This window comes from Oncorhynchus clarkii, chromosome 11, assembly GCF_045791955.1.
Source record: "Oncorhynchus clarkii lewisi isolate Uvic-CL-2024 chromosome 11, UVic_Ocla_1.0, whole genome shotgun sequence".
NCBI lineage: Eukaryota > Metazoa > Chordata > Actinopteri > Salmoniformes > Salmonidae > Oncorhynchus > Oncorhynchus clarkii.
Genome location: NC_092157.1, coordinates 22,224,380 through 22,512,737, shown reverse-complemented (window position 1 = coordinate 22,512,737; position 288,358 = coordinate 22,224,380). Strand labels below are relative to the sequence as shown.

Genomic DNA, 288,358 nt, shown 5'->3' with positions numbered 1-288,358 from the left:
TGTACACGTTCATGAAATACAATAGATGGCTGTAATCATCCCCAGACACACCTAACTAACTCTTATGCCTCAGATCGCCAGGCTCCCCTGCCTCAGCCGGCTGGTCGGGCTTTCATGCCTTCGCCGGATCTCCAGGCTCCCCTGCCTCAACCGGCTGGTCGGGCTTTCATGCCTCAGCAGGATCGCCAGGCTCCCCTGCCTCAGCCGGCTGGTCGGGCTTTCATGCCTCAGCCGGATCGCCAGGCTTCCCTGCCTCAGCCGGCTGGTCGGGCTTTCATGCCTCAGCCGGATCGCCAGGCTCCCCTGCCTCAGCCGGCTGGTCGGGCTTTCATGCCTTCGCCGGATCGCCAGGCTCCCCTGCCTCAGCCGGCTGGTCGGGCTTTCATGCCTTCGCCGGATCGCCAGGCTCCCCTGCCTCAGCCGGCTGGTCGGGCTTTCATGCCTTCGCCGGATCGCCAGGCTCCCCTGCCTCAGCCGGCTGGTCGGGCTTTCATGCCTTCGCCGAATCGCCAGGCTCCCCTGCTTCCAGCCGGCGACAAGTAATATTGTGAATTTTTCAGCATATATGTGGCAATTCTTTATTTCAGAAGGAGCCAGTAAAACTAGTGCACTCTATGTGCTCTAGGTCATTGGACACCATTAGACATGCACGTGGTTATTCTTGTAACTGTTATGGCCAACTATGGTTACACCTCTTGGATTTTTTCCAGAACAGGGGGTGTCCCTTTCAGAGGAGTCAGCAGAATAACATCTATTGGTTATTCCAAGGTCTGTTGCTATGGTCCTACATGCATGAAACTATTTCTGTGACTCTACAGGTTGCATGTCCTAATATGAAGGCAGTATGATAACTGTGGCTAAATGCCAGGGGTGATGAGCCATTAAGAGGAGTTACTATGATTATGACGTAAGGAGGACAAGTGTATAAAACATGTGCCAACGCTGGAAGGCAGTTGTTTTCATGATTCCCGCTCGGCCTTTATTTTGAAGAAATAAAAAGTATATTTGAACTCACAGGCTCCGGTATTTGTGAAATATGATTGACCAAATATTTTCACGACATTAACCGCGTATCAGCAGGGGAGAATGGTCTGCTCCTGCTCCCCGGGATCGTTCCTTGGGTTGGCGTCCTGCAGCTGGAGCCGAACACGCCGGGAAGGGGGTACTGTCATGTATGCTCTCTCTCTGGCGCTCTAGGTTGCTACGCTCCCGCACCTCAGTCGGACTGACAGGTTTCCCGCGCCTCATCAGAGGTGACTAGTCCACTCTGATACTCAGAATCGTCATTTTGGCTGGAGCCGCACGTCAGGGGAAGGGGTACTGTCACGTGTGCTCCCTCTCCAACCTCTAGGTCACCAGGCTGCTTGTTATGACGCACACCTGTCACCATCATTACGTGCACCTGCGCATCATCAGACTCACCTGGACTCCATCACTTCCCTGATTACCTTCCCTATATATGTCACTCTCTTTGGTTCCTTCCCTAGGCGTTATTGTTTCTGTCCTTGTGTCATGTCTGTGCGTTGTCCGTGTTTCTTATTTTGTATTATGTTGTGTTTATTTATTAAAACACTCACTTTAGTAGTTCCCTTGCGCGTCGAGGATTCATAGAATCATATTGTCTATATCATACATTTTTTATATACTTTGTAATGATAATTTCAGCGATTAGTCTAAAGTGCATATTAAGTTCCTTCAACATACAGCTCCATTCTTCAAACAGACATGTCAAGTATATCATTATATTCTGTTTTGACTTTAAGACTCTTCTACCAATGGCAGGGGCAAACTGGAATTTCAGGGAAATTTTAGATGGGCTGGTCCATTTTTTGTCCAGTGGGCATGCATACTGTAACTTGAGTTTTTTTGCGCAAATGTGTTATTATCTGGCAAAAAATAGGGGCCTCAAGAAATAAAATGGTCTGGCGTGTTAGAAAAGTCAGGGCCGATTTCTGGTCCCAGTCCGCTCCTGAACAATGGACTCATGTTTTTATTAGACCTGTACCAGTATGGGCACATATGCATCTCATCTCAACAGACAAGAGAATATATACATGACAAGAGGGTATACATTAATGAATGACAAGGTGATATCAAACTTTGTCCTCATTAAAAACACTAGGATGTACTGTATCTCCTGGATACTGGCTAGACGTGTCGATCAAATATGTCCAGTGGCGATTTTAGCATGTAAATCTTGGTGGGGCAAGAAAAAAAGTGGAATTCATTCCAGCAAAGCCACTACACAACACTAAACAATACATTAATTGCACTATAATGGTGACAAAAAGTGCCCAAAAACTGTTAGGGCCTATGTAAAGCTGTCTCAACAGCAGTCCCAACATCTTACCACTGTTACACCTGGCTATCAGCGGAGCCTTGTCTGGCAGTGAAACAGTTTATTCAGCCTCATTTACTGCCTTTTAATAAAACATAACTGATATGGCTGACTTGCTTAAAATAAATCCTCTTAAGGATCCGCCCCTTTTTTTCAATTTTCACCTAAAATGTCATACCTAAATCTAACTGCCTGTAACTCAGGCCCTGAAGCAAGAATATGCATATTCTTGGTACCATTTGAAAGGAAACACTTTGAAGTTTGTGTAAATGTGAAAAGAATGTAGGAGAATATAACACAATAGATCTGGTAAAAGATAATACAAAGAAAAAAACAACCGTTCTTTTGAATTGTTGTGTACCATCATCTTTGAAATGCAAGAGCAGTGTATGTGCAAAGTTTTAGACTGATCCCATGAACCATTGCATTTCTGTTCAAACTGTTGTATCAAGACTGCCCAAATGTGCCTAATTCGTTTATTAATAACTTTTCATGATCAAAAATGTGCACTCTCCTCAAACAATAGCATGGCATTCTTTCACTCTAATAGCTACTATAAATTGGACAGTGCAGTTAGATTAACAAGAATTTAAGCGTTCTGCCAATATCAGATGTGTTTCTGTTCTGGGAAATGTTCTTGTTACTTACAACCTCATGCTAATCGCATTAGTCTACATTAGCTCAACCGTCCCGTGGATGGGACACTGATCCTGAAGAAACAATTGTGGTTTCTTATTACTATTGAGATGTACAAACTATGGCATAAGGGGACGACAAGCAAATAAGAGGCTATCTGCAATTTCGATTAAGACAATGAGCAAGCTAGGACGGATGTAACGGTAGTCAATACAACTATTTGTTTAGCACTTTTGAAATGTAGAGCGACAGGATTCAGAACATGGGTCGTTCTTACTGTGCTCTCCCTGTACACCAAGTTAGAACTTTAGGATAAATAAAGGGGGCATATAAGCAGACAATGAAAGCTCTTACAATATCCGATGATTACATTTCTCTAAAACAGCTTATAGGCTACAACAGAACAGTCAGATCAGCAGGTGAAATTAAGAGGGGTAAATAGACCAAATTATTAAATCAAATCAAACTTGATTTGCCACAAGCGCCAAATACAACAAGTGTAGACTTTACCATGAAATGCTTACTTACAAGCCCTTAACCAACAGTGCAGTTCAAGAAGAATAAAATATTTACCATGTAGGCTAAAATAAAAAGTAGCACAATAAGAATAACAGTAATGAGGGAACAGGGGGCACCTGTACCGAGTCACTGTGCAGGGGTACAGGCTAGTTGAGGTAATCTGTACATGTAGGTGGGGGCGATGTGACTATATATAGGTAACAAACAAATAGCGAGTAGGAGCGGTGTACAAGGGGGGGTGTCAATGTAAATTGTCCGGTGCCGATTTTTATGAATTGTTCAGCAGCCTAATGGCTTGGGGTAGAAGCTGTTGAGGAGCCTTTTGTCCTAGACTTGGCGCTCTGGTAACGCTTGCCGTGCGGTAGCAGAGAAAACAGTCTATAACTTGGCTGACTGGAGTCTCTCCTCTGACGCCGCCTATTATATAGGTCCTGGATGTCAGGAAGCTAGGCCCCAGTGATGTACTGGGACGTTCACACTACCCTCTGTAGCGCCTTACCGATGCCGAGCAGTTGCCTTACCAGGCGGTGATGCAACCGGTCAGGATGCTCTAGATGGTGCAGCTGTAGAACCTTTTGAGGATCTGGGGACCCATGCCAAATATTTTCAGTCTCCTGAAGGGGAAAAGGTTTTGTCGTGTCCTCTTCACGACTGTCTTGGTATGTTTGGACCATGATGGTTTGTTGGTGATGTGGACACCAAGGAACTTGAAACTCTCGACCTGCTCCACTACAGCCCCGTCGATGTGAATGGCCTGTTCGGCCCGCCTTTTCCTACTACAGTCCACGATCAGCTCCTTTGTCTTGCTCACATTGAGGGAGAGGTTGTTGTCCTGGCACCACACTAACAGTTTGCAAACTGATATGTGACACGTGTTAATGCCGAAATAACCTCCAAAACAGACAATCCTCCCCCACACACACACAAAAAATATATACAGTGAGGGAAAAAGGTATTTGATCCCCTGCTGATTTTGTACGTTTGCCCACTGACAAAGAAATGATCAGTCTATAATTTTAATGGTAGGTTTATTTGAACAGTGAGAGAAAGAATAACAACAAAAAAATCCAGAAAAACGCATGTCAAAAATGTTATAAATTGATTTGCATTTTAATGAGGGAAATAAGTATTTGACTCCCTCTCAATCAGAAAGATTTCTGGCTCCCAGGTGTCTTTTATACAGGTAACGAGCTGAGATTAGGAGCACACTCATTAAGGGAGTGCTCCTAATCTCAGTTTGTTACCTGTATAAAAGACACCTGTCCACAGAAGCAATCAATCAATCAGATTCCAAACTCTCCACCATGGCCAAGACCAAAGAGCTCTCCAAGGATGTCAGGGATAGATTGTAGACCTACACAAGGCTGGAATGGGCTACAGGTGACAACAGTTGGTGCAATTATTTGCAAATGGAGGAAACACAAAAGAACTGTCAATCTCCCTCGGTCTGGGGCTCCATGCAAGATCTCACCTCGTGGAGTTGCAATGATCATGAGAACGGTGAGGAATAAGCCCAGAACTACATTGCCTTGTCAATGATCTCAAGGCAGCTGGGACCATAGTCACCAAGAAAAGAATTGGTAACACATTACGCCGTGAAGGACTGAAATCCTTCAGCACCCGCAAGGTCCCCCTGCTCAAGAAAGCACATATACATGCCCGTCTGAAGTTTGCCAATGAACATCTGAATGATTCAGAGAACAACTGACTGAAAGTGTTGTGGTCAGATGAGACCAAAATGGAGCGCTTTGGCATCAACGCCGTGTTTTGAGGAGGAGGAATGCTGCCTATGACCCTAAGAACACCATCCCCACCGTCAAACATAGAGGTGGAAACATGCTTTGGGGGTGTTTTTCTGCTAAGGGGACAGGACAACTTCACAGCATCAAAGGGACGATGGACAGGGCCATGTACCGTCAAATCTTGGGTGAGAACCTCCTTCCCTCAGCCAGGGCATTGAAAATGGGTCGTGGATGGGTATTCCAGCATGACAATGACCCAAAACATACGGCCAAGGCAACAAAGGAGTGGCTCAAGAAGAAGCACATTAAGGTCCTGGAGTGGCCTAGCCAGTCTCCAGACCTTAATCCCATAGAAAATCTGTGCAGGGAGCTGAAGGTTCAAGTTGCCAAACGTCAGCCTCGAAACCTTAATGACTTGGAGAAGATCTGCAAAGAGGAGTGGGACAAAATCCCTCCTGAGATGTGTGCAAACCCGGTGGCCAACTACAAGAAACGTCTGACCTCTGTGATTGCCAACAAAGGTTTTGCCACCAAGTACTAAGTCATGTTTTTCAGAGGGGTCAAATACTTATTTCCCTCATTAAAATGCAAATAAATGTATAACATTTTTGACATGAGTTTTTCTGGATTTTTGTTGTTGTTATTCTTTCTCTCACTGTTCAAATAAACCTACCATTAAAATGATAGACTGATCATTTCTTTGTCAGTGGGCAAACGTACAAAATCAGCAGGGGATCAAATACTTTTTTCCCCTCACTGTATAATGTACTTTATTTTTCATAAAATGTAGGGCTCTGCCCCACCTGCGTTTGCCACTGAATATGTCTATTAGTAGGAGGGGTGGTGCGTGCATGCATGTGTGAGTGCGGGCCTGCGCATGCGTGCGTTTATGTGTGTGGAGGTTGATTGGCTCTCTGCCAGGTCTAAATTGCCGCCTGTGAGTGTCTCCTAGCCATATGGGTCTACGTGTAGCGAGCTAAATGGGACCCAGTGCAGGTTAAGATGTGTCACATTTAACTGGGGATTAATTGGTGCTGGGAATGGACCATGCCATCTGTGCAATCAGCCTGTTCTTTCTGTGGTGAGAGTCCAATTCCCTTCCTACTCCCCCTAACGCTCCTCCTCCTATGTTCTGGGGGAGCACTGCTTCGCCCCATAGAGAATTGGAGGCTGGGGATAAGAATGGGGATTTGGGGGTGGGAGGACCACCAATGTGTTCCCTGTGCTCTGAACAGCGGGTGTGTGTGCAAGTAATCGGCCATTGAGTACGTAGAAATGGATTATCTGGGACAGTATTCCTATATACATTTTTCTCCCTCTTTACTTCTCTTGCCCTCTTTTTTTGTCTCATCCTCTCTTCATGCAATCCCATCTTTTCAGAGCCAGTATAAATGACTGGCCACGACACCTTTCCCCCTTCTTTGTAAATAACCTAAGCATTCTACTTTCTTTGTGGATAATTTTTTTTTTGCTGAATGAATATTTTGCTCTGAATGTGAATATTTAAAAGGTAGTCTTTTAAGGGGAGATGATTTATGAATGTAAGAAAACAGTCTGGAATTTGATAACCCATTATGTTAGATCTCATGCATTTATCCCACCAAAAATCCACAGTACAAATTCTGATACAAAGGCTGCTACTGCCTTCTACTTACAATCATCAAAGTTCAAGTCTTATGTATTTTTAGTGGTACAATGTAGCACAAATGTTTATCATTCAGTTCAAAAGACATTTGCAAAAAGTATTCTGGTTAACACATTGTTTTAAATAATTTCATGGAAATCCACCAGGCAAAAGGTTTCTTATTTTTTTTATCTCGATCAGTGTTCTCCTTATCCACTGTTTATATAATGCATTCAGAAAGTATTCAGACCCCTTGACTTTTTCCATATTTTGTTACGTTATAGCCTTATTTGAAAATTTATGAAATCGTTTTTTTCCCTCATCAATCTACACACAATACCCCATAATGACAAAGCAAAAACGGGTTTTTAGAAATGTTTACAAATTTATTACAAATAAAAAAACTTAAATATCACATTTACATAAGCATTCAGACCCTTTAATCAGTACTTTGTTGAAGCACTTTTGGCAGCAATTACAACCTTGAGTCTTCTCGGTATGACTCTACAAGCTTGGCACACCTGTATTTGGGGTGTTTCTCCCATTCTTCTCTGCAGATCCTCCAAGCTCTTTCAGGTTGGATAGGGAGCATCGCTGCACAGCTATTTTCTGGTCTCTCCAGAAATGTTTGATCGGGTTCAAGTCCGGGCTCTGCCTGGGCCACTCAAGGACATTCAGAGACTTGTCCTGAAGCCACTCCTGCATTGTCTTGGCTTTGTGCTTAGGGTCGTCCTGTTGGAAGGTGAGCGCTCTGAAACAGGTTTTCATTAAGGATCTCTCTGTACTTTGCTCTGTTTCTCTTTCCCTCGATCCTGACTAGTCTCCCTGTCCCTGCCCCTGAAAAACATCCCCACAGCATGATGCTGCCACCACCATGCTTCACCATAGGGATGGTGCCAGGTTTCCTCCAGACGTGACACTTGGAATTCAGGCCAAAGAATTCAATCTTGGTTTCATCAGACCAGAGAATCTTGTTCGTCATGGTCTGAGATTCTTTAGGTGCCTTTTGGCTAACTCCAAGCGGGCCGTCATGTGCCTTTTACTGAGGAGTGGCTTCCGTCTGGCCACTCTACCATCAAAGCCTGATTGGTGGAGTGCTGCAGAGATGGCCAGCTCAAGGAAGAGTCTTGGTGGGTCCAAACTTCTTCCATTTAAGAATGATGGAGGCCACTGTGATCTTGGGGACTTACAATGCTGCAGAGATTTTTTGGTACCCTTCCCCAGTTCTGTGCTTCCACACAATCCTGTCTCAGAGCTCTACGGACAATTCCTTTGACCTCATGGCTTGATTTTTGCTCTGACATGCACTGTCAACTGTGGGACCTTATATAGACAGGTGTGTGCCTTTCCAAATCATGTCCAATCAATTGAATTTACCACAGGTGGACTCTAATCAAGTTGCAGAAACATCTTAAGGATGATGAATGGAAACAGGATGCACCTGAGCTCATTTTCGGGTCTCATAGCAAAGGGTCTGAATATTTCTTTAAATAAGGTATTTCTGGTTTAGTTTTTTTATAAATTTGCTAAAATGTCTAAAAACTTGTTTCGCTTTGTCATTATGGGGTATTGTTTGTAGACTGAAGAGGAAAACATTTCATATAATCTATTTTAGAATAATGCTGTAATGTAACAAAATGTGGAAAAAGTCAAGGGGTCTGAATAATTTCCAAATGCCCTGTAAATGCCTGCACCTGTAAGCGCTGGCGCAGCTTCACTCAGGGATAATTGCTCCCTAGAACAACGAGATGAAAATCATTGTTTTCATTCTTCAAACAATTACATGTGGTCCTAGATCCTTGTAACGGTGAAATAATCAGAGATAACAAAAACGACTCAAGATAGACCCACCGAGACAATTGCTTTCTAGACCTTGAAAGACTCTTACGTGACATGAAGATCACTTGAATGTCCGTTGAAATCACAAAGGGTAGAGCAGTACAACCATCAAAAATAAAAAAAATGGTTTAGAAGTAGTTGCCATTTTGTGATGTAGGCTTCTTTACATTAAATAAAGATAACAACTAAGAATTAGGAAAATAAATGGAGTGTTTTTTTTATGTTGCACACTTGAGGTTGTACACCCGGATATGTATAATTCAATTCTATTCATGGTGCAAAATGTATATTCCAGATATAGTGTCTGTACTACTGTTGGCAATTGTCCGTCTGTGAGCAGTAACTTGGAACAGTACTGTGTCAACCTTTGTCCAGGTAAAAACTGTTATTGGCCCAAAAGTGTTTTGTCAATGTCAAGAACGGTTTAAATGAAAATGCATTGTAGCACAAAAATAGATGTATAAGCCCCCCCAAAATATAAAAAACTGCGTATCTGCCACAGGCTTCTGGAAACTCAAATTAGATATACAATAAACCAGAAAAAGTCGCTGTTAGAAATTCTTAAGAAGTCTTTCATCCTCTTACTCATTGGCCATCCCACTGCCCTCTTGTGGTCAGGTACATATTTCAGGCAGGTTGACGTTGCCTGTAGTATTTCTGCCTCAAGCCAATGATTCGCTACGACTCACACACCTGCTGTAAAGGGGAAAAACAAATATTAGCTAGAGAAGGTATTCAAATGTCATGTAAAATGTCATGATTTGGGCCTATAATGACGCTGCAAAGTTTAGAGTCCTCAAAGGCCCTCTTTCCTTTCATATTTATTGTTGATAAGAGTCCATTTGTCAGGGTTCTATATAGAACCCAAAATCTGTACTTTATAAGCAACACACCATGACTAATTTAGAAGTGAAACAAGTATAGTACTAGTTTACCGCTGTCATTGCTCTATTCACCTGGTCCATGATGACTCCCCCCCAGCTTTGAGATATCTGTAATTATACAAAATGACACTAATGCATTACACATGTACAGGATTTTAAAAATCTAGTGCTACATGGCAATATGTCATTCAACTCATACCTATGAAACATTTCATTTCTCACCATTAGCTCACCACGACTGTCCTCTAAAAAGGTCACATATCTGACAAAGGAGATAAAGGACTTTTAAAAAATGTATTCTGAAAACAAAATAGTTTTCAATTTGTTCACTTCCAAATATAAGTCTACTTTCAATATAATTTAAAATGGTTTAAAAAGAAATGTCATACTTGCTTCCAGTATATGAAAAGTATCTGATCCTTTGCAGTGCTTTGATAAGGGGGATAACTCATCTGAAGAGGCAAAAGGAGACTGCGGTCTCCCACATGACCTATCTCTAGAGCATGAAGCTCAAGATTCTCTGCAGTAAAATATTGGACAACATCATGGCATTTCTTGGTACAATTAGAATATTTTTCCCAAATACATTGATCAAGAACAAGGAGTTGGCTTACGTTGTGAAGGGTCCTCCTCACTAATCACTTGGTGTCTTGCGTGATGTTTTAGTTTGCCATTTATCCTCACCACCAATACTTGGAGTTTTAGCCTTTGATTCTTGGTGACTCTGGCATAGGATTTCTGCCGCGTCGGAACAGATTTTTTTAATTTTAAATTACACACATGCCAATTGTTTTTACAATTGGAATGCCTTTTTCAAATTCAATGATTAAGAATAAGGAGTTGCCTGTTTCTACACACATTTCTGATGTGTTCAAGTTTTATTGATGTGGAAGAAGACTTAGTCAACACATCACCAAACGTTAAACAAAAATTCTACAACATGTCAAAGTTACCCTCTCAAGGCCATACCCATTTGCCTGGAAATCCAGATGGATTTCAGCTCAGCTTCACATTAGTTTTACTACATGAACAAATGGTGACACATGGATTGATTCCATCTGGGTTGAGGCTAACTTCCCACTAGCCACATGCTTGTAGATCAGTTCAAGTGATAGGATCAAATGTCCTCCCGGTCTAACAAAAGGCAAGGTGGTTGTTCAGAGGCTAGGGTTTAGGGACAAGGGGTTGATTAGTAACTGACATAGTAGCCTGCTATACTTACACAACTTGGACACAATAGGGGCTGGAGGTAGATTGCATTCCTCATGCGATTCTAATCACACATTTACCAGATGTCAGTTTTATTCTCAGAAGCTGAAATGACTTCCATTTCAGAGAGGGTGTGGACCAATCCTTTATTGTCTTATTGATTTGGGAGCCACCACACAGTTTGGTCTTTGATCCAACGCTCTGGAATAGCACCTTCCTTCTCATTTCCCATCCACACTGCTCTAGCCCACATCCTGAGATTAGAACCTGCGGAAATAGACAGACAAAATAATACAAGCTACAATTGCAAACAAAACTATTCTGATTTTACTTGGCAAACCCGCAGAGGGACCACTATATCTTGCCTATGATAGGGCATACAGCCTAGCTAATGAGGTCCTCGGGAAAATAATTTATTCAGCAGAAATTTGAGACAGTTGTGATATTTAAGTCTTTGGAGTCACATGGAAGAATGTAGAAGATGTCAGTTTGAGGTGATTGACTTCACAGACAAGGTTGTCATCTCATTTATTTGACAAATGCATATTTAATCCTGGAGGAGGAAGCAACCATCTAGCATGTTATTCTTGATGTCTGTTCTTAGCCATATGTTTCACTTTGCCTGATTCAGACAGCCTCGTCACTTGCACCAATGGATTACGTATCAGGTATGAAGATAAGACCCAGACCACATCTAATAAACAATAGTTTAACATTCCAACCGGGGCAGGAAATAGACAGGTCAAGGCAGGCAGGGGTCAGTAATCCAGAGGTGGGGCAGTGGTACCGGGCGCTAGGTAGGCAGGCTCAGGGTCAGGCAGAGGTCAGTAATCCAGAGGTGGGGCAGTGGTACCGGGCGCTAGGTAGGCAGGCTCAGGGTCAGGCAGAGGTCAGTAATCCAGAGGTGGGGCAGTGGTACCGGGCGCTAGGTAGGCAGGCTCAGGGTCAGGCAGAGGTCAGTAATCCAGACGGGGGCAAAGGTACAGGTCGGCAGGCAGGCTCAGGCGGAGTGGTCTGGCAGGCGGGCTCGGAGTCAGGACAGGCAAGGGTCAAAACCAGGAGGGCGAGCGAAGAGAGACTGGAAACCGCAGGCGCTAAGACATAAACCGCTGGTTGACTTGAACAAACAAGACAAACTGGCAACAGACAAACAGAGAACACCGGTATAAATACACCGGATATAATGGGGAAGATGGGCGACACCTGGAAGGGGGTGGAGACAATCACAAAGACAGGTGAAACAGATTAGGGTGTGACGTTATGTGGGCTTTTGATGGCACGTTTAAACCACTGCAAATGGTTTTCAAACAAAGCAAGGAGGTCTTTTTTTAAAAAATATATTTGAACCTTTATTTAACTAGGCAAGTCATTTAAGAACAAATTCCTATTTACGATGACGGCCTACTCCAGCCAAACCCTAACCCGGACGACGCTGGGCCAATTGTGCTCCGCCCTATGGGACTCCCAATCACAGCCGGTTGTGATACAGCCTGGAATCAAACCAGGGTCTGTAGTGATGCCTCTAGCACTGAGAAGCAGTGCTTTAGACCGCTGCGCCACTCGGGAGTCTGAGTGGTCAAGGTCATTGAGTGAGCAGTTGTGAAATGCAACATCACATCTGCCATGTGAGTGAGACCATGTGCATCGTACACTGTGATTGCATCAACATAGACACTCTTTCTCATCTAAACAAAGTGCATCATCATCTGTTTGGCATAATCAAGGTAATGCCTCCTCCTGTCATCTGAATCTAGCAAAATTGACATGCCTTCACTGAGGGACATAATGTGGTCATAGACCTTTGTGGAAACATCCTTAAATACTATGGGACCCATGTAGAGCAAGAACTACTTGTACTCAGTGGACTTCCATCGGTCAAGTTCTGCCAGTGACACGTTGGCAATATGCCTCAACAGAATATCAGAGCCTCTGGAGACTTGGTTTTCTAAGAGGAAGACAGTCTGCATGTTCTAGGCCGGGGGTATTCAACTCTTACCCTACGTGGTCCGCAGCCTGCTGGATTTCTGTTCTACCTGATAATTAATTGTGCCCACCTGGTGTCCCATGTCTAAATCAGTCCCTGATCAGAGCGGAACATTTAAAAAATGCCTTGTCACTGGCTTCGAGGTCCAGAGTTGAGATTGGTGGCTCTAGGTCCATGTTTAAGAAAATAATTATTAACATCCTCCTCATAACAACCAAGCACACCATATGCATAAACCTGGAAATACAAGTAACTCCAGCAGCTATCAGTGGAGATCTACTTGATGGCTAGCTCTCAAGCCCTAGGCGACATTCTGCCTTCTCCCTACAGTTCTCAGCCATTAGTGTCGCCCATGACTGCGTCATGTAAACGACAATCCCAACTCTGTGTATTACCGTTTAGAAATGTCAATATGCGTTGCTTGCGATATGGCTTTTGATATGAAGCTCCTTATGCTTCCAAAACCATACCTTAAACTCCCCTCTACAGAAGATGCCGCTGTCCAATGACGTTTGTACAATGTAAAGGAACGGTGTCATGATCAAGGGCTACCTGATGGCCAGCCATGTAGGCCAAGTTATTGAATTTGCCATCATTTCTCTCTGGAAGTGTCCAGTCAGAGGGCCACACTACACTTCCAAGAGCCTTTAATCTGACATCCGTCACATGCAAAATATCTACTATGGGATCTGATGCATTTTAGCATGGCTCACACTGGTGCATCAAATAAAAGTTTTGACTGTGAGATGGTAATGACTGACCAGGGCTGTGATGATACCAGTATCCCAATATTTTTCCATGGCATATTTTTTTTTACATGAAGCAGACCAAACTCTTTGGTCCTTCATAAACCTGCTGTTGGTAAAATATCACTGGCTATAGCTTGGAAAATAAATGTATAGCTTGGAAAATAAATGACAGCATGATGATTTTTGTTTCCAACATCAGGGCCGTTTTCCTAAAGAACTTAAATCCGCTTTGTGTTTAGTTTCCTTGCCACGATACTAACGAGTATCGCGATACTGGTATCGTCCGGCTCTAGTAATGACAATTTGTCAGAATGATACTTGAAACATTTAACTCAGATAGGACTCAGGTACTCATCCACAGGCAATTGGATGGACATTTTATCATTTAATAATGAAATCTATTGAATCCTCAATGAAATCTGGATGCCAACCAGAGTATTCACTATACACTGCTCAACAGCAAAATATGCATAGTTATCCTCACATTTCACAATAGTGTTGCACTCTCTGGGCGTATGCTTAGGTGTTTTTTTGCATCTCTTGGAACATTAAGCCCCACTTCTCTGAAATGTAATAAACTAGTTTCTGCATCCCTGGGGAGGTTGTTTCCATTAGCCCAAGATGCCAGTGTCACACATATACCACCCTTTGTGGTTTGAGAAGATCCTCCTTCAATCACTACCAGACGACCTCTCAATCTCATCACTATCAAACAAACTTTCAGTACAATCACTTAAAACACGGGAGGTGTCAATCGAGTTACCATCTACATTAGTTTCAGTAGAAATGTCAGATGTTCCATTATCGCTAAACTCTGCCAGAGCTAAGACATACGTATGGAATTTAAGCCAAGGTTTATGATAACCCAAAGCTATTGCAGTAGTTCAACAAACATTCAAACTAAGTTCCATTTATAGGTCTCAAAATGATTGTGTCTTACCTCTTCAGCGATTGTCTTCTTCTCCACAGGGATTGATTTACTTGACATTGGTTATCCACTGTGTTAATTATCGTAGGCTACTCATATTAATAAGGCAATCAGGTCAATAGGGTGCATTTTTCAGACGACGTTGTGAACAGGTTGACAAGACACATTTTCACAAGTGCAAGGTGGCCGATTGTGAGGCCGGTTAGACATACTGCCAAAATCCCCAAATCCCGGAACGACGTTGGAGGCGGCTTATTGTAGAGAAAATACAATTATATGGCAACAGCTCTGGTGGACATTCTTGCAGTCAGCATGCCAATTGCACACTCCCTCAAAACATCTGTGGCATTGTGTTGTGGGACAAAACTGCACATTTTAGAGTGCCCTTTTATTGTCCCAAGCACAAGGCGCACCTGTGTAATGATCATGATTTTTAATCAGCTTCTTGATATATCACATCTGTCAGGTGGATGGATTATCCTTGCAAAGGAGAAATGCTCACTAACAGGGATGTAAACACAATTGTGTTTTTATTTCTTAGAGAAATGCGTTTTTTGTGCATATGGAACATTTCTGGGATCTTTTATTTCATCTCATGAAACATGGGACCAACACTGTTTTTATGATTAAGTTGAAATTAGATTGATGTAACAACCTTAAGTCATTGTCAAGGTTAAGTCATTGTATTTACAGTGCCTTGCAAAAGTATTCGGCCCCCTTGAACTTTGCGACCTTTTGCCACATTTCAGGCTTCAAACATAAAGATATAAAACTGTATTTTTTTGTGAAGAATCAACAACAAGTGGGACACAATCATGAAGTGGAACGACATTTATTGGATATTTCAAACTTTTTTAACAAATCAAAAACTGAAAAATTGGGCGTGCAAAATTATTCAGCCCCTTTACTTTCAGTGCAGCAACATAAGTTCAGTGAGGATCTCTGAATGATCCAATGTTGACCTAAATGACTAATGATGATAAATACAATCCACCTGTGTGTAATCAAGTCTCCGTATAAATGCACCTGCACTGTGATAGTCTCAGAGGTCCGTCAAAAGCGCAGAGATCCAAGATACTGTCCAAGATACTGTTGTGAAGAAGTTTAAAGCCGGATTTGGATACAAAAAGATTTCCCAAGCTTTAAACATCCCAAGGAGCACTGTGCAAGCGATAATATTGAAATGGAAGGAGTATCAGACCACTGCAAATCTACCAAGACCTGGCCGTCCCTCTAAACTTTCAGCTCATACAAGGAGAAGACTGATCAGAGATGCAGCCAAGAGGCCCATGATCACTCTGGATGAACTGCAGAGATCTACAGCTGAGGTGGGAGACTCTGTCCATAGGACAACAATCAGTCGTATATTGCACAAATCTGGCCTTTATGGAAGAGTGGCAAGAAGAAAGCCATTTCTTAAAGATATCCATAAAAAGTGTTGTTTAAAGTTTGCCACAAGCCACCTGGGAGACACACCAAACATGTGGAAGAAGGTGCTCTGGTCAGATGAAACCAAAATTTAACTTTTTGGCAACAATGCAAAACGTTATGTTTGGCGTAAAAGCAACACAGCTCATCACCCTGAACACACATCCCCACTGTCAAACATGGTGGTGGCAGCATCATGGTTTGGGCCTGCTTTTCTTCAGCAGGGACAGGGGAGATGGTTAAAATTGATGGGAAGATGGATGGAGCCAAATACAGGACCATTCTGGAAGAAAACCTGATGGAGTCTGCAAAAGACCTGAGACTGGGACGGAGATTTGTCTTCCAACAAGACAATGATCCAAAACATAAAGCAAAATCTACAATGGAATGGTTCAAAAATAAACATATCCAGGTGTTAGAATGGCCAAGTCAAAGTCCAGACCTGAATCCAATCGAGAATCTGTGGAAAGAACTGAAAACTGCTGTTCACAAATGCTCTCCATCCAACCTCACTGAGCTCGAGCTGTTTTGCGAGGAGGAATGGGAAAACATTTCAGTCTCTCGATGTGCAAAACTGATAGAGACATACCCCAAGCGACTTACAGCTGTAATCGCAGCAAAAGGTGGCGCTACAAAGTATTAACTTAAGGGGGCTGAATAATTTTGCACGCCCAATTTTTCAGTTTTTGATTTGTTAAAAAAGTTTGAAATATCCAATAAATGTCGTTCCACTTCATGATTGTGTCCCACTTGTTGTTGATTCTTCTGCCGCCCCACGGCCCATTGCAGATGGGTGGCATCCCAGGTCTCCTCCGAGCGCTTAAACCATTCTTCCACCGCCGGAGCCTCGGTCTGGCTCTGATGCCAAGGAGCCAGAACCGGCTGATACCCCAGTACGCACTGGAAGGGGGAGAGGTTAGTGGAGGAGTGGCGGAGTGAGTTTTGGCCCATCTCTGCCCAGGGGATGAAGGCCGACCACTACCCAGTCCTGGCATAATGACCGCAGAAACCTACCCACATCCTGGTTTACTCTCTCCACCTGCCCGTTACTCTCGGGGTGAAAACCTGAAGTGAGGCTGACTGAGACCCCCAGATGTTCCATGAACGCCCTCCAGACCCTGGACGTGAACTGGGGACCCCGATCAGAGACTATGTCCTCAGGCACCCCGTAGTGCCGGAAGACATGAGTGAACAGGTCCTCCGCAGTCTGTAGGGCCGTAGGGAGACCGGGCAAAGGGAGGAGACGGCAAGACTTAGAAAACCGATCCACAAAGACCAGGATCGTGGTGTTGCCCTGTGAGAGAGGAAGATCCGTCAGGAAGTCCACCGACAGGTGTGACCACGGCCGTTGTGGAACGGGTAGGGGTTGTAACTTCCCTCTGAGCAGGTGCCTGGGAGCCTTGCACTGGCCGCACACCAAGCAGGAGGAAACATAAACCCTCAAGTCCTTGGCTAAGGTGAACCACCAGTACTTCCCACTAAGAGGGCTCACTTTCCAACCGATGCCAGGATGACCAGAGAAGGGTGACGTGTGGGCCCAATAGATCAACCGGTCGCGGACAGCAGATGGAACGTACAGACTCACAGCTGGACACTGGAGTGGAGTGGGCTCTGTACGTAATGCCCACTCGATGTCCGCGTCCAGCTCCCACACTACCGGTGCCACCAGACAAGAGGCCAGGAGTATGGGAGTGTGATCCATGGACCGCTCCTCTGTGTCATACATCCTGGACAGTGCGTCTGCCTTAGCGTTCTGGGAACCTGGTCGGTAGGACAGGGTGAACACAAAACAGGTAAAAAAACATGGCCGACCTTGCCTGGCGAGGGTTCTCCTTGAGAGCCCTCTGCTGCTACGAAATAGTGGGGTCATGACAGGCCAACCAGGGTAGGCCCAGCACCACGGGAAACACAGGAGAATCCTTAAGGAAGAGACTGATTCTCTCCTGTGACCCTCCTGCGTAACTATGCCTAATGGAGCAGTGGCCTCCCTAATCAGCCCTGGCCCTAATGCTCGACTATCTAGGGCATGCACAGGGAAGGGCAAATCCACAGGAACAAGGGGGATCCCTAAACTATGGGCAAATGAACGGTCAATAAAATTCACAGCTGCGCCTGAATCAACGAGCGCCTTATGCTGGGAATGCGGGGAAAACTCAGGAAATGTAATAAACGCATACATGTGAGCAACAGGGGGCTCTGGGTGAACCTGGTGCCGACTCACGTGGGGTGACAAAATAGTGCCCTGCCTGCTGCCTCGACTCCCTGAGGAACCCCCCCAGCACCAACCAGGAGTGTGCCCTCTGTGGCCACAGATGGTACAGGTAATGGGCATCGGAGTGGAGTTGCTGGGGGATGGAACTGACAGGCCCCGATCCGGACGTCCGTGGGTAGCCAGCAGGTTGTCCAGCTGGATGGACAGGTCCACCAGCTGGTCCAACGTGAGGGTGGTGTCTTGGCAGGCCAACTCCCGATGGACGTCCTCGCGCAGACTGCACCAGTAGTGATCGATCAGGGCCCTGTTGTACCATCCTGCACTGGCGGCCAGGGTCCGGAAGTCCAAAGCGAAATCCTGCGCGCTCCTCGTCCCCTGCCTCAGGTGGAACAGACGTTCACTCTGCGTAATGGTCCAATGCCGCATGTCCCTCACTCCACACGCCGTTGGCCCACTCCAGGGCTTTGCCTGAGAGGCAGGAGACGAGGGCGGACACGCTCTCATGTCCCGAAGGAGCCGGGTGGACGGTCGCCATGTTGAGTTCCAGCTGGAGTAGTAACCCCTGGCATCCGGCAGCCGTCCCATCATACTCACTCGGAAGCGCGAGCCGAATCCTAGGACCGGGTGAAGGAGGGGTGGACAGTGAGGCCTGCTGTAGTGGGGCTGGTGGAGGCTTTGGAAGACCTCCTTCTCTCTCCCATCTATCCATCGTCTGCAGCACGCGATCCATGGCGGTGCCCAGACGTTGCAACATGGTCGCGTACTGCTGGACGCGCTCCTCGACCGCCAAAGGGGGGCCGTCTGCCCCTGCTGACTCCATTTCGGGTGAGTGATTCTGTAATGCGTCTGTGTGTAGCTGGTGTAGATGAGTGAGGTGCAGGACAGAAGATATGAGTCATGTATGCAATTTTACTCAACAATAATCACAATACACGTCAATAAATCCAAGGCCACGAATAACGGACCGCAATACAATAAACAATCACTCACAAACAAACATGGGGGAAGAGAGGGTAAATAATGAACAAGTAATTGGGGGATCGAAACCAGGTGTGTAAGACAAGGACAAAACAAATGGAAAATGAAAAGTGGATCGGCGATGGCTAGAAGGCCGGTGAAGTCGACCGCCGAACGCCGCCCGAACAAGCAGAGGGACCGACTTCAGCGGAAGTCGTGACACAGGTAGTCTAGTGGTTAAGGAAAATTGCACCCCAAAATTAGTTTTGTCTATTTGTTTCATTAGTCCATTGTTGGCATAGTCCCAAAATGTTTTGCTTGTCATCAATCAAGTTTTCAAGATATTTAACTTCCAAAATACAGATATCATCCCTGTATGATGCCGGCCCAGACGGCATCCCTAGCTGCGTCCTCAGAGCATGCTCAGACCAGCTGGCTGGTGTGTTTACGGACATATTCAATCAATCCCTATCCCAGTCTGCTGTTCACATATGCTTCAAGAGGGCCACCATTGTTCCTGTTCCCAAGAAAGCGAAGGTAACTGAGCTAAACGACTAGCACTCACTTCCGTCATCATGAAGTGCTTTGAGAGACTAGTCAAGGATCATATCACCTCCACCCTACCGGACACCCCAATTTGCTTACCACCCCAATAGGTCCACAGACAATCCAATCGAATCACACTGCCCTAACCCATCTGGACAAGAGGAGCTGGGTCCTCAACTTTCTGACGGGACGCCCACAGGTGGTGAGGGTAGGAAACAACATCTCTGGTGTCAGGAAAATAACCTCACACTCAACATCAACAAAACAAAGGAGATGATTGTGGACTTCAGGAAACAGCAGAGGGAGCATCCCCCTATCCACATCGGCGGGACAGTAGTGGAGAAGGTGGAAAGTTTTAACTTTCTTGGCGTACACATCACAGACAAACTGAAATGGTCCACCCACACAGACAAAGCGCCTCTTCAACCTCAGGAGGCTGAAGAAATTTGGCTTGTCACCAAAAACACTCACTAACTTTTACAGATGCACAATCGAGAGCATCCTGTCGGGCTGTATCACTGCCTGGTACGGGAACTGCTCTGCCCACAACCATAAGGCTCTCCAGAGGGTAGTGAGGTCTGCATCACCGGGGGCAAACTATCTGCCCTCCAGGACACCTACACCTCCAGATGTCACAGGAAGATAATCAAGGACAACAACCACCCGAGCTACTGCCTGTTCACCCCGCTATCATCCAGAAGGCGAGGTCAGTACAGGTACATGAAAGCTGGGACCAAGAGACTGAAAACAGCTTCTATCTCAAGGCCAAACAGCCATCACTAACATTGAGTGGCTGCTGCCAACGTACTGACTCAAATCTCTAGCCACTTTAAAAATGTTCAATTGGATGTAATAAATGTATCACTAGTCACTTTAAACAATGCCACTTTATATAATGTTTTCATACCCTACATTACTCATCTCATATGCATATACTGTACTCTATACCATCTACGGCATCTTGCCTATGGTCACATAGAATCACATAGTTTATCCATCTCTATGTTTAGCGGTGACCTTCTGTTTATAAAGTGACACGGGAGGTTAAAGAAGCATCTAGAGATGCACTTAGCTGTTCTACGAGTGGTCTGAGGCAGCGTTAGATTATGAGCGTTTTTAAAGTGCAACTTTAATAACTCTGGTTTGGGAAACAGCTCGGAGATTTAACGATGCTCCTATGAAGGTTTTAACGATTAACTTAAGCCTTAAGATACTTTAGGAAACCGGACCAGATTTCTATGTGAGGTACAGATGTAGGATCTTCTTTTGAGTCAGTTTGCTACAGCAGGAAAATAATCACGCAGCAACAGGAAATGTGAATTACAGTGGGGCAAAAAAGTATTTAGTCAGCTACCAATTGTGCAAGTTCTCCCACTTAAAAATATGAAAAAAATCCAGAAAATCACATTGTAGGATTTTTTATGAATTTATTTGCAAATTATGGTGGAAAACAAGTATTTGGTCAATAACAAAAGTTTATCTCAATACTTTGTTATATACCCTTTGTTGGCAATGACAGAGGTCAAATGTTTTCTGTAAGTCTTCACAAGGTTTTCACACACTGTTGCTGGTATTTTGGCCCATTCCTCCATGCAGATCTTCTCTAGAGCAGTGATGTTTTGGGGCTGTTGCTGGGCAACACGGACTTTCAACTCCCTCCAAAGATTTTCTATGGGGTTGAGATCTGGAGACTGGCTAGGCCACTCCAGGACCTTGAAATGCTTCTTACGAAGCCACTCCTTCGTTGCCGGGGCGGTGTGTTTGGGATCATTGGCATGCTGAAAGACCCAGCCACGTTTCATCTTCAATGCCCTTGCTGATGGAAGGAGGTTTTCACTCAAAATCTCACGATTCATGGCCCCATTCATTCTTTCCTTTACACGGATCAGTCGTCCTGGTCCCTTTGCAGAAAAACAGCCCCAAATCATGATGTTTCCACCCCCATGCTTCACAGTAGATATGGTGTTCTTTGGATGCAACTCAGCATTCTTTGTCCTCCAAACACGACGAGTTGAGTGTTTACCAAAAAGTTATATTTTGGTTTCATCTGACCATATGACATTCTCCCAATCTTCTTCTGGATCATCCAAATGCTCTCTAGCAAACTTCAGACGGGCCTGGACATGTACTGGCTTAAGCAGGAGGACACGTCTAGCACTGCAGGATTTGAGTCCCTGGCGGCGTAGTGTGTTATTGATGGTAGGCTTTGTTACTTTGGTCCCAGCTCTCTGCAGGTCATTCACTAGGTCCCCCCGTGTGGTTCTGGGATTTTTGCTCACCGTTCTTGTGATCATTTTGACCCCACGGGGTGAGATCTTGCGTGGAGCCCCAGATCGAGGGAGATTATCAGTGGTCTTGTATGTCTTCCATTTCCTAATATTTGCTCCCACAGTTGATTTCTTTAAACCAAGCTGCTTACCTATTGCAGATTCAGTCTTCCCAGCCTGGTGCAGGTCTACAATTTTGTTTCTGGTGTCCTTTGACAGCTCTTTGGTCTTGGCCATAGTGGAGTTTGGAGTGTGACTGTTTGAGATTGTGGACAGGTGTCTTTTATACTGATAACAAGTTCACACAGGTGCCATTAATACAGATAACGAGTGGAGGTGCAGAGGAGCCTCTTAAAGAAGAAGTTACAAGTCTGTGAGAGCCAGAAATATTGCTTGTTTGTAGGTGACCAAATACTTATTTTCCACCATAATTTGCAAATAAATTCATTAAAAAATCCTACAATGTGATTTTCTGGATTTTTTTTCTCATTTTGTCTGTCATAGTTGAAGTGTACCTATGATGAAAATTACAGGCCTCATCTTTTTAAGTGGGAGAACTTGCACAATTGGTGGCTGACTAAATACTTTTTTGCCACACTGTATTATGTAGATTATAATCAATGGACATTTTTTGTTCAGTATGATAGATTTTTCATTAGGGAAAATCAAGTCTGAAATTACAAATTTCAAAAGCCTTTAAACTCACATACACTATGCGTTTTAAATTCCCTGCATTGCAGGAAAGTTCTCTTACAAAAAGGTGATCAAATTAAAATCCTACATCTGTCCTGCTGTAACACACGGCTCATAATAAGATATTCAATGCTTCTCCACTGCTACCTATCCCGTCAGCCATGGCCTTGTGGACATGCAATTAAAATGAGATCATCACATATATGAGAATGTAAAGTATCTTGTCTACAAGGCATTTAAACTGTGTGCTCTTTTGAAAATACCATTGATTGGTGAATTATTTAAAAGCAGTCCTGATGGGGAGGCCTCATTACATGTACCTAATGATATGGTGTTGTTTTTTTTACCACAGTAACACGCAGACCCAATGAATTCGTTAAAAACACTGGCAGCCCAGGCTGGCTGGAGCATAGCACAGCATATATCAATGTGAATGCTTTATTAGCCCCTGCCTGCATGTCGACTGAAGTGCCCGACCACCTTGTTCACAGAGAAAACGGAGCAATTCAACAAATGAAGGAGCAGCGAACAACGTAACCCATGTGGTCCAACTCACTCCGCAGGTCTGGAAATCAACATTCATCCACACACTGACCTGCTGCAAAGAGTCCTTAACTAATCAGGGAGTACAGTACACTGAGAAGAATCATGTTGGAGATTTATTTTCATGAAATAAGCGGCAGTGATTTCCATTGCACTCGTGGAATGTAGTCTTAACACTGCTCAAGATGAAGGAGGAATGGGGCTCTAGTTCTCTTCTTTAGCCGTTGATTCTTTGGCTGAATTATGTGCAGTAGTAGGCTAAGACACAGGAGGAGAAAAGCATGCCTTGAAAGAGCCCGCCTCTGTTGTTAAATCTCAAATGTCAGCCTGGCCCATTTTTTTGCCTGTCAGGGTCACAGAGGCTATTCAGGTGGAGGGGGGAAAATCTTTAAGTTTGTCATGTCTTTTCAGTTTTCATCATCCTATTATCTCCCAGGTTCAAAGGTGAGCTCCCCCTGATAGGTGCAGGAAGATTCCGTATGACAGGGGCAGTAATGACACGCCGGCTAAAGGCAACCCTGCACGTAGCCAGGAAGATGAAATTGCCAGAACAATTAACTTTTAATATCAACAATATGCCAAAAGCAAAACGAGTGGCATGGCTAGGCTATATCCTCTCTCACTCTCTCTGTCTTGCACGCAAGCATGCACGGGCGCGCACACACACCCACAATGTGTAATGTTTGCAAACTGTTTTACTCACTTCATCTGTGTACACTGTATTTTAGTCAAGACTCATCCTATATAACTACTGCTGTACACACCTTTTCTATTCATACTGAATAATGTCCATACACATAATCATATATTATCGCTCGTTCTTATATTTCTTAATTCCTTACTTGTGTGTGTATTGTTAGGTATACTACACTGTTGGAGCTAGAAGCATAAGCATTTTGCTGCACCAGCGATAACATCTGAAAAATGTGTATACGACCAATAACCTTTGATTTTGTTTGTTTTACTATCCTTGTGGGGACCAAACAATTGATTCCCATTCAAAATCCTATTTTCCCTAACCCCTAACCTAACGCTTACCTTAACCCCAAAACTAAACATAACCCTAATTTGAACCCTAACCACTAAAAATGCATTTTTCATTGTGTGGACCGGCAAAATGTCCCCACTTGTCTGAATGGTCCTTGTTTTACGATCCTTGTGAGGACTTCTGGTCCCCACAAGGATAGTTAACCAAACCCCACACATCTCTCTTGAAGGAGTCAAGCCAGTTCCATACAATAGAGTATTTTATTGCACTCACATCCTTCGCACACAGTTTCATTGTATAGCGAAGGCATCTGTTCATCAGAACCCATTACAAATACAGTATCTGATTCTGTATGGAGGAGACTCAATTGAGAAGGAGCACAAGGCCAGACAGGCCATTACGTTCGCTCTTGTGAACTGTTGTGCCTTTCAGAGAGTGTTCATGTTGTGACCGCGGCCAAATAAAGTTGCAGTACTCAGTTCTGTCCAGTTTGCAGGACATGCATTGCAATGATGAACAGATTATCCTTTGTACATTTATCCAGTATCTCCCGAGTAAGGGTCACCACAAACGCTCCCAAATCGAAGTCCATCATATTTTTTTTTTGTGCAAAGTTCCACTGCTTCAGAGGGATTTGAGCACATATCACATTCCTGGGACACAAGATCCAGAACGAGCCCCCATTTTGTTACATTCCCCAATAAGAAACAAAAAAATCCTCGCTCAACAGAAAGCGGGAGATCTAAACAGTGGTCTAGCTCTTCCAACATTTCTAATTCCAACTGGAGCATTGGCTCTGCAAGTCTTAAATATCAGCTGTGCCAGCACAGGTGAAACTAATGACTGACTTATGAGGCGACAGGTGCAACACATCCTGACCAATAAGGATGATTCCAATCAGTGTGCGTCCACACCTACAGTGCATTCGAAAAGTATTCAGACCCCTTGACGTTTTTCCACATTTTGTTACGTTATAGCCTCATTCTGAAATGTATTCAATTCAATCTACACACAGTACTCCATTTGTACATATACTAGTATAGTACTCCAAATGTACATATATAAAAAAAACATGAATACCTTATTTACATAAATATTCAGACCCTTTGCTATGAGACTCAAAATTGAGCTAAGGTGCATCCAGTTTCCATATGTAATCCTTAAGATCTTTTAACAACTTGATTGGAGTCCACCTGTGGTAAATTCAATTTATTGGACATGACGTGGAAAAGCACACATTTGTCTATAAGGTCCCACAGTTGACAGTGCATGTCAGAGCAAAGACCAAGCCATAAGATCGAAGGAATTGTTCGTAGAGCTCCGAGACAGGATTGCATCGAGGCACATATCTGGGGAAGGGTACCAACAAATGTCTGCAGCATTGAAAGTCCCCAAGAACACAGTGGCCTCCATCATTGTTAAATGGAAGAAGTTTGGAACCACCAAGACTCTTCCAAGAGCTGGCTGCCCGGCCAAACTGAGCAATCGGGGGAGAAGGCCATTGGTCAGAGAGGTGACTAAGAACCCGATGGTCACTCTGGCAGAGCTCCAGAGTTTCTCTGTGGAGATGGGAGAACCTTCCAGAAGGACAACCATTTCTACAGCACTCTACCAATCAGACCTTTTTGGAAGAGTGGCCAGACGGAAGTCACTCCTCAGTAAAAGGCACATGACAGCCCGCTTGGAGTTTGCCAAAAGGCCCCTAAAGGACTCTCAGACCATGAAAACCAAGATTTAACTCTTTGGCCTGAATGTCAAGCTTCACATCTGGAGGAAATCTGGCACCATCCCTACGGTGAAGCATGGTGGTGGCAGCATCATGCTGTGGGGATGTTTTTCAGCAGCAGGGACTGGGACACTAGTCAGGATCAAGGGAAAGATGAACAGAGCAAAATACAGAGAGATTCTTGATGATAACCTGTTCCAGAGCTCTCAGGACCTCAGACTGGGGAGAAAGGTTCACCTTCTAACAGGACAATGACCCTAAGCACAGAGCCAAGACAATGCATTAGTGGCTTCTATATAAGGCTCTGAATGTCCTTGAGTGGCCCAGCCAGAGCCCGGACATGAACCGGATCTAACATTTCTGGAGAGACCTGAAAATAACTGTGCAGGGACACTATCCATCCAACCTGACAGAGCTTGGAGGATCTGCAGAGAACAATGAGAGAAACTCCCCATATACAGGTGTGCCAAGCGTCATACCCAAGAAGACTCAAGGCTGTAATCTCTGCCAAAGGTGCATCAACAAAGTACTGATTAAACAGTCTGAAGACTTATGTAAATGTCATATTACTGTTTTTTATTTGTAATACAACTTTTAAAAAAATGTATTTAAAATAAACACATTTGCTTTGTCATTATGGGGTATTGTGTGTAGATTTATGAGGGGAAAACACAATTTATTGATTCCAGAATACGGCTATAACGTAACAAAATGTGGTCAAGGGATCCGAATGCTTTCTGAATGCACCGCAAATAGAACTGAAATTGAAATCTGAAAACCTTTAAGTGTGTCAGTGTACTCATGCGTGTGGGTGCATATGTCTGTGCACTCGTGTGATAACAGTCAGCCCATGAAATAGAAGGATGTATTGAAAAAGGAAAGAGTAAAATGGTAGTGTACTGGGAAAGATGGGTTCGTCTGTGGACATCTGAGGGTTGGAATTAAGATTGGAGTGATTGATTGATTGGCCAATACACTTGGAGTCCAGTGTGATTAGAAACGGAACGTTATATACAGTATATGAACAGCACTGTGTGTGGAGCCTACTCCTACCACTGAGGAGGCAGTGGGCTGCTTAGAAGTCTAAATGTCGAGGCTAGACACTGGAGCCAGGCGCTAGGGCACTAGAAACTAAGTGTGCGTTCTCTAATTCTCTCTTTCTCTCTCTCGGAGGACCTGAGCCCTAGGACCATGCCCCAGGACTGACCATGCCCCTTGCTGTCACCAGTCCACCTGGCCGTGCTGCTGCTCCAGTTTCTTTCAACTGTTCTGCCTTATTATTATTCGACCATGCTGGTCATTTATGAACATTTGAACATCTTGGCCATGTTCTGTTATAATCTCCACCCGGCACAGCCAGAAGAGGACTGGCCATCCCACATATGCTCTCTCTAATTCTCTCTTTCTTTCTCTCTCTCGGAGGACCTGAGCCCTAGGACCATGCCCCAGGAATACCTGACATGATGACTCCTTGCTGTCCCCAGTCCACCTGACTGTGCTGCTGCTCCAGTTTCAACTGTTCTGCCTTATTATTATTCGACCATGCTGGTCATTTATGAACATTTGAACATCTTGACCATGTTCTGTTATAATCTCCACCCGGCACAGCCAGAAGAGGACTGGCCACCCCACATAGCCTGGTTCCTCTCTAGGTTTCTTCCTAGGTTTTGGCCTTTCTAGGGAGTTTTTCCTAGCCACCGTGCTTCTACACCTGCATTGCTTGCTGTTTGGGGTTTTAGGCTGGGTTTCTGTACAGCACTTTGATATATCAGCTGATGTACGAAGGGCTATATAAATACATTTGATTTGATTTGAAACTGGAACTAGAGCACTGGAGCTAGGGCACTAGAAACTGGAGCTCTAGGGCACTAAAAACTGGAGCTCTAGGGCACTAGAAACTGGAACTAGAGCACTAGAAACTGGAGCTCTAGGGCACTAGAGATATGAGCTATGGAAATGGAGACTGGAGCTAGGACACTAGAGACTAGAGCTAGGGCACTAAAAACTTGAGCTCTAGGGCATAAGAGATATGAGCTATGGAAATGGAGAATGGAGCTAGGACATTAGAGACTGGAACTAGAGCACTAGAAACTGGAGCTCTAGGGCACTAGAGATATGAGCTATGGAAATGGAGACTGGAGCTAGGGCACTAGAAACTGGAACTAGAGCTAGGGCACTAGAAACTGGAGCTCTAGGGCACTAGAGATATGAGCTATGGAAATGGAGACTGGAGCTAGGACACTAGAGACTGGAGCTAGGGCACTAGAGACTGGAGCTAGGGCACTAGAGACTGGAGCTAGGACACTATAAACTGGAGCTAGGGACACTAGAAACTGGAGCTAGGGAACTAGAGACTGGAGCTAGGGAACTAGAGACTGGAGCTAAGGAACTAGAAACTGACACTAGAGCTAGGGCACTAGAGACTGGGGCTAGGGAACTAGAAACTGGAGCTAGGGCACTATAGATATGAGCTATGGAAATGGAGACAGGAGCTAGGACACTACAGACTGGAGCTAGAGCACTAGAGACAGGAGCTAGGGCACTAGAGACAGGAGCTAGGGCACTAGAGACAGGAGCTAGGGCACTAGAGACTGGAGCTAGGTCACTAGAGACAGGAGCTAGGGCACTAGAGATATGAGCTATGAAAATGGAGAATGGAGCTAGGACACTAGAGACTGGAGATGGGGCACTAGAGACTGGAGCTAGGGCACTAGAGACAGGAGCTAAGGAACTAGAAACTGGAACTAGAGCTAGGGCACAAGAGACTGGAGCTAGGGAACTAGAAACTGGAGCTAGGGCACTAGAGATATGAGCTATAGAAATGGAGACTGGTGCTAGGACACTAGAGACTGGAGCTAGAGCACTAGAGATTGGAGCTAGGGCACTAGAGACCAGGGCTAGGGCACTAGAGACTGGAGCTAGGGCACTAGAGACTGGAGCTAGGGCACTAGAGACTATAGTTATGGCACTAGAGACAGGAGCTAAGGAATTAGAAACTGGAACTAGAGCACAAGAGACTGGAGCTAGGGAACTAGAAACTGGAGCTAGGGCACTAGAGATATGAGCTAAAGAAATGGAGACTGGAGCTAGGACACTAGAGACTGGAGCTAGAGCACTAGAGACTGGAGCTAGGTCACTCGAGACAGGAGCAAGAGCACTGGAGCTAGGGCACTAGAGACTGGAGCTAGGGCACTAGAGACTGGAGCTAGGGCACTAGAGACCAGGGCTAGGGCACTAGAGACTGGAGCTAGGGCACTAGAGACTAGAGTTAGGGCACTAGAGACTGGAGCTAGGGCACTAGAGACCGGAGCTAAGGAACTAGAAACTGACACTAGAGCTAGGGCACTAGAGACTGGAGCTAGGGAACTATAAACTGGAGCTAGGGCACTATAGATATGAGCTATGGAAATGGAGACAGGAGCTAGGACACTACAGACTGGAGCTAGAGCACTAGATACTGGAGTTAGGGCACTTGAGACTAGAGCTAGGGCACAAGAGACATTAGCTAGGACATTAGAGACAGGAGCTAGGGCATTAGACAATGGTTCTCTGTCCCAAATAGCACTCTATGTTGTACACTACTTTTGACAAGGGCCCATAGGGAACAAGGTGCCATTTGGGACACCACTAGGAAGCAAGGAGCAGCAGAAGCAGCAAGCTGGTGGGGGCCACAGGCTGATTGTTATTCAGCCTGGCAAAAACCTGACTCCCCAAAGCCTGCTTTCACAAACGGCCTATGTGTGCTTTCAGAAATAGCTTATGATACTTTGCGTCGGAAATTGAAAAAGTGCTGTAATCCCCTACTACACCCTTTTCTGGCACTGTGTTGCGAGCACACACACACACACACACACACACACACACACACACACACACACACACACACACACAGAGAGAAGAAAAGGGAAAGGGCTATGCTACGGATTAATCCCCATGCCCCAAATACACACATACATACACTGTACACACATCTGAAAATGGAAGTCCGAATACAGTCAGGAGATCCTTGTACGAGATGACCTGCCAGTTAGGAGCAGGGAGATGGAAATCGTCCCCCATCCAGGCCAAAGAACACCCCCAAACTCCCGTAAACCATCCCCTGATCAATCTGTTTGGCAGGCTTTTAATAAGAGGAGTGAATTCCAGACCATCCCTTGTTCCTTGTTCATCTGATTCTCTCCCGGCCCTGAGCCAGCTCCAGACCCAATTTCAGTCCAACACTCCCTGTCTGTCCCAAAAGGTACACTATTCCCTCTCGAATGCACTATGGGCCCTGGTCAAAAGTAGTGCACTATATAGGGAATAGGGTGCCATTTGAGACACAAGCCCAGACTGCACAGTGCATGGAACACTAATCTGTGTGGAAGGAGGTGTTTAGTCCAGTCACCCTCGGAGACCACAGAGAGTCTGTCGGCACAGGACAGACCAGATATCACTTAGCCCCACCTGTCATATCAAACACTGACTAATGGCGTCGGTTAAGGATTCAAACAGCACAACTCAGTCTCCAGACAGACCACTACACTGAATGAAACTAGAGAGCATTTTTATTCACTCTAATGGTGGAAAGCTGTGTTTATGTGCACTGTAAAAAAACAAATCCTGTTATTTTTACAGTAACTTACTGCCAGCCAGTTACCTGTAAGTTACTGTAAAAAAGTACAGAATTTACAGTGCCATACTGTACTTTTTCTAAACATTTCCAAGTAAATTACAGGTAACTGGCTGCCAGTAAGTTACTGTAAAAATAACAGGATTATCTTTTAAGTTACCATGAAAACAACAGGATTTTTATTTTTTATTTTTTACAATGTGGCCAATTGCCCTGGTGAGGTTGGCGTTGTTCTAATGGTATGATGTTCTAATGGTATGATGTTCTAATGGTAGGATGTTGTAGGCTTGGTTAAGTGTGGGGTGATTCAAGTTTAGCCTGCAAGGTCCAAAGGTATTCAAATATGGTATATTCAAGGAGTGCTTCAAGGTATGAACAAATTATATTCGACTAAAGATATGGCACATTTACCATCAAATGTTTAGGAAATGCATGAATGATTCCAGCTGTCTTGACAACATATTGATTTTCTCCCCCCCACCTCAGTTTCAAAATGTAAGCAAATGGCTGCATTGCAAAGGACATGTAAATGGTAAATGATACTCACATGAATATTCAGATACACACCATGTTTTCTATTGTCTGTTCACATTATACAGTATCTAGAGAGATCCCCAGTTTCCCCCCCCCCCCCCCACACACACACACACACACACACACACACACACACACACACACACACACACACACACACACACACACACACGTCACACTGCAGTGTGTCAGAGAGAGACTTGCAATTTAGGCGTGCAATTTCAACTCAAGGGTTTTCCTGTAATTTGGGGTCAGAAGGGATTCAATCCTATTCCCCATTGACAAAACATAAGAAAAGGAGAGTGCCTTTTCGGCATGTACAGTATATGTTGTGAAATTGGTTGTTTTACTGAGCTGGGATACTAGTGGTTTTATTTACATGTAAATGTTTCCTTGCCTCGTTGGTGGTATCACTGAGTGCTTTTCTGTACGATATGATACGCTGTGGGAGAGTATGGCCTATTGTGTTCTGACAATCATTCCATGTCATGTTCAGCTACTTGCGTCATGCTGTGGAACATTGCTCTGAAGAACTGTGTTATGATCAGGCACTTGTGTGTGGCTGTAAAGGGAAGCGGTGGGAAGTGGGAAAGGAAGTGGTGTTGTAGTGTGGGTTTGTCCTCTCCATGGCCCCAGTACCTCCACCTCCCCTCCCATATATGATTGAGCTAGCACACTGCCCCCAGCCCCAGCCCCATCCCTTCCCTGGTCAGGTCCACTGCGTGGGGGGCTAGGCTGTATAATCACCAGGCTCTGGTGGGTGGAGAGAAGAGGAGAGCGGTAGGTAGAGCTCTTTGTGTGAGCAGAGTAACCTCTCAGAGTTACAGCCCAGCCGGGCCCAGTCTCTGATTACTGCCTAAGGAGAAGGGGGAGCGGTCAGGCACACACACTGACACACATGCACACACACACAAACACTGACACACACACAAAAACACTGACACACACACACACACACACAAAAACACTGACACACACACACACACATACACAGTCACACACTCAGAGTAATATACACTCACAGGCGAACACACACACCAAACACACACACACACAGCCCATAGGGAACATATTGCTCTGCCCACTCTCTGTTTCTCTGTGTTTTATCTGTGCATCAGAAGTGGTCAGCTTGAGGGAAACTGTAAAACATTTAGGCTATGTCTACAGACATAGTGTGCATTGCAAGTAAGGAATGTGTTTGCTTATCTCTACAAAATGATAACGCGGCCACAGCATACAGCCATTTTTCATTCATCCAATATGAGTGGTAGGGTTGCAAACTTTCCAAAAATTCCCAGGTTTTCCAGAAATCCTGGTTGGAATATTCCCAGTATTTCGAAAATCTGGAATACTCCAAACAGGATTTCTGGAAAATCTGGGAATTTTGAGAAGTTACCACATTTTTGCAACCCTCTGTGAGTATAAAGAATTACTCTGTTTTTTTTTTTTTACATCCCATCCTCAAGGTCTACAGGTAGTGAAGTTGAGCCGTGGGAGAAGAGAAGAGGTTCAGTTTGATGTTGTATGTGTCAGGGCAGGGTCAGAATGCACACCCTGGGAAAGGGCAGGGTCAGAATACAAACCCTGGGCAAAATCTCCCTTTTTTATTTTTTATTTTGCCTTAGAGGTAATAAAATAATAAAAATAAATAAAAAAGCATCGCGGAACAAGAACCAAAATGTTAACAGGCTAGGGAAGCCTCCTGATATTCACCTCTTATGTACAGTATATTCCTCTGTTCTACTGTGTTGTAGATCCACAAGTGTACCAAAGATTTACATTTATGCTGCATTTCAACAACTTTCAACCATACTTCCAAGAAAATTCTAAACTAGACTTTTCATCTCCACTTTTAAATGAGACCTCTGTAAAAAAAAGAGACAGACAGAGAAGTGAACTGTAGACAGAGAGAGAGACAGAGAAGTGAACTGTAGACAGAAGTGAACTGTAGACAGAGAGACAGACAGAGAAGTGAACTGTAGACAGAGAGACAGACAGAGAAGTGAACTGTAGACAGAGAGACAGACAGAGAAATGAACTGTAGACAGAGAGACAGACAGAGAAGTGAACTGTAGACAGAGAGACAGACAGAGAAGTGAACTGTAGACAGAGAGACAGACAGAGAAGTGAACTGTAGACAGAGAGAGAGACAGAGAAGTGAACTGTAGACAGAGAGACAGACAGAGAAGTGAACTGTACACAGAGAGACAGAGAAGTGAACTGAAGACAGAGACAGACAGAAGTGAACTGTAGACAGAGAGACAGACAGAGAAGTGAACTGTAGACAGAGAGACAGACAGAGAAGTGAACTGTAGACAGAGAGAGAGACAGAAGTGAACTGTAGACAGAGAGACAGGCAGAAGTGAACTGTAGACAGAGAGACAGACAGAAGTGAACTGTAGACAGAGACAGACAGAGAAGTGAACTGTAGACAGAGAGACATACAGAGAAGTGAACTGTAGACAGAGAGACAGACAGAGAAGTGAACTGTAGACAGAAGTGAACTGTAGACAGAAGTGAACTGTAGACAGAGAGACAGACAGAAGTGAACTGTAGACAGAGAGACAGACAGAGAAGTGAACTGTAGACAGAGAGACAGACAGAGAAGTGAACTGTAGACAGAGAGACAGACAGAAGTGAACTGTAGACAGAGAGACAGACAGAGAAGTGAACTGTAGACAGAGAGACAGACAGAAGTGAACTGTAGACAGAGACAGACAGAGAAGTGAACTGTAGACAGAGAGACAGACAGAGAAGTGAACTGTAGACAGAAGTGAACTGTAGACAGAAGTGAACTGTAGACAGAGAGAGAGACAGAAGTGAACTGTAGACAGAGAGACAGACAGAAGTGAACTGTAGACAGAGAGACAGACAGAAGTTAACTGTAGACAGAGACAGACAGAGAAGTGAACTGTAGACAGAGAGACATACAGAGAAGTGAACTGTAGACAGAGAGAAAGACAGAAAAGTGAACTGTAGACAGAAGTGAACTGTAGACAGAGAGACAGACAGAGAAGTGAACTGTAGACAGAGAGACAGACAGAGAAGTGAACTGTAGACAGAGACAGACAGAGAAGTGAACTGTAGACAGAGAGACAGACAGAAGTGAACTGTAGACAGAGAGACAGACAGAGAAGTGAACTGTAGACAGAGAGACAGACAGAAGTGAACTGTAGACAGAGAGACAGACAGAGAAGTGAACTGTAGACAGAAGTGAACTGTAGACAGAAGTGAACTGTAGACAGAGAGACAGACAGAGAAGTGAACTGTAGACAGAGAGAGAGACAGAAGTGAACTGTAGACAGAGAGACAGACAGAAGTGAACTGTAGACAGAGAGACAGACAGAAGTGAACTGTAGACAGAGACAGACAGAGAAGTGAACTGTAGACAGAGAGACAGACAGAGAAGTGAACTGTAGACAGAGAGACAGACAGAGAAGTGAACTGTAGACAGAGAGACAGACAGAAGTGAACTGTAAACAGAGAGACAGACAGAAGTGAACTGTAGACAGAGAGACAGACAGAGAAGTGAACTGTAGACAGAGAGACAGACAGAAGTGAACAGAAGACAGAGAGACAGACAAAGAAGTGAACTGTAGACAGAGAGACAGACAGAGAAGTGAACTGTAGACAGAGAGACAGACAGAGAAGTGAATTGTAGACAGAGAGACAGACAGAGAAATGAACTGTAGACAGAGAGACAGACAGAGAAGTGAACTGTAGACAGAGAGACAGACAGAGAAGTGAACTGTAGACAGAGAGACAGACAGAGAAGTGAACTGTAGACAGAGAGACAGACAGAGAAGTGAACTGTAGACAGAGAGACAGACAGAGAAGTGAAATGTAGACAGAGAGACAGACAGAAGTGAACTGTAGACAGAGAGAGAGACAGAAGTGAACAGTAGACAGAGAGACAGACAGAGAAGTGAACTGTAGACAGAGAGAGAGACAGAGAAGTGAACTGTAGACAGAGAGACAGACAGAGAAGTGAACTGTAGACAGAAGTGAACTGTAGACAGAGAGACAGAGACAGAGAAGTGAACTGTAGACAGAGAGACAGAGACAGAGAAGTGAACTGTAGACAGAGAGACAGAGACAGAGAAGTGAACTGTAGACAGAGAGAGAGACAGAGAAGTGAAATGTAGACAGAGAGACAGACAGAGAAGTGAACTGTAGACAGAGAGACAGACAGAAGTGAACTGTATACAGAGACAGACAGAGAAGTGAACTGTAGACAGAGAGACAGACAGAGAAGTGAACTGTAGACAGAGAGACAGACAGAGAAGTGAACTGTAGACAGAGAGACAGACAGAGAAGTGAACTGTAGACAGAAGTGAACTGTAGACAGAGAGACAGACAGAGAAGTGAACTGTAGACAGAGAGACAGACAGAGAAGTGAACTGTAGACAGAGAGACAGAGAAGTGAACTGTAGACAGAGAGACAGAGAAGTGAACTGTAGACAGAGAGAGAGACAGAGAAGTGAACTGTAGACAGAGACAGACAGAGAAGTGAACTGTAGACAGAGAGACAGACAGAAGTGAACTGTAGACAGAGAGAGAGACAGAAGTGAACTGTAGACAGAGAGACAGACAGAAGTGAACTGTAGACAGAGAGACAGACAGAAGTGAACTGTAGACAGAGACAGACAGAGAAGTGAACTGTAGACAGAGAGACAGACAGAGAAGTGAACTGTAGACAGAGAGACAGACAGAAGTGAACTGTAGACAGAGAGACAGACAGAGAAGTGAACTGTAGACAGAAGTGAACTGTAGACTGAAGTGAACTGTAGACAGAGAGACAGAGATAAGTGAACTGTAGACAGAGAGAGAGACAGAGAAGTGAACTGCAGACAGAGAGACAGACAGAAGTGAACTGTAGACAGAGAGACAGACAGAGAAGTGAACTGTAGACAGAGAGACAGACAGAGAGGTGAACTGAAGACAGAGAGACAGACAGAGAAGTGAACTGTAGACAGAGAGACAGACAGAGAAGTGAACTGTAGACAGAGAGACAGACAGAGAAGTGAACTGTAGACAGAGAGACAGACAGAGAAGTGAACTGTAGACAGAGAGACAGACAGAGAAGTGAACTGTAGACAGAGAGACAGACAGAGAAGTGAACTGTAGACAGAGAGACAGACAGAGAAGTGAACTGTAGACAGAGAGACAGACAGAGAAGTGAAATGTAGACAGAGAGACAGACAGAAGTGAACTGTAGACAGAGAGAGAGACAGAAGTGAACTGTAGACAGAGAGACAGACAGAGAAGTGAACTGTAGACAGAGAGACAGACAGAGAAGTGAACTGTAGACAGAGAGACAGACAGAGAAGTGAACTGTAGACAGAGAGACAGACAGAAGTGAACTGTAGACAGAGAGACAGACAGAGAAGTGAACTGTAGACAGAGACAGACAGAGAAGTGAACTGTAGACAGAGAGACAGACAGAAGTGAACTGTAGACAGAGAGACAGACAGAGAAGTGAACTGTAGACAGAAGTGAACTGTAGACAGAAGTGAACTGTAGACAGAGAGACAGACAGAGAAGTGAACTGTAGACAGAGAGACAGACAGAAGTGAACTGTAGACAGAGAGACAGACAGAAGTGAACTGTAGACAGAGAGACAGACAGAAGTGAACTGTAGACAGAGACAGACAGAGAAGTGAACTGTAGACAGAGAGACAGACAGAGAAGTGAACTGTAGACAGAGAGACAGACAGAGAAGTGAACTGTAGACAGAGAGACAGACAGAAGTGAACTGTAAACAGAGAGACAGACAGAAGTGAACTGTAGACAGAGAGACAGACAGAGAAGTGAACTGTAGACAGAAGTGAACTGTGGACAGAAGTGAACTGTAGACAGAGAGACAGAGATAAGTGAACTGTAGACAGAGAGAGAGACAGAGAAGTGAACTGTAGACAGAGAGACAGACAGAAGTGAACTGTAGACAGAGAGACAGACAAGAGAAGTGAACTGTAGACAGAAGTGAACTGTAGACAGAAGTGAACTGTAGACAGAGAGACAGACAGAGAAGTGAACTGTAGACAGAGAGACAGAAAGAGAAGTGAACTGTAGACAGAGAGACAGACAGAGAAGTGAACTGTAGACAGAGAGACAGACAGAGAAGTGAACTGTAGACAGAGAGACAGACAGAGAAGTGAACTGTAGACAGAGAGACAGACAGAGAAGTGAACTGTAGACAGAGAGACAGACAGAGAAGTGAACTGTAGACAGAGAGACAGACAGAGAAGTGAACTGTAGACAGAGAGACAGACAGAGAAGTGAAATGTAGACAGAGAGACAGACAGAAGTGAACTGTAGACAGAGAGAGAGACAGAAGTGAACAGTAGACAGAGAGACAGACAGAGAAGTGAACTGTAGACAGGAGTGAACTGTAGACAGAAGTGAACTGTAGACAGAGAGACAGACAGAGAAGTGAACTGTAGACAGAGAGAGAGACAGAAGTGAACTGTAGACAGAGAGACAGACAGAGAAGTGAACTGTAGACAGAAGTGAACTGTAGACAGAGAGACAGAGACAGAAAAGTGAACTGTAGACAGAGAGACAGAGACAGAGAAGTGAACTGTAGACAGAGAGACAGACAGAGAAGTGAACTGTAGACAGAGAGACAGACAGAGAGGTGAACTGTAGACAGAGAGACAGACAGAGAAGTGAAATGTAGCCAGAGAGACAGACAGAGAAGTGAACTGTAGACAGAGAGACAGACAGAGAAGTGAACTGTAGACAGAGAGACAGACAGAGAAGTGAACTGTAGACAGAGAGACAGACAGAGAAGTGAACTGTAGACAGAGAGACAGACAGAGAAGTGAACTGTAGACAGAAGTGAACTGTAGACAGAGAGACAGAGACAGAGAAGTGAACTGTAGACAGAGAGACAGAGACAGAGAAGTGAACTGTAGACAGAGAGACAGAGACAGAGAAGTGAACTGTAGACAGAGAGAGAGACAGAGAAGTGAAATGTAGACAGAGAGACAAACAGAGAAGTGAACTGTAGACAGAGACAGACAGAAGTGAACTGTAGACAGAGAGACAGACAGAGAAGTGAACTGTAGACAGAGAGACAGACAGAGAAGTGAACTGTAGACAGAGAGACAGACAGATAAGTGAACTGTAGACAGAGAGACAGACAGAGAAGTGAACAGTAGACAGAGACAGACAGAGAAGTGAACTGTAGACAGAGAGACAGACAGAGAAGTGAACTGTAGACAGAGAGACAGACAGAAGTGAACTGTAGACAGAGACAGACAGAAGTGAACTGTAGACAGAGAGACAGACAGAGAAGTGAACTGTAGACAGAGAGACAGACAGAGAAATGAACTGTAGACAGAGAGACAGACAGAGAAGTGAATTGTAGACAGAGAGACAGACAGAGAAGTGAATTGTAGACAGAGAGACAGACAGAGAAGTGAACTGTAGATAGAGAGACAGACAGAGAAGTGAACTGTAGACAGAGAGACAGACAGAGAAGTGAACTGTAGACAGAGACAGACAGAAGTGAACTGTAGACAGAGACAGACAGAGAAGTGAACTGTAGACAGAGAGACAGACAGAGAAGTGAACTGTAGACAGAAGTGAACTGTAGACAGAAGTGAACTGTAGACAGAGAGACAGACAGAGAAGTGAACTGTAGACAGAGAGACAGACAGAGTAGTGAACTGTAGACAGAGTGACAGACAGAGATGTGAACTGTAGACAGAAGTGAACTGTAGACAGAGAGACAGAGAGAAGTGAACTGTAGACAGAGAGACAGACAGAGAAGTGAATTGTAGACAGAGAAGTGAACTGTAGACAGAGACAGACATAGAAGTGAACTGTAGACAGAGAGACAGACAGAGAAGTGAACTGTAGACAGAGAGACAGACAGAAGTGAACTGTAGACAGAGAGACAGAGAAGTGAACTGTAGACAGAGAGACAGACAGAGAAGTGAACTGTAGACAGAGAGACAGACAGAAGTGAATTGTAGACAGAGAGACAGACAGAGAAATGAACTGTAGACAGAGAGACAGACAGAGAAGTGAACTGTAGACAGAAGTGAACTGTAGACAGAAGTGAACTGTAGACAGAGAGACAGACAGAAGTGAACTGTAGACAGAGACAGACAGAGAAGTGAACTGTAGACAGAGACAGACAGAGAAGTGAACTGTAGACAGAGAGACAGAGAGAAGTGAACTGTAGACAGAAGTGAACTGTAGACAGAAGTGAACTGTAGACAGAGAAGTGAACTGTAGACAGAGAGAGAGACAGAGAAGTGAACTGTAGACAGAGACAGACAGAAGTGAACTGTAGACAGAGAGACAGACAGAGAAGTGAACTGTAGACAGAGACAGACAGAGAAGTGAACTGTAGACAGAGAGACAGACAGAGAAGTGAACTGTAGACAGAGAGACAGACAGAGAAGTGAACTGTAGACAGAGAGACAGACAGAGAAGTGAACTGTAGACAGAAGTGAACTGTAGACAGAAGTGAACTGTAGACAGAGAGACAGACAGAGAAGTGAACTGTAGACAGAAGTTAACTGTAGACAGAGAGACAGACAGAGAAGTGAACTGTACACAGAGAGACAGACAGAGAAGTGAACTGTAGACAGAGAGACAGACAGAGAAGTGAACTGTAGACAGAGAGACAGACAGAAGTGAACTGTAGACAGAGAGACAGACAGAGAAGTGAACTGTAGACAGAGAGACAGAGAAGTGAACTGTAGACAAAGAGACAGAGAAGTGAACTGTAGACAGAGAGACAGAGAAGTGAACTGTAGACATAGAGACAGACAGAGAAGTGAACTGTAGACAGAAGTGAACTGTAGACAGAGAGACAGAGAAGTGAACTGTAGACAGAGAGACAGAGAAGTGAACTGTAGACAGAGACAGAGAAGTAAACTGTAGACAGAGAGACAGAGAAGTGAACTGTAGACATAGAGACAGACAGAGAAGTGAACTGTAGACAGAGAGACAGACAGAGAAGTGAACTGTAGACAGAGAGACAGAGAAGTGAACTGTAGACATAGAGACAGACAGAGAAGTGAACTGTAGACAGAGAGACAGACAGAGAAGTGAACTGTAGACAGAGAGACATACAGAGACGTGAACTGTAGACAGAGAGACAGACAGAAGTGAACTGTAGACAGAGACAGACAGAGAAGTGAACTGTAGACAGAGAGACAGACAGAAGTGAACTGTAGACAGAGACAGACAGAGAAGTGAACTGTAGACAGAGAGACAGACAGAAGTGAACTGTAGACAGAGACAGACAGAGAAGTGAACTGTAGACAGAGAGAGAGACAGAGAAGTGAACTCTAGACAGAGACAGACAGAGAAGTGAACTGTAGACAGAGAGAGAGACAGACAGACGGGGGGGGGGGGGGGGGGGGGGGGGGGGGGCAAAGTTGCTGATGAGATATGTGTTCGTTCTGGAATTAAATATGTGCTATTCAGAATAAGCTTGTAAGCTCAATAATGTAAGGGCCAGGAAATAGAATAGTTTCCATCTTTTCCTAGTCGCTGGTGGTAATAGGAGCTATTAGACCAGCTCACAACCTGCCTGCTGATTAATCAGACTGTGCAGTGTTATTCCTGAGACAGTGCCATCTCTCTCTCTCTCTCTCCCTCACTTTCTTCAGCTCTATCTCTTTCTCTCCCTCTTTCTCTCTCGCTCTCTTCAGGTCTCTTTCTCTCTTCAGCTCTCTCCCTGTCTCTCTCTTCAGCTCTCTGTCTATATACAGGACTCTTTCTATCTTCAGGACTCTTTCTCTCTTCAGCTCTCTCCCTGTCTCTCTCTTCAGCTCTCTGTCTATCTATCTACAGGACTATTTCTCTCTTCAGCTCTCTCTCTCTTTTCAGGTCTCTCTCTCTTCAGCTCTCTCTATCACTCTATTCAGGTCTCTTTCTCTCTTCAGCTCTCTCTCTCTCTCTCGCTTTCTTCAGGTCTCTCTCTTTTTCAGCTCTCTCTCGCTCTCTTCAGGTCTCTTTCTCTCTTCAGCTCTCTCTCTTCAGCTCTCTCTATCACTCTATTCAGGTCTCTTTCTCTCTTCAGCTCTCTCTCTCGCTTTCTTCAGGTCTCTTTCTCTCTTCAGCTCTCTCTCTCTCGCTTTCTTCAGGTCTCTTTCTCTCTTCAGCTCTCTCTCTCTCGCTTTCTTCAGGTCTCTTTCTCTCTTCAGGTCTCTTTCTTTCTTCAGCTCTCTCTCTTCGGGTCTCTCTCTCTTTAGCTCTCTCTATCACTCTATTCAGGTCTCTTTCTCTCTTCAACTCTGTCTCTCTTCAGGTCTCTTTCTCTCTTCAGCTCTCTCTATCACTCTCTTCAGGTCTCTTTCTCTCTTCAACTCTCTTTCTCTCTGCAGCTCTCTCTATCACTCTCTTCAGGACTTTCTCTCCCTCGCTCTCTTCAGGTCTCTTTCTCTCTTCAGCTCTCTTCAACTCTCTCTCTCTCTTTCTTTCTCTTCCTCTCTTTCCTTAGCTCTTCCTCTCTTTCCTTAGCTCTTCCTCGCTGGTGCTTTCTTCTGCAAGCTGCAGGCACGATCAACAATAAACCACACCACTCAGAGCGGGGGAAGGAGGAATGGAGCGTGCACTTTTTGGGGGAGGAGGGTGGGTATTGGAGAAAGAGGGTGGATTTATTAAGTTTAGACTACAATTCAAAGTATGCCAGAAACAAGTAATGAATCTCCAACAAGAAATAAATAACTTGTGTATTTGAGGGCGAAGGACGAGATAAGATGGGTGGGAAGTGGGAAGTGAGAGAGCAGGGTGGGGTGAAAGCAAGCTTTTTACCCAACATTGTAATAATTCTTCAGAGTGTTTGTTTATTTTGAAGGATATACACCTCTATTGTGATGTAAATTCACACACGATGGCCCCCACCGGGGCCTTTACAGGGCCAGGGCCAGGGCGAGTTATAGAAATGTGTGTGTGTGTGTGTGTGTGCGCGTGTCATTGGGCTTTTACAACAGAATACAGCAGCCATATTATGCGAAAGCTAAAAGGCTACAGTCTGGCAGTGAGGCAGTAAAGGAGAAGGAAGATAGTCAAATGAAGCTGGGCTTAATTGGATAGTCATTGATTGTTTCAAGAGCCGCTGTCCGGTTGCTGATGCATGATGGGTAAGGACGCTGACCCCCCAGACACAGGCCATCCGTCAGAGGTAATGAACGCAGGGTGTGTGTGTGTGTGTGTGTGTGTGTCCGTCAGAGGTAATGAACGCAGGTTGCTGAGGCCACATCACAGAATTCCCGTCTGTGTGAAAGCAGCTCTATTGAGTGACCAGACCAGACCAGACCAAACCGAACCAAACCATGCACATGGCACCATTGTGCTTTTTTGACCTCTGTTTGGCATTCAAAGTACATGCATACAGGCAGCAGATTGTTCATGCCTTAAGGTGCTAGCAATGTCTGCTGACCATTTTTCTTCTTACTTCTCAAAGAGATTCTAGAATAAAAAGAATTGGAAGAAAACCAGTGGCAATTCTTTTCCCCCCGCAAGTTTAAAACAGCATCAGAGCAGACCTAGTGTTCATGCCTTGGCTCGTGTGGTGGAAACAGTTGGAGACATCCGGGGGAGTCTTGTGTATTCTAATGAATAGGAAACAGAATGGGCTGTATTTATTCATCTCTCACTATCCCTTCACTGGATTCCAATGCCTTGCACATCTCTCTGTGTGTGCATCTATGCAGTAGACCCCTGCAGCAAACTGCTGAGATGAATAAACAGCCTTCCAAATGGTGCTGTCTAGAAAGACAAACAGAACAATTGTAGACAGACAGAGATATAGACAGGGGGACTAAGGGCTTCCCTAAACCAAGTCCTAGTGTATGCAACCTGGGTAAAACTTTCTAGGAGGATGGGATGGTCCTCTGGGAGACCGTCGGTAGGGTTGGCTGGAGGCTGTTGATTTATGAACGCAGATCTCTGCCCCCAGGGCAGCTGAGTTGGTGTGGGCAGAGTTGGGCACTCAGTGCAGCGCATCATGCATGGCACAGAGCCAGAGAAGCAGAGAACCAGGAGGCATTAGCCAAGCGAGCCAGCAAGGGGTGGAAGTAAAAAGAAGATAAAGGTAGAAATGAGATCGACAAACAGAGAGAGAGAGAGAGAGGAAGGGAGAGAGAGAGAGAGATGAATGCTAAGATCGTCAATGTCTGGATGTGAAAGCAATTAGACAGCAGGCCTTTGTCCATTTAGAGGAGAGAGAATTGATCTGATCCTGAATCAAAAACCACAAGAACTCACAACATGCCACAGCACACACAAATGATTAACTGTAAGGCAATACTGCCTGAATCACTTGTGTTGCATTGTGTTTGAAATGTGCCATACAAATAAAATGCCTTATGATCCTACTAATGCTTCAGTTATATGCCCGTATATGACCCAATTGAGTTGTGGTCTGCCACATGTGCTCAATTAATAAAGTGTATTACTGTATTATATTATTATAAATAAAGAAACCATGTTCACATTTCACAAAATAGCCCTGTTTCCATTATGTATGATATTTGAAGGGCATAAACTGTACTGACAGACAGCCAACTAATACTATGAAAGTAGTCTCACAGCAAGCACTTCGCGTTGATGCTGAAATAGAATGCACTGGTGGCTCTGCCTCTTTCTCTTACGCACGCACGCACACACACACACACACACACACGTAAAAACGTGTGCAGGCGCATGCACACACACCCCTACTCACTTGTGTTATTTAAAGAAGTCCAATTAAGTTGAATTCTGAACATAATCAGTCTTTCATTAACATTTATATCTAAAATAAGTGTAGACCAGTTATGATGAGGCCCTCCCACGTGTTGCACCAACCGTGTAAGAAGGGCTCTTCTCTTCTTCTCTCGCAGTGCAACACCACCCTCTGCTGTACTCACACGTCATCATGGAACACAGGCGCCTCCGATAGGGGCTCTCAAAGCCGTATTGAAGACGAATCATATCGGTGTAATATACTGGTATGTCATTAAGTGTCCAGAGAGCCATTCCTTTGCTGAGATAAACAGAAATATTGTAGTGAGCATATAGAGTCTACAGCTTTCTGCTGTCTTTAACTTTAACTTTGGATGGTAAAAATGAGGTGTGTCAATTCCATGAATGTCTCTGCTGCTTTAATCCAACTGTTCTTTCATGTGAATATCAAAGCAATTTATCACAAATGAAATACAGAAAAAAGAAAACTTGTTGATGGCTCCATTGAAACGAGGATTGCATATTTATAGATGGGCAACAACAGGAGCGAAGTGGTCGCCTGGCAGAGCTCAGAAGAAGAACAGAAACATCAGAGGACTCTCTCTGAGCTTCCGGTTGACCTCGGAAGCGTCCCAAATGGCTCCCTATTCCCGGTGTAGTGCACTACGTTTGACCAAAGCCGCTAAAAGTCGTGCACTAGAAAAGGGAATATAGGGTGCCATTTGGGATGTAACCCTCGTGTCCACTGACTTTGACTGACCTTGGATACATTTTAAAAAGCATTCTGAAGCATCACTCACATCACAAAGACATCAATAAATCAGTCACGATTAGGAAGTTATGCTGTTTTAAAATTCCATTTGACTCTTATAAGACTAGCTAACCTCCATTCAACTTAATGCGTTGGAGTTTTCGGACAAAGTGGTCAGGTCTCATTGACCCAACCTCCAAATACAAAATTAACTCCATAATGTATACCGTAATTTACATAGACTACCATATTGGTCGCCCCTATTCCGATTGGCTTCAATTTGGCTACATGGCTTCTCCTTAATGACCAACACATTCTCAACATCAGAGTGTCTTAGCGAAAGCTTTCAGCCCCACCCTGTGTTAATTGCGATGCCATGCTTATTTGTCACGTAGAAAGCAGCTAGTGTAGTGTAATTACGGGAGGCCTGTGTACCTCTGATACATTATTCCTGAGTGCGTGTCACAGCATGCTAATGAGCTAATGTATTCTTGCTGTTATTGCAATTAGGAGCCCATGCTCAGTAATGGAGGACGGAGGGCTAGTATCAGGGCTAGGGATGCATCCCAAATGGCACCCCATTCTTTATGTTGTGCACTACTTTTGACTAGAGCCCTCTGGTTAGAAGCAGTGCACTATAAAGGGAATAGAGTGCCATGTGGGACTCAGGGAAGACAAGCAGGTGCCTCTGAATCTGTGGGTCACAGTAAAGAGAGGCTCGTTACAGACATAAAGGGATGATGAGATCTGCAGGGTTAAGTGTTACATTTTCTAAGGGAAGACTGTAGTGACTTCATCTTGTAAATCAAACAATCATTTAAACACTCCGGCCTTTACAACTTAACGCCTAACAATACGGCGTGCAATAATATTAATATGACCAAATATGAACGTTTTGCTCAGAAATGAAAAATAATAATACATTATCCAGATTTTCATGCCTTTTTGCTCTACATTCAGTAGGTTTTGGATGAGGTCTATCATAGTAATGCCCTGTTTTTATTCCAATTCCCCCCCAAATGACATTTTAATGAATTCTACAATGAATAACCAACCAAGAAATTATTTTTCAATATCCTCTAATCATATTCCGCCATCCCACTATATTAGAAGATTTAATAGGAGAACGTGCAGAAAACGCAGCATAAAGTGATGCTGGATTTCATTAAGAGTTCATATTTTCAACAAAAAGGTGTGGAATGCGTGTTTTTCAATCTAGAATAGTCCCTCAAGCATCCGTCTCATTTATTAACAAATTCCGCATTTTTTTTTTTTTTACATTTTCCTCACCTATAAAAACAATTAGAAGGCCACATTTCTTGTCTCTCTCTGATTCTTATTCTTATTTTTGAATGTATAACAGACCAACGGTTTCTGTAGCAGTTCTGAAATGGCTCTAAAGGGGCATTACACCTACGCAGTTAGAGGAACTGACCAAAGGTCATGTCATCCCTGATGACGTGTTAGTACAGATGACAACAACAATGTTCACTCACTTCTATAGCTGGGGCACCTACTAACCACGGCCCATGTCTCAAATAGCACCCTATTCCCTATATAGCGCACTACTTTTGACCAGGGCCCTATGGGTCCAAGGTCAAAATTAGTGCACTAAATAGGGAATCGGGTGACATTTTGGGACGTCCTTTACATCACCCATACAGGTCAAGCCCCCAGCCATGCAGGCTCCGAGTCTGGCTGATTGGCTGATCTGATGACTTCAGCCTTTCTGTTCTCTTTATGTCCATATTCATACGTAATGACGCTCCCGTAATACTAGAATCAATCCCTAAATCATAGACCCACGTTTCATAAGGGACGATGTTCAGGAAGATGGTCTCTCGTTAGACCATTTTTTTAGGAAACGGAAAAGGAATTAGTGGCAGCGTTTAGATTTGATATCTACATGTGCCACGGTATAGTTTACACCCTACTGTTACACAGAATCTCCCCGTGTTGCCATACTGCAGGGTGTCCATTTATCTACCTCGTAATTGCCATAATTTAAACAACACACACACACAACCTGTGAGAATCATGCAGAGAGCTGGTTATGTGCTTTGATCCTCCTGTGATTCTATGCTAAACTTGGTACCGACTTTGTCACAGCAGGGGCCACAGTGAGAGAAAAGCAACACAGAGAGACAGAAAGAGACACAGCGAGAGACAAGGAGACACAAACGCAGATCAGATATAAAGAACCGTAAATAGAAGAGCACTACGTAGAAGGGAGTGAAATCTTCGTTATGGTCTTTCCAGACGGATAGGGTTTTTGTACAAAGAGACCGACAGATAGAGTGCCAGAGACACAGAAAAACAGACAACCAGTGGCGAGTGTCCTTACACCCTCCAGAGACCGAGACAGTCCGTTGCTCTCCCTTTATCCCTCTCTTCTCTGAGGGTGATATATTCAAAAGAGATTCAGGTCAGATTAAGTATAGATTTTGTAAGTCGTAAGGGGATGGACTGTGCCATTGATCCAATTTAGGGGCAGAGAAATGGGGTGATCATTGTACGAGTAATTATATGCACAAACTTCTATCCCCTCTTTGCCCATCTGGTCTCCTGTTTCCATCAGATCTCATTAAAAAACAATGGTTGAGCCCAGCCCATCTCTGTGTTTGCCAGTTGACTACACCATAAAAGTCAGTCTCATTGTTCCCTGTTGTGCGATAAGCTGAGTGCACAAATTGGAAAGCGGACTGATTACGTCTCAATAGAGCCATGAAACCCTGACACTCATTTCACATTCACTCTCCCAATCTCCCTCTCAACCTAAAAAACTATTTGTCTCTCTTCACACACAAAATGTCTGTCTTCAATGTCTCCTTCCCTCCATCTCAGTTGTATTCCCGGTCTGTATATCCCTCGTGAAGTGAAGTAAAAAAAAAAAAACATGATAGCATGAGAAGCGAGAGAAAGAAATAAAAAGGTGTGTGAAAGAGGATGGACGGAGACAAAGCAAGAAAGAGAGTGAGTGTCACAATAAGGACTAATTGTACTAGGCAATGTTAGAGTATTAGGTTCAAGCAAAAACGCTTAAGTATTTAAATGCCTTCAGGCGGTTTTAGAGAGTGCATAAATTAAACAAGGTAGGGGATTTCAGGGCCTTTGTAGCTGGGTGTTAATGTAGTGCAGATCACCTTCATGAAAAACTAGAGATTTGACTACCAATGTTGAAACTGGGACGGACACTAGTGAACATGTTACTGACCCTGTCTACATCACAGAACATCAGGCCTCCTACAGAGTAGACAACAGAGGCAGTTACCCAAACAGCACCCTATTGCCTGTGTAGTGCACTGCTTTTGACAAGGGCCCGTTTCACATGACCTTCACTCTAAATCTGTGTAGAGTAAAGGTCCTGTGAAGCAGCATAGTAGCAGTTATCCTGCAACGTCCCAAATGGTACCCTATTCCTTATCTATTCCCCATGGGCCCTTGTCAAAAGCAGTGCACTAACTGCCTCTGTTGTCCACTCTGTAGGAGGCCTGATGTTCTGTGATGTAGACGGGGTCAGTAACATGTTCACTAGTGTCCGTCTCAGTTTCAACATTGGTAGTCAAATCTCTAGTTCTGAACTCCCTGACATGTTGACATTCTTAAAATGTAAGTATACACGAACAATTCTAGCCTGGAAAGAGTATTCCGTGTTGCTAACTCAGTAAAGGCATGAATTCTAGCCAACAACACAGCAACTCTTTTTCACAGGCAAAACCAAACTAAAGTTATTTCCTTTTGTTAGCTAACAGGAGGGGAATTAGCTGACCAAATTTCACTGTCATTTGCAGTGAGTTCCATGCAGAGAATTCCTTGGAGATTAGGCCTCCCACTTTGCATGGCTTTATCCTCATAAGTGCTTTGTTGAAGCCAAAGTACACCGTGTGCGACGATTATCAGCCAAAATCATGTTCCACATTTAGTATTTATTGTGCTTTTGGACAAGGTATGACAGTAATCCATTATTTGGTTTTATTTCCCTGGTACTGTTTCCAAATGCTAACATTTTAGCATTTGTGGCACAAATCCCATTCAAGTTATGGTACGGACATAATTTGTCACGCATCATCTCCAAATCACCCGAAAGTATCTACAATTGATTGTGAAACTCAACAAAGTCACTTATAACTGATTTGAACATGACGCGTGAAAAAAAAAACAATGCTAATATCTGTACCATGACATGAATGGGATTTGTGCCACAACGGCAAAAACGCATTGCTGTCACACATTGGTTTCCTTACTCTGTAAGCAGCCTATGTCATTTTGTCATTTGGGTGAACTAGTTATGAAACACAATGTGTATACATTTCCATCAATGTCACAGGATGGGATCAATACTGCTGTAAGACATTAGTAAGCAGTTCAAAATTATTATATATTTTTTTTTAACATGGACCCCCTTTGTCTCCTCTATCCATGGCCCACGCTCTCGCATGCACATTCATAGACCCACACCAGGACGTGATCAGCAGACACGAACGACGATACAGTGGTGACATGTGGACATTATAATGTAGTGCACGCACAAAACACACCAGAACAAGCATTCTTTGCCATGTAAATACAGACTGGAGGGACCAGATAGGATGAAGAAGAAAAAAAATCCTCCATCTACTAAAATGCCACGGGCTGTTTGTGCGTCTGTCTGCTACGTACAGCAGGAATTATATGGCACCCTGCCAAGCAGCAGCCCTGGTGGAAATTTTAGAAAATGATGCACATTACATTTTGCAGACGTGTTCGTGGTGGAGCGTTTAGGGTCCACATGCTGTGGTGGGTTTCTGTGTGTGTTGTGGGGGCAGGTCATTCCAGAATATTGGGATTCAAGCAGTAGAACATCCCTGACAATTGTTAAGGCTAGGTCCCAGCAGGTAACAGACAGTGTAACCAGCTCTCTCTCGCTCTCTCTTTGGCTGACCCGTGAAAGACTGCAAACAGACAACACCCCCCCCCCCCATCTTTATCAGGTAGAGTAGTTGAAAATAAAGCAGGAAAAGCAGGAAGCTCAGGAGTATAGAGCTAACCAGGGTGTGATCTTAGTTCCCTTTCCCACACCCACTCAGCACCAGCAGGAGCACTAGTACTCCTTCTCTTTATCCATTTGTCTGTCTATCTCGCCTTCTCTACATCTGTCCATCTCTGCTCACCCCTCTTCAAAAGGCAACGGAAAATTCCCCAGCTGAACAGACACAATACTGTATCAGGAAATGAATCTATCTTCAGACTGTGGAGTGGTTGGTTCTCTGTACAGATTCTCATTTACTCTCCTTTCCATAAAGTGCAGGCTACTAGGCAGGTAGCCAAGTGGTTAGAGTGTTGGGCCAGTAACCGAAAGGTTGCTAGATCGAATCCCTGAGCTGACAAGGTAAAAATCTGTCGTTCTGCCCCTGAAAAAGGCAGTTAACCCACTGTTCTCCAGTAGGCTGTCATTGTAAATATGAGTTTGTACTTAACTGATTCGCCTAGTAAAAAAAAAAAAGGTTTTGAATGTAAAAAAAAAGGTTTCAGGTGAGATTGAATTACTTTAGATCTCCTTTTTAAAAACCATCTGCCTTTCTTTCACATTCATCACACTGTGACCCACACTTAAATTCACCGACCTTTGGGCTGGCTCGTAATGAGCCCTGGCGTGCAAAGCAGGTCCTCGAGAAATGGGAGTGAGATGGAAGGAGATATATCCGGGAGATATGGCACCATCTGCAGTTCATATAGCCCAGCTACAGTTTTATCACTAAACCAGAAGATGGTGCTGAAAATACAACTGACAAGATAGAGACCAAATGGTTTCAGAGCCAATAGTACCAAGTTTAATGGTCGTTTGGATAATCAGGAATAAAATCATTTTAGAAAACAAGCAGCTGTACACACAAATGAACCTCACAGACAATAAATACAATCAATCAGCATAGCTTCCCACAGTAGCCGACGGGGAATTTCGACATGGCTATACAACTAGACAGAACAGAGTGAAAGAAAACTAGCTACAATTCTGAATAGGCCTACGTGTATCTGATCACTACAAAACCAGGAAGGGTATCTTGAGACAAAAGCAAAATGGAGTACACTCAAAGGTTTGACCACAGAATAGTCTAAAAGCATCTATTTAAAAAGACTGAGCTGACTACGGTTTTACTTTCACTTTAATAGACAGTAAGTGACAAATGCAACTGAATAGTATGAGGTTTGAAAGCATGATCCAAATAAAAACAACCCACTATGTTGCAAAGCTCTACAGTATATTAAACCCAGACAGATGTAATGATAGTGGTTTGGTCATCTTATTTTGTTTTAGAAATACTCAACGGAAGTTTTTAATATTTGACCACCAAAACAAAACAGGGCATATTATCTAAACTAAAAAGTCTGGAAATAGAAGGGGGGGGGGGGGGGGGAGGGATCCTGCAGTTGGTCTGGTTTAAAGGTCAACATCCCTGCTGGGTTGCCCATCCATCTCCATCGCATTTAGCTATAGCAAATCATTCTCTGTGCAATTATACCAATATTAGAAAGGCTGAGAGGATAGAACCAGCTGGATAATGTGTGCACCAAGGCGTTTAAACTACAATAGAAGAATCTAGAACCGAAACACCTCAAAACACATCAAACAGTGAAATCAATAGGATTATGATGGAGAATCTGGTATATTACAGTCACGTGATGAAGCATTTACTGCAGTTTTGAATGGGTCTTCTGGAGTTGTTGTTGTTGTTGTTTTTATAACATCTCAGTATCGAAATGAAGAATGTAAAACCTTGTTTTACAGTGTTTTGCTTGCTGCTTACGAGGTCCAGCGCCACCAGGCCACCTTCATCCTGTCCCAGACTGCACCTATAGAGTCAAAAGCTGGGCGGACGTCCAGGATGGAGAACTCATAGGTGTCCTTGTTGATCTCTCCGTCGTAGTAGTCGATCACGTAGCGGACTTCCTTCCCACAGCGGTCCACGATCCAGTCATGACGGTCAAACGGCAATTCATATCTGTAGAAACACATTTACGTAAATACATTATACTGTGAAAGGAACTGTGTAAGCATATCAAGCCACTTCCACTTTCAAATGAGCATATCATGTTAAGGCTTCAATTCAGAATGTACTCTGTACAAATAACTTCTTGCACAAACATTTTAAAGTAAAAAAAAAAAAAAAAACTCCTCACCCCATCCAGTGACGCATTCGAGCCCTTGGGGAGAACTCCTTAGCTTTGCCACCAAACCGTTTCAGGGATGGACCGCATGGACATTCCCTAACAAGTAACATGTCAGTGGGGAACAGGTCAATTTTTTACATTTATTTCCCCATTTAAAAAAACTATTTTATAACAAAGTAAAAGAGGTGCTTCTGGATCTGGGGGCCAGACAGGTTATTGATGTGTCAGTCTGGAAGGCCTCTAAAATGATGTCATCCATGATTAGCTTAAGTATTAACTATGACCAACTATGAATAACTAAATCCGTGATTAACTAAAGCACTTGGTATAGTGGCTCTGAAACGGTTTCGTATTTTTTCTACTCACCCGGCATGGAGGGCCTCCCACTTAAGAATCTCCTGCCATGCTTGCTCGTTGTTGGTGTTGTGGATCTTTATGATGTTGGACATGTCCTGCTGACCCAGTTCATCTTCCTTCCAGCGCCACCTGGTGATGAAGAGGTTAACACGGCTGGTGAGAAATGGAACCTTTCTGCTGTTTTAAAGTTGCAATATGTAACTTTTTGGGTGACCCAACTAAATTCACATAGAAATATGAGTTTTAGATCTGTCATTCTCATTGAAAGCAAGTCTAAGAAGCAGTATATCTGTCCTATGTGCGCTATTTCTTTGTTTCCCACGCTCAGGTTTAGTTTTTGCGCCTTATGCTTTCGGTTTTGTACACCAGCTTCAAAAAGCTGAAAATACAATCATTTAGGTTACGGAATGGATATTTCACAGCAGTTTAGACGGTAAAATCACTCTCTATACTATACAAACTGAAATTAGGCGAACTATTAGAATTTTAGCAAACAGGAAATGAAATGGCAGAGCAATTTCTGCATAGTGCATCTTTAAAGGACAGAAGTGCTGAGTGATTAACTGAAATTGCAGTTATTTTTCAGTTTTTAAACTCATACGTTTTTTTCTGTGAGCTCAATGCACACAAAGCATTTTCTCTAGAGATAAATCAGACCAGTCTGAACTGTGCGATGGGGTAGGGAGTTGTAGTTTCCAACAGGCCAATATTAGACATAATTGTCACATTTTATGCATTAAACTAACTACAATGACCATAATACACTGCGCATCTACTTGTCTGGTCTGTTTCTGTTACGCCTGCTATAGAAGAGAGAAGCATGTGCAATGGTGAGGTGATATAGAGAGCAGCTGTTGCTTCGCGAGGTATCTCTACCTGAAAATACAAAATCTAAGTGATTAATAGTTGGTTTTCAGCAGTCATAAAAGTATGCCTTATTTAGGTTGAACTACAAAATAGTGATTTTGTCAGACAGCAGCTCTATAGAGATGAGATGATGACTTGGAATTGAATAACAGTCAAATGTAACATACACAACAACTGAAATATTTATTAAAGTAAAGTAATGTGAATAAATGGTTAATAAGTAATAAGCAGTAATGGGCAGTTACTACCATCATGTGACTTTTAAAAATGGTTTTATTCTGTGTTACAGTATTCAACCCACAATGCATTTAATGTTAAAAAATAAATGCTCAGCACTAAAGGACAGTGCAGTACAGTGTCGTCTCCTGCTTCTGGAAAGCAGTGTTATGTATAACGAGTATTTGCATGTCAACTAAATAAGACAAAATAAAAAGTCAGACCAAAACACCTCACAATTACAATGTGTTCGCAGAGAGTCAAGACACTTCAATAGCCCAGCCTATATTTTACAGCTTACTATTCCACCATTTTCAGGAAACAAGATCTGCTCAATTGTATCCTTTGTAAAACTACATTTTTGTAGCAAAAGTGAGGGTATCCTTACCCCTTTCTGAGCATGGCGTTCCAGAACATCTGTTCCGAGGGGTAGACCCAGTTCTTGCCTGTTCCAGCCCGCGGGATCTTAGACTCCTCTCGGTTCACTGGTAGAAGGAAGGGCTGGTCTGGGGCAGGGACCTGGTTGGGTGGAGGCATCTGGACAGAACAGGATGATAATAACATTAGCCAACATGTTTAACCTTGGTCTGTTTATCAACTTTTATGAAGTGACTTTTCCATTCACTACTCTAGTTGAGCACATATCAACCAACCAAATCAGCTGAAATCATGGTGAGAAAAAACCATAAACATATGATCTACAGCAGCCATACTGCCCCAGAACGGGGTGACTGCAGGTCCCGACCAAAAAAATGTAAATCAACTGAGTCGGGCTTTCAACTTCCTGCCGGTGAGAGTTGTAATAGTAGCACGCAGAATGTGCAATTTCCAAATTTGGTAGTAAACGGCAGTTTTCCTCTTAGAGAGCTACACTTCGAAAGTATGTAGACAACACTTCAAATGAGTGGATTTGGCTATTTCAGCCACACCCGGTGCTGACAGGTATATAAAATCCCTCACACAGTCATGCAATCTCCATAGACAAACATTGGCAGAGAATGGCCTATACTGAAGAGCTCAGTGAGTTTCAACATGGCACTGTCATAGGATACCATTTTCCAACAAGTCAGTTGGTCAAATTTCTGCCCTGGTCAACTAACTGTAAGTGCTGTTATTGTGAAGTGGAAACGTCTAGGAGCAACAACGGCTCAGCCGCGAAGTGGTATGCCACACAAGCTCACAAAACGGGACCACCAAGTGCTGAAGTGCGTAGTGCATACAAATGGTCTTTCCTCAGTGGCAACACTCACTACCGAGTTCCAAACTGCCCCTGGAAGCAACGTCAGCACAACAACTTCGTCGGGAGAGTCATGAAATGGGTTTCCATGGCCGAGCAGACACACAAGCCTAAGATCACCACACGCAAATGCCATTTGTTGGCTGGTGTAAAGCTTGCCGCCATTGGACTCTGGAGCAGTGGAAACACATTCTCTGGAGTTATGAATCACACTTCACCATCTGGCAGTCCAAAAGACAAATCTGGGTTTAGTGAATGCCAGAAGAACGCTACCAGCCCAAAAGCACCGTGTTAACTGTAAAGTTTGGTGGAGGAGGAATAATGGTCTGTGGCTGTTTTTCATGGTTTGGGCTAGGCCCCTTAGTTCCAGTGAAGGAAAATCTTAACAATACAGCATATAATGACGATTCTGTGCTTCCAACTTTGTGGCAACAGTTTGGGGAAGGCTCTTTCCTGTTTCAGCACGACAATGCCCCCGTGCACAAAGCGAGGTCCATACAGAAATGGTTTGTCGAGATCGGTCTGAAAGAACTTGACTCCCTGCACAGAGCCCTGACCTCAACCCCATCAAACACCTTTGGGATGAATTGGAAACCCGACTCTGCGAGCCAGGCGTAATTGCCCAAATCAGTGCCCGACCTGGCTGAATGGAAGCAAGTCCCCGCAGCAGTGAACAGTTAACATGGAACATGTACATGCATTATCATCATACTGACCATGTTAGTGGGGTCAATGTCAGTCTGGCCTTGTCCGGCTGCTGCTGCCTTCATAGGACACGCCACAAACTCATAGGCCCGGTCCTGGTGCACTGGCCCTGCTGCAGCAGCAAGCTTCTCTTCTGTAGGGGCAGCAGCAGTAGCCTGGTGCATGGGGCACTCTGATGGAGGGGCAACTGCTGAGGGCATTTATGGCAAAACAAAAGTTAGAACACAGATCCAGGGAATAGGAACAGGAGTTGTTCCTTGTCAAGTGGGTCACACAGTCAGGAATAACTCCTTCCCCAAAGAGAAAAGCTCCACGTGATAGATACACCCTCTATCATCCTCAGAGAGGGAAATTGTTACCACAACCTGTCAGACACAACAAAGATCAACCAACACAATCAATCACTACACAGATTACAAATTGTACACTATATACTTTGGAGAAGCTTTATCTTTTGAAGGTTTTGGCATTCAGGTCCAAAAAGTCACCTCTGAGCACTTCTACATTGGGCAAATATATATGAAAAGTTTCAATCAAATCAAAAGAGGTGCTATGAAAAAGTGTATGATTTAAAATGGATTTACCCTACTAACAATAGTATATGGTAAGCAAAGCTCAGGAAAAACTCAAGAAAAAGCGATATAGACCGGCAAGCCATCGGCCCTGGTGATGAAACAGAGATGGAGCCTACCTTTGACTGGTTCCTGTGCCTGGTGCATAGGACAGCCCTGTGGTGGGGCCACGCCGCCAACAAACGCAGGAGGGGGAGAGGCCATCATAGATTCGGCCTTGACTGTGGGTGGAGCAGGACTGGACATAGTGGCACCCATTTCTGGACTGATCTGTCCTTGTCCAGAAAGATGGGCTAGAGGACAAAAGTGGTCAGACGTTTAGTTAGCTAGCTGAATCAGTCTATCAGCCAAAATACTACTTAGCTTCTTGATAATACAGTAGTTTACTAGCAGCTATTTTTCTGTCTCATAAATGATAGCTAGTCTGGAGAAAGGATCTAACTAGCTACGCCAGCAAATGCAGTTATGTCGCTAGCTAGAAAAAGCCGAACTTGTTACAAAATAGTGTAATTCAGTTACATACCTATAAGCTAGCATTAGCTGCTAGCTAGCACCTCTTCAATTATGTGTTAAGAAATAGATGTAACGTTACTGAAAACAAAGCGTATCACACCATCGGATATGTCCTCACTGTATAGTTTACCAATCTGATCAACATAAAGACTCAAAAGAACAATTTCCAACATCATAATCACCTACCTGGGTCCTTGAAATCACTGGGGCTGTATCCCCAATGTCAACGTGCGGATACGTTTCCCACAATGCAATGTACTTGGCACATTGGTTGTTCAATCGGTTGCTGTGTTGCTCCGAAGTTGTGAAACAGTATGTCTTCTTCTTCGATGAGGTTTAACGGTGGTTGGCATCCAATAAATGTTACATTACTGCCACCTACTAGACTGGAGTACAACTCCCTTATACGTTTTAAACGTTGCTTGAATTATTATAATTATTTTTTAAATACCCTACATCGAACACTACATTCACAAAAAAAAAAAACAGATTAACACCACCCTACTCTACTATTTAAATCTATTTAGTCCTACCTCAGGCCAACAACCTGAAAGTATGGGACACCACCACTTAACACACCCTGTACCTCTTCTGATGTCAAGTCTTGAACACCCAAATACCTCTCTGCACAAATTCAATTTTCCGTGACTTACGTTCCATCCTTGCAGTAGAGTTGATAACCATTGCTAAAAATGCAAATAAATATATATCTGTTGTTGGCCTATCCCTCTGTACTGGTACAGATCTACTACTCACGCCACTCCTCTCAGGATACCTCCCCCTTGACCTATCTTCCTCTAATTTCTTCACTGCATCAAAATATTCTGCACTACTCTGACCCTGGAAACCTCAACCTGCCTCTCTCGCAAAGGACATTTCTGATTCCCTGCCCCAATGCTACACATTCCTTTGTCTCATGCCCTTCTGCACACTTCTCACATCAAGGAACCTCCCTCCTACCTACACACTGCTGCTACATGCCTATAAGCTTGACACCTGTAACAACGTAATGTATTCGGCACAAAAGCTCATACATGATAACTTACAGTTGAAGTCATTAAAACTCATTTTTTTTAACCACTTCACAAATTTCTTGTTAACAAACTACAGTTTTGGCAAGTCAGTTAGGACATCTACTTTGTGCATGACACAAGTGATTTTTCCAACAATTGTTTACAGACAGATTATTACACTTATCACAATTCCAGTGGGTCAGATGTTTACATACACTAAGTTGACTGTGCCTTTAAACTCTTGGAAAATTCCAGAAAATGATGTCATGGCATTAGAAGCTTCTGATAAGCTGATTGACATCATTTGAGTCAATTGGAGGTGTACCTGTGGATGTATTTCAAGGCCTTCCTTTAAACTCAGTGCCTCTTTGCTTGACATCATGGGAAAGCAAAAGAAATCAGCCAAGACCTTAGAAAAACAATTGTAGACCTCCACAAGTCTGGTTCATCCTTGGGAGCAATTTCTAAACGCCTGAAGGTATCACGTTCTTCTGTACAAACAATAGTACGCAAGTATTAACACCATGGACCCACGCAGCCTTCATACCGCTCAGGAAGGAGACGTGTTCTGTGTCCTTGAGATTATCATACTTTAGTGCGAAAAATTCAGATCAATCCCAGAACAACCTTGTGAAGATGCTGGAGGAAACAGGTACAAAGTATATATATCCACAGTAAAACGAGTCCTATATGGACATAACCTGAAAGGATGCTCAGCAAGGAAGAAGCCACTGCTCCAAAACTGCCATAAAAAAGCCAGACTACGGTTTGCAACTGCACATGGGGACAAAGATCATACTTTTTGGAGAAATGTCCTCTGGTCTGATGAAACAATAATAGAACTGTTTGGCCATAATGACCGTCGTTCTGTTTGGAGGGAAAAGGGGGAGGCTTGCAAGCCGAAGAACACCATCCCAACTGTGAAGCATGGGGGTGGCAGCATCATGTTGTGGGGGTGCTTTGCTGCAGGATGGACTGGTGCACTTCCCAAAATAGATGGCATCTTGAGGGAGGAAAATTATATGGATATATTGAAGAAACATCTCAAGTCATCAGTCAGGAAGTTAAAGCTTGGTCGCAAATGGGTCTTCCAAATGGACAATGACCCCAAGCATACTTCCAAAGTTGTGGCAAAGTCAAGGTATTGGAGTGGCCATCACAAAGCCCTGACCTTAATCCCATAGAAAATTTGTGGGCAGAACTGAAAAAGAATGTGTGAGCGAGGAGGCCTACACACCTGACTCAGTTACACCAGCTCTGTCAGGAGGAACGGGCCAAAACTCACCCAATTTATTATATGGGAAGCTTGTGGAAGGCTATCTGAAACTATTGACCCAAGTTAAACAATTAAAGGCAGTGCTACCAAATACTAATTGAGTGTATGTAAACTTCTGACCCACTGGGAATGTGATGAAATAAATAAAAGCTGAAATAAATTGTTCTCTCAACTATTAGATTGACATTTCACATTCTTAAAATAAAGTGGTGATCCTAACTGACCTAAGACAGGGAATTTTTACTAGGATTAAACGTCATGTGAAAAACTGAGTTTAAATATATTTGGCTAAGGTGTATGTAAACTTCCGACTTCAACTATATATATCCTAACATCCCATTGTCGGGCAAAGACTCAACATCAAAACTCAAAAGAAAGACAATGACTATGTTTCACCACTCACAGCACCCTGTCTGCATCGCACCAAATGACAAGCATCACAAACACCGGGAATCTTACCCTTCAGTTGGTCAACTTACACATTTACTGCTACCCAGTAATCACACCTTTCAATGGCACCCTTTTCTTGAGAGCAAAATTTTTTGAATGTCTTGCCCCCATTCGTTTAACGCGGGGCACCTTCTCCCTCTGACCAGCAGAAACACAATCAATTATCACCAGACCACTTCTGGTTACTCTCACCGATTCCACAGCACCCAACTCTGTTTTCACCCACCCTGAAACCACAAAGCGATCAGCCAAAAGGCAAGGGTACACTTTTTCCAAAAACTTCACTCCTACTGTCACAGACTCATCTTCATCCTGACCCTGGGTGCAAGCCTCGGCCTCAGAGAACTTCACCACAACTACCACCTCCGATACTTCGACCTCATTCCCTTCCATTTCTCCTCCTGTCTTCAGCTCACTCTGCTTACACTTTCTACCATTCTTCTTTAACAAACCATCTCCCCTTTTCCCGCAATTTTTAACCGACTCAAGCTCACTCTCTTCCTCCCTCTCTCTCTGAGATCTCCTCTGCCTCTTCCTTCGTATTCCAAGTATATGTCTCCTTATGATAATACTGCACTTCTCCTTACAAACATCTTGTTCTTGCCTTCTCAAGGGACGCCACTTATCTGGCTGTCACAATCTCTGTACAATCAGCATGAACCCCTCAGGATGTCCAGCCACAAAGTCATAGCCCATATTCGTGAGCGTCAAAACCCTGGTGTATCATGGGTAAATTGTGACTGACTGACTAATTGATAAATAATATTGAGTAGTTATTTAGGATGCAAGGGGATTTGTTTGCGAAACAGTAGTCCTACCAAAGATGGTTTGGTGTGTGGTCCCCTTCCTACTGTAAATTATAATTAAAGCCAGAGGAGGTGTGGTATATGGCTAAAATACAACAGCTAAGGGCTATTCTTATGCAGAAAGCAACGAGGAGTGCCTGGATACAGCCCTTACTGGTGGTATATTGGCCATATACCACACCTCTTCAGGCTTTAATTATTAATAAGGGTCCTTATTGCTATTATAAACTGGTTACCAACCTAATAAGAACAGTAAACATGTCATTTTACTCATACCCTGTGGTATTGACTGATATACCACTGCTTTCAGCCAATCAGCATCCAGTACCCAAACTACCTGGTTTGTAATCAAATCAATTGTTCTCTTTCATTTTTGAAATGGATTGCCAATGACCTATGGGAACTCCTTCCTCTTCACACTATGTGATTGAGTTGCTTATTAATGTCCAAGATGTTTACAGTCACAGCACACCCTTACTGTACCAACGTGACCTGTCACTATAAAACGCATGTTTTATGTATTTGATACCATTCCACTGATTCCGCTACTGGTCCTCACTTGACCAAGTCCACCAGAGCTGAGACTGACAGTCCACGCTTGACTGTGCCAGTCAGATAGCTTCATCTTGGTGGGAGTTTCGAGCCTGGACCTTGATACATATTTAGGCGGGAGTCTCAACCCCGAAGCACGACGGGTTGGAACCAATGGTAAGTGTAACTTTATTTTGAAGCCTCCGAAGCCTTAACCAAGGCAATCAAAGCATACACATAGAGTCATAAGGAAGTGGATGGCTGGAAACGTTCTACTTTTAAACTCGGACAAAACAGAGATGCTTGTTCTAGGTCCCAAGGAACAAAGAGATCTTCTGTTGAATCTGACAATTAATCTTAATGGTTGTACAGTCGTCTCAAATAAAACTGTGAAGGACCTCAGCGTTACTCTGGACCCTGATCTCTCTTTTGACGAACATATCAAGACTGTTTCAAGGACAGCTTTTTTTCCATCTACGTAACATTGCAAAAATCTGAAACTTTCTGTCCAAAAATTATGCAGAAAAATTAATCCATGCTTTTGTTACTTCTAGGTTAGACTACTGCAATGCTCTACTCTCTGGCTACCCGGATAAAGCACTAAATAAACTTCAGTTGGTGCTAAATAATGCTGCTAGAATCCTGACTAGAACCAAAAAATTTGATCATATTACTCCAGTGCTAGCCTCCCCTACACTGGCTTCCTGTCAAGGCAAGGGCTGATTTCAAGCTAACCTACAAAGCATTACATGGGCTTGCTCCTACCTATCTCTCTGATTTGATCCGGCCGTACATACCTACGCGTACGCTACGGTCACAAGACGCAGGCCTCCTAATTGTCCCTAGAATTTCTAAGCAAACAGCTGGAGGCAGGGCTTTCTCCTATAGAGCTCCATTTTTATGGAATGGTCTGCCTACCCATGTGAGAGACGCAAACTCGGTCTCAACCTTTAAGTCTTTTCTGAAGACTCCTCTCTTCAGTGGGTCATATGATTGAGTGTAGTCTGGCCCAGGAGTGGGAAGGTGAACGGAAAGGCTCTGGAGCAACGAACCGCACTTGCTGTCTCTGCCTGGCCGGTTCCCCTCTTTCCACTGGGATTCTCTGCCTCTAACCCTATTACAGGGGCTGAGTCACTGGCTTACTGGTGCTCTTTCATGCTGTCCCTAGGAGGGGTGCGTCACTTGAGTGGGTTGAGTCACTGACCCCCCCCCCCCCCCCTTGGGTTGTGCCGTGGCGGAGATCTTTGTGGGCTATACTCAGCCTTGTCTCAGGATGGTAAGTTGGTGGTTGAAGCTATCCCTCTAGTGGTGTGGGGGCTGTGCTTTGGCAGAGTGGGTGGGGTTATATCCTTCCTGTTTGGCCCTGTCCGGGGGTACCATCGGATGGGGCCACAGTGTCTCCTGACCCCTCCTGTCTCAGCGTGCAGTAGTTTATGTGTCGGGGGGCTAGGGTCAGTTTGTTATATCTGGAGTACTTTTCCTGTCTTATCCGGTGTCCTGTGTGAATTTAAGTATGCTCTCACTAATTCTCTCTTTCTTTCTCTCTCTCAGAGGACCTGAGCCCTAGGACCATACCTCAGGACTACCTGGCATGATGACTCCTTGCTGTCCGGGTTTAGTCTGGGTTTCTGTACAGCACTTTGAGATATCAGTTGATGTACGAAGGGCTATATAAATCAATTTGATTTAGATTTGATTTACATGAGACACAACAAAACAAACAAGGCATTTTTTGTTACCTTTTCTTGGAACACACTTCCCTTGTGTAAAAATTAATTATTTGAACACTTAAAATAATTGAACTAGGCAAGTCAGTTAAGAACACATTTTTAGGCCTACCAGAACGCAAAAGGCCTCCTGCGGGGACAGGGGCAGTGGCAGGGGCAGGGATTAAAAATACAAAATAAAATAAAAATAAAAATATAGGACAAAACACAGATCATGACAAGTGAGACACCATAACACTACATAAAGAGAGACCTAAGATAACAACATAGCATGGCAGCAACACATGAAAACACAGCATGGTAGCAACACAACATAACAACAACATGGTAGCTACGCAACATGGCAGCAGCACAACTCCCAGCCATAGATGAGCACACATGTTGCATTCTTTGCTTGGGAGCTGAACATGCTCAACCGTCTACACAGGGTAGCAGCTTTAGACCTCAATGCTCAAACCAAGAGCATTGAAATCTCAACTTGCACGTTTTGAGGGCGAAGCCTCCGGATTCTCATCAGATGAGTCTCCCACAGAGATCAATGATTATTCAGAAAGCTCCAGGTCTAATGACTGGTCTCACTTCCCTTGTGATCCACTGCTCAATAAACACCATCGCCTGGGCACAAATCTCAACGCGGTGAGATGCATAAGGAGCTTAAGTCACTGGACAGTCATATGTCAACCATTGAGTCTGCTCTCGAGCACATCCTGGCCAGCTTTCCCCCGCTGGTAACAAACCCAACCCTACCTCTGAACGAAGTGTGGTTGTTGAATTTTATGACACAGGCTATGATCACTCTGATGATGATGCTATGTACCACAGCTTTAGCATTATCCAGTCTCAGCCTACTGATCTGGCAGTGATGGTCGACCAGAAAATATCCACATCTGAAATCTTTGAGAGGGCAAGCAGAAACCTCATCGAGGAACATGCACCTACTGACATGGCGGCCACATCCACATTTGATTAATTCAGTTCTTCAATGACCGACATCCATTCCGTTGTTCAAAGACTTTGTGCGTGAGCTCCAATGCACTTGCCAAACGACAGAACCCATGCCATGCCAAGCATGGTGCAGATGAGAATGGTTTTGGCCATTTCCCCCATATGGACAAATAATTTGCTTCACTTCTTATGCCTGTTTCTCTCTGTCACAGTTCGGACCAAGAGCTACCTAACAAACTATGCAGGGCATCTGATCGCCTCCTACGCAGGACACATGACAGCACTGCTACAGCTGCAACGCTTAGCAATTCAGCAGCAACACTGGCCTTCTATCAGAAGGAGCTTCAGGAATTTATCTCAGCAAACTATGATGCTGAGACCATGAAAGAACTGTCTTTATTTAACCAGGTAGGCAAGTTGAGAACAAGTTCTCATTTACAACTGCGACCTGGCCAAGATAAAGCACAGCAGTGAGACTCAAACAACAACACAGAGTTACACATGGAGTAAAACAAACATAGAGTCAATAATACAGTTGAAAAAAGTCTATATACAATGTGAGCAAATGAGGTGAGATAAGGGAGGTAAAGGTAATAAATTGGCCATGGTGGCGAAGTAAATACAATAGAGCAATTAAAACACTGGAATGGTAGATTTGACAGTAGATGAGTGTGCAAAGTAGAAATACTGGGGTGCAAAGGAGCTAAATAAATAAATACAGTAGGGGAAGAGGTAGTTGTTTGTGCTATTTATAGATGGGCTATGTACAGGTGCAGCTCTGACAGCTGGTGCTTAAAGCTAGTGAGGGAGTTAAGTGTTTCCAGTTTCAGAGATTTTTGTAGTTCGTTCCAGTCATTGGCAGCAGAGAACTGGAAGGAGAGGTGGCCAAAGGAGGAATTGGCTTTGGGGGTGACAAGTGAGATATACCTGCTGGAACGCGTGCTACGGGTGGGTGCAGCTATGGTGACCAGCGAGCAGAGATAAGGCGGGACTTTACCTAGCAGGGTCTTGTAGATGACCTGGAGCCAGTGGGTTTGGCGACAAGTTTGAAACGAGAGCGTACAGGTCGCAGTGGTGGGTAGTATATGACAAAACGGCGTTGGTGACAAAACGGATGGCACTGTGATAGACTGCATTTAATTTGTTGAGTAGGGTGTTGGAGGCTATTTTGTAAATGACGTCGCCGAAGTCAAGGATCGGTAAGATGGTCAGTTTTACGAGGGTATGTTTGGCAGCATGAGTGAAGGATGCTTTGTTGCGAAATAGGAGGCCAATTTTAGATTTAACTTTGGATTGGAAATGTTTTATGCGAGTCTGGAAGGAGAGTTTACAGTCTAACCAGACACCTAGGTATTTGTAGTTGTCCACATATTCTAAGTCAGAACCGTCCAGAGTAGTGATGCTGGACGGGCGGGCACGTGCAGGCAGCAATCGGTTGAAGAGCATGCATTTAGTTTTACTTGTATTTAAGAGCAGTTGGAGGCCACGGAAGGAGAGTTGTATGGCGTTGAACTCGTCTGGAGGGTTGTTAACACAGTGTCCAAAGAAGGGCCAGAAGTATACAGAATAGTGTCGTCTGCGTAGAGGTGGATCAGAGACTCACCAGCAGCAAGAGCGACATCATTGATATATACAGAGAAGGGAGTCGGCCCAAGAACTGAACACTGTGGCACCCCCATAGAGACTGCCAGAGGCCCGGACAACAGGCCCTCAGATTTGACACACTGAACTCTGTCGGAGAAGTAGTTGGTGAACCAGGCGAGGCAATCATTTGAGAAACCAAGGCTGTTTTGTCTGCCGATGAGGATGTGGTGATTGACAGAGTCGAAAGCCTTGGCCAGGTCAATGAATACGGCTGCACAGTATTGTTTCTTATCGATGGCAGTTAAGATATAATTTAGGACCTTGAGCGTGGCTGAGGTGCACCCATGACCAGCTCTGAAACCAGATTGCATAGCGGAGAAGGTATGGTGGGATTCGAAATGGTCGGTGATCTGTTTGTTAATTTGGCTTTCGAAGACCTTAGAAAGGCAGGGTAGGATAGATATAGGTCTGTAGCTGTTTGGGTCAAGAGTGTCCCCCCCTTTGAAGAGGGGGATGACCACAGCTGCTTTCCAATCTTTGGGAATCTCAGACGACACGAAAGAGAGGTTGAACAGGCTAGGAATAGGGGTTGCAACAATTTCGGCAGATAATTTTAAAAAGAAAGGGTCCAGATTGTCTAGCCCGGCTGATTTGTGGGGGTCCAGATTTTGCAGCTCTTTAAGAAAATCAGCTGACTGGATTTGGGAGAAGGATAAATGGGGAAGGCTTGGGCGAGTTGCTGTGGGGGGGGTGCAGTGCTGTTGACCGGGGTAGGGGTGGCCAGGTGGAAAACATGGCCAGCCGTAGAAAAATGCTTATTGAAATTCTCAATTATAGTGGATTTATTGGTGGTAACAGACTTTCCTATCCTCAGTGCAGTGGGCAGCTGGGAGGAGGTGCTCTTATTCTCCATGGACTTTACAATGTCCCAGAACTTTTTTGAGTTTGTGTTGTTACTTAAGACATTGGCTTGAATCTAGGTTGTGCCTAACTAAGGATGAATTTTCCACTTCTCATTGAGTTCTCTAACCCCAAACCCGTTCTGGTCTGCTTCACAAGCGTGCGTTCCTAGAAGTCATACAATGTTGGGCCTCTGGGTTTAGAAAAGTTTTGGCAATAGCCTCATATGTTCATTTGTAATATTTCATGTCCCAAATCCCCTTCATAAAGTAGAACACACAAACAGACAGTAAGAAAACAATTAAATTCAGAATATTTATTGACACTTAAAATGCTGCATATTGCTTTACTCAGGCAAATGGCATCAGGTGTGTAAAATTAAGAACAACAAGTGTGAATTAAAATGTTAAAACTTTCATGTTTTTGCCAACATGTAAACGTTCCCTTTCCACAAACAGGTCAGGGGTGCTGCTGAGTGTTTTATAGTATATTTTTCTCTTTGGGTGAACATTGGACCCCATATCTTCATTACATTTGGAACATTGTAATAAAAACAAAAACATTCAAATCATAAAAAGCAACACATATCTTCACAGATTTGACATGTATTGTAAAAGATCAACAACAAAAGTAAACAACAACCATCACCCAAACATTTTCTTGAACAATTCAGGGCTCAGTTCACTAAATCATCTCTGTAGGATGTATTTCCCCATCTTTCATTCAGTAAAAACTTGCAAAATGAGAGAACTAGTATTTTGAAAGCCTATCTTGTACACCAGTGGTGTGTACTTTCTATTGGTTTTTACTAATAAACATGACCATTACTTGAAGAAATACACAATTACAATAAAATGCGAGACGTAAGGTATTCATGTTTATTTGCACTGCCCATATTGCAACTGTGCTGATTATTATCAAGTATAATTTCCCTAATTGGATATTTCTGTGCTGGGTGTTAGCCACAGTTGTTTCACATGTTCACAATCATCATCGCTGGATAACATCATGAACAACAAGTACAGAAGAATACTAATAGGGTTTAGACATCATGTACATGGATTTCAAAACAAGAAACAAAATACAGCTTGCAATAAAATTGCTATTTGTTTACAGTGATCTCCATGCAATACCACATGCATTTATAGAGGGTGTGTGAAGAGAGGAACATGATCATGCATGAGCATACCGCCACAACCATAGACGGACTGTATGGCCACAACACACAGTACTGAGGGCTGACGGTCTTTGTGACTATCCTTTCAGATCAGTGAACATCGAGGAGAGTTGATAAGGAGAGGAGACGACAGTAGAACATGGTCAGGGTTTGTGCAGTTTAGTTCAACGGAAATGTATAGCGCTTCAGTTAACACTGCTCTATACTGGCACACGTTTCACTGAGAAATAGTTGATTACTGTACATTCATTGCCATAATCCACCCCACACAATAGTGTATAATTATGCGATCCTTTTCAGAATGAACATGTGTTGAAATTACATTGAGGCGGGCTTATCAAAACAAACACTGTAGAGAGAACATATTTTGGACATTCCATTGGAAAAGCCGTAACAAAAGCTCACTGTGCAATTCAAATCTGATTTTAAAAAGGCAACCATCACAAAAGAAGACTGGAGAGCATGACAAGGCCAAATATGATGACTTGAGTTCCCTATTTTGTTTCACAGACCATTAAAAATATGCTTATTTGTGTCCACCATATAAATGAAAGTACAGTCAAAATTCAAGTACACAAGTTTTTGAAAAGTAAACTTTTCATTTGGATGAGGACAATGCTAGTAGTTCCTTATCCTCACAAACATTTGTCATCATTCTACTTTGTGTTAAATAGTCATTCAGTCAGTAAAATACTAATGTAGTACGACACACCCTCTTTTCCAAAGACTGTACACGTATGTTGTGTGTGTGTGTGTGTGTGCGCACTATACTCAACTGCTCAGTGAGAAAGCAGGTATATAACATTGATTATAAATGCATGTCACTGTATCATGAAAGCTTTTCCTCATAAATGTACATCATGAATACCTCTGTCATTCATCTCCTTAAATAATATATGTAGGTACAAACATTGACGTGCTGCCCCAGTATATAACCGGTAAAAAATAAATAACATTTGATACAGTTCAGAAGAAGTTCCTTACCCCAAGATCCTAGAACAAGGGACATACTCATCCAATAATATTGTCTCAATGGCCCCACATCCAAAAATGGAGGAAACTCTGGTTTCATATTGATCTGAGACCCAGTACTGAAAGTTAATTACAGCATGCCCCGGTTGACAGTGCATGTATGTTGACAGACAGTATGTGTGTAAATTAGAAAGAGAAAAACAACTTGTGACCATACACATTATGAGATTATGGCATTTAAACTCTCAAATTATTGAAATGTTGAGGACAAAAAGCTCATGTATTATATCTGAGCAAATCAAATCTGAGAAGAATGTCAGAATCCAGCTAACAATGCTCACGAGGCGTTTTCCTATCGCTTCAACTGACACGTTCTCAAGTTCTCTTTCAACATCCTCTTTCTCAGGCAAGCAGCACGCCATTTCCTATGACGATACCAGCAAAATGAACCGACGCCGTCCTCTTTTTGATTAAAACAAAATTATTAAAAAAATATATTTAAACTCAAAATCCCCCAAAATCTGTAACTCAGCTGGGCAAATATAAGGATTCATCCATTTCCTCTTTAACTTTCCCTTTTTCCCATGGAGTGGAGAGAGGCCTTATTCCATTTGAGCAAGGATATATACAGTAGGTCTTCTTCAGCATTGGGTCAGTTTCAGAGTGACTCCTTGAGAGTGAATGAGATAGAGCTGAGCTGAAAGGAATCAAGGTTTAATTGCACTAGATGTCCATCCAGTTCTTACAGACACTGTGTTTGGGTTTAAAGGGGAAGTTGCTACACCCTGTCCTCCCTCAGCAGACAGACAGCAGCATGGGCTTTTTAATGACACAGACCATTACTGAAATACTTCCTGCATTGGTTCTTCTGTGTTCAAAATGTTTATATTCAACCTGTGATTCAGGCAACCAGAAAATATATACAGTTGAAGTCGAAAGTTTACATACACTTAGTTTGGAGTCATTAAACCTTGTTTTTCAACCACTTCACAAATGTCTTGTACCCCTCGGGCACCCCTACTTGTGCCCAATGGGCACCCCTACAATTAACACATACCACTACTTTCCCCAATGTTACACATTCCTTTGTCTTATGCCCTTCTGCACATCAAGGAACCTCCCTCCTAGTCATTAAAACTCGTTTTTTCAACCACTTCACAAATGTCTTGTTAACAAACTATAGTTTTGGCAAGTCGGTTAGGACATCTACTTTGTACATGACACAAGTAATTTTTCCAACAATTGTTTACAGACAGATTATTTCACAATTCACTGTAATCACAATTCCAGTGGGTCAGAATTTTACATACACGAATTGACTGTGCCTTTAAACAGCTTGGAAAATTCCAGAAAAGTATGTCATGGCATTAGAAGCTTCTGATAGGCTGATTGACATCATTTGAGTCAATTGGAGGTGTACCTGTGGATGTATTTCAAGGTACACCTTCAAACTCAGTGCCTCTTTGCTTGACATCATGGGAAAATCAAAAGAAATCTGCCAATACCTCAGAAAAACAATTGTAGACCTCCACAAGTCTGGTTCATTCTTGGGAGCAATTTGTAAATGCCTGAAGGTACCACGTTCGTCTGTACAAACAATAGTATGCAAGTATAAACATCATGGGACAACACGGCCTTCATACCGCTCAGGAAGGAGACGCGTTTTGTCTCCTAGAGATGAACGTACTTTGGTGCAAAAAGTGTAAATCAATCTCTGAACAACAGCAAAGGACCTTGTGAAGATGCTGGAGGAAACAGGTAAAAGTATTTATATCCACAGTAAAACGAGTCCTATATCGACATAACCTGAAAGGCCGCTCAGCAAGGAAGAAGCCACTGCTCCAAAACAGCCATAAAAAAGCCAGAATATGTTTTGCAACTACAAACGGGGACAAAGATTGTACTTTTTGGAGAAATGTCCTCTGGTCTGATGAAACAAAAACAGAACTGTTTGGCCATAATTATGTTTGGAGGAAAAAGGGAGAGGCTTGCAAGCCGAAGAACACCATCACATCCGTTTAGCACGGGGGTGGCAGCATCATGTTGAGGAGGTGCTTTGCTGCAGGAGGGACTGGGTGCACTTCACAAAATAGATGGCATCATGGGGAGGGAAAATTATGTGGATATATTGAAGCAACATTAAAAGCTTGGTTAAAGCTTGGTCGCAAATGGGTCTTCCAAATGGACAATGACCCCAAGCATACTTCCAAAGTTGTGGCAAAATGGCTGTGGCCATCACAAGGCCCTGACCTCAATCCTATATAATATTTGTGGGCAGAACTGAAAAAGCGTGTGCGAGCAATGAGGCCTACAAACCTGACTTGGTTACACCAGCTCTGTCAGTAGGAACGGGCCAAATTTCACCCAACTTATTGTGGGAAGCTTGTGGAAGGCTATCCGAAACGTTTGACCCAAGTTAAACAATTTAAAGGCAATGCTACCAAATACTAATTGAGGGTAGAGGTCGACCGATTAATCGGAATGGGTGATTAATTAGGGCCGATTTCAAGTTTTCATAACAATCGGAAATCGGTAATTTTGGACGCTGATTTAAAAATATATATTTTTACACCTTTATTTATTCTTTATTTAACTAGGCAAGTCAGTTAAGAACACATTCTTATTTTCAATGACGGCCTAGGAAAGGTGGGTTAACTGCCTTGTTCAGGGGCAGAACGACAGATTTTTACCTTGTCAGCTCAGGGATTCAATCTTGCAACCTTACAGTTAACTCGTCCAACGCTCTAACCACCTGCCTCACGAGGAGCCCGCCTGTTACGCAAATGCAGTAAGAAGCCAAGGTAAGTTGCTAGCTAGCATTAAACTTAATCATGGTTGATGATATTACTAGTTTACCTAGCGTGTCCTGCGTTGCATATAATCGATGCAGTGCGCATTTGCAAAAAAGGACTGTCGTTGCTCCAACGTGTACCTAACCATAAACACCAATGCCTTTCTTAAAATCAATACACAGAAGTATACATTTTTAAACCTGCATATTTAGCTAAAAGAAATCCAGGTTAGCAGGCAATATTAACCAGGTGAAATTGTGTCACTTCTCTTGCGTTCATTGTACGCAGAGTCAGTGTATATGCTACAGTTTGGGCCGCCTGGCTCATTGCAAACTAATTTGCCTGAATTTTACATAATTATGACATAACATTGAAGGTTGTGCAATGTAACAGGAATATTTAGACTGATGGATGCCACCCGTTAGATAAAATACAGAACGGTTCTGTATTTCACTGAAAGAATAAATGTCTTGTTTTTGAGATGATAGCTTCCGGATTCGACCATATTAATGACCTAAGGCTCACATTTGTGTGTTATTATGTTATAATTAAGTCTATGATTTGATAGAGCAGTCTGACTGAGCGATGGTGTCAGCAGGCTTATAAGCATTCATTCAAACAGCACTTTCGTGCGTTTTGCCAGCAGCTCTTCGTTGTGCGTCAAGCATTGCGCTGTTTATGACTTCAAACCTATCAACTCTCGAGATTAGGCTGGTGTAACCGATGTGAAATGGCTAGCTAGTTAGCGGGGTGCACACTAATAGCGTTTCAAACATCACTCGCTCTGAGACTTGGAGTAGTTGTTCCCCTTGCTCTGCATGGGTAACGCTGCTTCGAGGGTAGCTGTTGTCGTTGTGTTCCTGGTTCGAGCCCAGGTAGGAGCGAGGAGAGGTACAGAAGCTATACTGTTACACTGGCAATACTAAAGTGCCTATAAGAACATCCAATAGTCAAAGGTATATGAAATAGAAATGGTATAGAGAGAAATAGTCCTATAATTCCTATAATATCTACAACCTAAAACTTCTTACCTGGGAATATTGAAGACTCATGCTAAAAGGAACCACCAGCTTTCATATGTTCACATGTTCTCAGCAAGGAACTTAAACATTAGCTTTCTTACATGGCACAGATTGCACTTTTACTTTCTTCTCCAACACTTTGTTTTTGCATTATTTAAACCAAATTGAACATGTTTCATTGTTTGAGGCTAAATTGATTTTATTGATGTATTATATTAAGTTAAAATAAGTGTTCATTCAGTATTGTTGTAATTGTCATTATTACAAATACATTTCAAAAATCGGCCGATTAATCGGTATCGGCTTTTTTTGTCCTCCAATAATTGGTATCGGTATCGCCGTTGAAAAATCATAATCGGTCGACCTCTAATTGAGTCTATGTAAATTTCTGACCCACTGGGAATGTGATGAAAGAAATAAAAGCTGAAATAAATCGCTCTACTATTATTCTGACATTTCACATTCTTAAAATAAAGTGGTGATTCTAACTGATCTAAGAAAGGGAATTTTTACTAGGATTAAATGTCAGGAATTGTGAAAAACCTAAACTTATATACACTTGAATTGAAATGTATTTGGTTAAGGTGTATGTAAACTTCCGACTTCAAATGTATATAAAAATCCAAATGAAAGGGAGGTGCTTCAAGTTGTTTTGGGGAGCACAGGACCATTCACACATTTGAGTCTATGGTCTAGAACAAGCAGTAAACGTTTGACTTGGTGAAGCGTTTGGGAAAAACAGACTTCATCCCAGACACGCTGTTTTGTGATAAAATGCAACAGAAAAATACATTTGCCATGCACAGGAAGTATTGCTAAGAGGCAGTTATACACATCACTGCCCAAGATATTGCCCCTTTGTCCACATCAATGTCCTGGGTCTACTACCATAAAGTTCAGTCAGTGCAAGACTTAGCTTTTTGTAAGTTAGTTGACACTGAAACAGTAGTCCCAGTCAGGTAAAGTTACTAATCCAATTGTGCACTAAAAGGGGACAGTGGTTCAATGGGCTCTCCTTACCCATAACATCAACCATCCTCTTGCTTTTTATTCAGCCTTTCCGTTCTCCTGTGTCCCCACTTTGTGTCGTCGGGCCGAGCGCATGACCTTGTAGCAGCCGCGGGCAATCTTGTGCATCCACATGACGTTCATGACATCCAGACAGATGCTGGAGATGATCCAGGCAGCGCGGCCTTCCGGCGGGACGCGGTAGAAGGCTTCGGTGCCATACACGGACCACATGCGGCTGTAGTAGAGGGGCATGACGGCAATGCGAACCAGGAAGAAGACAACGGCCATGGCCATCCCATTAGCGATGTTGGGCCTGGAGGACTTGGAGTAACCTAACACTTCAAAGAACCAGCTGGAAGAAAGACAGTCAGTACAATGAAGTAGAGGAGGAGAAAAACTGAAGTTAACACAACTCTGGGCTTAATGGGATTCAAACAATATAAAGGGTAATCTCTCACAGATGGACATAAAAACAAAAAAATCATATTTATTGAAATCAATATATGAAAGTAATTGTCCAGTGTTTCCAGATTTGTATGAAATATGACCTATAATTACAATATGAGTGAAATCATTTTTCCTTACAATTAAAAAGCAGCTTTTCTGTGTTGGAATGGTGTGGGCGTACCCCAACCAACAGAATGGTGTGGGCGTACCCCAACCAACAGAATGGTGTGGGCGTACCCCAACCAACAGAATGGTGTGGGCGTACCCCAACAACAAAATGGTGTGGGCGTACCCCAACAACAGAATGGTGTGGGCGTACCCCAAACAACAGAATGGTGTGGGCGTACCCCAAACAACAGAATGGTGTGGGCGTACCCCAAACAACAGAATGGTGTGGGCGTACCCCAAACAACAGAATGGTGTGGGCGTACCCCAAACAACAGAATGGTGTGGGCGTACCCCAAACAACAGAATGGTGTGGGCGTACCCCAAACAACAGAATGGTGTGGGCGTACCCCAAACAACAAAATGGTGTGGACGTACCCCAAACAACAAAATGGTGTGGGCGTACCCCAAACAACAGAATGGTGTGGGCGTACCCCAAACAGAATGGTGTGGGCGTACCCCAAACAACAGAATGGTGTGGGCGTACCCCAAACAACAGAATGGTGTGGGCGTACCCCAACAACAGAATGGTGTGGGCGTACCCCAACAACAGAATGGTGTGGGCGTATAGCGGTCAGTAAAAATATTCACGCGAGACGACCGCTGATCGACCAGTTCACATCATCCTCTATGAGGAAAAATAAAGCATTTAAACAATTTGTTTGAGAATCAAGTTTGAGGTGGAGTTTATGTTTTAGGATGAGTAAACAACATTATTTGGGTGTGAGTTAGAAAAATATTAAGTGAGATTTTCACTGGACAGTTACTTAACTTATTAATTGGCTTCTGAGCCAATTGGTCATGAGTGTCACTGTCCTGTCTAAACTCAGGCCTTGGTGTGGTTGGTACCTACCATAGACATATTCAATGAGTTTATATACATCTGCTACCTACCGCTGGTTGACACACGGCGTGGAGAACTCTGCAAGCAGACGGAAGTTAGCAAAATAAGGCAACATTCCGTGTCCCTGGAAGAACAGGGTAAAAAGAGGAAAATGGAGAGAAACAATGAAACAGGAAAGAAAGGGACTCAAAATGCTTTCATTTGATCAAACATCACATCAGTATAGGGAGGCCTTCACACCATGTGTGTACAGAAAGATGGATCCAACATCATTAACAAAAGAACACATGATGATGGTAAAACATTTTGGGGGGGAAACGAGTTAAGATCTCACTTTTACCATACTGAACTTTTCAATTAATTAAGGAGCCATTTTGGATGGGTTTGGATCTAAAATGTAATCATTTAAATCACTTTCTGATTATAGGTCTGCTCCGTGGCTATTTTTCAGGAGACTCGGCTAACGTCTTCAGGCTTTTCAAGGGTCCACATTTAGTCTGTGTTCTTATTTCATCTTCAGTAGAACCCAATATACGGAGTGCTCATTCATATCACTGAGGGTATATTTACGATGACAGCAATGAGGTTCCAGGACTAAAAAAAAACACGAAGTTAGTGACTCAGTAAAATTACGGTGTTGGTGAAACAGCTAAATTACAGTCCCTTCACACACACACACACGAATGGGTTGGCAACATTTCTAATAGCATAGTGTTAAGTAAACCTCAACATAGTGTGCACGCACAGCCAAGGTTTGACGTGTAGACATTCAGCTACTAGCCAAATGAGCAATGATTAGCCATGCGTATAAGAGCAATGCTTATAATCACAAGCTGTTATAGGAAGGTATCGACCCTATATTATCACCCTCGGACATGAGTGCTGGTATGATCTAAGGGCTGGTATCAGCTCGCTCTCTTCCGGGTGGTATACAAATCTGCTCATAAAAACAAGTCTCATTTCCATATCCTATTGGTATTTCAGGCTTAACACAGGGAAAGATATTCCAAATAGCACACACCAAAAGTGGAAACTTACCTTATAAGACTGAAACAAAAGTTCATACGTGGCATATACTTACTCTCAAGGTATGGACATGGTTCAAGTTATACCAGAGAGGATATGAACTTTCCCAGCATCTCCATGCTAGGACCTCTAGGTACTGGTAAATCCATACCGTTACTGGACAGATAGGTCATATCTGCTCAGTGTAGCACAAAGGCAATAACAGCAGACAAGACAGGAAGGATTCAGTCTCGAGGAGTCAGGCCTGATCTTAAGCGTTTACATTTTACACAACCTAATTTGAATTGGGTAGTTTTTGCATGAATGTTTTGCTGGTAATTGTGAGACTATATTATTTTAAGAGACCGTATTAGCAAAGGATAGAGAGACAGACCATAGAGAAAGTTACAGGTCGCAACGTTGTATCTGGCCCATTACGGCGTATGTGAGAGTATGGGCAGCGCCATTGAGGCCATCTCCATTTTGAAGTAGTCAATTTACCTCTTCTACCACTTCTATGAGTTGGTAAACAAATGGAAAGGGTGCATACTGCCACCTGGAGTGGGTTGTTTGAACAGGTATAAAACCAAGGTTGGCAATTTACTGCCACCTGCAATTATGGAATGTTTGCTCACAAGTATAATTCATTGGCTGATACCCTAACCCATGGGAAGTGAAACCCAGTTGACTACTTCAAAATGTTGAATGTCCTTAATGGCGCTGCCCATTCTTAAACTGGCTTTTGGGCACTAGAGTCCTCTTATCTATCTCTATGAGACAGACAGATTAGAGAGAAAGGTGCAACTATAGTTAGAAGCATAAAGAAGCAACAACATTGATAACATGCGCTTTAGAAATCAAACAGCAATCAAATATTAGCCTATGAATTAGTTTGCTTGTTCTGGGTATAATAGCCTTATTGTTTTTACAATGATCTAATATAATCTACATAAAACAGCTGGATCAATTAATAATAGTCACCAAATTAACAACATACTGACATAACAGCTTTGATAGAAAGCCAGACCAAAAATGTAAAATCCATCAACTAGTATAACAAGTTATAAAGGGCTTTTAAGTTGAACAGATTGTAGCAAATGTGTATAGTATCTCCCAAAGTTACTTGGTTTTTGTATTTTGTAATAACAAGCATGACTGTGCTAAGCAGTCGTGAGTGTCCAGTGACCGTATGGCCTACACCAGTATGGCCTTTAAAAAAAAAAATTACACTTTCACATTTTCTCTCAAATGTACATTGAAATGCATTGTACCTCAGAGTAGCTTTGCAATGCATACACTGTACATTTTTGGTCCTTCAAGTTGGATATGAATACAATTTGCATACAACGCTAAGGGATAAACTCAGCTAAGCTTATTGTAGAAAGATTTAAGGTTATGGGTTGGTTTGAAACAAAGCCACTCTTAAAACAGAGACACGTGAGGCTTGAAGTTAAGTAGGCAAGCCCTCACAGAGCTAAAGCATTACAGTGAGGACACATTCATAGACGAGACACACTTAAGCATCATTCATGGCAAAGTGTTATTATCATCATCAACATTTCAGTTATTCTCAAGGGTCCTCTGCCATAACAGTCTAGGAAGAAGCAACTTTGGAAATAGTGGGGCAGAGGACAAGAGTTTGAGAGAAAGGAGGCAGAGCTCATCTCTGCCACAAAACAGTAAGAGGCAGTAACGTTGTTTTGGCATGCACATACAGTAGTTGGAGACCCCTCCACCAACATTGGGAATGCCAGGACAAATGGAGGCATGCACAGCTCAGCTCAGTCCAGCTCCATAAAAGGCTGAGGGATCAGTGAAATAAATGCAGGACTTAAGGGCAAGGTGAGGAAGAAGGGAAGGAGGGTGTCGGCCATTACCATCATTAAGCATTCCATGCAAAAAATACCAACATTGTTATGAGCTACAGAACCTGGTGATCTGGATGGCTACAGACCAAGGGTGAACAGCAGTGTCCTGGATGGCTGGGCATACAACTTGCTTCACCATTATAACCAGTGGTTATAACCAGGTCCATTGTCACTGTCCAGACAAACAAGCATGTTCCTTGACTAGACAGTGCCGATTAAGCAGTGCCGATTTCAATCCAAACTATCCCTAATGATCATCCTAACCAAAATGTATGCACACTTCTTGTATCATAACCTCAACCCTTTTCGCACTCAATCACAATCCGTAACGTGAGACAAAACATTACCAACGAAAGCAATTCCCAATAACTTCCAACACATAGGCTATCACATTTCACGAGATCACAAGAGTCCAGCTCCTGGGTGAATGATATACTATCAAGCCAACAGTATGGCCCTATACTATTCTAATGATTCCCATACACATATATTCAACAGCTGAGGATTAGCTAATGAGATGCATTAGAAGAAGGTGAAAATAGTGCCGGCAGGCTAGCGCCACATGTTCTCACTAGCAGAGTCCTAGCAGAGCTAATAGGAACAGAACTATGTTCACGCGTTAGCGCTCTCCTTACACCCAATCTCCCGGCCCTGTCATCACAATCACCCAGCATGACATGGCACAGCTGTTCACCTTTAGTCGTCTCTTTCCCATCTTGCCTGCATGTTCTGCTATTGGACAATAGGGAACTCACCAGTACATAGTAGTAAGCATATAACGCTGCCAGGTGGTGCACTACAAAAAACTTGTCGCCTATCGCCTTCCAATAGTAAAATATTAGCAGCAGATCTGGGAACAGACGAAAAGAACAACACAATATTAAACAGAAGATATTACATCAAGTGTTAAGAAATGCAACAACAACAAAAATTCTGGTACAGACAAAAAGGGCAAAACAAAACTGATTTTGCCAATGTCGCCGAAGAGTGGCTAGGGATTGCCAAGACGTCATGTAGTGAATGAGGACCTTTGCAAGTGGGTATGAGACTAAAGTGTCTTTGTTCTCACCAGATATGAGGTAGCCTGTTGTCACGCCAACATTTATCTTCACAAGTGTGGGATCTCCCCTGTTGGCAGAAAAAGACAGGACAAGACACAAAATGGGTAAATAGTATGTACACAACACACTGGTTCCATCATGCACTTCAACTTCAACGTCCTCACCAGACGGGGTCTTCATTGATGGCGTCATCAAAGAGCAGGATGTAGAGACAGAAGAGTCCCACCACAAGGGCATGAAGCGTGGACACGGTCCTAAAAGAACACACACACACCCCTGGTCAAATCTGTGATAAAACACTTTAATAAGTGATGCAGATTAAGTGTTCCTGTGCACAGTGCAGGTGGAATTAATTGATTGGTTGCACGGCCACCGGCAGACAGATTCAGCCCAATTAGAACAGGAGATTAAACACCGTTCAGGGGTCACTCAGACAGGCAGGCTATCAGGCAGTCAGACAGGCAAGTGGGCAGTCAGACAGGCAGAAAGCCAGTCAGTCAGTCGAGAAAGTTAGACAGGTTGTCAAGTAAATCAGGCGCCCAGGCGGACTCAGTTAGGCTGTATCTACTGTAAGCCAGGTCTGTGTTCCTCCTGTAACGACCCACATCAACATCTCCCTGCCAGTCTGCCAGAGAAAGACGAAACCACTACAGAACCTTCACAGACAGGGTCATCTGACGGTAATCTGTAATCTTCAAGACAGCTGTGGCTTTGCAGTATACAGTACACTCTACTATGGACAGTTGTAATAATAATAATAATAATAATAATAATAATAACTGACACCATAAGGATTTGATATCATAACTGTGCATGGTACACAGTGTACCATGCGGTGTGATAAGTGTATTTTTGTCTGATATTTTGATTAGTAAATCTGGTGAGATGTGGCGGCACATTAAGTCATGAACTGTGTTAAACAACTGGATGACAAATTAACAACTTAGCAGACAGTCGACACTTCACTGTAAATATTCTGACCCACAATTTTGTGGGATACGTTCGAAAACATTAACCAAATGTGCCCATTATGGAAATATGGACGATGACTCTATTCTACATCCACTAAAATGTATGCATTAATGTGCTGACACAAAGTATATTATCAGTGTGTGTTGCAGCCAGTAGCCAGTGTTCTATACCTTGAGTTCCACTCCACCTTCTGCTTGTCTGCAAGGCGTAAGAAGCCAGGGCTGACACGGGTGGAGACCCAGGGACTGACCCGGTGGAAGAGCCACTGGAAGGAGAGGAAACTGGTGACCGAGATGACAAGGATGAGCTGGCTGAACAGGTCCATGGCCGCCTAAGCCCACTGGAGAGAGGGAGGGAGAGAGTGGGAGGAGAGAGAGGAAGGGAGAAAGAGGGTGAAAGGTGAACGGTGAGTTGGATAGATTCAACAAAACACATATAGGCAAAACAAAGAACAACTGTGGATACAACTAGGTAGACAGGCAGTATACTAAGTTTTAGGTTACAGGCAGTAAGGAACACAAACATTTTCGGCCCAACCTCAAGCTTATCACTTATAAATCCAAATCAACAGAGTTGATCTTCACTCACCTACTATTTATCCTAGAAAAGTTATTTTCTTCAGCCTGTGTTTATCCATTTGAATTGCACCAGACATATCACTTCTTGCAAGTCCATGGCATGACTGTGGTGTGACTGTCTCAGGGTGATGGTGTTAAATGTGTGTCAGTCAGGGAAATCCAAAGTCAGTCAATGTTTAACAGAACTCACCTTTGGCTTGACTAAACTAAGGGAGTGGAGAAGATGGGTGCTTTAGGCTAATGAACCGACATACTGGCCCAAAGAGACATACTGACACCAACAGAGGAAGCTGTGGTGCTGTGGAGAATATAAGGTTTGTGGCTATACTGACATACGTTATGGCCAGGGACAGGCAAAACATAAACTAAATAATTTACCTAGAATGTCCCCCAGGAATTGTTCCAGAGACACTGTAGTAGATCAATATGGGTAGTAAATATGGACTGACAGTAGACTATAAACACAGAGTAGGTTAAATATTAAAAGTGAAGGCATTTATTTAACTAGGCAAGTCAGCTAATGACAAATCCTTATTTACAATGACAGCCTAGGAACAGTGGGTTAACTGCCTTGTTCAGGAGCAGAACAATAGATCTTTACCTTGTCAGTTTGGGGATTCGATCTAGCAAACTTTCGGTTACTGGTCCAACGTTCTAACCACTAGGCTACCTGCCACCCCATACCTCGTTCAAAGGCATGCATACACTGTGTATACCAAACATTAGGAACACCATCCTAATATTGAGTTGCACCCCCTTTTACACTCAGAACAGCCTCAATTCGCCTGGGCATGGACTATACAAACTGTTGAAAGAGCTCCACAGGGATGCTGACCCATGTCGACTCCAATGCTTCCCACAGTTGTGTCAAGTTGGCTAGATGTCCTTTGGGCGGTGGACCACTCGATACACACAGGAAAAAGTTGAGTGTGAAAAAACAGTGTTGCATTTCTTGACACACTCAAAGCAGTGCGCCTGGCACCTACTACCATACCTCGTTCAAAGGCACTTATTTTTTTGTCTTGCTCATTCACCCTCTAATATGGCACACATACACAATCCATGTCTCAATTGTCTCAAGTAGAGGTCGACCGATTAATCGGAATGGCCGATTAATTAGGGCCGATTTCAAGTTTTCATAACAATCGGAAATTGGTATTTTTGGGCGCTGATTCTGCCTATTTTTTAATACCTTTATTTAACTAGGCAAGTCAGTTAAGAACACATTCTTATTTTTAATGACAACCCACCGTTAGGCTAACTGCCTTGTTCAGGGGCAGAACGACAGATTTTCACCTTGTCAGTTCGGGGGATCCAATCTTGCACCTTTTACGGTAAACTAGTCCAACGCTCTAACCACCTGCTCATTGCACTCCACGAGGAGCCTGCCTGTTACGCGAATGCAGTAGAAGCCAAGGTAAGTTGCTAGCTAGCATTAAACTTATCTTATAAAAAACAATCAATCATAATCACTAGTTATCAACACATGGTTGATGATATTACTAGTTTACCTAGCGTGTCCTGCGTTGCATATAATCGATGCAACGCTGGGGGATGATTTAACAAAAGCGCATTTGCGAAAAAAGCACAATTGTTGACTGTACCTAACCATAAACACCAATGCCTTTCTTAAAATCAATACACAGAAGTATATATTTTTAAAACCTGCATATTTAGCTAAATTAAATCCAGGTTAGCAGGCAATATTAACCAGGTGAAATTGTGTCACTTCTCTTGAGTCAGGGTATATGCAACAGTTTGGGCAGCCTGGCTCATTGCGAACTAATTTGCCAGAATTTTACGTAATTATGACATAACATTGAAGGGTGTTCAATGTAACAAGAATATTTAGACACCCGTTACGTAAAATACCGAACGGTTCCGTATTTCACTGAAATAATAAACGTTTTGTTTTCGAAATGATAGCTTCCGGATTCGACCATATTAATGACCAAAGGCTCGTACTTCTGTGTGTTATTATGTTATAATTAAGTCTATGATTTGATAGAGCAGTCTGACTGAGCGATGGTAGGCAGCAGCAGGCTCGTAAGCATTCATTCAAACAGCACTTTCGTGCGTTTTGCCAGCAGCTCTTCGCAAGCACAGCGCTGTTTATGACTTCAAGCCTATCAGCCTAATGGCTGGTGTAACAGATGTGAAATGGCTAGCTAGTTAGCGGGGTGCGCGCTAATAGTGTTTCAAATGTCACTCGCTCTGAGACTTGGAGTAGATAATCCCCTTGCTCTGCAAGGGCCGCGGCTTTTGTGGAGCGATGGTTAACACTGCTTCGAGTGTGGCTCTTGTCGATGTGTTCCTGGTTCGAGCCCAGGTAGGGGCAAGGAGAGGGATGGAAGCTATACTGTTACCCTGTCAATACTAAAGTGCCTGTAAGAACATCCAATAGTCAAACGTATATGAAATACAAAAATGGTAGAGAGAGAAATAGTCCTATAAATACTATATTAACTACAACCTACAACCTCTTACCTTGGAATATTGAAGTCTCATGTTAAAAGGAACCACCAACTTTCATATGTTCTCATGTTCTGAGCAAGGAACTCAAACGTTAGCTTTTTTACATGGCACATATTGCACTTTTACAACACTTTGTTTTTGCATTATTTAAACCAAATTGAACATGTTTCGTTATTTATTCGAGGCTAAATGGATTTTTATTGATGTATTATATTAAGTTTTCATTCAGTATTGTTGTAATTGTCATTATTACAAATACAATTATTATTTTTTTTTTTAAATCGTCCGATTAAATCGGTATTGGCTTTTTTTGCTCCTCCAATAATCGGTATCGGCGTTGAAAAATCATAATCGGTCGACCTCTAGTCTCAAGGCTTAAAAATCCTTCATTAACCGGTCTCCCTTCATCTACACTGATTGAGGTGGATATTACAGTGACATCAATAAGGGATCATAGCTTTCACCTGGATTCACCTGGTCAGTCGGCCATGGAAAGAGCAGGTGTTCTTAATGTTTTGAATACTCAGTGTAGATATGGTGCGTGTAACTGGGGCAAAATTTTCAGAAATCTGACCATATAGGCCTATGCATCAAACAAACATAAATCGTGCGTGTTTCTATTGACCTCTATTGTCAGGATTCTAGAAGGCAAACTTTAGCACACAACAGTCATGTCTGGAGTTGTACAGTTAGTCCCCATACAGTAGAGAGATGGACTCATTCTGCTGTAGAATCTTCCTTTCTGACCCGTGCAGAGTAGAGAAAGCACTGATCCATACAGATAAGCCTTTGGCTCAAACATCACCAGCCAACCAAGCACCAGCTCAGACCAGCAGAAGCCATTACACACACACACACACACACACACACAGTGCGCTGTGGAGATTGTCATGCTGCCTTGGGTGCTGCTGCGATTGGACACCCTTGAACGTCCTGATGTTCTGGCTCTTATTTCACTCTGTACCATATTGCCACATTATGAATATCAATGCATGCAGACAATACCTTTCATGCAGTAAAATGCAGCTACTAAAATTAGGCCTACATTTTCTACTCAGCAACACAGCATGTTAGTTTTGATCTCCAGATGATTCTACTGTATACACATGACAGTTACAGTTGAAGTCGGAAGTTTACATACATCTTAGCCAAATACATTTAAACTCATTTTTTCACAATTCCTGACATTTACAGTGCCACTGACACGGCCTGCAACGAAAACATGCGGTCTCTCCTTCACTGCAGCCGAGGTGAGTAAGACATTTAAACGTGTTAACCCTCGCAAGGCTGCAGGCCCAGACGGCATCCCCAGCCGCGCCCTCAGAGCATGCGCAGACCAGCTGGCCGGTGTGTTTACGGACATATTCAATCAATCCCTATACCAGTCTGCTGTTCCCACATGCTTCAAGAGGGCCACCATTGTTCCTGTTCCCAAGAAAGCTAAGGTAACTGAGCTAAACGACTACCGCCCCGTAGCACTCACATCCGTCATCATGAAGTGCTTTGAGAGACTAGTCAAGGACCATATCACCTCCACCCTACCTGACACCCTAGACCCACTCCAATTTGCTTACCGCCCAAATAGGTCCACAGACGATGCAATCTCAACCACACTGCACACTGCCCTAACCCATCTGGACAAGAGGAATACCTATGTGAGAATGCTGTTCATCGACTACAGCTCGGCATTCAACACCATAGTACCCTCCAAGCTCGTCATCAAGCTCGAGACCCTGGGTCTCGACCCCGCCCTGTGCAACTGGGTACTGGACTTCCTGACGGGCCGCCCCCAGGTGGTGAGGGTAGGCAACAACATCTCCTCCCCGCTGATCCTCAACACTGGGGCCCCACAAGGGTGCGTTCTGAGCCCTCTCCTGTACTCCCTGTTCACCCACGAATGCGTGGCCACGCACGCCTCCAACTCAATCATCAAGTTTGCGGACGACACAACAGTGGTAGGCTTGATTACCAACAACGACGAGACGGCCTACAGGGAGGAGGTGAGGGCCCTCGGAGTGTGGTGTCAGGAAAATAACCTCACACTCAACGTCAACAAAACTAAGGAGATGATTGTGGACTTCAGGAAACAGCAGAGGGAACACCCCCCTCTCCACATCGATGGAACAGTAGTGGAGAGGGTAGCAAGTTTTAAGTTCCTCGGCATACACATCACAGACAAACTGAATTGGTCCACTCACACAGACAGCATCGTGAAGAAGGCGCAGCAGCGCCTTTTCAACCTCAGGAGGCTGAAGAAATTCGGCTTGTCACCAAAAGCACTCACAAACTTCTACAGATGCACAATCGAGAGCATCCTGGCGGGCTGTATCACCGCCTGGTATGGCAACTGCACCGCCCTCAACCGTAAGGCTCTCCAGAGGGTAGTGAGGTCTGCACAACGCATCACCGGGGGCAAACTACCTGCCCTCCAGGACACCTACACCACCCGATGTCACAGGAAGGCCATAAAGATCATCAAGGACATCAACCACCCGAGCCACTGCCTGTTCACCCCGCTATCATCCAGAAGGCGAGGTCAGTACAGGTGCATCAAAGCTGGGACCGAGAGACTGAAAAACAGCTTCTATCTCAAGGCCATCAGACTGTTAAACAGCCACCACTAACACTGAGTGGCTGCTGCCAACACACTGACACTGACTCAACTCCAGCCACTTTAATAATGGGAATTGATGGGAAATTATGTAAATATATCACTAGCCACCTTAAACAATGCTACCTTATATAATGTTACTTACCATACATTATTCATCTCATATGCATACGTATATACTGTACTCTATATCATCGACTGTATCCTTATGTAATACATGTATCACTAGCCACTTTAAACTATGCCACTTTGTTTACATACTCATCTCATTTGTACATACTGTACTTGATACCATCTACTGTATCTTGCCTATGCTGCTCTGTACCATCACTCATTCATATATCCTTATGTACATATTCTTTATCCCCTTACACTGTGTACAAGACAGTAGTTTTGGAATTGTTAGTTAGATTACTTGTTATTACTGCATTGCCGGAACTAGAAGCACAAGCATTTCGCTACACTCGCATTAACATCTGCTAACCATGTGTATGTGACAAATAAAAAATTTGATTTGATTTTGATTTGATTTGATAGTAACAATTCCCTGTCTTAGGTCAGTTAGGATCACCACTTTATTTTAATAATGTGAAATGTCAGAATAATAGTAGAGAGAATGATTTATTTCAGCTTTTATTTCTTTCATCACATACCCAGTGGCTCAGAAGTTTACATACCAAATACTAATTGAGTGTAGCATTGCCTTTAAATTGTTTAACTTGGGTCAAACGCTTCAGGTAGCCTTCCACAAGCTTCCCACAATAAGTTGGGTGAATTTTGTCCCATTCCTCCTTACAGAGCTGGTGTAACTGAGTCAGGTGTGTAGGCCTCCTCGCTCACACACTCTTTTTCAGTTCTGCCCACAAATTTTCTATGGGATTGAGGTCAAGGATTTGTGATGGCCACTCCAATACCTTGACTTTGATGTCCTTAAGCCATTTTGCCACAACTTTGGAAGTATGCTTGGGGTCATTGTCCATTTGGAAGACCCATTTGCGACCAAGCTTTAACTTCCTGACTGATGACTTGAGATGTTGCTTCAATATATATCCACATAATTTACCTCCCTCATGATGTCATTTATATTGTGAAGAGCACCAGTCCCTCCTGCAGCAAAGCACCCCCACAACATGATGCTGCCACCACCGTGCTAAACGGATGGGATGGTGTTCGTCGGCTTGCAAGCCTCCCCCTTTTTCCTCCAAGCATAACAATGGTCATTATGGCCAAACAGTTCTATTTTTGTTTCATCAGACCAGAGGACATTTCTCAATCTTTGCCCCCATGTGCAGTTGCAAACCGTAGTCTGGCTTTTTTATGGCGGTTTTGGAGCAGTGGCTTCTTCCTTGCTGAGCGGCCTTTCAGGTTAGGTCGGTATAGGACTCGTTTTACTGTGGATATAGATACTTTAGTACCTGTTTCCTTCAGCATCTTCACAAGGTCAGTTGCTGTTGTTCTGGGATTGATTTACACTTTTCGCACCAAAGTACATTCATCTCTAGGAGACAGAATGTGTCTCCTTCCTGAGCAGTATGACGGCTGCGTGGTCCCATGATGTTTATACTTGCGTACTATTGTTTGTACAGATGAACGTAGTACCTTCAGGCGTTTGGAAATTGCTCCCAAGGATGAACCAGACTTGTGGAGGTCTACAAATGTTTTTCTGAGGTCTTGGCTGATTTAATTTTGATTTCCCATGATGTCAAGCAAAGAGGCACTGATTTGAAGGTAGGCCTTGAAATACATATACAGGTACACCTCAAATTGACTCAAATGATGTCAATTAGCCTATCAGAAGCTTCTAACTCCATGACATCATTTTCTGGAATTTTCCAAGCTGTTTAAAGGCACAGTCAACTTAGTGTATGTATACATCTGACCCACTGGATTTGCGATACAGTGAATTATAAGTGAAATAATCTTTCTGTAAACAATTGTTGGAAAAATGTCCAAACCGACTTGCCAAAACTATAGTTTGTTAACAAGAAATGTGTGGAGTGGTTGAAAAACGAGTTTTAATGACTCCAACCTAAGTGTATGTAGACTTCCGATGTCAACTGTATGTACTTCATTATTATTATTGCCTATACCAGTCGATAGGATAATGGGCTAGTACACTGTGAATCCATGACCGTAAGGGCTCAGATCCCAGCAGCAGTAGAGCAGAACGCCGGTTGGGGCTATGACCCAGGAGACAGCCCGTCTCTGCCTCAGCAGTGGTGTGTGGCAGTAAACCAGCCCGTTCCTGCCACTCAGAGATACACTCATCAGCACTGCAGAAAGCAAAGCAAACACACGCACACACTCACACAGGACATCTCCTGATACCTTCTGAATACCTTCCCAGTGAGCCAGTTCAATCAGTGTGGTTTACAATCAAGAGCATTAGTAAATTATTATTTTTAATTGAACCTTTATTTAACTAAGCAAGTCAGTTAAGAACAAATTCTTATTGACAATGACGGCCTACACCGACCAAACCCGGACGAAGCTGGGCCAATTGTGTGCCGCCCAATCACGGCCAGTTGTGATACAGCCTGGAATCAAACCAGGGTGTCTGTAGTGACGCCTCAAGCACTGAGATGCAGTGCCTTAGACCGCTGCGCCACTAAGGAGCCCTAGTAGTGGTGTGTGTGTGTGTGTGTGTATTCATATCATATAGGCTATGAACACCTGGACACTTCTTGGAGTGTGGAAATGGTTCAATGTGGGCCTAGTACCGAGAAAATGTCAACAAAAACAGAGGCATGCTCCACTTTTGAATCTGTAAAACATGGCTATCCTATTGCTACACTTAGACCTACTTGTATAACCTATGCATACACGCACCACCGGACGACTACTCTTTATACAAAACAAGGATGACGGAATTGTTAAATGTGATACTTTGGGATGGGCCAACACAAAGTATCACAATTATACCTAGTCAGTCAGTGCACCTAGATTTTCTCCAATTCCAGCTCCCTCAAACACAACAAAGGTCCCAGCCAACAAAGCAGTGTCATGGCTGATGTTAACAAGTGCATGTCAGCCACAGCAGGCTACTGCAGTTGGTGTGGGAGTCATGGCTCCCTCTGCACTCTTTTCCTGTCTGTCACAGTTGAATAATTTGCATAAAGGGCTGATTTGATTGGCTTTTGGATAAGTCAACCACCCTCCATGTCGAACTCCAAAGATGTACATGAAACAGCTAGGCTAGACATATACCTTATCTTCCTGAAAAACACTCTCTACTTCTCTCTCTGGCCTGGGTTCCATTTTAGAGGACTCCAATGCCATATATGTTATTACCATAGTGAGGAGGTCTAACCACTCGACCAAAAAATATTTAAAAATAAAAGATCCCAGAAATTTGCATACGCATAAAAAGCTTATTTCTGTCAAATTTTGTGCACACATTTATTTATATACAGTGCCTTGCGAAAGTATTCGGCCCCCTTGAACTTTGCGACCTTTTGCCTCATTTCAGGCCTCAAACATAAAGATATAAAGCTGTATTTTTTTGTGAAGAATCAACAACAAGTGGGACACAATCATGAAGTGGAACGACATTTATTGGATATTTCAAACTTTTTTAACAAATCAAAAACTGAAAAATTGGGCGTGCAAAATTATTCAGCCCCTTTACTTTCAGTGCAGCAAACTCTCTCCAGAAGTTCAGTGAGGATCTCTGAATGATCCAATGTTGACCTAAATGACTAATGATGATAAATACAATCCACCTGTGTGTAATCAAGTCTCCGTATAAAATGCACCTGCACTGTGATAGTCTCAGAGGTCCGTTAAAAGCGCAGAGAGCATCATGAAGAACAAGGAACACACCAGGCAGGTCCGAGATACTGTTGTGAAGAAGTTTAAAGCCGGATTTGGATACAAAAAGATTTCCCAAGCTTTAAACATCCCAAAGGAGCACAGTGCAAGCGATAATACTGAAATGGAAGGAGTATCAGACCACTGCAAATCTACCAAGACCTGGCCGTCCCTCTAAACTTTCAGCTCATACAAGGAGAAGACTGATCAGAGATGCAGCCAAGAGGCCCATGATCACTCTGGATGAACTGCAGAGATCTACAGCTGAGGTGGGAGACTCTGTCCATAGGACAACAATCAGTCGTATATTGCACAAATCTGGCCTTTATGGAAGAGTGGCAAGAAGAAAGCCATTTCTTAAAGATATCCATATATAGTGTCGTTTAAAGTTTGCCACAAGCCACCTGGGAGACACACCAAACATGTGGAAGAAGGTGCTCTGGTCAGATGAAACCAAAATTGAACTTTTTGGCAACAATGCAAGACGTTATGTTTGGCGTAAAAGCAACACAGCTCATCACCTTGAACACACCATCCCCACTGTCAAACATGGTGGTGGCAGCATCATGGTTTGGGCCTGCTTTTCTTCAGCAGGGACAGGGAAGATGGTTAAAATTGATGGGAAGATGGATGGAGCCAAATACAGGACCATTCTGGAAGAAAACCTGATGGAGTCTGCAAAAGACCTGAGACTGGGACGGAGATTTGTCTTCCAACAAGACAATGATCCAAAACATAAAGCAAAATCTACAATGGAATGGTTAAAAAATAAACATATCCAGGTGTTAGAATGGCCAAGTCAAAGTCCAGACCTGAATCCAATCGAGAATCTGTGGAAAGAACTGAAAACTGCTGTTCACAAATGCTCTCCATCCAACCTCACTGAGCTCGAGCTGTTTTGCAAGGAGGAATGGGAAAAAAATTCAGTCTCTCGATGTGCAAAACTGATAGACATACCCCAAGCGACTTACAGCTGTAATCGCAGCAAAAGGTGGCGCTACAAAGTATTAACTTAAGGGGGCTGAATAATTTTGCCACCTCCGCTGGCACTGGCACGCTAGAGAAGTGTGCTCTTCAAGGATTAATCCAAATTTCAACTGTACATGGCAGATGGAAGACAGCGTGTATAGCCTTGTGTGGGTGAGCAGTTTGCTGATTTCAATGTTGTGAACAGAGTGTCCCATGGTGGCGTTAGGGTTATGGTTTGTGCTGGCATAAGCTACGGACAATGAACACAAATGCATTTTATGGAATGCAATTTGAATGCAGAGATACCGTGATGAGATCCTAAAACTCATACATGTAATTTTGTTGTTTAAACACTTCATTGAAATACTGTAGAATTACAGTCATTCCTATGGAGAACTGCTCCTCCTGGGGATTGCCAATATGGCCGACCGGTGGCTTCAAAGCCTCCCACTGACCAATACATAGCATTGGCAATCTAGGGTTTACAGTGGGGCAAAAAAGTATTTAGTCAGCCACCAATTGTGCAAGTTCTCCTACTTAAAAAGATGAGAGGGACCTGTAATTTTCATCATAGGTACACTTCAACTATGACGGACAAAATGAGAACAAAAAATCCAGAAAATCACATTGTAGGATTTTTAATGAATTTATTTGCAAATTATGGTGGAAAATAAGTATTTGGTTACCTACAAACAAACAAGATTTCTGGCTCTCACAGACCTGTGACTTCTTTAAGAGGCTCCTCTGTCCTCCACTCGTTACCTGCATTAATGGCACCTGTTTGAACTTGTTATCAGTATAAAAGACACCTGTCCACAACCTCAAACAGTCACACTCCAAACTCCACTATGGCCAAGATCAAAGAGCTGTCAAAGGACACCAGAAACAAAATTGTAGACCTGCACCAGGCTGGGAAGACTGAATCTGCAATGGGTAAGCAGCTTGGTTTGAAGAAATCAACTGTGGGAGCAATTATTAGGAAATGGAAGACATACAAGACCACTGATAATCTCCCTCGATCTGGGGCTCCACGCAAGATCTCACCCCGTGGGGTCAAAAACAAGAACGGTGAGCAAAATCCCAGAACCACACAGGGGGACCTAGTGAATGACCTGCAGAGAGCTGGGACCAAAGTAATAAAGCCTACCATCAGTAACACACTACGCCGCCAGTTACTCAAATCCTGCAGTGCCAGACGTGTCCCCCTGCTTAAGCCAGTACATGTCCAGGCCCATCTGAAGTTTGCTAGGGAGCATTTGGATGATCCAGAAGAAGATTGGGAGAATGTCATATGGTCAGATGAAATCAAAATATAACTTTTTGGTAAAAACTCAACTCGTCGTGTTTGGAGGACAAAGAATGCTGAGTTGCATCCAAAGAACACCATACCTACTGTGAAGCATGGGGGTGGAAACATCATGCTTTGGGGCTGTTTTTCTGCAAAGGGACCAGGACGACTGATCCGTGTAAAGGAAAGAATGAATGGGGCCATGTATCGTGAGATTTTGAGTGAAAACCTCCTTCCATCAGCAAGGGCATTGAAAATGAAACGTGGCTGGGTCTTTCAGCATGACAATGATCCCAAAAACACCGCCCGGGCAATGAAGGAGTGGCTTCGTAAGAAGCATTTCAAGATCCTGGAGTGGCCTAGCCAGTCTCCAGATCTCAACCCCATAGAAAATCTTTGCAGGGAGTTGAAAGTCCGTGTTGCCCAGCAACAGCCCCAAAACATCACTGCTCTAGAAGAGATCTGCATGGAGGAATGGGCCAAAATACCAACAACAGTGTGTGAAAACCTTGTGAAGACTTACAGAAAACGTTTGACCTCTGTCATTGCCAACAAAGGGTATATAACAAAGTATTGATATAAACTTTTGTTATTGACCAAATACTTATTTTCCACCATAATTTGCAAATACATTCATTAAAAATCCTACAATGTAATTTTCTGGATTTTTTTTCACTCATTTTGTCTGTCATAGTTGAAGTGTACCTATGATGAAAATTACAGGCCTCTCATCTTTTTAAGTGGGAGAACTTGCAAAATTGGTGGCTGACTAAATACTTTTTTGCCCCACTGTATATACACTGCTCAAAAAAATAAAGGGAACACTTAAACAACACAATGTAACTCCAAGTCAATCATACTTCTGTGAAATCAAACTGTCCACTTAGGAAGCAACACTGATTGACAATAAATTTCACATGCTGTTGTGCAAATAGAATAGACAACAGGTGGAAATTTTAGGCAATTAGCAAGACACCCCCAATAAAGGAGTGGTTCTGCAGGTGGTGACCACAGACCACTTCTCAGTTCCTATGCTTCCTGGCTGATGTTTTGGTCACTTTTGAATGCTGGCGGTGCTTTCACTCTAGTGGTAGCATGAGACGGAGTCTACAACCCACACAAGTGGCTCAGGTAGTGCAGCTCGTCCAGGATGGCACATCAATGCGAGCTGTGGCAAGAAGGTTTGCTGTGTCTGTCAGCGTAGTATCCAGAGCATGGAGGCGCTACCAGGAGACAGGCCAGTACATCAGGAGACGTGGAGGAGGCCGTAGCAGGGCAACAACCCAGCAGCAGGACCGCTACCTCCGCCTTTGTGCAAGGAGGAGCAGGAGGAGCACTGCCAGAGCCCTGCAAAATTACCTCCAGCAGGCCACAAATGTGCATGTGTCTGCTCAAACGGTCAGAAACAGACTCAATGAGGGTGGTATGAGGGCCCGACGTCCACAGGTGGGGGTTGTGCTTTACAGCCCAACACCGTGCAGGACGTTTGGCATTTGCCAGAGAACACCAAGATTGGCAAATTCGCCACTGGCGCCCTGTGCTCTTCACAGATGAAAACAGGTTCACACGGAGCACGTGACAGACGTGACAGACGTGACAGAGTCTGGAGATGCCGTGGAGAACGTTCCGTTTAGTCCAGGTCTGGGAGGAGATCCCTCAGGATCTGCCACCTCATCAGGAGCATGCCCGGGCATTGTAGGGAGGTCATACAGGCACGTAGAGGCCACACACACTACTGAGCCTCATTTTGACTTGTTTTAAGGACATTACATCAAAGTTGGATCAGCCTGTAGTGTGGTTTTCCACTTTAATTTTGAGTGTGACTCCAAATCCAGACCTCCATGGGTTGATACATTTGATTTCCATTGATAATTTTTGTGTGATTTTGTTGTCAGCACATTCAACTATGTAAAGAAAATAGTATTTAATAAGAATATTTCATTCATTCAGATCTAGGATGTGTTATTTTAGTGTTCTCTTTATTTTTTTGAGCAGTGTACGTCTTTGTTTTTTCTACATGTATGGACATGGTGCAGCCTTTAGTAGGTATGCTGCTGGCAGGCTGCGGCACAGCAAATCCAAGTCAGCCCGTGCTCATGGTTCTCACAGGGGAAGAGAAATGATAGGCTACAATGACCTTGCTCGTGATCATGCACAACGCAAATGCAAGTTCCTTGAACTTTCTTTTGCGGGTGCCTTTTCATTAACTGGATAGACACTTGCGGTTTCTAGCTAACATTACACCAATGGGGGGAGTGGGTTTAAATAAATGATTATATAAATGATTTAACTTGTATACAATCGATTACTTTTGGGTGTCAGGGAAAATGTATGGGAGTAAAAAGTACATATTTTATTTAGGAATGTTGTGGAGTAAAAGTTGTCAAAAATATAAATAGTAAAGTAAAGATACCCAAGAAAACTACTTTAGTAGCCTACTTCAAAGTATTTTACTTATTTACTTTACACAACTGGATGCAGCACATGAAACACATGCAGGGGCAGTTATATGATTTGGTTTGACACAGAGACACACACAGTGCTTCCTAGGGCAGATAGATGTCTGAGGTCAAATGTCAACATATAGAGACAGCTGATGCATAATGGTGTCCATAGCGCAATTCAGCAACAGTTTTTGCCTCACTATGAAATCTATATAACTACCACTCAGTGTGTCAACGCTGCTGATGACAGTTGTTGGAATAGGTTGGAATAGGCCTAGGTCAAGATACATCCAGGGTCATGCGGTTGCCTCAACAAGGTAGAGGAAACTAAAACAAACTGCCTCAAGCACGTGTAAATGACTTTTACATGTATTTTCAAATAAGTCATGGGAGTGGCCACACGAAGAAGTAATGGGGGTTTGAGGGTGCATGGCAGTCATGAGGGAAACGTTAACATTTTCAGCAATGAGACAACACATGGTAGCAGTTTTTTTTGGGGGGGGGGGGGGTTCTTGTTCACAAAACATAAAAACACATCCACAATATTTTGGCCAATTGGTGCAAATGTATTAAACTATTACTTATTTTACATTATTTTCTAGATAAACCTATTTTGCGTCGGGCATATCAAATCAGATGTTTTTCTACCATGTTGCTAAATGTGGCGATACGTTGGATGTCATGGTCTTTACTTGCAAATCATCACCCAACAAAATGTAGGCTATTAATCGCAGCATCTGCTGTGACGTAACGTGTAATATTGCAATTACACGGCAGATGCATTACAATCAAAGATCATGCAGTCAATCGATGCAACATAATGTTAATGTAAAACAATGTAACCAACAACAACATGAATGGGCCAGTTCACGCCGCATTGGCCGAACCGCAGCATTCCCTTTAAATGTCAAAGAATAACTAATATAATATATATATAGTGTATGCTTAAATTATAAACGCACATAGCCTAAATTGACACAAATCCTCGAGACTTACCTCTCATTCAAATATGTTCAGCACTCAACTGGTTTGTGATGGTGCTAAGGCATAGCAAATTCTGTCGAATGCCATGTTTAATCATTTTGTTCAAACGGATAGCTCTCTGACTCATAGGCTACTAGCTTGCTTCTACCTAGCAAAAGGATGCCAGACCATTGTTCTAAATTGCAATGAAATAGATGATAAATCCACCCCACAAAACACGCATATTGACAGCGGTGTGGGATGCAGCAGAGTAGCCTAACTGCATAACTGATGGTCGTTTATGGAAGTGACGGGCGAGGTTACTATAGGGTAGTGATGTGCAGTTCGCGAATGATTCGTTCTTTTTTAACGATTCTTTTTACTGACTCGAGAGTCATGATTCGTTTTTCTACGTGACTGGATCATTTTAGTCGTTCGATTGCAGAGACGTGCGAATACCACCGTCTGTCATATGCGCGCAAAAAAAATAGACAATGAGTTAGAGAGGAAAAATACATGTTTAGAATTAACATTTGATCGCATGGTGCAAGAATGACTGCAATTAATTTATTATTGAATATTGTGATGGACAAAGCTTAGTAAAACAAAAACGTACACAGCCTCTGCTTAACAAACTCAAACTCTAGATCGAATTGTTCCATGGGCTGCATTTCGCGAACGACTGTTCTTATCACCAGGAGAGGAAGAGGAAGAGAGAGGCCCAACTTGGCGGAAAATGGGTCTCCCTCCAGCAGGTGGCGTTTGTTCGTTGTTTCGCCTACCAAGCAAGGAGTTTTTGAATGGATGTCCAATGAGAGTGTCGAATTTGGTCAACAAAAAATAATGGCTTATTTGCTACGTGAGGTTTAATTGATCGAACATAAGTTTCGTAATACTTAAGTTGTTACAAGTGTATTGCTATAAGTAGGAACACGTGACATCCCGGTAACTTTGGGAGAAAAAACAGAAGAGGAAAGAGGACACTTTTTGGAGACAAAATAAATAAATGCTGAAACTGATGTTGGGCAATCAAATTCGATATGTAAATAAACGAAATTCGTTAAGGCTGGATCATTGACATAGAGCTTATTTTACACTGCTCCAGCGAAATGAGGCCCGCCATGCATTTATGAAAGCACTTCTTTCTATAGCTCAAAATATGTTTTTAGTTTTTTACAGTTCTACGGGAATATACAAATATATGTTAAATATGTTATTTTTATTGATTGTAACAATTATGGGATTGTGCCATGTGTGATAACAGGTGGCAAATTGTTTAATAAGAAACTCGGTTTCCTACTATAGGCAGTTGGCTGCATTGTGATTGTAACATTGTAACTCCTATGCAGATGTACACGCACGCACCAACATTTTCTATGGGCATAATCATAGAATGACATATAATTTGAGCCTATTTCTTCCTATTCCAAAAAATAAGTGTTAAGCCTACCTGTTTGACAGACACAATTATGCTATTCATTGATTTTGGTATAGCCAAATACTCCAATATTGTCGCATGCACTGATTAAATACCTCCGTGTCTGGGAAGGGTTTGGTTAAAACCAGGGCTCGAATTGAGTGAGGGCAACACATACCCTTGTTAAAGAAAATGGCAAAGACGGATATCTATTGTTTGCTTTAAATAAATGAAACGTATCCAAATGATATCAAGCGTTCTATAACAATGCTTAACTCGGTGATACCTTATGGTAACACCAAGCTATGCCTGGGAAAGACGTGACTCCGATGCATATGGGGATATATTGATTCCTCTCTATGACATTCTGAAGGTGAGCTGCAGCCTATAATATTCGAAGATATAAAAAAAATGGACTTTTCTATTCTGCCCCTAATAATTGAACTTTTCTCTTCCTGAAAAGAAAATATGTTTGTTTAAACCCAGGCTCTGGCTATTCGTGAAACGAGGCTAGTAGCAAAGCATCTTTCTCCATTGATTACAGGCGATTAACGTTAACAACCTTAATCGAATATTCAAAAAAGGGTTTCAATAATGAGATATATGCACCGATTTAAAGAAAGTATAGGCGGGAGCTAGACAGCCCACCGTACCGCTTTGTGTACAACGACTCCCATTTTTAGGGCGGAGACAGGTATCTTGTCAGTATCTCTATAATCTCTGTTATCAACCTGCCTGGCTACCCAGACTCCTTGTTCCGATCAAACGCCACGCCACGCCCACGGACGTTTCTATTCTGCAATGTGAGAAGTATTTGGCGAAGGAGAGAGCAGCGGAAGAATTGAGTCTACCTACTTATCACTCTCACGGCAGTCTAGCAATGCATTCCGCCAAGAGTCGTTCACAATCTTGTCCGGTTCCGGACACAACTAGACCTCGTTTCAAATGTATCAAGAAATGATCTTATTTGTATGTCTAAAACATGACAATTGTTTAAAGTATACGTTTGTTTAAAAGTCTCAGTCACAAATGACAGGTCCATTAACTCCTATGGTGAAGGAGAGGCTCGTAGAATCATGGCTCTTTCGAGTTTGTTTTCTATCTTTCGCCGGTAGGGGTTCTGCATGCTCTGGGCATTATTGACTCAAATGAACGACTCGAGTCGAAAGATTCTTTATTTTGACTGAACGAGTCGAAAAGATTCGAGTCAGTAAAAAGAGCCGACCTTCCCAATGCGCTTTATCCTATGGGTATCGAATTACAGATACGTTGGAGATTCACACACAATCACACGATAGGTCCCCCATAAGTTATTCATTTTTTTTTTGTCCAGATATGGCGCATGTGCAGGACTTTTATTTTCACACGAGGTTCAAGTAGAGAGAAAGTGGGTCTACAAAGACCCGTGTTTGGAAAGTGTGTTTTGATAATATGATCCTTTAGATGCGTTTTCTCAATTCTTTGAATTAAGTATGAAACCTTTATTTTATTTTTTACAACAGCTTACCTAACACAGTTGTTCATTGCTGTGATCTGTGATCTATGTTGTTAGATCTCATTGACATCAAATTGTTGTTTGAGCTGCCCCTAAAGGTGCTATTCTTTTAGGATAATATATCAATTCTCCAACTGCAACTGTTGAGGATTTTGTAGCCTCAATACAACTAGAAGGAATTTACATTTTAAACTGTAAATGTAATCAAATGTATATGAGACCACTATGTCGAGATGTTACTATTCCCTCTGCTAAAATGTACTGGAATACAGCACTAAGACAAGTGAACTGGAACAAAGTCTTGTTGTTGTGTGGCAAATATATCTAATAAGGTGAAAGAAGTATCATACAAACTCATTCACAGAATCTAGTCATTCTTAAAATCTTCTATGAATCTACATTCAATTATACATAGATTTAAAATAGCTATAGATAACGAATGTGTAATTTGTGGTTGTGACCCAGAAACTCTTGACCATTTATTTTGGGGCTGTTCTTATGTCAGAAGATTTTGGAGTGAGTTAGAAGATTTTATTTGAAAATAAATGACTATTAATGTTAATCTAAGAGACTCTGATAATGTTTTATTTTGATCCAAATGATATGACCCTGGTTTAACTTTCATTGTTAATTTGTTTATTTTTCATGGAAGATTCTTTATCCATAAAATGAAGTGGGCAGAGAACAAACCCCTCTTCACATTATTTAAGATAGAATTTAAATATTATTTTGAAATGATCAGTAAATGTAAAAACAAAAAAGCAATACGCACCATAAAACGTTTTGACAAATTGAAATGTACTCGATACTCTTGTTTCTATATTTCTGTTTTTGTATTTGTTGTGTTCATAATATAAAATATATTTTTTTTAAAGTTGAAAAACCAATTATTTAAAAAAAATATATATATGTATATATATATATATATATATATATCAATAAAAAATAAAAATAATTAGATCTCATTGACATGAAAAAATGAGGTGTAAACCCAAGATCTCAGTGCAAATCCCATTCTCACCAGCAGATGGAGACAACCCCTTCTTTATTCGGTGTAAAAATTTCCCAGCACGACTTACCATAGAGAGACTATCTGTATCTCTGTGTATTCAGCATTGCATGTGTTACTTGTCCCTGCTTTAACTTGTATCATTTTAGCTTACTTTGTCCTATCAATTGAGCCTACTCATTTCATCACTTCCCTTCCCCATCAGTTTACCATCCTGAGTATCCCTCGTAGCCTTGAGGTCTGTCAGTCCTGGGGTTCCTCTGTGGTCACCACTCTGAACGCCCTGCTGTACTCCTTCTCTCTGGTGTTCAGGCCAGACATGGTAGGTTGAATCATAATATAATATATCATATTGCCTAATCAGGTCTGACATAGTACTCTAGGTATTCACTCTCAGATCAGACATGGAAGTTTTATTCATAATATAATATAATCTCGCCAGATCTGGGACCAGGTTGTAGTACCATTTTCACAACTTGTAATTTTCAGATTCCTTTGCTACCACATCACTATCAACATGTGTCTGCCAGCATTAATCTACAATGTTAAACATTTCATTGGCTTTCAGTCCTCTCACCAGTCAAAGGTCCCTCCCAGTTGATGTGTAAAATCTCTTCCTGTACTGTAAGATTAATTACATATTCATGATTCATGGGCCTTTCAGTGGTCTAGGTCAATTTCTTAGAGGAAACCAGTTCAATCAACTCATTCCCATCTAATTTTCTAGGCGTAGACTATGTTCTTCATAACTTTGTCTTATTGTAGGCCTACTTGTAGATATGCCCAGATATCAACGTTGATATTTATTGTCATTTTGATATTGTGAATTAGGAATAATGAAGTACAATTGTGGCCAAAAGTTTTGAGAATGACACAAATATCAATTTTCACAAAGTCTGCTGCCTCAGTTTGTATGATGGCAATTTGCATATACTCCAGAATGTTATGAAGAGTGATCAGATGAATTGCAATTAATTGCAAAGTCCCTCTTTGCCATGCAAATTAACTGAATCCCCAAAATACATTTCCACTGCATTTCAGCCCTGCCACAAAAGGACCAGCTGACATCATGTCAGTAACTCTCTCGTTAACACAGGTGTGAGTGTTGACGAGGACACGGCTGCAGATTACTCTGTCATGCTGATTGAGTTTGAATAACAGACTGGAAGCTTCAAAAGGAGGGTGGTGCTTGGAATCATTGTTCTTCCTCTGTCAGCCATGGTTACCTGCAAGGAAACACGTGCCGTCATCATTGCTTTGCACAAAAAGGGCTTCACAGGCAAAGATATTGCTGCCAATAAGATTGCACCTAAATCAACCATTTATCGGATCATCAAGAACTTCACGGAGAGCGGTTTAATTGTTGTGAAGAAGGCTTCAGGGCGCCCAAGAAAGTCCAGCAAGCACCAGGACCGTCTCCTAAAGTTGATTCAGCTGCGGGATCAGGGCACCACCAGTACAGAGCTTGCTCAGGAATGGCAGCAGGCAGGTGTGAGTGCAACTGCACGCACAGTGAGGCGAAGACTTTTGGAAGATGGCCTGGTGTCAAGAAGGGCAGCAAAGAAGCCACTTCTCTCCAGAAAAAACATCAGGGACAGGCTGATATTCTTCAAAAGGTACAGGGATTGTACTGCTGAGGACTGGGGTAAATTCCTTTTCTCTGATGAATCCCCTTTCTGATTGTTTGGGGCACCTGGAAAAAAGCTTGTCCGGAGAAGACAAGGTGAGCGCTATCATCAGTCCTGTGCCATGCCAACAGTAAATCATCCTGAGGCCAGGAACAGTTTGGTGACGAGCAATGCCTTTTCCAGCATGATGGAGCACCTTGCCATAAGGTAAAAGTGATAACTAAGTGGCTTGGGGAAAAAACAAAGATATTTTGGGTCCATGGCCAGGAAACTCCCCAGACCTTAATCCCATTGAGAACTTGTGGTCAATCCTCAAGAGGCGGGTGGACAAACAAAACCCCACAAATTCTGACAAACTCCATGCATTGATTATGCAAGAATGGGCTGCCATCAGTCAGGATGTGGCCCAGAAGTTAATTGACAGCATGCCAGGTTGGATTGCAGAGGTCTTGAAAAAGAAGGGTCATCACTGCAAATATTGACTCTATGCATCAACTTCATGTAATTGTCAATAAAAGCCTTTGACACTTGTAAAATGCTTGTAATTATACTTCAGTATTACATAGTAAAATCTGACAAAAATATCTAAAGACACTGAAGCAGCAAACTTTGTGGAAATTAATATTTGTGTCATTCTCAAATCTTTTGGCCACGACTGCACAATTCTATTCAAGTAATTGATAGGCTGCATACTTCTTCAGTTTTAACTTTAACCTTACATCAGACAGCTTATGAGATGTATGAAGTGTCTAGTACTGTAAAAGTGGCTGCATAGCTTATTATTTCTACCTCTTGAAAGGGAGAGAGAGAGACCGAGGGAGGGAGAGAAAGAGACAGAAAGGGGAAGAGGGAGTGACGGAGACAGAGAGACAGAGAGGGGAAGAGGAAGGGGAAGGGGAAAATAGGTATAGTAGGGTGGGAGGTTTCTACAGGACTGAACAGAAAAACCTGGACCTCCAACTTTCTCTCTCCTCCCTCTCTACCGCTCCTCTCTTCCTCTCTTCTACCGTCTCCTCTCTCCCTCTCCTCTCTCCCTCTGTGTGTTGTGTAATGGTGGGGGCTGGGAGCCGGACAGAGGGAGAAGGGCCTTGTTCACAGGATGTGGTTCCTCACAGCCAGCTGACTGTAGCCTATCTGCAGCTCTGCTCTGGACAACAGGGATGAACGGTGGGAGAGAGGGAGGAAGGGAAAAAAGGGGTGTGGTGCAGAGCGTGAGTTTATTACCCTCATACTGTAGGGATGTACAGTACATACAAAGTTTTACAACTCTGTTCAACACTCTCCCTCTTTCCTTCCAACGTATAGTTTTCGTGTCAGCACTAGCAGGATCCATTCTTGAGCATAACTAAAATGCTGACGTTTATTTGTTTTGACCAAACTTGATCATGTCTGTGTGGGAGTGGTGGCAGGAAGCAGGGGGGTTTCACAGTGGAGGCAGGACACATTCTGGGGAGGAATCACAGTGAAGTGTGGGGTCAGGCCAGAGTGCTGGGCAGGTGGGAAGAGAGGGGGAGTGGGGGTCTCTGTAAGGAGAGGGGAAGGTTGTTAAGCGTGTGTTAGCCATAAAAGGGCATTTGTGAGATCACACTCCTACACGCACCCCATCACCCCCTCTGTTTCCTTCCCCAGATGTGTCAGCACAATCCAATGAGATGACAGCTTCTTCACAGTGAGAGGTTTGAAGTGTGCTCAAAGGGGCATATTAATACTTTTGTTTTGCTAGAATAAAACCTGGTTACATAATGCATTCCAGAATAAATTTGGGCTGTATTTTGATGTGAGTAGTGTTTTCCCAAGACCGGTTTCAGACAAGGAAATGTATTCTTATTTGGAAGCAGTTCTTATAGGGTTTACACCTTTCTTACAATCAGGTGTCTTATTGAATTCCTCATATGACAATGACCTCACCTGGTCTAAAGGTGAAATGACATACAGACAAACCATGGCTCAGTCTGTAGTAACACTCGGTTAAGCTGGCTAATGTTAACCCGAATCATGTATAGCAGTGACAGATAGCCTAGGTCCTGCCTCTCAACAGACTAGGTCATATGTCAATTAGATCCTCTCGACACACTCAACTTTTCCATGACTGGAAAACAATTGGGAGAACCAAGAATAGTGATGGAAGACTATAGATTTTATATAGTGCAATGGCTTTGATTGAAGGTCAAAAATTGAACCAAACCAAATGACCATGACCAAGGATCCACTCAGTGGCCTTCCCATTACTTGGCATTCCTGTGTGAGCTGTTAGGTACAGTAGCCTCTGCCAAGGCTAAGCTAAAGCCAGCCTTAGCCTTTCTACATTTGTTTTCCCCCTGAATGCTCACTCCGCTCCAGCGGTGGAACACCATATGGTTCGTCTTAACCTTATTAGGAAATAAGGTTCGAGAATGGAACGGATTGTTTGGTTGTTTCTTGAAAGATTCCGACCAGGAATACAATCCTACCATCACTCCCTTTTCCTCTGCTTTCATGTGATATTTAATGGCACTGACATGGACTCTGTTCAGGCTTTTGGATTGATTGTTAACCAAACACGTCAGGGCCAGCATGCTGGAATATAGAAGAAGCTGCACCTCAGAAATTCAATGCGTGGATATTAGCTCATGTATGTATACGAGACACTGCACCACACATTAATGAGCCACTGTCTGTGTTAAATGCATCCATATACGTTGGTTTCAGATGGTTACTGTTTAAACTTTGCCAGTAGCCCTGGATAAGCAATTTCCTTTGGGATCTTTGCGCTCTGCCTAAAATAAAAGGCAACCCTTTACATTAGGTTGCTTTTACACCTGTGTGGTAACACTGTAATTACTAGTAAGAACATTCTCTGCTTGTTATCTCCTTCATATAAAACTTTCAGGCATCTATAGATTGAATGTGGGCCCTATTCACTGTCGGTCTGTATTTCACTGGGACCAGCAGTTCCATCTGTTCAAACAGAGCCTCGGTGACATCTCCCCACCTCCCCAGTAACCCAACCCGTCTCCACTCCAGCTGTCAAAAATAATAATAATAGAAAAGTAGCATTCACAGACATTTACTTCAAGCAGCTGTGCAAACCACCGATCTATCAGAGAGACAGTCAGCAAGTCAGCGCGGTCTAATGCATCTAGTCTGGGGGCATGTGGCGGGCCAACTCATAAACCCACTGACTCAACCCAACTCTTTTGATGAATCGATATTTCTCTGGCACTTAATGAGGTTCCGGTCTTACATTCACAGATCTATCGCTCTCTCCACTCAATTATGAACCATACTGTATTTGTAGAGGCTGATAGTATTGAAAGGAGGAGGTACGGTTATTTAGAACTTTCTATGAAGAAAATGGCCAAAGATATACAAGTAACTGCCAAAATAAAGGAAATACCAACATCAAGTGTCTTAATAGGGTGTTGGGCACAACGAGCCACTAGAACCACCAGAACAGCTTCAATGTGCCTTCGCATAGATTCTACAAATTCCTGGAAATCTATTGAAGGGATGCAACATCTTCCATGGGAAATTCCATAATTTGGTGTTGATGGTGGTGGAAAACGCTGTCTCAGGCACCGCTACAGAATCTCCCAAAAGTGTTCAATTGGGTTGAGATCTGGTGACTGAGACACATGCACACATCATTTAAACCCTCTATGCTCATTTAAGACCCCTCTTTCAAAGTCACTGAGATCTCTTCTTCTAGCCATGATAACCAAAGTAATGGGCAACTGGGCATTTTTATACACGATGGCATTTATTGATAAAATGGCGCCCGGAGAAGAAGGCTGACGTTTTCCGTGTCCCCGACCGATTGTGTTTCTTTGTTTGTTTATTTGCGTTGTTTGTAACTTGTGTTTTTACTTATTTTGTACATAAAGTTGCTGCTACCGTCTCTCATGACCGAAAGTAACTTCTGGACATCAGGACTGTGATTACTCACCACGGACTGGCAGATCCCTTTTTTTCCTTTAACGAGTCTGACGAGCCCAACGCGAACGACATACTGCTTTCTCGGGAACAGGCACAGATCCACGTGATTTGCTTGAAGAGGAGGTGGAGAAAAAGGGGCCAGAGGGCGGGCTACCTTCTAAGAATTCATAGGGAATCAAATAAACCTCCACTTCCTTCCATTCTGCTAACAAACGTGCAATCTTTGGAGAATAAAATCGATGACCTAGATTAAACTACCAACGGGACATTCAAAACTGTAATATCTTATGCTTCACGGAGTCGTGGCTGAACGACGACACCGTCAACATACAGCTGGCTGGTTATACGCTGTATTGGCAGGACAGCGACGTCTGGTAAGACAAGGGGCGGCGGACTATGTATTTTTATAAATAACAGCTGGTGCACGATATCTAAGGAAGTCTCAAGCTATTGCTCACCTGAGGTAGAGTATCTCATGATAAGCTGTAGACCACACTATCTACCTAGAGAGTTTTTCGTAACAGTTTACATTACACCACAGTCAGAGGCTGGCACTAAGACAGCATTTAATGAGCTGTATTCCGCCATAAGAAAACAAGAAAACGCTCACCCAGAGGTGGCGCTCCTAGTAGCCGGGGACTTTAAAGCAGGGAAACTTAAATCCTTTTTACCAAATTTCTATCAGCATGTGAAATGTGCATAAGACTCCTGAACATATAATCAAATGGCTACCAAGACTATTTGCATTTTTTAAAACTGCATTGTTGGTTAGGGGCTCGTAAGTAAGCATTTCGTTATAAGGTTACCTGTTGTATTCGGCGCATGTGACTAATACAATTTTATGTGATTTGATTTTAATGTTTTGATTACTTATTTAACTCAGGAACCACACCTGTGTGGAAGCAGCTGCTTTCAATATACTTTGTCTCCTTCATTTAATCATGTGTTTCCTTTATTTTGGTAGTTACTCGTATGTTCACTCTGGTTTGAATTGACACCAGCTAGACTCCTCTACTGCTTACAGACAGCTTAGTACAGTCAGTATAGCGGGCGTAACGTCCAGATCTGGTTTCTTAAGTCAGACAGTAATTGGTAGTTCTTTTAACACTTTTTAACACCTGTAGACAGTCTAGTCTGCTGTCTGGTGACTCACCCCATCTACCCCAGACAGTGAATCAGAAAGTGACAACAACTGAGAATAGACAGACGGACAGAGGCCTTACCTTCTATTGCTCAATGTGTTGTTGACTATAGGCCTGTGCCTGGTGCAGTGTTTGCTGAGATGATGTTATCAGGTATGCGACTTCTCTCACGTTCTAGAACACTCTACCTCAACCTGTGATGCATCATGAACACCTCACTCAGATGTGAAGTGCAATTAGTACCTCTCTGTCTGTCGGTCGACTGAACAAATTATGGGCCTTGAACAAATGGCCAGGTGTGCCTAGCGCGGATGTGGTCTGACGTCATACAGCTGATCGTCATGGACATCAGGTGCGGGTTCTGCTCATTCTAGGCCTCAGCAAGGTTGTGAAGCGGGGCTGAATCATTCCTGTTCCCAGAACACAGCACAACAGAAGAAGGGATAGTCAGTCGGCCTATGATATAAACCCCACGGTGCCAACACACACACCGTGCCAGGGAAAGCATGCTAGGAATGTTCCAGTCAGGTTTATGAATGCAGCGCTACAAAAGAAAGGCTTTAGAGAGCCAACACTCTTCTTACGTGAGGTGTACTGTGATTCCAATGCTAGAAATGCCCAAACAAAGCCCAATCTAAGAAGCTTTCCCAGCAAAGGCTACTGCATTTTTTTCAGGAATACATGATGTATGAACAGAACAGTATAGTGGACAGGGGTGGAAGTTTTTGACTGAATATTTCACTCAATACGTTTCTTCCAAATGGAACGCTGACCTACATTGAGGGTTTCCCGTACAAAGCAGCAATAATCCAAGTGTACAGGAGTAGTAGTTAAACATAGCATTTCATTGCAACCACCAGCAAATATTGGTCAACTTCTCAATCAATTCACCAACAGTGAATCCAGTATCTTAGGTACAGTACAGAAGGGTGAAGGGAGGGGGCACAGAGAGCATTTGGCACTGAGTCCTCTAGCCTTTGATTTATTTTGTGTGAAAGGCTCACTCTACTTCCACTCAAATTTGCACCTGTGTGATGACAGATGGAGACAGTGTTTTTCCCAATTAGGGCCTAGCTGAGAGCAAACACTCTCAGATCTCATGGCTCTGAGCTATATAACCTTTTGAGCTAGAGTGTCGAGTCAGCTATTCAGCTCTTTACTGCTGGCTGACACTGAACTTAATGCTAGGAACTGGAGCTGTGAGGTCATATGAAATATGCGGATGTCAGGCATGGTTATCAATCACACCTGTATTAATATGAGATATTGTACTTCTAGTACTGTTACTGTGTGAATTATGACTTTTTTGGTAAATAACAGTAGTTATCTGATTGTTTCAGTAGTAATAATTCAAGTATAATCAGCCCCCCCCCAACCCTATTAATGACAGTATGATTGTAGTGCCAGTATGACTTGATTTCCATGACGGTGTGTGTGGAGAGGAGAGGATATTACAGTGTTGGTTGGTGTGTGTGTGCCCAGACTAAGTCTGTGCTGAGAGAGCCAACCTTATGAGAGAGACAGCTGTATGATGTATATTCCAGACCCTGCGGCCCTGTGTCTCCACAGCCGTCTGTCTGTCTGCTTTCCTGTAATTCCCCTACTCCCCAAACACTACTCCCTCACTCTCTCCTAGCCCTACCCCCTCTTTCACTCTCTTCTTCTCCTCCTTCCCCTACTCCCCAGACCATACTCCTTCACGCTCCTCTAGCCCACAAGGCATGGAGTCTCCATAGTTCTATATCCTCTCTTTCTCTCTCTGTCTCTCTCTCTCCTATTATTTGAGGTTTTCTTCTTTTTCTTCTCAGACTCCTTCAGGCATGAAGGTGCTCTCTATAGGCCGAGATCTATGTCCCCTCTTCTCAGTTTTACTCCATCTCCCTACTCTTTCTCCAAATCTCCGTCTCCCTCCATCCCTCCCTCCTGACTGTATATCCAGAGCCAGCAGAGTACAGCACATTCTGTTTCTCAAGAGTGAGTTGAGAAGGAGAGGAGGTGCAACTTGGTGATGTTTGCAGGCTTGTGAGTGGCTTGGAGTGTCACGGTGTTTGAACCTGTGCTCATCCCTCTGTTTTACTTACTCACTCTCACCTTGATAACCTAGCCTGATGGAACCAGCCAGATTGCTGCATTTACCATTCTATTTCACATCTCTCTCTCTCTCTCGCTCTCTTTGTTGTTTCAGGTGCTGCGTAACAGCTCAGGGACCTGCTCCCCCTGTGCGATGCAGGAGTTATCCTAGGATTGAAGACGGTCCTGATTGTCTACGTCGAAAGCATCTGCAGAGTTGAGAGCCTGTTCCTCTGTGGGAAGATCCTCTACCCTCTCAGACTTCATACAACTTTTTCCTTATGTTACAAATGGGAACACTTTGCTCTGGAAAAAAATGCTTAATAGTTTGCCTGATTGATATACTGTGATGGACATTTTTTCTACAACTCCAATGGAAAGACTTTGGAACATAGAGCCCTATACATACAGTGGGGCAAAAAAGTATTTAGTCAGCCACCAATTGTGCAAGTTCTCCCACTTATAAAGATGAGAGAGGCCTGTAATTTTCATCATAGCTACACTTCAACTATGACAGACAAAATGAGGAATAAAAATCCAGAAAATCACATTGTAGGATTTTTTATGAATTTATTTGCAAATTATGGTGGAAAATAAGTATTTGGTCAAAAACAAAAGTTTATCTCAATACTTTACGTTTTCTGTAAGTCTTCACAAGGTTTTCACACACTGTTTTGGCCCATTCCTCCATGCAGATCTCTTCTAGAGCAGTGATGTTTTGGGGCTGTTGCTGGGCAACATGGACTTTCAACTCCCTCCAAAGATTTTCTATGGGGTTGAGATCTGGAGTCTGGCTAGGCCACTCCAGGACCTTGAATTACAGGCCTCTCTCATCTTTTTAAGTGGGAGAACTTGCACAATTGGTGGTTGACTAAATACTTTTTTGCCCCACTGTAGTTACTATGTAAAGATGCTTTGGATACGTGGAATGTGTTATGTAATGTCACTTTCATTTATGGTACAGAGAACAGTGTGAAGAAATACAAAATATATGTAGTTATAGCTGACTCGAGTGAGGTGTTGGTGTAGGCTAACTACCATTGAATTAATCAAGCTATTACACAACCTCAGCTTTCTGGTTTTGAATTAAAACTGATAAAGAGGAACAGAGAGAACACACCAAAACATTATGTCAAAGACAGAACAGTGGAACCAGCTGTTTTTTATTGCTGTGTAGTGATAAAGCAGCTGTCATTGTGAGAGAGAAACCCAGTATAATGACAGATGCAAGACAGCATATTAGTATTTCTATAACCATGCCACGTAGTACTATCAATGAACAACATCAGGTATTATGAGGGAAATGTTTGAAAAGTTTTATGCACATTTAATTAATACTCTTGCCGGAATGAAAAGGACGAGCTCTGTCTTCAGAGTTGTTGAAGGATAGGTTTTATTTCGGCCGTACTCTTTGACATTGTGTTTTACTTGTACATCTCTCTCACTAATAACACCTTTCCATCCTGCACAGCAGGAAGAGCAAATTAAAAGCACATTTGTGTGCTTGCATCAAGTGTGACTGAAACGGACAACCAAACACTTCCTTGAATGATAGTCAATGATATTTAATTATAGGGATCGTTTTATTTAAGACAAACAAATGCTTCAAAGCAAAGATTGATGTTGTCTTTGGAGCATTTGAATTATACTGAACAAAAATCTAAACGCAACATGCAACAATTTCTAAAATTTTAGAGTTACAGTTAATATAAGGAAACCAGTCAATTAAAAAACATTTATTAGGCCCTAATCTATGGATTTCATATGACTGGGTAGGGGTACACTGGGGAGCCAGGCATCGGCCTATCAAACAGGCTTTATTACAGATAGAAATACTCTTGTTTCATCAGTTGTCCGGGTGGTTGGTCTCAGATGATCCCGCAGGTGAAGAAGCTGGATGTGGAGGTCCTGGGCTTGCATGGTTGTCACGAACGTTGTTGTAAAAATCAGACCAAAATGCAGCGTGGTTTGGGTCCCCAAATGTGCGGACTCCGGCCGCAAAACCTAACTCTATAGGGGTGGGTCCGGGTGGGCATCTAGCCTCGGTGGCAGCTCGTAGAACCCACTCCGCTCGTGGATCCGCCCGCTTCGGTGGCGACTCCGGTGCGGGGATTGTCGCCTGAAGCTCCGGACCATGGATCGTCGCCGGAGGAACCGGGCCATGGATCGTCGCCGGAGGAACCGGACCGTGGATTGTCGCCGGAAGCTCCGGACCGTGGATCTTCGCCGGGGACTCCGGACCGTGGATCGTTGCCGGGGACTGGGAACCCTCGCTGAAGGCTCCGGACTGGGAACCCTCGCAGGAAGCTCTGGACTGGGAACCCTCGCAGGAGACTCCGGACTGGGAACCCTCGCTGGAGGCTCCGGACTGGGAACCCTCGCAGGAGGCTCTGGACTGCAAACCGTCGCAGGAGGCTCTGGACTGGGAACCGTCGCTGGAGACTCCGGACTGGAGAACGTCGCTGGAGGCCTGGTGCGTGGAGCTGGCACATCGATACAGTTGTCCTGTACCGATGACAACCTTCGCACGGCAAGTGCGGGGGGCTGGCACAGGACGCACTGGGCTGTGGAGGCGCACTGGAGACACGGTGCGTAGAACCAGCACAGGACGTACTGGACCGTGGAGGCGCACTGGAGGTCTGGAGCGTAGAGCTGGCACAAAGTGTCCTTGACAGGTAACAACCTTCGCACGGAAAGTGCGGGGGACTGGCACAGGACACACTGGGCTGTGGAGGCGCACTGGAGACACGGTGCGTAGAACCGGCACACATTGTACCGGAACGATGACACTATCCTCAAAGCGAGTGCGGAGAGCTGGCACAGGTGGCATCAGACGGCTAACACGCTCCTCAGGGCGACTGTCTTGCCTCCCCAGCCAAACCAACAGCTCTTCCGCTTCACTCTCTTCACATTTCGCCAACCACTCCTCGAAGGTCTCTATCTCACCCCTCCGTTCACTCTTTCTCAATCTACCCAATGCTTCCTCCATGGTCTCTGACTCACCCCTCACCCGACCACCCCGTGTGCCCCCACAATTTTTTTTGGAGGCTGCTTCTTGGGCCTACGTCGTGGCCGTGAACCCCGGTGTCATCGCTGTCCCTCATTCGCTGCTTCCGCCTGCTTCCACGGCAGGCTTTTGTCTCCTGCCATTATTTCGTCCCAAGTCCAGAATGTCCTCCACTCCTGGCTTTCCTCCCAGGCCCAGAATCCCTGCTCCTCCTGGGCACGCTGCTTGGTCCGTGGGTGGTGGGATCTTCTGTCACGAATGTTGTTGTAAGAATCAGGAACAGACATGAAACAAGACAGGAACAGCGTCAGCACACGAGTATACAAGGACATATGACAATCAATGCTGAAGCGGGGAACAGAGCGGGGGAACAGACAGATATAGGGGAGGTAATGACAGAGTTCAGGGGAGTCCAATAATCGCTGATCTGCGTGACGGGGGAAAGCAGGTGTGCGTTATGATGGTGGCAGGAGTGCTGGGGAGCCTGGCGCCCTCGAGCGCCAGGGGGGAAAGAGCGAGATCAGGGGTGACAGTACCCTCCCGTCTAGGGGCACCACCCGGCATCCCACATGGGTGAGCCTGACAGGCCGGCAGGGGCGCTGGACTAGCCGGCTGGGCGTGAAATCCCGACGAACCGACAGAGGCATGAGAGCCTTGCGGGCCGGCTGAGGCATAGGAGCCTGACAATCTGGCTGAGGCATGAAGGCCTGTCGATCCCGCTGAGGCGTGGGAGCCTGATGATCCGGCGGAGGCGGAGCAGCCTGACGAGCCGGCTGAGGCCTGACGTGGAAAGTGCGCCTTCCGAGCCAACTGGGGCAAGAAACCTCTCGAGCCAGCTAGAGTGTGACAGCCGGACAAGCTGGCTTAGGCACCCCCAGTTCCATCGGTGGCGGTCCCCGAACCCGACGTCACCGCCAACCGGAAAGCAACTCCCCTATGCTTCGTTTGGTGGCTTCAGCATTCTGTAAGGACCGATGCTGGAGTAGAGAAGCAGGGAGTGAAACATTTCATCAGGAACAGACATGAAACAAGACAGGACCAGTGTCAGCAAACGGGAATACAAGGACATATGACAAACAATGCTGAAGCCGGGAACAGAGTGGGGACACAGACAGATATAGGAGAGGAAATGACAGAAGTGATTCAGGTGAGTCCAATAATTGCTGATGGGCGTGATGGGGGAAGGCAGGTGTGCATAATGATGGTGGCAGGAGTGCGTAATGTTTGGAAGCCTGGCGCCCTCGAGCTCCAGGGAGGAAGACCGGGAGCAGGCGTGACAGTTCAACTACAATGGGCATAGACTATAATGGAAACGTTGAGTTTTACTGGCCCAGAGAAAGGGGAAAGTCTGTATTCTGTTACTGACGTTTCCAGTATTTATAAGTCTTATCTTAGAATGTCAGTGTGACAAATATACACGTTGCTAAATCTGTCTCGGTCGATAACAGCAGAGACTTGGCACAGGGTTTTCCTATACTTTTTTCATGGTTAAATAAAAGACAATTGGTAGGGACTCAAACCCCAAATTGTACTTATTTATGTCCTGACAACAACACATGGTCTTTCAAATTGGATAATGTACATTGAGACTAAGCAAGTTGACACATTTTCAGAACTCTGTATGTTTAGTCCATCCTTAAGTTCAGATACGAGCACAAACTCATTCAACCTAATATGGTCATGGATGTGTGACATCTTGTTCCTGCTGAGAACGCACTGGGCACAACCACTGTCATGGCCCGAGTCCATACATCTCAAACCATGAATTATACACAAACCTAAAGGCTTGCAGCATGCAGCATCTGCCATTTAATTAACTCACAGACCACAACATAACCCACATCAAGACACCAATGGGAATAGGAGCCCCTACACACACACACACACACACACACTCACTCGTCCCGGCAACACACACACACAAGGTGAAGTGATCGAACTTAGAGAGCTTTTTAAGATGTTTGCAGCATGTATTCATTTTATTTGACCAGGTTAGTCTCATTTAGATAAAAAATATATATATTTGAAAACTGAGCATTCATGTCTGTATTTGCAAATTCATGTTATCAGAGTCATCATCAGGTTATACCAGATGTTAGACAAGGTAGGGCTGGGCGCACCTTGTCTGAGTTAAATAAATCACTCTAGACTGGTAGGTAAAAGACATGCAGGCCTTACGTTAATGATGAGATGGATCTCGACAACATAGAAAATATGTCTTGGAACATGCATGGGCTACACGGACTGCTAACCTCAAAAACCCAGCAGAAGAGAGGTAATGTCTGAGGTATGACTCAGCACACACACAGACCATATCTTTTGAAATCAGAGCTCTTTTAGGTTGACCTCTATGAGGATGACACAAGTGGGTCAGTAACAAATGCCACTCTGGCCTCTTACAACGTGGAAAGGTACCGTATTGCTGACCATTTTAGAAGCTTGACCATGACATGCTAAAGGACTTGAGAGTAGGTCACTTAAATGCAACAAAGGTCCAATGCAGCTGTTTTTATCTCAATATCAATCCTGGGTAACAATTAAGTACCTTAATGTAATGGTTTCCAGTTCAAATGAGCAAAAGTAAACAAAAATAGCTTCTTAGCAAAGAGCATTTTTTCAAGCAAGAATTTTGCTAGGACTGTCTGGGAGTGGCCTGAGTGGGGAGGTGTCAGGAATTGTGAATTCGCTCAAGGTGTGGAAAATGCTTAACCCAAAGAGAAGGCGAATGACTTCAATACTTAAATGTTCAATAGACAAACAATAGACAGACATAGACACGTTCCTCTGTGAGGTTCATAGCAATCTGTCCCATTCCAAAGACAAGACACTCATTATATACTGAGTGTACAAAACATGAAGAACACCTGCTCTAGACCAGGTGAATCCAGTTGAAAGCTATGATCCCTTATTGATGTCACTTGAGAAATCCACTTCAATCAGTGTAAATGAAGGGGAAGATGACAGGTTAAATAAGGATTTTTAAGCATTAATACAATTGAGACATGAATTATGTATGTGTGTCTTTTAAAGGGTGAATGGGCAAGACAAAATATTTAAGTGTCATTGAACAGGGTATGGTAGTAGGTGCCAGGTGCAATGGTTTGTGTCAAGAACTGCAACGCAGCTGGGTTTTTTACACTCAACAGTTCTTAATGTTTTGTACATTCAGTATATGCTCATCCTTTTTTCTGTTCTCTCCCCATTTGCCTCCAAGTGCCTGGTCCCTGGTCAAAACATAAGACAACTTGCAAGGCCAGATTGAACCATGGACTAGACGTCTCTATCACTCTAAAGTGCCTATAGCTGATTTACAGCCATCGGCCTTAGCCTGATGAATGTCACTTAGGGCATTAAATGCTGTCTAAATTCTTTTTTATGGTGACCCCTATCCTCAGAGAGGGGTCAACCTCTGGTTTCATAGGTTGCTAGAATTTCGAACCTATCAGAGGGTGAACATTTGCTGTTATTGGCAGAGAGGTTTGGAACTCTCTTTTTTATTGGCCTTAACTCATTTACCGCATAGTGATGTCACCGTAATTTCAGGCCGTAATTTCAAACAGCTTTTACACTAAAAGGGCATTATCATCATTTTCACAATTTCAAGGTATTATTCTAGCCTCATAGTGTGGAGATATGTAAAACACAGGAATATCATGTTTTTGACTGCACTCTGCCTTTAAAAGTGACTGTACCAGGATGGAAGCAGAAGGAAATAACTCTGCCCATCTACTTTACCAGTTGAACAGGTTGAGCGTTGAAGCTTGTGAAACCAATTCTGTTCTAGAGGATTACCTGAGAACCTGAAACAGACAAATGGCATACTTTCAAATAGGGTCCCTTTATACACACCACAAAGGTTGAGTGACATAGGAAGATAGATGTGTGTGTGTATGTGTGTGTGTGTGTGTGTATGTGTGTGTGTGTGTGTGTGTGTGTGTGTGTGTGTGTGTGTGTGTGTGTGTGTGTGTGTGTGTGTGTGTGTGTGTGTGTGTGTGTGTGTGTGTGCGCACGCATGCTTGGATGGAGGACAATTTGCGGACTCAACACTTTGATTGGCAATCTGGCTATTTTTCATGGGGCAAATTATTGCACCAATAAAATTAATGGCAGCCAGCCAAGATTGAAGAATTTGTTATTTTACAAGCATGTAAGGCTGCAGTGATCCAATCAATAAGAGACACCAAGATCAGTTTTGTCAATATATGCTTATTATAGGGAATGTAAGTAAATAAATCAGTGTTTGGTTTCTTTTAGTAGCCTACAAATCATCAAACAATGAAATTAAACCTATTACTTACCTAAAGATGTATTATAGGCTATGCTGTGCTTAATTTCCCTCCTTTTTCAGTGTAAATCAGTGAAGTTTGTAGCCACAACAACATTATTAGACATCCATTGTCAAACCAAATGGACAGTAAAATCAGATAACATAGGATAGCTTGTGCCTGGTAAAATCACTAACATCAATCTCTTCCGTAGAAATGCACAACAGTAGCAGCCTCCAACAATGGGGAGAGGTATGTAGAATCCGCTCCTCTGATTGGCTCGGAAGGCTCCGTCAATGGTCTTGCGAAATTTTTTCCAAACAAAAATGAGGTATTGAAGCGAGAAGTTTTAGTCCGACCAGCCTCTGCGATACTCACAGTCCACACATTTGCACGGATTTAAACTCCTCCTTTGGACTGACTGAACGGGACGCCGAACTACGCTTTTCGTTGTGTGATACAAAGTAACCGAAAGGAATCGTTTTTGCTACTTTGTAGCAGTGGATATTGACTTTGGTTGTAAATCTAAAACAAATATGACTTCATTCAATAAGGGACCAGCCTACGGGTTATCAGCAGAGGTGAAAAGCAAAGTGAGTAAAGAACTAAAAAGTAAATCATTTGTTTGTTTTTTTATAACCACATTTTGGTTTGTAAATTATTGCCGTTATGGATAAACCAACTGAACCAACCAATTGCTGCTGCAGCTGAAATGGGCTACAGAGTTGAACATGTGAGTCGTCCTTGGTTTAATAGTTTGATGCACTGTTATGGCAGATCATCTTTGGTTATGATTAATAGGCTACAAGGGCCATTTTCATATGGGACTATCCCCTACAGAAATTTAGACGGAAAAAAACAAGTTTCACACATTAATTAAACTACCAACGGTTTTTACTTAAGTGTTTTCAAAAATAATCACTGGAAGTAGCATGAGTACAAGCCAACTAAGCCCAATGCATTGTTTGTAGCAGTGGGACAGGGAGGAGTTCGCTAGTGATGGTTCGTTCGAACGTTTTTATTATTTTCTTTTTTTATTATCTCCAGACAATGATTAACTGCAGAAAAGTTATAAAACATTCTCTGAATATTATAATTCCTCACTGCAGGAACAATAGTAAGGTGAGAGACTTTTTCTGGTCCACACATTTATGCAGTGCGTTGTTTTTTTTTCTTCAGGACGCCTAATCATTTCGTCGTGGAAAGCTGTAGGATATTTGAAGTCCCATGTCAAGATCTGACATAGTGCTAGGCAACTTTGTAGGTTTTACATTAGAGATCGGTTATTACTGAACAAATAGCCATTTTAGGAGCCAAATCAACTGCTGTTTTAACTGACCTGAGCCAAGCCAGCTCACTGATAAGACTGACATCATTAGAGTCTGCAGTATAGGGGCTAAGGGTGGGCTATGGGTAGGCTATGCCCCCACATTTAAATGTGTCAATGGGGGCTACACTGTAACTGTACATCTGTCTCTCAGTCGGAGATGTTATAACAGGTTATTTAGTGTAACTTGAACAACAAATGCAATGAGAGGTGAATTATCAGGGTTGGGCCCTGGTTTAAAGCCACAATCCTGAAATTGTATTTCAGCCAAATGGCAGCCCATATAAATGAGAGAAATGTAACCACCAAATCTCTATTTTTGATGTAAAAGACACTTTTTTTGTTTGTTTGTGATTTCACATTTTTGAGAAACTTGCCACAAACAGCAAGTCCCTTCCTCAAATCACTTAGCCATGAACTCACTCATAAAAACAGAATCTCTGCTGTATTCTTTGACAGTCTCTCTTTAGTCAAGGTATTACAAGTTACCTCTTACGTAGGTTAGTATCAAATTATTTGTTATTTTAAAAATAAAAATGGTGTAATTTTATATCCAAGTACGATCTTGTCTCATCGCTGCAACTCCCCAAGAGGCTCCTGAGAAGCGAAGGTTGTGTCATGCATCCTCCGAAACATGACCCGCCTAGCCGCTCTTCTTAACAACCACTCACCTATGTGTCAGAGGAAACACTGTTCAACTGACGACCGTGGTCAGCTTGCAGGCGCTCGGGCCACCACAAAGAGTTGCTAGAATGCAATGAGCCAAGTAAACCCTCCACCCCGGCCAAACCCTCCACCCCGGCCAAACCCTCCACCCCGGCCAAACCCTCCACTAACCCGGACAAACTGTTGTTGGTCGCCCTATGGGACCCGGTCACAGCCGGTTGTGACACAGCCTGGGATCGAACCCCAGTCCATGGTGACGCCGCAACACTGTGATGCAGCGCCTTAGACCGCTGCCCCACTCGGGAGCCGGGCTAATATCAAGTTTTGTTTTGGCTGGGGTTGTGGAAACTGTAGGCACAGTGATATCAGCTATCCGATTGGCCAGCGCAGAAGGCACACTCGATTTAGCCACAGATCTCCCGGTCTGCCTGGTAGGCGGACTTTGTCTTTTCAGAAATTTTAAAGGGTTCAAAATGGGAGCACTGACTACCCGGTGCACAGGGCTTATGAATCAAGTGCACCTACCTCCAACAGCTCAAAACAAAAAGGAGCGCAAGTCTTTATTGTTGGCTTTTCTACAGAAATGTTTGATCGACTAGGAATGCCTTGAAGATCGGCCAGTTGATTATGATCGGCGGTTGGTGACACTGCATTAGTCAACAAGGTCGAGGAAATTGGGGCACGAGTTGCCTTCCAGAGAGATCTCAGAGATTGTAACATTCTCTGTTTCATGGAAACATTGCTCACTCGGGATATGTTGTCAGAGTCAGTACAGCCACTCAGTTTCTTCACGCATCACGCTGACCGAAACAAAGATATCTCTGATAAGAAGGGCGGGGTATATGCCTCATGATTAATGACACATGGTGTAATCATAACAACATACAGGAACTCAAGTATTTTTGTTCACCTGACCTAGAATTCCTTACAATCAATACTGACTGCATTATTTACCAAGAGAATTCTCTTTGACTACATTCACAGCTGTGTATACCCCCCCCCCCCGAGCAGATACCTCAACAGGCACTGAAAGAACTTCACTGGACTCTATGTAAACTGGAAACCATATATCCTGAGGCTGCATTTATTGTAGCTGTGGATTTTAACAAAGCTAATCTGAGAACATGGCTTCCTAAATTCGATCAGCATATCGAATGAGCGACACGAGCTGGTAGCATTCTGGACCATTGCTACTCTAACTTCCACGATGCATACAAAGCCCGCCCTCCCTTCGGCAAATCTGACCATGACTCCATTTTGTTCCTCCCAGCCTATAGACAGAAACTAAAACAGGAAACGCCTGTGCTCAGATCTATCCAACACTGGTCTGACCAATCGGATTCCAAGCTTCAAGATTGCTTTGATCACGTGGACTGGGATTTGTTCCGGGTAGCCTCCGGCAACAACATTTACGTATACGCTGACTAGGTGAGCACGTTTATTAGTATGTGCATCGGTGGGGATGTACCCACTGACTATTAAAACCTTCTCTAACCAGAAACCGTGGATTCATGGCAGCATTCGTGCAAAACTGAAAGCACGAACCACCTTTTAATTATGGCGAGGCGACAGTGTAGCTATTCCCTCCGCAAGGCAATCAAACACGCAAAGTGTCAGTATAGAGACAAAGTAGAGTCACAATTCAACGGCTCAAACGGGAGACATATGTGGCAGGGTCTACAGTCAATCACAGATTACAAAAAGAAAACCAACCCTGTTGCGGACATCAACATCTTGCTCCCAGACAAATTAAACAACTTCTTTGCTCGCTTTGAGGACAATGCTGTGCCACTGACATGGCCCGCTACCAAAGCCTGTGAGCTCTCCTTCACCGTGGCCAACGTGAGTATAATATTTAAACATGTTTACTCTCACAAGGCTGCCGGCCCAGAGGGCATCCCTAGACGTGTCTTCAAAGCATGCGCAGACCAGCTGGCTGGTGTGTTTATGAACATATTCAATCAATCCCTATCCCAGTCTGCTGTGCCCACAGGCTTCAAGATGGCCACCATTGTTCCTGTTCCCAAGAAAGCTAAGGTAACTGAACTAAATGACAATTGCCCTGTAGCACTCACTTCTGTCATCATCAAGTGCTTTGAAAGACCAGTCAAGGATCATATCACCTCCACCCTACCTGATCCCCTAGACCCACTCCAATTTGCTTACTGCCCCAATAGGTCCACAGACGATGCAATCGCCATCGCACTGCACACTGCCCTATCCCATCTGGACAAGAGGAATACCTATGTAAGAATGCTGTTCATTGACTACAGCTCAGCATTTAACACCATAGTACCCTCCAAACTGGTCATTAAGCTCGAGACCCTGGGTCTCGACCATGCCCTGTGCAACTGGGTCCTGGACTTTCTGACTGGCCACCCCCAGGTGGTGAGGGTAGGAAACAACATATCTACCCAGCTGATCCTCAACACTGGGGCCCCACAAGGGTGCATTCTCAGCCCTCTCCTGTACACCCTGTTCACCCATGACTGGGTGGCCATGCACGCCTCCAACTCAATCATCAAGTTTGCAGACGACACTACAGTGGTAGGCTTGATTACCAACAACGACGAGAATGCCTACAGGGAGGAGGTGAGGGCTCTCGGAGTGTGGTGTCAGGAAAATAACCTCACTCAACAAAACAAAGGAGATGATCGTGGACTTCAGTAAACAGCAGAGGGAGCATCCCCTCATCCACATCGACGGGACAGTAGTGGAGAAAGTGGAAAGTTTTATGTTCCTCGGCGTACACATCACGGACAAACTGAAATGGTTCATCCACACAGACAGCATGGTGAAGAGGGCCCAACAGCGTCTTTTCAAGAGGCTGAAGAAATTTGGCTTGTAACCTAAAACACAAACCTTTTATAGATGCACAATCGAGAGCATCCTGTCGGGCTGTATCACTGCCTGGTACGGCAACTGCTCTGCTCATAACCGTAAGGCTCTCCAGAGGGTAGTGTGGTCTGCACAACGCATCACCGGGGGCAAACTACCTGCCCTCCAGGACACCTACAGCACCCGATGTCACAGGAAGGCCAAAAAGATCATCAAGGACAACAACCACCCGAGCCACTGCCTGTTCACACCGCTATCATCCAGAAGGCGAGGTCAGTACAGGTGCATCAAAGCTGGGACAGAGCGACTGGAAAAACAGCTTCTATCTCAAGGCCATCAGACTGTTGAACAGCCATCACTAACATAGAGTGGCTGCTGCCAACTTACAGACTCAAATCTCTGGCCACTTTAATACCTTACTTTAGTCACTTTAAATAACACTACTTTAATGTCTACATATCCTACATGATTCATCTCATATGTATATACCATATTCTATACCATCTACTGCATCTTGCCTATGCCGCACGGCCATCGCTCATCCATATATTTATATGTACATATTCTTATTAATCTCTTTACATATGTGTGTATAAGGTAGTCATTGTGAATTTGTTACATTACTTGTTAAATATTACTGCTCTGTCAGAACTAGAAGCACAAGCATTTCGTTACACTCGCATTAACATCTGCTAACCATGTGTATGTGACCAATAAAATTGGATTTGATGTCCCACTGGTTCATAACACATTGGCCTAGGCTACCGAAGTTGTCCCCCTGTAGGAAATGACTGAATCATGACATCGTCGGTCAGCCTATCCATCGGAAACAGGACAGTCAAGGCCGACGGCGCATAGCCTACTCAGGCCCATGTGTAATGTTTATGTGAAACTATCTGCCCTGTCTCGGTTTGAATTGATAGCAGTGGTGCCAGATGCCAGCCAATGTTTCTCTCACTCCTGATAAAAGATAAGCATGCTGTCATAGCCTGCTGTTGGCCAATGATGTGAAAATCCAGTTAGAGAGGGATGATAATGAATATTTTTCAACAATCCTTGAGGAGAAATTGACCAGGAGCGCAACAACTTGTGAACAACACAGTGGAATCAAGGCTACTGTATTTAAGTGTGTTGCAGAACGATGAGATCATCAACAAACATACCCAGTGTTGTTAGAGTAGCCTACGCAGTCCATTCATACATTGCCTTGCTCTGGCTGGCTTTCAAGTGACAGATTTCTATGTCAACTTTTGGCACACTAAGTCAGGAATTTGTCAAACACTCCAGCAGATTGTGAATTTATCAAGCTCTGATTAAATACACACGGCAGAAACTGGAGGAAACTATATATGCAATCACTCGTATTGTACGGGTTTCTTTGGAAGTCACATGTCAGAGATGCTTAGAATTCCTCAATGATTCCTCTCTATTACCAACATCCCCTAGTCTCACATTGCCACACTTCCTGAACGTGAGAAACTGGAACCTGGAAACCGGCAACAAACAACCCAATCTGAAAGATATCTAATTCACTGAGCTATGGTTCTCTCTCTCTCTCTCTCTCTCTCTCTCTCTCTCCTAGGATTTTTGTCATTTTGAGAGGTCTCTCTCTGCCTGAAGCTGGGATATTACGAGTATAAATTCATTAAGCTGTGGTTCCAAGCAGAGTTAAAATCCTGTGGCTCAAACCATCTGTTTCTCATGCCTTAATGAGACCCGACCGACCACCTCATTCCTTAATTAGCACAGTTTCTGTTGTGGTCCATCTGATCCACAAAGTGGTTCAAGACAGGCTACAGTTTTAGGCTACTGCGTCATGTCTCCTAGCTGTACCTACTGCCCCTGTTTACATTTGTACTTTAATTCACATTGTGGTGGTATGAAAAGCTTTTAGTTAAGGTAATCTCTTGAACCTTGACAGGATCAGATGAGCGATACTAGTACAGCCAAACGCTGGCTCAGCTGGGAAAATATTAAAATGATGTTAGCTCTCGTTCTTCTAATGCGTGTGTGCTTTCTGATATTTTCCAGGGTGGCTGCCAACACACATGCTTTATTTGAGGGCTAATTGTGATAAATATCCAGTGCATTCTGAAAGGGGAAATGGAAAGCAGCTTAGTTTCCATTGTAAATGCTTGCTAATGTCGAAAGATGACCAGCAACTGTCCTTCAACCACACACGCACTTTAAATTAATAATATTTGTTGTCCTTTCCTGCTTGATTATGTCAGAGAAAAAGCTGAAGCTGAATGTTTGGAACAGTCCGTGTGTTCCAAAGTTACTTTCCTCAGCCCATATTGTTTATAAAGTCAAACCACCACTTTACTTATTTGTAATCAAACAAGCCAGCAGTGCTTTCCAAGGGATCACCGCCACTCAGGTTGAAGTGTTGACCAAATGTTTGACTGACTGACTAACTGGTGTTTTTTTGGGGGCTGGGACTTCTCAAGTGTTTGTAAAATAGAGCAGGAATTCCCTCTGGAGCCTGGGAGCACATGAACTCACATCTGTCATATCTTTCCTACAGCAGTTGGAGGGTGGTGAACTGTTAGGGTAGAGCTTTAGCTGAATCCGGTGCTGTGTGAAAGAGGGAGTCGTATTAATGAGGTCAGAAGACGTTGGGTCACCACCAAGTAGCCTATAGCCCTCCTGAGAATTTCATGTTGCGTTTTGTTTTCATTTCAGCCCAAAGGTTTCAGAAGTAAAGATTTCCATCCAGAAAAAAACAACTTAATGTTCAGTTTGTTTCTCACCCAAAGGGTTTCAGTAGTAAATATTATATTTTCTCCAGCCGGGTCTGATAGGAGATCCCATCACATTTATCTGATTACTCACTAATACATGCTTGCTAAAATAGTTGATCGTAGATAGTGGGGATACAAAGCCTCGCCATTCATGTAGGTCTGAATCTGCCTTGTTTGTTTTTCCCCTCCATTGAAGTCTTTGGGTGGGCGAGTTGTTGGTTCCTCAAGCAAACAGAGCATTTGGTTGTATATCTCTGCTGAATCTTTGGCAGGAAAGAGATTGCAGACGTGCAGTCTTGGAACCACAAGACACACAACAATGCAAGCTCTGTCCATCTCCTCTGCTCTCCCCTACCTCAATGTGTGTTTTCTCTAGTGGCCCTGGAGCAGGCAGGGAGACCTGGATAGGAGCCCGGGGTTGGCTGAATGATGCCCATCTCAGGCTTCCCTGGCTTTGAAACAGAACATGACAAATGAGTCTAGGTAGTCCTTCTCAAAAGTCCAGGTAGTCCCTCCATGTTTTAGTCTGTTTTCTATGCTTTGGTGCCAAATGAAAATGACCCAGATATGTGGTGGAGGACTGGTTATTGTGGGGTTGTCTTACCCCCCCCCCTTTTTAAATAGTAAAACACAGTACCATTACTACCAATGTGGGGGAGCGCTGCAGGGAGGAGTGTTGGGGGATGGAGTGTTCCCCTGCTATTTGCTGACAGGAGACAATTCCCTCCCTGCTATGGTTCAGGCTGGATTTTCTTTTCACAGTGAGACTGATTCCTGAATTCCTTGTTATGTCGCGTTAACCCCTGAGATGCTGTTTTGGGGTGAACAGAAATTGAGCCCTTTTCCTGAAACCATTGTTCAGCTTTTTTTACTTTCACATCCCCAAGATCGACACTGTGTTTCACCAACCTTGACATGTTCAACTTTGATGAAGGCTAATGTAAGCTAGTGCACTTATCACAAATAAATAACACTATTGTCTGTAACAACAAGTTAAAGGCTTAATCTACGATTGTTGACTCTGTTGGACTTTTTGTTATTGTTAGTTGGTTTATTGCTTAATTAACATCAGAAGCTCTTTCCACATGTCTCAAGTTTGGTTTTTATTAAGGCTCAAGTTAGGATTTGGCCTAGTGCAGTTATTGGTTTTATTAAGGCTCCCAACTATATGTAAACATTGTCTAGTTCACTACATATTTTATAGCACGGCCAATCACTTCACATTGTGGTCTACGGAGTGTTTTCAGAGCTAACGGATAGTGGTTAAATATGAATGAATACCAGCTGGACTGTTTGTTCAATACTTCGTCATGTGTGTGTGATTGAACAAATAATTAATCAAGTGGGGGTAATTCTGGTCATAGACTCTGTCAAGTTCCCTGTTGGAGATGCCCTCAATTCTTTAAGATATTGTATAAATGGGATCGATAACTTGATTGTAAGGAACTTCATGACTATATAATTCCCTTTCACTATAAATTTATTTCAAAGAGAAACAATACCAGACTGGATGATACACATGTTATTGATTTTAAACAACGATTGCCTCAACAGTGGTGTATCTAGCCTATATTGAATTGATCGTGTTGGGCTTCTGGGGCATTTTCTCCCTTTTAAATCTTCTCCGTCCAGATGTTTTCTAGGTTCTGCAACGTCATCAGGAAATGCTTTGGAGTACAGTGTTGGGTTGTGGAAGACGGGCTTGTCTGGGGTTCAATTCCAGTGGGGTTTAGCCCATGTAGCTTTCCAGATTTCTCCTCAGAAGCTTTCCCGTTTAACGACTCCAAGACATAAGAGAACTGGGGGGAGTTGGCAGTGTTCCTAGACTAGTACTGCTGTGCTGGGAGAGAGAAGTGAAGAAAGAGAAATCTCTCCTCTCTCTAATCCTCCCTGATTTCTCTGAGGGCTCTGTGTGTTCTCGGGTGATGGTTTGGCTTCCAGCTGCTGTCAGTCAGTGGCACAAAAAGCCTCTGGTGAATTTTTGTAAATGACAGTGTGCTGTCAAGCTGTTCAGAAGGGATGGACAAGTTCCTCTATAACCCTTCCACTCCATCCCAGTCCTCTCATTTGAGTCATGTTTTGCAACTAGAACCCCACTTTGGCCTTTTTACAAGATGGAGGGACGTTTGAAGATTTGCCTTTGCCTGTTATTATGTGAGAACAGGGCCTCGTTTCTCTCTCTCTCTCTCTCTCTCTCTCTCTCTCCCTCTCTCTCTCGCTCTCTCACACACACATGTACACCGCTTCAGAGAGGGCATGTCTTTCTGGTGACGGCCTTCACATTCCAGCTGACAGGATTTAGTGTGTGGGGGGGTGATAAACTGTAGTTAAATGAAAACAAGCCTTTCTCTGCCGAATAGGGGGGGAAGAAGTTGGCTACAAGTTTATGGGCTTCAAGCTTTCAGTCTCGCATAGTGCTAAAAGGCTGTCATTACCCCAATGGCTTTATTAGCTTTCAAATGCCTTGTTTACATTGCTACATAGCCTACATATAGCATCCCTCTTGAATCCCAGTATTAACATGTGGTGCTAAAGAGCTAATATCCGCACACTGGGAACAAGCTACAGTTGTAGAGTAAAGGTGAAACAAAGAATGGACTATAATGTAAGGAGAGGAGTGGAATGGAGGCAAGATGCTTTGTCTTCTTCCTCTTTGACTAGATTATACAGATGAGGTTGTTTGTTTAACTGACTCCTGTGTGAACTGTGCGGTGCATTTGTTAAAAGCCCATGTTTATAGGACATAGGCCAATGTTGAAGTGTTTGTTTACAATGGAATATGAACTAATGGGTGACACTAGCTGCGAAGCACAGTTAAATATACTCAGTAGTGTGACATTTGTAGAAAGGACCTGGAAAAGTTCCATGGCATTGTGCAATCTAATTGTGTGTAATTGACAGTACAGTACTTAGTCATTTACAGTAGATTACAACACATTCAATGTAGGCCTACCATTTTTAGCAGATCCAGAGAGACCGCTTGGAAGGTTTCCAAGCCCTTGACTTCTCGTGGTGTGTGTGTAATGGAGAGAAAGCAGTGGGAGAAGAAGAGGAGCATGCCATTGTAATTGACTTCACATACACACTTCCTCTTCCTCCGATGGCTACTGTCCATGCCATGATGCCAATAGCATCACTTCCCCTCTGAGCTGTGTCCTGGTGCACATTAGCTACCCAGCATCTTAGTGAGCTGACCCTGGGAGAACGGACTGTCACTAAAACACAAGACCACAATAAATAGATTATTGCCATTTATTTTCCTGGCAATAGACCAGGATTAAAGTGCTCTAGAAAAAACTACATCGGACTACACCAATGGCCTTAAGTGTCTTCATTTGTGCTAGTGTCTGTCAGTCTCAAATAGCTTCTCTTTTAGTTCTCAGTAAACCATGGTTGCATCATGGGCTCCCTTATGAACAACGTGAATTTGTGTGTTTTTTTTTCTCACACTGGCTTTGAAGTCGACGTGGGAATCTGAAAGCATTTCTGACGTAATGTTGGGACTCGCTGACGTCTTTACGGTTGACGTCTTTACTGTTTGTTTGGACCCAATAAGGTTCTAACAACAATCTATATTACATGAATCACTTAGCTAAATCACTTTGGCTCCTGAGTGGTGCAGCAGTCTAAGGCACGGCATCTCAGTGCTAGAGGTCACTATAGACCCTAGTTCAATTCCAGGCTGTATCACAACCGGCCGTGATTGGGAGTCCCATAGGGCGGCGCACAATTGGCCCAGCGTTTGTCTGGGTTAGGCCGTCATTGTAAATAAGAATTTGTTCTTTAAACCTCCTTAAGGATCGGAACCTCCTTTTTTCTCTCTAAATTTTCGCCTAAAATGACATATCCAAATCTAACTGCCTAAAGCTCAGGACCTGAAGTAAGGATATGCATATTCTTGATACCATTTGTTTGTGGAAATGTGAAATGAATGTAGGAGAACAACACATTTGATCTGGTAAAAGATAATACAAAGAAAAAAAGCATGCTTTTTTTTTTTGTTCCATCTTTGAAATTCAAAAGAAAGGTCACAATGTACTATTCCAGGTTAGGCGCAATTTCGATTCTGGCCACTAGATGGCAGCAGTGTGTGTGCAAAGACTGATCAAATGAACCATTGCATTTATGTTCAAAATGTTGTATTGAGACTGCCCAAATGTGCCTAATTTGGTTTATTAATAAATGTTAAAGTAAATAACTGTACCCTCTCCTCAAACAATCTAATGGTATTCTTTCACTGTAATAGCTACTATAAACTGGACAGTGCAGTTAGATTAACAAGAATTTAAGATTTCAACCCATATCAGATATGTCTGTCCTGGGAAATGTTCTTGTTACTTACAACCTCATGCTAATCACATTAGCCTACATTAGCTCAACCATCCCGCGTGGGGGGGGGACACACCAATCCCGTAGAGGTTAACCGACTTACCTCGTTAAATAAAAAAATAAACGTCTGGTTGGCACAACATTTAAAGCCAAACATCTGTCTGGAATAGCATAAAAGCCCAGAAGGTCAACATTTGAGCTTTAAGCCCCCCCCCCCCCCCCCCCCCCCCCAGTCCTAGCCTGTTGATTTACCCCACAGCTCAGTACTTGCTGAAATGACGCCCTATTCTTTTTACAGTGCACTACTTTTCACCAGAGCTCTAATCAAAAGTAGTGCACTAAATAGGGAATAGGGTGCCAATAGGGTGCCATTTGGGATACATATGTAAAAGCCCAGCTTGCTAACAACTTCTTAGTCTTCTCGATGTAAAACTTTATTTTATTTTATTACAATGTCAAAGGACATTATGAAACACGCCATGCAACCCTGTAGCTTGAACATAGATGTTCCTCTAGGTTCTGAAAACTTTTACTAACCCACTGTGTGCTTTCACCTTCTCAGATCGCAGGCAAATATGACATGCAAAAGGAGGAGGAGCTTCGGTTCTGGATCGAGGAGGTGACGGCGATGGCCATTGGCGAGAACTTCCAGAAGGGCCTAAAGGATGGCGTCATCCTGGGAGAGTAAGTGTCTGTGTTTACTGCAGAGCTGACGGTGACAGAGGGTTGACATTGCTGTGTGTGTGTGTGTGTGTGTGTGCGCCCTTCACACTATGCTGTGATCTGCAGCTAATGTTTGCAGAGTGGAGACTGACTAGGATTTTACATATGCGTAATCAATCACACTCCAGTCACTATCCACAGATTGATGTGGTGATTTGCGTTTGGTCTGTTTTTATAATCCAGTTGAATAAACATACTGCAGATATTGTCCTCAGCATATCCCCCCCCCCCCCCCAAGGATTACATATACTGTTTTACATTGAACTTGAATACTTTAAACTGAATGTTGCATAAACAATTCGCTACACCTGCGATAACATCTGCAAAATACAGTGCCTTGCGAAAGTATTCGGCCCCCTTGAACTTTGCGACCTTTTGCCACATTTCAGGCTTCAAACATAAAGATATAAAACTGTATTTTTTTGTGAAGAATCAACAACAAGTGGGACACAATCATGAAGTGGAACGACATTTATTGGATATTTCAAACTTTTTTAACAAATCAAAAACTGAAAAATTGGGCGTGCAAAATTATTCAGCCCCCTTAAGTTAATACTTTGTAGCGCCACCTTTTGCTGCGATTACAGCTGTAAGTCGCTTGGGGTATGGTCTATCAGTTTTGCACATCGAGAGACTGACATTTTTTCCCATTCCTCCTTGCAAAACCGCTCGAGCTCAGTGAGGTTGGATGGAGAGCATTTGTGAACAGCAGTTTTCAGTTCTTTCCACAGATTCAGGTCTGGACTTTGACTTGGCCATTCTAACACCTGGATATGTTTATTTTTGAACCATTCCATTGTAGATTTTGCTTTATGTTTTGGATCATTGTCTTGTTGGAAGACAAATCTCCGTCCCAGTCTCAGGTTTTTGCAGAATCCATCAGGTTGGGCCTCTTGGCTGCATCTCTGATCAGTGTTCTCTTTGTATGAGCTAAAAGTTTAGAGGGACGGCCAGGTCTTGGTAGATTTGCAGTGGTCTGATACTCCTTCCATTTCAATATTTGCACAGTACTTGCACAGTGCTCCTTGGGATGTTTAAAGCTTGGGAAATCTTTTTGTATCCAAATCCATCTTTAAACTTCTTCACAACAGTATCTCGGACCTGCCTGGTGTGTTCCTTGTTCTTCATGATGCTCTCTGCGCTTTTAACGGACCTCTGAGACTATCACAGTGCAGGTGCATTTATACGGAGACTTGATTACACACAGGTGGATTGTATTTATCATCATTAGTCATTTAGGTCAACATTGGATCATTCAGAGATCCTCACTGAACTTCTGGAGAGAGTTTGCAGCACTGAAAGTAAAGGGGCTGAATAATTTTGCACGCCCAATTTTTCAGTTTTTGATTTGTTAAAAAAGCTTGAAATATCCAATAAATGTCGTTCCACTTCATGATTGTGTCCCACTTGTTGTTGATTCTTCACAAAAAAATACAGTTTTATATCTTTATGTTTGAAGCCTGAAATGTGGCAAAAGGTCGCAAAGTTCAAGGGGGCCGAATACTTTCGCAAGGCACTGTATGTACGTGACATCAGATTTGATAGACTGACCTTCTCTCTTTCTTAGATTGATAAACAAACTGCAACCTGGCTCGATAAAGAAAATTAACCACTCACAACTGAACTGGCACAAGGTAGGATAACCTAAACCTCAATGTATGGAGTTGTTTAGAGTACTGTCTTCTGTAATAATATGAACACTTTTTTTTTTTTTTTAAAGCACAAAGACAAAAGGGTGGCTGTTTAGCTCATTAATACCGTTTAAGACCTGCAAGCCATATGTCATGCATGGAGAATAAGTGGACTCCTTCATTAAGCCTTCAGCTCACTCTCTCCTCACTCTGGCTCTCACACACAACACCTTCTTTATGGAGTTATTACTTCCTGATGTTATTACTCCCCCCCCCTCCCCCATCTCTGCTATGCCCATCAGGAGGATATAATGTCAGAACATTCTGATAGAAATGTAACGCGTAGAAAATATATTATTGTCTTGTCAGAAATAATAGGGAATCGTGCCAGCTCTATTCAATCTATTTCTATCTGTAACCTGTGTTTTGTTCCCCCAGCTGGAGAACCTTGGCAACTTCATCAAAGCCATCCTGGCCTACGGCATGAAGCCCAATGACATCTTTGAGGCCAACGACCTGTTTGAGAACGGCAACATGACCCAAGTCCAGAGCACATTGCTCTCCCTTGCTAGCATAGTGAGTGTGATACCCAGGGGGGTAGAAAGACTTCCTTAATTATGAATAGTATTTAGATTTTTTTTAAACATACAAGACATGTTATGGTACAGTTAGTGTCTGCTGGGAGAAAGACTTTGACACCTACTTACTGTAAAGTGTTACCAAGACATTCTGATAGGTTTCCTTCTCTCCAAGGGACTTGTAGCATCAATAGATTTCCACATTATTATCTTCTTCCACAGGCAAAGACCAAAGGCATGCACACATCGTGTGACATTGGTGTGAAATACGCAGACAAACAGACACGCCATTTTGATGACGATAAGATCAAGGCTGGACAATGCGTCATCGGACTGCAGGTAAGACATGATGATGCTCAAATAGCCACAGGTTGTTGGACTGTTACTGGATGTGACCTGTATAATAAAATGTTTATTTTTTTTGTTCATTATTATACCTTTCAATATTTTGCCAATGGAAATCATCCTGATTTAATGAATGTTTTGTATGTAGCTTATTTAACTGATTATTCAATCGCTTGTAATAGATGTAGGGTGGCAGGTAGCCTAGCGGTTAAGAGCGTTGGGCCAGTAACCTGGTTCTAATCCCCAAACGGACTAGGTGAAGTCGCTCTGGATAAGAGTGTCTGCTAAATGACTAAAATGTAAGTGTAATACGTCTATTCAGCTATGTTTCTGTGTGTTTTAGATGGGGACCAACAAGTGTGCGAGCCAGGCTGGTATGACAGCATATGGGACCAGAAGACATCTTTACGACCCAAGGTCCCAGACAGACAAGCCTTATGACCAGACCACCATCAGTCTGCAGATGGGTACCAACAAAGGAGCCAGCCAGGTATAACCAATTATGTATATAAACACTGTGAATGTCTATGGGTAGAACAAACACTGATGCATTTATAGGGGTCTACTTCGTTGGAACCTATGTAATGGAAGGAACTAGCTAGCAAGTGCTACTTTCAAGAGAGCCAAGGGAATGTAACAGAGAGCAATGGGATCTAGTGTACAATATGACGGAGACTTCACATGGCTTTTCATTGCACATCGCCATAATCACATGGTTGATGATACGTATATTTGTCTTGAAGACAATCAGTCAACAACTGTTTTCCTGGAAAGCTCCTAAAGTGTGCCCCCCCCCTCCCCCCCAGGCTGGTATGTCCTGCCCGGGAACGCGTCGGGATATCTTCGACAATAAGCAGGTGCATCCAGTGGACAACTCCACCATCTCCCTGCAGATGGGCACCAACAAGGTGGCGTCCCAGAAAGGCATGAGTGCGTACGGGCTGGGACGCCAGGTGTACGACCCCAAGTACTGCGGCTCGCCCACTGAGCCTGTCATACATACCAACGGGAGCCAAGGCACGGGCACCAACTGCTCTGAGATCAGCGACAGTGACTATCAGGCAGAGGAATTCCTCCAGGAGGGAGAGGGGGAGGAGTACCCAGTGGCTTATCAGGAAGAAGACAACTACAGCGACGTGGCCCACTACAACAACATCGACCAGGGAATCGACTATTAGGGCTGTCCGGGGCCATCCGGCACTAGCCTGGTCCCAGATTAGTTTGTGCTGTCTTACCAATGACCATAGGCGTTGGCAAGACCGCACAAACAGATCTGGGACCAGGTTAATCCGGCGCCACCTTAACACCACAACGACCGCTAGACGGAGCAGTATTAAACCAGTGTATTTTATTGATGACAAACAGAGCAAGTCTTTTGCTATCCTCGCTAATCTTTAACATTTCTTTTATTGAAGCACAAGAGATAAATATTGTCGAGTGCGTTCCTTCTCCACCACCTCCCCAACTCTCCTTCCATTTGAGCAGTAGTGTTCATGCCGATGTCGTAAAGCATAAAGTGCTGAGATAGTGTTGGAGATGCTATATTATTATACTATTACATTATGAAGTATGGGACACTGTGAAGTAAAGATTAATTTTGCCAACTTTGTAGCATTTTCAACCATTCTATTTTTTTAAATTTATTTCATCCCTTAGACTTCTTTTACTGATCATATCATCCCTTTAAAGGAATTCATTCACCGACTGCTTTGCTTTCTGCCAACCTAAAAGGACCAATTATTACCTTTTTTTTACGTCAATACAATTGAGTGAGCCTCAGAGTAACCAGTGGCCGTCTCGTCCGTTAAAATGTTTTGGTATGTTTCAATACAAATCACTGCACCATTTATTTTCCTAAAATCTCACAGAGTAATTTCTATTAGACCAGATGCATACAGTAGGGCTAGTCTTATTGTGACATGTCTCATGTTCTTATAGCCACCCTCCATTCCCACTGTATTTATTGCCATGTCTCTCATTATAAACTAGTGTGGTGTCTGAAAAGGCACCCTATTCCCTATATAGTTCACTACTTTTAGCCAGGGCTCTGGTCTAAAGTAGTGCACTATATAGGGTTCTATTTCAGACGCAGCCTGTCCTGTTATGTAATTATTTTTATTTTTTTTAAAGCAAAAATGTATGTTCCAAATAAAGCCTATTCCTTGGTTCTCCAAGCTTTCATAGTCCATTGTCAACTTTATTTGCACTGTCTTCCAATCTTTTATCAAATTTCCTCTATATAAATCGGTAATGTAATTGAACCAGAATTAAATGACATGCCTGAAGCAGGAAGTATTTTTCCACATTGTGATTCTGATTGGCATTTGCCCTTTAATACTAACTGGCTTGCAGGACTTTGGATTTCATTAGGAGGGCATGCTAGTCTTGTACATTTTATGATGACAAATTGGAACATCGCTGAGCTTTGGTTGTATATTAAAACTATTCACATAGACCTAAAATTACTCTCAATATTCTGTTTGAGGCTTTAGCCACAGTGGATGTCTCTGAGACGGCTTTTGGAAAGCAGCCCTCTGCCTGAATTGATGTCCCACAGTGCAGACTGTTGTAACTGCTCTGAGTGGAAAAGCAGTTTGTCTCCAAAAGTGAAACAAAAATAAGTCTGCAAAATAAAGTCATAGGATTTGTCTGGGCTAATAGTGTTCTAGTCAAAAGTATTGCACTATGTAGGGAATAGGATGCCATTACTGACACTCCCACTGGCTGAAGAGAAACTTGCCTGATATGCCCCTCCATATATCAATTACTGACCATTTTTAGTCATGTACTGTTAAAAATGAATCATTAAAATGTTAACTGCAGTCTGTGTGGCCTAAATAAATAACTGCATTTATGCTGCTTCTCATGAATTGTTTTTCAATTGTGACAGTAAAGTAGAGCTTGATTAACTGTTCCAATGGCTTGGCCAGAGATCCAACCCAATAAACAACCATGACAGAGGACAAGCAGCTCAGCCAGCATCCACAGACATTTGGAAACTGAATTTAATTAAGCTAAGCTTTGCTGCTCTCTCTTTTTGTCCCACTCCTGAATGGAATAAGCAGAAGAAAGGCTGAACTGAAAGCAATGTGATGAGTGTGTTTTGAGAACTAGCATTCCTGTGTTCTGGGAAAGGGATGGTTGAGTGAGTCAGTTCTGAGGGTGGCTGTCTGTGTTATGGACATGGTGTGTGTGTGTGGAGCGTTAGTGTTGGACATGGTCTGCAAAAAGGCGATGTATGGTAATTCACTCAAGGCCTCAATCTGGATGGAATGTTAAGAGCTGCAGCATATGGTTTACTGGCTTTGTAAAGGCAGACCTAACATATTGTGTTACACGCCACACCATTAACTTTTAGTGGAAATGCATGTACAAAGTGTTTCTCCTTTGAGTCCACAATTATATATTAAGTACATCGCTCAAGGTCTTATAATTCTTGAAATACACTTGTTTGCTTTCCATTGTCAAATTCACACTATCACAGTTTATGAATCATGCCTACTTATACACTGCGTCAACAGCGTCATAGTTATTGGTAGCTGACCTCTTGTGTGTCCAGCCTTGTGAAGAGCTAGTCAAACAGACTGTGTGTCCATACTGGGCTTCGTAACACCAAGGACAGTGACATGCCAACTCAACCAATGGGCTTCATGAGAAAACTATGGCATTCATTCAAGAGCTGTCTCCTTTTTTAGCCCCAGTCAGTTCACTGCTTGGGAATAATCAGTGCTTTGTGTGTGAGCTTTGGAATCCAGGACGAAAACGCAAGACTCAATTTTAGAGAAGGCAGTCCAAATAAGGTGGTTACCGCAGCAACCGCAGTAGGAAGGCCTTTAAAGGCAAGGCAGAGCTCGAAACGACCAGTCCTGCAGCATGGCGGGAGGCAAACACAAACCGTGTTGATACCTAGCCACACACACACACACACACACACACACACACACACACACACACACACTGCTCAGGGCCAAAAACATGTCAGGAAGCCTGTGTACTGAAGGTCTTTGATAAACGATGTGTGGTAACCATTACCCACGGACTGTTACTGTTTAAGAGACTACTTTTCGGTCTTGGTTCATTTCCATATTTGCGGTGTCTTTTGGTCAGTTACAGTAACTTGAGAAAGTTTACCAATGATTTTAATAGGTAACAGAGAAGGTACAGTGGTGTGTATTCACATTGCAGCTGGGGAAATCTAGCATTGTGGCTGACATTGAAGCCTCATCGTTTCTCAATGCCCAGAGATCTTCCAACCAGTCAACACATCTATGAGAGGACCAGGCTTCAGACGGAGGGTCTGTGGTTTGAAACTGCTTTTAGCTTCATCTCAGGTTATCAACCATGCATATTTTGAAAAATATTTTGGTAATAATACCACCATGCATATTTCTATTGATTTCATATTACTCGAGTGGCCTGGTTTTGCAGTGTAACGTGATAGAGCCGCGCAGGGAATTAATGACACATGATGGATGGTTGGTTGCCTCCAAAGACAATAGAAAAGAAGGAGACTGTGGGCTAGCGTCTCTCCAAGGTCTGGACTTTATTAGCTGAGAGCTCCAGCTAGCTGCTCCTCGGGCTGTAACTCAACGAATCTCGCCTGGGATGGGGGGAACAGGGGATGAGGGGAACAGGGGTTAGGGGGAGGATATATCAGGCTCCTGACAGATACATGGTCATGGAGGCTAGGGGGATGTGTGTGTGTGTGTGTGCGTGTGTGTGTAGGGCCATTTTCTGCAGCTGACGGGCTGGTGATCATCATGAGATATAGTCACTCCTGGTGAGACTTGGGCCCTGATCCAAGGCCAGTGGGAGTCCCTTTGCGGGAGCCAGGAGCCCTTTACTAGCCCAGTGAACCTGAACCTGTAAGATTACATTTTAAAAAGAGGAATTGCTGTACCTGACATAGAAACATATTTTAATTGCTTGACTGCCTGTCAAATAAACTGCACAATGAATATACAATGAATGTGTCTACTGTATTCAAGGGATACCTTTGAATGACAGCATGTCAAACAATGTACAAAGTGCACACAAAAGCCTTCACTGCCTTCATTGGTTGTGAACTACACAGATCTAACAATATACATAGGTTGAGTTGGGTCTTGGAGTGAGTATGATGAGGCCCTATCCTCCCTCACATGCCAGTGGATGGCTGTTAGCAAAACATGTGCATCGCTCAGACTCAGAGAATGTGCACAAGTACAAAGTCAACCACCATTGCACCATAACCTGTACTAAAAGGTTCTCGGGATCTTTTTCTCATGGTCAAATCCAAGACACAGTACATTCTGCTGCAATGTTAGCATCTGGTTGGAAAGACCAAAGCTTTGCTTCGCCATCAACATACGAATGTTGTACTAAATTCTCCCACTTTTTTCCTTACAATCTCTAATGAAGGAGTAGAGCATCTATAATGCTTCTCAGTTGCCTAGCGTGCTAAGAATTAGCCTCGCGTGTGAAGCCCAAATTGTGTCTTCATTTGGGAAGAGAGGTGCACTAACTCAGCCCTCTGTGGCTGGTGCTAATCTAAACCAGCTGGGTGCTGGATGAGAGTCATACGCCATTATCTGTAAATTACTTGTTTCTCAGTCTAGCAATTAGACCTAATTTCCTTGCATGTTTACATTGGGTGAGACAATACAACATTAACCATGGGGGAACAGAGGGAATCTGGTATCTCTATAGTCCAAACACCACGCTGTGAGTTAGTGACAGCAACATGGGCGAACAATGGAGTCAGTATTTCTCCCAGTGAGATGTTGAATACCTCAGATTCAATTTGAGGAAATACAATTAGAAGGCATCCTCTGTTTTACTGTCAATTAGTGAGAGGGCCAGAAGCAAATCCTACTTCTGACACATAAAACTCAACAGTAGGACTAGAGTGTAAAGAGTACCAGGCAGAGACTATTTCAGTCTCGATCCTATCTCACCACACAAACATGACTAACGTTTCTGCTTTTGTAACATAACCTGTACTTTGGTAGAATTCCTTTAGTTGGTTGAAAGCTAATAACTACACAACCAAAGCCTGAAACAAGAGTTCCAGACCCCGAAGACTATTATGTACTCAGTGACTAAGATACCGTAGAATAGTATTGAGTACAGTTTATACATATGAGATGAGTAAGTCAAGATACGGAGACATTATTAAAGTGGCTGGTGTTTCATTTCCTTGAAGTGGCCAGTGATCCCTAATCTATGTGTCATGTTGGTATGAGGTATTCGGGAGACAGGCGCAGGAATGCGTAATATGATTTTTTATTATACCCAAATTACAGCGTGCCGTGTAAAGGCACAGGGACGAAGACCAAACAAACACTATACAAAACACAGGGTTGAAACCCAAACAAAAGAGTGAGGAGTACCTCGAATAAATACACATGTGCACATTGATTAACACACGCGACGAGACCCGTAATCATCTGCACAATCCACAAAGGCCAAAACAAACAGCACAGGTTCTCACATGAACCAACGGACATTGTAACAATAATCGACAGGACAATGGTAAACCAAGGACACACTTATACAATTACTAATTACTGGGAATAGGATCCAGGTGTGCGGAGTATACCGTGTCACTATGTCTTTGATGTGCTGGGGATGGCTGTTTAACAGTCAGTGGTGTAGTATAGAATATAATACAGTATATACAAATGAAATGGGTGATGTAATATGTAAACACAATTTAAAAGTGACTAAGATACCGTAGAATAGTGTGGAGTGCAGTTTATATATATGTAATGCTAGATACTGAAACATTATTACATGTCATAATCTATGTCTATAGGCAGCTGCCTCTGATGTGCTAGTGATGGCTGTTAATCAGTCTGATGGCCTTGAGATAGAAGCTGTTTTTCAGTCTTTCTGTCCCAGAATTGATGCACCTGTACTGACCTCGCCTTCTGGATGGTAGCTGGGTGGACAGGCAGTGGCTCGGGTGGTTGATGTCCTTGATGATCTTGTTGGCCTTCGTATGACATCGGGTGCTGTAGGTTGGACACCCAGGAGGGCGGGAAGTTACTGAGTCACTTTAATTGTGTGTAAATATTGCTCACCCATCTCATATGTATATACTGTATTCTATACTATGCCACTGTATCTTAGTCCAATGCCACTCTGACATATATGTAAACTCAGCAACAAAAAAATATCTATATTTTTCAGGACTCTGTCTTTCAAAGATAATTCATAAAAATCCAATCTTCATTGTAAAGGGTTTAAACACTGTTTCCCATGCTTTTTTTTTTCTTAAACAATTACTGAACATGCAGCTGTGGAACGATCGTTAAGACACTAACAGCTTACAGATGGTAGGCATTTAAGGTCACAGTTATGAAAACTTAGGACACTAAAGAGGCCTTTCTACTGACTCTGAAAAACATCAAAAGAAAGATTCCCAGGGTCCCTGCTCATCTGCGTGAACGTGCATTAGGCATGCTGCAAGGAGGCATGAGGACTGTAGATGTGGCCAGGGCAATAAATTGAAATGTCCATACTGTGACACGCCTAAGACAGCGCTACAGGGAGACAGAATGGACAGCTGATTGTCCTCTCAGTGGCAGACCACATGTAACAACACCTGCACAGGATCGGTACATCCGAACATCACACTTGCGGGACAGGTACAGGATGGCAACAACAACTGCCAGAGTTACACCAGGAACGCACAATCCCTCCATCAGTGCTCAGACTGTCCGCAATAGGCTAAGAAAAGCTGGACTGAGGGATTGTAGGCCTGCTGTAGGGCAGGTCCTCACCAGACATCACCGGCAATAACGTCGCCTATGGGCACAAACCCACCGTGACTGGACCAGACAGGACTGGCAAAAAGTGCTCTTCACTGACGAGTTGCGGTTTTGTCTCTCCAGGGGTGATGGTCGGATTCACGTTTATCGTCGAAGTAATGAGCATTACACCGAGGCCTGTACTCTGGAGCGGGATCGATTTGGAGTTGGAGGGTCCGTCATGGTCTGGGGCGGTGTGTCACAGCATCATCGGACAGAGCATGTTGTCATTGCAGGCAACGCTCAACGCTGTGCATTACAGGGAAGACATCCTCCTCCCTCATGTGGTACCCTTCCTGCAGGCTCATCCTGACATGACCCTCCAGCATGACAATGCCACCAGCCATACTGCTCGTTCTGTGCGTGATTTCCTGCAAGACAGGAATGTCAGTGTTCTGCCATGGCCAGCGAAGAGCCCGGATCTCAATCCCATTGAGCACGTCTGGGAAATATTGGATCTGAGGGTGAGGGCTAGGGCCATTCCCCCCCAGAAATATCCAGGAACAGTTCACAGCAGGAACTGGCAAATCTAGTGCAGTCCATGAGGATGCACTGCAGTACTTAATGCAGCTGGTGGCCACACCAGATACTGACTTTTACTTTTAATTTTGACACACTCCCCCCTTTGTTCAGGGACACATTATTCAATTTCTGTTAGTCACATGTCTGTGGAACTTGTTCAGTTTATGTCTCAGTTGTTGATTCTTGTTATGTTCATACAAATATTTTCACATGATAAGTTTGCTGAAAATAAACGCAGTTGACATTGAGAGGATGTTTCTTTTTTTTGCTGAGTTTATATACACTGCTCAAAAAAATAAAGGGAACACTTAAACAACACAATGTAACTCCAAGTCAATCACACTTCTGTGAAATCAAACTGTCCACTTAGGAAGCAACACTGATGAACAATACATTTCACATGCTGTTGTGCAAATGGAATAGACAACAGGTGGAAATTATAGGCAATTAGCAAGACACCCTCAATAAAGGAGTGGTTCTGCAGGTGGTGACCATAGACCACTTCTCAGTTCCTATGCTTCCTGGCTGATGTTTTGGTCACTTTTGAATGCTGGCTGTGCTAGTGGTAGCATGAGACAGAGTCTACAACCCACACAAGTGGCTCAGGTAGTGCAGCTCATCCAGGATGACACATCAATGCGAGCTGTGGCAAGACGGTTTGCTGTGTCTGTCAGCGTAGTGTCCAGAGCATGGAGGCGCTACCAGGAGACAGGCCAGTACATCAGGAGACGTGGAGGAGGCCGTAGGAGGGCAACAACCCAGCAGCAGGACCGCTACCTCCCCCTTTGTGCAAGGAGGAGCAGGAGGAGCACTGCCAGAGCCCTGCAAAATGACCTCTAGCAGGCCACAAATGTGCATGTGTCTGCTCAAACGGTCAGAAACAGACTCAATGAGGGTGGTATGAGGGCCCGACGTTCACAGGTGGGGGTTGTGCTTACAGCCCAACACCGTGCAGGACGCTTGGCATTTGCCAGAGAACACCAAGATTGGCAAATTCGCCAATGGCGCCCTGTGCTCTTCACAGATGAAAGCAGGTTCACACTGAGCACGTGACAGACGTGACAGAGTCTGGAGACTCCGTGGAGAACGTTCTGCTGCCTGCAACATCCTCCAGCATGACCGGTTTGGCGGTGGGTCAGTCATGGTGTGGGGTGGCATTTCTTTGGGGGGCCGCACAGCCCTCCATGTGCTCGCCAGAGGTAGTCTGACTGCCATTAGGTACCGAGATGAGATCCTCAGACCCCTTGTGAGACCATATCCTGGTGAGGTTGGCCCTGGGTTCCTCCTAATGCAAGACAATGCTGGACCTCATGTGGCTGGAGTGTGTCAGCAGTTCCTGCAAGAGGAAGGCATTGATGCTATGGACTGGCCCGCCCGTTCCCCAAACCTGAATCCAATTGAGCACATCTGGGACATCATGTCTCGCACCATCCACCAACGCCACGTTGCACCACAGACTGTCCAGGAGTTGGCGGATGCTTTAGTCCAGGTCTGGGAGGAGATCCCTTAGGAGACCATCCGCCACCTCATCAGGAGCATGCCCAGGCGTTGTAGGGAGGTCATACAGGCACGTGGAGGCCACACACACTACTGAGCCTCATTTTGACTTGTTTTAAGGACATTACATCAAAGTTGGATCAGCCTGTAGTGTGGTTTTCCAGTGTGACTCCAAATCCAGACCTCCATAGGTTGATACATTTGATTTCCATTGATAATTTTTGTGTGATTTTGTTGTCAGCACATTCAACTATGTAAAGAAAAAAGTATTTGTATGTATGTATTGTATGTGACCAATACATTTGATTTCATTTTGATTGTAAGGCATCACTAACCAGTAAGGAATTTGAGAAGGTTTCATGAGAGAGCACAATGAAAGAGTCAGTAAGAGTGACTTCTCTGCAGTGCTAGAACCATACATTTGGACATTTGGATGAGGTTAAAAGCCATCAATATCTAAACCATATCCAAAATACTGCAGCAGGAACCCTATGCAGTATGCAGTCCCCACTCCCTCCCTGAAGTCCCTTGCCTGTGTTTTCCTTCGAACACTTTTCCACAGACTGCGCCCTGTTCTGTTCCCTGCAAAACAGTTCCTTTCAAATGTATTTTGTTGGACATGTATTTGCCCACAGTGCCCCAGCAGCCCCAACCCCGCCAGCTGATGAGTTCTGGTCAGAAGGTTCTGGTAGGTTAGGTTGCATAATCCTGATCTCTCTCACACACACACACGCACCCACTTGCTCGCTCGCTCTCACACAAACACACACACACACACACACACACACACACACACACACACACACACACACACACACACACACACACACACACACACACACACACACACACACACACACACACACACACACACACACACACACCCCACACCACACACACACACAGACACACACACACACACACATTTATGCAGGCATGCACACACACATGCACAGACGCACCAACAGTCTTTCTCCCAACATTCTGTCTCCCAACCTCCAGCTTACCAAATGCCAGAGCTGAAATGAATTTAAAATGAATTTCTGTTGTCTGTATATGAACCAGATGACACACACAACTTTGCAGAGCTGTAAATGATTCAAATGGTTGGTTATTATACGTTCCCTACTGCACTTAGTCTCGAAAACCCGACCCTGGGCAACAGATACTATAAGGTCTCTTTTGGCAACTTTGATAAGGGGGAAAAATTGGGATGGACCCTCTTGAGACAGACGACTCTCCCAAAAAATCGTGAGGCACTGGGACAGACGTGCCAGAACGTCATGATTCAAAACCAAAACCTTTACTGTAGGTTTTAGTGAAAGTAGGATGCAAACGAGCCACTTATGAAATGTACTCATTAAAAATAACTCCATCTTGCTAGCTACTATTTTGTGTTTTGTTCAAGGGGATAAAGTAGTGATGGAGGCAGTGACGTAGCTCCTCTATGCCAAAAGAGTATATCATTGAAACCAGACCCTATAGTCACTGTTGCCTATGATCAGGTTTCGAGACTGTAATGCACCTGGTCTTAATGAACAAGACATTTTTCTAACCGCAGAGGTTACCAGGTTATGAGGTAGCCTGGTAACCTTGACCTCAGGGGTGTCGCATGATGGAGCATTACACTGTAGTGTGGGGCAAAGAAAACAAACACAGTGGTTAAAGAGCAGGCTGTGTTTTGAAACTGACCTGGAGACAGCATTCCTGGCTCTAATCTAATAGAGAAACACAGCAAACAACAGCTCTGTAGCTGCTGCAGAGGTTACTAGCAGCAAGGAGAGAGCACTAAGGCAAGGACACTCACTCATTCACCCAGTCAGAAATCAGGATTGCTCGTGGGAAGGGCTTGGTTGATTGATGATTAGACAATAGAGAACTTGTGAGGCCCTTCTGACTAGGACCTAAGGAGTCAGAGTCACTACCGTTGGGCAGCCAAACAGATGAGCTAGAGATTGAGTTAGTCACTTGATTGGTATTCTGAAGACTAACATCTCATTTCTGTCACTAATGTTATTAGCGTTAGTCATTGTATGCTAGTGCATCATGTCATGTGTCTCTGGCTAGTAGTTGGGTTAAAAATAGATATCAATGGGAAAATGATTCTCTCTCTCTCTCTCTCTCTCTCTCTCTCTCTCTCTCTCTCTCTCTCTCTCTCCCCCTCTCCCTCTCTCTCTCAACCATTGTATCAGTGTCTGTGTATCCTGTAGTAGTGGAACCATCTGGTGGAGTAGACACTGAAGTGCAAGTAATTGGAGAGTCTAGAATCAGATGGTACAAAGTTTAGTTTTCGCAAGCGTTCAGAACTTCACTATAACCGTGTGAATATACAGACCATTCCATTCTTATTCAATAACCTCTATTCCATATTCTCTGTGCACAGTATTACATTCCACATAAAATGTAAACATAATCAGGTTCACCCTTTGTGTGATGTTAGTGACCTTAGGGTATGTGGGAATTGATACATTATTCTTAGAACTACTAAAGTCTAAAGTCCGCTGGCACCTGTAGCGCCAAAACTGTAGAAACTACCAACAAACCATACTCCTTGAAGAGTACACTTGGGTTGGGGTGTTGGGTTTCAGCATAGCGTGAAGGTAGGGAGGGGCTTTTCCGCTTGCTGTGGTGGAAGGGGGCAGCTCTAAAGTTGTTCCTCCAAGATGAGGCATGATCTTCAGAGCGCTTGTTCTTATGAAAATGGTTGGAAAGTCCGAACAGTTTGCTGTATTATGTAGTGATGGGTTGTTCGCGAACGAGTCGGCTCTAAGAGCCTCCTCTTGAAGATGAATGTTGGGAGCCGGCTCGCATATCAGAAGAGCCGAATCTATTCATAAAAATACATTTAAAAATTCAGATATGAATAATCAAAAGATTTAAACGAATATAATTAACTAATTCAAAAAACGAAAAAAAAATAAATAATATAGGCCTAAATGCTCAAGCGCACACAGATTTGTGTTGTTCCTGTCAATCAGACAAGCAGTGTCATCCAATGAACCAAAGATGCGTGAGGGAGGGCCGAGCCAACTCACTCACAGTCACAGCAGGCCTGCTAGTGATAGTGGTGGAGCCAGCACCTCCACACGGTGAAGATGTATCCACTCAGTCAAGTAGGCCTACTCCGCGACCCACAGCAACGCAGTCTTCTATGGACCAGTTTATGCCAAATTATATGTCTGTAGAAAAACAAGGCCAAATTGATATTGCACTGGCGAAAATGAAGGCCACCGATTCCAGCCATGCCATTTTCGATCGTGGAGGACAGAGGTTTTAGAAATTATAGCAATAGTCTAAATCCAATGTACACAATTCCAAGCAGGAAAACCCTTTCAAAATCACTTATTGTAATCACTTAAACCACAACTGTACGGAAGCACACAGGCTTCAGTGCGGGAAAGAGTCCAAAACGCTACTGCAGTTTGCCTTACCACTGACTGCTGGACATCAAGGATAACCACATCTTAAATGTCAGTTACATGTCACTTCATTGAAGATTTTTCGATGTCTAGCTGTCTCCTGGACTGATTTGAGTTCAGCGACAGACACGCCTCAGAGAACTTGGCAGAGGAACTGTTGAGAGTGGCCAGAGAATGGCATGTAGATGGAAAAGTGGTATGTTGTGTTAGCGACAATGCAGCTAACATAACCAAAGTCATTAAATGTTTAAATGGACCCATCATCCATGTCTTGCCCACACAATCAACCTGATTGAGAGATGCTCTAAAGGTGATGAAGCCCACTGTGGACAACGTGAAAGCAGCTGTGGAACATTTCCACAGGAGCACAGTAGGTGCTGAAAAACTAAAGTCTACACAAAGCCAGATGGGGATGCCTGAGCTGAGGCCTAAACAAGACTGCACTACAAGGAGGAATTCAACATTTTATATGTTGAAGCGGTTTCTTGAGCCAAATGATGCCATCATCTCTACCCTGGCCATTGTCAATGCACCAGTTGATGCTCTGACCCAAGAGTAATGGGAGGTGGTGGAGGAGGTGTGCAGAGTCCTGGAACCCTTTGAGCAGGTGGAGAGAGGTACAGTAAACAGTTATTACTATATCATTATTTAATCCAGTATTATATATGTATATAATACTGCACTTGACCCCAGGTTTAAGAAGTTAGCCTTCAGTGATGCCAAAGCGATTGATGAGGCTCTTCAAAGAATAACCTCAGCAGCAGGGAGGGACAGCCCCAGCAGTCAGCTGGCTCAGGCACCAGGGCAACAGGAAGAAGAGGGATCAGATGGAGCAGAAGCACCGCAGTAGTGCCACAAACGTCTGCTGTTTGGATGCTGTTTGACGAGAGAGCAACTGGGGATGAAGCACGAAGGAATCCCTCAGCAGATGCCATAATGGAGGTCCGATCCTATTTGGAGGAGCCTTTCCGCCAAAGATCTGCAAATCCTCTGAGCTGGTGGAAGAACAAGGCCTCTGTCTACCCACAGCTTACTAAAGTCATGACAGGGAGACTCTGCATAGTGGCCACATCTGTTCCCTCTGAGAGGGTCTTCTCGAAATGGGACAAATAATTACTGATAGAAGAATGCAAATCTCTCATAAAAGCAAAATGTGTTCAGCATTGCTGTGTGCTGCTGGTTATAACATGGTAATAAAGAGAGAGAAAAGAGGGACCAGTTTAATGTTTTAAGTGGGATGCTGCAGTTTTGCACATTGTTATTTATTTTTCTTCGATATGGTGCAATATTCTATAATTATGTTGTTCAGATTGTATTCGTTTTGAATGGTTAGATTTATATGGACCTTGTTTATATACATTAAAAAGTTATACTTTAAATGCAAATGTTTAATAGCATTATTTTTCATAACAAACCAATGCATTTTTAAATACATTGTGGTTAAGGTAGAGTATGATTTAATTTAATTAGAATTGTTTTAACACCAATCATAGTCAAACTATTGCAAACTGTTTGACTTGAATTTTTTAAAATACATTTAAAGAGCCATTTGGGAGCCAAAAGAGACGGTTCTTTTTGGTGAGCTGAGCCAAACGAGTCGGCTCACCGAAAAGAGACGGAATGTCCATCACTAATACTTTGACCCCCATTCGAAAATCTTAGATCGTCACGAACACGCATGTGTTCTCTGTTCTCTTTTGTTTGAGTTGGAGACGTGAATGCAACATATCAATTATTCATTTGTAGCCAAACTGGATATTGAATTGTGCTTGGTTTTCAACACAGCCAAAGATCAACATTTGTAGGAGATGTACGTATCGCCTGCTTGGATAGTTCCATCTCTGCCACTGATTTAGCCTGCCTTTAATTCCAATTTGTCTTCAAATTAATAATTTATACATTGGATTCACTTCTCCATCTCAACCAAATATCTATGTTAAAGAATATGACTTAATTAAATCAAATCAAACTTTAAATGCGCTTGAAATAAAGTTTGATTTGATTTAGTCCATATTCTTAGACAACCAAACACAATTCAACTTTGCAATACAGTAAATAGCCTATTAACTTGTTGACAAGTTAACAAATGATATGTTGGATTCACGTCTCCAACTAAACCAAAAATACAAGTTAAAGAATATGATTAAGCCAGTTGCTCAGATGAAGCTATTCAAGCATCCTTTAAATGTTGACATTTTGTATGTTGTCAACCAAACACTGTTCAATTATATTTTTGTAATACAGTAAATAGCCAAAGGTGAATGTAACAGTATTTATTCAACCTTAAAATGAGCAACACATCCATGGCCACATTTTGAAGTTAGCTTAATGTCCTTATATAATCATAAAAAGCGTGCATGTTCAAGATAGCATGCAAAGGTCACGGCTCTGTGGAGATCTTCACAGTTGCTGTAATAATCTGTGCAGAATCTTGAACAGCATTGATTACTTGCACTATGTACTTTAACATAAACTGAACTGCAATCCAAATCATGCTATGAGATGAAGCGTAGCATTTCAGTCATTTAGCAGACTTACAGCAGCAATTAGGGGTAAGTGCCTTGCTCAAGAGCACATTGACAGATTTTTTTACCTAGTCGGCTCAGGGATTTGAACCAGTAACTTTTCGGTTATTGCCCCAACGCTCTTAACCACTAAACTACCTGCAGCACATGAAATACAAAATATCTGACATTGTATTCCCATTTGAACTGTTGTGCTTTTGCATGGGTGAAAGTGCAGTGATAATAAATTGGCGAATTCAACGCATTTCTGTCTTTTTGAGTGGGTGAATAAAGGTTAAAATCTCTTTGATCAATGTTTCTTCCAAATGTTACCCAAGTTGAAAACCTACTCCAGAGAGCTCAGGACCTCATACCGGGGTAAAGGTGCACCTTCCAATCGGACAACAACCGTAAGCACACAGCCAAGACAATGCAGGAGTGGCTTCTATGAATATCCTTGAGAGGCCTAGCCAGAGCCTGAACTTGAACCCGATTTAACATCTCTGGAGAGACCTGAAAATAGCTGTGCAGCGACGCTCCCCATCCAACCTGACAGAGCTCAAAAGGATCTGCAGAGAAGAATGGGAGAAACTCCCCAAATACAGGTGTGCCAAGTTTGTAGCGTCATGCCCAAAAAGACTCGAGGCTGTAATCGCTGCCAAAGGTGCTTAAACAAAGTACTGAGTAACGGGTCTCAATACTTATGTAAATATCACCGACTGGCTCGATTCGGTCTTATGTAGCAACATTTGAAATTGTGTTTTTACATTGGATAAAAGTAGAGACTCAGAGCTAAAAAATTGTATATCATACACTACAGTTGAGGAACAATGGTAGAGTTATTCTGCTTTGAAAGTTGATAAACTTGTAACATCACTTTTGAGAAAATGGCCTTAGAATGTTTTGGTACACCCACTGGAGAGCTCTTCTTAGTCTACCCATTAAGCATCATTCACACCCTCTTAAACTATAGCCCCACCCGTAAACTCAGAGTGTTGTCAGATTGTCCTCAGAGCGTTTCCCTCTCAGAGCATTCAGAGTGCACACTGGACGCTCTGGCCGAGGAGTAGGGTTGATCCGAGCGTTCTGTCCTGACAACAGCAGTCAAGCACACAAGCTAAATGGCTAACAGTGACTAGCTTGCTAGCTTCTTCCAGACACAAGTCAGAGAACAGTTCACTGACCATTTTACTCACCCTAGCAGAGCTGGGTTTATGTCATCCAGAGCGTTGGTGACTGCTGTGCTGTGCTGTGCTGCTGGCAACAATTTAATTAAGCTTTTTTACCAATGTTTACTGACACTGGCAATATTCATCGGGTGTTGAGTCTTCAGAAATTCATCAGTTATGCTGCGCTTTGGCACACTCAGATGAGAGTGCTCTGAAATCAAAGTAGATAGACGTAGCTGGTAAATTCGCTCTGGCTATCAACAGTTGTCACATTGACATCATGAACATTCTATGGTTACTTTCAGAGTGGAGTCTTTTGTTAATACATGTAGCTAGCTAGCTAGCTAACTAAACAATGAAGCATAATCCCAACTTGTGCATGAACCTGCAGGTAGCTAACCAACCAGGTTCAATGTTAGCTGGCAAACATTAGGCTATAACTAGCAAAGCAAATGGCCCTGAGATACGAATAATATTACTACACAGATCGTACACGTAACGTTAGCTAGCCAGCCAGCCTGCCAGCCAGCCAGTCAGCCAGCCAGCCAGCTAACGTTAGCTAGCTAACAGTACACTTTAACTTGATATGAAAACGACTTTTTGTCCAAATTTGAAATGTGCTATATTTTAAAATGTAGCTAGCTTGACTATCTTATCGTTTACATCATGGATGGACGCTTCTCCCTGTCTCGGATGCCATGGTTGCCCTTAATTTGAAGATTTCATCCAGAGACAGATGTTTTCTCCATCTCCTTAGCTATCATACTCGAATTCCACTGATTTCAAAATTCGATCCTCCAGAAAGTGGAGAGCAACACTTAAAATCAAATAAAATCAAATTTTATTTGTCACATACACATGGTTAGCAGATGTTAATGCGAGTGTAGCGAAATGCTTGTGCTTCTAGTTCCGACAATGCAGTAATAACCAACGAGTAATCTAACTAACAATTCCAAAACTACTACCTTATACACACAAGTGTAAAGGGATAAAGAATATGTACATAAAGATATATGAATGAGTGATGGTACAGAGCAGCATATGCAAGATGCAGTAGATGGTATCGAGTACAGTATATACAGTACATATGAGATGAGTATGTAAACAAAGTGGCTAGTGATACATGTATTACATAAAGATGCAGTAGATGATACAGAGTACAGTATATACGTATACATATGAGATAAATAATGTAGGGTATGTAAACATTATATTAAGTAGCATTGTTTAAAGTGGCTAGTGATATATTTTACATCAATTCCCATCAATACCCATTATTAAAGTGGCTGGAGTTGAGTCAGTGTGTTGGCAGCAGCCACTCAATGTTAGATGTGGCTGTTTAACAGTCTGATGGCCTTGAGATAGAAGCTGTTTTTCAGTCTCTCGGTCCCAGCTTTGATGCACCTGTACTGACCTCGCCTTCTGGATGATAGCGGGGTGAACAGGCAGTGGCTCGGGTGGTTGTTGTCCTTGATGATCTTTATGGCCTTCCTGTGACATCGGGTGGTGTAGGTGTCCTGGAGGGCAGGTAGTTTGCCCCCGGTGATGCGTTGTGCAGACCTCACTACCCTCTGGAGAGCCTTACAGTTGTGGGCGGAGCAGTTGCCGTACCAGGCGGTGATACAGCCCGACAGGATGCTCTCGATTGTGCATCTGTAGAAATTTGTGAGTGCTTTTGGTGACAAGACAAATTTCTTGTCACCAAAAGGTTGAGGTTGAAGAGACGCTGCTGCGCCTTCTTCACGATGCTGTCTGTGTGGGTGGACCAATTCAGTTTGTCTGTGATGTGTACGCCGAGGAACTTAAAACTTACTACCCTTTCCACTACTGTCCCATCGATGTGGATAGGGGGGTGTTCCCTCTGCTGTTTCCTGAAGTCCACAATCATCTTCTTAGTTTTGTTGACGTTGAGTGTGAGGTTATTTTCCTGACACCACACTCCGAGGGCCCTCACCTCCTCCCTGTAGGCCGTCTCGTCGTTGTTGGTAATCAAGCTTACCACTGTTGTGTCGTCCGCAAACTTGATGATTGAGTTGGAGGCGTGCGTGGCCACGCAGTCGTGGGTGAACAGGGAGTACAGGAGAGGGCTCAGAATGCACCCTTGTGGGGCCCCAGTGTTGAGGATCAGCGGGGTGGAGATGTTGTTACCTACCCTCACCACCTGGGGGCGGCCCGTCAGGAAGTCCAGTACCCAGTTGCACAGGGCGGGGTCGAGACCCAGGGTCTCGAGCTTGATGACGAGTTTGGAGGGTACTATGGTGTTAAATGCTGAGCTGTAGTCGATGAACAGCATTCTCACATAGGTATTCCTCTTGTTCAGATGGGTTAGGGCAGTGTGCAGTGTGGTTGAGATTGCATCGTCTGTGGACCTATTTGGGCGGTAAGCAAATTGGAGTGAGTCTAGGGTGTCAGGTAGGGTGGAGGTGATATGGTCCTTGACTAGTCTCTCAAAGCACTTCATGATGACGGAAGTGAGTGCTACGGGGCGGTAGTCGTTTAGCTCAGTTACCTTAGCTTTCTTGGGAACAGGAACAATGGTGGCCCTCTTGAAGCATGTGGGAACAGCAGACTGGGATAGGGATTGATTGAATATGTCCGTAAACACACCAGCCAGCTGGTCTGCGCATGCTCTGAGGGCGCGGCTGGGGATGCCGTCTGGGCCTGCAGCCTTGCGAGGGTTAACACGTTTAAATGTTTTACTCACCTCGGCTGCAGTGAAGGAGAGTCCGCATGTTTTGGTTGCAGGCCGTGTCAGTGGCACTGTATTGTCCTCAAAGCGGGCAAAAAAGTTATGTAGTCTGCCTGGGAGCAAGACATCCTGGTCCGTGACGGGGCTGGATTTTTTTTGTAATCCGTGATTGACTGTAGACCCTGCAACCCCTATTACTAGCCTGTTCAACCTCTCTTTCGTATCGTCTGAGATCCACAAAGATTGGAAAGCTGCCACGGTCATCCCCCACCTCAAAGGGGGAGACACTCCAGATCCAAACGGTTACAGACCTATATCTATCCTACCCTGCCTTTCTAAGGTCTTCGAAAGCCAAGTTAACAAACAGATCACCAACCATTTCGAACCGTTTATTATAAAATGTACAGGCAAAATGCAAATCCCTATGGAATCTAGGTCATGTTAACTGACTGATATTATCTCATAGAACAGATATCTTAAGATCTCCTAAACGTGTTAACCTCAGACATTATTTTCTGGCTTATCCCAAAACACTGTTTGTTTTCAATTCATTTCCCCCAGAGGAATGGCCGAACTAACCAGAGGTAACTCATTTACAGGTTTTAGGTCTACAAGTTGGCGAGCTCTGTACAGTGTGGTCAAATATTGGCACTCTTGCACTGACTTTACAATGGGGTGCAATGGAGCAGATATGTTCTGTTTTGTCTTGTTAAATTATGCGAAACTGTCTGATTGCTGGCCCACTCCTGACTAGATTTCTTCATCAGACATAGGATTTGAATCGCCTAGCCCGCCTCTCTAACCTCTAACATACCTGCCGCCAGTTTGTTGGAGTTGTTGTCTATCCGCCTCAGTTTGCTCCTAAAAGTGGAGTTTGTTGTCAAATGCATCGGCCGAGCATCGCCTGAACAAGGAGAGGCATCGACTTCGGCAGAAGTCATCACAATGACTCTTGTCCAAGACAACCAATCTGTGTGTGACAATGATATTCCTTTCACAAATGAGAGTGATTATGAATGGAAATTAACGTCATTCTCTTCTCATTCTCTAATAACACATATTATTAGGTGTGCTTTCTGGAAGCAATAACAAGAGTTCTAACATACTTGTTCTTATTTGCCTTCCGCTGGCACCTGAAGCGCAGAAATTGTAAAAGCTACCAACACCAAAACAACTTTAAAACACGCAGGCTGACTGTCTTCAGGTTGCTTTAAAAAATGTTTTTGATACTACTCATACTTTTCCCACTACAACAATATTTGCACAAATCCCAATGCATTTCAATGGCCGTAGGCTTGAACAAAGATGATAGTTAAAACCGCTAACGCTAGAAACACCATTCAAAGTTTATTGCTTAGATACAGCTTTTGATAATATTTATACTCCTTAAATGTCTTCCGCTTCAATGGGAAATCTTAACTCTTGTTTTAAAGCTATGACATTGGCACAAATCAGCTATTTTGACCACTTTCCACAAATTAGACACAAACTGAGTGTATACAGTCTTAGTCTACTTCTCAGCTATTCAAACTTAAATCGGAAACAGAAATAACATGTACCAAACAAATGACAAAGCTGATGCTCTTTTACTCTCAACTGAAATTTTGACCACTCTGTCAACAAGTTAGACAAACTCGTAGAGCGTATGAAATGTTGGTCTACTCGCTGCTATTCAAATCTAAAATCAGAACAGAAATAACTTATACCAATCACGAGATACATCTGTATCATTGTGATGTTGTCAAACTTCCTATAGATGGCAATGTTGCCATTAGCTAATAATTGATCAATTTTGCATTCACCACTGCTCTTGAACTATTTAAGCTACAAAGACCCAAACCAATGTTGAAATGTACAGACTGACCCAACTTAGATTCCTTGTCAAAAGCTTTGTGATACTTTTTTTATACTTTTTAAAACTATAACCATTTCACATTTTCATAAAAGCTCTACAGGCTAGAATAATACATGTTATAATATTCACCACTGCTCTTCAACCATTTAAACTATAAACACCAAACCAACAATTAAGTGTCACCACTACTACCACTACCATTGACTGCAGTCAATACCACTACTACAACAGCTTATTTCACAACCATAAATAATTAAAGACAAGCTAGCTAGAGAACACATTTCCTTTAGAAAATATACTTTTCTAGTTTAAAAAAATAAATAAAAGTGTATTGTGTTTGTGTGTGGGGTGGCGGTGTGTGTGTGGGTGGGTGGGTGGGAGCAGTGGGGGTAGCCTATTTCCTGTTTATTTACCCACAAAACCTCTCCGTGGGAAGAGAGTTCTAATCAACAGGCCAGCCTGTCTGTTCCACTTCAACCCTCTTGAAGATAGCAGACATGCAGTAAGCTTCACGCAGGATGCTGCCTTATTCCCATATCCCACTACATGGGACCTGTCTGTCTGTCTGTCTGTCTGTTTGTCTGTCTTGCCCCTTGAACCTACCAGTGGAAAATACAGAATGTCCCTTATCTCTGTGAGCATCATGACACACAGACACTACATCCGTACATAGCACAAACATATACAAATAGAACAAACAAAAAATAAATGGCTGTGCTTCTGGTATGGAGGGGGCATTATGAGACACATTCATTTGATTTTGTGGGAAATCATTGCACATGTCAGATACCAGCTATACTTGTGTTGTTACAGTTCCTCCTGTCAAATAACTGACTGCCAGCAGATGGTATACTGTACCCACATCCGCTTCCAATTAGCACACACAATGTCCCATGCACTTTAGGGACCACAATTGAAATAAGTCACTGACTTTGTTGTGCTATCCCTGTCACATTTTTAAAATGTACAGCCGTGGCAAAAAGTTTTGAGAATGACACAAAAATTAATTTCCACAAAGTTTGCTGCTTCAGTGTCTTCAGTGTCTAGATATTTTTGTCAGATGCTACTATGGAATACTGAAGTGTAATTACAAGCATTTCATAAGTGAAAAAGGCTTAAATTGACAATTACATGAAGTTGATGCAAAGAGTCAATATTTGCAGTGTTGACCCTTCTTTTTCAAGACCTCTGCAATCTGCCCTGGCATGCTGTCAATGAACTTCTGGGCTACATCCTGACTAATGGCAGCCCATTCTTGCATAATCAATGCATGGAGTTTGTGGGTTTTGTGGGTTTTTGTTTGTCCACCCACTTCTTGAGGATTGACCACAATGGGATTAAGACCTGGGGAGTTTCCTGGCCATGGACCCAAAATATGGATGTTTTGTTTCCTGAGACACTTAGTTATCACTTTTGCCTTATGGCAAGGTGCTCCACATGCTGGAAAAGGCATTGTTCGTCACCAAACTGTTCCTGGATGGTTGGGAGAAGTTGCTCTCGGAGGATGTGTTGGTTCCATTCTTTTTTCATGGTTGTGTTCTTAGACAAAATTGTGAGTGAGCCCACTCCCTTGGCTGAGAAGCAACCTCACACATGAATGGCCTCAGGATGATTTACTGTTGGCATGGCATAAGACTGATGGTAGTGCTCACCTTGTCTTCTCCGGACAAGCTTTTTCCGGATACCCCAAACAATCGGAAAGGGCATTCATCAGAGAAAATGACTTTACCCCAGTCCTCAGCAGTACAATCCCTGTACCTTTTGAAGAATATCAGTCTGTCCCTGATGTTTTTCATGGAGAGAAGTGGCTTCTTTGCTGCCCTTCTTGACACCAGGTCATCCTCCGAAAGTCTTCGCCTCACTATGCGTGCAGATGCACTCACACCTGCCTGCTGCCATTCCTGAGCAAGCTCTGTACTGGTGGTGCCCTGATCCCGCAGCTGAATCAACTTTAGGAGACGGTCCTGGCGCTTGCTGGACTTTCTTGGGCGCCCTGAAGCCTTCTTCACAACAATTGAACCGATCTCCTTGAAGTTCTTGATGATCCGATAAATGGTTGATTTAGGTGCAATCTTACTGGCAGCAATATCCTTGCCTGTGAAGCCCTTTTTGTGCAAAGCAATGATGACGGCACGTGTTTCCTTGCAGGTAACCATGGTTGACAGATGAAGAACAATGATTCCTAGCACCAACCTCCTTTTGAAGCTTTCAGTCTGTTATTCGAACTCAATCAGCTTGACAGAGTGATCTCCAGCCTTGTCCACATCAACACTCACACCTGTGTTAACGAGAGAATCACTGACATGATATCAGCTGGTCCTTTTGTGGCAGGGCTGAAATGCAGTGGAAATGTATTTTGGGGATTCAGTTCATTTGCATGGCAAAGAGGGACTTTGCAATTAATTGCAATTCATCTGATCACTCTTCATAACATTCTGGAGTATATGCAAATTGCCATAATACAAACTGAGGCAGCAGACTTTGTGACAATTAATATTTGTCATTCTCAACTTTTGGCCACGACTGTATGTACTGTATGTATATGTATTTTTAATATATACAGTACTAGTCAAAAGTTTGGACACACCTACTAATTCAAAGGTTTTTCTTAATTTTACTATTTTCTATATTGTAGAATAATAGTGAAGACATCAAAACTATGAAATAACACACATGGAATCATGAAGAAATCAAAATATATTTTAGATTCTTAAAAGTAACTCTTTGCCTTGATGACAGCTTTGCACACTCTTGGCATTCTCTCATCTTGGCATTCTCTCAACCAGCTTCACCTGGAATGATTTTCTAACCGTCTTGAAGGAGTTCCCACATATGCTGAGCACTTGTTGGCTGCTTTTCTTTCACTCTGCGGTCCAACTCATCCCAAACCATCTCAGTTGGTTTGAGGTCAGGCAATTGTGGAGGCCAGGTCATCTGATGCAGCACTCCATCACTCTCCTTCTTGGTCAAATAGCCCTTACACAGCCTGGAGGTGTGTTGGGTCATTGTCCTGTTGAAAACAAATAATAGTCCCACTAAGCGCAAACCAGATGGGATGGCGTATCACTGCAGAATGCTGTGGTAGCCATGCTGGTTAAGTGTGCCTTGAATTCTAAAGAAATCACTGTCAGTGTCACCAGCAACGCACCCCCACACCATCACACATCCTCCTCCATGCTTTACGGTGGGAACCACACATGCAGAGATAATCCATTCACCTACTCTGCGTCTCACAAAGACAAAGCTGATGGAACCAAAAATCTCAAATTTGTAGTTATCAGACCAAAGGACAGATTTCCACTGGTCTAATGTCCATTGCTCGTGTTTCTTGGCCCAAGCAATTCTCTTCTCATTATTGGTGCCCTTTAGTAGTGGTTTCTTTGCAGCAATTCGACCATGAAGGCCTGATTCACGCTGTCTCCTCTGAACAGTTGATGTTGAGATGTGTCTGTTACTTGAACTGTGTGAAGCACTTATTTGGGCTGCAATTTCAGAGGCTGGTAACACTAGTGAATTTATTTTCCGAATTGACTGACCTTCATGTCTTAAAGTAATGATGGACTGTCATTTCTCTTTGCTTATTTGAGCTGTTCTTACCATAATATGGACTTGGTCTTTTACCAAATACCTTGTCACAACACAACTGATTGTCTCAAATGCATTTAGAAGGAAAGAAATTCCACAAATAAACTTTTAATAAGGCACACCTGTTAATTGAAATGCATTCCAGATGACCTTATGAAGCTGGTTGAAAGAATGCCAAGATTGTGCAAAGCTGTCATCAAGGCAAAGGGTGGCTACTTTGAAGAATCTCAAATATAAAATATATTTTGATTTGTTTAACACTTTTGGTTACTACATGTTTCCATATGTGTTATTTCATAGTTTTGATGTCTTCTATTATTCTACAACGTAGAAAATAGTAAAAAATAAAGAAAAAACGTTGAATGAGTAGCTGTGTCCAAACTTTTTACTGGTACTGGATATATATTTTTTCAGGCTAATTTCCTTGTGTCTGATCTCTGATAAATGCATTGACTGTGAGTACATGTCCAACAGCTCCTGTGCCAAAATAATATGGCAGAAGTGACATATTTAAAACTGGTTATTCATCATAATGTAACTTCCATTGTTGTGTTTAATAGGTGTTTATTTTCTTATGCTTTATTGCGTCATAGGTAAAGGCTCCAGTTCACTGGGTCCATATCAGTGGACATGTGTCGTTCTTGGCCTGGAAGTCCAGCAGTGCTCAAAGCGGGGTCACCCATTTCCAAGTCAGCCACAAGGAGGCAGAATCGTCATTACATAATGGGAATGCAATGAGGGAGAAATTCAGAATGAACAACAATGGAATGTCTGTGGTTGACTTTCATTTGTCTTATCCTCTGATCTTGACATTGACTTATATATTTGGGTGTGTCTTGGTCTCATTGTCACTCCTGCCAGTAGAGTTGCACACTGAAGGCTTTGGGTCTTCATGTGTATGCATCCCCTGGTGCATTAAATTACCCTTTGAAATGTTTGTTTGGTAACACTTCATAGGCTGTGTTTAGACAGGCAACACAATTCTGATCTAATTATGTATTAATGATTTATAAGAAAATTCATAGTATGTTCACAACTTTTAATTTAAGAAAAAAGTCCTAATTTGAAACTGCGACCTAGCCAAGATAAAGCAAAGCAGTTCGACACATACAACAACACAGAGTTACACATGGAATAAACAAACATACAAACATACAGTAGAAAAAAGTATATATACAGTATGTGCAAATTAAGTAGGATAAGGGAGGTACAGGCAATAAATAGGCCATGGTGGCGAAGTAATTACAATATAGCAATTAAACAAGCAATTAAATTATTAATAATGTACAACTCATGTATTTATAAACCAGTAATAAATTAATTATTGCTAACACATAATATTATGTATGAGACATTTGTTAATGGTTGATTAATGGTTTGACTCACCATGAATATACATATCCTTATAAACCATTTACTAATTATTGATCAAGTATTTTGCAGCCCCCAATCTTAAATGTGCACTGTATATCTTTTATAAGCATTTATCAATTACTTGTTAATCCCCAAAAGTAGACAGTACCTGATGCTCCACCAATGGCTTAAAATAAGTAGGGGGAATTCTTATGAGAGGCATAGTATATGTATATGGATATACAATTCTGACATGACTACAGACAGACGTCCCGTCAGAATCCTTCGTTGCGGTCGAAGCTTGCAAGCTAGCTACTGTAACATGTGGTGGCTGGCTACCTTCATCTACGTAACTAAACATTACACGTCTAAAATTGCCAGGACACGATAGGCTAGCTGATGCAAAGCAGTCCATTGGATTCCATGAACATGTGATGCCCAGTGCTGGGGAGAGTTGCTACCGGAAGAGTTGTGGAATCAAATGAGCTGCTTTAGCATTAGCTAGCTTAGTATACTGACAAAAAAGGAATTTTAATAAAAAACTAGCAGTATTTCAACACCTTTCATTCCTGGATTGAGGTACATTTTAAAGCTATATTCCTGACGGCGATGAAAACATATTGGCATAGGACCTGCCTTAACAATTTTTTTTATTTCTCAGTGATAATTAAATTGATTTGTTTGACTGTTTAATAGGGCACAGCATTGGTTGCTATTTATAATAATTGAAGCCGCCTATATGCTTTAGGTTTTAGTGCAAATTGCTGAAGTTAAGGATCACTTGTTATTTATCAGGCCTTTGTTAATGGCTGCAGTTATGAAGCTTATGAAATATGTAACTGAAATTGTTCAAGCAAGGAGTTCATGCAATACAATTGATACATTTTTGCCATTAGTGGAGTGTCAGGTACTGTGCACTAATGTTGCCAGCTTTTGAGAAGTAACAATTTATAAATATTTATAAATTATATTTAGTCAACACTTTAGATTAGGGACTGTAAAATAATTGATAAATAATGAGTAAATGGTCAATAAGGATCTATATTATTCATCATCTGAGGTATTATTAAGGGCATGTTCTCACATTTACAAATGCACTCATTAACAATGATAAATATGTAAATAAATGGTGAGTCAAACCATTTATTAACCATTAAATGCCTTATAATCTAAAGAGTTGACAATGACTCCTTCATAACTGGTTAATAAGTACATTAATATTAGCCTACATTATTAACAATTGTGAACATACTATGATCAAACACCGTAAATATTTAATACATTAAATAATGAATGCCTAAATGATTATTAAGAGATTGCTTATTGACATTACAAATGTAGAAACAATGATTAATAAATAGTAAGTCAACTCTTTAGGAACTGTTTAGAAATGGTTTATTTACAGGACCAATGAAGCCATTTTATTTCAATATCAAATAATTTCTGGTTAACAATTAAGAACTTTACAGTAAGAGTTATTCAATTAAATTACCAAAAGTTCCTTTTTAGCAGATCATTTTGCCAGTACTTTCTGGGAGTGGTCTTAGTGGGAGATACACTATACAATAGCTGTTATTGGCAGATACATTCAGAAACTATTCAGACCCTTTGACTTTTTCCAAAAATGCTGTTTCTTTAATCAGCACAAAATACTCCATAATGACTAAGCGAAAACAGGTTTTTAGAAAATGTTGCATATTTATTAAAAATAAAAACAGAAATACCTTATTTACGTAAGTATTCAGACCCTTTGCTAAGAGACTCGAAATTGAGCTCAGGTGCATCCTGTTTCCATTGATCATCCTTGAGATGTGTCTACAACTTGATTGGAGTCCACCTGTGGTAAAATCAGTTGATTGGACATGATTTGGAAAGGCACACACCTGTCTATATAAGGTCCCACAGTTGACAGTGCATGTCAGAGCAAAATCAAGCCATGAGGAAGAAGAAATTGTCCTTAGAACTACGAGACAAGATTGTGTCTAGGCACAGATCTGGGGAGGGTACCACAAAATGTCTACAGCATTGAAGGTCCCCAAGAACACAGTGGCCTCCAAATGTCCACAATGGCCACTTCTTAAATGGAAGAAGTTTGGAACCACCAAGACTCTTCCTAGAGCTGGCCGCCTGGCGAAACTGAGCAATCGGGGGAGAAGGGCATTGGTCAGGGAGGTGACCAAGAACCCAATGGTCACTCTGATAGAGCTCCAGAAGTCCTCTGTGGAGATGGGAGAACCTTCCAGAAGGACAACCATCTCTGCAGCACTCCACCAATCAGGCTTTTATGAGTGGCCAGACAGAAGCCATTCCTCAGTAAAAGGCAGATGACAGCCCACTTGGAGTTTGCCAAAAGGCACCTAAAGACTCTCAGACCATGAGAAACAAGATTCTCTGGTCTGATGAAACCAAGATTTAACTCTTTGGTCTGAATGCCAAACATCACGTCTGGAAGAAACCTCGCACCATCCTGGGAGACTAGTCAGGATCGAGGGAAAGATGAACGGCGCAAAGTACAGAGAGATCCTTGATGAAAACCTCCTCCAGAGCGCTCAGGATCTCAGACTGGGGTGAAGGTTTACCTTACAACAGGACAACGACTCTAAGCACACAGCCAAGGCAACATAGGAGTGACTTCGGGACAAGTCTCTGAATGTCCTTGAGAGGCCTAGCCAGAGCCTGTACATGAACCAGGATTGAACATCTCTGGAGAGACCTGAAAATAGCTGTGTAGCGATGCTCCCCATCCAACCTGACAGAGCTTGAGAGGATCTGCAGAGAAGATTGGGAGAAACTCCCCAAATACAGGTGTGCCAAGCATGTTGCGTCATACCCAAGGTGAATTGAGCCTGTAATCACTGCCAAAGGTGCTTCAACAAAGTACTGAGTAAAAGGGTCTGAATACTTATGTAAATGTGATATTTAAGTTAATTTGTAATACATTTGCAAAAATTTCTAGAAACCAGTTTTTGCTTTGTCGTTAGGGGGTATTGTGTGTAGATGTAAAAAAAAAAATGTAATCCAATTTAGAATAAGGCTGTAACGTAACAAAATGTGGAAAATGTCAAGTGGTCTGAATACTTTCCTAATGCACTGTATATACACAAAAGCATGTGGACACCCCTTTGAATTAGTGGATTCGGCTCCTTCAGGCACACCCATTGCTGACAAGTGTATAGAATCGAGCACACAGCCATGCAATCTCCATAGACAGACATTGGCAGTAGAATGGCCTTACTGAAGAGCTCAGTGACTTTCAACGTCCAACAAGTCAGTTTGTCAAATTTCTGCCCTGCTAGACCTGTCCCGGTCAAGTGCTGTTATTGTAAAGTGGAAATGTCTAGGAGCAACAACGGCTCAGTGGGAAAGTGGTAGGCTCACAGAAAGGGACCGCAGAGTGCTGAAGCGCATAGTGATTAAAAAATCGCCTGTACTCTGTTGCAACCGAGTTCCAAAGTGCCCCTGGAAGCAACGTCAGCAGAAGAAGTGTTCGTTGGGCACTTCATGAAAGGGGTTTCCATGGCTGAGCAGCCGCAAACAAGCCTAAGATCACCATGCGCAATGCCGGCTGGAGTGATGTAAAGCTCACTGCCATTTGACTCTGGAGCAGTGGAAACATTCTCTTGAGTGATGAATCACGCTTCACCATCTGGCAGCCTGACAGACGAATCTGGGTTTGGCGGATGCCATGGGAACGCCACCTGCCCGAATGCATAGTGTCAACTGTAAAGTTTGTTTGAGGAGGAATAATAATCTGTGACTGTTGTTCATGGTTCAGTCTAGGCCCCTTAGTTCCAGTGAAGAGAAATCCTAACGCTACAACATACAATGACATTCTAGACGATTCTGCGCTTACAAATTTGTGGCAACAGTTTGGGCCAGGCCCTTTCCTGTTTCAGCCTGACAATGCCCCCGTGCACAAAGCAAGGTTCATACAGAAATGGTTTGTCGAGATCTGTGTAGAAGAACTTGGCTGGCATGCACAGAGCCCTGACCTCAACCCCATCGGGTTGGAACACCGACTGCGAGACAGGCCTAATCGCACAACATCAGTGGAAGCAAGTCTCCGCAGCAACTTTTAGTGGAAATCCTTCCCAGAAGAGTGGTCACTAGGCAAGCCGAAACACCCGACAATTCTAACAGGCCCATTAGAAGGTCCTGTGTAGATTGTATTTTCAACCAGCAACTATCAGGAAATAACACTGATCACATTTTTGACTGCACTGGGCCATAAAGTGTTAACATTTGTTTTTAGACATTCTTTAGTGTGAATGTTTTGCTCTCCTTTGGGAGAACATATGTTTTGTGTTGACATTCAATTCTGTTTGTTTGAATTTAAAATGGTTGATTATGTTTGCAAGTATTAACCCTACATGCTTGTTCCATGTGGTTGATGCCAACACCAACACTGAACTTAAAACAATAACTCTGTGTCTCTGGAGCAGTCATCATATCAGGTGGCTTAACTGTCCAATCAACTGCATGACAGCAACTGACATCCCAGCCATCGAGTTGAACCTGTTCCTGAGTATAGTGGAGGTACCATAGTCTGGTCCCAGATCTGTTTGTGTTGTTTTGCTAACTTCTATGGTTGTTGTCATAGGAATTGGCAAGACAGCACAAACAGATCTGGGACCAGGCTAGATATGCCAGATACCTGCCAGTGGCTTTGGGAGTTGGAATACTCTCACTCACTACAGTGACAATAACCTGGCAGAGTTTGCGCAACCCTGTGGCATGCCATGTACTCAACTTCATGGGACTGACTGACTAACTAACTCACTAACTAACTGTAATATGAGAAATGCATGACTCGATAACACAATTAGGTCATTAGAATAGTTAAATCATAAAATCATTCCATCATATCAACAATTAAAGTCATAAATGTGTGATTGTGATTTATATACTGGGAAGTTTATAATCTGATTGATTATTTAATCTGTCACTGATTGAGCGCAGTATAATCTTCTAGAATAGTCATATACTTGGATAATGCCATGCCCATGACAGTATGAGTGATCTAGTGCAATGGTGAGTATCTGTCATGACGTTCGTTACCTTAAACAATCGTGTCCATGTTACAATACAGAAAAAATGTATACAAAAATGATTTGATGAAACATTTAAATTGGCCTTACTGCTATTAGTCCATAGAAACACATTGAATAACAGATTAATACATGAAAAAACAGATAATTAAAAAATTAATTAAAAGGTAGTTAGTTTAAAGTGTCTGTCCTATGTCTGAGAGATATAAGAAAGATCAGGAATGTTTTGTTTTTTTAAACTATAATTTAACCCCCTTTTTTTGGCACTAAACTACTTCTATATATACTGGACTTCCATTCATTTTTTAAACTGGTACCGGGCTACCTTCAGACGAGTCTTGGGGTCATCCTAGAGCAAAAAAACTGACATTTTCGTGAGAGTCTCAACCGTTCGGACTCTACAGACGTTTTCATGAGAAGACCGATTTTGTAGCTCGCCCACCTTCCACCGCAAATGTGGAAGCCCCTCATTGGCGAATGCGGTTAATTGAGATGAAGCCCATGCAAAAAAAAACATATCTCTAGCAGACAGATTTCGATTGGGATTTTTGTATTATGCTAATTAGATTTCCACGGGTGCTCAGACATTACCTCTAGAGGGTTAAAATATGTGTCCATGTTACAATACAGGGAGACAAATACACAAAAACTTGTACTAAATATTTACAAATCATAAAATGTACGGTAAGGCAGACCTGTCCCAACGGGAGGGGAGCCTATCCGTCCTGCATTCAGGGACACCAGTCCTACACACCCACCACAGCCAAGAGTGGCACGCTGGGAGGGGGCATTGTTTCCTGGGTGAGTCATAGAGGTAAGGAGGGGTCTCTCCTTCAAGAAAAGGAGGGGCATCTCTGCACAGTGTCCCAGTCAGAGACTCCGAGTATCAACATATAGATAATGGAGTGTGAACTCATATTGTTTCAGACACACAAAACAAAGCACCTTACAGAGCATTCGAAAAGTTTAAAGACCCCTTCATTTTTCCATATTTTGTTACGTGACAGCCGTATTCTAAAATTGAAAAAAATCAAATGTTTAAGTAAAAACTGAAATATCACATTCAGACTCTTTACTCAGTACTTTGTTTGAAGCACCTTTGGCAGCAATTACAGCCTCGGGTCTTCTTGGGTATGCCGCTACAAGCTTGGCACACCTGTATTTGGAGGAGTTTCTCCCATTCTTCTCTGCAAATCCACTCAAGCTCCTGCGTTGTCTTGGCTGTGTGCTTAGGGTTGTTGTCATGTTGAAAGGTGAACCTTCGCCCCAGTTTGAGGTCTTGAGCGCTCTGGAGCAGGTTTTCATCAAGGATCTCTCTGTGCTTTGTTCTGTTCATCGTTCCCTCGATCCTGACTAGTCTCCCAATCCCTGCTGCTGAAAAACATCCCAACAGCATGATGCCGACACCACCATACTTCACCATAGGGATGGTTCCAGGTTTCCTACAGACTTGAAGCTTGCCATTCAGGCCAAAGAGTTCAATCTTGGTTTCATCAGACCACAGAATATTATTTCTCATGGTCAGAGTCTTTAGGTCCCTTTTGGCTAACTCCAAGCGGGCTGTCATGTGCCTTTTACTGAGGAATGGCTTCAGTCTGGTCACTCGACCAGAAAGGCCTGATTTGTGGAGTGCTGCAAGGATGGTTGTCCTTCTGGAAGGTTGCAGGGATAGTTGTCCTTCTCCCATCTCCACAGAAGAACTCTGGAGCTCTGTCAGAGTGACCATTGGTTCTGACCAAGGCCCTTCTTCCCTGATTGCTCAGTTTGGCCCGGCGGCCAGCTCTAAGAAGACTCTTGGTTGTTCCAAACTTCTTTCATTTAAGAATGATGGAGGCCACTGTGTTCTTGGGGACCATCAATTATGCATAAATGTTTTAACACAATCCTGTCTCAGAGTTCTACAGACAATTCCTTAAACATCATGGCTCGGTATTTGCTCTGACATGCACTGTCAACTGTGGGACCTTATATAGACTACATGTCCAATCCAAATTTACCACAGGTGGACTCCAATCAAGTTGTAGGAACCTCTCAAGGATGATCAATAGAAACAGGATGCACCTGAACTCAATTTCAATCCCCATAGCAAAGGGTTTGAATACTTATGTAAATATGGTATTTCTATTTCTTATAATAAATACATTTGCTAAAAACCTATTTTCCCTCTGTCATTGTGGGGTATTGTGTGTAGACTGATGGGGGACAAAAATTATTTAATCCATTTTAGAATAAAGTAACAAAATGTGGAAAAAGTCCGAATTCACTGTAAATAAAATGTTGGGCATTGAATCAGATGGCTCATTCATCACAAAACCCTCTGATATTGACAACTAATTTAATGACTTTTATAGGCAAGATTAGTAAATGTAGGCCTGACATGGCAACAACCAACTCTGAAACTTTATAACCATGTATAACTGACCAAATAATGAAAGACAAGCATTGTAACTGAATTCCGTAAAGTGAGTGTGGTTTGTCAATAATGACAAACCACCTGGCACGACAAATTGAATGGAAAATCATCGAGGATGGTAGTGGACTATATTGTCACTCCTATTGGCCATATCTTTAATCTAAACCTACAGGAATGTGTATGCTCTCAGGCCTGGAGGGAAGAAAAAGTCATACCGTTACCTATGAATAGCAAAGCACCCTTTACTGGTTCAAAAATCCGACCAATCATCCTGCTACTGACCCTTAGTAAACTTTTGGGGAAAAAATGGTGTTTGACAATTTACAATGCTATTTCATAGTAAACAAATTAACAACTGACTTTCAGTATACTTATAAGGAAGGGCACTCAACATGTACGGCATTAACACAAATGACAGACGATTGGCCGAAAGAAATTGTGGGAACTGTTTTGTTAGTCTTCAGTACAGTTTTTTACATTATAGAAAATAGTATGCTGCCATAGTATGCTGTGCCATATCGTGGCTTGAAAGTGCAGCTTTTGGCAGCAGCTAATGGAGATCCTAATAAATGCTCAATACTCATACGAAAATACAGCATACCAAAGTCAGACAGAGGAGGCACAGTTCATATGTCATGATTTTACTGTAAAAACCTTACTGCCGGGCGTCTCTGAGTCTTAATGAAATGACAACAAGAGGGTCAAAGTCATGATCAAAGTTTAAGAAAACACTAACAAAGAAAACAGCCAAGAAAGACGGTGATAGAGAGGCAAAATACAATGTTCGTTTTTTTTTACAGTGCCCGACCACAGTAGTCAGTCTGTATCTTTTTGCAAATGGTTTATACTGACTGCCTTACTTTGGTTTCTGTGCCGTCTCTTTAAAACCAAGCATGAAGTGCAGCCATTCAGTATAACAACAACCAATTAAAACAGCTTTCAGAGCTCCCAAAATGCTTGTGTAAAGCTCTGCATACTGGTCAATCCTGGTCTTGTAGATCCTTGTTTTAATTTGTGCCAATCTCTCTAAGATCTGCTGGTCAGAGTGGTTGTGAAATGCATGCAGAGCAGGGCCATAACCATGCAACACTACAGATAATCTGGATCCCCTCCAAACCAGACGCCTCTCAGCTGATAAAGACATTGTATGTGTCCCAGATGGCTCCCTATGTAGGCCTGTAGACCCTGGTCAAAAGTAGTATACTATATATGGAATAGGGTGCCATTTGGGACAAGACCAGTAACTTTTTCACAAGTACTTGAGCTGATGATACAGTAGATGACAGCGGTTTGAGCCTCTACATCATGTGTCGTTCTGTTGCATGAGCGGACGATGCACAAAACCCACACAGGACGTTCACTCACTGGAAGTTTGAATATCATTAGAATTTAAAGATAAAGTAAATTGTCATGTTCAGCAAGGTAGGCCTATGTCTGCTCAAAATAACAACTAGCTAATTATGATAACCACTGAACTACTCCAAGGTGGTATATCTGTGGTCTAAGTTTAGTGATACCCTGGTCCATATATTGCTACTGGCTGGCCAATTCTTTGCATGTTTACCCATAGTCCATGGATTCACTCACTATGAGCCTCTTTAAGTATCTTTCAGTAAATTATTTAGATAAAATGTGAGTGAGTCAAGACCATGATCTAAGTGTCTGGAGAGCGTTTCCTTATCTGGTTATTTTCCAAACCTCCAAAGTAGCGTTGAGAAGAAATCTCTGAGGCAGACCTAGATGGATTGTGTGTTCTGCCTCTTAAACTAATTCTCGGATCTCTCCTTTATTAATCATATTGTTAATTAATCAAATGTATTAATCAAATTTAAGCCAATTATCAACAGCTGTAGATACAGTAATAGCACTCTGGTATCTGCCTTCCTCCTGGGCAATTATGTGTAAAACATCTCACTGACCTAGAAATGCCTCGGACATGATGAAAACAGTGGAGGCTGCTGAAGGGAGGACGGCTCATAATAAATGGCTGGAAAGAAGCGAATAGAATGTCATCAAACACCTGGAAACCATGTGTATGATGTATTTGGAACCATTCCACTAATTCCGCTCCAGCCATTACCACAAGCCCTTCCTCCCCAATTAAGGTGCCTCCAACCTCCTGTGGATTAAAACAATCCCAGATTCCCCCAGGGTGAAATTCTCCTTTAATGGCTTTCCCTCTGGTAATTCCCTCTGGTCATAATGGGGGAATGAATGGGTGTAGATGTGTATTTACAACAATCTGATCCCCACCTCTCTTTCCTCCTCCTCTTCACTCACAGGTGAAGAGGATCATCATAGTTTGGCCAGAGTCATGTGATGGTGGCTGGTGAGCAGGCCATCAGCAGAGAATACTATTGCAGAGACATTGGGGATGCAAAAAAAAAAGCCACCTTGATTTTACCCCCATGTGTTTGATCAGTTTCTTTAAGAAAATATTTTGCAAACTCCATGACAGTAGTTACTGCAAGGGACTATAGAGGCACACAAGTAGCCTACTTGGCCGGGCATGCCCTGAGCTCATGAAGTGAGTGCTCCTGGAGCGAAATTGGAGCGGGCGAGAAGGCCGACACTGCAGTGATGCACCAGCCATTGGGAAACTCGCTGACCCCTCAGTCAAATTGGGCACGCTCTGCTCCTTACTCTAGTGACCATACGCAGGCATACGCAGTATGCCCACCTATATCTCTACATACTGTATATAGACTATACTCACCTATACTCACTAAAAACCATTGCGATTGAGAATAATTGAACAAATTCCTGTAATCTCTGTCATTATTAGGTGGAGGGAAGGACCAGGTAGAGTTAGCTACCTACACCATATTAACCAGGAATGTCAAACTTGATCCATGGAGGGCCAAGTGGCTGCTGGATTTTTGGTTTCTCCTTTCAATTAAGACCCCACAACCAGGTGAGGTCCTTACTAATCAGTGACCTTAATTCCTCAATCAAGTACAAGGGAGGAGCGAAACCCACAGGCACTCGGCCCTCCATGGGATGAGTTTGACACTTGATAAAGACAATTGCTTATAATCAGTGGTGGAAAAAGTACCCAATTGTCCTACTTGAGTAAAAGTAAAGATACCTTCATTGAAAATGACTCAAGTAAAAGTAACCCAGTAAAATACAACTTGAGTAAAAGTCTAAAAGTATTTGTTTTTAAATAGTATCAAAATATTGTAATTGCTTAATTATCAACAGTATAAATAATTTCAAATTCCTTATAACTAAGCAGAACAAACAGCACCACTTTCTTTTTTTTCAGATAGCCAGGGGTACACTCCAACACTCGGAAATAATTTACAAAGGAAGCATGTGCGTTTAGTGAGTCCACCAGATCAGAGGCATGCTATGCCCGAAGAAGGTGTATAACAGTTCAACAGTATCATAAAACTGTTTAATCTCTGGCACATTTTTGACAGAGTCGTTGAGAGCCTGGTTAAGATTGTGCGCTGTGCAATGCACATAAACAGCAAGCGGCTCTTTTCGGATAGATCCCGCTCATGTTAGCAGCTTAATCATACGTAGAATGACTGCAGGTCAAAATGACAGCAGGTCAAATATACTGAGAAAATTCCCACTGTTGGCCTGCCCTAGGCGAGTTACATTAACTATGTGCTCCAACACCTGTCGCCAGATATTTGCTGCGTCATGCACGCCTCTCTCCATTTCTGCGTCAATAGTGCCATTGAGCTTCCATTGCTCAAACACCAAAACAAGCACCCATGTGAATCTGGGATGTCTCATGACATCCTTTTTTGAATGTTAGATGGCGCCCATCTCTCCCCCCATTCACCCACGCATCAGAGAAGAAAGGGGCACTCCAACCTCTGAACAGCCAGCAAGGCTCACAATACTTACAATCTAGCTTGGCCGAATAACATAGCCATGTACGTGGTAATTTGATTCCAACCTTGGTTGTAGTGGTGTAATACGACTCAGAAAAACACCGCCCTTCGCCATCTCTTGGGAATGGGCCAGTAGGCTTACACGAGCCCGGGAATAGCTTGTCCGGCCTGGCTTGTGCTCATAGTCGTATCCGCCAATACCTGACAACTTGTATCCTCCTTTGTCAAAGTTGCTTCTTCTGGCAAGATGGAACAGCTTGGCCTTGGCTCACTTGACCCGCTAAAAGCTGCTGTTGGCGATGATAAACCTACATCCTCTTCTCGTCCCGCTACATTGCTCGTGCTAGCAATGGCTGCACTTGAACTGCATTTGAAAAGGGAATCTAATTGAACTAATTTTGATATTTATTTTGATTTCTCATTTTTGGCTTTCCTCTTTTGGGCTCCACTTTTGTGTTGATACATTGCTGATTTTTAAATCTGTAATTTTCTATTCTATTCGATTTTCTGTCTTGTTCCAAGATGGCTAGCAGTCTGATGTGTGTTTTGTTTGTCTTGTCTGTCCGGTGTATATGTCGTTTTTCTTCTATATATTTTTAATCTCAATATACATCTACGGACTGAACATACTCTCCTGCAACCCACCTCACCCAATGTGGTATGGTTTTGCTATTTTTTCCACTTTAGAACCGGAACCCCCAGGCCAGCTAAATAGCTACTAGCTAGTAGTCAGTTAGTCACCGGTTAACTCGGACATCAGCCAGCCTCGGCCCGGTCAATTCCTGCCAGTCTGCACAGCGTGATATCAACAGAGAGCATATCGGACTGCTTTTTCTTTACCACATCTCCAGATTCTTACCGCAAGCTCTGAATCTTTACACCGGATCATTTCAGCTAGCTAGCTGCTATCCGAGTGGCTACTCCTGGCTAACGTCTCTGTCCCGAAGCAAGCACCAGTTGGCCTGGAGTAGCCTAGAGCTAGGCCCATCTCACGGCTAGCCGAAGAGATCCATCAGACAATTCCTGGGCTTCAATACCTCTTTTGCCAATCACTCAATGCCTAGGTTTACCTCCACTGTACTCACATCCTACCATACCTTTGTCTGTACATTATGCCTTGAATCTATTCTCCCGCGCCCAGAAATCTGCTCCTTTTACTCTCTGTTTCGAACGCACTAGATGACCAGTTCTTATAGCCTTTAGCCTAACCCTTATCCTACTCCTCCTCTGTTCCTCTGATGATGTAGAGGTTAACCCTGAAGACCCAGCATCACACCCATTCCCCAGGCGCTATCATTTGTTGACTTCTGTAACCGTAAAAGCCTTGGTTCCATGCATATTAACATTAGAAGCCTCCTCCCTAAGTTTGTTTTATTCACTGCTTTAGCACACTCCGCCAACCTGGATGTCCTAGCCGTGTCTGAATCCTGGCTTAGGAAGGCCACCAAAAATCCTGAAATTCCCATCCCTAACTATAACATTTTCCGACAAGATGTAACTACCAAAGGGGGCAGAGTTGCAATCTACTGCAGAGATAGCCTGCAGAGTTATGTCATACTAACCAGGTCTGTGCCAAAACAATTCAAGCTTCTACTTTTAAGAATCCACCTTTCCAGAAACAAGTCTTTCACTGTTGCCACTGGTTATAGACCCCCTTCAGCCCCAAGCTGTGCCCTGGACACCATATGTGAAATGATTGCCCCCCATCTATCTTCAGAGTTCGTACTGTTAGGTGACCTACACTGGGACATGCTTAACACCGAGCCATCCTACAATCTAAGCTAGATGCCCTCAATCTCACACAAATGATTAAGGAAACTACCAGGTACAACCCTAAATCCGTAACCATGGGCACCCTCTTAGATATCATTCTGATCAACTTGCCATCTAAATACACCTCTGCTGTCTTCAACCAGGATCTCAGTGATCACTGCCTCATTGCCTGCGTGCGTAATGGGCCCGCGATATGCAACTTTGAAGGGAAGTCAGGAACCAATATACTCAGTCAGTTAGGAAAGCTAAGGCTAGGTTTTTCATCCATAAATTTGCTTCCTGTAGCACTAACTCCAAAAAGTTTTGGGACACTGTAAAGTCCATGGAGAATATGAGCACCTCCTCCCAGCTGCCCAAAGCACTGAGGATAGGAAACACTGTCACCACCGATAAATCTACCATAATCGATCATTTCAACAAGCATTTTTCTACGGCTGGCCATGCTTTCCACCTGGCTACCGCTACCCCGGCCAACATCTCTGCCCCCCCCTGCAGAAACTTGCCCAAGCCCCCCCCTGCTTCTCATTCGCCCAAATCCAGACAGCTAATGTTCTGAAAGAGCTACAAAATCTGGATCCCTACAAATCAGCTGGGCTAGACAATCTGGACCCTCCCTTTCTAAAATTATCCACCAAAATTGTTGCAACCCCTATTACTAGCCTATTCAACCTCTCTTTCATATCGCCTGAGATCCCCAAAGATTAGAAAGCTGCCGTGGTCTCCCCCCCTTTGGGAGACACTCTAGACCCAAACTGTTATAGACCTATATCCATCCTGCCCTGCCATTCTAAAATCTTCAACAGCCAAGTTAACAAACAGATCACTGGCCATTCCGAATCCCAACGTACCTTCTCCACTATGCAATCTGGTTTCCGAGCTGGTCATGGGTGCACCTCATCCACACTCAAGGTCCTAAGCGATATCATAACCGCCATCTTCATTGACCTGGCCAAGGCTTTCGACTCTGTCAATCACCGCATTCTTATCAGCAGACTCAATAGCCTTGGCTTCTCAAATGACTGCCTCGCCTGGTTCACCAACTACTCAGATAGAGTTCAGTGTGTAAAATCGGAGGGCATGTTGTCCGGACCTCTGGCAGTCTCTATGGTGGTGCCACAGGGTTCAATTCTCGGGCCGACTCTTTTCTATGTATATATCAATGATGTCGCTCTTGCTGCTGGTGATTCTCTGATCCACCTCTACGCAGACGACACCATTCTGTATACATCTGGCCCTTCTTTGGACACTGTGCTGACAAACCTCCAAACAAGCTTCAACGCCAAACAACACTCCTTCCGTGGCCTCCAACTGCTGTTAAATGCTAGTAAAACTAAGTGTCATCCGATTGCTGTCCGCACCCTCCCACCCGACTAGCATCCCTACTCTGGACGGTTCTGACTTAGAATATGTGGACAACTACAAATACCTAGGTATGTGGATTGGAGGTGCTTAATGTGAGTCTGGAAGGAGAGTTTACAGTTTAACCAGACATGGTTAAACTGTAAACTCTCCTTCCAGACTCACATTAAGCATCTCCAATTCAAAATGAAATCTAGAAACAGCTTCCTATTTTGCAACAAAGCCTCCTTCACTCATGCTGCCAAACATACCCTCGTAAAACTGACTATCCTACCAATCCTTGACTTTGGCGATGTCGTTTACAAAATAGCCCCCAACACTCTACCCAGCAAACTGGATGTAGTCTATCACAGTGCCATCCGTTTTGTCACCAAAGACTCATATACTACCCACCACTGCGACCTGTATGCTCTCGTTGGCTGGCCCTCACTACATATTCGGCGCCAAACCCACTGGCTCCAGGTCATCCATAAGTCTTTGCTAGGTAATGCCCCACCTTATCTCAGCTCACGGGTCACCACAGCAACACCCACCCATAGCACGCCCTCCAACAGGTATATTTCAGTGAATATCCCCAAAGCCAACATTTCCTTTGGTCGCCTTTCCTTCCAGTTATCTGCTGCCAATGACTAGAACAAATTGCAAAAAATCACTGAAGCTGGAGTCTTATATCTCCTTCTCTAACTTTAAGCATCAGCTATCAGAGCAGTTTACCGATCACTGTACCTGTACACAGCCAAACTGTAAATAGCACATCCAACTACCTCATCCCCATATTATTACTTATGTAACAGTATAACTTTAGACCGTCCCCTCGCGCGAACCAGGGACCCTCTGCACACATCAACAACAGTCACCCACGAACCATCGTTACTCATCGCTCCACAAAAGCCGCGGCTCTTGCAGAGCAAGGGGAACCTCTACTTCAAGGTCTCAGAGCAAGTGACGTCACCGATTGAAACGCTATTTAGCGCGCACCACCGCTAACTAGCTAGCCGTTTCACATCCGTTACACTTACCCTCTTTCTCTTTTGCACCCCAGTATCTCTACTTGCACATCATCATCTGCACATCTATCACTCCAATGTTAATGCTAAATAAATTATTTTGCATTAATTATTTTGCCTCTATGGCCTATTTATTGCCTACCTCCCTACTCTTCTACATTTGCACACACTGTACATAGATTTTCCATTTTTTCTATTGTGTTATGATTGTATGTTTGCTTATGTGTAACTCTGTGTTGTTGTTTTTGCCATACTGCTTTGCTTTATCTTGGCCAGGTCGCAGTTGTAAATGAGAACTTGTTCTCAACTGGCCTACCTGGTTAAATAAAGGTGAAATTAAAAAAATACAAAGAAAATCAATTGTTTTCCTTCTTGATAGCTAGCTCAACAGTTGCTTAAAAACGATGACAGAAACAACAACGCTTTGGAGAGTATTTGACAATGAATCCCAGAATGCATTATATTATCTTAACATGGTATTGAAACTATTGAATAATGTGAATTATTTAGCAAATTAATTTGATTTATTGTCATCAATACACTAAAATATCACCCTGGCTTATGTAGTGGCAAAAAAAAAAAAATTGTTGGTGAAACCATTTGTTGGATCATTTATCATATAGCATAGCTTAAAGCAAGCTTATTTTCTTCTTGTAAATTTAGTAGGCCAGTGTCAGCAATTAATGCTTAGGCATGGTGGTGTGGTATTCAAATGATATAATCTGCCCACGGATCTGCAGATCTGGACCTGTATGGAGGGATCTGGTGTGACTGCACCGGCTGAAGCTTCGTCACTGACTACTGCTGATAATTAATTAATACTAATTTAATGGCAGAGTTGAGAGAGAGGTAATGGTCAAAACTTGGTAGCTTTTTTAACCAGCCAGCTGGGGCTGGATAGTCTTTTGAACGATCCTTGGCCAGTGTATACACAGATAGTGCGCGAAACCACTCACTCCCTGTCTTGTCTTTCAGTAAAGCCATCAAGGCAGCTAGCTAATTAACTCACGTTACTTGTTGGTGGCCCTTATTGTAACTAACCTATCGAATGGAGCGATGGTCAGGTAACGTCAGATAGTCACATAGCTTTTACTTTGAAACCGATAGAACACGTAACCTGTTGCAGCCGCTCCTCTACACGCCCACACTGTCTCTGCTCATTAATTCAATCTTTTGGGCGACAGAAAAAGGAATTCATGCAGTCGAAATTATTATCCGTCTTCGTTGTTTAAGGACGGATATTGATTAAAGAAACCGTGCACGGATCAATCCGATCGGATTACTGTTTTTATACTTACCTGTTGGAATATAAAATGATGAGAATGGAAAGGAAAATGTTTTTTTTTACGAAATTGTGTACTGTACTCATCTTTACAAACTGTGTTTCAGGTGAGGCAAATGGGCTATTAAAATATAGCCTACAATCCTAAAAGCTGTACACTAGACAAATAGTGTGGATAAATAAAATACTTATGCACATAGGCCTACTGCATTATTTAAAAGCCATAATGTCCATATCTTTTGTTGATAACTTCTTGGGACTGCTTGGGACCAGCCTGATTTACAGTACAGGCAATGCACCCTGTGACCCTCTCATGAAAAGGCACACTGTACCTAATTATGTTTCACTCATTGTCAATGTCTAACATTACATGTAGTTAAACTGATCTTGCTCTTTTTGTAGGGGACTATCCCAAGGCACAGAACGTTTCTTGGTTGTCTATCAACTTCAAAACACTGCTTTTGTGGGATCCTGAACCCACCAACTATTCATACACCGTTGAATATTCAGTGTAAGTAAATAATTCACATACTGATTTCTGGTTTATGCATTTACAGGAAGAGAGAACTATTTCAATCATTCCATGGAATAGTGTGTTTATCGGGCACTTCAATCATTATTGAATGGTTTGTTAAAAAAGGTCAGTTGCCGACATATCAAGTTATTACCAAATGCTGCATTACTGCCTTATACTATTCATGAAATGAAACGTCTCCATGAAATATTAAAAAGTTGTTGCCTGTCATCACATTATCATGGGAGGTCTGCACTAACCTATTCCCAGTCTCAGTCTCTGACCCTGAAGAGTATACACTATTGATCTGTTAAAAGGGTTTTCAGAAATGCATGCATCTTATACACAGAAAAATCAATGGTGTACATTTAACTTTGAAAGTTTCAAATGTACACAATTTTCAGTGAACTGGTCTTAAAATAACACTTTTGAAAGCGGTAAAGATTTAACTCTGTTTCCGTGTTCCCTTTTTACTCTTGAATTGTTCAAAGGAACTCGATTGTAGTGTTAGCACAGCTCTACTGTAGAGTAATACGCAACACCTACAGTGTAAAACATAACACTTGATTCAGAGTAAACTGGACTCACTTTGCTTAGTGCTGACGCTGTTACACTTTCTCAGTGTAAGAAGTTAAAACCTTTAGTGTTACAGTAAATCATTTTTGGTGTTGTTTTAACACTGGATGGTGTAAAGCCCAATTTGCAGATTTCCCAGGGTTCATTTTCTTTTTGACTAAATTGTAGAGTTAATACCCATGACTATATTTGTTAGTTGTTGAATTCATTCCTTTTGAAGTTTTGTGGCTTTCACCAAGTGAGTTCCTAGGCGAATGTTATCATTAAAATGAAACTATGACAATACATTACATATTGTATATCATAAGGCCTTGCTTATTGGCCTAGTTGATGGCCCATTTTTACTTTAACACGGTAGTGTTAGGAAACTCCTGGTTAAAAGGCCTCATCAGGCCTGCAAGTCACATTATGCTGGCTTGTAAAGTGATATGGAAATCCTGTTGCAATCCAGACAGAGTTAGGTATCCAAGTTAGATGTTTTTATTCACCAGGAACCTGCATTCTTAATTAATTGACATGGTTAGTAAACTTAATTTAAAAAAAGAGTACTTAAACCATTTAAATGGGAACAACTATTTCCTTAATGGGTGCTATAAATCTTACTAACTGATTGGATTAGTTTAAAAAAAAATGTGTTCTATATCTTGGTGTAGCATAAGATGAATTAATCAATCAATCAATCAATGTTGGCAACATGCAAAAACACAGATATTAAAAACAATCCTAAAAAACATGCTGGGAAATATGAAAATAACAGGTGTGGTTTTGATGGGACTGTTTTAATGTCAACATTGTAAAACAATAACTCTGGTTATTAACACCAACACTTGGGGTTCTTTTACACCACTGAGTGTTATTTTACACCACTTTAACTCCTGAATGAACACTAGAAATGTTACTGAAAAATCAACACCGGCCAATTTGCTGTGTACCGTCGAATAGATCAAGGGGGTTTGGAGCTGAAAATAGAAAAAATACAAATATTTTTTTTATGAAGTACAATGTGTGTGATATGTGGTGCAAAGAGCTCAATACTATGATTCAAGTCAAAGATTCATATTTGGTACTTTTCTTATTGTTGAAACTAAGATTCCAATACAGACCCAATGAATTACCTAAATGCAACAAAAAAAAACATGTTTGAAGATAATGATAATCCTTTGACTGAAACCTACCATTATGTCTATTTCAGTATTGGCCAGAACAGAGAGAGGAACGCTAACAGTATCAGAACGATGTTGTGACTGTATCATAAATATCTTCTTTATTTCAGAATCGGTCAGAACAGAAAGAAGAACCAACACTGTATCAGGACTATGGAGACAGAGTGTGACCTGTCCAACTCTCTGGTGGACCTGAAGGCCATATACTCCGCTGATGTCCTCTCAAAACCCCTACTTGGTGTGAACTCTGACCTCATAGAGTTCCCTCACACAAGGTCGGAGAGGTTCACCCCTTACAATGACAGTAGGTACCCCAGCCATACAATGACACATTTTTTACATGCCCTGATACATGGCTGTTGACACCTGTGGTGCCATAGGAATCAACAGCCATGTATCAGGGCACATTTTCTGCATGACAGTGTAGAAATGTTGGTTCTTCTATAAATCACCGGGAGAAAGAAGAGTGTGCGCCAGGTGTGACAAGCAGCTTGTCAACCTCTCATGGTATTTCCCTTCCAGCGCTTATAGGCAGACCTGAGTTCAAGATCGAGGTGAGCAAAGACAAGAGGAAGATCACCCTGTATGTAGAAGACCCTCTCACAGCCCTGTTCAATAAGCAGAACCAACAGAGAACCATCCGGGACGTCTTCGCTGATGAACTGCAGTACAAAGTCACCTTTGGGAAAGCAACAAGCACGGGCAAGGTAAGCTTAAAGGGTAGCGTGATAAAAATGGCAGCCCTACACTAGATATTTACAGTTCCTCAAAGAACTAGAGCCTGGGGCCGAACCAAGTGAGATAGACATTCATCAAGCTAAGAATATAATTATGATGAACAAAAAGATAAATGCAACATGTAAAGTGTTGGTCCCATGTTTGATGAGCTGAAATAAAAGATCTCTGAAATTTTCCATATGCAAAAAAGCTTATTTCTCAAAAAAAAAATGTGCACATTTCTTTACATCCTTGTTAGTGAGCATTCTCCTTTGCCAAGATAACCCATCCACCTGAAAGGAGTGGCATATCAAGAAGTTGATTAAACAGCATCAATCATTACACTTGTGCACCTTGTGCTGGGAACGATGAAAGGCCACTCAAATGCCACTCAAATGTGCAGTTTTGTCACACAACACAATGCCACAGATGTCTCAAGTTTTTGTGTGCATTTAGTTGGCATGCTGACTGCAGGAATGTCCACCAGAGCTGTTGCCAGAGCTGTTTTAGAGAATTTGTCAGTACGTCTAACCGGCCTCACAACCGCAGACCACGTGTAACCACACCAGTCCAGGATCTCCACATCCGGCTTTTTCACCTGTGGGATGGTCTGAGACGAACCACCCGGAATGCTGATGAAACTGTGGGTTTGAACAACCGAAAATTTCTGCACAGACTGTCAAAAACTGTCTCAAGGAAGCTCATCTGCGTGCTCGTCGTCCTCACCAGAGTCTTGACCTGACTGCAGTTTGGCGTTGTAACCAACTTTAGTGGGCAAATGCTCACCTTTGATGGCTACTGGCATGCTGGAGAAGTGTGCTCTTCACAGATTAATCCCGGTTTCAACTGTACCAGGCAGATAGCAGACACCGTGCATGGCGTCGTGTGGGCGAGCGGTTTGCTGATGTCAACGTTGTGAACAGAGTGCCCCATGGTGGCGGTGGAGTTATGGTATGGGCTGGCATAAGCTACGGACAACAAACACAATTGCATTTTATTGATGGCAATTTGAATGCACAGAGATACCGTGACTAAATCCTGAGGCCCATTGTCGTGCCATTCATCCACCGCCATCCCCTCACGTTTCAGGATGATATTGCACTGCCCTATGTTGCAAGGAGCTGTACACAATTCCTGGAAGCTGAAAATGTCCCAGTTCTTCCATGCCCTGCATTCTCACCAGCCATGTCACCCATTGAGCATGTTTGGGATGCTCTGGATTGACGTGTACGACAGCATGTTCAAGTTCCCGTCAATATCCTCCAACTTCGCACAGACATTGAAGAGGAGTGGGACAACAGGCCACAATCAACAGCCTGATCAACTCTATGCGAAGGAGATGTGTCGTGCTGCATGAGGCAAATGATTGTCACACCAGATACTGACTGCTTTTCTGATCCACGCCCCTACCTTTTTTTTATGTATCTGTGACCAACAGATGCATATCTGTATTTCCAGTCATGTAAAATCCATAGATTAGGGCCTAATTAATTTATTTCAATTGACTGATTTCCTTAAATGAACTGTAACTCAATAAAACCTTTGAAATTGTTGCATGTTGTGTTTATATTTTTGTTCAGTGTAAATTAAATGCACTAAGTGGATGATTAGCAAGCTTACTTCTGATTATATTGCATGGGAAATCTCTCTGTGTGTGTTATGCATATTTGATATTTTTATGATAGTAAAACAGTAATGAACAAGTTATACAAAATGAAATATATCAGAAGACATGCCTTCTTTATGTAATTCTCCCTCTAGAAAACAAAGATCTCTGCAAGCAGTGAGATAGAGCTAGAAGAGGGGGATATAGATCCTGGGGTGAGTTACTGCTTCAACATCCAGGCCTACATCCCCTCCCGCAGCACAGACAATCAGCTGGGAGAGCTCAGTCAAAGACAGTGCTCACCGGGTGACGATAAGTCCGTCTTTGAAGGTAAGGATACTAACAATGCCAAGGTTGTGGGTTCAAGTCCCACAGGGATCACATACACATACTAAACATGTATGCTCTCATTGTCTCTGCACTGCAAGTGGCTTTGGATTAAAGCATCTGCAAAGTGGTATACGTATATATTATCGTGATAAATAGTACTTCTGAGGTGTACTGTAGCAGGGTTGGTGTCTTTTATTTTCCAGTATACATTTCTGGCTCATGTGTCAGCCTTGAACTTTTTGACAAGTTGTGTTCATTAAGGAAATATGGCCCTGTTTTAATATATTCTGTAACTCGATAATTCATGTTGGCCATTATATTTTTAAGGGAGTTTAGATTTGCATCTGTGGTACTGAGGATATCGAATCCTTAGCCACTTAGCTAATGCCAAGTCCTAGTATTACAAATGTAGAATAATTTGTGTGCATCTTACTCGCTGTGAGGAATGATGAGATGAGGGGTTTAGGTGTTGATCATATCTTCTAGTGGGCCAATCGGGATGGGAATGCGAAGGATGAAATAAGCAAATGAATTACTAATGTTTAGACTGAATGTGAAATGCAATACTGGAGAAGTCCCTGTGTGTGTGTGTGTGTGTGTGTGTGTGTGTGTGTGTGTGTGTGTGTGTGTGTGTGTGTGTGTGTGTGTGTGTGTGTGTGTGTGTGTGTGTGTGTGTGTGTGTGTGCGTGTGAATCACTGTCCAGCCCAATAATGGTCGACAACCCTGTTTCTTCTCCAGAGTATGGGATCGGAGTGATCGTTGGGTTCATCCCAGCCGCTTTGGGGGCCCTAAGCGAGATTCGGTTGTGGGGGGGCTCCAACCTCGCGGCAAAACATTTTAGTGGAGACGATGGAGAGAAGCCTTAGGTTAATTTCCTACAATTCTACACATTTTGCCATGGGCCATATAGAAAATATATTGATGCTTTAAAGGTTTGAGGGCTCCGTAGATAGGTTATATGTTTAATTAAACTAAATTGTTTTGCGTAAGTATTGTCTGGATATCTTTAATATATGAATACCAAACAGTTAGATGACAGAACATGATGTAAAATAATCAAAGCAAAATGAAACACAACTGTGGAATGTGGTACTAATATGGTACTCTGTTTGATTGTGATGGCATGTTCATAATAAAGTCTTGTCATTCATTTGTGGTAATGTGTTTTTCTTTGATTTGAGAGACTGTTGAAGAGTGGGGGAAGGTTACGCAAATGGAGTGTTATCACAGCAGACATCAGTCTTATGTAGTTCCTGCAAAAAGTGTCTAACTAGCAGCACCTACAGGTCATTCAACTGGCATTAGTGTCACAAAAAAATATATATATATTGAAAAAAAAACAACATATAATTAAAACTTTCAAAACATTATACAATTACAATTCTGTGAAAATCTTATGCACACATTTTTTTGGGGAGTCCAAGGCAAATACTTTAAAAACACAAAGGTTAAAAGATCCATGGAAATGGAATGAGGAGATGTTTTCAGTTTTGTAAATGGATTAAAGATACAGTATAGTAACAGTCAGCATATTAGGCCTGCAGTAGTTCATTGTTGACTATCTCGTGATGCCTGCATTTATTTTAATGCATTCCAAATATTCCAAAGTATACTTAAATATACAAATAAATCAAAAAAATATATCTGGAGAATACTATAAATATAATATCATTACACTTCAACACACTTATTACAAGTGTACTTTCATATTCATTGTTTTTTCAATGTTTTAGTATACTATAATATGCTATCCTCACACTTCAATACACTTATTAAAGTGTACTATAAATGAATTGTTTTTCAGTCTATGTATACTATATGTTCACTATCATTAAACTTAAACACATTCATTAAATCTGTACTTCAATTTTAAACGCTTTAAGAGGAATTTACCTTTCAGCATGATAATAATCTTCAACACAAGGCCAAATCTACACCAAGCAGAAACAAATTACATTTAAAAATACTTAAATCATACTTTACTAACATATTTGAAGTATATTCACATTTGATTTTATTAGCATTTAAGTATATTAAATACACTTGAAATGATCTAAATTGGGACTTAAGTATATTAAATTGTACTTAAGTATATTAGATAAAGAGCAAAACAAATATACTTTGAATTCACCTTAAGTACATTTTATGTATATTTCTCATAAATCATAATTATACTAAAATGGTATTTGAATTAGAATTCCTGTATTTTCTTTACAAAAGAAGTGTATTTATAATGTGTTTCAACTAAGCTTTTACAAATACACATCTACTAATTAACTACATCAGCTATTGTAAATAGCCATGTAGAGGTTACCTTGATTGACCAAGGCATCTTCTCAACCAATGTTAACATGCTATTAACAAAGCAGTTGTGGCTAGAGCTGCAATTTACAAGTGTAAATTATGTATTTTGAATGAATATACTAATGTACAATTAAAGAGTTTTAAATTGAAGTACGGTTTTAATAAGTGTGTTTAAATGTAATGATTGTGAACATATTATCATACTTATCTTATCATATCATACTTACACTGAAAAACAATACATTTTTAAAGGTAGATTATATGATATTGATACTATACTAAAAGACTGAAAAAATATTAATATAAAGTACACTTTTAATAAGTGCTTTGAAGTGTTGTGATAGCATATTTATAGTTAAATGAAAAATACTGAAAAAAACTATGAATATAAAGTACACTTAATAATTGTGTTGAAGTGTAATGATATCATATTTATACTGTACTTCAGATACACTGGAAAAATACATCTTGTCTTTGAAGTATGTTATTACTTTTTAGACTTTTGTATATTTAAGTTTACTTGTAACATATAATATACTTTTTTTCACTTGGGTGTTGATGTTATCAGTGGACATTTCTGCAAAGGTCCCATTCCTGCTGACCAAACAGGAACTCCCATCATCCTCTCTGAGAAACTGGTGAGAGTGTGGAGAGTTAGTTAACATAAAGTTTAAGTTAATATAGCGATCATAAAACATTTGGTTATTTCACCTCAACTGCTATTTAATGTACATGTTTGGTCATGATAATTATCCAAACAACGTACCCACCTGTATACTGTGGTCATGACCACTCAGGTAGACTGTGACATCATACTTCTTCAGCAGTGGTCGTAGTCTGTTTACAAGACACATTGTGGGGCCATTGGGATCGATGGACCACACAGGATAGTGACCAGCTACCACAATAAACTCTGACCTGGGAGAGAAGGATAGACACAAGACTGTGCTAGCGGTCTGATCTAAAGCCTAGGCATTAGCTTCGGGGACCTAAAACAACTCTTCAGGTCTCAAGGAAAGGTTACTCATAATGTAAGTCTGGCTTACTGAACCTTTTCTCTTACAGGAGTATCTAGTCCTCATACAATAACAGTAAGAGTTAAGGAATGTGCAGTATGTGTAGCGGTGTGAAGGGCTCACTTGATTAAAAGAGTGATTGGAGTTTTGTGGAGGACTGGAGTCATTCAGGGTACTCTACAAACATGCTCTGACATCTTCACATTGTTTTTCCTGAGGCTAAAACAACAACTTGTCGATTCAGAGACTTCTCTTTTCCTCTGAACTGTGACAAAACAAAACATTGAATCCATCCAAGCCATTATTTACCCACAGAACAAGTTGTCTACTGTTTTACCACAATGCTTTCCCAGATGTACTGAGCTATATTGTATGCAAAAAAATACATATATATATATATATATATATATATATATTATTTTATAATATTACAAATATTACAAGATTTTGTTAAACAATTAATCTTTCATTTTCTCAAAAAAAGATAGGTGACAAAATGATTGCCACCCCAGTTTGTAATACTTTGTGCACCCTCTCCTGGGATAACAGCACTGCACCTTTTTCTATGGATCTTAGACCATTCCTCCATTTACAATGTTTCCAGTTCCATTGATATCCATTGGTCTGTGCTTACGGACTGCCCTTTTCAAATCAAACCAAAGGTTTTCAATGGGTTTCAAGTCCGGAGACTGAGATGTCCATTGCAAAATGTTTATTTTGTGGCCAATTAACCATTTCTGTGTGGATACCGATGTGTGCTTTGGGTTATTGTCTTGTTGGAAGATTCACTTCTGGCCAAGTTTCAACCTCCTGGCAGAGGCAAACAGGTTTTTGGCAAAAATGTCTTGGCACTGGGAAAAGTTCATGATACTGTTGATCTTGCCAAGGGCCCCAGGAACAGTGGAAGCAAAAATATCCCCACAACATCAAAGATCCACCACCATATTTTACAGTAGGTATGGGGTTCTTTTCTACTGATGCATTCTCATCTCGATGCCAAACCCACTACTGGTGTGCATGGACAAAGAACTCTATTTTCATGTCATCCAACAAATGTAAACGCATGGAGTTTGCTAAACGGCATTGGCACTTGGATTGGAACGGGTGCTTTGGTCAGACGTCATGAAAATAGAGCTATTTGGCCACACAATCCAGTGGTAAGTTTGTTTTTGTATAGTAATTTAAAGTTGCAATATGAAGAAATCGTTCCGCCATTCCCTGGTTGCTAAAATTCTAATAGTTCACCTAATTTCAGTTTATGTGACAAAACAAGCAGGTATAGTGTAGAGAATCATTGTACCATCTAAACCGCTGTGAATTTTCCAGAACCCAAAATATTGTATTTTCAGCTGTTTGAAGCTTGTGTACCAAACCAAATAGCGCACATAGAGCACATCTGCAACTTCTTAAACTTGCTTTCAATGAAAATGACAGATCTATAACTCAAATTTCTATGTGAATTTGGTCAGGTTGCTGAAAAAGTTACATATTGCATCTTTAAGAGAGATGATCAGGACACCATGAGACAATTTTCAGCATGTTGCAACTATGAAATATAGTTTTAAGGGACATTAATATAAAATGTTACCATTTGTTACCAAGACAAATTCTTTAGTGTGAATGTTTTGCTCTCTTTCAGGAAAACATAGAACTGGTTGTGGTGACATTCAATTAAAATTATGGAATTTTGTTCATGAGCAAAAGGCGAAGTAGAACATTTTTACAAGCTCTCTGTGAACGAACTGTTTGTCTTTATATAGAAGTCAAGTCTGTGATCTTTGCGTTGAATTCCATAGACATCCCATTTCTGTTTCATACAAGCACACCATGTTTTATGATCCACATCTCTTCTAAAATGAGTCTATAAACCACCCTGAGTGTCCGTCTGCAGTTTACAGGCCTTTCAGGGCACTATCAACTTTTATGTCAGCAGTGTGACAACCTCTCATCCATGTCTGTCCCTACATTCTCAACCCGATTCTTAAAAAGCAACTGAACACAATGATTCTGAATGTGTTTCTCTGTTGCTCATTAAGAAAAACAAGATTTCAGTCTTGGGGTGTGGTTCAATGTGGCAGTTACGGATGTTTGTCCCCCATGAGACACCATAGGAACAAAGCCAGAATTACTTCCCCAAAATAGTCAGAATGAATCTAAGATTAAATTAATAACAGATTTCTTGAGTTGATGTTTTTGCGGAGGTTTTAGTCGTGAAATTTGACATCTAGCTAAGGTGTTCGGAGGAGTATTTCGCATGTTATAAAATGTGTGATGTGTTGTCTTACAAAAACAGTCCGATCCGCTGCTCTGATTGCAAGATCTGTCTCACTGTCTGTGTTCTGCGGTAGGATTGGATAGAGAGCAATCACCGCAGCTGTGTGTCCTGTTTTAGTTGTCAAGTGAGCATGTCGAAGTCAAAACCCTACCCTCAAGTAAGTCATGACTAACTCACTTACAAAACTCTGTTTTGGACGAGACCGACTTTATTAATAAAATTATCCTATTTACACTTTGTAGTCCATTTTGACAATACAATAAATGTTTCTGACTAATATTGATGCCACATAGATCACTTGTTTGTTGGCTTCAGTTACACTTTAAATATACAGTATAAGTTTGTTCTATGTGATTAATGCCAAAACCAACTTTGAACTTAAAACAATAATTGTGTGCACGGAGCAGTCATCACATCAAGTTGCTAAATTGTCCAATCAACTGCATGACAGCCCAAAAATAGAGTTGAACCTGTTCCTGAGTAGAGTGGAGGTACCATAGTCTGGTCCCAGATCTGTTTGTGTTGTTTTGCTAACTTTTATGGTCATTGTCATAGGAATTGGCAAGACAACACAAACAGATCTGGGACCAGGCTGGATACACCAGATACCTGCCGGTGGCCTTGGGAGGTGCAATAGTCTCACTCACTACAGTGACAAAGACTTCATTGTTCTAAAGACCTGGCAGAGATTGCACAACCCTGTGGCATGCCGTGTACTCAACTTCATGGGACTGACTGACTAACTAACTCACTGTAATATGAGACATGCATGGCTCGATTACACGACTAGGTCTTTAGAATAGTTATATCATAAAAACATATTATATAAACAATTGGAGTCATAAATGTGTGATTGTGATTTATATGCTGGGAGGTTTAGAATCTGCTTGATTTTTTAAATATAATATAAATATATATATATATATATATTTACACAAAAACAAAACATATATTACATACGAACAACAATTTACAGACACACACAAACAACGACTACATCTCATCTGCCCAGACCTGAATGCTCACACCCCCACCCCTAGTACCTGCATTATTGTTTTCCACTTGAACTTAGTGTAAATTGTACCAATTTGTTTTTCTCGATTGCCCATGCTATTTCAGTAATAAATTATTACATTATTACACATTGTGTTAATGATGGCTGATTGATTGACTAAGTTTTAGTCTACTTTTTTTCAAGATGAGTGATGATTAGAGAATCGTTCAGCCCATTGGATATCTCACTACACCTCCATAGACCATGTTTTGAAATATGCAGACAGATGGATTAAAAGTAAGTGTACATTGTAATACTTCTGGCAGCCAACTTTCTAGCTCCGCCCACAACTTCCGGACTTGATAGCGTTCCAAGAAAGCATGGATTATTGAATCATTATTAGTTTTACACTTGAGACATGACTCTGCCATTGTGCTGTAGAACTTTGTCTCTTGTATAATAGATTCTATACATTCGTTTATACTGGATTAAGCATACATTTTAGTTAACTGTAATTGAATTAGTTATGCTCCAACATTCCTTCCATCAATAGTTTATATATTTTTTCTAAGACATTGTCAGTTGGATATGCTCTCTGCAAGAGTTTGTATATCTTACCAATCATCCTTTTCTGACTCAAATAAGATTCCCTCAAGGTTGCTCTGATGTCCAAAATATTGTTATTTTATTGTCACAATTTATTATACTTATGGGTCTATAATCAGCAGGGGACTCTCCCGATTTTCCTGGTTTTAACATAACTGAAATAATTGTTTGATAAATGGAACTAGGAAGTGCTGAATTGAGTGATGTGTGTTGTCATTTGTGTAAATAGGGGGGCTATTTCTATGGGAAAGCCATCCATTCCTGGTGCTTTTCTCTGTGTGAATGTTTTAACAGTATCTAATATTTCTTCCTGAGTGATCTGTTTTTAATAATCATTTTTTTGACTGCTGATAGGTTGCTTCCGAGTTGTTGAGTCTAAGAAGGCTACAAGTGTAACGACGTTCGTCTGTAGGAGGAGAAGCGGACCAAAAAGCAGCGTGGTGGTTACTCATGTTCTTTAATGGAAAATGAACGATACATGAAATAACTTATCTACAAAACAACAAACGGAACGTGAAAAAACCTATACAGCCTATCCTGTGACAACAAACAGTGACAGGAACAATCACCCACAAACACAGTGAAACCCAGGCTACCTAAGTATGATTCTCAAGCAGAGACAACTAATGACACCTGCCTCTGATTGAGAACCATACTAGGCCGAAAACATAGAAATGCCCCAAAACATAGAAAAACAAACATAGACTGCCCACCCAACTCACGCCCTGACCATACTAAATAAATACAAAACAGAAATAGAGGTCAGAACGTGACAGTACCCCCCCCCCCAAAGGTGCGGACTCCGGCCGCAAAACCTTGACCTATAGGGGAGGGTCTGGGTGGGCGTCTGTCCGCGGTGGCGGCTCTGGCGCGGGACGCGGACCCACTTCACCATTGTCTTAGTCCGCCTTATTGTCCGCCTCCGTGGCTTACTCACCATGGCCACCCCTCTCAATGACCCCACTGGACAGAGGGGCTGCTTGGGACAGAGGGGCAGCTCGGGACAGAGGTGAAGCAGCTGCTCGGGACAGAGGGACAGCTGCTCGGGACAGAGGGGCGATAGCAGCTCGGGACAGAGGGGCGGCAGCAGCTCGGGACAGAGGGGCGGCAGCTGCTCGGGACAGAGGGGCGGCAGCTGCTCGGGACAGAGGGGCGGCAGCTGCTCGGGACAGAGGGGCGGCAGCTGCTCGGGACAGAGGGGCGGCAGCTGCTCGGGACAGAGGGGCGGCAGCTGCTCGGGACAGAGGGGCGGCAGCTGCTCGGGACAGAGGGGCGGCAGCTGCTCGGGACAGAGGGGCGGCAGCTGCTCGGGACAGAGGGGGGGCAGCTGCTCGGGACAGAGGGGGGGCAGCTGCTCGGGACAGAGGGGGGGCAGCTGCTCGGGACAGAGGGGCGATAGCAGCTCGGGACAGAGGGGCGATAGCAGCTCGGGACAGAGGGGCGATAGCAGCTCGGGACAGAGGGGCGATAGCAGCTCGGGACAGAGGGGCAGCTGCTCGGGCGGCCCCTGGCTGACTGCCGGCCCCTGTAAGGATGGGCCGGAGAGACAGCCTGGTACGGGGGGCTGCCACCGGAGGGCTGGTGCGTGGAGGTGGTGACGGATAGACCGGGCCGTGCAGGCGCACTGGAGCTCTTGAGCACCGAGCCTGCCCAACCTTACCCGGTTGAATGGTCCCGGTCGCCCTGCCCGTGCGGCGAGGTGGAATAGCCCGCACTGGGCTATGCAGGCGAACCGGGGACACCGTGCGCAAGGCTGGTGCCATGTAAGCCGGCCCAAGGAGACGCACTGGAGACCAGATGCGTAGAGCCGGCTTCATGGCACTTGGCTCGATGCCCACTCTAGCCCGGCCGATACGCGGAGCTGGAATGTACCGCACCGGGCTGTGCACCCGCACTGGGGACACCGTGCGCTCCACAGCATAACACAGTGCCTGCCCGGTCTCTCTAGCCCCCCGGTAACCACAGGAAGTTGGCTCAGGTCTCCTACCTGGCGTAGCCATACTCCCTGTTAGCCCCCCCCAATAAATTTTTGGAGCTGACTCTCGGGCTTCCATCCGCTCTGCCGTGCTAGTTCCTCATAATGCCGCCTCTCTGTTTTTGCTGCCTCCAGCTCGGCCTTGGGGCGGCAATATTCTCCTGGCTCTGCCCAGGGTCCTTTCCCGTCTAGAATCTCCTCCCAAGTCCATCTCTCCAAGTAGTGCAGCCTCTCCCACTGCTGCTTTTGCTGCTGCTGCTGTTGCTCCTCCTGCTGCTGCTTTTGCTGCTGCTGCTGTTGCTCCTCCTGCTGCACCAGTCACTTCTCCTGCTGCTGCTGTTGCTCCTGCTGCACCTGTCGCTTCTCCTGCTGCTGCTGTTGCTGCTGCCTCTGTTTACCACGCCGCTTGGTCCTTGGTGGGTGGGTGATTCTGTAACGACGTTCGTCTGTAGGAGGAGAAGCGGACCAAAAAGCAGCGTGGTGGTTACTCATGTTCTTTAATGGAAAATGAACGATACATGAAATAACTTATCTACAAAACAACAAACAGAACGTGAAAAAACCTATACAGCCTATCCTGTGACAACAAACACAGTGACAGGAACAATCACCCACAAACACACAGTGAAACCCAGGCTACCTAAGTATGATTCTCAATCAGAGACAACTAATGACACCTGCCTCTGATTGAGAACCATACTAGGCCGAAAACATAGAAATGCCCCAAAACATAGAAAAACAAACATAGACTGCCCACCCAACTCACGCCCTGACCATACTAAATAAATACAAAACAACAGAAATAGAGGTCAGAACGTGACAACAGGATACGTAATTTTGATTTATTTACATTTTCATCGAAGATTTTAAAATGGTCATTCATCTTTTTGTTGTTTGTAATCACAGCTTCTGTATCTTTAACTCTTAAAATAATAACTGGTTTAACATGTAATCATTTTGTGAGAACTGCAAGATATGAATTATGTTTATTTGACAAAGTAGTATGCTTTATTTGAGTTTAACCTGTAGTTGTTCACTCTCTTCAGAATTAAATGATGGCATTTCTGCTTAAGTTCAGAAATTGTATTTTCTTCTTTACCTTTGTTTCAGATTTTTTTATAGGCTTCTTCTAAGATAGTGATTTCATTTTCTTAAATTTTAATTTCTAAATCACATTGAACTTTTGCCCAATATGAAATGACCATTCCCCTAATGTACACCTTCTCTGTCATGTCTACATTTAATGGTAAAGCTTGAAATGTTTTCCTTCACGTATTTAATACTTTTCAGGTCCAAATTCTGTCACTAAATATATTTTCTAGTGGTGTTATTAAACATGATAAAAGAAAATGATCCGATATCATTATATCATGAATGTTCTAATCCAGTAAATAGTTTTTTGTGCATTTTTGGAGAATAGTTTTTTTTTTAAATTCTTGATGAACTTTTCTTTAAAAAAAGGAATAGTATTTTGTAGTTTGGGAATAGCAATCTCCAGGTGTCCTGTAAATTATTTGTAGAGGCTCCCTGAACTTTCCTTTTTTATTACTATGTCTGTCAATCTTATCGACTATACGATTCAGGTCACACGAAGGTGTGTGAATCCGTAAAAGTTCAAGAACTTCAAGTGCAATCGCAAAAACCATCAAGCGCTAAGATGAAACTGTCTCTCATGATGACCGCCACAGGAAAGGAAGACCCAGAGATACCTCTGCTGCAGAGGATAAGTTCATTAGAGTTACCAGCCTCAGAAATCAGCTATTAACTGCACCTCAGAGTTCAAGTAAGACACAACTCAACATCAACTGTTCAGAGGAGACTGTGTGAATCAAGCCTTGATTGTCAAATTTCTGCAAAGAAACCACTACTAAAGTACACCAATAAGAAAAAGAGACTTACTTGGGCCAAGAAACACGAGCAATGGACATTAGACCGGTGGAAATCTGTCCTTTGGTCTGATGAGTCCAACTTTGAGATTTTGGGTCCCTTACGCCGTGTCTTTGTGAGACAGAGTAGGAGAATGGATGATCTCCACATGTGAGGTTTCCACCATGAAACATGGAGGTGTGATTGTGTGGTGGTGCTTTGCTGTTGACTCTGTCAGTGATTTCTTTAGATTTCTTGTCACAATTAACCAGCATGGCTACCACAGCATTCTGCAGCGATACGCCCTCCCATCTGGTTCGTGCGTAGGAGGACTATCATTTGTTTTTCAACAGCACAATGACCCAACACACTTCCAGGCTGTGTAAGGGCTATTTGAACAAGAAGGAGAGTGATGGGGTGCTGCATCAGATGACCTGGCCTCCACAATCACCCGACCTCAACCCAATTGAGATGGATTGGAATGAGTTGGACCGCAGCCAACGATGCTCAGCATATGTGGGAACTCCTTCAAGACTGTTGGAAAATCATTCCAGGTGAAGCTGGTTGAGAGAATGCCAAGAGTGTGCAAAGCTGTCATCAAGGCAAAGGGTAGGTACTTTGAAGAATCTAAAATATATTTTGATTTGTTTAACACTTTGTTTACTACATGATTCCATATGTGTTATTACATAGTTTTGATGACTTCACTATTATTTTACAATGTAGAAAATAGTAAAAATGTATAAAAACCCTTGAATGAGTAGGTGTGTCTGAACGTTTGACTGATACTGTATACTGAGCAAAAATATAAACGCAACATGTAAAGTCTTGTTAACATGTTTCATGAGCTGAAATAAAAGATCCAAAAAATGTTCCATTTGCACAAAAAGCTTATTTCTCTCAAATGTTTTGTACAAATTTGTTTACATCCCGGTTAGTGAGCATTTTTCCTTTTACAAGATAATTTATCCACCTGACAGGTGTGACATATCAAGAAGCTGATCAACAGCATAATCATTACACAGGTGCATCTTGTACTGTGGACAATTAAAAGCCACTCTAAAATCAAATCAAATAAAATGTTATTAGTCACATGCGCCGAATACAACAGGTGGACCTTACAGTGAAATGCTTACTTACGAAAAATATACAGATAAGAATAAGAAATAAAAGTAACAAGTAATTAAAGAGCAGCAGTAAAATAACAATAGCGAGACTATATACAAGGGGGTACCGGTACCGAGTCAATGTGCGGGGTCACCAGTTAGTTGAGGTAATATGTACATGTAGGTAGAGTTATTAAAGTGACTATGCGTATATGACAACAACAGAGAGTAGCAGCGGTATAAAAGAGGGGGGGAAATGCAAATAGTCTGGGTAGCCATTTGATTAGGTGTTCAGGAGTCTTATGGCTTGGGGGTAGAAGCTGTTTAGAAGTCTCTTGGACCTAGACTTGGCGCTTCGTCACCGCTTGCTGTGCGGTAGCAGAGAGAACAGTCTATGACTAGGGTGGCTGGTGTCTTTGACACTTTTTAGGGCCTTCCTCTGACACCGCCTGGTATAGAGGTCCTGGATGGCAGGAAGCTTTGCCCTAGTGATGTACCCTCTGTAGTGCCTTGCGGTCGGAGGCTGAGCAGTTGCCATACCAGGCGGTGATGCAACCAGTCAGGATTCTCTCGATGATGCAGCTGTAGAACATTTTAAGGATATGAGGACCCATGCCAAATATTTTCAGTCTCCTGAGGGGTAATAGGTTTTGTCGTGCCCTCTCCACCACTGTCTTGGTGTGCTTGGACCATGTCAGTTTGTTGGTGATGTCGACACCAAGGACCTTGGAACCACTACAGCCTCGTTGATGAGAAATGGGGAGTGCTCGGAGTGCTCGGTCCTCTTTTTCCTGTAGTCCACAATCATCTCCTTTGTCTTGATCACATTGAGGGAGAGGTTGTTGTCCTGGCACCACACGGCCAGGTCTCTGACCTCCTCCCTATAGGCTGTCTCGGCGATGTCGGTGATCAGGCCTACCACTGTTGTGTCATCGGCAAACTTAATGATGGTGTTGGAATCGTGCATGGTCGTGCAGTCATGAGTGAACAGGGAGTACAGGAGGGGACAGAGCACGCACTCCAGGAGGGCCCCTGTGTTGAGGATCAGTGTGGCAGATGTGTTGTTACCTACCCTTACCACCTGGGGGGTCGGGCCACCAGGAAGTCCAGGATCCAGTTGCAGAGGGAGGTGTTTAGTCCCAGGGTCCTTAGCTTATTGATGACCTTTGAGGGCACTAGGGTGTTGAACGGTGAGCTGTAGTCAATGAATAGCATTCTCACATAGATGTTCCTTTTGTCCAGGTGGGAAAGGGCAGTGGGGAGTGCAATAGAGATTGCATCATCTGTAGATCTGTTGGGACGGTATGCAAATTGGAATAGGTCTAGGATTTCTGGGATAATGGTGTCGATGTGAGCCATGACCAGCCTTTCAAAGCACTTCATGGTTACAGACGTGAGTGCTACGGGTCGGTAGACATTTAGGAAGATTACCTTAGTGTTCTTTGGCACCGGCACTATGGTGGTCTGCTTAAAACATGTTGGTATTACAGACTTGGACAGGGAGAGGTTGAAAATGTCAGTGAAGACACTTGCAAGTTGGTCAGCGCATGCTCGCAGTACACGTCCTGGAAATCCGTCTGGTCCTGCGGCCTTGTGAATGTTGACCTGTTTAAAGATCTTACTCACATCGGCTACAGAGAGCATGATCACAGTCTTCCGGAACAGCTGGTGCTCTCATGCATGTTTCAGTGTTATTTGCCTCGAAGCTAGCATAGAAGTAGTTTAGCTGAAATGGTTTGCAAGCCCTGCCACATACAACAAGCGTCAGAGCCGGTGTAGTACGATTCAATCTTAGTCCTGTATTGATGCTTTGCCTGTTTGATGGTTCGTCGGAGGGCATAGTTGGATTTCTTAGAAGCTTCCAGGTTAGAGTCCCGCTCCTTGAAAGCGGCAGCTCTAGCCTTTAGCTTAGTGAGGATGTTGCCTGTAATCTATGGCTTCTGGTTGGGGTATGTACGTACAGTCACTGTGGGGACAACGTCCTCGATGCACTTATTGACAAAGCCAGTGACTGATGTGGTGTACTCCTCAATGCCATGTTCCAGGAAGAATCATGGAACATGTTCCAGTCTGTGATAGCAAAACAGTCCTTCACCTGACCACTTTTTTATTAATCTAGTTACTGGTGCTTCCTGCTTTAATTTTAGCTTGTAAGCAGGAATCAGGAGGATAGAATTATGGTCAGATTTGCCAAATGGAGGACGAGGGAGAGCATTGTATGTGTCTCTATGTGTGGAGTAAAGGTGGTCCAGAGTTTTTTTTACCTCTTGTTGCACATTTAACAGGCTGATAGAAATTTGGTCAAAACAGATTTAAGTTTCCTGCATTAAAGTCCCAGCTACTAGGAGCGCCGCCTCTGGGTGAGCGTTTTCTTGTTTGCTTATGGCTGAATACAGCTCATTCAATGCTGTCTTAGTGCCAGCCTCTGACTGTGGTGGTATGTAAACAGCTACGAAAAATACAGATGAAAACTCTCTAGGTAGTTAGTGTGGTCTACAGCTTATCATGAGATGCTCTACCTCAGGTGAGCAATTGCTCGAGACTTCCTTAGATATCGTGCACCAGTGGTTATTTAAAAAAATACATAGTCCACCGCCCCTTGTCTTACCAGACGCCGCTGTTCTATCCTGCCGTCGCAGTGTATAACCAGCCAGCTGTATGTTTTTTTGTTTTTGTTTTTTTCCCCCCCAATTTCGTAGTGTCCAATTGTTGTAGTAGCTACTATCTTGTCTCATCGCTACAACTCCCGTACAGGCTCGGGAGAGACGAAGGTTGAAAGTCATGCATCCTCCGATACACAACCCAACCTAGCCGCACTGCTTCTTAACACAGCGTGCATCCAACCCGGAAGCCAGCCGCACCAATGTGTCGGAGGAAACACCGTGCACCTGGCAACCTTGGTTAGTGCGCACTGCGCCCGGCCCGCCACAGGAGTCGCTGGTGTGCGATGAGACAAGGACATCCCTACCGACCAAGCCCTCCCTAACCCAGACGACGCTAGGCCAATTGTGCGTCGCCCAACTGACGTCCCGGTCGCGGCCGGTTACGACAGAGCCTGGGCGCAAACCCAGGGTCTCTGATGGCACAGCTGTCGCTGCAGTACAGCGTCCTTAACCACTGCGCCACCCGGGAGGCCAGCCAGCTGTATGTTGATAGTGTCGTCGTTCAGCCATGACTCTGTGAAGCATAAGATATTACAGTTTTGAATGTCCAGCTGGTAGTTCAATCTCCCATATAGGTCATCTACTTTGTTCTCCAAAGATTGCACGTTTGTTAGCAGAATGGAAGGAAGTGGAGGTTTATTCGATCACCTACGAATTCTCAGAAGGCAGCCTCTTTTTTTCCACCTCATCTTCACGCATATCACGAGGATCTGGGCCTGTTCCTGAGAAAGCAGTATATCGTTCGCATCGGGCTTGTCAGACTTGTTAAAGGAAAAAGAGGATTCTGCCAGTCCGTGGTGAGTAATCGCAGTCCTGATGTCCAGAAGTTATTTTCGGTCAAGAGATGGAAGCGGCAACATTATGTACAAAATAAGTAAAAAAATAAGTTACAAACAACGCAAATAAACAAACAAATAACACAATCATTTGGGGACATGTAAAATGTCTGCATTGTCCTGCACCAAATGTGCAGTTTTGTCGCACAACACAATGCCACAGATGTCTCAAGTTTTGAGGGAGCATGCACTTGACATGCTGACAGCAGCAATGTCCACCAGAGCTGTTGCCAGAACTGTTTTAGAGAATTTGTCAGTACGTCCAACCAGCCCAGGGCCTCAACATCCAGCTTCTTCACCTGCGGCATCGTCTGAGACCAGCCACCCGGATAACTGATGGAATTGAGGAGAATTTCTGTCTGTAATAAAGCCAATTTGTTGGGAAAAACTCATTCTGAATGGCTGGGCCTGGCTCACCAGTGGCTGGGCCATTGCAGCAATGGGTGGCCTAGGCCCACCCATGGCTGCACCCCTGCCCAGTCATGTAAAATCCATAGATTAGGACCTAATTTATTTATTTTAATTGACTGATTGCCTTACATGAACTGTAATTCGTTGAAATTGTAGCATGTTGCGTTTATATTTGTGTTCAGTAAATTCTATCTAAAATGAATTATATCTAAAAACACCAGATTTCCCCGCTGGTGGGATGTCCAATGAAATCAAAGTGTATTTTTCACCATGTAAGGTACAATTCAATATTAGAAAATTGCCTTCCTGGTCCATATGCTGGGATATAAATATACATGTTGTATTCTTATTTATGAGAATGCCTAAATCTCTGTTGTTTCTACAGTAGGTGGCAGCAAAGGCCTCTCCAACCCAGCTCCTCTTTAAATGTTAAATTTCTCCTTTTTAAATGTAACTCTTGCAAGAACAACAACAAAAAACATATGTTGACAATCTCTTTATGTGTTCAAGAACCATATGCTTTTTTTTCCCATCATGGAACCCATGGACATTCCATGTGATAAGGTGCATTTTGTTGGTCTTTAGTTAACATTATCTGTTCCATTTATCACTGAAGAACCAGTTAAACAGTTAAATATTTTTGTAGACATGACAAATAAGGGCGGTGGGCATTCCACAGAATGGGAGGATCATAGTATAAATACATAGCTATTCTATAAATTGTATATACAGTTGAAATCGGAAGTTTACATACACCTTAGCCAAATACATTTAAACTCAGTTTTTCACATTTCCAGACATTTAATCCTAGTAAAAATTCCCTGTCTTAGGTCAGTTAGGATCACCACTTTATTTGAAGAATGTGAAATGTCAGAATAATAGTAGAGAGAATGATTTATTTCAGCTATTATTTATTTTGGTAGCATTGCCTTCCACAAGCTTCCCTCAATAAGTTGGGTGAATGTTGGCCCATTCCTCCTGACAGAGCTGGTGTAACTGAGTCAGGTTTGTAGGCCTCCTTGCTCGCACACACTTTTTCAGTTTCCACTTTTTCACAAATGTTCTATGGGATTGAGGTCATGGATTTGTGATGGCCACTCCAATACCTTGACTTCGTTGTCCTTAATACATTTTGCCACCACTTTGGAAGTATGCTTGGGGTCATTGTTCATTTGGAAGACCCATTTGCTTCAATATTTAGTCACTATTGCCAAACAGTTCTATTTTTGTTTCATCAGATCAGAGGACATTTCTCCAAAAAGTATGATTTTTCTCCCAATGTGCAGTTGCAAACCGTGGTCTGGCTTTTTTATGGAGGTTTTGAAGCAGTGGCTTCTTCCTTGCTGAGCGGCCTTTCAGGTAATTTCGATATAGGACTTGTTTTACTATGGATAGAGATACTTTTGTACCTGTTTCCTCCAGCATCTTCACAAGGTCCTTTGCTGTTGTTCTGGGATTGTTTTACACTTATTGCACCAAAGTATATTAATCTCTAGGAGACAGAACACGTCTCCTTCCCGAGCGTAAAGATGGCTGCGTGGTCCCATGGTGTTTATACTTGCGTACAGATCTGTTTGTACAGATGAACGTAGTACCTTCAGGCATTTTGAAATTGTTCCCAAGGATGAACCAGACTTGTGGAGGTCTACAATTTTTTTTCTGAAGTCTTAGGGTGATTTCTTTTGATTTTCCCATGATGTCAAGTAGAGGCACTGAGTTTGAAGGTAGGCCTTGAAATACATCCACAGGCAGTGTTGCCAACTCCTCAGTAAGGAAAGTAGCTATTGGCTGTCCTAAAAGTCGCTAGAAGTCACTAAATCATGTCATCGCCTAATTTGCATAATTGACCATGTTCATGTAATTGTGATGGATGCTGTAGGAGAGAGTAATAACGTTGTGGGAGAGACAAAAAGTGAGTAAAAAAACACCCTAAATAAGTTTAGATGAACTTTCTAATGTCGATTCTTTTTTTTTTTAAATGTCACAATTCCAACCCTCCTCCTTTATTGTCACGATTTCTGCCGAAGTCGGTTCGGCGGTGTTCGGCGGTCGACATTGCCGGTCTTCTAGCCATCATCAATCTATTTTTCCTGTTCCATTTGTTTTGTTTGGTTGTCGCACTCACCTGGTTTCAATCCCCTAATTACATGTTGTATATGTTCCCTCTGTTTTCCCCATGTCCTTGTCGGGAATTGTTTATTTTAAGTACATGTGCTTTATTGTGACTGGTGCGATACGGGTTTGTGCCCATGTGTTATGTTATTTTTGTATGCTGGTAGTTATGAACATTAAACCGCTCCGGCTATTTACCGAGTTCTGCTCTCCTGCGTTTGACTTCCATGCCACCAGTTACGCACCCCTGACATTTATCCTGGCTTGGGACCGGCAAAGGTGACTCTGGCAGAGTTACTTAGTTTTTTATTTTATTTTATATGTATTTATAATTTTTAGTTTTTTGTTAAGTTTTCTTAATTTGGTTTGGTTTCTATGGTCCACTTAGGAGCCTACAATAAGTCACAGTAAAACAGTAACATTTTTAACCATAACATTAAAAAAAAGATTGTATACAAATCTAGATTAACAATCTAAATGGACCAAAAAGAGAAAATAGAAAAAACTGTCAATGACAATTTGAGAAAATTATGGTAACTAGTCTGGCCCTAATTCAGGTTAATTGTTAAAAAAGAAAATGTAAACCAGGGCGGGATTAGCCAGGGGAGGTTCATTTGCAGTCTGGACATGGAGGGGTGAACATCTCCTGCTCTGACTGCAGCGCGAGGACTTGGCCGCCTGTGAGTGCTTTGGGACTGGGTGGAGCCCAAGGCAGCACCTGCTGCTTTCAGTCAGAGTCTCCAATAACACCAGCAAAAGTCACTAGATTTGTCGCTAGTCGCTTTTTTGAAAATGTGTTGCTAGAGGGGTCTGAATACTCGCTAAATATAGCGACGAAGTTGCTAAATTGGCAACACTGTCCACAGGTACACCTCCAATTGACTCAAATTATGTCAATTAGCCTACCAGAAGCTTCTACAGCCATGACATCATTTTCTGGAATTTTTCAAGCTGTTTAAAGGCACAGTCAATTTAGTGTATGTATACTTCTGACCCACTGGAATTGTGACAGAGTGAATTATAAGGTAAATAATCTGTCTGTAAACAATTGTTGGAAAAATGACTTGTGTCATTTTGCCAAAACTATAGTTTGTTAACAAGAAATTTGTGGAGTGGTTGAAAAACACATTTTAATGACTCCAACCTAAGTGTCACGGATTAATAGCGCTCTTCTTCTGTCGTCCACCAGTCAGTCGATTCCTGGACGGCTCTCCAGGTGTCCCTTGAGCGCTGCACCCATTCCTCCACCGCAGGAGCTTGGGTCTGGCTCTGATGCCATGGGGCCAGGACTGGCTGGTAGCCCAACACACACTGGAAGGGAGACATGTTAGTCGAGGAGTGGCGAAGGGAGTTCTGAGCGAGCTCTGCCCATGGAACATACCTCATCCAGTCACCAGGACGATCGCGGCAATACGACCACAGAAACCAACCTACATCCTGGTTTACTCGCTCCACCTGCCCATTACTCTCGGGGTGGAAACCCAAGTTCAGGCTGACCGAGACCCCTAGCCTCTCCATAAACACCCTTCAAACTCTGGACGTGAACTGGGGACCCCGATCAGAAACGATGTTCTCAGGCACCCCGTAGTGCCGGAAGACATGGGTAAACAGAGCCTCCGCAGTCTGCAGGGCCGTAGGGAGACCGGGCAACGGGATGAGACGGCAGGACTTAGAAAACCGATCCACAACGACCAGGATCGTAGTGAGGTCCGTGAGGAAGTTCACCGACAAGTGTGACCATGGCCATTGCGGAACAGGGAGGGGCTGTAACTTCCCTCTAGGCAGGTGTCGGGAGCCTTGCTCTGAGCGCATACTGAGCAGGAGGAGACATAAAACCTCATGTCCTTTGCCAACGTGGGGCACCAGTACCTCCCCCTAAGGCTCCGCACTGTCCTCTCGAAGCCAGGATGACCCGAGGAGGGTAGAGTATGGGCCCAACGAATTAACCTATCACAGACACCCAGTGGCACATACTGAGCCCCTGCTGGACAGTGAGGGGGTGCAGGCTCCAACCGTGATGCCCTCTCGATCTCCGCGTCCACCTCCCATACCACCGGTGCAATGAGACATGAACGTGGAAGTATGGAGGCCGGCTCGATGGACCGCTCCTCGGTATCATATAGGCCGGACAGCGCGTCGGCCTTCGTGTTTTGGGAGCCTGGCCGGTATAAGATGGTGAAACGGAACCAGGTAAAGAACATGGCCCACCTAGCCTGACGCGGATTCAATCTCCTCGCTGCCCGGATATACTCGAGATTACGATGGTCAGTCCAGATGAGGAAAGGGTGCTTAGCCGCATCAAGCCAATGTCTCCACACCTTCAGAGCCTTGACTACAGCTAACAACTCCCAGTCCCCCACGTCATAGTATCGCTCCGCCGGACCGAGCTTCTTCGAAAAGAAAGGACAAGGGCTGTGCTTTGGTGGCGCGCCAGAGCGCTATGACAGCACGGCTCCTACCCCAGCCTCGGATGCGTCCACCTCCACTATGAACGCTAAAGAGGGGTCCGGATGCGCCAACATGGGCGCATTGGTGAACAGCTCCTTCAGATGACTGAAAGCTCTGCCCGCCTCTGCTGACCAGCACAAGCGTGCCGGTCCTCCCTTCAGCAGTGAGGTAATGGGAGCAGCCACCTGACCAAAACCCCGGATAAACCTCCGGTAGAAATTGGCAAACCCTAAAAACCACTGCACCTCTTTTACCGTGGTCGGAGTCGGCTAATTACGCACGGCTGTAACGTGGTCACACTCCATCAACCCCCCCAGAGGTGAAAATGATAACCCAGGGAGGAAACAACTTGTTTGGAGAACACACATTTCTCAGCCTTGACGTACATGTCATGCTCCAGCAGTCACCCAAGTACCTTACGCACCAGAGACATGTGTGCGGCGCGTGTGGCAGAATAGATCAGTATGTCATCGACGTACACTACCACTCCCTGCCCGTGCAAGTTTCGGAGAATCTTGTCTACGAAAGATTGGAAAACGGCCAGATGTAGTACTAAATGCGGTCTTCCACTCATCTCCCCCCGGATACGCACCAGGTTATACGCACTCTTAAGGTCCAGTTTTATGAAGAAACGCGCCACGTGAAATGATTCCACCGCCGTGGCGATGAGAGGTAATGGGTAACTAAACCCCACTGTGATTGAATTTAGACCTCTAGGGGGCCGAATGTACCCCTGTCCCAGAGATTCAGTGATGTATGTCTCCATAGCCACGGTCTCCTCCTGGGACAACGGGTACACGTGACTCCTAGGAAGTGCAGCGTTCTCCAGGAGGTTTATCGCGCAGTCCCCTCATCGATGGGGTGGTAATTGGGTCGCCTCCTTCTTACAGAAGGCGATAGCCAGATCGGCATATTCAGAGGGAATGCGCACAGTGGAAACCTGGTCTGGACTAACCACCGTAGTCGCACCTACGGAAACTCCTATACACCTGCCCGAACACTCCTCTGACCACCCCCGAAGAGCCCTCTGTCTACATGAAATCACCGGAATGTGATGAGCTAGCCAGGGAATTCCCAGCACCACTGGAAACGCAGGTGAATCGATAAGGAAGAGACTAATCCGCTCCTTATGATCCCCCTGTGTTACCATGTCCAGTGGAACCGTGGCCTCCCTGACCAGCCCTGACCCTAATGGTCGGCTATCTAAGGCGTGCACGGGGAAAGGTTGGTCTAAAGACACCAGGGGAATCCCTAGCCTTAGCGCGATCCATGAAGTTCCCAGCTGCGCCTTAATCGACGAGCGTCTTATGCTGTAGAGAGGGAGAAAACACAGGAAAATAAGTTAGCAAAAACATATGGCTGACAGGAAGCTCTGGGTGAGTCTGGTGCTGACTCACCTGGGGTGAACGAGTAGTGCTCTGCCTGCCTTCCCGACTCCCAGACGAGCTCCTCCAGCACCGATCGGCAGTGTGTCCTCGCCAACCACAACTGGTGCAGGAGGAAACTCCTCCTCCGGTCCCCCTCGATGCAGCCCCCCGAAATTCCATGGGGATGGGAGCAGGAGGACCTGGAGGTGGAATCGACAGGGCCCGTTCTGGACGCCCGCGGGCAGCCAGCAGGTTGTCCAGACGAATGGACATGGCAATCAGTTAATCCAGGGAGATGGTGGTGTCCCGACACGCTAGCTCCCTGTGGAAGTCCTCCCTGAGGCTACAACGGTAGTGGTCCATCAGCTAGGTACTACTCCAGTTGTAGGAGAAACCCCTGACACCCAGCCGCCGTCCCATCGTACTCCCTGGGGAGCGCCAGACGCAGGGCAACGGAGCCAGACGCTGAAGCAGGGGTAGGTGGTGCTGGTGGAAGGGGCGCTGGAGGAGAGGTAGGAAGACCACTCCTCTCCCATCGGTCCATCCTCTCCATCATCTGATCCATAGCCGACCCAATCCGGTGAAGAATGGTGGTGTGATGTAGGACCCTCTCCTCCATCTATGGGAGAGGAGGTGGGCTGCTCCTGGTGACTCCATAGTACCGGTGCGGGATTCTGTCTCGGATGAATAGGAGTGGAAGGTAGGAGTCAGGTGCAGAGAGCAGAGGGTTCAAGAAAAATAGGCATGGCACAAACGGCCATGCCCAAACACAGGGCGGAAAACACTGACCAACCCAAAACACAGCGTAAAACAGTCCGGAGCACAAATCCACATCCAACACTAAACGTGAACACAAAATAATCCCGCACAAACTAGAGCGGGCCCAACAAGCTTAAATAGACTAGAAAATCAAGAAAACACAAATAGGAACAGATGCAACTAATAAGACTAAACTAAACTAGGAAAAAGGGATCGGTGGCGGCTAGGAGGCCGGTGACGACGGTGACGGGAGTCATGACACTAAGTGTATGTAAACATCCGACTTCAACTGTATAGAGCGTGTGGGGATGTAGGCTGAGCAGACATTTAACAAAAAACACAAATTAAAAACATAAAGCAAAATACAACTTTTTACTTGAGGCGCTATGCCTTTTTAGGGCTTTTTATCTCTTCTCCTAATATACCAAAAAACAATGTGGATACATACATTGTACATACTTTTGAAAAAAGACTGCCACTTAAATACTGTGGTTGGTTTGTATTACCTTACAAATTACATTCAAGTATAGTGGCTAGTGGGGGTCTGCTTGGGGTGAGTGGGTCCTCTGAGCGACTGAAATGGGATGAGTGGAGGCCTCACGCACACCTCAGAGAAGTGTCTGATGCCCTCCCAGTCATCCCATCCCAGTCCCCTGGATATAGCCCCTCACTATTCTCCCCCCCCTTGCCCTCCCTTACCCACCCAGGCCCAGTTTATCCCAACCTCTGTCTTTTCCCCCCTCCCCTCTTCTCATACACCTCTACACCCCTAAATACTGTACATCCACCCACTTATCCATTCTTATTCATTCACACACAACATACACCCCATGTCTCTGCACACCCATTCTCTCCTGCCTTCCCACACACAGCCACATTCACCCTCCCTCACTCTCCCACTCATATGCACAGACATATACCCACACATACACCCACTCAGACACTCCCATCCAAAGAACAATTCTTGACAATTCTTGACTTACATGCTATATTTCCTCTTTTATATTGTCTTGATCTCTGGTCCCTCCTTTGCCCTCAGAATGTTGACTTTGGTCTGATAGTTTCATACCTTAAAGATTTACAATGTGAGGGTATTTAGCATTCTCCTGCTTCATGCCAGATCCTCCGTCGACACATCCACGCCAGGCTCCTCCGATATCAGCTTGATCACGTAGCTGGAAAGTCCCCTTTCCAGGACAATATTCTCATATTATTTTGTCTCAATCTGTTTTCTAGCTGATCCAATTGATTATTTAATCTGTCACTGATTGAGCACAGTCTAATCTTCTAGAATAGGCCTATACTTGGATAATGCCATGCCCATGACAGTATGAGTGCAATGGTGCAATGGTGAGTATCTGTCATGACGTTACCTTAAACAATTGTGTCCATGTTAAAATACAGGGAGACAAATGCACTAACACGTACTAAATATTTACAAATCATAAAATGTACGGTGAGGCAGACCTGCCCCAACGGGAAGGAAACTCATACGTCCTGCATTCAGTGACACCAGCCCAACACACCCACCTCAGCGCTGGGAGTGGGCATTGTTTCCTGGGTGAGTCAACGAGGTAAGCAGGGGTCTCTCCTTCAACTCCAGCAGAGATTCACATATCCATGAAAGGAGGCCACACTGCAGTGACGATGAGAGGAAAGTAGGGACCTCTCAACACAGAGTGTTCCAGTCAGAGACTCTGAGTATCAACATAGAGATAATGGAGTATGAGCTCATATGGTTTCAGGCACACAAGATACAGCACACAGCACCATAAATTACAGTTTGGGCAAAAAGGCAAACTCAGCCACATTCTTCATTGAATCAGATGGCTCATAAATGTTTTTATTTAATTTAATTAGGCAAGTAACATTTATCACAAAACCCACTGATATTGCCAACTTATTGAATGACATTTTCATTGCCAAGATTAGTAAACTTAGGCAGGACATGACAACAACAAACGCTGAACCTTCATATCCTTGCATAACTGATTAAATTATGAAAGACAAGCATTGTAACTTTGAATTCCGTGAAGTGAGTTTGGAAGAGGTGAAAGAATTATTGTGGTCTATCGACAATGACAAACCATCTGGCACGACAATTTGGATGGAAAACCTTTGAGGATGGTAGCGGACTATATTGCCACTCCTATTTGCCATCTCTTAAAACTAAGCCTGCAGGAATTTGTGCATGCCCTCAGGCCTGGAGGGAAGAAAAAGTCATACAATTTCCCATGAATAGCAAAGCACCCTTTACTAGTTCAATCAGCCAACCAATCAGCCTGCTACCGACCCACCCTAAAATGTTAGAAAAAAATGGTGTTTGAACAAATGCAATGGAATTTCAGAGTAAACAAATTAACAACTGACTTTCGGCATGCTTTTAGGGAAAGGCACTCAACATGTACGGCATTAACACAAATTACAGATGATTGGGTGAAAGAAATTGTGGGAACTGTTCAGTATAGTTTTTTACATTATCGAAAATAGTCTGCTGCTGAAAAAACATATGTGTTATGGCTTTACATCATCTGCCATATCGTGGATCGAGAGTGCAGCTTTTGGCAGCAGCAAATGAAGATCCTAATATATACTAAAAAATACGGATAGGACAATACAGCATATCAAAGTCAGACAGAGGAGGAACAGTTTATATGTCATGATTTTACTGTAAAAACCTTTACTGCCGGAAGTCTCTGAGTCTTAATGAAATGAGAACAAGTCAAAGTCATGATCAAAGTTTAAGAAAACACTAACAAAGAAAACAGCCAAGAAAGGCGGTGATAGAGACTAAATATAATTTTAGTTATTTTTTACAGTGCCCAACCACAGTAGTCAGTCTGTTTCTTTTTGCAAATGGTTTTTACTGACTCCATCTGACTGCCTTTGGTTTCTGTGCCGTCTCTTTAAAACCAAGCATGAAGTACAGCCATTCGGTATAATGACTTGACTTCCCGTAATGTTTGTGTAAAGCCCTGTTAAACTGGTCAACCTTGGTCTTGATGGAGTTGGTAGATCCTTGTTTTAATTTGTGCCCATCTCTCTAAACTCTGCTGGGCAGAGTGGTTGTGGAATGCATGCAGAGCAGGGCCAAAGCTAAGCAACACTACAGATAATCTGGATCCCCTCCAAACCAGACCCCTCTCAGCTGATAAAGACATTGTATGCATCCCAGATGGCTCCCTATTCCCTATGCAGGCCTGTAGGCCCTGGTCAAAAGTAGTACACTATATAGGGAATAGGGTGCATTTGGGAGGCGCCCAGTAACTTCTTCACAAGTACTTGAGCTGATGATAGATGACAGAGGTATGAGCCTGTACTGTACTGTACATCATGTGTCGTTCTGTTGCATGAGCACACAATGCACCAAACCCACACAGGACGTTCACTCATTGGAAGTTTGAATTTAATTAGAATTTGAAGATTTTCAGCAAGTTGTAAGTCTACTCAAAGTAAGAACTAGGAATTGATGATAACCACTGAACTACTTGATGGTGGTATATCTGTGGGCTAAGTTTAATGATACCCTGATTCATTCATAGTTACTGGCTGGCCAATTCTTTGCATGTCTATCCAAAGTCCATGGATTCACTCACTATTAGCCTCCTTAAGCTTCTTTCAGTAAATCATTTAGATTAAATGTGAGAGAAAAGTGTGAGAAAGTCAAGACCATGATCTAAGTGTCTGGAGAGCGTTTCCTTATCTGGTTATTTTCCAAACCTCCAAAGTAGCGTTGAGAAGAAATCTCTGAGGCAGACCTAGATGGATTGTGTGTTCTGCCTCTTAAACTAATTCTTGGATCTCTCCTTTATCAAACATATTGTTAGAAAGTTAAGCCAATGGTGGACAGTTGTAGACACAGTAATAGCACTCTGGTATGAGAGCTGTGTTTTAGATTTGTAGAATTACAGGAAGTCTAAAAGGGGACTAATTCAGGGAAGGGGCGTGTATGTTGGTGTAATTGTATCCCCTCACATTGTTTATCTGTTTGTAATTGCCATCAGGGTTAACAGAAGGTTTACTAACCACAGTCACTGGTTAGTATACTAAGAATAATTAGGGATAACTTGGCTCCAGAGAGTGGTGGATGGTACTATTGACCCATACTCCTAGTAAAGGAATGTTGTTAGGTATTGGTGTTCAGTTAGGATCCCCATTAGCTGTTGCGAAAGCAGCAGCTACTCTTCCTGGGGTCCAACACAGAACATGAAACTTGACGTAATACAGAACATTCATAGACAAGGGCATACATTTAAAAACGGCATACATAGCCTACATATCAATACATACACAAACTATCTGGGTCAAATAGGGGAGAGTCATTGAGCCGTGAGGTGTTGCTTTATATGCTTTTTTTAAACCAGGTTTGCAGTAAGAGATGGAAGGGAGTTCCATGCAATAATATAATACTGTACGCTTTTTTGAAATTGTTCTGTATTTGGGGACTGTGAAAAGACCTCTGGTGTCATGTCTGGTGGGGTAAGTGTGTGTGTCAGAGTTGTGTGTAAGTTGACAAACAATTTAAATTCTTCAACACAATTAATTCAACAATTAATGTTTATTTTTGTATTTATTTTTTACATTTTAGCCCGTTTTCTCCCCAATTTCGTGGTATCCAATTGTTTAGTAGCTACTATCTTGTCTCATCGCTACAACTCCCCTATAGACTCGGGAGAGACGCAGGTTGAAAGTCATGCGTCCTCCGATACACAACCCAACCAAGCCGCACTGCTTCTTAACACAGCACGCATCCAACCCGGAAGCCAGCCACACCAATGTGTTGGAGGAAACACTGTGCACCTGGCAACCTTGGTTAGCGTGCACTGTGCCCGGCCGGCCACAAGAGTCGCTGGTGCGCGATGAGACAAGACAAGACAAGGATATCCCTACCGGCCAGCTGCAGCTTAACTAGGTCTTTCTTTGCAGTACTTGACCACATGACTGGGCAATAATCAAGATAAGACAAAAATAGAGTCTGCACTCTGCAGTGGGGTGTCAAAATAGCAGAGCATCTCTTTATTATGGATAGAGCTCTTGAATCTATATGTTTGACCATGACCGTTTACAATCTAAGGTAACACCAAGTAATTTATTCCCCTCAACTTGTTCAACAGCCACACCATTCATTACCAGATTACGCTGAGGTCTGGAGCTTGTGGAAGGATTTGTACCAAATACAATGCTTCTAGTTTTAAAGATGTTCAGAACCAGGTTATTACTGGCTACCCATTCCAAAACAGAATGCAACTCATTATTAAGGGTTTCAGTGACTTCATTGAATCATCATCAAACGTGGACACACAGGCTTTGTTTAATGCCAGTGGCAGATCATCTGTAAAAATAGAAAAATGTGGAGGGCCTGGAAAGCTGCCCTGCGATACACCACACCCGACATGTTTGATATTAGAGAGCCTTCCATTGAAGAAAACCCTCTGAGTTCTATTAGATAGATACAGTAGCTCTGGATGCATGATATGGCAAAGGTTGAAAAGCTATAAAACATATGTTTTCTCAACAACAGATTATGGTCAGTAATATCAAAGGCTGCACTGAAATCTAACAGTAGAGCTCCCACAATCTTTGTATTATCAATGTCTTTCAACCAATCATCAGTACTTTGTGTCAGTGCAGTACATGTTGAGTGCCCTTCATGAAGAAAGACTGTATGCTGTTGTCAATTTGTTTGCAGAGAAATAGCATTGTATTTGGTCGAACACAATTTTCTCCAACAGTTTGCTGAGAGCTGGCAACAAGCTGATAGGTCTGCTGTTAGAACCAGTGAAGGCCACTTTACCCCTCTTGGGTAGAGGAATGACTTCGGCTTCCCTCCAGGCCTGAGGACAACACCTTCCTCCAGACTCAGATTAAAGATATGACAGATAGGAGTGGCCATAGAATCAGCTACCATCCTCAGTTGATTTCCATCTAAATGGGCAATTCCAGGAGGCTTGTCATTATTGATCCATAACAGTAATTCTGTGTAGTGTATGGTAAATATGAACAGTAATGAATTTCAATTATTCATTCAATTCATCTTGCCTTACCACTGTCAGTATAAAGAAAGAAAATACCACTAGTCATGCTCTGAGTGTATAAAACACCTGTCTGTCAGTCTCAATGAAAGACCATACTAATGTTTATAATGACAAAGTGTTTTATGGAGTTGTTCATGTATCTATGACATCTCAACTAAGCTTGTGTATGCATTTCCATCATAGTTGTTTAGACATCTGGTAATATTAGTAACAAGAATATCAATTTGTGGAACATTTAAGGCTGGTTTCCCAGACACAGATTAAGCCTAGTCCTCGATTAAAAAGCATTCTCAATAGAGATTCTCCACTGAAAGCGCCTTTTAGTCGGGAGGCGGCTTGATTTGTGTCTGGGAAACCGCCCCTTAGATTCCTCATTTAAATCTACAAGATAATAGATCTTTTCCCTTCAGCTAAGTGAGGCACCTCACAGCTGGTTGCAGAACTCTCAACCTCTTGTCTTCCTAAGAGAGCTATAGATAATAATGCTGTGCTTAATTTAGCTAACCGACTATGGAGCATTTTTGATTTCCCAGATGAGCAAAGGGATGCATCTACAGAGTGGGCGTCCTTAGCTCTGAGGAATTGTGAAAAGTTGCCTTGGGGCTGTGTGTGAGACAGACAGTATCTCCTCATATAAGCCTGTTTGGATAATCTTGGTACAGTTTTATCTACATTTCCTTTCAGTGCTGTAATCTCTACATTTCTCTCCTTTTCTTTTTAAAACCAATGGGTATCATATCTCGAAAGAGAAAGGAAATAAGAATAGGTTGGTTGGGGTGACTGTTTGAGAAGTGGGCGTTTTGTAATGAAATATCTCACATGCTTGTGGTTAGATAACTGGTTTTATCATGTTTAAGACGTTAAGACGTCCTAAAGAGCAGACAGCCTGTGCAGAACTGAATAATATCATACGGTAGCGGCAGTCTGTCCTGTTCTGTGAATTGACACACTGTACATGGTGGTTATGACTCAGAACAACAGCCATCCTGCATAATCCCTAAACCATTAAACCTGAGCAATAGAACTGTACTAAAAACACATCTAGCAAAGATGATGTTGAAAGAAATCGATGAATCTCTTTCTAAAAATGTAGGTACTGTACCAAATTAATGCTGTTGATTATTATATGTGTTAATGCATTTTGGACTCAAATACACTACTGTTATAAAATCTTTCAATCAGCCTAGTATCTTAAGTTTAAACCATTGTGTCCTTACTTTGCGTCTATGGACAGTTAACTAAACATCATACTTCCCGGAGTATTGTGCTCTTGTGGTAGGAGAACATGATTTGTGGTTGTTTTCTTCCCCCGGTCTATGAGTCCATGTGATGTTAAACATGCTGTTGTGAACCACAGACGCATTCAGAATAATTTACTGTGTGACTGTGGTCTTGTCACAATGCAGTAGGGGGTCAGCTAAGGACAATCAGACATCCCTTACGGAGTACGTTTCTTTTACACAACATTACTGTTCACAAACACCCACACACACGTACCGTGGTTGGGGAAACTCCTAAGCCTGATCAGACTGTACAGTATGTACAGGATGCCTAGAGTATATCCTTTATTACCACCTCTGTACACACCTTTTCTATTTATATACTGTTCATACTGTCTGTACACACCATTATATATATAAATATATATATATATATATTACAATATAAATATATATATATATACAGTGCCTTGCGAAAGTATTCGGCCCCCTTGAACCTTTTGCCACATTTCAGGCTCCAAACATAAAGATATAAAACTGTATTTTTTTGTGAAGAATCAACAACAAGTGGGACACAATCGTGAAGTGGAACGACATTTATTGGATATTTCAAACTTTTTTAACAAATCAAAAACTGAAAAATTGGGCGTGCAAAATTATTAAGTTCCTGACATCCGCATTGACTGACCTTCATGCCTTAAAGTAATGATGGACTGTCATTGCTCTTTGCTTATCTGAGCTATTCTTGCCATAATATGGACTTGGTCTTTCACCAAATACAGCTATCTTCTGTATACCACCCCTAACTTGTCACAACACAACTGATTGGCTCAAACGCATTAAGAAAGAAAGAAATTCCACAAATGAACTTTTAACAAGGCACACCTGTTAATTGAAATGCATTCCTTATGTCGCTGGTTGAGAGAATGCCAAGAGTGTGCAAAGCTGTCATCAGGGCAAAGGGTGGCTACTTTGAAGAAATTCAAATATAAAATATATTTTGATTTGTTCAACACTTTTTTGGTTACTACATGATTCCATATGTGTTATTTCATAGTTTTGATGTCTTCACTATTATTCTAAAATGTAGAAAATAGGAAAAATTAAGAAAAACCCTTGAATGAGTAGGTGTGTCCAAACTTTTGACTGGCACTGTATACAGTGCCTTGCAAAGTATTCACCCCCCATTGCATTTTTCCTATTTTGTTGCCTTACAACCTGAAATTAAAATAGATTTTTTTAGGGGTTTGTACAACACGCCTACCACCTTGAAGATGCAAACTAAGAATTAGAATTAAACAAGAATTAAGACAAAAAAACAGAAAACTTGAGCGTGCATAACTATTCATTGTCCTGCTGGAAGGTGAACCTCTGTCCCAATCTCAAATCTCTGACAGACTGACACAGATTTCCCTCAAGAATTTCCCTGTATTTAGCACCATCCATCAATCCCTCAATTCTGACCAGTTTCCCAGTCCCTGCCGATGAAAAACATCTCCACAGCATGATGCTGCCACCACCATGCTTCACTGTGGAGATGGTGTTCTCGAGGTGATGAGAGGTGTTGGGTTTGTGCTAGACATAGCGTTTTCCTTGATGGCCAAAAAGCTCAATTTTAGTCTCATCTGACCAGAGTACCTTCTTCCATATGTTTGGGGAGTCTCCCACATGCCAGTTGGCAAACACCAAACGTGTTTGCTTATTTTTTCTTTAAGCAATGGCTTTTTCCTGGCCACTCTTCCATAAAGCCCAGCTCTGTGGAGTGTACAGCTTAATGTTGTCCTATGGACAGATACTCCAATCTCCACTGTGGAGCTTTGCAGCTCCTTCATGGTTATATCTTTGGTCTCTTTGTTGCCTCTCTGATTAATGCCCTCCTTGCCTCATCCGTGAGTTTTGGTGGGCGGCCCTCTCTTGGCAGGTTTGTTGTGGTGCCATATTCTTTCAATTTTTTAAATTTTGGATTTAATGGTGCTTCATGGGATGTTCAACGTTTCAGATATTTTCTTATAGCCCAACCCTGATCTGTACTTCCCCACAACTTTGTCCCTGACCTGTTCGGAGAGCTCCTTGGTCTTCATTGTGCCACTTGCTTGGTGGTGCCCCTTGCTTAGTGGTGTGGCAGACTCTGGGGCCTTTCAGAACAGGTGGTACTGAGATCATGTGACAGATCATGTGACACTTAGATTGCACATAGGTGGACTATTTAATTAATTTTGTGACTTCTGATGGTAATTGGTTGCACCAGATCTTATTTAGGGGCTTCATAGCAAAGGGCGTGAATACATATGCACGCATCACTTTTCCGTTTACATTTTTTAGAATTATTTCATTTCACTTCACCAATTTGGACTATTTTGGACATGTCCATTACATGAAATCGAAATTAAAATCCATTAAAATTACAGGTTGTAATGCAACAAAATAGGAAATAATGCCAAGTGGGTGAATACTTTTGCAAGGCACTGTATGACCAAAAGTATGTGGACACCTGCTTGTTGACATCTCATTCCAGAATCATGGGTATTAACATGTTGTTAATTAATGTTGTTTAATGGGGTTGAGGTCAGGGCTCTGTGCAGGCCAGTCAAGGTCTTCCACACCAATCTTGACAAATCATTTCTGTATGGCTCACGCTTTGTGCATAGGGGCATTGTCATGCTGAAACAGGAAATAGTCTTTACCAAACTGTTGCCATAAAGTTGGAAGCACAGAATCGTCTACAATGTCATTGTATGCTGTAGAGTTAAGATTTCCCTTCACTGGAACTAAGGGGCCTAGCCCGAACCATGAAAAACGCACCAGACCATTACTCCTCCTCCACCAAACCGTACAGTTGGCACTATGCATTCGATCAGGTAACATTCTCCTGGCATCCGCCAAACCCAGATACGTCCATCAGACTGCCAGATGGTGAAGCGTGATTCATCACTCCAGAGAGCACGTTTCCACTGCTCCAGAGTCCAATGGCTGCGAGCTTTAAACCGCTTGGCATTGCGCATGGTCATTTTAGACTTAGACTTAGACTTTAGGCCATAGAAAACCATTTCATGAAGCTCCCAATGAACAGTTCTTGTGCTGAAGTTGCTTACAGAGGCAGTTAGGAACTCGGTAGTGAGTGTTGCATAGGAGGACAGAACATTTGTATGCGCTACGCGCTTCTCGTTTTGTAAGCTTGTGTGGCCTACCACTTCGAGGCTGAGACGTTGTAGCTCCTAGATGTTTCCACTTCACAATAACAGCACTTACAGTTGACTGGGGTAGCTCTAGCAGGGCAGAAATTTGACGAACTGACTTGTTGGAAAGGTGGATCCTATGATGGTGCCACGTTGAAAATCACTGAGCTATTAGGTAAGCCCATTCTACTGCCAATGTTTGTCTATGGAGATTACATGGATGTGTGCTCGACTTTATACACCTGTCAGCAATGGGTGTGGCTGAAATAGCCGAATTCACTCATTTGAAAGGGTGTCCACATACTTTTGCATAAATATATATTCCCGGACTTAGACATTGATTGTTCTGATATTTCTTAATTTCTTTCTTATAACTTTTTGGATCATGTGTGTAATGTTTTTGTATCACTATATATTATTACTGCACTGTTGGAGCTAGAAACACAAGCATTACGCTTAAGCAGGGGCGTGGCTGTCTGTGTGAATTCCCAATCAGTGAATATGATCGTTGAGACTATAGAGTAGGTTTCCCCACACCCATTTTTCTCTTGTTTGACATTATTCATCGTTCTGGTAGTGGCATGCCTTTTTTATCACAACACTAATTTTTCTCTGGAAAAATGTTATAAAAGTTGAGATGATGCACAATTTCCATGTGTGTTGTTGTCAGATGGAAGCTTAATAGCAGTATATTGTTCGTATCATTTTTCTTCCATATCTGCATTTGTCACCTCTGAAATGACTCCTTTGGCCATTCGGCTGTTGAAACAATTTCTCAATTTTAAATCATGTTCTTCATATCCTGTGGTAATCTAGTAAGCTACATCAAGATATCAGATGTCATTGTCTGGACAGCCACGTGATTGCATGAAAAAACGTAGCATTTTGTCTGCATCTAGACCAAACAGCATTCCACATCTCGTGTTCCCGCGTCCATTATTTCCCGGCTAATCCAAGTCCATGGCAGGGAATAAGTAAATACAACCTCTAATGTTTATTTTTCCCGTTAAAGACAGAAATTACACTCAAATGATTTAGGTCCTTAGGGAAAGACACGTATGCCATTTGCAAATATTTGCACTCCCATTGGATGATGTAAAGTCTGAAAGGAAACTTTACAGAAGACTCAGACAGCTTGTTTCACATATTTTCAGCCAAACTGTGGAACAACTTTTGGTCTATTAGCAAACCACAGATATGTTATTTTTTGGGAGAAAAACTCATTTTCTCCTTTGCTGTTCCAGAAATGTTTATCCATCTGTAAAATAGGTGGTTTTCTAATGCTAGCCACTGTATGAATCACCTTTGTTTTGTTAGGAGTGGTTGATTTTACAGTGGGGCAGAGAATAAGTAGACTGTAACTTGTATATTAGCTTATAAAAGAACCATTTACTCATTTACGATCGGCCTACTACTGCTGTCTGACCATTTATGTTCATACAGTCATCCCCCATTGGAATCATACCATGTTCTTGCAATTATTCAGCTAAGATATTTACCTTAAAAAGGTCAATAAACATACACTAGACAGACTAAAGGGATCAGCTTTTCATTAAAAAAAGCACTAAGTATTTTCCTGCTCGCCATCATAGTTATTTGTGAGATGATATCTGTGCAGAAGCTGAAAGTACTTTGGCCAGTTAAAATACCATCAGTACCCTTGGTCTTGTAGTATCTGGGCAGCAGGCCACCTGCCAGATGTGGTGCATCCATCTGCTTTCCACTCGCGTACTCCCTTCAGATAAAATACACAGTATGACTTCATAGTGAGATAGAATGGCCAAGAACCCCAGTCAATAGGAAATAGGAAACCTATTTTACCACTGTAGGAGAGAGACAAAATCGGGATCGGAAGGTTCTTCTTAGTCATGATCCACAGTATGAAATTAAATCCACTTCTTTCCCATAGCATGCACATCATGACTTCATAGTGAGTTAGATTGGCCAGAAACATCATACCAACCAGAAAGCCCCAGTCTGGAAATGGAACATCCTGCCACTGTAGAGGGGAGACAGATGGAGAGAATCAGTGGAATCAGAGGTGTAGTAGTCATGAGATTTTATCTAGAACCTAAAATGGTTCTTCAGCTGTCCACACAGGAGAACTCTTTGAAGAACCCTTTTTGGTTCCAGGTAGAATCATTTTGGCTTTCATGCAAAACTCTTTCCACAGAAGGTTCTACATGGAACCCAAAAGTGTTCTAGCTGGAACCGAAAAGGGTTCTCCTATGGGGACAGCCGAAGAACCCTTTTGGAACCCTTTCTTCTAAGAGTGTAGAATGAAATGACTATACCACAAACAGGGTTGTTCATGAGTCAGTAGGGTCAAAGTTCATCTATAGTATAATCTAATCTATCACTTCTTATTTTTGGCCAGACTTGTGATGAATGTAGCAGAATGTGGGAATATGATTTTTCATGGGTTTTTACATAATTCATGTACTTTAGTAGAGAGTTGGATTGTCTAATTGATGCAGAAGGATTACCCGGCATTGATTGAGGCCTATTCCAATGAAATGCTTTGGCGGAGTTGTTTATCAGACTGATACTGTTCTCCTCTCCCAGGCTGACTGCATCTGTATGAAATGAAGTGGGAATAATCTAGAACCACAAAGGCCCCTGGGAACAGAATTTAGAATGATTCCCAGAATTCAAGGGTCTAGGACAGTATATCACACAGACAGGAAAAAAAAACACGAAGAGTTTGAATTCCGAATTAAAGCTAAAGCCTCGTAGTGACTGCATCATGTCACACTCATACAGCAACGGTTACCTCATTCTTATTGGGAATGTAATCGACTCATTCCTGGGGGGGGAAAACAGTTGATTACAGTATTCTTTCAGGAGAAGACACACCACGAACATTGGCTGTGTGCATACATGAAACATCTGCTGTGTGCAGCGGACGGCTATCCTGTCGCCTCTTACCACAGAACATGGGCCTTCATTTTCTTCCCATTTTCCGATGATTCTACACGATGAATCACCACCATTCATCCACACCCTGCAGGTGATCTACTGTGCACGGCCACGCACAGCCGACGTTCATTATGGTGTGTCCTGTCTTTTAGACTGCTTCTGATCTACTTTGTGACTCCTACAAACCACTATCACTCATTTTTAGCCACCATGGGGGCTACTGTACTGTCATGTCTACAGGAGTCTCAACTCCCTATCTGATTCCTCAATCTGTTATTCTAGAGGGGAGCAGCCAGGAATCTGCAGCATTGACGAGCAGACAGCATGTCATAACACGCCTGTACAGGTGGGCCGCTCCAACACCCAACCCGTGTTCCCTCCCATACCTCTATGGTGCCTCCGACTGCTATTTTATCTCCGCTAACCAACCGAGACTTCAAATTCCTAAGCAGGCAGGGGCGACGCGCGGGGACCTGCAAAGAACCCGTGGAAAAATACTGTCTTTACCACACATCAGGGACAATTCATGTTCTTGGGCATGCTTGAATTGTGTGAAAGAACTTGCATATTTTGGTTAAACTGCTGGTAACAAACTGGTGTAAAAACTTGGGTTACTAAGTTTAAAACTGTACAGTGACTCAAATAAATAAATAAATAAAGACCATATTTTGAAACCATATGGACACAGCATCAACACTGAAATTAGTACAAATTTAATCTCTCTGTGCGAAAGCCTTTTCTACACAGTCATCTGTTCCGATCCGTTGGGCTTTGAACTTCCATTTGGATGTTTGTTTTGTGCCTGAGTAGAAAAAGACCATTAGCTCCTCTGATTGCTGCTTCACAGCAACTTGATGGCAGGCAGGCCATTTAGTCTGCCTGGGGCTTTGTTTTTTCCAAGGCATATTCTCATGGCTAGAACGGTAAGGGGTGAAAAAGGACAGCCCTAACTTTGCTGAACTTCGACAGATTTTTTGTGCAAAAACAAATTTGTTTATTAATTGATTAACACTTCCTTTCACTTATTCAATGTATTGTTTGTTTACTGGCAGTGGGGATTAGTATTTTATATCAGGCTTCCTGTGAAAACCTCATTTGCTTTTATCAACTTAATCTTTCCTATTGGCTTACTGTATTGTATTGTTCGGATATGGGCAGTGAGATGAAGATTAGTCTTTTAGTGACAAACAGCAGCATACAGAATTTTGCAGGATGCTGTTTTGACTGAATGGACAGTGGGTCAGTGTTGTTGATGGGAAACAATGTCTGTTCTGACAGCTCAAAATGCTGGGAATGCGGGAGGAATTGTTGGCACATCTCGATGTGGATATTGTTTGAACATTGCCATTGTGACACACTAATGTTCCTGCTGGTGTGGATGTACCACCTTTAGGCAATAGCAAGCACAAATTAATTGGAGTGTTTAAGGTACTCTTTACTTTTCACATTGTGTTGTTACGTGTTAATAACATTTAGACCATGTTACCCAGCAGGCTGTGCGGGGGGCAAGGTGGATGAAGAATGCCTTGCATGGCTAAACATGGAGTTTTCTAGCTGAAGAATATGTTCATTAAAAGTAGTTAAACCTACACCCCGGTTTGTCATTATATAAGGAACAAACATAACATGGTGTCAGATTGGAAGTCGCTATGACGAGACAAAGAAAAGAAAGGACTAACTATGCAAATTTCCGCGACGAAAATGGAACATTCTTCCACAATTGAAGTGGCGTGAGTAGTCGAAGATGCTAGCTTGCAAGAGCGAGGACAACGAGCCGCAGCAGCGAGAGTGACAGCAGCGAGAGCGACAGCAGCGAGAGTGAGGCTGCATTGGAATCTGTTGATGAGCAAGTTGATGAGCAACATACTGAATGAAGTAAGAGAAATTGACACTGTTCCTGTTCTCCGTCATGGATAGGCGTAGTCCTCCTACTCCTATGCAGTTAACAGGCAATCTAGCTGACAATTGGAAATGGTTCAAGCAGAGATTCAATATCTACCTAGCAGCAAAGTACCATTTCAATGTTTGTGTTTTTGTGTGTGTCTGTACTGCATCAAATTTCACTATCAAATTTCACTAGTGAGTTTCACTAGTGAGTCTTTCAGATTTTCAAATTCACACGTTTTGCTCAGTGTGTTCAGCTCAGCCAAATACTGGTCAAAACTGACTCCCTGTTTCTGATCATGAGAGAAAAACTTGTATCTCTCAAACATGACGTTCTGGCTTGGTACAAAGTACTCCTCAAATTTAGCCATTAGCACAGTCAATGTCAAGTTTGCCTCGTCTTGCTGAAAGCTATTGTAAATGTCCAATGCATCCTCTCCAATAACATGCAGAAAAATGCAAGCTTTCAATTTGTCATCATCTCCCCCTGCTCCACTGGACAGTTCTGGTAAACACAAAATGAAATGAAAATATGTGTGTTATGTTTGTTCCTTATATAATGACACACCGGGGTGTAGGTTTAACTACTTTTAAAGAACATATACTTCAGCTAGAAAACTCCATGTTTAGTCATGCAAGGCATTCTTCAAACACCTGCCCCCCCCCCCCCCCCCCCGCATAGCCTGCTGGGTAATGTAGTCTAAATGTTATTAACACATAACAACACATCTTCTTTCCTTTAAAAGAAAACTAATTTTCTATGTAACTACACATGTCACATCACATTTGTTTACTCAACCTGCATAACATGCAATTTTCAATAACACACATTTCTTTCCTCCAATTCTTTTTTTTTTTACATTGCTCTCATCGCTAAAGAGGCAATAAACGTATTCTGATGTATTATTGTTATTTTTTCAACTAAATATAGTCTGTCCAACAATACTCTATTGTGGCTCTATTTCTTTTCACATAAACAAGATATTCAGCCCCTTTTTTATTTATTATTTATTTATTTTTAGTAATTCTCAATAAGCCTTTCAGGGGCTCTGACGGTGCTTTTTGGTTGTTCTGCTGAAATGCTTCCTGAAACAGTTGGACAGCGTTCGTTGAACACCCTGGTGTTCTGACTGAATTTTCAATTTCTAAAGGCATTTGACGCATCAGCAGTATCCTCCTGATGATCCTCAGTCCCTTGAGTGAATGGCTGAAGCCTTAGATCCACTCTGTTTCGTCTCAGTTGTGATCCATCCTCCGTTTGGATCTCATAGGATCGCGGTGCAACTTCTCTCTGCACACACCCTTGCTGCATCCAAGTTCCTGTAGTGATGTCTCGGAGTCGTACATGATCATTTCAGTTCAGGTAAGTGTCTTGCACTTTTGTCGTGTCGCTGTTTTTGTTTGTCTTTTTGTTTTTCCATCGCGAGTTTGACTTTGTGAGCACCTCTGGGTGTTAGCAAGTACTCGCGGATGGGTAGGTTGGTTCTGATGCGACCTCCCATCAACATTTGTGCAGGTGAAACATTTGTGCAGGTCCGTTCTGCAGTGGTGCACTGCGGTACATCATCAGATTTTTTAGGAAATCCTCCTTTCCATCGTGTGCCTTTTTAATCAGATCTTTGACCATTTTGACTGAACTCTCTGCTAAGCCGTTGGACCTTGGGTAGTTGGGACTGGAGGTGTTGTGTCGGAATCCCCAGTCGTTAGCGAACGATCGGAATTCGGAACTTGAGAACTGCAGGCCATTGTCAGAGTACAATTCAGACGCAACCCCATGTCTTGCAAAGACTGATTTCAGGTAGGCGATTACAGCTTTGGTGGAGGTAGTTGGCAGTGTTTCTACTTCAGGGTAGTTTGAGTAGTAGTCGGTAACAACAATGTGACTTTTGCCATTGCGGTCAAAAAGGTCAACTCCAACTTTGTGGTAGGGTCTGTTGGGTATTGGATGAGGCATTAGCGGCTCTGCTTGCTGCTTTGGCTTGTAGGTTAAACACAGTTCACATGAAGCAGTGGTCTGGCTGATTTCCTGAAACTAATTCAATGGGAACTTGTGTGAACTTTGGGTTGGAGGAAAGGTGCACTTCTGTGTGTGGACCTGCAGGAAACGTGATAATTATCCAAACTGAAACTGGGAATGGGAAATCAGGTGCCTAGTAAGAAAATTGAAGAGAAAGTACCACAGAAAATGTGATTCAACTGTCCCAGGAGGCCTCCCGAGTGGCGCAGCGGTCTAGCAGTGCTAGAGGCATCAGTAAAGAACCGTGATCGATCCCAGTTTGTGTCGCAGCCGGCAGCAACCGCAACCCATGAGGCAGGTCACAATTGGCCAAGTGTTGTCCGGGTTAGTGGAGGGTTTGGCTGGCCGGGATATACTTGTCCCATCGTGCTCTAGCGACTCCTTGTGGCAGGCCGGGCGCATGTTTGCTGACTTTGGTCACCAGCTGTACTGTGCTTCCTCCAACGCATTGGTGGGGCTGGCTTCCAGGTTAAGTGAGCAGTGTGTCAGGAAGCTTGGTGGCGTCGTGTTTTGGAGGACGCATGGCTCTCGACCTTCGCCTCTCCCGAGTCCGTATGGGAGTTGTAGCGATGAGACAAGACTGTAACTACCAATCGGATATCACGAAATTGGGAAGAAAAAGGTGTAAAAATAAATACAAATAAAAAACTATATTTTTTAAACTATCCCAAGGATGTCAATTATGCAATGGAAGCATGATATTTGCCCATGGGACTGCCACCATCACACCAAGTGTTGTTAGGAGAGGTTACAAAAGCCTCCTTTAGAGATGACTACACAATTCATTGCACAGCACATTCACAAAGACCCCCACCTTTAGTCTGGAATGACTACAGTTTGCACTTTTCAGGAGAAAACTGCTTTTAAATGTTCAGTAAATCAGATGTTTATGCGTTAAACTTTGCTTCAGCTTTTTATGTTGTTCAGACTACTGATCCTCTAAGTCAAAGTCCCAGAGAGAGGATTATCTTCTTTCAGATCTCACTTCAACGCAGGATGGATGCAGAAACATGGAGGGGAAGTTTGTACTAGAAACAATGCAACACTGTCATTAGTCATTTGAGAGAAAGGGTCAGTTTTGGGTCAGAAAACCTCAGGAATTTCATACAAACCCATAATCTTCCCAGAACACATTTTGTTACTACATTATACCTGGAAACCTAATAAGATCCTTAGGGGAATGTTCTGTGTGGTGGATATTACAGATGTTGTGCACAACATTTTTGTGAATGTTAGGACAACATTCCCAGGATATTTCATTTCAAACATTTTCTGAAAATATGATTTTAATGTTCTTGGGATGATCCTAATGTGATCTTAATCATGATCCTAATAATCCTAATAATCCTAATGTTAGATAAAACATAACTAGAACTTAATGGGAATGTTAGCTAATGTCCTGGTAGTCTTCCCGGTTTGCTGGGGATATTCAACATGGTCCTCAAAGCCAAGAGATTTGAGGACCATGATTAATTAGGATACTGATCCACCAGAAAAGAGAGAGATGGGGTTGAGACCATCTCCCAAAAGTTTAAATAGTCTCTCAATAAAAGTTAGTTGTTCAGCTGTGGTATAAAATGTCCAAATCAAACAAACAAGGAGAAGTCAGACAGCTACAGAGTATTGTTTTTAATCTACCACAGACTGAGAGAAAGGGGAGCAAAAACAAGACAAGAGGACATTTTATTCCAAATCGGAAAACAAATTAATCTTATCATGGGAAATGTACCACTGTACATCTGGATATCATAGACCTCCCGCAAAAAATCATGACCCCTTCACTGAGCCCTTCACAGCTACAGAATACCACCGTCCACACTCCCTTTCTTCCTCTCTCTCTCTCCCCCCTCTCTGTCGCACTCTTTTTTACCCCCATTTTTTTATTTCTTTCTCTCTCTCTCTCTCTCTCTCTCTCTCTCTCTCTCTCCCCTCTCCCATTGTCTTTATCTATCATAATTCGGTTGCTACACAGAATGTAACACCTCTGGTATTCATTCTGGCTCCGCTCCCAGGGTGCTGTTAGAAACCTGGACTTCCCATGGTAACTGTTGTTAGCCAATCCCTGTGGAGCAAGAGGAGCTAGTGTCCTGGTCACAGCTGTGTGATTGGGCGTACCTGCACTCTCTGTATCCTCCATGGACTTGAATGACACTTCAGGGACTAGACATTTTAGAATGGAGTTAAGATCATGGAAGAGGGATCAGACAGAGTGATATTTTGTTTAATCTGGATGAATGTTCATTCTTAGAGGATTTCAGGGAAGAGAGTCCATTCTGTGTTTAATATCTGTAAGGACCAATGTATAGAAAGGCCTGACTAATCTTACAAATCATGCATAGTCTACACACAACATATTTCAGTGATGTGTATACAGTTGAAGTCAGAAGTTTACATACACCTTAGCCAAATACATTTAAACTCAGTTTTTCAAAATTCCTGATATTTAATCCTAGTAAAAATTCCCTGTCTTAGGTCAGTTAGAATCACCACTTTATTTTAAGAATGTGAAATGTCTTAATAATAGTGGGATTTATTTTAGCTATTATTTATTCATCACATTCCCAGTGGGTCAGAAGTTTACGTACACTCAATTAGTATTTGGTAGCATTGTCTCTAAATTGTTTAACTTGGGACAAACGTTACAGGTAGCCTTCCACAAGCTTCCCACAATGAGGTGGGGGAATTTTGTCCCAGTCCTCCTGACAGAGCTGGTGTAACTGAGTCAGGTTTGTAGGCCCCCTTGCTCGCACACGCTTCTTCAGTTCTGCCCACACATTTTCTATAGGCTTGAAGTCAGGGCTTTGTGATGGCCACTCCAATACCTTGACTTTGTTGTCATTAAGCCATTTTGCCACAACTTTGGAAGTATGCTTGGGGTCATTGTCCATTTGGAAGACCCATTTGCAACCAAGCTTTAACTTCCTGACTGATGACTTGAAATGTTGCTTCAATATATCCACATAATTGTCCATCCTCATGATGCCATCTATTTTGTGAAGTGTACCAGTCCCTCCTGCAGCAAAGCACCCCCACAACATGATGCTGCCACCCCCATGCTTTACAGTTGGGATGGTGTTCTTCGGCTTGCAAGCCTCCCCTTTTTCCTCCATACATAACGATGGTCATTATGGCCAAACAGTTCTATTTTTGTTTCATCAGACCAGAGGACATTTCTCCAAAAAGTATGATCTTTGTCCCCATGTGCAGTTGCAAACCGTAGTCTGGCTTTTTTATGGCGGTTTTGGAGCAATGGCTTCTTCCTTGCTGAGTGGCCATTCAGGTTATGTCGATATAGGACTCGTTTTACTGTGGATATAGATACTTTTGTACCTGTTTCCTCCAGCATCTTCACAAGGTCCTTTGCTGTTGTTCTGGGATTGATTTGCACTTTTCACACTGAAGTATGTTCATCTCTAGGAGACAGAACATGTCTCGTTCTTGAGCGGTATGACAGCTGCGCGGTCCCATGATGTTTATACTTGCGTACTATTTTTTGCACAGATGAACGTGGTACTTTCAGGCATTTGGAAATTGCTCCCAAGGATGAACCAGACATTTTTTGGAGGTCTCGGCTGATTTATTTTGATTTTCCCATGATGTCAAGCAAAGAGGCACTGAGTTTGAAGGTAGGCCTTGAAATACATCCACAGGTACACCTCCAATTGACCAAAATGATGTCAATTAGCCTATCAGAAGCTTCTAAAGCCATGACATCATTTTCTGGAATTTTCCAAGCTGTTTAAAGGCACAGTCAACTTAGTGTATGTAAACTTTTGACCCACTGGAATTGTGATACAGTGAAATAATCTGTCTGTAAACAATTGATAGAAAAATTACTTGTGTCATGCACAAAGTAGATGTCCTAACCGATTTGCCAAAGCTTTAGTTTGTTAACAAGAAATTTGTGGAGTGGTTGAAAAACGAGTTTTAATGACTCCAACCTAAGTGTATGTAAACCTCCGACTTCTGTATACTACTGTATACAGTGTAATTCATGAAGACATTTATGGGAGATGGAACAGTTTGTTCCTAAGAAATGGCAGTTCCTGGGGCGGCAGGGTAGCCTAGTGGTTAGAGCATTGGACTAGTAAATGGAAGGTCGCAAGTTCAAATCCCAGAGCTGACAAGGTACAAATCTGTCGTTTTGCCCCTGAACAGGCAGTTAACCCACTGTTCCTAGGCCGTCATTGAAAATAAGAATTTGTTCTTAAATGACTTGCCTAGTTAAATAAAGGTTAGGAAAAAAAACTACAAATTTGACACTGACTCATTCTTTACCTAAACTAGCGAGATTTTCATCCTTTAGAAAAACGAAGCACTTATCCAAGCCAAACATTTAATCATCTGATACGGCAAACCGATATGTTTTCTCCCTAGTGATGAGCTATAAGGGTCAATTCCATCGAATACAACCTGCATTGCAGTAGTCACCCAGTATCTGATGATGAATGATGATGAATAATGTTTTTGAAAGAAATAGTGACAAATTGGGCTGCGTGTGAAAGAAGAACTTTATCTTTGGCAGTAAATCATTTGCCACTCCTGTGAACTGAGCTACCTTTTTGTTCATCTCTAATTCCCCATGACAATACAAAACCTTCAGAGCAGTCTCTCTACGAAACTCTTCTCCTCTGGCTAAGGCCTTATAGCTGCAAGCCTAATGATGTTGTCCCATAAACAAAAGCCTTGCATATCTCCTAATCTGCAGTACCGGGCCCCTATTCAACCCCTGAACGTCTTCCTTTAAAGTGTGGCAGTATACCCGGTCCCTTAAATAAAACACATCTGGCAGGGTAGGAATGTAAACTATACGTTATCAGTCACCTGTGCTGGCTTGATGATAAACGAACCACGTAAACTGAGTCCTTTGTGACCTCTTTTTGACTCTACAAACCACCAAACAAACATGCCAACTCTGGCCCTGCTCACATCAGAGCTCAGAAGATCCTGGTGGAGAGGGTAATTGTGATAATTATGAATAGGAATGTACTGCATGCAGATCTGTGGGTGTTTAGTGTAATCATTGAAAGGGGAGCAAATGTTTTTTTGTTGCATGTTTAACTTGCTGTTCACCTAGCTTTGAACGTTTTGTGGTTGATCATTAATAAATATAAATGTTGAAAATCAACTTACAGTGTCATACTTAATATGATAGATACAGTGCCTTCCGAAAGTATTCACACCCCTTGACTTTCTCCACATTTTGTTGTGTTACAGCCTGAATTTAAAATGGCTTGAATTTAGATTTTGTGTCACTGGCCTACACACAATACCCCATCATGTCAAAGTGGAATTATGTTTTTAGATTTTTTTAAATTCTAATTAATGAAAAATGAAAAGCTGAAATGTCTTCAGTCAATAAGTATTCAACCCCTTTGTTATGGCAAGTCTAAATAAGTTCAGGTATCAAAATGTGCTTAACAAGTCACATATTAACCTGAATGGACTCACTCTGTGTGCAATAATAGTTTTTAACATGATTTTTGAATGACTACCTCATCTCTTTACCCCACACATACAATTATCTGTAACATCCCTCAGTTAATAAGTGAATTTCAAACACAGATTCAACCACAAAGACCAGGGAGGTTTTCTAATGCCTTGCAAAGAGGTTTTCTAATGCCTTGCAAAGAAGGGTACCAATTGGTAGATTTTTTTTCTTCAAAGCAGACATTGAATATCCCTTTAATTACACTTTGGATGGTGTATCAATACACCCAGTCACTACAAAGATACAGGCATCCTTCCTAACTCAGTTACCGGAGAGGAAGGAAACCACTCAGGGACTTCACCATGAGGCCAATGGTGACCAAGTTTAAAACATGCATCCTGTTTGCAATAAAGCACTAAAGTAAAACTGCAAAACATTTGGCAAATAAATTAACTTCATGTCCTGAATACAAAGAGTTATATTTGGGGCAAATCCCACACAACACATCACCGAGTACCACTGGAGTTGCTGAACAAGACAACATTAAATGCACAATTCAGGTGAGCAAAGCTCTTAGAGACTTACCCAGAAAGACTCACAGCTGTAAACACTGCCAAAGGTGAGTCTAACATCAGTGGCGGTCGGTGCCGTTTAAGGTAAGGGAGGACCATTCATTTTTAATGAGCATGGTCTTATTTCTATTACAGCATATTGGATGACTGTCATTCATATTACATTCACCCAGCTCAATGTAGCATTGCTAAGTTTAGGCTACTGCATGATATTAAAATATTTCCTATACATATCATGAGGTTGCTACAACCTAGCCTACGAATTAAAGTTTACAACGTAAGTGCACAGGTCGAGAGAAAATTTGAGTCATCAAGGTGGCAGACAGTTACAGAATTAATACCGCCTTGCACACTCTTGCCTGTGTCTAGCTGATCTACAGTGTCATCATTCGTCCAACAGTTGCAAATGAGAGCTTCTATTGGACAAATTCAGGTAAGTTTATACCGGTTTTGTTCCGTTTGCTTCTGTGTACGATATGTTTTTCAACAGAACCAGCAGAATGAATACACCCCTGATCACCAGCAAACACCATACAAACAAACAGCATGATCACTTTGCTCATTGTATAATTCCTTCTCGCATCTTCGCACTCTTGTGGACTTCAGTGCACAACACAACAGCTGTCTGTAACCAGGTGAAAAAACCTTTCCAAACTAAACCCTTATACCATGGCTAACCGCTACACACAGCGGTTAGCTATGTTACCATATTAGCTAACGTCATAGTCAACATGGCTACTAGAACTAACATGTTAGTAATTATGCTACAATCATGCAGTACAGTGTAGTCAGCAAGCAGTTTAGCAGTTAAACCGGATAGCCTCTGTGTCAATAAATGAATAAAACCAAAAGCTTACCTTGACTTGGAAGAGGTCCAGTGTTGGAAAGCCATAGCCTGCTAGCTAACATAGCATCCCTCTCTGTTTGAGCCGGGTGTTTGACTAGGCTAAACTAGCTAGCTGCATTCTCTAGCTAAGTAAGTGAAAGTGAAGAAAATTCTACAAAATATAGCTATCTCTCTCTCTCTCTTGCTTCTCCTTCATTTTTTAAGAAATTAATTTGCTCAAAACTGTTCAACTATTGTCTTTCTCTCGCTTTGAGTCAACTACACACCACATTTTATGCACTGTAGTGCTCGCTAGCTGTAGCTTTTGCTTTCAGTACTAGATTAATTCTCTGATCCTTTGATCGGGTGTACAACATATCAGTTCATGCTTCTAGATTGCTGTGTAAGTCTATGGAAGGGGATGAGAACCACGAGCCTCCTAGGTTTTGTATTGAAGTCAATGTACCCAGAGGAGGATGGAAACTAGCTGTCCTCCAGCTATACCGTGGTGCTACCCTAGAGAGGTCTGTTGACACTACTTTAGACCTTCATTGCAAAACAATGTGTTTTAATCAATTATTTGGTGATGTGAATGTATTTAGTATCTAAAAATGAAACCTTTTTTTTTGTTTCACCATTTAAAAAAAAAATTCACTGAGGAGGATGGTCCTCCCCTCCCTCCTTCGAGGAGCCGCCACTGTAACGTGTTGACTCTGGGGTACTTAGGTAAATTAGTTATTTCTGTATTTTATTTTTCCAATACATTTGGAAACATTTCTAAAAACACGTTTTCACTTTGTCATTATGGGGTGTTGTGTGTAGATGAGTGAGAGAAAAATATTTTGGATCCATTTTGTATTCAGGCTGTAACACAACCAAATGTGGAATAAGTCAAGGGGTATGCATACTTGTTTTTGTATTTATTTTTACCTTTATTTAACTAGGCAAGTCAGTTAAGAACAAATTCTTATTTTCAATGACAGCTCAGGGATTGGAACTTCCGGTTACTAGTCCAACGCTCTAACCACTAGGCTATCCTGCCGCCCCTTCCTGAAGGCTCTGTATGGGAAACATAGAATAATTAACTCTAAGACTTGAGCTCTTCACCATTTCATTCAGTTTGGTCATTTTTCCTGAAATTTTTATTAATATATAGGGAGGAGTACGGTACGCCGTAGGTGACTACCAGTGGAGGCTGCAGATGGGAGAACTGCTCATAATAATGTCTGGAACGGAGTAAATGGATTGGCATCAAACACCTGGAAACCATGTGTTTGATACCATTCCACCTATTCCACACCAGTCATTACCATGAGCCCGTCCTCCCCAATTAAGGTGCCACCAACCTCCTGTGGTGGTTACATCAAACATCTTCTTGACCAAGTCAAATCTGTACATCAAATTTCACAGTTTAAAGTCGTTTTAAAACCCACAGAATACTATTGGGATTGCTCATGTCTTCACCTTATTTCTGTCAAGGGACTTTTTTGTTTTGATTCAAACAGGTTTAAACTCGCATTGGCCTCCTAGTCCCACTGTGAATCAGGCAAACTCATCTTGTTACATAACTACTGATGTACTGTTCTGTAACAGGATATGGTTTGCGTGACATTACATTGTATTAAATACACAATCCACTGAAATAATGACTACGCCATCCAATCATTATGGTGTACTAAAGTAAACAGTCTTGTATACTTCCACAGCTCACTGTGCAAAAGACCTGAAGACGCTAGATAAATACAACACAAACACGGTAGAAAAACAGGATGCATCTCAATACCCTGCCCAACCTACTGGGTCATCAGTGCTGAAGAAATCCCAAAAGAAAAGGAAATGTAGGATTTCCTTGGACACTAAAGAAAAACATGGAATGTGAGGGTCGGCTTTAAAGACCAAACAAATTTAGCAGAGGGAGAACCCCCTAGCTGTGTCACAAAATGAAAGTTATATAGAGAGAGGTCCATCTTCCGTCTAGTGTGGTTTTCATCCATTCAGAATGCAAAGGTCCCTATAAGCCTGCTTAGTCCTTGATATGAATTCAGATTTGGATCAAGCATGGTTAAAGTTGAGGGTGCAGAAGACGAGCAACAATTGTTTTGGCAGCTACCAGGGAAGGTTATAACCGCCTTGTTAGGATGGGGCTTTACCAGGGTAGAAGGAAAGCAAAATATAGTTGGGTAAATTGCTAATGAGAATGCTGAAATCAGCAGACATTTTACTCATGGATGGAGCCTTCTCAAGATACAAGTGAATCTCAGCAAGCAGCTACAGTGGCTTGCAAAGTATTCACCCCCCCATTGCATTTTTCCTATTTTGTTGCCTTACAACCTGGAATTTAAATATATATTTTTTGTGGGTTTGTATCATTTGATTTACACAACATGCCTACCACTTTGAAGAAGCAAAATATGTTTTATTGTGAAACAAACAAGACAAAAAAACCCCCCAGAAAACTAGATTGGGCATAACAAAGTCAATACTTTGTAGAGCCACCTTTTGCAACAATGTTACGTACGCCTCTAGGAAGAGGGAACGCAACACCCTGATACAACTCCTCATGGAGTGAAAGAGGTATGGGATTGTAGGTCCGAGTAAGGATGACAAAAGGCAGAGAATTTACAGTTTACAGGGAATTTATTCCGTCACACGGTAATTTGGGGGAAAGGGGCTGGACTACCCACTAATTATCTAACCTACCCTCTCCTACCTTACCTGCCTACCCACAACTAACCTAACTAGCACCACCTGGCACACTAACCAAAATACAGGGGATGGTCCACCCAGGTCTTACCTAGTGTGCATAGACAGTATATACTACGGGTATATGTATGCCCGCAGGCCTCTTAGCCAAAGCACTCCCAAGGTGCCTTCCCCTTCCCTCCTGGGAACAAAAACACTAATCACAGTCCTTTTGGCATACACATACCTTTACAGGACCGGCTACAAAAACACTATACACAAACAATTTGAGCAGCAACCAACACAAGATATCAAAGAATCTCTCTGAGCAACAACCAATACAGGCTATAACAATAAGCTCTTTCGAAGAAACAACCAACACAGGCTATCACCCTCAGCTCTATTCTCTCAGCCACAACCAAGACAGGACACACTTATCATCGCTTTCTCTCCTAACAACAACCAACACAGGCTATCACCCTCTTCTCTCAGCAATCATCTCTGCCTCTGAGTAACAGAACACTTGCTTATATAGCTGGAGAAGGAGTTGGTAATTGAAGACAGCTGCGTCCTCTGACGAGAGGGCGGGGTCAGTTCCAATTTGACATGGAGTCAACCAATCAGCTACTTGGGGGATTCCAGGAAGCCATTTCCTTAAACACACACATACAAAAACCACACAGGAACTGGGGAACGTAACAAGCAATTACAGCTGCAAGTCTCTTGGGGTATGTCTCTATACGCTTCGCACATCTAGCCACGGGGATTTTTGCCCATTCTTCAAGGCAAAACTGCGCCAGCTCCTTTAAGTTGGATGGGTTCCGCTTGTGTACAGCAATCTTTAAGTCATGCCACAGATTCTCAATTGGATTGAGGTCTGGGCTTTGACTAGGCCATTCCAAGACATTTCAATGTTTTCCCTTAAACCACTCGATGTTGCTTTAGCAGTATGCTTAGGGTCATTGTCCTGCTGAAAGGTAAACCTCCGTCCCAGTCTCAAATCTCTGGAAGACTGAAACAGGTTTCCCTCAAGAATTTCCCTGTATTTAGCACCATCCATCATTCCTTCCATTCTGACCAGTTTCCCAGTCCCTGCAGATGAAAAACATCCCCACAGCATGATGCTGCCACCACCATGCTTCACTGTAGGGATGGTGTTCTCGGGGTGATGAGAGGTGTTGGGTTTGTGCCAGACAGTGTATTCCTTGATGGGCAAAAAGCTCAGTTTTAGTCTCATCTGACCAGAGTACCTTCTTCCATATGTTTGGGGAGTCTCCCACATGCATTTTGGCGAACACCAAGCATGTTTGCTTATTTTTTTCTGGCCACTCTTACGTAAAGCCCAGCTCTGTGGAGTGTACAGCTTAAAGTGGTCCTATGGACAGATACTCCAATCTCTGCTGTGGATCTTTGCAGCTCCTTCAGGTTTATCTTTGGTCTCTGTTGGGGGGCCCTCTTTTGGCAGATTTGTTGCCGTGACAAATTCTTTCAATTTTTTTAATAATGGAATTAATGGTGCTCCATGGGATATTCAAAGTTTCAAATATTTTTTTATAGCCCAACCCTGTACTTCTCCACAACTTTGTCCCTGACTTGTTTGGAGAGCTCCTTGGTCTTCATAGTGCCCCTTGCTTGGTGGTGCCCCTTGCTTAGTGGTGTTGCAAACTCTGGGGCCTTTCAGAACAGGTGTATATATACTGAGATCATGTGACACTTAGATTGCACACAGGTGGACTTTATTTCATTAATTATGTGACTTCTGAAGGTTATTGGTTGCACCAGATCTTTTATTGTTGTTGTTTTAATTTTTTTTTACCCTGTTTTCTCCCCAATTTCGTGGTATCCAATTGTTTAGTAGCTACTATCTTGTCTCATCGCTACAACTCCCGTACGGGCTCGGGAGAGACGAAGGTTGAAAGCCATGCGTCCTCCGATACACAATCCAACCAACCCGCACTGCTTCTTAACACAGCGCGCATCCAACCTGGAAGCCAGCCGCACCAATGTGTCGGAGGAAACACTGTGCACCTGGCAACCTTGGTTAGCGTGCACTGCGCCCGGTCCGCCACAGGATATCCCTACCAGCCAACCCCTCCCTAACCCGGACAACGCTAGGCCAATTGTGCGTCGCCCCACAGACCTCCCGGTCGCGGCCAGTTACGACAGAGCCTGGTCGCGAACCCAGAGTCTCTGGTGGCACAGCTGGTGCTGCAGTACAGCGCCCTTAACCACTGCGCCACCCGGGAGGGCTGTTGCACCGGATCTTCTTTAGAGGCTTCATAGCAAAGGGGGTGAATACATATGCATGCACCACTTTGTCGTTTTTTTATTATTATTTGAAACAAGAAAAAAAATTCATCTCACTTCACTCTTTTGGACTATTTTGTGTGTCATCTCACTTCTCTCTTTTGGACTATTTTGTGTATGTCCATTACATGAAATCCAAATAAAAATCAATTTACATTACAGGTTGTAATGCAACAAAATAGGAAAAACGCCAAGGGGGGTGAATAGTTTTGCAAGGCACTGTACAGAGAATAAGCCAAACTAAACAACTACTTGGTAATTTGGCATATGAACTGATTTCAAGGCATGCTAAAGTTTTCCAGAGAGTAGTGACATTTCGTAAAGTGAGATGTACACTCAGTGGCTAGTTTATTAGGTACACCCATCTAGTACCGGGTCGGACCACTCTTTGCATCCAGAACAGCCTAAATTATTTGGGACATGGAAACATTGCTCAATTAGTATCAAGGGACCTAACGTGTGCCAGGAAAGAATACCCCACACCATTAGACCACTCCGAGCCTGTAACGTTGACCCCAGTAAAAATGGGGCCATGGACTCATGCTGCTTACGCCAAATCCTTACACTGCCATCAGCATAATGCAACAGGAGCCAGGATTTGTCAGACCAGGGGACGTTTTTCCACTCCTCAATTGTCCAGTGTTGGCGACCGTGTGCCCACTGGAGATGCTTCTTCTTGTTTTTAGCTGATAGGAGCGGAACCTGGTGTGGTCGTCTGCTGCAATAACCCATCTGTGACAAGGGCCGACGAGTTGTGCGTTCCGAGATGCAGTTCTGCACACCACTGTTGTAATATGCCGTTATTTGATTGTTTTCACCCACAGGACTGCCTCTGACTGGATTTTCATTTTTTTCATTTTCGGTAAACCCTAGACAGGTTCTTGCCTGAAAAGCCCAGGAGGCCTTCCGTTTCTGAGATACTGGAACCAGCACGCCTTGCACTGACTATCATACCACACTCAAAGTCGCTTAGGTCACTCGTTTTGCCCATTCTAACGTTCAATCGAACAGTAACTGAATACCTCAATGCCTGTCTGCCTGGTTTAGCGAGCCATGGCCACGTGTCTCACTGTCTGTAGGAGTGAACCATTTTCGTGAATGGGGTGGTTTACTTATTAAAAGTGTAAGTGTTGCTGAGAAGAATAACACTAGAAAATATCAAATTCCTGTAAAAACACATCATGGAACTTCCCCTTGAACTGAATCTAATTTTATGCTTTTCAATGTATCATCCCTAATATATTTTACTAAGGTTCAATGAATGGAATTCCAGAGACATCTGGAAATACGTTTTCTCTTCATGCGGCTCGCAACTTCTCTCTGAACATATGTCCCAAATGTGACATTTAGAAAATGACTCTCAGCCATCACCATGACAAGAACAGTAGCTTGTACTGAAAGACAATATTAAGTTGTTCCATTCCCCTATATGGCAGAGATTCTCCTTTGAAAATGAATCAGTCAACTAAACCTCTAAGCCTGCAAGTCGTTCACCCCATTTACTGACTCACTCCCAATCCGCCATATGTTTTCCCTCCAACTTGGAATGAAAGGATGTAAATAAATTAATACAACCAAGCTGAATAGAATTTTGGGATAGCCGACCGTTCTAAATGTGGACCATGTCTCTTCACTTACTCATCAGTAGCTACCTCATTGAGCTGACTGAGTCTAATTCATGTTACTCATTCTATGAGTGTACTATTGGCAAACTGTGAGAGGGGAAGATCATGAAATTAAGTAGTTTCATAGAAACAAGCCATGCTCGCAGTCAGACTTTCAGTATAATATCTTCTCATTTCCCAATGGACGTGACTGGTAAATATTTAGACAATGGAGTTCAGAGGAGGCCTATGATGTCATTTCCACATGCATTCTTCAGCCTAATTGTCCATAAAGGAAAACAGTAGATCAGCGTCCAGCAGTAATGTATGGTGAATGACTATGCTTACTGTGCTGGCTGGTGTGTGAAGTGGGACTCGTCCTTTATATTGCTGATAATGAATTAATTGAGAGTCACACAGCACTGTTAGCCTTAGATTTGGTTGTTTGAGTGATGCTAGTTTGGTATTATTCCATGACTTATAACCACAAATGAACAGAACATGTGAATATGTATGTATTTGGTATTATTATTTTTTTAAATGTTGAGTGAATCACACAGCATAAATGTGGAATCAGCTGTTTTTAGTGATGCTTTGTAAATTATGTAAATTATAATTTCCTCAAAAATATTATTTCATTTTGTCATCATGCTTTTAATTCCCTGTGTCTTTGTAGGGTTAGCCTGGGAATAAGGGACAGTGTATTATAAGTGTATTAAACAGTTTTCTAAAGAAAATATAACGTAATATTCCCCTGTGAGAGAATGTGTGTGCTTTTCATTCCAACCTGTCCTCTCTGTCAATCAGCAACTCCTTCTAACTGTATTGGATATGGAAACTGTGCGAACACTTTTCTTTTCTCTCAGTCTTTTCTTTCTAAAGGCATTCAGATTTGTATCATTAGTCATAGCTAGACTATAGTCAGTAGTCTAGTAACGGTGGTCACACATAATCTTCTAATGAGCCCGGTCTGCCTGTCCCTGGCCTGCTTTCTGTGCCTCGTTCAATGGAAGGCATTTTCCTGCTCCTGTAATGGTATTCAGACTCTCCAGTAAGTGTTTTTACATTCAAAGCCACAGGCGATTGTGTGAGGCACCATCCAGACCCTGATTAGCATAAGCTTATTGGGGGAAAGCCTCCCCTGGCATCGGTTCTGGAGTGAATGAGTGCCACTGCCAGTGAGCCAACCACATTGGTATTCTACCACACTGGTAGCTAAAAACTAAAGAAGATGGGAGTCATTCTTTCTCTTGTAGGCCTACCAAAAATGATCACACCATTAGTAAAATGTAAGCAACCAACATTGTTGTCATGGCAATCCATAAAAACTCAGACATGTTATCCACAACATGTGCTTAAAGTTTGTATGTCATTTAATTTCTCTTTTGTTGTGGAGCATCTGACAATTAATTTTATGGATCGTATTTTCATGCCTCCAAGAAATAAATCTGTATTTTCAATACTAGAACATGTTCTCTAAAAGTATTCTGAAAGTACTTATTAGTGTATAAATGTACCATTGAGAGGTCTGCAATATTGAGTCATATGAGGTTTGGCCTTGATATGTGAAAGAGAGCAAACCCGCTCTACGTATTTCCTCGTCTGTGTCCCACTGCCCCCCCTCCCTCCCCCCAGTTAGAGGGGATAAAGACAGCCCAAGAGTTAACACACTTTAATTCAGCATGACATCATGCAGTGGTAAAAGTGTTCCTGGCTGAGAGTGAATTGTACATACCGCCAGTGGTGGAAAAGGTACCCAATTTTCATACTGGAATAAAAGTTAAGATACCTTAATAGAAAATGACTCAAATAAAAGTACAATCCTACTTGAGTAAAAGTCTAAAAGTATTTGGTTTTAAATAAACTTATAAATATAATTATCAAAAGTAAATGTAATAGCTAAAATATAAAGTATCAAAAGTAAAAGTAAAAGTATAAATCATTTCAAATTCCTTAGATGAATTAAGCAAACCATACGGCACCATTTTCTTGTTGTTTTTAATTACGGATAGACAGGGGCACACTCCAACACTCATAGATCATTTACAAATTAAGCATGTGTTTAGTGAGTCCGTCAGATCAGAGGCAGTACTTTTGTGTGCCAGGGAAAATGTATGGAGTAAAAAGTGCATCCCTTTTCTTTAGGAATGTAGTGAAGTAAAAGTAAACGTTGACAAAAATATAAATAGTAAAGTACAGATACCCCCAAAAACTATTTAAGTAGTACTTTAAAGTATTTTTACTTAAGTGCTTTATACCACTGCATACCACAGGGACAAAATCACTGAAATGTAGTCTTCAGACGACAGTATTATGTATTTTCTAAGCTGCACAGCCAATATATCCTCTTGAACGGGCAGTTTTTTTAAGACTAGACACTTTACCCTAATGGACAATAAAGCTTTTGAACTTGACATTTAAATTGACATGAAGCCATTGAAAGCATGACTGATTCCATTAAAGAACAACTAAAAATAAGATGCCTGTCTGAACACTCAATGAGGTGACTCATATGGCATTGTCATGACTTTGTCTTAGTATGCAGATGCCTCCTACAATATATTTTACTAATAATATTGCTCAACATTTTTTTTATGACAACACCCTTTAGATGTCCTCTTGTTGAATACCTGTGGTGGGCATCATGCCATGCCGTTTGCAGGATACCGCTGGCTTCCCTTACCCCATTGTCTCACCTTGACTCTGCCTCCACCAACAGGTAAATTAATCTCTCTGGAACAAGTGTGCTCAGGCCCAGTCCTGGCCGTTCTGCCGCCCTAGGCGAGACACACAAAATAATCCGCCCTCCTCCCCAGCAAAACCAGTTACCCCAGTACTTGCGTAAAACGCGCCTTTTCTTAAATTTTTCTTAAATAACAAAAAATGTGTAAACTATAGCCACTTATTCCCCTTCATAGTTTGCTTGCCTAAGCATGACCATCATCCACATACCAAATGTATATCAAACTTTGCTTTGTCAGCAATTGGCCATTGTTCTTAGGGGTGGCTAGTTACCCAATGTTACCCTACAAACCTGAACTCCCTGATTATCACTACAATTTAGCCCATGGGGGGAAACTCCTGAACAGCAGTTGTGAGTAGACTGATTTTCCATTCCAGAAAAAATGCATGATGACATTGTCATGAATGTGATCTCCACACTTTATATCTTAGGCTATTATTATATTACACTGAACATAAATATAAACTCAACATATAAAGTGTTGGTCACATGTTTCATGAGCTGAAAAAATAGCTTATTTCTCAAAAATGTGTTTACATCCAAGATAATACATTCACCTGACAGGTGTGGTATATCAAGAAGCTGATTAAACAGCATGATCATTACACAGGTGCACCTTGTGTTGGGGACAATAAAAGGCCACTCTAAAATGTGCAGTTTAGTCACACAACACAATCCCACAGATGTCTCAAGTTTTGAGGGAGCATGCAATTGCGTGCTGACTGCGGGAATGTCCACCAGAGCTGTTGCCAGATCATTTAATGTCATTTTCTCTACCATAAGCCGCCTCCAATTTCGCATTAAATCCAACTGGCCTCAAACGCAGAGCGGATTGCTGATGTTAAAGTTGTGAACAGAGTAGCCCATTGTGGAGGTGGGGTTATGGTATGGTCAGGCATAAACTACAGACAACGAACACAATTGTATTTTATAGATGGCTATTTGAATGCACAGAGATACGGTGACAAGATCCTGAGGCCCATTGTTGAGACCTTCATCCGCCACCATATCCTCATGTTTCAACATGATAATGCCCAGCCCCATGTTGCAAGGATCTGTACACAATTCCTGGAAGCTGAAAATATCCCAGTTCTTCCATTGCCTGCATACTCACCATACATGCCACCCATTGCGCATGTTTGGGATGCTCTGGATCGATGTGTATGACAGCGTGTTCAAGTTCCCGCCAATATCCAGCAAATTTGTACTGCCATTGAAAAGGAGTGGGACAATATTTAACAGCCTGATCAACTCTATGCTAAGGAAATGTGTCCTGCTGCATGAGGCAAACAGTGGTCACACCAGATGCTAACTGGTTTTCTGCCCCTACCTTTTTCTTTAGGTATATGTGACCAACAGATGCATATCAGTTTTTCCAGTCATGTGAAATCCATGAATTCATTTCAATTTACAGATGTCCTTGTCCTTGTAATTCTTAGAAATTGTTGCAGTTTCAGTGTCGATACTTTTTTGACCGAACATTGGTGGAGCGACACAGCAGCTGCTGTTTGAAATACAGGCTACGATCATTTTCTCATCACATACAATTCAGCAAGTTGCAATACAATAAACTCTCATAAGCCCATCCCACCAGGCATGAAACCACAAACCGGACAATCCTTATTTGGTCGACACACGCGTCTTTATATCGCTAGACAGTACGTTTGACAGATATAGCTGGCTGAGACAAGGAGACTGAATTATCAGAGGTGAATCGTCGCCGACCACCCCATTCTAATCTCGCCATCATTTATTCCCCCCGAGACGCGCGCCTGTTCAAAGGGATTTTTCTAAACAAAGAGAGAGTTGTATTACTTTTGAGACCACCGCTGCTGTGTGCGTCTAAATTCCGCATTCACCTAACTCTACCTCGACGGGATTACTGTTTTTACACTGACTTGTTGGGATATACAATGTTGAAAATGGAAAGGGTAATTTTTACCACAATGTGTTCTGCATTCTTTTTTACAAACTGTGTTTCAGGTGAGTCAGAAACATCATGAACAATTAAAATATATCCTACAATCCTAAACACTGTACACTAGAACGACAGAATATGGATTAATCAAATGATGCTGATACTGCATTTAAAAGCCATTATGTCCTAATTATTCGTTGGGAATTTCTTGGAACCAGTCTGGTTTACAGTACAGGCAATGCACCCTGTGACCCTCTCATGAAAAGGCACACTGTACCTAATTATTTTAAGTTTCACTCATTGTCAATGTCTAACATTACATGTAGTTAACTGAACTTGCTTTTTTTTGTAGGGGACTATCCCAAGGCACAGAACGTTTCTTGGTTGTCTATCAACTTCAAAACACTGCTTATGTGGGATCCTAAACCCACCAACTATTCATACACCGTTGAATATTCTGTGTAAGTAAAGCATTTACATACTGATATTACTGGTTTACGGAACACACGCACACACACACACACACACACACACAAGAGTCGGGGTGATGTGTTGGAGGGCAGGAAAGATTTAGGAGAGCAGGAAAAATGTGAGGAAAGTTGTGATCAGACTACACTTTAGATCCGCTAAAATGATTTTCAGGAATTGAAGCATCTTAACCTGGTGAATAGTTCAAGAACAAAATAAGGAATACACATTTTGTATTTATTTAAGTACAATTTGTGTGATATGTGGTGCAATGAGATAAATATTAAAATGCAAGTCAAAGATTAAAATAAAATGTGGTACTTTTCTTATTGTTGAACTAAGATATCAATCCAGACCCAATGAATGACCTAAATAGAACAAAAAAAACATGTTTGAAGATAATGATAATCCTTTGACTGAAACCTACCATTATGTCTATTTCAGTATTGGCCAGAACAGAGAGAGAGGAACGCTAACAGTATCAGAACGATGTTGTGACTGTATCATAAATATCTTCTTTATTTCAGAATCGGTCAGAACAGAAAGAAGAACCAACACTGTATCAGGACTATGGAGACAGAGTGTGACCTGTCCAACTCTCTGGTGGACCTGAAGGCCATATACTCTGCTGATGTCCTCTCAGAACCTCTACGTGGTGTGAACTCTGACCTCATAGAGTTCCCCCACACAACCTCAGAGAGGTTCACCCCCTACGAAGACAGTAAGTATTGCATCGCAGCCACCTACACTACATGTCATACCATTTATACTATTTTGTCCCTACGAAGACACTAAGTAACCCAACTACCACCTGTCTATAGTCTTATCAATACACATTTTCCACATTTACCCAGACAAGCACCCCATTGTTATAGAAACCTTTGGTTGCACTGCCATACTAGTGCATACTATATTTTCCACATGCGAAGTGGCTCCAAATGTGACAAGCAAGCATGTCAATCTCTACTGTTATTTCCCTTCCAGCGCTTATAGGCAGACCTGAGTTCAAGATCGAGGTGAGCAAAGACAAAAGGAAGATCACCCTGTATGTAGAAGACCCTCTCACAGCCCTGTTCAATAAGCAGAACCAACAGAGAACCATCCGGGACGTCTTCGCTGATGAACTGCAGTACAAAGTCACCTTTGGGAAAGCAACAAGCACGGGCAAGGTAAGCTGAAAGGGGAGGGTAATAAAAATGGCAGCCCTACACTAGATATTTACAGTTCCTCAAAGAACTAGAGCCTGGGGCCGAACCAAGTGAGATAGAGGACATTCGTCAATCGTGTAAGCTCCTTTAAAGGAGCAAGTCAAGGAATATAATTAAATTAAATGCAGTGGATGATATAAGCTTTGCAAAGCTCACTTCTGATTATATTGCATGGGAAATCTTTCCCTCCCACTGAATCGGTCAGAACAGAAAGAGGTTAAAGAGGTTAAATCAACGTTGTTTCAGTGTAATTTAACATATTGTGACATGGAATCTAGGTGGAAAATAAATTGTAATTGTTGTTGTTTTAAGGGCAGGATTATGTCATCATGGTAACCAATGTTCAACATAGACAAACCTTGTATGAAATATGTTGAATTTGTACCTTTAAAACAATGGCAGATCTTCAACGTAATATCCACTATCAGAAAAAAAATAACTATAAGCTTGGCAGCACCTCCTACTGGAGAATTTATCTACCCTTTCACTCCTATCCAGAGTTATAACCAAGCCCAGCCCTGCCAAGCTATGATATTTGTCACTGATTATAACCAATGTGCAATTGTGAGAATGATTGTTGAAAAATCTCCACTTAAAAACAAAATAGATTCACTGTTGCTATATATGTCATTCCAAAGGGTAGGTTTAACAGAGCAAATGAAATGTGACCATACTTTATCATTAATATATATTACATTATGCTATTTAGGCCTATATAGCATTTGCAAAGTCCTCAACAGCTATTGTTTCGATTCAACCCAGAATTCAACTAAAATAGACAATACAATTGGCCTAGAGTTTCAAGCTGTGGTTGATTTCAAATGTAATGATATTTTGTGTTATACCACAGCATTGTTGAATAGTTGTTTCTGATTGGCTAGAAGGGCATTCTAGAATGGACGTTAAAACCAGATACCAGGACAGTTGGAAAGGATATCGGGAAAATTGGAAAAGATATTGGGACACCTTGTAATCATGACGCAATATACACCTACACATGCAGACCGTACTTGCTACAACTTTACAGAAAAGCTAAACCAACAACCACACAAACCGAAATTGGATACCTTGAAAACGCAGGTCCAACGAGGAAAAACGTAGCTAGCTAGCATTTATTTGTTTTTGTAGAGATATGTTTTTTTAGAACGTCTGATGACCTAATGTGGTGAGTGATGAACATGAATTTCTCTGGTCCCTACTAGAGGTCGACCGATTATGATTTTTCAACGCTGATACCGATACTGATTATTGGAGGACCAAAAGGCCGATACCGATTAATCGGCCGATTTTTAAAATGATTTTATTTGTAATTATGACAATTACAACAATACTGAATGAACACTTATTTTAACTTAATATAATACATAAATAAAAATAAATTTAGCCTCAAATAAATAATGAAACATGTTCAATTTGGTTTAAATAATGCAAAAACAAAGTGTTGGAGAAGTAAAAGTGCAATATGTGCCATGTAAAAAAGCTAACGTTTCAGTTCCTTGCTCAGAACATGAGAACATATGAAAGTTGGTGGTTCCTTTTAACATGAGACTTCAATATTCCAAGGTTAGAGGTTTTAGGTTGTAGTTAATATAGTATTTAAACGATTATTTCTCTCTATACCATTTGTATTTCATACACCTTTGACTATTGGATGTTCTTATAGGCACTATAGTATTGCCAGTGTAACAGTATAGCTTCCTTCCCTCTTCTTGCCCCTACCTGGGCTCGAACCAGGAACACATCGATAACAGCCACACTCGAAGCAGCGTTACCCATCGCTCCACAAAAGCCCCGGCCCTTGCAGAGCAAGGGGAATATCTACTCCAAGTCTCAGAGCGAGTGACGTTTGAAATGCTATTAGCGCGCACCCCACTAACTAGCTAGCCATTTCACATCGGTTACACCAGCCATTAGGCTGATAGGCTTGAAGTCATAAACAGCGCTGTGCTTGCGAAGAGCTGCTGGCAAAACGCACGAAAGTGCTGTTTGAATGAATGCTTATGAGCCTGCTGCTGCCTACCATCGCTCAGTCAGACTGCTCTATCAAATCATAGACTTAATTATAACATAATAACACACAGAAATGTGAGCCTTTGGTCATTAAAATGGTCGAATCCGGAAACTATCATTTCGAAAACAAAACGTTTTTTATTTCAGTGAAATACGGAACCGTTCTGTATTTGATCTAACAGGTGGCATCCCTAAGTCCAAATATTCTTGTTACATTGCACAACCTTCAATGTTATGTCATAATTATGTACAATTCTGGCTAATTAGTTCGCAATGAGTCAGGCTGCCCAAATTGTTGCATATACCCTGACTCTGCATGCAATGAATGCAAGAGAAATCACACAATTTCACCTGGTTAATATTGCCTGCTAACCTGGATTTATTTTAGCTAAATATGCAGGTTTACAAATATATACTTCTGTGTATTGATTTTAAGAAAGGCATTGGTGTTTATGGTTAGGTACAGTCATCCAACAATTGTGCTTTTTTCACAAATGCGCTTTTGTTAAATCATCCCCCAGCGTTGCATCGATTATATGCAACGCAGGACACGCTAGATAAACTAGTAATATCATCAACCATGTGTTGATAACTAGTGATTATGATTGATTTATTGTTTTTTATAAGATAAGTTTAATGCTAGCTAGCAACTTACCTTGGCTTCTAATGCATTCGCGTAACAGGCAGGCTCCTCGTGGGGTGCAATGAGAGGCAGGTGGTTAGAGCGTTGGACTAGTTAACTGTAAGGTTGCAAGATTAGTTCCCCCGAGCTGACAAGGTGAAAATCTGTCGTTCTGCCCCTGAACAAGGCAGTTAACCCACCGTTCCTAGGCCGTCATTGAAAATAAGAATGTGTTCTTAACTGACTTGCCAGGTTAAATAAAGGTATTTAAAAAATTAAAAAATGTCATCTGCAAAATCGGCGCCCAAAAATACCGATTTCCGATTGTTATGAAAACTTAAAATCGGTCCTAATTAATCGGCCATTCCAATTAATCGGTCGACCTCTAGTCCCTACTGTTGCAGTCATGACGCAAGTGGCGTTACGCTGTCAAATCCTCCCACAGACCAGCTGTTTTCAGAAACTGGTATTTTTGAATTTGGTCATATTGGCAGGTTTGATAGCAACAAACTATTTAGCTAGCTTCTAGCTTAGTGTTTGTTGTGCAATGCTATCTCCTCATAATGAACCGTGTCGAGTGTCCTACTTTGCTGTAGTCTGGCTACAGAGATCGTGACTGTGTTAGCTGTAGCTAGTTGGCTAGCTAGAAAGCAAGGGACTACTTTGCCAGCGTGCAAGGCAACGGAACACATAGAACGAACAACTGGATCGCGTCCATAAATATAAAACTAATCGAATGCTTGACAGGGTCGCGTCTCTAGCAACCAAAAGATGAGAAAGTATCTCTTATAAAAATGAAATGTAAACTTAGTTTTTTTTCTACTACCGGTAAATGTGTGCTTTGGTATTATTTTCTTTAGCAACTGTGGTATAAGCAGGATAAATTTGAACATCTTGGCCCATTTGAACATATTGGCCATGTTCTGTTGTAATATCCACCCGGCACCCCTCAAAGCCTGGTTCCTCTCTAGGTTTCTTCCTAGGTTTTGGCCTTTCTAGGGAGTTTTTCCAAGCCACCGTGCTTCTACACTTGCATTGCTTGCTGTTTGGGGTTTTAGTCTGGGTTTCTGTACAGCACTTTGATATATCAGCTGATGTAAGAAGGGCTATATAAATACATTTGATTTGATAAATACGACTTTTGTAATACAGTAAATAGCCCAAAGTTAAGGGTTCTCTTACAAACTAATGTAACATTCAACCTTAAAATGAGTAACACATCCATGGTCACATTTAGGAGATACCGTAGCTATACATGTCTTCTTATGTAATCATATAAAGCATGCTCAAGATAGCATGCATAGGTCATCGCAGGTCTGTGAAGATCTTCACAGTTACTGTAATAATCTGCGCAGAATCAAATGGCATTGATTAATTGCACCATGTACTTTTAATGTAATCTCAACTGCAATCCAGGTCATTTGGTTCTGACCAAGCAAAGTGATAACACATTCATCTGTTGTATAAATAAACAAAATATTTGATATTGTATTCCCGTTTGAACTTTGCTGTGCTTTTAAATGTTTGAAAGCGTTGTGATAGACTTCTGGGTGACAACTAAACCAAAAATCAGACATTGTTTTTCTATTGGAATTTGATCGTGCTTTTAGATGGTTGAAAGCATAGTGATAAAACATTAGAAATTAAACAAACCTTTGGCTGTCTTTTTGAGTGGGTGAATATAGGTTTGAATGTAATTGATCAACGTCTCAACCAAATGTTTTTATGAATGTGTTATGACATAATATAAGCCCTTCTTTATGTAATTCTCCCTCTAGAAAACAAAGATCTCTGCAAGCAGTGAGATAGAGTTAGACAGGAGGGATGTAGATCCTGGAGTGAGTTACTGCTTCAACGTCCAGGCCTACATCCCCTCCCGCAGCACAGACAAACAGCTGGGAGAGCTCAGTCAAAGACAGTGCTCACCGGGCGATGATAAGTCCGTCTTTGAAGGTAAGGATACTAACAATGCCAAGGTTGTGGGTTCAAGTCCCACAGGGATCACATACAAACACTGTACTGTTAGTGGCTTTGGATTAAAGCATCTGCTAAGTGGTATTTTTTTTTTTATCCGTTATTTTACCAGGTAAGTTGACTGAGAACACGTTCTCATTTACAGCAACGACCTGGGGAATAGTTACAGGGGAGAAGAGGGGGATGAATGAGCCAATTGTAAACTGGGGATTATTATACAGTGCCTTGCAACAGTATTTATCCCCCTTGGCGTTTTTCCTATTTTGTTGTATTACAACCTGTAATTGAAATAGATTTCATGTAATAGACATACACAAAATAATCCAAATTGATGAAGTGAAATGAAAAAAATAACTTGTTTCAAAACAACAACAAAAAATGGAAAATGTATTCGCCCCCTTTGCTATGAAGCCCCTAAATAAGATCTGGTGCAACCAATTACCTTCAGAAGTCACATAATTAGTTAGATTGCACACAGATGGACTTTATTTAAGTGTCACATGATCTGTCACATGATCTCAGTATATATACACCTGTTCTGGAAGGCCCCAGAGTCTGCAACACCGCTAAGAAAGGGGCACTACTAAGCAAGGGGCACCACCAAGCAAGCAGCACTATGAAGACCAAGGAGCTCTCCAAATTGGTCAGGGACAAAGTTGTGGAGAAGTCCAGATCAGGGTTGGGTTATAAAAAAAAATGTCAGAAACTTTGAACATCCCACGGGGCACCATTGAATCCATTATTAAAACATGGAAAGAATATGGCACCACAACAAACCTGCCAAGAGAGGGCTGCCCACCAAAACTCACAGATCAGGGAAGGAGGGCATTTATCAGAGGCAACAAAGTGACCAAATATAACCCTGAAGGAGCAGCGGCAAACATGTTTGGTGTTCACCAAAAGGCATGTGGGAGACTCCCCAAACATATGGAAGAAGATACTCTGGTCAGATGAGACTAAAATTGATTTTTTTGGCCATCAAGGAAAACGAGAACACCATCCCTACAGTGAAGCATGGTGGTGGCAGCATCATGCTGTGGGGATGTTTTTCATTGGCAGGGACTGGGACTGGTCAGAATTGAAGGAATGATGGATGGCGCTAAATATAGGGAAAATCTTGAGGGAAACCTGTTTCAGTCTTCCAGAGATTTGAGACTGGGATGGAGGTTCACCTTCCAGAAGGACAATGACCCTAAGCATACTGCTACAGCAACACTCGAGTGGTTTAAGGGGAAACATTGAAACGTCTTGGAATGAACTGGTCAAAGCCCAGACCTCAATCCAATTGAGAATCTGTGGTATGACTTAAAGATTGCTGTACACCAGCGGAACCCACCCAACTTAAAGGAGCAGTATTACCTTGAAGAATGAGCAAAAACCCCAGTGGCTAGATGTGCCAAGCTTATAGAGACATACCCCAAGAGACTTGCAGCTGTAATTGCTGTGAAAGGTGGCTCTACACAGTATTGACTTTGAGGGGGTGAATAGTTACGCATGCTCAAGTTTTCTGTTTTTTTTGTCTTAATTCTTGTTTGTTCACAATAAAAATATTTAGCATCTTCAAAATGGTAGGCATGTTGTGTAAATCAAATGATACAAATCCCCCCAAAATCTATTTTAATTCCAGGTTGTAAGGCAACAAAATAGGAAAAATGCTATGGGGGGTGAATACTTTCGCAAGCCACTGTACGTATATATTATCGTGCTAAGTAGTACTACTGAGGTGTACTGTAAAGGGTTGGTGTTTTTTATTCTCCCGAGTGGCACAGCGGTCAAAGGCACTGCATTTCAGTGCTTGCGGCGTCACTACAGATGCCCTGGTTCGATTCCAGGCTGTATCACAACCGGATGTGATTGGTCCCATAGGGCGGCGAACAATTGGCCCAGCATCGTCTGGGTTTGGCCGGTGTAGGCCGTCATTGTAAATACTTGCCTAGTTACATAAAGGTTACATATATATATATATATAATTAAAATACATTCATGGCCCATGTGTCAGCCTTGATCTTTTTGACAAGTTGTGTTCATAAAGGAAATTTGGCCCTGTTTTAATATATTCTGTAACTCGATAATTCATGTTGGCCATTATATTTTTAAGGGAGTTTAGATTTGCATCTGTGGTACTGAGGATATCGAATCCTTAGCCACTTAGCTAATGCCAAGTCCTATTACTACAAATGTAGAGTCATTCATGTGCATCTTACTCGCTGTGAGGAATGATGAGAAGAGGGTTATAGGTGCTGATCATATCTCCTAGTGGGCCAATCGGTATGGGAATGCGAAGGATAAAATAAGCAAATTAATTACTGTTTAGTAATGTGAAATGCAACACTGGAAAAGTCCCTGTGCGTGTTTGTGTGTGTATGTGAATCACTGTCTAGCCAAATAATTGTTCGAAACCCTATTTCCTCTCCAGAGTATGGGATCGGTGTGATTGCTACGTTCATCCTACTTATCATTATGATCATAGTAGTGGCCATCGGAGTCACAGTGGTGTGCTGCAAACGCAGAAGGAATGCCAACAGAAGTGGAAAAGAGGGAGTGCCACTAAGAAGTGTGTGAAAAGGGAGTGCATCATTGACAGATGCTTGGGAATACAAGGTACAACTTAACTGGATTTACTCTTTGAAAGGGAGTCTGCAGGGGCTGCCCCAGTTCAACATTCCACTGTCAAACACTGGAGTTCACCATTTTGTTTCTGTGAAACTGCACAGTGAATATGGTACATGTGCTGTAGTGTATATTTTGTTTCCATACAATGCTGCAAATATCCACCTTTTTGATTTTGTGACTTTTACTACTGCTGTGAATATTATCTTTTAGAAACACTACCAACTCTTATTTTATTGTGTTTTATTAGGTTTTTAACTTGATATAATCTTTGGTCAAATATAACTTGATTTTGGGAGACTGCTGAATACTAAATCATATGGGAAATTAAGATTAGTAGGATTATATATATCATTTTTTATTAAGATGCTTAATTTATTATATGTAGCCATTCTGAAAGTAATCTTTGTATTTTAGGTTATTTTAAACATTTAGGGGGATCAGTAGATACAGTAGCCTATATGTTGAAACTAAATTATTTTGCCTTATATATATTTAATATATATTTACACTGAGTGTACAAACCATTAGGAACAGCTTCTCTTTCCATAATATAGACTTACCAGGTGAAAGCTGATCCTTTATACATGTATCCCGTTAAATCCACTTCAATCAGTGTAGATGAAGGGGAGGAGACAGGTGAAATAATAGTTTTTAAACCTTGAGACAATTGAGACATGGATTGTGTATGTGTGCTATTCAGAGGGTGACTGGGCAAGAAAGAAGATTTACTCTAAGTGCCTTTGAGCAGGGTATGTTAGTAGGTGCCCTGTGCACCGGTTTGAGTGCGTCAATAACTGCAATGCTGCTGGGTTTCTCACGCTCAACAGTTTCCCGTGTGTATCAAGAATGGTCCACCACTCAAAGGACATCCAGCCAACTTGAAATAACTGTGGGAAGTAGTGGAGTCAACATGGGCCGGCATCCCTGTGGAACGCTCTCAACACCATGTAGAGTCCATACCCCGAAGAATTGAGGCTGTTCTGAGGGCAAAAGTGTTGCAACTCAATATTAGGAAGGTGTTCTTTATATTTTGTACACTCAGTGTATACCAAACAGTTAGATGATAAAACATGATGTAAAATAATCAAAGCAAAATTAAACACTTTTATAACTGTGGAGTCTGGTACTAATATGGTACTCTTGTTTGATTTTATTGGCATTTTCATAATAAAGTCTTACCATTAATTTGTGGTAATGTGTTTATCTTTGATATGAGACATCGTGGAATAGTGGGGTATGTTATGTTAATGTGACTACGGTCTGGTGAGAATGCTCAAGTTACGTAATCTTTATCACAGCAGACATCAGTCTTGTGACAGTTCCTGCAAAAAGATCTAACCAGCACCATCTACAGGTCATTCAACTCACAATTATTTCACACAATTTTTGGGGGGCGGGGATTTTCAAGAAAAATAGAACACATTCAAAACATTAAAATTACATTAGAATTGCAATTCAGAGAAAATCATATTCATTTTTTTTTTTGTTACAGTCCAAGACAATTATTAACCAAAAGAAAACAGAGTTAGAAGATTAATTGAACTAGAATGAGGAGATGTTTTCAGTTTTGTAAACTGCTTAAAGATACAGTTTGCTCTTAGAAACAGTCAGCATATTAGGCCTGCAGTAGTTGATTGTTGACTATCTCGTGATGCCATTGCCTGTGTCAGACTTTGCGTTTTGCCAGTCCTGTTTGGTAAACACATTTCCCATCAGTCTGGATGTAGCTGACAGTCATATTGTTCTCTGTGACTTCAAAGTAAGCGAACCCACCGGATGTATGGTTGACAGCGTTGGAGAACCGTTGCCATGAAGTCGGGAAGCTGTTGATGTTATGAATGGACATTTCTGTAAAGGCCCCACTCCCGCTGACCACATAAGAACTCCCATCATCCTCTCTGATAAACTGGTAGAAATATGGAAAATCAGGTCAACATCAGTTGTTCAAATAAGTGACTTTGAAATGGTAACATTTGTCTATTCAAACTGTAACATTGAACCCATGTTATTGTATGTATATATATGGTCCTAACATGCATGATAACCCACCTGTATACTGTGGTCATGACCACTCAGGTAGACTGTGACATCATACTTCTTCAGCAGTGGCCGTAGTCTATCCACAAGACACTTAGTGGGGCCGTGATCACCAATGGACCACACAGGATAGTGACCAGCTACCACAATGAACTCTGACCTGGGAGAAAAAGATAGACACAAGACTGTGTTAGCCAGCTGAGCTAAAGCCTAGACATTCACTTCGGGGAGCTAAAACAATTCTTTGTCTCAGGCAAGGTTACTCATAATGTAAGTCTGGCTTACTGAACCTTTTCTGTTACAGGAGAATCTAGTCCTCATACGGTAACAGCTTGAGGAATGTATGTGTAGCGGTGTGAAGTGAAGGTCTCTTGATTAAAAGAGTGATGAGTGTGGAGGAGTGGAGTTTTGAGAGTGGAGGAGGCTAGTCAGTCAGGGATCTCTACAAACATGCTCTGAAATCTTCACATTCTTTTCCCGAGACTCAAACAACAACTTGTCAGATCTGAGACTTTTCTTTCCTCTGAACCGTGAAAAACATTGAATCCATCCATGTTCTATTTAAGTATTAAGTTGTTCCACCTCAGTGGTTTGACAGATGTAATTGAACAGTGTACTTAAGAGGCTGTGTTTGACCAGTTGTGTTTTAGGGCCAGTTTCTCAAATCTAGATTAAGCCTAGTCCTGGACTGAAAAGCAGGGTAAAATCTCCATTTTGCTTTTCAGTCCAGGACTAGGCTTAATCTAGATTTGAGAAACTGGCACTAAAACACAACAGGTCAAACACAGGCTCTTAAGTACACACTACGCTTAATCTAGGTCCAGGAAACTGGACCATATGGACCTTACTTGCTGTTTGCCAGTCTTGAGTTGATCCAGTCGAACTGCTTGGCAGCAGCCTCCGGGTCCTCTTCTCCTTTGGGCTGGGTCCCCTCATAGGTGTTCCCACAAAGCACTACGGTGTCAACCATCAGGACGGTCACCGACACGTTACTCTGGGGAACCTTGAACTGGAGCTCATAGTACAACTCAGGGAACCTCCTGAGGTAACAAGGAGAGAAGAACACAGCCGTTATGGTTCTGGGTAGCTCAGTTGGTAAGCAACAAAAAGGTTAGTGGGCAATTCCCACAGGGATCACATACTAAAAGTGTATGCACAATTTGGATAAAAGCATCTGATAAGTTGAATATGAATATTGGGTCCCACTTTAAACTAATTACAACTAATAAGGCTAAATACACTAAGTATACAAAACATTAAGAACACCCGCTCTTTCAGCGACAGACTGACCAGGTGAATCCAGGTGAAAGCTATGATCCCTTACTCATGTCACTTCAATCGGTGAGGATGAAGCGGAGGAGACCGGTTAAATAATGATTTTCAAGCATGGTGACAATTGAGACATGGATTATGTGTGTGCCATTCAGAGGGTGAATGGGCAAGACAAAATATTTAAACCCCCTAGAGTCAATTAAATCCCCATCCAAACACATCAGATATCTTTTTTTTTTTTTTGCATTGGATGCGTCTCAATCGCACTTCTACATCAGCAGGGAAAAGTGGCAGAGCTAGAGCTGTGTTTGTCCTACCATGAGACATCCCAATTTCTCACGAAGTTGTCTGTAGCGCCCGAACAGCCTACAAACTATTATGACCACTCTATGGAAAGGCGAGACTCTCCCTCACGAGCACGATGGTGTTCTCCGTTTGGCTCTATGACCCCCACAAGTGTCATGGGACTCATCTGAAGTCGATACCGCTGATGTGCCAACTTCTGTTTTGAAGCGACCAAACCGTTTGGGCTACAAACTAATTTGACCCCCCTGTGGAAACGAGACATTGTCACCAATATGATGGTGTTCACTGTTTTTCTCTAACACCTTCACTAGTGTCATGGGACTTGTCTGAAAGTAACTGGTAGAGAGAATTCTGGTGTATGGCGAATGGAGGTAGTTTTGTGCCTACCCCATAAAAGGGGTTAAATATGTGTAAAAAATATATCATAACAATAATAATTGTAGTAAAGGCCAAATTCAATATTTTATCTCGAAAAAATGTATACACAGTAAGAGTCAAAAGTTTGGATACACCTACTCATTCCAGGGTTTTTCTTTATTTCTTTATTATTTTCAACATTGTAGAGTGTTAAACAAATCAAAATATATGTTTATTTTAGAATCTTCAAAGTAGCCACCCTTTGCCTTGATGACAGCTTTGCACACTCTTGGCATTCTCTCAACCAGTTTCATGAGGTAGTCACCGGGAATGCATTTCAATTAACAGGTGTGCCTTGTTTGTGGAATTTCTTTCCTTCTTGATACAGGTGTTTTGTGACACGTTAGGGGTGGTATACAGAAGATAGCCCTATTTGGTCCATATTATGGCAAGAACAGCTCAAATAAGCAAAGAGAAACGACAGTCCATCATTACTTTAAGACATGAAGGTCACTCAATGAGGAACATTTCAAGAACTTTGAGAGTTTCTTCAAGTACATTTGCCAAAACCATCAAGCTATGATGAAACTGGCTCTCATGAGGACCGCCACAGGCAAGAAAGACCCAGAGTTACCTCTGCTGCAGAGGATCAGTTCATTAGAGTTAACTACACCTCAGATTGCAGCCCAAATAAATGCTTCACAGAGTTCAAGTAACAGACACATCTCAACATCAACTGTTCAGGGGAGACTGTGTGAATCAGGCATTCATGGTCAAATTGCTGCAAAGAAACCACTACTAAAGGACACCAATGAGAAGAAGAGACTTGCTTTGGCCAAGAAACATGAGCAATAGACATTAGACCGGTGGAAATCTGTCCTTTGGTCTGATGAGTCCAAATTGATAATTTTGGGTACCAACCGCCATGTCTTTGTGAGACGCAGAGTAGGTGAACAGATGATCTCCGCATGTGTGGTTCCCACTGTGAAGCATGGAGGAGTGATGGTGTGGATGTGCTTTGCTGGTGACACTGTCTGTGATTTATTTAAAATTCAAGGCACACTTAACCAGCATTCTGCAGCAATACCCCATCCCATCTGGTTTGCACTTAGTGGGACTATCATTTGTTTTTCAACAGGACAATGACCCAAAACACACCTCTAGACTGTGTAAGGACTATTTGACCAAGGAGAGTGATGGAGTGCTGCATCAGATGACCTGGCCTACACAATCACCCAACCTTAATTCAATTGAAATGGTTTGGGATGAGTAGAACCACAGAGTGAAGGAAAAGCAGCCAACAAATGCTCAGCATATGTTGGTCCTCCTTCAAGACTGTTGGAAAATCATTCCAGGTGAAGCTGGTTGAGATAATGCCAAGAGTGTGCAAATCTGTTATCAAGGCAAAGGGTGGCTAATTTGAAGAATCTAAACTCTAAAATATATGTCGATTTGTTTGTTACTACATGATTCCACATGTGTTATTTCATAGTTTTGATGTCTTCACTATTATTCTACTATGTCGAAAATAGTACAAATAAAGAAAAACCCTTGAATGAGTAGGTGTGTCCAAACGTTTGTCCAATCAAATAGCTAAAGGATCCATAGTATGACCATCTTAAAACAATTCCACACATCAGTCTAGAACCCCCTCCCAAAGTGCCTTTGAATGGGGCAAGGTGATAGGTGCCAGGCGCACTGGTTTGAATGTGTCAAGTTCAAGAACTGCAACGCTGCTGGGTTTTTCATGCTCAACATTTTCCCGTGTGTATCAAAATAGGTCCACCACCCAAAGGACATCCAGTCAACTTGACACAACTGTGGGAAGAATCTCTGTGGAATGCTTTTGACCCCCTGTAGAGTCCATGCACCGACAAATTGAGGCTCTTCTAAGGGCAAAAGGGCGTGCAACTCAATATTAGGAAGGTGTTCCTAATGTTTTGTACACTCAGTGTACAGTATATAGCATATAGTAATAATTATGTTAGCACTGCATAAAGGCTTCACAAATCCTCTGTAAGCTTATGTCATAAATATTCACAGTGCCAATTAGGCAATTCATCCTTTAGTGGGATTGTTTATTTCACCCTTTTATATACCATGAAATTCTCTTAGAGGATTTGTGAATCCTTTATGTATGCTATATAAAGCCTTTATAAGTTGTACTTTTAAAGTGGGACTAAATATTGTGTTCAGGATGTGGTGAAAACAATCAAAACACACAGTTTATCTAGTGCACCGCTAGAGATGCTCACCATCTCCCCGATCTGTTGGAGTAAGCAATCTGAGCAGACACATTTTTTAGATGGTCGTGGTTTCCCGCCACAAGGTACCATGGGACGTCAACGAGTGATGGTTGAGAGAAGACACGCTCGAAGGTGTGCTGCAGGAAGAACAATTCTATTATTATCAACCAGGAAAATGACTGATGCAAATTCACAAACAAGTCAATTAAAAAAGTAAAGAACAAAGAATGGTGGAAATGCTCATGTTTTTTGATCCTATTTTCTGTTATCCATTTTAACATGATTATGTTACAAATCATCCTGTGTGCTGCAAAACTACTAATATCTCAATGCTCTGTAGAACTAGTTCATCTACAATATGCTACCACAAGAGGGCAGGCATTTGCTTCACTTCATTTCTTTTTCACAAGAAGATGATCACATCCATCTCGGCACACACTGGTTGAATCAACGTTGTTTCCAATTGGCGTCTGTGCCCAGTGGGATGGCTCTAGAAGAGTTCGTTGAGCGAAAGTGCCTTCTCCACTCTCATCTTAATACAGCTCCATCTGTCAATCTGTGTTACGTCACTCTGTGTACTCAACAAACTACATTCCCTCTGTTACAAAGCTGGGTGGCTAGAAACACGGAACCACTGTACACGGAATCATCGTAATATACCCACTACTGTACATACCATTTTATCTTCCTAATTATATTGTCTGTACTCACCACATATTTATATTCTCACTAATATATCTACCTTGATCGTTATTTCTTTATTTCTTGTTTAGATTTTTATATTATTCTGTATTTGTATTGTATTTGCGAGACATTCTACTGAACTGACGGAACACAAGCATTTCCCTGCACCTGACATAACACCTGCAAATCTGTGTACGAGACCAATAAACTTTGATTTGATACTGTACACAACACCAATGTACACAACACCTATCTCAACACAGAATGGATCATAATATATTTAGCCTGCCCTTTGTAGTTAGCAAAGTGTCATACGTTTTACAATATGATATTACCACTGTGTTTTGAGTGTATTGAAGTGTGAACTATGAACTTGGTTTTCCTGTGAACTGACCTTGAAGCGTGGGTCATCCACGTCCTTCACTCCGCCATAGTAGAAGTGGTCTCCCAGACTGAGGACAAAGTCCAGTCCCAGGGTCTGGGCTGCCCAGGACATCTCCTCAGCGATGGCCTCCTCATGAGGGGTGTAGTAAGGGAAGAGCGGGAGTCCTCCCCAGTCCCCCAGCCCAATGAACCGCAGCGATGCTAAAGGACAGGTATAACCAACACAGCAGACCAATCACACATCATTCTTCTGCTACTTTTTATTTCATACTATCTCATGTGCTTGAACCAAAAACAGATGAGTCTTTGGTACAATTACTTTACAGTCTAATTTCAAATTGATAATAGAAAACAGCCACACTTACAGATAACAGTGATAGATAGAAAACTGTACCTTGGTCCAGTGGTTGGCAGTGAGGACAGAATGAATGTAAGCACACCAGTAGCAGCAGATACAACCTATCCATTATGCCAGAGTGGAGAGGAATAGACTTACTAACAAAGAAAACGAACAGTTGAGCAGTTGGTCAGTGTGTCACACGCTGTTACAGGAAGAAGATTTCCATTTGTTCTCTTTAGAACTGTTCCTATAGAGGAAGCAGTATTGTGGTTTCAGATAACTTCCTTTATTGAGCCATGTCAGAAGACAAGACAGAACAATGGACAGGCTAGCCGCTAGACAATCAATTTAAGTGATCAAATTAGCATATAATAGTATATTCGGAATGTAATAAATTAGCTACATATATGAATATTACAATTAGATGAAAACAAGACATTTAGTAAAAATAAATATATACACAATTTCACCTAAATGTATCACCTGGACATATTTACAGTCCAACTATTAAACTTCCCTTAGTCTGTCTCTTGATTTAATGATTAACATGGAAAGAAAGGTAAAGTCACGTGTGTACTTGAGTTCTGTACTCTGTACCAGTGGATGTCAATGACCTTTCACCTATTACACCAGAGGTGTAGAAAGACAGGGCATGTTCAATGTAAAGCTCAGGTACCTTTTTTACGACTCTGCTGTCTGTGCCAAGGTTCAAATGGGAAAGTCATTGTTACATTACGTGCCTTTACGAAACGCATCTATGAGCAACTCAAGTATCCTTATAAAACAAAGACATACAGTAAAATCACACCACTTATCAAACTTAACTCTATGAAATAAAATATACAGCAAATTACTACTCTGTATGTGGAGTTTATTCAGAGGACGACAGAATACACTTATTTTCTGACGATATGTTTGAACTCTGACCAAGGTAACCTTTCACCCACATTCTCCAGAGAGGTATCAGCCGTTTCTGTCTCCTCCCATCAGGCGACCCCAGCACAGACTTCAATCATACTACCTACCAAAGAGAATGCATTAAGGTTGAAAAAGTCTGTCTACCTGCCCTTCCCATTTCTCCTATTTACATAGATCCTCTATGGGCTTTGTAGAACATAAGCCAACTAAACACCTGTTCCCCCATGTAACCCTGTGATAATATGGCAGTCTAGTCCAGTCACAGTCTCTTTTTAATGAAAATGTCATGTTGATACAGTTATTGCAGGTCCATGCTCTTTTTAGTGTCAAGCCACAATATTATAGTCTCTCTCCCATATAAAACCATGCGTTTTGCAGAGGCTGTTTATTTACAGTTCAGTAAAAAAATTTACTCTGTTACAGTATGTTACACTGAAAAACAGAGGCAACTATTGGGTAGTAGTCACTGCAGCGGCGAGGGGCCAAGAAATAAGGCTTCTGGGGTCTGCTGATCAAGTGCACCATCCTGATACAGGGAAGGGTAACACATTTCATACAATGTCACATTTCATACAATTCCACATAAATCAATAGTCAGTCATCAAGTGCCAAGCCTACATACTGCTACACGCAGCCTGAGAATTACTGTAGTAATGGAAGTAGTGCCTCAGAGACAGACGTCGTGTTCGAAGAGGGTCGCCTGAGCGCTGCACAGATATTGACCACATAGTGAGTACTTATTTGGAATGAAAGATTTGTAATTCTGGCAAGAGCCTTACTCAGGCTGCTCCTCTGGAACGCTTTGGTAGCATCCCAAATGGCACCGATCCACTAGATGGCACTGGACAAAAGTAGTGCACTATACATGGAAAAGGGAGCCATTTGGGACGAAGTCACTGAGAGGACGGGAGTCTCGAGCTTCAGGCTTCACTTCCCCTTTACTCTACAGCAGATTAGAGTTTCTCTCCTCCATAAAGAATAGCCTGGTCCTTGACAGTACCAACGGATCAGGAACTAGGCTAGGAAATCACATGGAGCGATTTCACCCCGGAGGGGCAAGCAGCAGCTTCATCTGAATGTTATACAGTTGAAGTCGGAAGTTTACATACACTTAGGTTGGAGTCATTAAAACTCATTTTTCAACCACTACACAAATTTCTTGTTAACAAACTATAGTTTTGGCAAGTCGGTTAGGACATCTACTTTGTGCATGACACAAGTACTTTTTCCAACAATTGTTTCCTGACAGATTATTTCACTTATAATTCACTGTATCACAATTCCAGTGGGTCGGAAGTTTACATACACTAAGTTGACTGTGCCTTTAAACTGCTTGGAAAATTCCAGAAAATGGTATCATGGCTTTAGAAGCTTCTGATAAGCTAATTGACATAATTTGAGTCAATTTGAGGTGTACCTATGGATGTATTTCAAGGCCTACCTTCAAACTCAGTGCCTCTTTTACTTGACATCATGGGAAAATGAAAAGAAATCAGCCGAGACCTCAGAAAAAAATTGTAGACCTCCACAAGTCTGGTTCATCTTTGGGAGCAATTTCCAAACACCTTAAGGTACCACGTTCATCTGTACAAACAATAGTACACAAGTATAAACACCATGGGACCACGCAGCCGTCATACCGCTCAGGAAGGAGACGCATTCTGTCTCCTAGAGATTAACGTACTTTGGTGCAAAAACTGCAAATCAATCCCAGAACAGCAAAGGACCGTGTGAAGATGCTGGAGGAAACAGGTACAAAAGTATCTATATCCACAGTAAAACAAGTTCTATATCGACATAACCTGAAAGGCCGCTCAGCAAGGAAGAAGCCACTGCTCCAAAACCGCAATAAAATAGCCAGACTACGGTTTGCAACTGCACATGAGGACAAAGATCGTACTTTTTGGAGAAATGTCCTCCAGTCTGATGAAACAAAAATAGAAAGGTTTGGCCATAATGACCATCATTATGTTTGGAGGAAAAAGGGGGAGCCTTGCAAGCCGAAGAACACCATCCCAACCGCGAACCACGGGATTGGCAGCATCATGTTGTGGGGGTGCTTTGCTGCAGGAGGGACTGGTGCACTTCACAAAATAGATGGTATCATGAGGAAGGAAAATTATGTGGATATATTGAAGCAACATCTCAAGTCATCAGTCAGGAAGTTAAAGCTTGGTCGCAAATGGGTCTGGATGGGAGTGGTTGAAAAATGAGTTTTAATGACTCCAACCTAAGCGTGTGTAAACTTCCGACTTCAACTGTATTTGGCTAAGGTGTATGTAAACTTCCGACTTCAACTGTACATATACCTTGGTGGAAAGTGCTCTTAGCAAAAGACAAGATATTGATTATACTGTTGCGTTCCCTCAGTTACTTGCCTACAGGATCACTAAACCCATCACCTAGGCAGTGCAGTTATCTGTATGAGCTAACTCATATGAATAATTATGAAACATGATTCAGTTTGCAGGTGTATAATGCAATCATAATTCATCTAGGCCAACTTGGTCCATAAATTACAAGTCATATTTTTATATAATTATTTATTTAACTAGGCAAGTCAGTTAAGAACAAATTCTTATTTACAATGACGGCCTACCAAAAGGCCTCCTGCGGGGACGGGGGCTGGGATTAAAAATAAAATAGGACAAAACACACATCACAACAAGAAAGACACCACAACACTACATAAAGAGAGACCTAAGACAACATAGCGTGGCAGCATCACATGGAAACACAGCATTGTAGCAACACAACATAGCAACAGCACAAAACATGGTGCAAACATTATTGGGAAAGGGGGATACCTAGTCAGTTGTACAACTTAAAGCCTTCAACTGAAATGGCCCTTCCGCATTTAAGCCAACCGCTCAGAATCAGAGAGGTGCGGGGGGCTGCCTTGATCAACATCCATGTTTTTGATGATTGGGGAACAGGGGCCACTGCCATGCCCAGAAGCAGGATTTTTTTTTATCTTGGCACCTCAGGGATTCGATCCAGCAACCTTTCAGTTACTGGCCCAACACTCTAACCACCAGGCTACCTGCCGCCCCTATTGGGCACAGACAACAACACAAAGGGCAAGAAGGTAGAGACAACAATATGTCACGCAAAGCAGCCACATATGTAAGTATCCATGATTGACTCTTTGAATGAAGAGAGATAAAAATGGTCCAATTTGAGTGTTTTTTGCAGCTCGTTCCAGTCGCTAGCTGCAGCAAACTGAAAAGAGGAGCGACCCAGGGATGTGTGTGCTTTGTGGACCTTTAGAATGTGACTGGCAGAACAGGTGTTGTATGTTGAGGATGAGGGCTGCAGGAGATATCTCAGATAGGGGGAGTGAGGCCTAAGAGGGTTTTATAAACAAGCATCAACCAGTGGGTCTTGCGACAGGTATACAGAGATGACCAGTTTACAGAGGAGTATAGAGTGCAGTGATGTGTCCTATAAGGTGCATTGGTGGCAAATCTGATGGCCAAATGGTAAAGAACATCTAACCGCTCGAGAGCAGCCTTACCTGCCGATCTATAAATGACGTCTCCATAGTCTAGCATGGTCATCTGAATCAGGATTAGTTTGGCAGCTGGGGTGAAAGAGGAGCATTTACAATAGAGGAAAAGCCAAGTATAGATTTAACTTTAGCCTGCAGCTTTGATATGTGCTGAGAGAAGGACAGTGTACCGTCTAGCCATACTACCAAGTACTTCTATGAGGTGACTACCTCAAGCTCTAAACCCTCAGAGGTAGAAATCACACTGGTGGGGAGAGGGGCATTCTTACTAAACCACATGACCTTTGTTTTGGAGGTGTTCAGAACAAGGTTAAGGGCAGAAAAAGCTTGTTGGACACTAAGAAAGCGTTGTTGTAGAGCGTTTAACAAACACATACAATCACCGTTGACAAATGTTTACTTAACCAGACTAACATATCTGATCATTTAAATACATCTTGTCAAAAGAAAACAACAAAAGAGGTTACAATTGATTAAAAACAGTAGTCTAGGTTTGTTTTAAGTGCAGAATTAGTGGGCGCCTTTCTTCAGGCCGGAGGATGGTGTGTGTGTCGTTGACGCTCTTCTAGGAGCCAAACTCTATGGTCTCCTCAGTGATAGGTTTGAAGTCGTAGTTCCCTCTTCCGTCCATGTGAAGGTAGTACTGGAGGAAGTTACAAAAAAATTCAAAGGGTATTTCTGGCAGCAAAATGTTTTCAAAGTGTGGTTCCATAACCAGGCAGCCACACCAGTGCACACCATTTACAAAAATAATGTAGGGTAGATCAGCTTTGATAGTGCAGATAGATTGCATCAATGTAATTGAAGTCCTGTCCTTCCTCTACCCTCAACCTCTCCCATCCATTTCTGATGTCCATCCAGTTTGATTTCTAGTTGCCATATATTTTTTAACTGTGCTGTTCCACAAAAGTTGTGAACCTATATACATTTTACAGACACAGTATATTTACCTTTGTTATCTTGTTGTCATTAGTCCCACCCTTCAGCTCCGCTCAACCCCTCCCATCTATCTCTGAACACCGTCCATACTGGATTTCTAGTTGACATATATTTTTGAACCGTGCTGTTTCACAAAAGTTCTGAACCTTTCTATTCTTATAGTTTCTATAGATTTTAAATTACAGATGAACATTTTTGGTAAAATTATTATTATATTAGTGATTGATTGACTATGACTTTTCAAAATCCCATAATAGTGCTATCTGCAGAGTTAGCTCCAGGTAAATGTTGCAATTCTTCAGCCATTCCTGGACCTGCGACCAGAAACAAGCTACATATGGACAGTACCAAAACAAATGATCTAATGACTATGTCTCCTTGCAGCTTTCTGCAGAGCCCCCATATATATCTATATACATACAACATTCTCTTGTTTGCAAGAATTTTGCATAATAATTGAAATAAAAACAATTGTGCTATGGAATCGGTACATTGAAAATCACTTCCCAACTTCCTTGCAATCTATATAGCACAGGTGCCAACTTTTTGGTCCTTAAATTAAACTGGTATACTTTTATATTTATCACAATTTTCTTTAACCAATTTTGGTCTTTAATACAAGGCCATACAATGGTTAGTGGGGATGGAGGAGACAAATGAAAATATGTGCTTAAAGTACTTTACTTCCTCTTTCAAAATGTTTTTTTTAATGAATAATGGTTTGTAACAAGTTTCAGGGAATTCTTTGTGCATTCTTCCCCATATTCCATCCAGTTTGCTTTATTTTTTACAATATATTACACTGGATCTTTCTTGAATAAGTTCCTCCATTTCTTTTTCTTTTTGCTCTAACTTACTCTGAGCCTCTGTGGTACAGTTTTTATTGCTAACTATCTGTACTGTTAGTCCTTCCATTTCCTTTGTTTGTGTGGACTCCTTGACCTACATTGCTTTTGTTTAAGAGATGAGTAGTGAATTGCATGGCCTCTAAAGGAACATTTAAAAGTGTCCCATACAATAAGGGGATCTGCTGTACCTATGTTACGTTGGAAAAAGTCAGTTATAAATGATTCTGTCCTAGTTAAAAACAAGTTATCATCCAATAGGCTTTGATAAAATGTCCAATATCGTCATCCACATGGAAAGAATAATAATAATGCCAGTTATTTGATGGTGTGACTGCATTCTATCCCCTATCAACACTTTGTTAATGTTGGTGCCAGAGAGAATGACATAAGTAGTCAGGACGACTAGCTTGATTGAGCCTCCATCGTGTATGTCTCACTAGGTCAGGCTATTTAAGCCTCCATATATCCACTAATTCCAATATATCCATGACATTGGTGATTTCCTTCAGTTCATGAGGTATATAAAACCGTATTATGACCTCCCATCATGGTTCAAAACATTTAAAAATCATCCATCTACCTGGAGGATCTGTTTGGACAATTTGCACATTTGGATCAAAATGACTGTTAATGAAAATCATCAGCCCTTTTGAATTTGATTGCCCATGGGAGAAATATATTTTGTCCCTCCAGTTCTTTTTCCACACAATTTCATCTACATTTGTAAAAAGGACCAATCTACAAATTATTTAGTATAGTCATATATATATATATATATATTACTATTATTACAATGTCTTAACTGCCTGAAGCAGTTTCCCACTAAAAACTCCCAGATGTATCACAGCAAAACAACATACACTGACGCATCAGAAGCCACAAAGACCCACGTAACGGTGTTTCCAGAAAGGATGTCATCTTACCTCATGGTGTTTCCACAAAGACTTTCTGTGAGAGACAGTGAACAGACTGATGCCAACCTATGGATAAAGTAACAAACCAGTCATAAGATAAGAGCCAAAAAGATGCGACACAAACACTTGTCAGATCAAATAATTACATGAGGAACTATATGAACTATGCTGCAGACATAACGTGTCTGTAAGGTGTGCTGTTATTCATTAAACTGAAGTTGTATAAAGATGGAAGTAAACACTCAGACCTAACACAGTACATGCTTAGAGTCCAGATTAAAGGCTGAAGGGGGTTGGGGCTATTCGTACCGTTCTGCAGTGACTGTAGATGAAGTCCTCCACGTCTACACTCACAGCACTGGTGCACTCATCCAAGATGGCAAACTGAGGTTTGTGGTAGAACAACCTTGCCATCTACAGACAGAGACAAACATCACACATACAAAACAAAGTCAATCACCTTATGATACCCAATTCTGTAATAAACGGAATTAGAATTTGATGATGTAAGCTTGAGAAAGCTTCTCGATTAAAAACTGAAGAAAGAATAAAAAAAAGAAAACGTCTTACCGCCATCCTCTGCTTCTCTCCTCCACTGAGGACATCCATCCAGTCCTGCACGGTGTCCCAAGTCCCCTCTCTGTCCAGGATGTGACCTAACTGGACGTTGCCCAGGTACTCCTTCAGCACCTGGTCAGAGATGCCTTTCCTCTTTTGCTCCTCATAGGTGTCAGGGTAGATCACCTGATCCCTCAGCGTGCCAATGGGCATGTAGGGTCTCTACATTAAGATGGAAGAGGTCAGGGGCCATGTACGGTCTCTACAATAAGATGGAACAGCCTTCCAGTAGAGCCAATATGGCTGCCAATTTACCAAAACATGGAATAGAATATAACATTGGTAATATAAGAGACTCAAAATGTCCATTTAGTTACCTGAGGAACATAGAAGAGCTTCCCTCGCTCAGGCTTGGTCAGCTGCCCTCCGAACAGAGGCCAGAGCTATAGAGTCAACAACACACCTAATGTTACCTCCATGGCCTACTGTGCTCTTAAGACACTTGAACCAAAATGTTTGACTTAGTTGCAGTACTTCCATTATTACCAGATCTTCCATTGCCACATCTTATCTTACATAGACAGTCATGTCAGTATGAATAAATAGAACAAGATCATAAAAACAGACAATTCTTCACCTCTCCCAGTACTCTGAAGAGTGAGCTCTTGCCACAGCCATTGGGCCCACACACTAACACGTTGGTACCAGACCGCACCTGAAGAAAGAGAGAGTGAAAGCGAGAGTGTCGGGGAGGGCATATAACCTCATTGTAACATCCAGCGTGGCCCTCCGAACTTTGAATGTCAACACCACTTCAACATCACCCATTAAAGTCTAAGTTGTTTGAGTGTACTTAGGTCCAACTGAATGACTAGACGAGTGGCACACATTCATTGGCGAGGGACTCCAAAGTCATGGTAGCTTTACCATCTCATAACATCTATTTTGCAAGAGACCTGTGAGTTCTCAGTGAGACTAACCATGCAAAAATAAAAAGGTTAAATAAAATATACAAAGGAAAGAAAGAGATGCCCACTTCAAAGGTCAGGTCCTTGATCAGTACATCTCCATTGGGTGTTGCTAGTGGTGTGTGTTCAAACCTGCAACACCAACACAGTCAGACACGGTTCTTAGTGATGATTCATGCTCAGGCCTCAGAAAACATCTTGGCTTTGGACAACTTCAGTGAGGTAAAAGTAAAATATTAAAGTGACTTTATGCAGTCAATATTATGTACAGCAATGCACTGAGGATTGTCACACATACTTGATGATGTGGTCTACGTTGATGATCTGTCCGCTGCCCGGGACCAGTGTGACTCTTTCTACACCTAATGATTCTTTGTTCTGATGGGAGACCATGGTACGCTCGTATTTCCCAGAGTTCAGTTCTTTCAGGACCTTCCTGAGCTCAGTGATACGCATGGTGAACCTGTTGGGAAGGAGAGACAGGCATATAGCAGAAGACCACCTACACAGCACTTGGGAGTGAAAGCATGAAGAGCCGTGATGGAAGAGTAGAGTGAAGTCATGGAAAGACGGGAGCGATGTCCGTTATGTGGTCTCTGGCTGGAGAAGCCTTCGAATTAAATGTAATCAATTCAAATCGATTCAATGGAATAGGCGATGGGATCACAGTGTTTTGGGAAGAGTGAAGTCTCACCCGGAAAGCCTGGTCATATCTCTGCCAGCCAGTACGATCCTTCCCAGAGCCTGGGCCAGACTCAGCAGCATCCTGCCACTCTGGTAATAGTCTTCCATCAGCTCAGCTTGGGTGCTGTTCATGTGGCGGGGGTCGGACAGGTTGAGGAAGGGCCGACTCACCACCAGGTAGCCCACCACGGTGGCCATGTCTGCAGGGGGGGAAGAGACCCAAGAAGTGACTCATAGCTCTGGTGGAAAACCAATTCTGTATTGAACAATGTTATGTTGACGCCTAGCAAAGCAAAAATAATAATAATTTGATGTCTGGACAATGGCAAGTTGACTGACAGCCATGTATCTCTGGCTATGTAACGGAGGACATGATCATAAGCTGTAGGTTTAAAACATCAGATCTTACACTTGGCGACCATGCTGTCTACAAAGCCCATAGAGAAGCGGAAGAAGATGAACTTATGCAAATGGTCGACCTGAGAAGATAGAAGACAAAAGGTATCACAATATTAGACACTGTAGAGACCGTTCCAACCACAATCAGCAGTAAAGGTATCACAACAATATTAGACACTGTAGAGACACTTCCAACCACAATCAGCAGTAAAGGTGTCACAACATTATTAGACACTGTAGAGACAGTTCCAACCACAATCAGCAGTAAAGGTATCACAACATTATTAGACACTGTAGAGACAGTTCCAACCACAATCAGCAGTAAAGGTATCACAACATTATTAGACACTGTAGAGACAGTTCCAACCACAATCAGCAGTAAAGGTATCACAACATTATTAGACACTGTAGAGACAGTTCCAACCACAATCAGCAGTAAAGGTATCACAACATTAGACACTGTAGAGACAGTTCCAACCACAATCAGCAGTAAAGGTATCACAACATTAGACACTGTAGAGACAGTTCCAACCACAATCAGCAGTAAAGGTATCACAACATTATTAGACACTGTAGAGACAGTTCCAACCACAATCAGCAGTAAAGGTATCACAACATTATTAGACACTGTAGAGACAGTTCCAACCACAATCAGCAGTAAAGGTATCACAACATTAGACACTGTAGAGACAGTTCCAACCACAATCAGCAGTAAAGGTATCACAACATTAGACACTGTAGAGACAGTTCCAACCACAATCAGCAGTTTGCCCATTGAGATGGAAGTGAACGAAGCAATCTTTAATATCCCTCTTACTGACAAAGGACTAATGGTACTTACCAATTTCTTAAATGTTGAATGAATCGTCTGTTTCTCTCTCAAATTGCCATTGTAGAAGGCAATCTCCTCACTGTGGCAAAACAGTACATGTTTAACATAACTTAGTTCTCTTTTTTAAAGAACTGAGGATTTATTTAACAGGTTTTACTTTAGTCAGAAAACACTGTATTGCCAACCCATGACAAAGTCAGTGTAGATCCAGGTCTTTACCAGAAAACACTGTATTGCCAACCCATGATAAAGTCAGTGTAGATCCAGGTCTTTACCTGAAAACACTGTATTGCCAACCCATGATAAAGTCAGTGTAGATCCAGGTCTTTACCTGAAAACACTGTATTGCCAACCCATGACAAAGTCAGTGTAGATCCAGGTCTTTACCAGAAAACACTGTATTGCCAACCCATGACAAAGTCAGTGTAGATCCAGGTCTTTACCAGAAAACACTGTATTGCCAACCCATGACAAAGTCAGTGTAGATCCAGGTCTTTACCTGTTGGTGATGAGTCGTGAGTTGACGTATCGGTACTCTCCCTCGTAGCGCTGCTCAATGACAGTCATCTTACCGATGGGCTTCCGCAGTCTGGTCAGGAACAGGCCTGAGATCAGCAGGTAGGCCATCATACTCGATGGGCCCTGAGGGAAACAATGACATTGCATCCTGTTAAAACCTGAATGGAATCCATTGGATGCCTCTGGAATCGGAGTATATATATTCACCTGGGCTCCGATGGAAGACGTCAGCTTGAAGATGTACAGTCCAATGTCCAAGAGAGGCTAAAGGAGAGATGCAGAAAGTGTACATTTTACACAACGTAGCTTTCTTGATGGCTTGTTTTCAGCAATATTATGATTTACACAAGAAGTTAATGATTGACTAAGATGTTCTGCAAATACTATACAAATTCGCACCAGACACCTTGGAACCACACACAAACACAAAGGTAAACAGTAGTAGGTCAACTAGTGTTGACCTAAACAGTGGTTTAGGTCAACTCTACTGTACCTTGCTGAGATTGGAGTAGAGGTCAACCACACTGTTACAAAACTTCTCTACGTCTTGAGTCAGCAGCTGGTCAGCGTTGGCAATGCGGTTATCCAGGTTGCCCATTTTGTAGTACGTGTATCCTCTGGGGATGGCACATGTTGAGTGAATTAATTTGTAGACGGGCTGTTATTTTTTTATTTGTTAGGGACCATGTACAACATACCATTGCACCATATTTAGTTAGATAACTATTTATCTGTAGTCCCTATTGGAATGTATGCGAAAAAGCCAGACATCAAGGTTCTGAGATGAGGCAGTAGACAATGCTTACTTGAGGTACTCGTCGTAGAGATGTTTAGTCAGCCTCTCTCTGAACTTCAGCTTCAGCTCGTTCAGACCCAGCTTCAAGAGGTTATTCACCAAGGCAAACTGGAAATGGACAGTCACAAAACACTATTACTATCAGAGATGAATCAAAACACAACCTATTACAGTGTCTGTTCTCCAAGCACAGTATGCATGTGATGAAATCTGGATTTGTTTGTTAAATGGGCAGAGGGACTGTTTAATACAAAACACGCAGAGCAAAGTAAATACCAAGTGTCTAGCGAATAAGATACAGTACATTTGAACAGAAAGTCAAGCTTATGTGTATGTACACGAACAACATATTATCCAGTATTTCAGCCAACGTATGAATTAAATATATGGTTATTAATACATTAGTATTGGTAAGTGATGAATTACAGTAGAGAGAGGTTAATCATTTATATTCAGTGTATATTGCCATGTTGATATCAGACCTCTGAGAATTTACACCAAAAGAACAATTATAACACTAAAGAAGTACTGTGGGACTACTGTAGCACATTCAGAAGTCTGGTATTTGTAAACTATTTGTTATACAATCAACTTACTACTGCAATATGAGATTTAAAATCAGACTCAAGTATATCAATTAACATCTAGACTCATGTACATTTTGGATGCGATGAAATACCAAAAACACACTTACAATTGGCATAGCTTTGCAACACTTGAACAAGTAGTTCTTGAAATCGGCGTTGTTGCGAACGATAATTGCACTGCAAACCACAACATGCACAAGAATGAGCAAACATGGGACAGATAGCTATTGTCCGATTGATTCATTTCAACATTAGTGGCAGTGATTAGCCTCTGACCTCCTTCAGATCTGCTTGTGCTTTACCCAACTCCTCTGCCATGACGGTCATAGTAATTGGCAAGGAAAAGTGGCATTAGCTGAAGCACATAGAGTACATATCCGGTGACAGAGCTAGAAGTCATGGAGAGCGGAGAAAAAGTAACAGCCAAACTAATTTAGAAAGATGATTTAGGATCATTCACATAAGGCCCAGCTAGTGTTTTGCTGCATTGGCCGTGAGATTGTATGTAAGCAGAGCTTCCATAAGGATGATTTGTTATACAAATAGATACACTGGCGTTGGAACAGCCAATAGCAATTAGTCATGTTGAGTTTACAAATGTTATGGCCTGAAAAGCTTAACTGTACTAGGCAAAAAAAACAAAAAAAAAACACAGGTTATATGTTTTATAGGTTTGGGTTCTATGAAAACCATCACGTGGTGGAGAGTTACCCAAGGTATGACAGCAACGTAGGAATAACAGATTGCGATCTCTGCTAATCATACCACTGTGGGAGATTGAAAGGCAGCAATCAATTCATGTGCAGGAAAATAAATACTGTTTGATATGGGGCTGGTTTCCCAGACCCAGACGAAGCCTAGTCTTGGAGTAAAGAGCACTACACTTATTATCTCCATTGAACATGTGTCTTATTCCAGTACTAAGCTGAACCTGTGTATGGGGAACCAGACCATAATATTTTAACCCTTTAAACACTTCCACCACCAAACTCATTGGCTATCATGATCTGGTTAACAGTCATAGTGAAGCAGCCTAACAAGTCACATGGAAAGTCAGTGTTCTAACCGTATAACTGGTATTAGAACACTTTTATAGCTCTATGGTTCTAACCTTTCAATCATGGTTCCGTTCTGGATCATCCATACGTCACAGTATGTCCGGGTCACCAGCATAGCAGCGATGAAGAGAAGGTATCCAGTCTGGGGTGATAATAATGGAGGGAACGGAGAAGTGGTGCAGGACAGGTGGGGAACAGACAACACCAGATGAGCAAATCCCTCAGATTAAACAATACAATGTTCATAAACAAGTCAATCTCATGTTGTAATTGTAAGTAATGTGTGCAAACTATTTTTTTTTTAAATGAGTAAAACATGGCAGTTCAAATGTAGAATGGGCCTGTCCTTAACTAACAGCATGACCAGTATTTCCGTCTTATTAGAGTTAATTGAGTTCAATAGAGGATCAACTCTGATACACCCAACAGATGTCATCGCAACCTTGGCTTATCAAACAAACGGATCAGTATATAAGGTCAATGTCTAAGCTCCATGGTTTTGTAGAACACACAAGTTTAGACAATATTGTAGAACATGTTGAGACACGCACGCATAGAGAAAGAGATAAGTTGTGGGGTAAAAGTGATGCAATGAAGGAACACATATCCATCTTTACAAGGCAAGGGTATCGCCTGTTCCCACAGATATTGATTACTTCAAGGTTCAATGCTTATCATGATGTGACGCAACAGAACATACATTTACAAAGACATCCACTTAATATTATTATTCAGATGACATAATAATGGCCCAATAATAAACCATTGGGAAATACTAAGATCTTGTTTTTTTGCTCAATATGTGCAATTGTTGACCATATTTTCTGTAACAAAACAACCCAACCACGAGGCTCACCTCTTTGCAGAACCATCGAGGCACCATGATCCGGAGGATCTTGCTGATTCTGAGGAAGAAGACATAGTCCACCGCCGCCCGGTCTTTCTTAGCTGCTTTGTCCTGCACAAATAGAGCCAAAGCAGTTGTTGGGGACAAATGTGACAATGACATGTAGTTGGATATTTTATACATTTGTTGATGCACTTACTTCATTGCTCAACACCAGTTCTGAGCCCCCTTTTGTACTGTAAAAGACATAGGGCACAAAGTCAGATACAATGTTCCAACAGACATGTGGGACATCAGGATAGCAACACAGTACCAAGGTAACATTAGTTTCATCATGACCATAATAAACCAAGTGTATGTTGTGTAGGCTAAACTAAGGTCACAAGGAGTCTTGACACAGCATTTAACCTGAAATGAATTAGCAATTTGTAACTGTCCAATGAACTTTCAATATACTACTGACAGGCAGCATGCTGCTAATAAGCGTCATTGTATCTTGCGGGAAAACTGACAGTGTTGTCTTTGTTACTTTGTTGCCAAATATAGCAACATTTGCCCCAATTATCCTGCTGACCCAGGCTATGAAGACCTATATATACTGTTTGCAAATGAGAACGGAGACTTACATCAGAGATATAATAACACATAATTACTGCAACATATAATTTATTTTTTTACCTTTATTTAACTAGGCAAGTCAGTTAAGAACAAATTCTTATTTTCAATGATGGTCTAGGAACAGTGGGTTAACTGCCTGTTCAGGGGCAGAACTGACAGATTTGTACCTTGTCAGCTCTTGCAACCTTTCGGTTACTAGTCCAACGCTCTAACCACTAGGCTACCCTGCCACCCCATTTGCATCAACCCTTGTCTCTTATGGATAACCGCAATATTATATAACTGCAATACATCACTGACTTTCAGATTTAAGACATTACATCTGTCAAATTGGACATTCAAGAATTCTGTCTAACTTGGATTGCTGGCCACAAGTTATGTGATACAAGAACACACCAAGGTAAAATTAGTTTTATATTGGATATTCGTATATTAATAGGTCTTACACAAAGCGTGCCATGACTATAAAATTATATATATTCTGAAAAGGGGAGGATGGAGAACAATCCACATAGTTTTTGGTTTGAAATGTTGATATTTTTCCGAAAATAACTAACTGCTTTTGGGATTGTCTCTTTCTCTTAAAGAGGCAGGTTGTTGGGGTGGGATCAGCCATTCACTCTGGCTGCAACACCACATGCAGTGATTAGGTCCACCTTAAAATAAGCATTTCGAAGCAGAGTGCTTTTGAATACTGAAAAGCCACCCTACAAATATAAATAATCCACCAAAAAAAATCATAATTACATTTCAACTACTACAAAAAACAGGTATTTTTCTCTTTCATTTGGAATATGTAATTTTCATAGTCATGTCACGTTTTTGTAAGAACTATTGAAGATTGAAAGTGGAAAAAAATTATAATAAATACATGAACTGGATTTTTGTCCATTCTCCCCTGATTCAGAACATAACCATTTTCATAATCATGACACGCTCTGTGTAAGATCTATTGAAGATTGAAATCTGGAATCTGATTTTTTTTATAACAACAAAAGGTTGAGTAGATTGTTCTCCATCCACCCTTGATTCAGAATATAACATTTTCATAGTCATGGCATAATTAGTTCAATATAGAGAAAAAAAGATTATCCACTGAATATCCAATATAAAACTCCTTTTACCTCAGTCAAGAACCGGTGGCATGGGCACTCTAGCAATGCACAATTAAAGTACAACCAAGATTATAATTTGTTCAGCAACATACCCGCTTGACTTGCCTCCTCTTCTTCTTTGCTTCAGGATGCATAAAGCGAGTAGGACTCCCCCAGCTATCGAGGAGTTTTTAGCTGTAAAATATTTACTGACGGCTGCCATGTTTTCTAGAGTACCAGCTGAGCCGCAGAGTTGGCAACTATATTTCAAGGAAAGTAGCTGTAGGCTGCTCCATTTGTAGCCTCTCTTCCAAGTCTCCAACAACCGGATGTTCCGGTTTTCAGGGGAAATGGAAAGAGAGCCTGTGAAGTGAATTCCGCTTTTGAATATTAACAAGGTGACACCAAAGACAGTACAGTACGAAGATAGGCTGCAACTGCTTCTCTAATAGAAATCCCAGATCACACTTATAGTCTCAAGTAGAAACACATAAAAACGGGTCTAAAACTCATCTCGAGCCAAACTGAGCATGTGCAGGCCTTCATATCAAAGGCACTCGTTCGCTATAAATCTGTTTTTGACAAAAATGAAAACGTGTCAGTTTGTCACTTTCACTAGGTTATAGTAATAACATGTTCAACTACTTAGAGTTGCACTATGCAGGAATCTCTCCGCTATTTCTTGGTTTCTAACATTCTAATAGTTTGCCTATTTTCAGTTTATGTGACAAAACAAACAAGCATAGTGTAGATAATCATTGCACCATCTAAACCGCTGTGAAATATGATTTCCACAACCAAAGATATTGTATTTTCAGCTGTTTGAAGCAGGTGTATAAAACCGAGAGCAAAAGATGCAAAGACAAAACTTAAAAACGGGAAGCATAGAAATAGCACACATAGAACAGATATATTGCTTCTTAGACTGGCTTTCAATGAGAATCACAGATCTGTAACTCACATTTCTATGTGAATTTTGTTAGTCCACCCAAAAAGTTACACATTGCAGCTTTAAGACATATGCTAGAATCTAGGTTATGCCTTTAGATTTCGAGAAAATGAACAACTAAGGAAGGCATTTTCACTTCTCTCATTGACTTCTCAAATTCCAAACCCCCCGCCTAGTCTGTTTGGTCTGTTTCACAAGCGTTGACGGAAGTCTCACGATGTTGCGCCTCTGGGTTTAGAAACTCTGTGATAACACTCCATCTAAACTCCTCCTCCACATTAACTGGATTGGTTGAACAGTGCAGAAGAGAACCTCCCCTGACAGATTTTTTTCTTCTTGACAAGACCAGTATGTAGGGCAGTGGTCACCAACCGTTTCTGAGTCTAAATGCAAGCCGAGATCTACAGCTCAGATTGTTTTTTAAATATGACTTAAAAAAACACAAGCCTATGCAACATTAACCACTTAAAAGCAGTTCTGCAGCAATGAGGTTTGTGCAGGTGGCTATAGGCCCAATACATGTTGTTCTTTTCAGATCATTTCAAAATTATAATTAAAAAATGTAGTTCTCTGATCACACTGGTAATAATTTGTATTTACTTGTGAGGAACAGCTGAGTGAGTGGGATATCTTTTATTTAAAATAATTACTGGACTGATGGCTTTTTTTTACCAGATTGATGGAGGGAGCACCGTGCCTCACCCGACTCACCGTCTCTCCACTCTCCCTCCCTCCGCTGAGAATAGGGGACACAGTAACAGAGTTTCTAAACCCAGAGGCGCAACATCGCAAGACTTCCGGGAAGACTAGGCCGGAGTTTGGGGTTAGAGAAGCACTCCGTTCTGCAACCTCAGGTGTCTAGGGAGGGCAGCTCCTGCTCAGCCCAGTCCAAGCTCTTCTCTGTCCTGGCACCCCAATGGTGGAATCAGCTTCCTCCTGAAGCTAGGACAGCAGAGTCCCTGCCCATCTTCCAAAAACATCTGAAACCCTACCTCTTCAAACAGTCTCTTAAATAATCCTCTTCCTCACTTCAATCCCCCCCCAAAATAAAAATAAATAAACACTTAACCAGCACTTGCAGTTTTTGCCCATCTTCATACTGTACTGTCTTTGACACAGTCTTCCAGCTGATGGTGAAACTCAAGTTGGACTGCATTATTTCTGCCTCATGCACCAATTCATGTTGTTACTCCTATGACCAGAGAGATTGAAATATTCCTAGATATAAAAAAAGACACAAGCCACTAATAATAACAACGCAACACTTTGCATATTTACATATTCATTGCAGCTGCCGTGCTGGTTGTAGCACGAGTGGAAGTAGGGAGAATGCGCATTTTATGGCTTATAAAAGTGTTGAACAAAGTGTTGACAGTAATGAATAACAATTTCAACATGAACTTACTCATCAAAATAGCAGCTCTTCGCTGTATTCGTTGTGTCTCTCTCAAGTCATTGTATGAAAGTTTTTTAAATCTCACAGTATCAACTTTGCTGTGTGTTTGAGGTGAGGCTTCTTTTTACAGTCTGTGGCTCGAGGAAACCGTGCAGACACGGTGATCTGAGCTATCTGATTGGCCAGCGGTAGGCCCATGAGTGCACTTGATTCTACATTCAGACACATGAAATTGTTCAAAATGGGAACACTTTGCCTTCCTGGCGCTAGGGCTGCTGAATCAAGTGTGCCTACCACCAACAGCACTAGGGCTGCTGAATCAAGTGCCCCTACCACAAACAGCACTAGGGCTGCTGAATCAAGTGCACCTAGCACCAACAGCACTAGGGCTGCTGAATCAAGTGCACCTACCACCAACAGCACTAGGGCTGCTGAATCAAGTGCCCCTACCACCAACAGCACTAGGGCTGCTGAATCAAGTGCGCCTACCACCAACAGCACTAGGGCTGCTGAATCAAGTGCCCCTACCACCAACAGCACTAGGGCTGCTGAATCAAGTGCGCCTACCACCAACAGCACTAGGGCTGCTGAATCAAGTGCACCTACCACCAACAGCACTAGGGCTGCTGAATCAAGTGCCCCTACCACCAACAGCACTAGGGCTGCTGAATCAAGTGCACTTACCACCAACAGCACTAGGGCTGCTGAATCAAGTGCCCCTACCACAAACAGCACTAGGGCTGCTGAATCAAGTGCACCTAGCACCAACAGCACTAGGGCTGCTGAATCAAGTGCGCCTACCACCAACAGCACTAGGGCTGCTGAATCAAGTGCACCTACCACCAACAGCACTAGGGCTGCTGAATCAAGTGCCCCTACCACCAACAGCACTAGGGCTGCTGAATCAAGTGCACTTACCACCAACAGCACTAGGGCTGCTGAATCAAGTGCCCCTACCACAAACAGCACTAGGGCTGCTGAATCAAGTGCACCTAGCACCAACAGCACTAGGGCTGCTGAATCAAGTGCACCTACCACCAACAGCACTAGGGCTGCTGAATCAAGTGCCCCTACCACCAACAGCGCTAGGGCTGCTGAATCAAGTGCACCTACCACCAACAGCACTAGGGCTGCTGAATCAAGTGCCCCTACCACCAACAGCACTAGGGCTGCTGAATCAAGTGCGCCTACCACCAACAGCACTAGGGCTGCTGAATCAAGTGCCCCTACCACCAACAGCACTAGGGCTGCTGAATCAAGTGCGCCTACCACCAACAGCACTAGGGCTGCTGAATCAAGTGCACCTACCACCAACAGCACTAGGGCTGCTGAATCAAGTGCCCCTACCACCAACAGCACTAGGGCTGCTGAATCAAGTGCACTTACCACCAACAGCACTAGGGCTGCTGAATCAAGTGCCCCTACCACCAACAACGCAAAACATTTATTGTTGTTTTTTTTACAGAAATGTTTGGTGATGGACTTAGGAATGCCGATCATCCGGTTGGTGACCACTGATGTAGAGGGTCTAGTTTCAAATGTTTCTTTCATGCCTGCTACATTAGGTTACTCTGTTTGTCAATAGAATTTGCTAGATGAGGTCATGATGTAATACGTATATTTGCCCAAGTGCATAAAAAATACATAATACACACCACCGTTCAAAAGTTTGGGGTCACTTAGAAATGTCCTGGTTTTTGAAAGAAAAGCTCATTTTGTCCTTTAAAATAACATCAAATTGATCAGAAATACAGTGTAGACATTACTAATGTTGTAAATTACTATTGAAGCTGGAAACAGCAGATTTTTAATGGAATATCTACATATGCATACAGAGGCCCATTATCAGCAACCATCACTCCTGTGTTCCAATGGCACATTGTGTTAGCTAATCCAAGTTTATCATTTAAAAAAGCTAATTGATCATTAGAAAACCCTTTTGCAATTATGTTAGCACAAGTCATCAACTGGCAGCTTCATTAAATAGTACCCACAAAAGACTCAATGTCTAAATGTCAACACTGAAGAGGCGAGTCCGGGATGCTGGCCTTCTAGGCAGATTTGCTTAGAAAAAGCCATATCTCAGACTGGCCAATAAAAAGAAAAGATTAAGAATGGAAAAAGAACACAGACACTGGACAGAGGAAGATTGGAAAAAAAGTGTTATTAACAGACAAATTTAAGTTTGTGTTCGGATCACAAAGAACATTTGTGAGGCACAGAAAAAATGAAAATATGCTGGAAGAGTGCTTGATGCCATCTGTCAAGCATGGTGGAGGCCATCTGGTGGTGCTTTGGTGTTGGTAAAGTGTGAGATTTGTACAGGGTAAAATGGATCTTGAAGAAGGAAAGGCTATCCCTCCATTTCGCAACGCCATACCATACAAACCCTGTGGACGGAGCTGAAATGGAGCCAATTTCCTCCTACAACAGGATTATGACCCAAAGTACAGCTTCAAACTATGCAAGAACTATTTAGGGAAGAAGCAGTCAGCTGGTATTCTGTCTATAATGTAATGGCCCTATTGAGCTGTTGTGGGAGCAGCTTGACCGTAAGAAGTGCCCATCAAGCCAATCCAACTTGTGGGAGGTGCTTCAGGAAGCATAGAGTGAAATCTCTTCAGAATATCTCAACAAATTGACAACTAGAACGCCAAAGGTCTGCAAGGCTGTAATTGCTGCAAATGGAGGATTCTTAGACGAAAGCAAAGTTTGAAGGACACAATTATTATTTCAATTCAAAATCATTATTTATAACCTTGTCAACGTCTTGACTATATTTCCTATTCATTTTGCAACTAATTTAATGTATGTTTTCATGGAAAAACAAGGACATTCTGCTGTTTTAAAGCTAATTTCCTGCAATTCTACACATTTTGCCATTGGGCAGATGGATAGGTTTGCTGTTATATAGTATTTGTACAGGGAAAACTCACTTTTAAAAGTTAATATTTTGTTAACTCATACCCAAATAATGTTGTTGACTCATCCCATACTCGTATTTGAGGTCGGTGCATACATTGGAGAAAAAAAATGTAAAAGAATGCTTGCTATTTCCTCATAGAGGATGATGTCATCGTCCTGAGGAGGATGAGCTGGCCAATCAGCGGTCTACATGCGTTCATATTTTTAACGACAGGTATATGCCAGTGGCGGTTAAGATGAGGGAGGACAATGATTTTTTTTATGAGCATGGCCTTTTTTCTATTACAGCATATTGGATGACTGTCATTCAAATTCCATTCACCGAGCTCAATGTAACATCGATAGGTTTAGGCTACTACATGATACTACATTTTTCCCTATACCCATCATGAGGTTGCTACAACCTAGCCTATGAATGAAAGTTTACAAAGTAATTTGAGAAATAAAGGCTGCATCTGGCTGATCTAGGGTGTAATCATCAGTCCAGTTGCAAGTCAGAGATTGGACAAATTCAGGTGTTTATCACCATTTCGTCTGTTTGCTTCTGTTTAAGAAACATTTCTCAACAGAATTAGCGGAATGAATTTACCCCCGATCACATGCAAACACAGGTCACTTTCATAGAAGCCACATACAGAGAGTGGAGAGAAGAGAGAGATGGGGAGAGAATGGAGAGTGGAGAGAAGAGAGAGGTAGGGGAGAGAGTAGAGAGGAGAGAGGCGGGGGAGAGAGTAGAGAGGAGAGAGGCGGGGGAGAGAGTGGAGAGTGAAGAGAGGTGGGGGAAGGGTCGCAAGTGACAGGTGCACTCAAGCAGCAGCAGGTGGAGGCGGAGGCACAGAGAGGGAGCAGTCCAGCAGAACTCAGCCAGGCGGCCACATACACACAAACAGGGAAGTGGCAAAATCAACCCAAAGTTGCTGTGGCAGACTTACAGTAACACTGTATACTCTTTTACCAATAAAAGTTCCTGGGGGGCTCTGAAAACCTTAGAAATCTAGCGACGACGTCCCTATGTTGGCAAAACTGGTTTTAGGGCGGACGTCACTGGAAACGGTGCATTGCTGCCCACTACTGGATGCGGGAAATAAAAAAGAGGGGAAATAAACTAAAACTTTGAATCTGCTCAAAAATCCGAAAACAAAACACAAAACAAAAACAGAAATCATCAAAATACACTCAGAGCACATTACACTTTTTCAAACAAGCATTTCAGAGCTGGCTACAATTTCAATTTCATCCCCCTGAAAAGATAGAACAAATAGTACAACAAATATTATGGCTGAAATCAAATGTGCTGGTTGATAAAATACCAGTATTTATGGGAAAGAAGTTTGAAAAGGGTATTTTGTTCTTAAATTATATTGTAAATTAGAAGGGTAGAGTTATGTTCTTCATGGAGTCATCACAATTGTACGGAAAGGTCTGCTCAATCCAAGAGTACAACCAATTGATTACTGCATTGTCCCAAAAATGGAGGAGGCGGGTGGCAGCAGGAGGAGGCAAGGAACTGGTCTGCCTGCCCAATATAAAGGATCGAAACTGGCAGAGGAATAAAAATAGTTTAAATTGGAAAGTATACCAGTTTCATTTGAGGACCAGGATATTGACAACTGTGCCATACAGATTGCAAAATAGTTGTGAAGAGATTTCTGATGTACCGATTCCATGGTATAGGGTGTGTTAGTTGATATATAAAACAACACAAGATTAAAGACTTCGTGCTTTTCAGCTAAACTTATTATTTAAAATTCTTGCCACCAACAAAATGTTGAATATTTGGGGCATAAAATCATCGAAGCTCTGCAGATTTTGTTGTGAGGATACAGAATCAATAGGCCATTTATTTTGGTATTGCCCTCAGGTAGCCTGTTTCTGGTCTCAGGTTCAGGAATGGCTGAAAATGCATAGCATTGATCTAAAATTGACCCTAGAAATAGTACTGTTAGGAGATCTGGAGAGACCGGGTCAGTCAATTACTAATATACTAATACTCTTTGTAAAAGTATTTATCTTCAACTCACAATCTGGGGATTCTATTCTATTAGATAGATTGAAATTGTATGTTAAACATCACAGCATAGTTGAAAGATATGTGTTGCGTAGAAACCCAAAGTGGATGGCAAGCAGAGATAGATGGGATGGGCTGAGGGAAGCTGAGGGTTGTTATGTGGAATTGGAAACAAGTGGGAGTGGAGTTGTTGTGTGAGAGATAGAATGATGGTCAAAGATAAAAGTTAAAAAAAATATTAAAAAATAGTTTAAAAAACACATAATAAAAAGTACATTTGAATGACACCCAGTGGCAGTGTTTTTACAACGAATGCCGGTTTGCCTGAGGCTGATGCCGTGCAGGTGTTTGTACACATGCATATACACACACTCTCATTCAAATGAACACATACAAGAACACACACATACATGTAATAGTGCCAGACACGCACACAAACATATACAGTTGGGATTGCTGTTATAATTTTAATTGTCCTTTGTTTTATATTAATTTAAACAAATGGTTTTTTGCATTGTTGTTTGCTGTTTTCTTCTGTCTTTTCCTTTTTTCTTTTAGTTCCTTCTCTTGGTTGTTGGTGCATTGGGGGGTTCTTGGGGGTGGGGAATGGAATTCATTGTATTTTTGATTTTATTTTCTTCCTGGGGGGACTGTGGGAGGGGTCTCGAATGGTTGAGGGACAGCTATTGGGGAAACGTGGGGGGAGCTTGGAGGGTTCGGGTTCACCTTTTTTGGCCTGGTGGTAGATCGGTCAACATGCCCTTGAGTTGGGCATTGACCCTGGGTGCTTCGGTGTGTCGCTCTGAATGGGAATCTGTTGGATGACTGGTATGATGTAGTTATTGAGCGGCTTCACTACAAGTATATTGTATGTTTCGAATATTCAATAAATAATAAAACTTTTTTTTATTTTTTATAAAATAAAATCCACTCAGAGCTCTACTCAGATCCAGTGACCTGAGAGGATGCTGCTGCAGTCAGTCCACCATGCAGCTCCTCACCCATTCTCAAGAAGCGTTCAGCTGCAGATACAATGTATTGATCTTTCTTGAGTTCTTATCCACTCCTGCAGTGCAGTTCCTCACCATAGCAATAAATGCCCTAAAATCTACTTTCTTCAAGGGTACCTGGGTCCTGCACCTTGCGAATGGCACCCACGGCACTGGAATGTGGTGTCTCCATGGCAACAGAAGCACTAGAATATTCTTTAACTTTTCTCGCTGCCTTGGCATAAGAGACAGGCACACTGAACAGCCTCTTTCACCCTTCAAAAAACAGTAACACGTTCTCACTATCTTCTTTCCATTGAACATACGCGTCAATCGTCGAGCCCCAACTACTCCAGGAATTTTAATCTTCTCAACCCCGACTTCCACAGAGATTTTTTTTTAACATTTACTCAAGTAGTATTTTACTGGGTGACTTTCACTTTTACCCAAGTCATTTTCTATTAAGGCATCTTCCACAGAGACTCCAGAAATCACGCCCTTGATTGGTGCCCTTGATTCTGGTGAGGCGCAACGTGTTTTCCTTTTGTTCTGCCATAAAGAAATTACACCTCTGGTCACCCTCCCAGATTCCACAGTACCCAACACTTTCTTCACCATGTTGGTAACATCAAACGGATCTCCCAGGTAAATCTTCATATCCCCGAACTGCACACCTACTGCTTTAACTGTCAAGTAGTTGTGCCGTGAGCAAGCAGTAGGCTTACTTGACTGCATTTTAACAGATTCAAACTCAGTATCTGCTTCCGCCATTCTCCCTCCTGAGCATCGATTAGCATGATGGGTAGTGGCTATGCTGTCGATCCCAGAAGAGGCGAAGCGAGAGGGTTTACTTCCGTCCAAAATCTGTCCATGAAGATAAGGGATTTTAGTATGGAGACTGCCTCTGATCTGATGGACTTACTAAACACACAGGCTTCTTTTGTAAATTATGTCTGAGTGTAGCTAAATAAAAAAAACAAGAAAATGTTGTCGTTTAGTGTGCTTATTAAGGAATTTGAAATGAATGATACTTTTACTTTTAATTTTAGTCTTAAGTATATTTTAACAATTACATTTACTTTTGATACTTAAGTATATTTAAAACCAATAAAATAAAAAAAACATTTTTCTCAAGTAGTATTTTACTGGGTGACTTTCACTTTTATCCAAGTAATTTTCTATTAAGGCATCTTTACTTTACTCAAGTATGACAATTGGGTACTTTTCCCACCACTGGTTGTTCACCTGCGTATCTACCCTTTTATTGGCTAAAATGATCCATCCTGGTGTTGCCTCCTCTCGCCTGCCTTCCATCTTTGAGGACATGTATTTCCATTGTTAGAGCAGTCACTTGATAATAGAATAGATCAACTTTGGTAGTGGGGAGGGAACAAATGAGAGCAGTGTGTCATTGCTGACGAGTGAGAGCATAGGTCTGTGGGGTAGAGGGGATAGTTCAAATACCTGACCTTGGCTTAGAAACAGATCAGAATATCCAGCTCGGCCCTATTGTGTAGCCTATTCTAAGTCCCATGGATAGTTATACGACATGAGGATATTCCAAAGAACAAGCTTCTTCTATAGAACCTGGTCCTGCGTCTCTCTAAATAGTAGAAAGCAAATTATTCAGTCAACATTCCTATCGGTCCTAGACTATGGCGACATCATCTAAAGGAACACAGATGCCACTTCATTAAAGCCGATAGATACAGTTTATCATAGCGCACTGCACTTTATTACGGGGGACAATTTAGTACTCATCACTGCATTCTCTACCAGACAGTTGGTTGGCCCTCTTTAATGACCTGTAGGTTGGATACATTGCTATGTTTTCATTTATAAAGCCATTTTACAAAAAGTCTCACTGTACCTAACATCATTACTAAACTGTAGACATACGAGTTACCACGCCCGGTCTCAGGGATGGCTAACTCTGGAAATGTCTTTGGTCTCTACTGGTTTAGGCGAATCAGCTTTACGTTTTCTTGCACCTTATTTGTGGAACAATCTTCAAAATGTTCTGTTGTCTGTAGGGCCATTCAGAAAGCTGACTGAGGACCTTATTACTGATGAATGGGTTTATGTTATGACCGTGTTTTTCTTTCTGCTTGCATTTTGAATTTATGTTTTGATTTGTGTATTTTCTGTAATTTATGTAATTCGCCTGTAAAAGAGACATTGGTCTCAGTATGACTCCCTGGTAAAATAAAGGTAAAATAAAAATATATTATCCAGTCAGCGATATGTACAGTAAACTAACTTTAAACTGTTATAAACAGTATTAACATATTACCCACGTGTGTGATCTTGTATATACCTTTAAATGTGGAAGATGTCTAAAAGTAGGAATATCATGTTTCAAAACGCTGACAACATAAACAAACAGCAAAAAATGTGCAGTCTGAGTTTGGCACCAACATCAGGGGATAGGAATAGAGTGGATCCAAATTCGAATATCGTATGAATCTCGTTATTCTGACGATATGAGTGCAGTGCGTTAGCACACTTCTACCACTGGGTGGATTAAAGGGCTATAGAATTGATTGGGTCAAAAAAAACTCTACCAATCTTTTAACTGTTTCTTCTGCTCACAAGGTGGCATTCTCAGCCACTGAGTAGGTAGAAATACTGACAAGGCCAAGACCATACTCTTATACATATTGTAGCCTAGTCTTCTTCCATTCTTATTTTAGCTGATATGGATGGACATTAAATGTACCATCCATTTTACTGTAGCCCTGCAGCATTTAACGGAACAATGCACATAACCATACAGGCCTATTACAGTGTATAGTTCGTTTTTATTGGGGGAAATTAAACAATGCATCTATCTCCCTCCAAGCCTATTGTTCAGTTTGAGTGAGACGATACCAATATTGACATAGACCCGAAAGATTACAGCTTGAGTACAGGACGCATCAAAAATATTGGACACCTGTTGTTGCGGGCAGGGGACCCAAACCTCTTATTTACGAGACGCCTAGAACAACCAATCACGCATTAGCCTACCTACTGTGTCACGTGAGAAGAGGAGGAGGACGTTCGTGCCCGAGAGCGAGCTGAGCGGCGGCGATCCCACAATTCCCGTTTCGGAAACTATTGTAGAAGGGTCATTCACAGATGTTTAGGAAAGAAAGACATAACCTATAACTGGATTCTGTACTCTACGACAGCGGGGATTTTTGAAGGTGCAATGTTTCAGGACTGTACAGCAGGTGAGTGGGTTGCTGCATTTGATGAAAGACTTCTATGCGGCGGCTATCATTTTTTGATTGAGTGAACCATTGCATCCATACAGGCACCTAGAGATGTGAAGAAGATTATTACTTCTATACGGAGAAAACGTTGTTATTTTGGTTAGATATTGAGCAAAATACAAAGAACAAAACATAATAAAATGCGTGTAATCTCAGCAATGGAATGACTTTTGGCCAGTGCTGAGGAGTAGTGAACTACAGTGCAACTAGTAATTTAACTACATTTTGCTGTAGCTTCGTGGTAGTTTAACTAAATTCTAATCTTGGTAGTGTTTTCAGTAGTTAACGTTAATTGTTTTTTTTGTGTGCCATGTCCAGCTAACTGCTGGAACCACATAGTACTTTTTTTTTTGCAAAAAGAAGAGACAATATGGTTTAAGTAGGCAATAATGTCCTTTCTTTTTCGGCATCAGACTTGGATGTAGGCCTATGAACTACTTTTTCAAAGTAACTTTTGTTACGTAAACTATATTTAGTTTAGCTTAACTTCTTCCAGTGTGAAGTACTTGGTAGTTTGGTCCACTATATTTTCAGAATAGCTTCCACAATATTGCTTTTGGCTACAAGGTGCAGAAACTTCTGAATTTCTTAGCTAGGCCAGATTATTTGGATGAAAGATACAGGGGTAACGTTAAGAGAAAATTGGTAAAATGTTGTCCACTTATAATTATGAGAATAATGTGTATAATACATACAAACGTGTTCATAATACTGCAATAACACATGCAAATTCAATACAATACTCCCTTAACTATAATGTATCAATTTAATGAACTATTATTCATGATTTAAACGGTTATTTATTTAGAAACAAACTGTATAATCCTAATGTTGTCATTTAACAGGTATTACAATGTTTGAAAGAAAAGTGTGATGCATATTTAATGATAATTATTCTAAGTTTATTAGATTGTCTAGTTTGCATGTGTTAATATGAACAAGACACTTTTACTTAGTTATATGATCATCTATATGCTGTTTTTTTCTTCTTGATAAATTACCTACTGATTTGGGATTTGTAAAGTCTAATAATAATGGCTCCCAATATCTAGGCTGATCTAAATCTAAACTAAGTCTAGGTCGATTTAGGTTAATCCAGTAGGGTAAGCACTGGGGTCTTTCTATCCAACATGTGGTGGTCACAGTGGGATATGGAGATGACCAGTAAATGGTCCCTAATGGGATTCCTACTACAAGCTGTGCCCCCATACCTCCCGATTGGTTTAGTCTTTAACTCCAGAGAGTGATTCAGTAATTTACAGATTCTTTACAATATGAGTTATACTGTAGGCTAATCATTGAAAAAACTGATTTATGAAACTGAATAGAAATGTTCTATTTAAATCCAATGTTGTCATGTCTGGTGGTTATGTGCATGTTTGTGTGCGTGTGTGTTCTCTCTGGTCTCCTGTAAAGTTAATGTTTGGTAAAGAAGGGTGTGCGGAGCCTCAATAAGCCACCGCCACGGTAGTGAGATGTGATGTTGAGATGATGATAGGGAGTGCTGCTAGCTAGGCCTGCATTCATTTGTCTTCCCTTTTTTCTCCAACCTAATGTAAGAGGGCCACTCTAGCACTCATTATGCCTCCGAACCCCAGTGAGACTCAGTGAGACAGACAAGGCCTCTGAAAGAGCCTGGTTGCCTTGTTACCGAGCACATTCTCTCAAAATATACTGAATAAAAATACAAACGCAACATGCAACAATTTTAAAGATTTTGCTGAGGTACAGTTCATATAAGGATATCATTCAACTGAAATAAATACATTAGGCCCTAATCTATGGATTTCACATGACTGGGAATACAGATGAGCATCTGTTGGTCACAGATACCTTGAAACAAAAGGTAGGGTATGGATCAGAAAACCAGTCAGTATCTGGTGTGACCACCATGCCTCGTGCGGCGTGACACATCTTCGCATATAGTTGATCAGGCTGTTGATTGTGGCCTGTGGAATGTTGTCCCACTACTCTTCAATGGCTGTGCAAAGTTGCTGAATATTGGCGGAAACTGGAATACGCTGGCGTACACGGCGATACAGAGCATCCCAAACATGCTCAATGGGTGACATGTCTGGTGAGTATGCTGGCCATGGAAGAACTCGGACATGTTCAGCTTCCAGGAATTGTGTACAGTTCCTTGCGACATGGGGCTGTGCATTATCATGCTGAAATATGAGGTGTTGGTGGCGGATGAATGGCATGACAATGGGCCTCAGGATCTCGTCACGGTATCTCTGTGCATTCGAATTACCAGTGATAAAATGCAATTTTATTTGTTGTCCGTAGCTTATGGCTGCCCATACCATAACCCCACCTCCACCATAGGGCACTCTGTTCACAATGTTGACATCAGCAAACCGCTCGCCCACACAATGCCATACACATACTTGTTCTGCGGTTGTGAGGCAGGTTTGAGATACTGCCAAATTCTCTAAAATTATGTTGGAAGCGGCTTATGGTAGAGAAATTAACATTAAATTATCTGGCAACAGCTCTGGTTACATTCCTGCAGTCAGCATGACAATTGCAGGCAACCTCAAAACTTGAGACATCTGTGGCATTGTGTTGTGTGACAAAACTGCACATTTTAGTGTGTCCTTTTATTTTCCCAAGCACAAGGTGCACCTGTTAATGATCATGCTGTTTAATCAGCTTCTTGATATACCACACCTGTCAGGTGGATGGATTATCTTGGCAAAAGAGAAATGCTCACCAAAAGGGATGTAAACAATTTGGTGCACAACATTTTAGAGAAATAAGCTTTTTGTGCATATGGAACATTTCTGTGATCTTTCATTTCAGCTCATGAAACATGGGACCAACACTTTACATGTTGCATTTATATTTTTGTTCAGTGTAGATCCAGTACTATTGCCCCTTTTAGTGTTACATCAGTGGACTCTTCAGTTTTACAAATGCAACATTGACACATCTCTGAAAGACATATCCCTATTTCTTTTATAAGGTTTGTTTGATCTGTTTTGAGAGTTGAGTCTTTTACTCTGACCATGGCTGTTGATGAGTGGTTAGTTGTTGGAGAATTCAGCAGATGATGTTTAGCTGCAGTATGAAAGTCTATTCATGGTGCCTACAATCTTAGAAAAAAAGGGTCCCAAAAGGATTCTTCGGCTGTCCCACATAGGAGAACCCTATTTGGTTTTAAAATGTAATACCCTTTTTAGTTCCAGGTAGAACCCTTTTGTGTTCAGCATAGAACCCTCTGTGGAAAGGGTTCTACATGGAACCCAAAATGTTTCTACTTGGAATCAAAAGGGTTCGTCAAACTGCTGGCGACAGCCAAATAACTTTTTTTAGGTTCTAGATAGCACTTTTGTTTTCTAAGAGTGTAGATATTGGATGCTATTCATCAATCATGATCCTTCCTCTTCTTTTAGCTGGCGGTCATGTCTTTCTAAACACATATCTCTCTCCCTGCACAGGATCAACCATCCATGGTCTGGAGCAGTGTGGGATCTGAACAATACAGAGCAGAGAGTCAGGCAGGACTACAGGTGTAAGGCAAGGGGGCTACCAGGCCTGGACAGGAGTGCATGCTGGCTGCGGTTGGGATGTTGAGGCAGAGCAGTGGTGGAGGCAGCAGTAGCGGTGGTGGAGGTGGTACCAGCGGAGGGAACAAACGATTGCTGGGCATCTCACGCACCTCCAACTCCCACTTCTTCCCGTTGTTCCCTGGCACGGGCATGGGCACTAGTACGGGCACCACGGCGAGTACCGGATCAGGGACTTGGGGGACGGGTGGCAGAGGAGCCAAGAGCAGCTCCGTCAGCTCTGGATTGGACAGTGTGGATGCTCCTGCCCCTGTCGGCACCACCGACCCAGACTACATCATGCAGCTGGTCAACGACGTGCGCAAGTTTGCCGACGTCTTACTTCACCTCAAGGAAGCTTTTCACTCCAAAGGTGAGTTCAGAGTTTGGACTAGAGAAGCAAAATTATCATTGGGATGATATTGAATGGTTACAATGCTTGCCTGAATGTGGATGTATCCCCTGGTATATTGTGGGAAATGTAGTGTAATGGAACTCCCGGTTTAGCTTAGGTGTCAGTCAAAGGCAGTGTGCACAATTTGCCCCAGTCCACCTGTTTCTGTTCTGTCCTGGCCTGTCCTTGGCTGTGCGGTCACTGACCCTTTTTTTATCTCTCTCTCTCTCTCTGGCTCTCTCTCACTCTCTTTCTCTCTCTTTCTCTCTCTCTGACTCTCCCTCTCTCTCTCTCTCTCTTTCTCTCTCTCTGACTCTCCCTCTCTCTCTCTCTCTCTCTCTCTCTCTCTCTCTGGCTCTCCCTCTCTCTCGCTCTCTCTCTCTCTCTCTCTCTCTCTGGCTCTCCCTCTCTCTCGCTCTCTCTCTCTTTCTCTCTCTCTCTCTGACTCTCCATCTCTCTCTCTCTCTCTCTCTCTCTCTCTCTCTCTCTCTCTCTCTCTGTCTCTCTCTCTCTCTGACTCTCCCTCCCTCTCTCTCTCTCTCTCTGACTCTCTCTCTCTCGCTCTCTGACTCTCCCTCCCTCTCTCTCTCTCTCTCTCTCTCTCTCTCTCTCTCTCTGACTCTCTCTCTCTCTCTCTCTCCCCCTCTCTCTTTCTCTCTCTTAAAGGCCTCATTTTAGTCTTTAACCCATGTATTAGAGGTTAGTGTTTGCAATGAACTTAACCTTAATCCTTATCCTAACCTGTATTTTAAACCTAACCATAACCTTAGCAAGCTGTTGCTTATCAACAGATCGTTTCTTGATATTATGATAGTCCATCTACAGATGGACTATCCGGACTATCCAAATAAAATGTGGCCAAAACTTTTAAAGCTGCTGCTTTTGTCACTCACTAACATGATTTAATGTGACCTTTACGTAGAAAAATGTGATCCGTTTCCTTATAAACCCTGTAAAACCACACATTTCACTGCACCTATCCTGTGTCATACCACATCTTACATTTATTTTATATACAGTGCCCTCTAAATATTGGGTTACTCTGAAAGTTTGGATTTGAAATCAAAACTACGATGTTAAAGTGCAGACTGCCACCTTTAGTTTGAGGGTATTTTCAACCCTATCGGGTGACCGTTTAGAAATTACAGTACTTTTTGTACATAGTCCCCCTATTTTAGGGGAGCAAATGTATTCGGACAAATTCACTAATATATGTATTAAAGTAGTAAAAAGTGAACTATTTGGTCCTATATTTATAGCACTCAATGACTGCATCAAGCTTGTGACTCTACACATTTGTTGGATGCATTTGCTCTTTGTTTTGGTTGTGTTTCAGATTATTCAGATTGTGACAAATATAAATGAATGGTAAATAATGTATCGTGTAATTTTGGAGTCACTTTTATTGTAAATAAGAATATAATATGTTTCTAAACATTCCTACATGAATGTGGATGCTACCATGATTACAGATCATCCTGAATGAATCGTCAATAATGATGAGTGAGAAAGTTACAGACGCACAAATATCATACCCCAAGACATGCTAACCTCTCACCATTACAATAACAGGGGAGGTTAGAATTTTCAAATCAAATCAAACTGTATTTGTCACATGCACATGCAGAGAATACAACAGGTAGGCCTTACCGTGAAATGCTTACTACAAGCCCTTAAGTTGTAAGTTAAGGGGGTATGATATTTGTGCTTTCTCACTCATCATTATTCAAGATTAATTCAGCATTATCTGTAGTAAGGGTAGCATCCACATTCATGTAGAATATTTATTTACAATACAACACATTTGTAGAGTCACATGCATGATGTAATCATTGCGTGCTAGAAATATGGGACCAAATACTTAACTTTGAACTACTTTGATACACATAAGTGAATTTGCCCCAATACTTTTGGTCCCCTAAAATATTGGGACTATGTTCAAAAAGTGATGTCATTTCTAAACGGAACGCCCGATATGGATGAAATACCTTCAAATTAAAGCTGACAGTCTGCACTTTACCTCATAGTTATTCTTATGATATCTATACTTTTGAAATATAGAGCCAAAGAATAAAAAATGCTTCACTGTCCCAATAATAACAGAGGGCACTGTCTATCTTGTTATCTAGATGTTGTTTGTATTGTTCAAATTGTTGAAGCTAGTAACAAAGGTGAAAATATCGTTATGCTGTCATTTGTTATTGTTGGACATACAGTATATAGCAGAAGGTAGTCATTCAAAGCAGAACCTCTCAGATGAGGAATTCCTTCTGTGGCCGGCTCAGTGGGAAAGAGACAGAGAGATAGAGGGGAGTATTTGAGCTTTTCTACTCCACATATTTTAGAAGGGTGGGAGTAGGGGGAAGGTGGGGTAGGACAGACATGAACGTGGAATGAAAAAAAACAACAGTTTTCTCTCTGAGTCTGTCTTATATTTATCCTATACATTCTATACAGTCTTCCTTGTAGGTCCTATACAATGAATTACTTCCAGTTTAGATTAAACACCTGAAGTATAAGATAATGAAAATTAGCACCAGGGCTTCAGAGGGCCCATTTTCACAGCAGCTTCCATCCAGAGTGTAATGTACTCCAGTAATGAATGGTCGTTCCTCCTCCTCAGCCCATCAGTAATCTGAAGTGGTGCATTTCTAATCCATTGGGAAAATGCTTTTAAAATGGAAGAGTAAATGCAGATTAAAAAGGGGTTGATTGCTCTTGCCTGTGTGATTATTGCATTCCTGTGCTGCCGGTGCTGTTGGGTCGGGCCCTTGGCTTGGACCAGACCCAGGTTCGCTAATCCCTCTCCTGGGTAATGATTGTCTGTGAGGGGGGTTGGATGGATGTGGTGGTACCCCTCTCCTCCCTCCCAGTAGAGCAGTGCCATGTCGTCCAGGCCTCTGAGGAATCTCAGCCTTTGTCTGGAGAGGAGAGCGAGGTCAGGCAGAGTGCTTGACCTGGCTGGATCAGACAGGGTTTTGGAGAGTCAGGACTTGTGACTGGTGTTTTTCAGCTTGAGGGACTTCTGAGTGGAGCGGTCACCGGTTCACTGATCAAAGTAATAAATCAACATGGGGAAGAGGAAATTCTGCTCAGGGTTGTGCTGGTTCATTTAAGCCTAAGGTCAATATATATGTCACAATTACTGATTACCAGTTTTGACCTCACAAATGACCTATTGAAAATCTATTTTGGTTTTCATTGTAGGTAATTCACTAATAACTTAATAATAAAACATTGAATCAAATTGTCTTTGTTACATGCTTCGTAAACAACAGGTGTAGACTAACAGTGAAATGCTTACCCCACAATGCAGAGAGAAAAATAGACAATTATAGAAAATTGATAACAGTAGGAATAAATACACAATGATTAACGATAAGTTAATTTGTCTTTGACCATTTTTAGAGCCTTCCTCTGACACCGCCTGGTAAAATTAGGTGTCCTCTACAAATGGAACTTGTTTTGTCTGTCTGAGGTGAACTTCCTGCTTATGTCACTCATACAAATTAGTCTTAACAACAAATGCTCAGGCAGGCAGGTATTCAAGTTTGCATTGCTGTCATAGTACACATTTGTCCATGCAGCTTGCTTCATTGATTTATTTAACCAAGTCAGTGAGTTCATGGAACCAGTTCAGAATGCCAGTCTGTGCTGCAAAGCCAAACCTAAAACCTACCTAGCACACCAGCTATTGGAAACATTTAAGTCTTATATCTTCTATGCCTTGAAATATCTCACAGTGAGTTAGCAAACCTTGAATTGAAACCACCTGAGGCAACGTTCATGACCTTGCTCTAACGCTAATAAACTACATTGCGCGGTGCTTGCAGCCCAATATACACACCATTATGTAAATTTGGTTACTGAAACCATAACAAGTGACTGTAAGAAAGCATTCCAGTAATCGGCCACAGTTAGGCTAAATACAGGAAAGGGCAGATTTGCGAAAGTGCCCTTTAGGAAATGGAATACAGAGCAGTGGAGAGAGAAGCGAGGGCCTGAGACCCATGTTACCTCAAACAAAGATTAAGTTCGAGTGAAGAGGAATGATAAACTACAAGGAATGTATGACATAAAAACAGGTGAAGTTATCTCTGCGAAGTGATGATGAGGATGCACTCCACAACATGCTAAATTAGGAAAATCTCATTATTAAAAAAAAAATGTAATCTAGTTAATTGCAGAATTTGTTGTGATTAATTGCAAACTGAGAATTTTCTAAAAATTAAGCTGTAATTTCAAGAATTTTTTATACTAAATGCATTACAAGAATATTGATGTCTTCATTTTGTCCAAATTAACGGTAAGTAAAATCAGGTAAATTGGTAAACACACTTTCTTTAACCTCAATGCCAACTTGTTTTGAAAGTTAATTATTGTTTTTAGCTGTATAGATGATGTAATTTGGATGTTTTCAGTGTATTTTGAATGCTTTCAGATAATGCAATTATAGGGGTAAAAATAAATATATTGTTCACAAAAATTACAAAAAGTTAACTCAACTTTGCTGAGTAACTCTGACAGCCCTAATAAAATCATGTAATTGTTGAACCAGATTTTAAAATTACAACGTTATGCCTTAGTGTCCAAATCTAGCTCTTGTCGCTTTGTGCAAAGTAGGCTATAAAATCAGATCAGTCATTGTTTAATGGCACTTAAACATGTTAATGACTACATTCTCATCTTCATGCTCACAAACCAGCACTTGAGTCAGTCTAGTCACTACAAATGGAATTGAGGAAATTAACTTGCATGACATTGATCATATCAAAATGATTTGTGTTTCGGGTCACTGACCATATTCAAAGTGTGATTGTTGGCCGTTGGGAGTGCAGGGCAGGGCTTTAGCAAAGTGCAATAACACACTGCTGTTGTGAATCACTGGCTTATGGCGTGATTGGAAGTGATTTAAATCCCCTATCAATTTATGACTGTATTGTCTATGCTGTTCCTCACAAAAGCTAGTGATTCTCATTACCCTGACCATTCATGGAGAGAGAGGGAACCCTCCTCTCCCTTTTTCCCTTTCCAGCTTCTTGCCACGCAAAGCATAGCAGACCCAACAGTCAAGCGTAATGTTCAGGTCTGGACTCTTGGACCTTGACAACAGAGCTCTGTATTCACGGTCAGTGATGTGAGTCTGACACCCATTGTCTCAAGCAGTAGCTTCTCCAGACTAGCATGCTTGTAGATAACTGGCAGTTTTGGCTGGATATATACTTTCCCATGTAAGAATAGCAGTGGCCCTGGGACCGATCCCTGGGGAACCCCAGAGCCAGCTCCAGTAAGATTTTTTTAGTGCAGTTTTTCAGTTACATTTT

The 288,358-nt window shown here is 42.4% G+C and overlaps 7 protein-coding genes across 16 annotated transcripts in view; 3 read left to right on the top strand and 4 right to left on the bottom strand.

Moving 5' to 3' along the window:
- Nucleotides 1-50,192: 50,192 nt before the first annotated feature.
- Nucleotides 50,193-56,334, bottom strand: LOC139420373 (holocytochrome c synthase b). 2 transcript variants are annotated; one of them, XM_071170404.1, is made up of 7 exons: nucleotides 56,208-56,334; nucleotides 55,628-55,801; nucleotides 54,948-55,126; nucleotides 53,383-53,531; nucleotides 51,921-52,040; nucleotides 51,564-51,650; nucleotides 50,193-51,385 (listed from the first exon to the last, which is right to left on the bottom strand). In XM_071170404.1, exons 2-7 carry the CDS (start codon nucleotides 55,764-55,766, stop codon nucleotides 51,187-51,189), a joined length of 873 nt encoding a protein of 290 aa, XP_071026505.1. In that variant the 5' UTR covers nucleotides 55,767-55,801; nucleotides 56,208-56,334; the 3' UTR covers nucleotides 50,193-51,186. The 2 variants fall into 2 exon arrangements, with proteins under 2 accessions (XP_071026505.1, XP_071026506.1); XM_071170405.1 differs by having other exon boundaries at nucleotides 54,948-55,123.
- A 15,020-nt stretch (nucleotides 56,335-71,354) lies between these two features.
- Nucleotides 71,355-201,125, bottom strand: LOC139420371 (TLC domain containing 4a). Of its 5 annotated transcripts, XM_071170402.1 has the most exons (8): nucleotides 200,994-201,125; nucleotides 200,690-200,807; nucleotides 78,760-78,929; nucleotides 77,782-77,871; nucleotides 77,626-77,684; nucleotides 77,312-77,406; nucleotides 73,734-73,807; nucleotides 71,750-72,579 (listed from the first exon to the last, which is right to left on the bottom strand). In XM_071170402.1, exons 3-8 carry the CDS (start codon nucleotides 78,912-78,914, stop codon nucleotides 72,264-72,266), a joined length of 789 nt encoding a protein of 262 aa, XP_071026503.1. In that variant the 5' UTR covers nucleotides 78,915-78,929; nucleotides 200,690-200,807; nucleotides 200,994-201,125; the 3' UTR covers nucleotides 71,750-72,263. The 5 variants fall into 5 exon arrangements, with proteins under 5 accessions (XP_071026504.1, XP_071026503.1, XP_071026501.1 ...); XM_071170403.1 differs by having other exon boundaries at nucleotides 71,355-72,579; nucleotides 200,690-201,124; XM_071170400.1 differs by lacking the exons at nucleotides 200,690-200,807; nucleotides 200,994-201,125 and adding an exon at nucleotides 93,761-93,896 and having other exon boundaries at nucleotides 72,097-72,579.
- On the top strand, nucleotides 113,994-131,722 carry LOC139420368 (calponin 3, acidic a). The gene is made up of 7 exons (XM_071170394.1): nucleotides 113,994-114,268; nucleotides 126,142-126,263; nucleotides 127,870-127,936; nucleotides 128,372-128,509; nucleotides 128,734-128,850; nucleotides 129,200-129,346; nucleotides 129,663-131,722. Exons 1-7 carry the CDS (start codon nucleotides 114,212-114,214, stop codon nucleotides 130,032-130,034), a joined length of 1,020 nt encoding a protein of 339 aa, XP_071026495.1. The 5' UTR covers nucleotides 113,994-114,211; the 3' UTR covers nucleotides 130,035-131,722.
- On the top strand, nucleotides 171,856-245,034 carry LOC139420370 (coagulation factor IIIa). 3 transcript variants are annotated; one of them, XM_071170397.1, is made up of 6 exons: nucleotides 171,856-172,082; nucleotides 172,378-172,486; nucleotides 174,339-174,532; nucleotides 174,751-174,935; nucleotides 176,707-176,881; nucleotides 177,621-178,038. In XM_071170397.1, the coding sequence occupies exons 1-6, from the start codon at nucleotides 172,007-172,009 to the stop codon at nucleotides 177,746-177,748; spliced, it is 867 nt and encodes a 288-aa protein (XP_071026498.1). In that variant the 5' UTR covers nucleotides 171,856-172,006; the 3' UTR covers nucleotides 177,749-178,038. The 3 variants fall into 3 exon arrangements, with proteins under 3 accessions (XP_071026498.1, XP_071026497.1, XP_071026499.1); XM_071170396.1 differs by lacking the exon at nucleotides 177,621-178,038 and adding an exon at nucleotides 243,653-244,032 and having other exon boundaries at nucleotides 171,873-172,082; XM_071170398.1 differs by lacking the exons at nucleotides 171,856-172,082; nucleotides 172,378-172,486; nucleotides 174,339-174,532; ... (1 more) ...; nucleotides 176,707-176,881; nucleotides 177,621-178,038 and adding exons at nucleotides 234,641-235,019; nucleotides 235,307-235,415; nucleotides 235,950-236,143; ... (1 more) ...; nucleotides 241,041-241,215; nucleotides 243,653-245,034.
- LOC139420369 (tartrate-resistant acid phosphatase type 5-like) lies at nucleotides 244,977-252,015 on the bottom strand. The gene is made up of 7 exons (XM_071170395.1): nucleotides 251,959-252,015; nucleotides 251,530-251,594; nucleotides 251,146-251,336; nucleotides 250,077-250,204; nucleotides 246,735-246,926; nucleotides 245,899-246,046; nucleotides 244,977-245,755 (listed from the first exon to the last, which is right to left on the bottom strand). Exons 1-7 carry the CDS (start codon nucleotides 251,964-251,966, stop codon nucleotides 245,516-245,518), a joined length of 972 nt encoding a protein of 323 aa, XP_071026496.1. The 5' UTR covers nucleotides 251,967-252,015; the 3' UTR covers nucleotides 244,977-245,515.
- Nucleotides 252,016-254,921: 2,906 nt separating this feature from the next.
- LOC139420367 (ATP-binding cassette sub-family D member 3-like) lies at nucleotides 254,922-267,879 on the bottom strand. The gene is made up of 20 exons (XM_071170393.1): nucleotides 267,679-267,879; nucleotides 266,053-266,089; nucleotides 265,863-265,964; nucleotides 265,060-265,148; nucleotides 264,056-264,125; nucleotides 263,372-263,469; nucleotides 263,059-263,182; nucleotides 262,773-262,829; nucleotides 262,546-262,688; nucleotides 262,056-262,125; nucleotides 261,225-261,294; nucleotides 260,826-261,015; nucleotides 260,430-260,594; nucleotides 260,200-260,263; nucleotides 259,801-259,878; nucleotides 259,541-259,606; nucleotides 259,176-259,385; nucleotides 258,915-259,019; nucleotides 258,615-258,671; nucleotides 254,922-256,547 (listed from the first exon to the last, which is right to left on the bottom strand). The coding sequence occupies exons 1-20, from the start codon at nucleotides 267,786-267,788 to the stop codon at nucleotides 256,470-256,472; spliced, it is 1,983 nt and encodes a 660-aa protein (XP_071026494.1). The 5' UTR covers nucleotides 267,789-267,879; the 3' UTR covers nucleotides 254,922-256,469.
- Nucleotides 267,880-278,869: 10,990 nt separating this feature from the next.
- The window catches only part of LOC139420364 (Rho GTPase activating protein 29a), a 67,611-nt gene continuing 58,122 nt past the window's right edge, over nucleotides 278,870-288,358 (top strand). The window contains exons 1-2 of one of the 3 annotated variants that reach the window (XM_071170386.1): nucleotides 278,870-279,047; nucleotides 282,533-283,013. In XM_071170386.1, the coding sequence (XP_071026487.1) occupies nucleotides 282,644-283,013 (370 nt within the window). In that variant the 5' untranslated portion in view covers nucleotides 278,870-279,047; nucleotides 282,533-282,643. Of the gene's footprint in view, nucleotides 279,048-282,532; nucleotides 283,014-288,293 lie in introns of those variants that run through there. The other 2 variants (XM_071170387.1, XM_071170389.1) reach the window with 2 other exon arrangements.

Bases quoted from the DNA above. Each gene is read 5' to 3' on its own strand.
- LOC139420373 (XM_071170404.1), bottom strand. From the start codon at position 55,766: ATGGGTGCCACTATGTCCAGTCCTGCTCCACCCACAGTCAAGGCCGAA. The intron at 51,651-51,920 runs GTGAGTAGAAAA...GTTACTTGTTAG, and splicing joins TGGGAGGCCCTCCATGCCGG to GGAATGTCCATGCGGTCCAT. The intron at 51,386-51,563 runs GTGAGGAGTTTT...GTGTTTCTACAG, and splicing joins CGAATGCGTCACTGGATGGG to ATATGAATTGCCGTTTGACC.
- LOC139420371 (XM_071170402.1), bottom strand. From the start codon at position 78,914: ATGGACCTGTTCAGCCAGCTCATCCTTGTCATCTCGGTCACCAGTTTC. The intron at 77,872-78,759 runs GTATAGAACACT...GTGTTCTTTTAG, and splicing joins AAGGTGGAGTGGAACTCAAG to GACCGTGTCCACGCTTCATG. The intron at 77,685-77,781 runs GTGAGGACGTTG...TTCTGCCAACAG, and splicing joins ATCAATGAAGACCCCGTCTG to GGGAGATCCCACACTTGTGA.
- LOC139420368 (XM_071170394.1), top strand. From the start codon at position 114,212: ATGACTTCATTCAATAAGGGACCAGCCTACGGGTTATCAGCAGAGGTG. The intron at 126,264-127,869 runs GTAAGTGTCTGT...TCTCTTTCTTAG, and splicing joins GATGGCGTCATCCTGGGAGA to ATTGATAAACAAACTGCAAC. The intron at 127,937-128,371 runs GTAGGATAACCT...TTGTTCCCCCAG, and splicing joins CACAACTGAACTGGCACAAG to CTGGAGAACCTTGGCAACTT.
- LOC139420370 (XM_071170396.1), top strand. From the start codon at position 172,007: ATGATGAGAATGGAAAGGAAAATGTTTTTTTTTACGAAATTGTGTACT. The intron at 174,533-174,750 runs GTAGGTACCCCA...TTTCCCTTCCAG, and splicing joins GTTCACCCCTTACAATGACA to CGCTTATAGGCAGACCTGAG. The intron at 174,936-176,706 runs GTAAGCTTAAAG...TTCTCCCTCTAG, and splicing joins AAGCAACAAGCACGGGCAAG to AAAACAAAGATCTCTGCAAG.
- LOC139420369 (XM_071170395.1), bottom strand. The intron at 251,337-251,529 runs GTACAGTTTTCT...CCTGTCCTTTAG, and splicing joins CTGCCAACCACTGGACCAAG to CATCGCTGCGGTTCATTGGG. The intron at 250,205-251,145 runs GTCAGTTCACAG...TTCTTCCTGCAG, and splicing joins TGGATGACCCACGCTTCAAG to CACACCTTCGAGCGTGTCTT.
- LOC139420367 (XM_071170393.1), bottom strand. From the start codon at position 267,788: ATGGCAGCCGTCAGTAAATATTTTACAGCTAAAAACTCCTCGATAGCT. The intron at 265,965-266,052 runs GTAAGTGCATCA...CTATTTGTGCAG, and splicing joins AACTGGTGTTGAGCAATGAA to GACAAAGCAGCTAAGAAAGA. The intron at 259,020-259,175 runs GTAAGACGTTTT...CTCTGTCTGTAG, and splicing joins GAGAGAAGCAGAGGATGGCG to ATGGCAAGGTTGTTCTACCA.